General features: G+C 36.8%; 19 protein-coding genes, 1 long non-coding RNA gene and 1 other non-coding gene across 22 annotated transcripts; 11 read left to right on the forward strand and 10 right to left on the reverse strand.

Annotated features, from left to right (window-relative positions):
* Window positions 1–16,335: 16,335 nt before the first annotated feature.
* On the reverse strand, window positions 16,336–22,049 carry LOC142173260 (uncharacterized). The gene is made up of 3 exons (XR_012702851.1): window positions 21,669–22,049; window positions 17,751–17,818; window positions 16,336–16,691 (listed from the first exon to the last, which is right to left on the reverse strand). It is a non-coding gene; the product is annotated as an uncharacterized LOC142173260 (long non-coding RNA).
* Window positions 22,050–26,202: 4,153 nt separating this feature from the next.
* Window positions 26,203–26,287, forward strand: TRNAM-CAU (transfer RNA methionine (anticodon CAU)). Its single transcript is given in 2 exon segments — window positions 26,203–26,240; window positions 26,252–26,287. It is a non-coding gene; the product is annotated as a tRNA-Met (tRNA).
* Window positions 26,288–26,409: 122 nt separating this feature from the next.
* On the reverse strand, window positions 26,410–28,840 carry LOC107799894 (uncharacterized). Its single transcript, XM_016623023.1, has 3 exons — window positions 28,354–28,840; window positions 27,500–27,821; window positions 26,410–27,066 (listed from the first exon to the last, which is right to left on the reverse strand). The coding sequence occupies exons 1-3, from the start codon at window positions 28,775–28,777 to the stop codon at window positions 26,613–26,615; spliced, it is 1,200 nt and encodes a 399-aa protein (XP_016478509.1). The 5' UTR covers window positions 28,778–28,840; the 3' UTR covers window positions 26,410–26,612.
* A 2,622-nt stretch (window positions 28,841–31,462) lies between these two features.
* LOC107799895 (cyclase-like protein 2) lies at window positions 31,463–38,529 on the reverse strand. Of its 2 annotated transcripts, none has more exons than XM_016623025.2 (7): window positions 37,705–38,529; window positions 35,560–35,604; window positions 35,183–35,255; window positions 34,163–34,260; window positions 33,245–33,315; window positions 31,980–32,132; window positions 31,463–31,729 (listed from the first exon to the last, which is right to left on the reverse strand). In XM_016623025.2, the coding sequence occupies exons 1-6, from the start codon at window positions 38,120–38,122 to the stop codon at window positions 32,007–32,009; spliced, it is 831 nt and encodes a 276-aa protein (XP_016478511.1). In that variant the 5' UTR covers window positions 38,123–38,529; the 3' UTR covers window positions 31,463–31,729; window positions 31,980–32,006. The 2 variants fall into 2 exon arrangements, with proteins under 2 accessions (XP_016478511.1, XP_016478510.1); XM_016623024.2 differs by lacking the exon at window positions 37,705–38,529 and adding an exon at window positions 36,641–37,404.
* Window positions 38,530–41,213: 2,684 nt separating this feature from the next.
* On the forward strand, window positions 41,214–41,711 carry LOC142173581 (uncharacterized). Its single transcript, XM_075239202.1, has one exon. The coding sequence runs from the start codon at window positions 41,214–41,216 to the stop codon at window positions 41,709–41,711; it is 498 nt and encodes a 165-aa protein (XP_075095303.1).
* A 20,544-nt stretch (window positions 41,712–62,255) lies between these two features.
* On the forward strand, window positions 62,256–63,752 carry LOC107799896 (protein STRUBBELIG-RECEPTOR FAMILY 7-like). The gene has a single exon (XM_016623026.2). The coding sequence runs from the start codon at window positions 62,412–62,414 to the stop codon at window positions 63,561–63,563; it is 1,152 nt and encodes a 383-aa protein (XP_016478512.1). The 5' UTR covers window positions 62,256–62,411; the 3' UTR covers window positions 63,564–63,752.
* A 12,057-nt stretch (window positions 63,753–75,809) lies between these two features.
* Window positions 75,810–76,262, forward strand: LOC107789447 (uncharacterized). Its single transcript, XM_016611258.1, has one exon. It carries the CDS (start codon window positions 75,810–75,812, stop codon window positions 76,260–76,262), a length of 453 nt encoding a protein of 150 aa, XP_016466744.1.
* Window positions 76,263–94,426: 18,164 nt separating this feature from the next.
* Window positions 94,427–95,011, forward strand: LOC142173582 (secreted RxLR effector protein 161-like). Its single transcript, XM_075239203.1, has one exon. It carries the CDS (start codon window positions 94,427–94,429, stop codon window positions 95,009–95,011), a length of 585 nt encoding a protein of 194 aa, XP_075095304.1.
* A 4,063-nt stretch (window positions 95,012–99,074) lies between these two features.
* Window positions 99,075–101,942, forward strand: LOC107789457 (stress enhanced protein 1, chloroplastic). Its single transcript, XM_016611270.2, has 4 exons — window positions 99,075–99,231; window positions 99,314–99,406; window positions 100,665–100,846; window positions 101,740–101,942. Exons 1-4 carry the CDS (start codon window positions 99,186–99,188, stop codon window positions 101,842–101,844), a joined length of 426 nt encoding a protein of 141 aa, XP_016466756.1. The 5' UTR covers window positions 99,075–99,185; the 3' UTR covers window positions 101,845–101,942.
* A 1,545-nt stretch (window positions 101,943–103,487) lies between these two features.
* On the reverse strand, window positions 103,488–107,801 carry LOC107789456 (putative LRR receptor-like serine/threonine-protein kinase At4g37250). The gene is made up of 2 exons (XM_016611269.2): window positions 105,866–107,801; window positions 103,488–104,350 (listed from the first exon to the last, which is right to left on the reverse strand). The coding sequence occupies exons 1-2, from the start codon at window positions 107,544–107,546 to the stop codon at window positions 103,683–103,685; spliced, it is 2,349 nt and encodes a 782-aa protein (XP_016466755.1). The 5' UTR covers window positions 107,547–107,801; the 3' UTR covers window positions 103,488–103,682.
* A 2,815-nt stretch (window positions 107,802–110,616) lies between these two features.
* On the forward strand, window positions 110,617–111,171 carry LOC142173583 (uncharacterized). Its single transcript, XM_075239204.1, has one exon. It carries the CDS (start codon window positions 110,617–110,619, stop codon window positions 111,169–111,171), a length of 555 nt encoding a protein of 184 aa, XP_075095305.1.
* A 1,400-nt stretch (window positions 111,172–112,571) lies between these two features.
* Window positions 112,572–113,492, forward strand: LOC142173584 (uncharacterized). The gene is made up of 2 exons (XM_075239205.1): window positions 112,572–113,186; window positions 113,277–113,492. Exons 1-2 carry the CDS (start codon window positions 112,572–112,574, stop codon window positions 113,490–113,492), a joined length of 831 nt encoding a protein of 276 aa, XP_075095306.1.
* Window positions 113,493–132,306: 18,814 nt separating this feature from the next.
* On the forward strand, window positions 132,307–135,657 carry LOC107789455 (protein TIC 21, chloroplastic). The gene is made up of 4 exons (XM_016611268.2): window positions 132,307–132,680; window positions 133,457–133,714; window positions 134,596–134,793; window positions 135,422–135,657. The coding sequence occupies exons 1-4, from the start codon at window positions 132,402–132,404 to the stop codon at window positions 135,533–135,535; spliced, it is 849 nt and encodes a 282-aa protein (XP_016466754.1). The 5' UTR covers window positions 132,307–132,401; the 3' UTR covers window positions 135,536–135,657.
* Window positions 135,658–136,946: 1,289 nt separating this feature from the next.
* LOC107789454 (uncharacterized) lies at window positions 136,947–139,209 on the reverse strand. Its single transcript, XM_016611266.2, has 2 exons — window positions 139,021–139,209; window positions 136,947–138,246 (listed from the first exon to the last, which is right to left on the reverse strand). Exons 1-2 carry the CDS (start codon window positions 139,207–139,209, stop codon window positions 137,206–137,208), a joined length of 1,230 nt encoding a protein of 409 aa, XP_016466752.2. The 3' UTR covers window positions 136,947–137,205.
* Window positions 139,210–148,329: 9,120 nt separating this feature from the next.
* Window positions 148,330–154,199, reverse strand: LOC107789452 (reticulon-like protein B11). The gene is made up of 6 exons (XM_016611264.2): window positions 154,007–154,199; window positions 153,565–153,745; window positions 153,150–153,291; window positions 152,971–153,040; window positions 152,717–152,889; window positions 148,330–148,681 (listed from the first exon to the last, which is right to left on the reverse strand). The coding sequence occupies exons 1-5, from the start codon at window positions 154,056–154,058 to the stop codon at window positions 152,720–152,722; spliced, it is 615 nt and encodes a 204-aa protein (XP_016466750.1). The 5' UTR covers window positions 154,059–154,199; the 3' UTR covers window positions 148,330–148,681; window positions 152,717–152,719.
* A 1,114-nt stretch (window positions 154,200–155,313) lies between these two features.
* On the reverse strand, window positions 155,314–159,512 carry LOC107789453 (uncharacterized). The gene is made up of 2 exons (XM_016611265.1): window positions 159,030–159,512; window positions 155,314–155,764 (listed from the first exon to the last, which is right to left on the reverse strand). Exons 1-2 carry the CDS (start codon window positions 159,288–159,290, stop codon window positions 155,507–155,509), a joined length of 519 nt encoding a protein of 172 aa, XP_016466751.1. The 5' UTR covers window positions 159,291–159,512; the 3' UTR covers window positions 155,314–155,506.
* A 3,083-nt stretch (window positions 159,513–162,595) lies between these two features.
* LOC107789451 (uncharacterized) lies at window positions 162,596–170,951 on the forward strand. Its single transcript, XM_016611263.2, has 10 exons — window positions 162,596–162,874; window positions 165,207–165,274; window positions 165,749–165,774; window positions 167,055–167,145; window positions 167,469–167,564; window positions 168,564–168,632; window positions 168,799–168,857; window positions 168,986–169,108; window positions 170,457–170,528; window positions 170,607–170,951. The coding sequence occupies exons 1-10, from the start codon at window positions 162,788–162,790 to the stop codon at window positions 170,669–170,671; spliced, it is 756 nt and encodes a 251-aa protein (XP_016466749.2). The 5' UTR covers window positions 162,596–162,787; the 3' UTR covers window positions 170,672–170,951.
* A 1,808-nt stretch (window positions 170,952–172,759) lies between these two features.
* LOC107789450 (probable cinnamyl alcohol dehydrogenase 1) lies at window positions 172,760–176,759 on the reverse strand. Its single transcript, NM_001325471.1, is given in 5 exon segments — window positions 172,760–173,159; window positions 173,793–174,232; window positions 174,804–175,031; window positions 176,322–176,435; window positions 176,585–176,759. Coding segments are annotated over 5 exon segments (1,074 nt in total). The 5' UTR covers window positions 176,674–176,759; the 3' UTR covers window positions 172,760–172,956.
* Window positions 176,760–200,328: 23,569 nt separating this feature from the next.
* Window positions 200,329–202,483, forward strand: LOC142173585 (uncharacterized). Its single transcript, XM_075239206.1, has 5 exons — window positions 200,329–200,628; window positions 200,731–200,884; window positions 201,286–201,514; window positions 201,622–201,683; window positions 202,362–202,483. Exons 1-5 carry the CDS (start codon window positions 200,329–200,331, stop codon window positions 202,481–202,483), a joined length of 867 nt encoding a protein of 288 aa, XP_075095307.1.
* An 8,311-nt stretch (window positions 202,484–210,794) lies between these two features.
* LOC107796320 (RNA pseudouridine synthase 4, mitochondrial-like) lies at window positions 210,795–216,969 on the reverse strand. The gene is made up of 10 exons (XM_075238169.1): window positions 216,514–216,969; window positions 215,605–215,649; window positions 215,313–215,453; window positions 215,113–215,160; window positions 214,952–215,032; window positions 214,246–214,359; window positions 214,041–214,142; window positions 212,687–212,798; window positions 211,766–211,812; window positions 210,795–211,671 (listed from the first exon to the last, which is right to left on the reverse strand). The coding sequence occupies exons 1-10, from the start codon at window positions 216,856–216,858 to the stop codon at window positions 211,312–211,314; spliced, it is 1,395 nt and encodes a 464-aa protein (XP_075094270.1). The 5' UTR covers window positions 216,859–216,969; the 3' UTR covers window positions 210,795–211,311.
* A 5,453-nt stretch (window positions 216,970–222,422) lies between these two features.
* On the reverse strand, window positions 222,423–224,170 carry LOC142173586 (uncharacterized). The gene is made up of 2 exons (XM_075239207.1): window positions 223,728–224,170; window positions 222,423–223,146 (listed from the first exon to the last, which is right to left on the reverse strand). The coding sequence occupies exons 1-2, from the start codon at window positions 224,168–224,170 to the stop codon at window positions 222,423–222,425; spliced, it is 1,167 nt and encodes a 388-aa protein (XP_075095308.1).
* Between the last annotated feature and the right edge of the window lie 64,188 nt (window positions 224,171–288,358).

A 288,358-nucleotide genomic window follows, 5' to 3' on the forward strand; every position in this document is an offset into this window, starting at 1 on the left:
AAGAGTTTAGATACCTCGTCCTTTATGAAAACATGTTTGATCTTGGACTGGGGTCTCCTCTTCTGCTTGACCGAGTGGGACTTCGGGTCCAAGCTTAGCTTGTGAATGGTTATTTTCGGCGGGATTCCTGTCATATCAAGGTGGGACCAAGCGAAATAATCTTCGTTAGCTATAAGAAATTGAATGAGTTTTTTCCTGAGCTCGGGATTCAACCCCATGCCCAAGTATACCTTTCGAACGGGCAAGTGTTTGATCAATACGACTTGCTTCAATTCCTCGACCGTCGATTTGGTAGCGTCGGAATCATAGGGACCTATGAAAGACTTGGGAACCCCGTAGTCATCGTCCTCGCCCATCTCATGCTACTTCGGTTGGGATGAAGTCGGTGTCAGTAGTTGCAATTTGGTTTCTCCCTTGGTGACAGGACCAAGCTCCTTCGGTGTTGAAAGCGTGGATATCGGGACCACTTCATCGACTGCGAACATCTCTTTTGCGGCCGGTTATTCTCCTTAAACTATTTTTATTCCTCAACGGCATTGGTAACTTCAACACCTGGTGCAGAGTCGAGGGTACCGCCCTCATGTTGTGAATCCATGGCCTCCCGAATAAAGCATTGTACCTCATGTCTCCTTCAATCACATAGAACTTTGTTTCTTGAACGGTTCCGGCAGTGTTCACCGGTAATATTATCTCTCATTTAGTGGTATCACATTCCATGTTGAACCCGTTTAGGACTCAGACCGGGGGCACAATATGATCTTGCAGACCGAGCTATTCCACGACCCTCGATCTGATGATGTTGACCGAGATACATGGATCAATTAATACACGCTTAACTCGAGATTTATTATAAGTATTGATACTACTAGTGCGTCGTTGTGGGTCTGCATGATCCCTTCATCGTCTTCGTCATTGAAGGATAAGGTTCCCTCCGTCACATAATCTCGAGTTCATTTTTTCCTTGTGATAGATACTTTGATGCGCTTCAGCATCGGCCCCTAGGGAACATCGACCTCACCGATGATCATGTAGATGACGTGCTGAGGTTCCTCCTGTTCAGTCTGTTTATCAAAATCTCTGTTCCTAAAGTGGTTCTTGGCTCGGTCGCTCAGGAACTCTCGAAGATGCCCATTATTGAATAGCTGAGCTACTTCCTCTGTCAATTATCGACAATCTTCTGTCTTGTGACCGTGAGTGCCATGATATTTTCACATTAGGTTACGATCCCTTTGGGCTGGATCGGACTATAAAGGTCGAGGCAATTTGGTGTTTCTAATACGTCCAATGGCAGATATGATGACGGCGGCATCGACATTAAAGTTGTACTCCGATAGTCTTGACGCTTCTTTCGGCCCGATGGGCCTGTCAAACCCGTTTTTGCTCATGAGTCCCCGGTTGTTTTGACGTATCACTCCTTCTTTCACTCTTCACGGGGTTTTGCCAAGATCCATAGCTTCTTCGGTCTCCATTGTATGGCTGATACAGATCCCTGTTCGACTATGGTTCACGATCAATGTCTCTCACGACTCTGTCAATTGATTTGACGAGATAAACGGACCCTGAAGGGGCCCCAATTTGGTCATCTTGACCCTGATTTTTGATTGATACCAATTATGCACGTTTACCCAAGTGACAGCTGCGAGCTTCGAGCATTGAGTCCCTAGGTGAAGGCCTGAACGGCCCAATCATCCGCTACCAGAGGCAAGTCTATCCGTTCCATTTGGAACCGGGACACGAATTCTTTGAGCATCTCGTTATCCCCCTACTTCACTTTGAAAAGGTCTGCCTTCCGGGTCTCGACCTTGATAACCCCGGCGTGTGCTTTTACGAATGAATCCGCAAGCATAACAAACGAGTTAATAGAATTTGGAGGTAGGTTGTGATACCATATCATAACCCCCTTGAATAGAGTTTCCCCGAACTTTTTTAGCAAGATAGATTCGATCTCGTCATCTTCCAAGTCGTTCCCTTTGATGGCGCATGCATAGGAGGTCACGTGCTCATTTGGGTCGGCCATTTTTTTATACTTAGAAATTTCGGGCATGCGTAACTTTTTCGGGCTCGGCTTCGGCGCTGCGCTCGGAGGAAAAGATTTTTGGACAAATTTCTTGGAATCGAGGCCCTTCAATATTGGAGATGCTCCTGAGATTTGATCGATCCTGGAATTGTAGGTTTCCACCTTTTTGTCATTGGCTTTAATTTTCATCTCCCCGATTCTATCCGTTTTGTCAGTTCCTCAAACATTTTTATGATCTCGGGGTTAGTCCCCGATTCATTTTCATCCGGCCTCTCCGTGATCGGTTAGTTTCTGCGGGTGACTTCCCGGGATGGCTTGGGCTCAACCCTGATCGGTGCTCGGCTTTGGTTCTACAACTAGGCTATCGCCGCATATTGATCCTGTAACATTTTGAAGCTCACTCGCAAGCTGATCCGATCATTTTCACCATCGTGCGTATTTTGGGCAATTGATCAGACTTCCCTGCGTAAGCTATTCTCGGGGTCGGTAGGCAGATTTGTGTTGATGGCCACATGCGAACTGGCATCGATGGGACCTTGTAAGGCCCCGTAAAATTTCGCATAAGAAAATAATATTTCGTGGTGCCAAATTGGGCTTACGTGTTTGAAAATTGTATAAATTCTACGAGGCGAGTTTGTGAGCCGCGACTCGAACTTTTTTGGTTGAACAATGCACTGAGGGATAAAGAAACATTTTTGGCAGAGAAATGCATTTCTGCGATCCATTATACGACCGCAGAATCACTCTGCGGACCGCATAATGGCCGCAGAGTGAGGCAGGAGAGGGGCAATTTTGGATGCTATTCTGCGGTCGACTATGCGACTGCAGAACAGATCTGGGGGCCGTATAGTGACTGCAGACCCAGGCAAATTTTTGCCTGTTTTAGACACCAATTATGCGGTCCGCATATCGATTATGCGATCGCATATGCAATCGAAGACGTTGTTCCGGAGCTTCATTTTTTGGGTTTTTAAAACCTGACCCTACTTCGTTAAATACACGCTTTGGGGCATTTTTGAGCTAAAATCTGACATGTTAGAGTGAGACAGAGTACCCTAGAGTGAGAAGATGTTCCTCAATAATTGTTCTTCAATTCTTGCTCGAATCTTGGAAGATTAACAATGATAACCCACAAGGTCTTCATCCTAGAGGTAAGATTTTACACCCTACCCCCTAATTTAAAATTATATGAAAATGGGTAATTAGCAAGATAATTCTTGGGCATGAGAGTTGTTTATTATATGCACGTGATATCAAAGAGTGTGGGAAGATTGTTGAACTAAGGATGGTAAAGAATGGGTTGTGGGACAATGGAATCCTCCATAAAGGACCTTGAAACCTTAATGTACACATAATATTTGATAAAATGCTCAAATGAGCTAGAACCATGATCATCTTCCTAGTTTTGGTTCAATTTATTATATTTCTACAATAGATTGAAGTTGCTAAGAATTCCGGAATATTCTAGAGTTTAAGGAAGCTCAATTGAGGTATGTTGGCTAAACTCTTCTCTTAGAATTGAACCCCATGATATTCATGTAAATTATGTAAGTCCCGAGTGGTTCATTATAAGAATTGGCTATTCTGAGTAAGATTGGGTTGAAAGATATATGTTTAACAAGTATCCCAAATACTTTATTTATGTTATTTTATCAATTGGGGATGTGTTAAAAATAAGGGTTGTGCAATAAAAATGTTCGATTTCAAGTCAAATTCAAACGAAGTCTATTATGCCAAATTTTGTGAAGAATCTCTATGTGCCTTAGACTCTTAATTGCTCACATGTGTACTACACACTTTGATTTGAATTGTTATTGTTGGTGATAATGATGTTGATTTTGGAAAGTGAAAAGATGAGCATGAAATACTAAATACGACTAACGTGCCAAGAATGATTTATAATTATGGCCATTAGTGCCAATAAAATGAAAAGATGTGAAAGAAGTATGAAATATGATGATTGATATAAAAAGGTTGATGTCTCGAATAAGACAGCCTAACCGATCGGGTCGTGATCGGATACCATACCGTACACATGGTGGTGATTGTGCTGGAAATTGTAATTGAAATGGTGATTGTGGTCGATGTCCCTAATGGATAGCCTAGCCGATCGGGTCGTGATCGGACTTCGGGTTAAAGACGGTGGTATTGATATTGAAAGTAATTATGATTGATGTCTCTAATGAGATAGCCTAGCTGATCGGCTCGTGATCAGACTCCGTTCTGAGAGTACGGTGGTATTGGTATGGTGAATAATGGTATTGCGAACAATGGTATATTCTTGTTTGTATTATTTATTATTCTATTGAGAGGATGTTTTGTCATTCATACTAGTACTATTCCATATGTATTAACGTCTCTTTTGCCGGGGGCGCTGCATCTTCAATGGATGCAGGTGGTTCCACAGCAGGAGACATTGATCAGTGATAGCAGTACATCCTCTTCCCAGCTGACTTGGTGAGCCCCACTTCATTTTGGGGTTATGTATCTTTTGTTCCTCGTGTATTGTATTTGAGGTATAGCCGGTGCCTTATTGCCGGCATTATCATAGTACTCTTTTGTATCTATTAGAGGCTCCGTAGACATAGTGTGGGTTGTGTATTGGTGCTGGGAAAGTCAAACTATATTATGTTGTGGTTGTATTACTTGTTCCATTTGAGACTCTAAAAATGATGAAACTATTGGTAAGTGAATTAGTATTGTAGACATGAACACCCATTTGTCAAATTAATGAAAATATGTATTATCTCCATTCATGGATGAGTTAGGTAGAAGGAAATCTAACATGCTTGCTCGGTCGGGTTCACTCGGCTGAGCGTCGGTCGTGCTCCCCGATTTTGGGGCGTGACAGACCTGCCACCGGGACTCCGCCGAGATCGACTGGGGAACCTCGTTACTGGGTGCTGCATTGTTGTTTTAACCATGGTGGCTGGAATCCGTATCCGTGTTTAGAGGGACAAACTGTGGGTTTGACATTTCGATTTTAACCTGGAATCAAATACATTTGAAAGAACAAGTGTAAAATAGTATGTGTTACGAGAATTTATATCAAATTGCCGCTATTATCCTCGGCCCCACGGTGGACGCCAAACTGTTTAGCCTCAAAATCGGATAACAATTAAATTTGTAAGTGATTTTAAGGATACACAGATTAACTTGACACAAAGCGATAAATTAAATTGCTATTGAGTAAATAAAGATAAGATAAATTCAAACCACACGAGTTGGATAATTCCAGCCTTGATGGAATAATTGCCGTCGAGCCGGGTTCACCACGACCAGTGTCGATAAACAGAAGAACAAGAGCTTAAAGATAGAGAAAATAACAATGTATTGCTTTTGAGTGCGTGTTATAATGTGCCAAAATGAATTATTAGACCCCTTTTATATAGTAAAGGAGTCCTATTTTAGGTACAGCTCCATAAAAGGTAAAAAATCTTCTGATTCGCTGATTACCGGCTCCTTATCGATACGTGTCGAGATCTTCGCCGTAATATTCGGCCGGTCCCGAATATTTTGGCCTTTTGTTGGCTATACTGGATTGTCTGACAATGTTCTTCGAAGTCGCTCGAGGTTAGGACCGATTCCGGGATCATGGCCTCGATATTCTCGAAGGCAGACGTCATGCCCCCAGGTTCTAGTCCGGTGGGACTTAAGTTCGATTTCGGTTCCTTATTGCCATATTTCGAGCTTGATTTATCTTGTCGGAGGATAGGATGCATCATGAGCTCGATTTCACCGTATATACTAAGTAACGTGAAATTTTCTATTTGATAGATGTGTCTGTAGAGGGAATGCATTTGACAAAATTTTATTTTGTTTGTTGTTTTCATGTGTTAAACACATTAATAGCAGTTAATTTTAGTGAGCCAACGTATTTAGCAATTGCATCCGTGCCAAGTGGCCTTGAATATCATTCATCAATCATTAAAAAAACACGTCTAACAATTTTCCCTTTGTTTAGTATATTTCTTTTGTATCTTCTCGAATTTTCGCGATTGCTATCAACATCCAAACAAATTATTATACGATTTTCCACTTACAATATTAAAATATTGTAGGAGCGTTGTCTTTTACTCAAATACAAAATAAAATAATACACGTTTTTATTACTATTTCAAGTAAGTTGAAGACATAAAAGTTACGTGACCTTTAATTATTGGATAGGTTTTGATGATCGTATCCTACCTATTCTTTTTGTGTCGATTTTGAAAATCAAAACATTCTTAGTTTTGCGATTGATGCAGTGAAGTAGGTTGCATTTGTAACTAATGATTAAAGAAGTGTGAGGTAATTACAGTAACTTAACTACGAAAGTTTTAAGAACATTACTGTACTTGATTACCCGCGCACAACGGGAGCTTAGTGCACCGGACTGTCCTTTTTACTGTACTTGTTCACTAAGCAGAATCAATATCACAATTATTACTAGCTAGAATAAAATATTTTCAGATATTAATTCAAAATCTTTTAACAGTAAAGCTAAGTAGATCAGTATCTTTAAAAACTCTTCAAATAGTATTCTTATATATCCAATATAAAGCATTGTATTTGCGGTGTCAATGGTTTGATTCGGCCGGTTATTTTATAAAATTTGTACTATATCAATTTTTCGGTTATTCTATTATGTATAACCAAAATTAGATTTTTAGAAATCGTACCAATTATGTCGGTTTTTCTTCGGTATCAGTACGGTTCGGTATTTTTTTAAATGTCATTTAAAAGTCACTAGTAGAAGCAGAATGCAATAACATACGTACTTTTATAGGACTTACCAAAACTCTCTAGATATTTTTACTATTTAAAGGGTGATGAATTAAAAAAAAACATAAAAGATGGCTAGAGTGTAGATCTATCAAGCGTAAAAGAAACTAAGCAAAGACAAAGAAAATATAAATCATACGGGTGGAAAGATATTAAGCAAGTTGGGACTCAAGAATAAAGTCTATAGAAGATTAAATATTCGAAATTATAAATTTAAATCATACGAAGGAGACATATTCAATACATTTAGTTTGCTACTCATAATAGATAGAATACCTTGTGTCTTGCTATTGAATATGCTAGAAATAGTTTAGTTTCAATAGGAGTAGTATAATAGGTTTGGAAATTAGGATTATGAGTTTAATTACTTGTTGCCTTGTAACCGTTTTCATAATACCAAGGCTCAAGGAAAACTTTAATGTTTTAATATTTTTAAACTTAATATATAAATATATTTTTTCCATGTAAATTTATTCGGTCCGGTTCGGTATTTTTTCGGTTTATTTTCATAAATGAAAAATCTACCCTAATTATCGGTACGGTTATAGATTTATATAAAAACATACGGCTTTATTAAAAGAAACCTAAAAATCGATTCGGTGCGGTCGATTTAGTCGGTTTTTAAATATCCATTGACACATGATACATATTTTTATTCACCCAAGAAGCTTCGATCTTCATTTAGACTTATTGGGACGGAGCCACTCTTGTCCACGGTGTATTCATCGAAAAATTATATTGTGCAAATAGTTAATTTTTTTTAATGTACATATACTATATGTTAAATCCAGTGACTTCTTCATATATTTACTTATTTATATATTAACCCTATTAACGAAAATTCTAACTCCGCTAATGATACGTGGACTTACATTGGTTTCTTGTTTTGCTTTGAGGTTGGTGATGTATTATCAACTTTGTGTGTACAGATCTAGCAGAAGATGGTGCTCTGGTGCGTGCTACTAGATATCATGAATCATGATATATGATCCATGATAGGAGGAAAAGGTCCTTTTATTTGTTCCTTCGTTTTTCTATTTCTCTTTGGAGCAGCTGGGATAATGCAGTGTGAGCCTATAAAGTTAAACTTTAATAGATATATCAACTAAAACCCAGCATCACATTAACATAATTATAGTATAAATATATAGTAGTAGCTTCTTACACACAGATCAAGAGATGTTGATATAGATGATAATAAAACAAGTACTCCATATAAATACATGACTCGTGTAATATTATTTTAAAGAAATGTGATGCCATATTAGTGTCAATTTCTTTATAAAATGCTTCAATTTGATCATATAGTGGACTAAACCTATTCTTCCAGACTTATGAAACTTGGTTACGGGTCTGATAGAGGTGCAGTGGATTCTTCTACAAAAAGCTAAGATCAGGTAATTCAAAGGGGTAATTAACATAATTTGAAGTTGTTGGAACAAATCGTTTGCTTTATTAAAAAATGAATTATTAGGCTGTCTTTGTTGGTCCTCTATTTTCAACTACATGTTGGCATTGACCAGCTTTTCAATATGTATGAGTGTTTATTTATCAAAATCGAATTCCTCTGCATTCTGCCGTAGTCTATATTTAATTTGTCCCTCCATAATGATCGACTTTGTTATCAAATTAGGTTACTCGTTACGTAAACAGCACAATTATAAGAGATTAGCAAAAATAAAAAAACGTCTCTCTAAACTTATCAAATATGCAATGAGATGAGAGGCGAGTATCTAGTCCCCCACAAATAATTGTTGAATAATACGATAAGTGGTTACTTCTTTTTTCTTTCAACCCCCTCCCCCCTCCCCCAAACCAAGACTGGTCTGAAGAAAAAGGGAAAGGAAAAATTTTAATATAAGTTTTGATATTTTGGCTCTACTCAAACCACCAGCTTTTTGACTTGGTCTGTCTTCCACTGCTATAAGTATACTTGTTTATAGTTCGATTTCGATCGGTTTTTTTCTAAAATGAAATCAAACCAAGTAAGTCGGTTCTTAAAATGTTGAAATCAAATCAAACCAATTAAGTTGATTTTTTAGCAATTCGGTTTTTGTCGATTTTTATCAATTTTTTGTTATTTATTGGGTTTTCTTTTATTATGAGACTCACACTACCAAACACATATTCTAGCGACTACATTTTCAACGTAATACTATTAAATCAATTGCTCTTTGAGAAATCTATCATTTACCATAATAATTGAATCAAATAGTGATGAATAATTTAAATATTCAATTAAAAATCGATTATTTTTAACATGAAATAATTCTTGTACTTAGCAAAAGCAAACTACCAATCAAACTAGAATGTAAAGACAAAAAATTAGATTATTGTAATAGCAAAGAACTAAACTTAAAATATAAATGACTAATATGTACCATAACATTTTAGAAACTTTATATAAAAATATACATATACATAGGTGTAATAATAAATTTAAATAGCTACTTCTATAGTCGGTTTGATTCGGTTTTTTCGGTTATTTTTTGATTAAAACCAAAACAAACCAAATTTGATCGTTTTTTAAAATTCAAAACCAAAACAAAATCAAACCTAAAAAATATCAACTTTTTTTTTTCCAGTTTGGTTGAATTTTTCGGATTTTCACAAACACCGCTAGCTATAAGCTTTGCTTGCTGTCTTTTACTTGTTATTGTTTCATAAATAAAGCAATGCAAAATCTCTCCGCACTACAAAAGTAAAAGTAAAAACAAGCCTTCTCTTCTCTTTGCCTTAATTTCCCAATTTCACATACCTCTTTTTTGCTTACAGCTGTAAAGGTAAAAAATACACCATAACAAAGGGACCCATTCCATGATCATTTTCTTTTACCAAGAAAAGAAAAGAGAAAGAAAAAAGAATGCTCAAATTTTGACCTTTAGTTGAATTCTTATCATATCTACCGCTGATGTAGAAAAGGTGATTCCAATTTGACCTTTGCAGTGAATTTGTAATATACTAACAACTCTTTTGTCTATATCTATGTAATGTAGTACAAACAACTATTACGTCTGTTTATTTGTTTTGGTGCCATATCAGTAATATCATTATGGGTGATTTGGTTCGCATACTAGTTATACGTGAACTATAACATAAATATTATTATATGGAACTATTATGTAGTGAATGTGATTAATAAAAATTGCAATACATGGATTATTTATTTTAAAAGAGTTTTTTCGTCAAATGGTTTCTTTATAAGTATTGTTAACAACTTAACATATATATTCTTATTCCATATTTTATGGAGCATAACTTAATACTTATACTATTATTTAATATTATCAACCAACCGCAACATTAGTTATGCAATAATTAATTTGTTACGCGACCAACCAAATACTAATATTATTTTATGCGAGAAGTTATATTAAGATTAATTATCAAACCAGCAACCAAACTACCTCAATGTATCCTATGTAGTTATGGACCAATGGTACTTAGTATAGTCGTTGGGGAGCAGACATGCAAGGTTCCCTTGAACTTCTGTGACTTGCTAATATTTTCTTTTAAACCTTGGATACCCAAAAAAATCCAGGAAAAAGAAAAGGGAGAAGCAAACATTTATTAGCCTTAGTTTATCTATTTGTTTCATTTTGTGATTCAATTGAATATGAACAATCTCAGCAAGCCTGGCAAGAAGTTGATGTAAGGAAATGAGTTTCAAACTCTGCCTGCTTTCTAGAGACAACATAAATATATGCTGACATTCACCTACCTATAATTTTGTGTCAACGGTGTTGCTTTATTGTCACAATTTAATTTTCAAGTGATTTGTGTTCGGGACTCTGATAGTTCTTAACTTTGTTCAAAATTTATATTTACTGTATATTAGTTTCAAGCGTCGTTGAGGAAGTATATACATACAAAAAAAATTAAGAAAATATTATTTACATTTATGAAACGAAAATTTTTAAATTCTGCTTGTATGAACTTGTTCACATTGTCAGTTTCGAGCTTAAATAAGAAAGGATGGTTAGGGTAGATTGATAGCCAGCTGAAAACGAGTGGAATTTATGACAAATCAATCCAGCTGAAAACTAGTGAAATTATGATAAATCATCACGATAACGAATAAAAAGCTTATATGGAGCGACATGATTTGTTAGAATTCGCATTATTGATCCCAACTTGCTTGTAATTGAGGGGTCGTAGATGTTTATGAGCAGCATGCATGCAATCATCATCATCACTCGTCACCATGGAAGATGCAATAGGTCTCGAGAAGCAGAAGCTTTAGTTACTATTGAACATTATCTCTATCTGTGGGCCTTGTAGAATTTAAACCAAAAGATGAAAATTGAAAAAGAAAAGGACCCCATCTCTCAACATTAATTTTACAGAGAAAGAGTCCAACTTGCTTACATTGCATACACTTCGCGTGAGTTATATTATTGTCTCCAAGTGAAAAGATACATTAATATGGTGCTAAATTTTTGTCCTTCCATTGCAGTTCTATCTCTTTCTTCTGCTACTCAGTTATTGTTTCTCAGTTTCCATTCATCATTCATCCCACAGCATCCAAAGCAAAATCTGTAGTGAGTATAATTTTAAAATGAAGTTGTCGTAGCTAGAAGTAACGGTAAAATAAATATGTATACTGAAACACATGTTAATCATTCAAGATTAAACATGTGACATTTAAGTCACTCTAACAAGATGATAATTTGATATCATGTAATTCTTGGTCATTGTTGAACCGCATTTGCTCAAACTGTTGTTTGTTTTATTTACTTATTTATGTTTTGCGATGGTGATATTCGAGCCATATAGCATGCAACTTCATAATTATGCTTTGTTATTTGTTACCTTCCATCCCATGGAGGGCTTCAGAACGGTTGTGTGGCTCTTACAAATTTGTTTTTAGTTTTATGATTCTATCTATTTTTTTTTACACATGTGAGATTTACTTTTACACGTAATAGAGATTTAAAAAGATCATTTTCTTAATTTTAAAATTGTAAAGGGGCATGATGTATAAATAACACGCTTCAGAATTAGGGCTTTTTTTAAGTGTGATTATCCAAGTGCTAAATATTCCATGACATCATCAGTAGGATTTCAAGTCATGAATATCAAGAAGCACTTGAATTCCCCTTAAAGAGAAGGGAAAAACAGAAGTCACAAAAGGGAATAATTTAAAGAAGGGAAAATGCCCAAAAAATGATCTTGTGGCATTCGAAATGGATCAATTATAACCCCCGTTTAAATTTGAATCCAAAAATGACCCTGCCGTTATAAAATGGGTCTAATAATGCCCTTGTATTATTCAAAATGGATCAATAATGCCCTGGATTTTTTTTTTATAAAAATACTTTTAAAAACTGAAAAATATATATTCTGTAAAAACTAGAAAAAGAAAGGAATTTGCAAAATATATATTTTTAAGTCTTTTTAGTTTTTTAAAAGTATTTGTTTTGTAAAAACTGAAAAAAAAATATTTTTTTAAAAAACAAAAAAAAAAACTCTCCTAAAGCAGTGGACTACATATGCATTAGTTTTAAAAAAATAAAAATATTTTGCAAAATCTTTTTTTTTTCAATTTGACGGTTCAATATTTTTTGGGTTTATTTTTATAAAATAAAAAATCTACCATAATTATCGGTACAATTATAGATTTATATAAAAATATACGGTTTTATTAAAAAAAAAACCTAAAAATCGGTTCGGCACGGTACGATTATGTCGGTTTAGTCGATTTTTAAATATTCATTTACACCGACATATAACTGTAAATAAATATTTAAACCGACTAAACCGACATATAGGTGTAAATAAATATTTAAAAACTGACTAAACCGATATAATCGTACCGTGCCGAACCGATTTTTAGGTTTTTTTTAATAAAACCGTATGTTTTTATATAAATCTATAACTGTACCGATAATTATGGTAGATTTTTTATTTTATAAAAATAAAAAGCGAAAAAATATTGAACCGTCAAATTAAAAAAAAAGATTTTGCAAAATATTTTTATTTTTTTAAACTAATGCATATGTAGTCCACTGTTTTAGGAGAGTTTTTTTTTCCAGTTTTTTTAAAAAATATATATTTTTCAGTTTTTACATAACAAATACTTTAAAAAAACTAAAAAAACTTAAAAATATATATTTTACAAATTCCTTTCTTTTTCTAGTTTTTACAGAATATATATTTTTCAGTTTTTAAAAGTATTTTAAAAAAAATAAATTCCAGGGCATTATTGATCTATTTTGAATAACACAAGGGCATTATTAGACCCATTTTATAACGGCAAGATCATTTTTGAATTCAAATTTAAACGAAGGTTATAATTGATCCATTTAGAATACCACAAAGTCATTATTGAGCCTTTTTCCCTTTAAAGAATTTAGGTAACCATATGTTTTACAAACTGATTGACACTTTAATAATAAGACGGTCAATCAACAAAACATCCAATAGGGGCTAGCTAATTGAATATCCAGACATAAATGGGTCCCCACAAATTCCCATTTTGAGGTACATTTTAGATGTTAGAAGAAGTAGACGAGGAGCATTAAATACAGAAATAATGACTAAGTCCAGTATCTTGGATAGCGTGGTCCTATGATTTTGTTTTTGTTAAGTGAAGGATTGGTGTAGAATAGTTTTAACTTTTCTCCACTATATTGTGGCCATATTTTGGAGTTTTGGCAACACAAATTCTCATGACCTCTTCTCTCTTTTAAAAGGGTCAGAAGAAAAAACACATTAAGGGGATTGAAAGAGAGATTTTCAGGGGGTAAGTATTCATTGGACCCAATATCTGAGAAACATTGCTGCCAAATTGGAAGCATGTCTTGTTTTACAGACAAAGATCTGAGTAATCTCTTTGACAGTGGCTATGCTTTGAGTATGAGTTATTACCCCTATCTATATTGGTGACCACTTCCAAATCCCACTACCCCTCTTATATCATAATATATTTTCTTACCGTGTCATTGTTATTGGACCATGTAACAAATTATTATCATACTAGTTAACTCACTGATCTAAGGAAAAGCTGTGGAAAACGAGAGGGGCTGCTCAGATGGTCAGCATTCCTCCCCCATCCCTACAATTCTAGACTTGTGGATTCGAGTTACCAAATGAGCAATAGCTATGTCATGCTGTCTTTTTGGAAGAACTAAATTAGTGGACTCTCAACTAACACTTTTTCATTATATCTCTTCGAAGAACACTTCGCGAATGATTTAAGTCACATTGTATGCTCGTCCTCCTAAAGATTTGAGTTTGATTTATTTGTCGCCAAAGACAGGACTTACATTGTTAATTATGTCCTACTATGACCTTGTAGCTGATTGCACGCAAAAAAAAAAGTGAATCAAAAATGTTTTAAATTAACTCACAAGAGTTGAAGTCATATAAGACCCTTATAAAACAAACTTACAGGTAAACTGTTTCTTGCTTCTTTTGTTATGCCTAAACGGTAAAAGCGTTTTTTTTTCCTTGCAAAATATTACTATTACTACTATTTGAAAAGCCAAAAGTATCTATCTTGCCGGTGGCGTAAAGTTAAAGACATTGCGATCGACTGAAGAATAAAGATGAAAATGATGGTGACAATACGAAGACCCTGTCAATCTTAGAATATTTTCCATAGTAAGGTAAAAAATACAAACAAGAATTTAAAGTTGGAATGATAAGATTTCCAGAAATTGTTACCTACAGAAAATAATATTCCATTTCCATATACCTAATATGGTACATATCGAAATTTCGTGCCCGTGAACACTGTCCTTTTGTACCATGATCTAAGAACCTCACTTAATTTTCTATGTACCTTCAATCAACTTTGAAAGCTTCTTTTCTGTAATTTTACCTAGCATTTTTTTTGGAGGCTTTGCCATCTTCAATTTTTTTAGGGTTTTCTAAGGGATAGATAGTCCAGTGCAAAGAGTCCACTATTAGAATGCAGTGTAACATGTTCCAGTCTCAGTGTATTCCTAGTCATTATCATTATTTAATTACATGTAAAAATGATCACATTTAAGTGAGTATTTTTGTTGGGCTTCACTCATAAGGTATCGTGAATTTACTTACTCGATTGATTCGGATTCGCGCCACGGAAAATCCACTATAAGGGGACTGGGAGCTCCCTGCCGAAAGTATCTCATTTCCAAAGCATGAACCGGAAACCTCTAACCGCTTTTTACATGCACAAGGTAGGAGTAAAATCTGCGTAAACATTACCTTTTTGAGACCCTCTTTGTGAGAATAACTGAGTGTATTGTTGTTGTTGAACTGGAGACCTCTAATTATGAGCGAATGAATCTTTATCATTCCACCGTATCGTTCGGTGATGTAGTGACATATTTGAGTAAGTGGGGGTGCCCAAAGACTTGAATTCAGCCCAAACTAATATGTTAGACATGTAGCCTTAAACATAGTACTGCCGTAGCCCATAAGCTCCGGGCTTACTCCTTCTTGGGCTTTCTTCTCATCTCTTTATCAACTCTCTCAGATCTTCATGTAAAAATAGCACGGGCTAGTCAGTTTTCGAACTGGTAATTCAAAAATAATCACCGTTTGTAAAGTCATTGAAAAATAATCACTATTTTGCTGCAATACGGATCGGTCCAGCATAATATACTAGAGATTAGTGCACTTGTGTATGAACTTCCAGCATATTATGCTTGAACTCCAACACGCGGAAAGTTCCAGCATAATATACTGGAGATTGGAGCACCTGTGTATGAACTTCCAGCATATTATGTTGGACCAGTATATTATACTGGAACTCCAGTATATTATGCTGGAGTTCCAGTATATTATATTGGAACTCCAGTATATTATGCTGGAATATTTTTCGGATTTTGAATAGTGTTTTCGTTCAGATTTATCTTTACATGAAAAGTGGCTACATTTCGATTACTTTTGAAACTTTGGCTATTTTTCAATTACCACTTGTAAATCTGGCTATTTTTGAATTTCTCCCGTTCTTCATAGCATGCCCTAAAGAAAATTTGCTACTTCTGTAGAAAACCTAGATGGTTATAGCCCTTGCTAGCACGGGTCCAACATTTATATTTAAAGTGATTAGTTTTTTAGTGATTTGGAACGTCATTAGGATATAAAGTATATATGCCAATACTTCAATTGCAGAAAATACAATTGAATGCAAGCACTAATTTTTGCATTTTAAGCTTTGATATTACAAATGATTAAATCATATTATCAGTTGAGTATACCGATTCCCGTACTGACTAAGAATTGGACAGAAAAAAGAGAAAAGAGCCAATGTACTCAGCAAACTCTCCTCATAAGGAAAGCCTTGACAAAACTGCTAGTTTGGCATGTCACAATATCCCCAATATTCAGCACTATCCTGTCATTGTCAAACGATATAAAAATGGAAATTTTTTGTCATTCTCTTGTTACTTACAATATCAACGAATGAAAGCTGAATCAAAGAGACATACATTATCTTGGAGACACGGGGTTTCTTGAGGAAAGACATCAATATTCTATAAGTAAAAACGTCTATTTATTTGTTTTGTCCACAATTTGTAGCAACTTTCGAACAAAGAAAAATTGAACACATTGTTGTCACGACCTAAAATTTTAACCTATCGTGATGGAACCTATCTCAATACTAGACAAGTCGATAACCTCAATAAATCACAATAATCTCTTAAGTTTGAAAATATAATACTTGAATTCCATAGAAAACCTCACAATTTTAGATACAAAACACTCCCAAAATCTGATTCCACTGAGTATATGAGTATCTAAATGATAACAAAGTATGACTGCTAAAAACACTGTCTGACAATATAGAACAATACAAAAAAAAAATTGAAAGGAAAGAGAGTCATGGTCTGCGAATGCCAAACAGCTACCTCGATAATCTCCAACAGATAAAACTCCGAGAACTAGCAACCGCCGTATCCAGAAGTACCTGGATCTGCACATGAGGTGCAGGGTGTAGTATGATTACAACCAACTCAGCAAGTAACAATACTACATAAAGAGCTGAAGATAGTGACGAGCTTCACAGTTGAGTCCAATTACAGTAATTTCCAACATAAGATTTAGGCATACTTTTATGTTCAACATTTAATACTCAACAGTAATTTCATATCAAGTTCGACTGAAAAAGAAAATAATATCTTTCAGAAATTTTCAACACAGTGATATATGACAACTCTAATGCAATAAGAATGAAATCAAATGCATCCTCTCAGGACCACATTCACTCAGCCATTTCATTCACTCATCACTCGTACTCAGTAGGTACCTACGCTCTCTGGGGGTGTGTACAGACTCCGGAGGGGCTCCTATAGCCCAAGCACTATAATCTGCACGGACAATTCACGTACTACACGGATAATTTATGTGCTATAGTATCAATATCTGGATTTGCACGGACAACTCACGTGCTATAGTATAAAATCTGGATCCGCACGGATAACTCACGTATTGCACGGACAACTCACGTGCTATAGTATAATATCTGGATCCGCACGGACAACTCATATGCTGCACGGACAACTCACGTGTTATAGTATAATATCTCACAATCAGGACCTTGGCCTCACTCGGTCATAAATCTCTCTAGACTCTCGGGCTCTCAATAATCATAAAAAGCAGCCCAAACAACAATGATATGATGCATCAATAATGGACAATAGAGACTGAGATAAAATAAACAAGTAAACTGTGACTGAGTACAAAATAACAGCTTAGCCGATAGTTCAACATATACACGACCTTTGTGGGTCCCTACAGTGCCAACACATAATCTAAACATGATTTGTGGTTCAATTTTTTTACTACATAGAAAATGTGTAGATAACAACAAATGATTCAACTACACAGTTTCATGGAATTTGACCAAGTCACAATTCCTACGGTGCACACCCACACGCCCGTCAGCTAACAAGTGCGTCACCTCAAAACCAATCATATAACACATAATCCGAGGTTTCATACCCTCATGACCAAATTTAAAACTGTTACTTACCTCAATCCGAGCAATTCTTTATTCCAATAAGCCTTTGCCTCGCAAATCGGCCTCTGAACGTCTCGAATCTAGTCATAATTAATTCAAATTATAGGAATTAATTCCATATGAAAATACAAATTTTGCAACAAAAAATCGAAATTACGCCCAAAAATCGCCCGTAGAGCCCACGTCTCAGAACCCGACAAAAGTTACAAAATATGAACGCTCATTCAACCACGAGTCCAACCATACAAATTTCACCAAATTCCGACATCAACTCGACCCTCAAATCTTCAATTAAAGTCTTTGAAGATTTCTAATATTTTCAACCCAATCTTTACCCATTTGAACTCAACAATCTTTTCACAAACCTTATTAGTACATGTATGTATAAATAATACTCTTACACCTAAGAATCATATTCTTAATCCTCCATCTTTTACTCCAAACTCGAAATTGAAGAATTGGGGAAAGAAACTCTTACCTCTTTGAAGCCCTAGCAAGATCCTTGTGAAATCTTCAAACCTTGAACAACAATTGATGGACAAATGACTAGGTCTTCACTTTCTCTCTCTAAAATACTCTCACCTTTCTCTAAAATATCAGATGAAACTCTTCAAAATGACCCCCAATAGTGTTTTATAAGAATGGTATCGGATTTATAAAACCAGAAAAATGAATCCCCGGAATACATTCTGCGGTCGCATATGCGATCGCATAATTGATATGCGGTCTGCATATCGGCCGCAAAAATTTGGTGCCCAAAACTGGGGGTCGTCTGTCTGGGTCTGCAGTAGTTATGCGGCCCGTAGACCTGTTATGCGGTCGCATAATGCACCGCAGAACTGGTCTGCGGTCGCATAATGCACCGCAGATCTTCCTCCAAGCTGTCCCGCCTCTGATTCACTCTGCAACCCTTATGCGGTCCGCAGAGTGATTCTGCGACCGCATAGTGGGCCGCAGAAATGACTTTTTCTGGCAAAAATGTTCCTTTACTCCCTAGTACATTGTTCAATCAAAAAAAGTTCGAGTCGCGGCTTGCAAGCTCGCCGCGAGAATTTCTACAACCTTTGTACTAATTAATCTACCTCGGCACTAGATAACCTTAATTTTCTTAGCAAAAAAATTATCCGGGGTCGTTACACATAAGTCAACATCCGGTCAACCTTTTCAACTTACATTCTAAACCTTGGAATTAACTGTTCCAAATCATTTCAAAACCTCACCGGACCCGAACCAATTACCCCGGCAAGTCAAATAACAACCATATAGCATAATTTGAACAGTAAATAAGGAAACGGGATTGTAATACTCAAAACGACTGACTGGGTCGTTACAATTGTGGTAGTGACAACAGAGAAATAATGATAAATCAAGATTTTTATAGTTGACGATATTTTCTCAAAATGCAACAAGAAAGAGTATGAATCGGCTAATGAGTCTAGACCAACATTTTCAAAAACCAAATAATCATCAGGACAACCAAAATATAGCTTTGACCATAACCATGCCTCGAAGCACTTGCACAACTAAGGTTATTCATCTACTTCCACTTAACATGCATGTTCATTCAATGGCATCTGTAACATGAAGGAGATCTCTCCAATTAAACAATATACAAGAATCAATATTGAGGGAAATCATATTTTATGTCGACAACAAGGACATAAAATTTTTACACCACTTCTAGATAGACGTCTTAGCATATCTGGACTGAGTAATCCATGATCCACCTTTCTCAGACCAGCAAATGCTGGTTCATTAGACTTCTTCTAAGGTAACATTTTAGCATAAAATGTATTTTTGACATGCGAGTACATAAATAAAGAAGGATCTCTTGCTAATTCTGGTGATAAAAAGATAAAGTAGTGAATAAAGGAACTTTACCACAAGAAACAGAAGAAGTAGATCAAAGTATAAAGAATATAACAGCAGAGAGAGGAACTTTTGTAGCTATACAAAAGAAGTAGATTAACATATACTACGTATCTCCACTTGATCTTGTGAAACCAAGAAGAAGAGAAAGCTTAGCTCTTTGAAGCCAATACCATTGTAAGGCCACAAAAGTGTTAGTCCCGCCAATATTGCTGTATTTGTAAATAATAATTCTGCAAAATATAAGTTATCGTAATGAAACAGTAATTAATTTGAGCCCACTGAATTCACAGTGTTTCCTTAAGGAATTTAATCCCCTCCTGGTACCCAAAATTATGGATTATTTTCTCCCAGGATAGAACGAATCACACACTGGTGTAGCGGTACTTCAAACCCCAGTGTTTCAGCGAACACAAAGTTCGGTAGCATCACACTTACAGTTACTTTGTTTGAAGTTAAAACAATGCAGAACGAAGGAGTAGAAACTCAGAAAATCGTATGGAAATGCTGAGAGGAAGGAGTGCAATGTATAGCCAAAGTTGAGCGTTTTTTAGTTTTGTTGGTGTTTTCGTTCGTATCTTTTTTCAAGAGCTGCTGCACATATATATAGCAGCCAGCTTTGAAGACGAACGACCCTCCACCCTCCATGGTGGAGCATGCACTAGCTTGTTTGTGGAGCAAGCACTTGGCCATGGTGGGAAGCCGAAGCCGAAGCCGAAGCCGAAGCCGAGCCGAGCGAGCGACGACGGCGCGAAGCTTGCTTTCTTCTTAACTCTTTAAGAGCTACAAGAAGAGCAATTATATATATACCCACCAAAAATCTTTCCTCTTCCAATATGGGACAATGTCTCATTGTCAAGAGGGGGAAACTTAAAATTTTACTCAAAAAATTTCATTTTCCCTCCATTTCCCATTCACCCTCATTTTAAGACTATTTCATCTTAAATAACAAAAACCTCAACAAAAAGTACCAAAGCATGTTGGAGGCGTATGGAATCTACAACCCCTAATAAGATTCCTCTAAATGTAGACAATATCATCTGAGAAATATTTTTTCAAAGAGATAGGAACTGGTCCACAAAAGACAGCTCTATTGGCAGGCCATACATTTTTTTAAAGTAAATGTATTGTTATTAAAACAGACTCAGCACCAAGCTGGTACTGAGACGAAGTAAAACAAAGCTAAATTGGGTTCCTCTAAAGCTGTAAGGAATCAGAAACTCCTACATTAAGATCGTTAGAAACATCAGCGTTACACCAAACTTTTAAACTATGGATGCATCTATTCTTCAACAACAAAATGTTCTCTTCCTTCTCCTCAAAACACCTTATATTCCTCTTGAGTCAACCATTCCAAAATATACTTAAATGAATGGTCCTCGAAGTCTTATTTTCGACTTCTCAGCTATACATGACATACTTTCATAATATTCTTGTCATTACTCTTGTTCATTAGCCTCCTACTATGGCACTACTTTATTACTGATTAATTATTTTGAAGTACAATATCTGTATATACTCGTGTTTGAAATATTTTTAGGAATGCAAAAAAGAAAAAAAAATATTTTCTTTGCAAATTCATCTCGAAGGTGTAATTGCCAAAAGGAGGTAATCCAAACCAGAATAATAAAAACCAATCACGTGATTATTATAACTCTAAACTGCCAAATGGGCGATACTTCCTCTAATAAGCTAACCGTAGAGAAAAAATAAGCAAAGTGTAATGCACCAGCACTATAAATTCCTTAGAACCACACATACATGTTATCTCATTAGAAACTAAAAAGATACACACTCTTAAGAAATTATTCCTTTTTTTTATCTCAACAAAAGCTGGCACAATACAATAAATATGGTATAAACTGAGTAGATTAGATACTTAGGCACTTGTCAAGTCTAATGTAGCTCGCTCTAGTTGAGTAACCTGATTACGTCTGCCTAATCGTGTTTCACGTAAATGATCCATATAAAATAATAAGAACAAATAGTCACAAAAAATATAAAATAATTATAACTGAAACAATGAAATGAACAAGGGTGAAAAAATAACAACAAACTCACCGGCTACAGGGCCCAAGCTAACCGAGGGAAGGGCACATATTCTATATTATTTATGAAGAATAAATCTGCTGCTATTAAAAAAAAAGGATCGGAGTTATGTGAGAACTACAATTGAAAAATCTTCACATCTGTCCATTAAAATGGGGAAAGAATTAGACAGAATAATAAGGACATGATCAAGACATAAATTTTAGTTGTAAAATTCAGAAGTATGAAAAGAACTGAAAGAAATTTCAGACATAATTGAGATAAAGGTTGATCTCAAAAATGAAGAGAACTCAAAAAATTGTTCTTGAAAATGGATGACCTCCATTGTTGGAAATTGGAACAAAAAGATAAAAGAACGATTGTTCTGGAATTGCGTCTAGTGAGCATTGAAAGAATAAGTAAGAAATGCCAAATTTGCCTACCACACTTGACTTTTCTATATAATACTAGATGATGCCAAGCCCGTGTTGAGCACGGGCCCAACGTTGTTTTTATGAAGTAGCAGCTTACAAATAAAATTAAATTACTGTAAACTAAGCAAACTCAAATGAACCTACCAAAGCTTAGCGCTCTCCTTTTTTATTTTATTATTTTATCAGAGTAGAACATTTTCAAGTTTGTAGTTAAGTTTAAAGACTCTTGAATAGAGATAGTATACTTTTATTTTACAAGATGAAGTTTAGTAGATTTGGTGCCTATAATCTGAGCATTGGAGTTAGCACAATAAATAATATCGTATCCAAGTTATCAGTTCGCATAAACAATGATCTTTAGAAAATAAAACTACTTTCAGATGCCTTTTCACTTTCTAGGCTCTAGCGGGCAAAGGTCATCCCTACAACCATCATTGATCGGGTATGACAGGTTTTGAGACCAATATAGTATCAAGATAGTTTAATTTTCCCTTCAGCTCGATTTTGCATGGAGCTAACTCATCTCGAGCATCCAACAAAGATATATGCGCTCCATTCTGCGAACATGGAAGTTTTAAATTATTAGCCAATAGATCATTATTAAAACTTTCATCATACAAAGAAACATCCTACTTATGATACTTGATAATTGAGCTTCTCCACTAAGTACACAAACGAAAGAACTACAACAAATTCAGTGTAATCCCACAAGTGAGGTATGGAGAGGGTAGTGTGTACACTGACCTTACCCCTACCTTTAAGAAGGCAAAAAGGTTTCTTCTGGTAGACCCTCGACTTATGAAAGATTTAAAAAAGGGGCAACAACACAAGCAAACCAATCGGAAAATACAAATGAAGCATTGATGTAAATTCACGAGGCCCCTCTTATGGCCTACGGACCAAATCTAGTAGAATTTAGCTAATATTAATATCAAAAGTAGAAAAAGAATAATAGTCAACATTAATTTAAATCAAGATAAAAACAATGATGTTTCATTTTCTATATTTCAGATAGGGGATTTTACTTGTAACAACATCAATTAAAGTACTTACCTTTTTGATATATTCACATTAGTTATAATTACAACAATTGATACCTAATTTAAAACTTGATGATGATAATGATTTACATTTTGAGCTTGTAAAATTTTTGAGTGGCCCCAACAACAAATTTAAAGTATTTGGTCCCTTTTCTCGAATGAAGCGCATGAATTTGGAGAATCTATTTTATTTTAATTCTTGAAGCCTGTTGTATAACAACCTTTAATCCCATAGAGGTCTTAGACATGCATAGTAAAAGGAGGAGTAGGGTAGTTCAGCAAGAAGTTGCATAAACTATTACCTCATCTTGTGTTTCATAAACCTATCAACTTTTCCTAGTCCCCCTCCACATACCTAATATTCTAGAATTTGTTAAGGTTCTTGTTTCAACTTTTATTCATGACAGTATGACACTTTTGTGATAACACCTCAACATATAATTAAACATACATGATTCAGAATTACAAGCTTTTTCACTTCAATCTTTTTCTTAATCGGCTCTTTTTCCCGCCAACTTAATGGAACTTCTAAAGCTTCAACCTAGTAAAAATCCAATACAACAGAATAAACTTCTAAAAATTAAAGAAAAAGTCACCATAAATTTTCAGTTGAACATAAGAGCCACCAAGTCCAAGCAAGCTCTTATTTTATTTTATAAGCACAAAACTTTCAGCTCTACGTGTATTTTTCTTTTTTCGTCAACAAGTGAGACTCTAGATATCAGAATACGAAAAGTCATAGTAAAATGAAATTAAAACAAAAACACAAAATAGTTGAAAAGGAATTAAAAAATTAAATATAAATAACTTATTAGATAGGATAATCTTTAAAATACACAAAAAAATGATTACCAACATAATAAAATGATCTTTTAGGAGTAATTTACTGTTGAAATACTCCATCGAAAAAGTTTAACTTTTCCCAAGTATCACTCTTCTACGACATTAAATAAGATTGAGGGAAATCTCAAAATACAATAAGATGAACATATGACCTACTTTTGAGAATATAACATAATGCATCTGACACTACAGAGACAAAAACATTGCAGCTACAAGCTAGTAGCCATTCCTTGAAGAACTTGAGAAGAGAACCTTCAGGATAGAGGTTGGAGTATACCCACATTTAATATGGAATTAACTGAGAAGTTTCTTCTAAGAAAATATTTTCTGAAGGAATTTGTCCAATAGAGTTATGAGAAATCAAATATAACATACATTCAATTACTCAATAATAGATTTTCTAACATGGAACAGTAACAGCCTAAAAAAAGGGGATTCATTTTCAGTTAATCACGAAATCACAAATTTAGTAAGTCATGTTTAAAGATAGGTCAAACTATAAGAAGTCATATGTAAGATCTCAAATTTATCAGAGAGTATAGTCGAAAGAAAGGGAAAAAAGGCTTAACCAACTCTTAACCGGAAGCTATAAAAGGCCTTTCAAAACATAACAGAATTAGAACGTCATTGTTACTTGAACATGTAAGCATTTCCAGTCAAATTTACCTTACAATAATTTCATTTTCTATTCAAATTCTCTTCAATGAAAGGCAATAAACAAGTTATTGCCATTAATTGTAGGATAACCTATCCTCTTTGAATAAAAAAAAATCATTCATATCCAAGTTGTGGTGAAAGAAATAACGTAGTAATTTTATGGAGCATCAAATTGTTGCCATTTGCATTCCAGTACTAATATACTACTATTGTAACATCTGGGTTAGCAAAACTCCGTTTCAGTTAGCGAAAAATTTTATTCATGAACGAAAAACATAAACATAGGCTTAGATAATTTTTCAAACTAAGGATTAAAGGAGAAAAATAATAAATTCAAGCTTAACAAATAGATGAAGCATCGAAACAAATCAGATCTTGTCCAGTATGTGTTAATGCCAGTAAATAAACTTCAAAAGAGAGCAAACACTCTCCTTAATTTTGATTATACAGCAAATAACACAAAATCCTAAACCTGAAAGCCTTGTTTCAAGAAACTACCTGGAACAATAGATTTTGCTAGCCTGATTATATGAAATACTGGTGTGTATTTGACATACTTCCCCTACTCTGGTGAATGGTGATCTTCCCCTGCAATTACATATAGCAGAAAGGGAAAAGGTTTAAAACAAAGAGGTGTTAGAGGAAAACTCAAAATTAGCTAATTCAAGATAGAGGAGAGGATTTTAGCGTATATAATCTGAAAAAATCTAACTAAATATGCTATCTATTTTCCACACATCTGAAAGAGTATTCTCTGTAAAAGTGTGAAGATGGAGAATATTTTTTTTTTACGGAAGAAGAAGGAGAATAGGAGTAAAAGCGATGGAAGGGTCGATGTTTCTAGACTGAGGTTTTTGTGCGTTGTGGGCTGTGGGAAAGAAAATATAAAATGTCTGAAATGACGGGTTTGCCCTTGGTCGACCATGATGGCTATTCTATATAATAGAAAAAATAAATAAGAAATACTTTAATATTTTATTATGTTACTTTGTAATTTTGAAAATCAGCACACATGTAATCACATTACTATGCTAAAAATTCAATTTTAATAAGCGGAATTAATAAATGAATAAATAAAAGAATTTAAGAAAAGGTCAACTCTCCTTGGGAGTGTAAACTAGAAATCAGAGTGAAAAATTATTGGGTTAAATATAAGTTAAGTGAACAACTTTTTCCAATGATTTTCGACTTGACTAAACATTCGTTAAAGGAATGAAAATCATCTGGTTGAAATTTTAAGTTGGCGATAGAAATTATAGTATTTAGTACGACATGCCCTAAAATTACAAAAAAAAAAATAAAAAATAAGGAGTTTTGGTTAACGTTAAAGCAATTGGGGTACGTAATATGGTGCCATGCCTATATGGCTATATGTGTTTTTACTACTATTTTTAATCAAATAAATTCTTGTTTTTTAAATTTAAGACAATGGTCAATGGTGATTGTGAAATTTTATATTATAATTTGGATTTACGGAGAATATTTACTCTTTTCTTGCATTAGGAAAACCTCAAGTATGAATTAGTATGTCTGTTGGAATTTACCGAGTGTTTTGAATTGGATTTATTTTGAAATACAATTTGACGACTACATGGGGTGGTGGCGCAGTTGGCTAGCGCGTAGGTCTCATAGCTTCTGAGTTATCCTGAGGTCGAGAGTTCGAGCCTCTCTCACCCCATAATTCTTTTTCTCTTCATACTTTGTTAATTTCCATGAATTAATTAGAATACAACCTTTCGAAATAAAAACAGTGATCGTACTTGAGGATGAATTTTGATACAATATCATTCTTTGCTCATTTCCATGAATTAATTAGAATACAACTTTCGAAGAGACAAATAATGATTTTGTTTGAGAAAAAATTATTACAATATAATTCTTTTTCGCCCAACTTAATATTTTTCCATTGAACAATAGTTCTTGTTACATTCCCATGCTTTCTAACCTTATTCTCTATTGAAATCTTTATTCAGTTATTAGCAACAATGTCCAATCAAGAAACTCTAGCGTTTGCAAACAACTCCACGTCCATAAATTCCACTGTTGCACCTCAAGCTAGGCAGCTCCAAATTCACCATATCTTCATTCCTAGATTCTTCTGCTTGAAACTTAGCAACAGAGCAATCAGCTTCAAAAAGTCCTGAAGCTGCGAAGTCTTTGTCACCTCCCATTACAGGCATCAAAGCACCCATTTTAACTCTGCTCACGTAGTTCCTTCTATAAGTTTGGCCCAAAACACCACTAACTTCATCACTGAGTGATAAAAACTTGAATCCAAGCTCAAGATGAGCAAAGCAATCGTCTTGTTTTATGCCATAGTTATGAACTTTGGATTCTTTCTCTGTAATTGGCACCACCTTGGCTGTAATCTTGAAAATGTTTTCAACTTCGATCACAACTTCGTTGGTGCTGCTGGTTCGAGTAATAGAGGCTGTTGGTCCAGTTTCTGACTCCCACCTGTCGAGATATAAGATAATTTAGTAATTAAAAAATGTATTTTTCAATTCAATATGATATCAGATCCCACAAGAGGTGTTGGATTAAAATCTCAAAAATTAAAAAATACTACTACCATTCATTTACACCAGGTGACCACTTTTGTTTTCTTGTAGTTAGAAGTTTGCCACTTTTTAAAAAAATTAGACTCGTAGTCTTAACTTTAGTTTTGAATATTAAACATCATACCAGATGGTCATTTTCGAACTTTAAACCACCGGTAAGTTTTTTTTAAAAAAATAAAAATAAAACTGGCTACCTTCTAAATACAAGGCCACTAAAGTAAATATTTCTGCAAATCAGTTAAAAAACATTTACGTGCTTGATTCATGAAAGAAAAACAGATCCATGCAAATAAGAAGACGTATTGAGGTATAATATAATCAAACGCTACCTTGCTCCTTCGTTGTCGGGAAGAACAATAGTTTGATCATCAAAGATGAGGAAGAGACGATCATTGGCATTATCCCATGTTGCTGTCTTAAGTGCCCCAACAGAAATCTTGTGAGTACCATAAAGGATACCAATGGATTGAACCCAAGTAAAGTCTCTTTTCATATTCTCATTTCGTTTTCCTATGAAGTGAGCATTGATGTGGAGGTTAGAATCTGAGACCAGGCAAAAATCTTTGTCCTTCTTGCCGTGGAAGTAGAAAGTAATTCCATCTGCTCCAATGAAACGTGGATCTTGGCAAACTGCTCCTGGAGTGTCACAACCTGTTTTTCCAATTAGTTAAAACATCTTGTAATCCAATATTTAGCCAAGCGAAGAACAACAAATATATATATTGAAAGAAGAGTTTAGGTTATGTGAACTAATAATGTAAAATATTTACATAATTAGGGCACTTGTAGATAACTTTCTATCGTAAGCATTAATTAGTAACCTGAATAAATGATAACTAATAACTTGCTTTGGTAAGTTAAATTACATTGATATATAACGTTAATCAATAGAAAAATAATTTAACTTCTATATCACTTAAAATGTTGTCGTCTAAAAAAATAATTACAGGAAAAACAACTAATTACTTCAACAGGTTAATTACATTGATACTATACAAGATTATATTTACTTGTTTTTATAGGGCTGTTTTGGAGGGGAAGGACAAAGGTAGCGGAAATTGAACTCACGCCAATTACTTAATTATGTCAAATATTATTTATATTGTCAGTGTATATAACGGTTAAACCCGTATAAAAAAGATACAGTGTACTGTGAAAGTATATATGGAGTAGATAAACTTACTGCAAACAGGTTTGCAAGACACACAATCAACTTGACATGTACCAGGGCAAGTACTAGGGCATGTATGTTGTTGATTATAACATTTTGGGTAATTCTTGTTCTTGCACTTAACCTTCTTTGGAGATGTAGTTGGACTCGGGGGGGTGTAGGGAGGTGGAGTTGGGCCATCAATGCAAATAGGTTTGCAAGATCGACACTCAGTTATGCAGCCATTGGGACAGAATTTGGGACAAACATGTGGAAGATTTTTGCATTGCTTGATTTCATCATCAGAGCAATGAGAATGGCTCGGATGGTTAGCAATCCCAGGTGGAGTAATTACTGGGCCGCCGGGGGCAGCCGTTAAAGAACTTCCAGGGGCTGTGGCCGTAGCCATTGATACGAGCAATACGAAGAAGAAAATGGCAGATATTGATCGAGCCATTTTCTTTCTTTTGTTGAATATGCAGAGATATTTGGTAAATAATGTGTTGTTGAAATACTTGGAATTGTGTATTTGAGTTGATGGGATTTACATTAGGGACAACACCTTTTTATAGGAGTTTGAGAATGAGAAAAGTGAGCCTATTGTTTCGTGTTATAATGTCAATATTAAGTTATCTTGCACGTGGTTCTTTTATCAAGTCAACGTTTAATATTCTCTATCAAATTCTAGCATATGGCGTCACTTGGCCATAAAGCTGCAAAAATACATTCCTTAAATCTTTTCTTGAACTTTATAGTAGCTTAAAAACATAACCCCTTAAAGATAATATATCTTTTCTGCGAAATAATCAGACAAAGCAATACCCATTCATGAATAGAAAGAAGAAATACGTCTAACTTGTGAAGAACTTAATGAATGGAGAGGTTTGGGGGTGGGGGGATTGGTCCTTTCCTTAGCTTGTCACTTAATCTGGTAATATCAGGAGTTTTACGTAATTTCATTAGTACGTAAAGAACCACATACCTACAACGAATATGGCTGGTCTGATTTTCGCAGGCTCTTAATATAGGAAACACGAGCAAAGTTTGGTAGTAAATTTTATGGATTTAAGTTATATACACTCGATCAATATTATTCATTAAAGTTATGCAATTAATTTTAATTTAAGACCTGATGTGCAAATATTTTTTATAATTTCAGTGCATAGAATTTAAACTTTTGTTTTATTCCTTCACGCAAGCGTCTTTCTTTTTATATATGTAGCTCTAGTTAACAGTAACACCTGTAGTAACGACAATTATTAATTATCATTGTTTTATCTTCTACTTATTGTATGGAAACTACTTTCTATGACGATTACGATAAATTGATAGGAGCATGAAAATAAAAACAATGGTAGTGTATATCAAACTTAAAGTTGACAATTCCTAGTTACGTTACATGGAGGCTAATTAAATTTATCCTCCCTTCACATTTGATGCGGTTTGAGACTTTACTTCTCATGTGATGGTTATTCTATTAAGTCAGACATACATTTAACTTGTGAGTAAGTGGTCATATTACAGTTTGCTTTATTCTTTGAATTCAGCTCTATAATTCATGCTGCATAGCGCAATTATAAAAGCAAAATCAAAATTATAATTCAAAACCAATTACGTATAATTTGAGTGGATTTTCAAATGCATGCCAAAATAGTTTGCTTTATGTTTTGAATTAATTAGTACGTCTAGAAGGCTTATGGGGCTTTGCTATGGATATTCATGATGATTTTGATTTACTTAGAACTTATTTATAGAAAAATAAAATGAAAGGAAAACACATACTAGTTTGGTTCTATGAATTGGTTATGTGCTTGCTTTTCAGGATTTTCAATCAGCAAATTGTGCCTCAATCTCAAACTAATTAATCTCCTCTTGAGAAGTCCATTCCTTATTCAATCCTGCCCTAGGAGGTATATCTAAGCTTTACAAAATCCAATTCCAGTGGAAGACTAATACATTCTACATACTAGATCATTTGTTTATTATGCATATTAAAATTTCTCTAAAATCAAAAGTTCTCTTGTTTGGCAGTTATTAACTTGTATATTATGTTAAACACTGATATATGGCAAACTTGTTTGTGAGAGGCCAATATAGAAAGAAGAGAAGGAGTTAGGGCGTTTGCATATTTTCTCTGTCTCTTTCTCTTTTTTCTCGTATGTATTTGAGTTCGGGGTGATTGATACAAAGGGGGCTTTTTGGTTCTGGTTTTAGCGGAATGTCCTCAAAATTGACAGTATTTAGAAAATGACCCAGGAAGCACACAACTCTTCGGAAGTTTCTCTACCGGATTAAATTGGTCATCGAAATCTACCGGATTATCATACTTTTGCTCTTTAGGATTTCTCTACCGAGTTGATAGAGTTGATGCTATATTTGTTCTATATATCTGTAAAATTATTCATCGGAATCTACCAAATTGGCATACTTTTACTGAGTTATTTTAACTCAAATTTGCAACTTTAATTTGGATCAAACCACCCCAAATCTGCTCCAAATGATCTCAAATTTGAAACAAAGCTTCCAAATATCAACACAAACAATCCTCAATCACCAATTCAGTCGAATAACACCAAATCAAAAAGACCCGCTTTGTCTTCTTCAATACTTTCTAATGTCCAACAATGGAGTTTTAAAATTTTTAAAGTAAATTATCAAAATCTGTGTTTGACTAAAAGTTAAGTACAAATTATCAACATTCAAACGATTTTAACAATAATCGAATATTAACTTTTAGTTTTCATTACCAAACACGAATTTCAAGCTTTAAAAATTAAAGAAGAATGGTATTCAAGTAAAAAATGAGGACATTCTGCCCAGACCACCCGTTTGGGGATCACGCCGTGCTAGTTTCTGTTGAGGTCGTGGATTCGGCACATTTAGTTTTACAACATCCGACTTTGATGAAACCCAAAATTGAGCCCACCAAATGGCCCGTTACAGTTGACCTTTACTTTCAGAATCCATTTTGGCAGGATGAGACAAATAAGATACTTGTGTGCCACAATTAATTTTTGATTCGGTAACACAATTTTAGGAAAAAAGCCTCATGCTAAATCTTTAAAGCAAGCTGGACAAAATTTCCCTTAAGCGCAAGAATTTTAAGGCATGCTGAGTAAAATTTTAAAACACGCAACAGTTATGGTGATCATCAGGAGTTTGCTAGAAAATTTTGCCAAATCACCAGAATTTTTCAGCATTATTGCTGAGATTCTAGTGAGAGTTAGAATTTGTTCTCGTGAATCCATTAAACTAAAACATACTATGAAAATATTATTTGTTCTCGCTACGCGTATCCGGACTAAGCTAATAACATTATAGTCAAAGTGAAAAATTGCACCCCCTACATACTGGAAATTGATCTCCCTTTACAGCAATTTATTTTACTCCTTGCTATCTCCAGTGCTTCCTGCAGCAATTTATCCAAGCAAACAATGAGAAGAGGGTGTACTGGTGCAGCACACAAATAACCAGAAAAAAATGCTAACGAAATTTCGGCCGTGAATATGTGGCAGTTGACTTAGCTAATGGATTCAACAGTCGAATACCAAGATCATATAGAATGTATTACCCATTGAACAAAACAGGATGCAAGGCAACAAGTAATTCATAGAAAAAAGATACTGCATATAAGGTAACATGTTTCAGAAGCACCTTACCGTTTGAATAGGAGACAAAGGAGAGTATTACTTGATCAGTATACATCTAATAGGTGATCCCTCAGCACCAAGCAACCTTAAGGGCAGACAGTGTACATTGTATATGCCAGTTTCTATATCATCCAGCTTCAGCCCTTCAACGAGAATGATTTCCTGGAGCATTTCAAACATCATAAAAATGGAAGGACAATTACTGGCATCAGAAGAAGTAAATGGTCAATAAAGTCACTAATTCTGAATACTATATAGTCTGCTTCAACAAAAGGGAACACAGATAATGCTCAACAATAGTTATCTTTTTTTTTTTCCTGAAGAAAATTAATCCAACTTGCTGTCACTATCTAGAGAACAAAGATCATGTCATGGGTCAACCATCAGACGTTGACATATTTTTCTAAATATATGTTCAACTAACCTCCACTTTAGCTTTCCAATTCAGATTTCATCTTTTCAGTTTCATTAGGCGAAGCTCCCATATAGAAAAATATTAAACATGAATGACATAAAAATTCAGTTTCGCTGCCACCGATTCTATATTTTTTCTTCATAAGGAGAATTTTAGCTAAAGAAGAAAAGGCCAGTACACTTCAGTCTAAAAAATGGACTCAAATAGTTGACAACCCTCTATAACTTCTAGAAGAGTAAGATGCAAATATTCTGTAGTTCCACGGTAGAAGAAGCTAAGACTGTTATTCATCATTATTGCATCCAGCTCATTCATCTAGTATAGAAGACCATGATTGCTCCAACTAGCATCTAATCCAAATCAATGGCAATCTCAAAATTCTGATCAAGTACCAATTAGCAAATAAGATTGAATAATGTTGTTAGGCCCTTCAACATAATGTCAGTTCGACCACAGGTCAGTAAGGCCAACAAATTTTCCGATACAAAAAGTTGAAAAGCTGATCTTAGCATTGAAAACGTGATCGCTCATCTAGAAGGGCAGAGCTTTTAAACCAACATATGCAATGACTTTATGCTGTTCTTTTTCCACTTTTTGACAGTTGACAAGGAGTTGGTCACCTGTCCCCTTAATGCTGAGAGCAACTTGACTATGCAGCACCTTTCTCATGGAACAATGAAACAGTAAACTCGAGCCAAAGAATTAGGCAATTCGCTACGTTGAGTAAAAGCTCAGAATCTTCATTATATACATTTTTAACTCCCCCTCCCCCCATCCTACCCCCCTATTTTGTGATGAATATCAGACTCTAATCATAGGTAACATGAAGGTTCAAGTTAGTCCGAATAAGACTACTTACCCTGCTTTTCAGGAAGACAAGATGGGAAGGAATCAAATCATCAAATGCAGCAACCGACAAGTAATCAATTCCTGAAAAAGAAAAAAAGGAAACAAATGTCAGCTACGAATTCTTCAATCAGTCGATAATCTTGAAGGAAATCAGGAAGTAAATTATCGCTCATTTACTCTAGTTGAACTTCAGCTGTAAAACACAGAAGCCTCTATAATAAGGACAAATCCAAATAGAAATTGAAAAACAATACCCAGGTTCCAAACAATGCTTGGAGTATGGCCAATGAGATTTGTCAGCAGAAGGCAGTAACAGAAAACATAGATGAAGATAACTAAGTTACTTAACCACCAATAATAGACAAATAGGTCGCATTAGTCAGAAATCAGATAATACAAATGTATATTAGATGTGTATTAATTAGATACTCGTTCAAGCATTTAAATGAATTGCCGCATGATGTTCCACTTACTCAAAATATATGGAGTATAAAGTATAGACGATATTTATGCATCATCTATGGTAACTCAAAAAATATATTATTTACAGCAAGGGTAAGTTTACTCCAGCACGGAGCATGCACGGAAGTGCAATCTGAGGAAAGAATTTTAACTATTTACTCTTGATGCCATAATAGAGATGGCAATAATGAGTAGCTGGGATTTTATGCAGAAACCAAAGAAGTAGTAATTGGAGATAGTAGCCATGTCAATCCAGCTTAGACGCGCCAAACGAAAAAGAGGAACCCTTTGACCATAGAGGTGCAATAGCACACAAAGTGCTGTATATAGTTGACCACTACTGTTAACATAAACACCCAGTACACCACAAAATCATTCACCAATTCCAAAAAGAAGGGAAAAACTAAAAGAATTTGCATCCTTCAATAAGATTCTTAAGATATGAATGTGCTACAGCCTATCTTACCAACAAGTTTGATGTCAGTGTTATCCACTAGCCACTGCGCTCCATCCTTCATGAATCCGACATAGCTTGTGTCAAATGCCTTTTTCCACATAAGACGCCTGAAAGTTGAGTTTGCTTAATCAAGAAACAGAGTACGTTATAACTGTTCATCCAAGTCAAGTCATGTAATTTCCATGCAAAGTGTTGCCCCTAAGGGAAATTGACGGTATTGGCCTTCTTTCTTTGGCAATTAGTTGAAATATGACCAATAACTACATAAACAATGAGTGCGTCAAAATAGAGCTCTAAAACAGCATACACCTGCACCCTGCACCCCAAGAAGGGGATGGAGGAAAAGAAAAAGAATCCTAGCCTGTTCAGGTAAGGGAGAAAAGAACCCATGACAAATACTAGATTTCTGAAGGAAGATCTCATTCTTCCCACTACATGACAAACCTTTTACAGGGTTTTCAAGAAATTTATGGAGCAAGAGTTTTACCAAAAAAAGAACAAGAGAAAATGTTAGAAGAATTAGAGACATATATTTTGTACAATCCATCTACATTATGTTAGGCTTCTAAAACTCAAATAAAACGTGTGAAACAACAATTGGTAGCCATACAGATGCTTAGTCTGGAGAAATACTTGATTGATACTACTTGAAATGCTTAGCCTTTCAACAATTTGATCATGATAGTTCCCACTCTCCAGGGTCAAGTGAACATATTGAGAATGTGCTCCAAGTTTCATTATGTTTTGCCATTCATCTATCATTTTTATAATTTGGAAGAGTAATCCAAGATCTACACCCCGTAGAGGCACATTCTCCAAAGTCTAAGAGCAGATTCTGCTACAATTTTGTTGGTTTTGAGCATCCATTTCAGACTTTTACTTTTATTAGAAGTGTGTTTTTTATGACATCTAAAGTCTGAGAAATACATGTGCTTTTTATGACATCTAAAGTCTGAGAAATACATAATTTCAGTGAGCTACAGCAAACATGCAACTTACGCACAGTTTTAAGATACTTCTACAAGTTACCTGTCAGTGTTTAGTGTTCTGAAAAGTACTCGTTTCACTCCCTTGGGGATATGTAAGGATTGCACAACAGCCGCTGAATAAAAGAAACAAAAGTATTATCACAGTTAGCTAATATACATTTGCAAACAGCTCTTTAGTGCCACCCGATTTTCAGTGAGCATTTCTTCCCCATAGTTGTTGCACATCTCATATTCTATGCAAGGTAAAGACAGGAAGATTTTTAGCTCAACAATGTCTAGTCAACTGATTATATTAATATATACAGGAAAATTGAGAAACAAATGATGTAAGACAATAAGCTGGAAATTGATCCAAAAATTAATAGGAGAGTTTATCATCCTAGAGACATTTAGCATGACAGGGGAGGGGAGATTTACCAGTTAAGTTCTTGTCTCTTGGAACATCAACTACCAATGCAGGACCTGTTAAAGCAAGTGAAGGACGTCATCATTAGTGCATGAAAATGGGTAACATTGCCTGTAAAAAGATAAAACACTAAACACGCCTGTTAAGATGAAAAACAATTGACAGTATGTAAAAGGTGATGATTCAAATTTAAAAAGAAAAAATAGACAGGAAGCTGTACGCTGAAAAAGAAATAGAATCTAGATCAATGATCAACCATTAAAAGAACCAGAACCAGTCATAGCGAAAACAAAACATTAAGGATCTTTGTAGGAGGTATCCTTCCAATGAAGAAGACAACAACAGGGAAATTCCATTATTCTATGAAAAACATTAAAAACGATATCATGCCAATGTACCTCTGATGAATGGATCAACGTAAATATTACCAGAGAAAAATGCATCAAATTTGAATACATATGCATTGTTAAACAAGAAACACAAAAGTAATAACTGTATCAGACGAAGAACCAAGACAATTACATGTATTGACATCCATAAAGAGCTAATATATGTAGCAGTAATACTAAACTCCCCTTTCTTCTCTTTTTCCCCTTTTTTCCGTAATGACTTGTTACGTTTCAAGTGAGGTTAAAATGTTTACTAGCTTTTTCTTTTTTAATTTGATAAGTAACAAAATGTTTTCCAGTTACAAAATGGGCATATACAGCTGCTCTTGGGCATCTGGGAGGATATCAATATCTTAGACTCTAGAATCACAATCATAAAATCTTTATTGAGCGAGGATAAAACATGCTAGTTAAGACTGAAAATAGATTTCAAAAGAATTGATTCACAAAATTTCTAATTCTTAGACTAGGTCTCAACTGTTTTCAGTGATTTGATTTTTTAAGACCTAAATCTCCAGACTCCAATAGCACAACAATTCGAAAGAGCAAGTAAAATTCACAGTCACTACCGTGTTTTGAGTTAATCAGAGCCATCAGTTATTGAAATTAGGAACAAGATTGATCATCTTTCTTAAGCGCAAGAGTAATCATATAACTAGTAGTTCTTAATGCCGGCTGAAGGTAGAATTTCCTGGGTTAATACCGTTGAGAACTCTAAGGTCAAGGGAATCAACATCAAACCCTGCATCATAATATTCAGCATACATATGTCCTGGTGCATCAACATGAGTGCCAGCATGAACACCTAATCTCAATTCCGAAAAGTTGTAATCAGAGCCATTCTTCATGCTGGACAAAAGAGTGAGAAACTGTCCAACTCCTTCATCAGAATCCCCCACAGGAGTATTAGGATTGAACTGGTGTGTGATATCAAAAATTTGTCCATCTTCATACACCTCTCTCCTCAAAGGTCTCAAATCATCATTAGATCCAACACAAGAACCCGATTCATCACCGTATCCAGTTGGGTATGCATCATTAGATGGTGAAAAGGCAACGGATACTGTACTTACAGCCAGCAACTCAGCTAATACTAGCAACTTACACACAGCCCTCATCTTACTTTCCGAAAAAGGCATGAACTTTGGCAACGGAAATTAGAAAGCTCAAAGTTACGACTCCACCAATATGGTAGATGTAGCAGTTGTGAGATTTTGATTTGTACGCATTGAGTTCTCTTCAAGACGAGTATTTTATTCTTGTAAGTAAATCGTGGCCAATATTAAAACACTACTTTGGAGGCCTCAAAAGATACATCTGACAATTGAGTCCCTGCAAGTATATAATAAGTACAAGTTGCACCCATCACATCAATCTCCAAAAGGAGCTCACGAAAAAACAAAGTTTTCAAACGTTACAACCCTCTGCAAATAAACAGTGGCCAAGAGTAACATGCCCAATGTCGCTTTCCAAATTCATCAAACACGTAACCCATCAAAAAAAAAATCAACCCATCAATATAAATGTACCTCAAATTGACCGTTACTAGACTCCAAAAACATAAACTCAATTTCGTGCATGAAATAACAGTGCAAATTATAAGTTTTATACACTTGACAATATAAAAATTTAACTTATAGAGTTACTAAAGAGATAATTGCAAATAACGGAGCAAAAAAATCCTAATCTAATACTAGTGTGTACTAATTATGTGTAATATGCAAGTATTAGAGGAGAAAAATTAAAGGGATGGAGATTGATAGTTACCGTTGAGAACTTCGAGGTCGAGAGTGTCGATATCAAAGCCGGCATCGAAATAATGTTCGTAGACATGACCAGGAGCATCAATATGAGTGCCGGTGTGAGTCGGAAGTTTCATCTCGGAGTTATTAGCAAGAGACCCATTCTTCATGCTGTTTGGTAGCCACAGGAATTGGCCAAGCCCATCTTCTAAGCCCCACGACGGCATATCAGGGCTTAATCGGTGAGTGATATCGAAAATCCGGCCGTCTCCGTAAACTTCACGGCGGACTGGAATTAGGTCATCGGAACCAGTAGATTGACAGGAAGTTGCACTATCAATGCCATAGGGTGAGGGATAAGCTGAATCGGCGAGGGAAACAATCGGATTGAGAATTACTTGTGAAAGAGTGATTAGTAGAAGCAGGGAAGTAGGGACCACCATCTCGTCGGCGGATCAATGAATGGTCACCGGAATTTGAGATTTTTGACGGAGGAAGAAGACTGTATTTGTGTCAGCTTATTATTTATAGCTTTGGTTAGCGAAGTCGACGTGTAAAACAAAATGGGTAAAAACTAAAAAGATGATGATTATATAACACTTTTCAATCGGATAAAAGTTCCGATTTGGGGGGGGTTTAATTTGAAACCAATTCTATTGTCTAAAGGAATGGATAGTAGTTTACACTCAAACTGAAGTATTAAGCGGATAGTGTTTCAGTGGGAAGTAAACACTGTGATTGGATTTTCCAATCAGATTAGAGTTTTCTTTGCATTAGAAGTAAGGAGTTAGGACAAAAGCTTATGAAAACTCGTTACGGATAATAAAAGACCATCACTTCCTATTGGAGTGTATAACACAAAATGACAGCGATTACACTAACAAAGAAATTGCACTTAAGGCACATTACGGTAGGAAAAGAACGTGAGACTTGTGAGGAAGTGCAGGGATAATCATTTTCAAGTATGTTATTTAGAGATTAATCAGTATTTATTTTATTCTGAAATTTTAAATTAAAAATCTCAACTTAAGGACAACTCAATATATTTTTGTCCTGAAAAATTAAAATAAATTCAGGACGCACTACCTAATTTCTAAATAACAGCCCTGTAGAATAGCTAACTGGTGTCATTTCTAAGAGCCTTATGGTGGTCAAACTCTAACATGGGCCAGGCCCATCCACAATCAACGACAAGTCCAGCCGAAGAAAGTCTATTTTCACCTAGGCGAAGTTCCACTATTGGATTCTACAAAGCGTTCCAGTTGATTTACAAGAATGGGCTTTGAAAGTAGGTCATGTTGATTTTTATACCCCACTTGCCCCATGAATAGAAATTTAAATTTAACATGTATTGCATGTCGCTCGCACTATGGGCAAAACTTTTAATTTTTAATCTAGAAAGTTTGTCTTGGGTCAAGCGGGGTCATAAAATCAAAACCATCCATTTTCAAGGTCATCAGATGTAACATCCTAAAGTGTTCCCAGTTTGACTTCATTTACATTAAGCAATATATCATCTATAATGAGTTACAGATTATGTAAAACAATACAACTATGTAAGGTTGATCAACTAATTATTGTTCGCTTGTAAAAAATGGCAAAATACATAAAGACCCCATTAAACTTGTTCAAAAAACAGTTTTGAACACTTTAACTAAACGGGTATTCTTTTACCCTCTAAACACATTGTAAGTGAATTTTGTTCCACCCTCCATGACCTCAGACCAGTTAAAGACTAGCGTGTGTGAGCCACGCTCTTTCTGGTGATGCCACGTCATAAATGAACTCAAACCTTTTAATGATCTGGTCCATTACTTAAAAACTCACCCGATTAAAATACCCGACCCACTATCTTTTATTTTTTACCCTAGGCTGAATTACCTAACCTCATTTCTCTCTAAATAAAATGAGAAAAGGGCTGATGAAGTCAAAACCTAGTGTCGATTTTCCCCCAAATCTCGTCGATTAGAGTGTAGATACTGAAGATCGTTGGCTTCTCTTGTAGGTTCTTCTTATTTTCTTCAATCTCTTGAAGATTTTGAAGTGTAAAAAAATATTTACGGACATTTTTCTTGTTTACTCATTTCAATTCGAATAATTGGCTTTTGAGCTCGTTATACTGAGGATGTTCCATGGAGGTCAGTTACAACAGTATCCTATCAACTACGAAGGAGGTATTATGACAGAGTACGTTGATATTGATGTTGACAGATTCTCGTATTTTGAGTTTGTAGACTATGTAAAAGAAAATGGGCATAATTGTGAAACATGTGACATTTATGTGAGACCACATAATTTTAGCACTTTGGTAAAATATTTAACTGATAGGGATATTATGGGTATTGTGCCTCTATAAAAAAAAATGGGGATATATTTAAAGTGTATGTGTCCCACTCTGTTGATGAAGCATTAGTGGTCCCTCCAGTTATTGAATATGTAAGCCATGTGTGTGGGGAGTCTTGTGTGTCTTTTGATAAATGGATAAATCAAAGTGTTGGGGGCAGTGAAGGTGTAGGGTTTGAAAAACCACAAAATAGTGTCCTTGTTGCTGATAATGTGCCTGGTGGGGATGAGGGTGGTCCTTCTAATCTTGATGATACTCCATTAGTTGAAACTGATGTAGAAAGTAATGACCATAGTACAGATTCAGAAATTGAAGAGTTGTTTGAGAAAGGGGAAGAAGAATATGGTAGTGATATTGATGAGGAGTATAGGAATTTAAGAGAAGAGAGGAAAGAAGTGCATAGAAGGAAGAGAAATAGAAAGAGGGTCAAACTAGACATGCCAAGTTAGGTAAAAAAATATCCAGATGTAAGATATGATGAATATGTATCTAGGAAGAAGACATCTTTAGAGGGTAAGATTGATAGAGATGAGTCATACTATCCCTCAAATGAAGCTGCTAGTATTGAAACAGATCCTGATGAAACTGCTTATGATGAAGGTGAAGATGAAGTCCAACAGCCAGTAAGAGCAAGAAGAAAGCAACAAAATAGGGTTATCTTTGATCCTAGTTGTATGTTAATTGTTTAGAAAACTGGACTTTCTTTTGAGAGTGTTAGACAGTTTAGAGAATCACTTACTAAATATGCAGTTGATGAACATGTAGAGTTGGATAAGTATGTTAATGAACTAACAAGGGTGAGGGTAAAGTGTTGTAGGGACTTGACAAAGCAACCAGTGAGATCTTCCCACAGGCAGAACATAGGGTGTGTGCCAGACACATCCTATCAAACAGGTCAAAAAAATGGAGAGGCATTGAGAGAAGGAACTGTTTTTGGAGATGTGCTAGGTCAACTTATGAATAAGAGTTAAAGAAAAATCTTGATCACATGGAGAAACTAGGAGATAAAATAGTTGAGGGCCTGCTATACTAACAAAGAGAGGTGGTGCAAGGTGTATTTCAGCAATTGTGATAGTGTTGACAATAATATGGCTGAAACTTTCAATTCTTGGATATTGGGGCCAAGGCACAAGACAATCATCACAATGCATTAAGAGATTAGGGTGAAGATGTTGATAAGAATAGCACAAATGAGGGGTTTTTGTGATACTTGGATCAGTGACATTTCTCCAATGGAACTGAAGGTGTTGCAGGAGAACACAACAAAATCAATGAAATGTGTGGTGCGCTGGAATGGTCAATATGGTTATGAAGTGAAGGAAGAACACACCAGTAAGCATATAGTGAATCTGAACATGCTAATCTGCACTTGTAGAGCTTGGATGCTGAAGGGTATACCATGTGCTCATGTTGTAGCTGCCATCCATTTCAAGAAATTGGAGCCAGTTAACTATATTGCATATTGGTACCATAGGGAGACTTATATGAAAACCTACAGTCACTTCCTTCAGCCTGTAAAAAATATGGAGATGTGGCCACAATCACAAAACCCTTCAGTTATACCACCAGAAGTAAGACTAATGCCTGGCAGGCCCAAGAAAGTGAGAATGAAGGAACCAACTGAAAAACAAAACAGGAAAGCTTTCCAAAAGAGGTACCCAGATGACCTGCAGCAACTGTTATGCTAAAGGCCATAACAAGAAAAATTATCACAAGGCTACACAAGGTACTGCAAGATCAACTGGTGGTAAAAAGTCATCAGGTTCTTCATCAACACCTTCAGTTCAAAGTGTACCAAAAATAGGAACATGAAGAGGAAGAGAAAGACCAAGAGGTTCAACAAAACAGGTAATTATTCTGAAGCTACTTCTATAGACTGCATATTTGTAGGTCTGTTTTATGTTTAACCTCTTAATAATTTACATTTTTTATAGGATATTGCTACTGGTATAGGAAGAGGGACACCCTATAAAAGGCCAAGAATGATTGGTATAGGAATTCTGCAAACAAAAAGTGGAGCTTCCATCTATAATGTAAGCATATAATGTCAACTGTAACTATGAACTCATTTTGATCAAACTTTGATGTAAAATAACTACGTTTGTTTATGTGAATATAGCCTGGAATGTCAGCTGTGTCTATGACTCTGCAGTAATGACTAGAGATATTATACATAAACCAAGAACAAATGTGAAATGGAAAGGTAAAGAAGTTATCACCTCAAGGAATCTTCAACATATTCAAGCTAAGAAAAGAATGGAGACAAGATCAAAGACATATGAAAGAGTTCGTTTGAGCCAAACAAGTTCATTAGCACAATCAACTATCCAGTAGATATTAGAACTTTAATGTTTTTGTTTGCCTTTTGGCAGTAGGTATATGTAAAGACAATATGAATTTCCATTTTGGTATGTAACTATATTCAGCAATAACTGAAAGTTTTTAAGTCTATGGTATTATTTGCAGCAATGACTGTTGATTTGTAGGTCTATTACTGGAAATGATATGCAGCAATGACTGCAATTTTGTTAAGTTAATTTTTGTGTTATTCTGTTTAAGTCTATTTATCGGCAATATGCAGCAGTTACTGCAGATTTGTAGGTATGTTTATTGGAAATGATATGCATCAATGACTGCAATTTTGTTAAGTCAGTTTTTATGTTTTTCTGTTTAAGTCTGCTGCAAAGTGGTTAATCTTTTTTCTGCATAAATATGCTGCTAATATACAGCAGTGACTGCAAAATTGTTGATATATTTTTCTGCATAATTATGCTGTTAATATGCAACAGTGACTGCAGATTTCTAAGTCAATATAAAGTCTGCATTTGTAACAGACATATTGCCAATTTTCACAACACAAACTATATGAACAAGGTGCATTATATTACAATAAAAGTTACACCAAACTTTTACAAAATATGTTGTAATTTTGTTAAGCAACACTAAAGATACTACTGCCACAACTGATCATAAGGCAACTTCATTGAATGATTATTCACATATACTAGATGAAACCAATACCTTATAGCTATAACACATTCACACAACACAAAAAACTAAAGTACTTTCTCCCTAATCTTGGACTTAACCAAACTGATCCTCCACTTCTTCTCCCTTCCTTTCATCTTCTCAATCTCTCCCTCCAACTTCTCTAATTGCATCTCTATTTTCCTTTCCAATTATTTTTTTCCCTAGGCTTCTCAACACTTTCATACACTTTCAATGCACTTTCAAGTTCACCAAAATTTTTTTACCAGTTTAGGAATAACAAATTTCGATCTTGGATCAATTTCTGCATCTCTCTAACGCCAAAAATCATAAGATCCTGGACCCTACAATGATGAAACACAAGAAATTAATTATAGGTCAATCAGTGAAAGCTTCAACCAATTTACAAAAATTAAACTTACGCTATAGTATGGACACACCTAATATCTTCTACCTGGGTTCCGAGGGGTCCAAACAATCATTATCGGCAGCACATAACCATGGTTGCAACACACTTCTTCATTCAACTCAGGATCATCATCTTCCATACAAAGCCTAGCCAAGTTAGTTGACTGCATTGTCGACTAAGTCCTAAAATCCGATGAACTCCTCAAATAAGAAGAAATTTGAAACACTCAATAAGCCCTAAAATCAGATGAACCAAAAGATTATAGAGAAGAATAAGGCTTAGATTCAGATAAAAGGATTCGAAATTGTAGGTCTTAGCCAAAATTTGTGAGTAATTGAAGGAGAGGAGATTTAGGGTTCTTGAAGAAGAGAAGAATAATTGGATCGGATAATTGGAGATTTTACCGTTGGGTCTCCTTGTTTTATAATAATTTTTCTTTATTTTTTAAATTCATTTTATCCATTAATTTTAGTATAAAACGCGCTCACAAATCAAATATTTCCACGCGCTGGGTCTGGGGTCATGGAGGGTGGAACAAAATTCACTTGCAATGTGTTTAGGGGGGTAAAAGAATACCCGTTTAGTTAAAGTGTTCAAATCTATTTTTTGGACAAGTTTAATGGGATCTTTATGTATTTTACCTAAAAATACAAGAGTTTCAATCAAGTATTTGAAATTTTTAATATTTTACCGGTAAAATTTACAATTCACTACTCCAGATCATTTTTAACCAACAGTTTTAGAATTTCTTAATATACCTATAAAAAATTAAAAATATTGTAACAGAAAAACAACGACTAGATTAATAAGACATTAAAAAGACATAATAAAATGAAGTACTTTTTAAATATAATAATAACAGATAAAAGTAATCAAATCCAATACGTCTTTAACTCTTCATGAGACTCAGCATGACTTCTTTAAAAATGCTTACAAATACAAATACAAACAGATCCTTTCATCTGCCTAATTCTTTATTTTATCTATTCGTTTTCTTTAAAGTGGTAAAAAAGTGTATAAAGATAAGTTGCAATGATTGTTACTTTCCACCAATTTAATCCATATTGACTAATCTCAATTCTCAAATTTTGAAAAAGGATCAAGATTTGTTGGAAACTAAACCAAGATTAATTAGTATTTTTAAGTTGTCTAGGATTTGATATTTGGTAGTTTATTTAATTCATGTGTAGTTAGGTTTTATTTACTAATTTTATATTGGAATATGTTTTTGGTTTTGTAGTATTATAAATAGGGGTGCTACTACTTATTTTCATGTATAGAGATTCAAGAGTTTATGAGTTGTGAAAAAGTTTCCTAGCACGTTCTCTCCCTAGTTTAATAAATTCCTGTTATATAGTCTTTGTTGAATTTTTTGCTTGTGCCTAAATTATTCTTGGGGTGTTTCAATCCTTCAAATTGATATCAGAGCCTGTGTGAGATTCGGTTAGAGTCGGTGGAGATCCAAATAAAAAATTATGGATACTTTATATTTACATGATTGCCACATTTTCAAATTTAATGGCAAAAATAATTTTGAAGACTCGCATCAATATATGAAATATTTTTTCAATGTAGTTGGTATATGGCCCATAATTGAAATAGGATTTGAGGAACCCCGAGAAGGTACAACATTGAAAGGTGATGCGGCTATGCTGTTACACCATGTGCGTCCCAAGGTGACATAATGAATATGAGAATTTTTATTCATGATTTAAATGATCTTAAAGTCATAATATGGCTATATGTGATGTTTGGATAGAAAATATAAAGTTTGGGAAAAATCGGATTAAAGTTGTGGAAAAACCGACTAAGGATTTGCCATATAACGAAGCTTTTTGAGCAATAAATTCCATGTGATATATGGGGTCGTTTTGGGACATATTATATACCAAATTACAGGTCTTGGAATGTAATTTCCAACGCTCTTAACCGTTTGATCATACGACATCCGGATAAACAGATATAAGCGTCTGAAGAAGGTCCAATGCGAGGGTGCCAAGTAGCACCTTTTTTACTTTTTAAAAAATGGGATATTTACATCCCTTATCTCGTATCTTTCTCCATTTTCTAGAGAGCACTACCAAATAACACCCCTAACCTTACCCTTAATCTCTCTACAAGGGCTTCTAACAAGATTATCATCCCGGGCACGAAATCAAGAAGCGATAACATTAAAACGATCCCTACAACGTAAGTAACTCTATATCGCCTCTCTTTTTCTTTGTAGCTTGAGTTTTGGAATATATTTAATAGTTAATAAAATGCCTACTTTCTGTATTTAAGCTTTTAAATATCAATAAAGGTTGATAAATTCGTTTCCTAATAGTAAGAACTCACGGGACGGTGATCGGAAATTATGAGTTTGAGTTATTTGACTTGTAGTAGACTGTTTTGTGGGCTGTTTCGTGTTACTTTTGGTCTGTCTATTTTACTACTGTTTAATGGAGTTTTGGAGGATAAATGGTATGGAGAAACATCACATAATAGCGAAATGGTGGATTAGTCGTTCTTTGTAATATTTTCGGGGTGTTTGACGCTACTATAGTTGACGTTTTGGGTATGAAGTGATTAGGATGTGTTTGGTTGTTGTAATCTATATATAACATATATTTCGACTTGAATCCACGGTAGGAGGTAATTATATTGTGTTCTTTCATGTGCTTAATGTTATCTTGATGATGGTTAAGTTAAATTGATGGACTAGACATGAACTAGTGAATAAAGTTATAAATTGAGGATAGTTGGAGTTGTGGATTATTTTCTTTGTTATAAATATATGTTATAAGTTTGTAATCATCGATGAATAACTTTATTATAATGTTAATGATACTGTTAAGTTAAGTTAAGAAGTCTATAAGGGGTAATATGGGGTATACGAGTTTCAATCGGAGCTTGTCGCTCGTCGTGAAGTTGTGGTGACTAGTTGTTGTTATATGGTGTCTTGTTATGGATAATTATGTATTGCTAGACCACTATGGTCATTGTTGTTGGTATATGGTATTTAAGGAGGCTCTTATTATAGGGGAGATGCGGCCCAAATTTACATAAACGAGCTACTAGTTTAAGTTGCAGACTTGGCTTTTACTCAACAGTGATTTTGAACCTCTTTATGCTATGGTAGATTGAGTTGAATGGTTTGAAGAATTGCTTGGAAGGTATTAAGGACTCAATGTAATTAAAGTATGTTAAGGCTATCCCTTCTTTTCTTTTGGCATGATCCGTATGATACAAATGAAATGAGCAAACACGCAACTTTTATAAATTCCTCTATTCATAGAAGCACTAGGAGTGCCTGTGTTGTTGATTCCCTATGTGTCCTACTATAATATCGTCTGTTCATGGGTCTCATGACATTCCGAGAGATCTTATTGACTTATTTCATTATGCACTATATTTATTTATACATGTATATTGACCCATGACTAGATAACGTTATATACGCGTATAGTATATGTATATGGGGTATGGGGGAAAGGTTATGGCATTATATACGTACTACCGCCAGATCAGCTGGTATACGTTTATGATTTCGCTCACAGAGGCTGAGATGATATGATGGGATGCCCTCAGAGGCTTGATGATATTATGTACGCATATACCTATGCATGATATGATATTTATACGCATACGCATGATATTATAAATATTTTCATGATTCACAGAGCTATTCAGATTTACAGGTTGAGTTCTTTACTCCATATTTTTTTCATGCCTTTTATATATTGATTTTTATTTCTTACATACTCGGTACATTATTCGTACTGACACCCCTATTTACTGGGGGCCTGCGTTTCATGCCCGCAGGTGCAGGTAGACAGGTTGACGGTTCCCCTCTTTAGGATACTAGCTCAGCGAGAGTTGGTATGCTCCATTTGACCCGGAGCTGCTATTGGGTTTTGGTACGATACATTTGTATACATATAAGGGTATGAAGGGGCCCGATCCCATCCTTTATACAGTTTTACACTCTATTAGAGGTCTGTAGACAGTCATGTATAGTTGGATAGTATGTGGCCTTGTCGGCTCGTCCTACCTACTGCACACACACACACACACACACACACACACATATATATATATATATATATATATATGTGTGTGTGTGTGTGTGTGTGCGTGTATTTTGGGCATGTTTTCCCACTTATGTTGTTCATATGAATCACTAGTTTATTTTCAGATGTTATGCATGACCTACACTTATTTCATGTTTATATCTTATACATATTCTTAGGGGTGTTCGATAGGTAGAACTCGGGCACTCATCACGGCCCATCGGTTTGGGTCATGACAAAAGTGGTATCGGAGCAGTTCAATCCTAGGGTTGTCTACAGACCATGTCTAGTAGAGTCATGTTTATGAGTATGTTGTGCACCACACTTATAAACAGGAGGCTGCATGATATATAGGATGTTACCCTCCCTTCTTATCTTAGATCGTGCGATATAAGAATTCATTTTCCTAACGATATGTTATGTTTTCAGCGATGCCCAAGAAGGCTACAACCACCCAGAAGGGCAAGTCCGTGGATGATGAGACTACGAGTCGAGCACCACGAGTTACCAGGGCTCAAGGAGAGTCACATACTGAGATTCCATCTCAGACTTCACATACCCTACCCTCTCCAGAGGAGATCCGCGGGGCACTAGCTCCAGCGCCAGCCCCAGTATTCTCATTTCCTCAGCCAGATACCTCGATTCAGGAGATGAGAGATGTTATTCAGCTATTGACTCGATTAGTGACTGCACAGGCTCGGCGCCAGGAGGTAGGTATCGACCATGCAGATAGGGCCATTAGTGCGAGGGTTCGTGATTTCATTAATTTGGAATTCACTGGAGCAGATCCAAATGAGGACCCTCAGGTATTTATTGATAGGATGCAGAGAACTTTGAGGGTAATGAAGGCCACTATGATTGAGTTAGTTGAGCTATCTTCTTATAGACTTCGGGATGTTGTAGTTAATTGGTACGAGTCTTGGGAGTTTTCGAGAGGTGAGAATGCCCCTCCAGCTGAATGGAAAGAGTTTACAGAGGCTTTTCTTCGTCATTATTTGCCACCAGAGCTTAGACGGGCCAGAGTTGATAGGTTCTTGACCCTTCGGCAGGGTAATATGAGTGTTCGGGAGTACAACCTTCAATTTGATTCTTTGGCTAGGTATGCTCCCACTATTGTAGCTAAGATGGATGATCGGGTTCACCGGTTCGTGATGGGGTTGGAGCCGCACCTGCTTAATGACTGTATGTCAGTCTCACTTCAGCTAGGCATATATATTTCTCATATTCAGGCATACACTCAGGGTGTAGAGGAGCATAAGCAGAAGCAGAGGGCCGATCATGAGCATAATAGGGGCCAGAGTAAGAGAGCGAGATATTCAGGTCCTTCTAGTGAGTTTCGATGTGGTCAGCGATAACAGTACCTAAGGTATCCAACCCATCCATCAGCCAGTGCACCCCTTAGTTTGCCGGTAGGATATTTGATCGTTCCACATATTCAGGGCCCAGTCACAGTTCCAGGGCCTCTAGTTCTCAGTATAGGGGTGAGTCAAGCCAGATGAGGCCACCCTTGCCACAATGTGCTCAGTGTGGTAAGCAGCATGCCGGGCAGTGCCTTGTATGGTTAGGTGTTTGTTATACTTGTGGTTATCCAGGCCACATTATGAGAGATTGTCTGACGAGAGGTGGTGCAGGTATAGATCAGCCAGCGATATCTGTAGCCAGTTCGTCATCATCAGTACGCCCCCCTGGGCAAGGTTCACAGGCACCAGCTGGTCGTGGTAGAGGTAGAAGTGGAGCATCTAGCTCGCGCGGTCCTCATAACCATATTTATGCATTAGCGGGTCGACAGGATCATGAGTCATCACCTGATGTTGTTACAGGTATATTATCAGTCTCCTCATATGATGTATATGCATTGATTGATCCAGGTTCCACCTTATCGTACGTCACTCTGTTTGTTGCTAGTAAGTTTGGGATATAACCTGAGTTGATTGAACCTTTTGAGGTGTCTACACCTATTGGGGATCTAGTAATAGCTAGACGGGTATATAAAGACTGTATAGTAGTAGTTCATAATCGTTCTGCAGTAGCAGACCTGCTTGAGTTAGATATGGTAAAATTTGATATTATAATGGGTATGGATTGGTTGGCTTCTTATTATGCGAATGTTGATTGTAGATCAAAGATGGTTCAGTTTCAGTTTCTAGGGGAGCTAATTCTGGAGTGGAAAGGTAATACTGCATCGCCAAGAGGTAGGTTTACTTCCTATCTCAAGGCAAAAAAGATGATTAGAAAGGGCTATATCTATCACTTAGTTCGGGGTACAGGATATGAAAGCAGAGTCACCGACCCTTCAGTCTATCCCGGTGGTTAATGAGTTTCCCGATGTTTTCTTGATGAGCTTCCAGGCCTTCTGCAAGAGCGGGAGATTGAGTTTTCTATTGACACATTACTAGATACCCAACCAATATCTATTCCTCCGTATAGAATGGCACCTGCAGAACTGAGAGAGTTGAAAGAACAACTGGGGAATTTGCTTGAAAAAGGCTTTATCATACCAATACATCACCGTGGGGAGCACCTATATTATTTGTAAGAAAGAAAGATGGTTCCTTGCGGATGTGTATTGATTACAGGCAGTTGAATAAGGTGACAATCAAGAATACGTACCCGCTCCCGAGAATTGATGATTTATTTGATCAGTTACAGGGTGTCAGATGTTTCTCGAAGATAGACTTGAGGTCTGGGTACCATCAAGTAAGGGTTAAAGAGGAAGATATTCCAAAGAGAGCATTCAGGACCAGATATGGGCACTTTGAGTTTCGAGTTATGTCGTTCGGGTTGACCAATGCCCCAACAATATTCATGGACTTGATGAACCGTGTGTTCAGACCTTTTCTAGATCAGTTTGTGATTGTATTTATAGATGATATTTTGGTTTACTCCCGTACAGAGGCTGAGCATGCAGATCATTTATGTACTGTACTCAGATTTCTACAAGAAAGGAAATTGTATGCAAAATTCTCTAAATGTGAATTCTGGTTAAATTATGTAGCCTTCCTTGGTCATATTATTTCAGGTGAGGATATCCGGGTTGATACACAGAAGATTGAGGCAGTGAAGACTTGGCCTAGACCCACGACACCGATGGAGGTTCGTAGCTTCCTGGGTTTGGCAGGTTATTACAGGAGATTTGTAAAGGGGTTTTCTTCTCTTTCAGCACCATTGACAAAGTTGACTCAGAAGGCAACTAAGTTTCAGTGGACTGATACTTATGAGTGGAGTTTCCAGGCATTGAAGGAAAGATTGACTTCAACACCGGTTCTGACACTTCCAGAAGGGATCGATGGTTATGTTATCTATTGTGACACTTCGAGCGTTGGATTGGGTTGGATATTAATGCAGCATGGTAAGGTTGTCGCTTACGCTTCTAGATAACTAAGAAACCACGAGAAGAATTACCCGACCCACGATTTAGAGTTAGCCGCGGTGATTCATGCACTAAAGATGTGGAGGCACTATTTGTATGGCATTCATGTTGATATCTATAAGAACCATAAGAGCCTTCGGTATATATTCCAGCAAAAGGAATTGAATTTACGTCGGAGGCAATAGTTAGCACTATTGAAAGACTATGATATTGATATTTTATACCATCTAGGGAAGGTGAATGTAGTAGCCGATGCCCTCAGTTGTAGATCAATGAATAGCCTATCATATTTACAGCCAGAGAAAAGTGAGATAGCTCGTCAGTTACATGAGCTAGCTAATATTGGGGTTCAATTACTAGATTCAGGTGGTACCGGAGTTACTATTCAGGACACGACAACATCCTCTCTAGTAACTGAAGTGAAGGAATGCCAGTATGAAGATCATGTGCTAGCTCACTATAGAGATACAACCCTTCAAAATGAGAAGACACCATTTGAGATTACAAGAGATAGATTTCTTAGATATCGAGGTCGATTATGTATTCCTAATGTGATAGGGTTGCGCCAGCAGGTTATGGGAGAAGCTCACTAATCTCGTTATTCTATTCATCCAGGAGTGACACATACATTAAGGAGATAGTACGACTTCATGGTGTCCCTATATCTATTATCTCATATAGAGGTGTTCAGTTTACAACTAATTTCTGGAGGTCCTTCCAAAAAGGATTGGGGACTCATGTAAGTCTTAGTACAACATTTCATCCCCAGACAGACGGTCAAACTGAGCGTACTATTCAGATACTGGAGGATATGTTACGAGCTTGTGTGATGGACTTTAGGGGTAGCTGAGATGATCATCTTCCACTTATTGAGTTCGCATATAATAATAGTTATCATTCCAGCATTCATATGGCTCTATACGAAGCTCTTTATGGACGGAAGTGTAGGTCTCCTATCAGATAGTTCAAAATTGGGGAAACTAATTTAGTAGGACCATAGTTGGTACAGCAGGCAGTTGAGAAGATTAAGCTTATAAAGGAAAGGCTATTAGCAGCTCAGAGTCATCAGAAGCCCTATATAGATAATCGACGACGAGACTTAGAGTTTTAGGTAGATGACTGGGTATTCCTAAATGTATAACCAATGAAAGGCATTATGAGATTCAGTAATAAAGGAAAGCTTAGCCCTCAGTATATTGGACCTTATAAGACTATACGCAGAGTAGGCCAAGTATCATATTAGTTAGACTTGTCTTCCAACTTGGAGTCTGTACATACAGTCTTTCATGTGTCTATGCTCCGTAAGTGTTTTGGAGATCCCTCTAAAGTCATTCCAGCTGACGATGTTCAGGTTATAGAGCATCTATCATATGATGAAGCTCCCATTGCTATACTAGATAGACAAGTTCGAAGATTAAGAACTAAGGATGTAGCTTCGGTTAAAGTACTTTGGAGAAATAATAATGTGGAGGAGATGACTTGGGAAGCTGAAGAAGAAATGAAGACTAGGTATCCTCACTTGTTTCCGCTTACGGAGGAGGATCATACTGAGACATCACAGCCTTTAGATACATATATGATACTTTATTCTTATGTTAGTTATTATTATTGGTGGTGTGAGGCCATTGGTGTTATTGATGATTATGGCCCTGTGTGAATTTGTATTGTTGGGTTTGTTGTATGACAAGTTGGTATTAGTACCGTTACAGAGGAGACTCTGCCAAAATTTTTATAGATTTCTGGGAGTTTAATATTCAAGGACGAATGTTTCTAAGGGGGAAGATCGTTACACCCTGTGCGTTCCAAGGTGACGTAATGAATATGAGAATTATTAATCATGATTTAAATGAATTTAAAGTAATAATATGGCTATATGTGATGTTTGGATAGAAAATATAAAGTTTGAGAAAAATCGGATTAAAGTTGCGGAAAAACCGATTAAGGATTTGCCCTGTAACAGAGCTTTTTGAGCAATACATTCTATGTACTATATAGGGTCATTTTGGGACATATTATATACCAAATTTAAGGTCTTGGAATTTAGTTTCCAACACTATTAACTATTTGATAATACGATATCCGGATAAAAAGATATAAGCACCTGAAGAAGGGCCAGTACGAGGGTGCCAAGTAGCACCTTTTTGACTTTTAAACAAACGGGATATTTACATCCCTTATCTCGTATCCTCCATTTTTCCAGAGAGCACTACCAAATAACACCCAAACCTTACCCTTAATCTCTCTACAAGGGCTTCAAACAAGATTATTATCCCGGGCACAATTTAAAGAAGCGATAACATTAAAACGATCCCTACGACGTAAGTACCGCTATATCGCCTCTCTTTTACTTTGTAGTTTGAGTTTTGTAATGTATTTAATAGTTAAGAAAATTCCTAATTTCTGTATTTAAGCTTTTATGTTTCAAGAAAGGTTGATAAATTCATTTCCTAGTAGTAATAACTCACGGGACGGTGATCGGAAGCTGTGAGTTCGAGTTATTTGACTTGTAGTGGAATATTTTGTGGGTTGTTTCATGTTGCTTTTGGGTTGTCTATTTTGCTACTATTTAATGAAATTTTGGAGGATAAATGGTGTGAAGAAACACCACATAATAGCGAAATGGTGGATTAGTCGTTCTTTGTAACATTTTCGGGGTATTTGACACTATTATAATTCTCGCTTTGGGTATGAAGTGATTGGGGTGTGTTGGGTTGTTGTAAGCTATATATAACATGTATTTCGACTTTCATCCACTGTAGGAGGTAATTATATTGTATTATTTCATGTGCTTAAGGTTATTTTGATGTTGATTAAGTTAAATGGATGGACTAGATATGAACTAGTGAATAAAGTTGCTAATTGAGGATAGTTGGAGTTGTGGATTATTTTATTTGTTATAAATATATGGTATAAAGCTGAAATTATTGATGAATGAATTCATTATCATATTAATGATACTGTTAATTTAAGTTAAAAAGTCTATAAGGGGTGATATGGGGTATAAGTGTTTCAATCGAAGCTTGCCATTCGTCGTGAAGTAGTGGTGACTTGTTGTTGTTATATGGTGTCTTGTGATTGATAATTATATATTGCTGGATTGCTCTAGTCATTTTTGTTGGTATATGGTATTGGAGGAGACTCTTATTATAAGGGAGATACTGCCCACATTTACATAAACGAGCTTCTAGTTTAAGTTGCGGACTTAGTTTTTACTCAACACTGATTTTGAACCTCTTTATGCTATGGTAGATTGAGTTGAGTTGTTTGAAAATTTTTTTGGAAGGTATTAAGGACTCAATGGAATTAAGGTATGTTAAGTCTATCCCTTATTTTCTTTTGAAGTGATCTATACGATACAAAGAAAACGAGTAAACGCGCAACTTTCATAAATGCCTTTGTTCATAGAAGCACTAGCAGTGCCTATGTTGTTGATTCCCCATGTGTCCTACTATCATATCGTCTATTCATGGGTCTCATGACATTCCGAGAGATCTTATTGACTTATTTCATTATACACTGCATTCATTTATACATGTATATTGACCCATGACCAGATGACGTTATATACACGTATATTATATGTATATGGGATATGGGAGAAAGGTTATGGCGTTATATACGCACCACCACATGATCAACTGGTATACGTTGATGATTTCGCTCACAGAAGCTGAGATGATATGATGGGATGCCCTCAAAGGCATGATGATATTATGTACGCATATACCTATGCATGATATGACATTTATATGTATACGCATGACATTATAAATATTTTCATGATTCACAAAGCTATTCAGACTTACAGGTTGAGTTGTTTACTCCATGTTTCTTTCATGCCTTTTATATATTAGTTTTTATTTCTTACATACTCGGTACATTATTCGTATTGACGCCCCTATTACCTGGGGGCCTGCGTTTCATGCCCACAGGTGTAGGTAGACAGGCTGATGGTCCCCCTCCTTAGGATCCTAGCTCAGCGAGAGTTGGTGTGCTCCATTTGACCCGGAGCTGCTATTGGGTTTTGGTACGATACTTTTATAATACATATAAGGGTATGACGGATCCCAGTCACATCCTTTATATAGTTTTGCACTCTATTAGAGGTCTGTAGACGGTCATGTATAGTTGGATAGTATGTGGCCTTGTCGGCTCGCCCTTCGGTCATTTACACTCTTTTGGTCATATTTTCTCACGTATGTTGTTCATATGAATCACTAGTTTATTTCCAAAAGTTATTCATGACCTACACTTATTTCATGTTTACATCTTAGACATATGCTTAGGGATGTTCGATAGGTAGAACTCGGGCACTCATCACGGCCCATCGGTTTGGGTCGTGACATATGCAATTAGAAAAAAATAGACAATTGGATTATAAGGCATGTTACTATCTCACCAGCATGTAAAATCAACAAAGGAGGCTTGGATAATCTTGGTGAATTCACATCGAGGTTCCGCCGGAGTAAAGAAAGTCAAATTGCAAGAGCTAAGGAGACAGTACGAATTGGCCCAAATAAAACCAACAAAGCCCGTTAAATAATTCATTACAAGAATTACTAATATTTTCAACGACATGAGGACCAATGGAGAAGTACTAGATGAAGTTAAAGTGGTTGAAAAAATATTGCGGTCCTTGAGTATAAAATTTCACACAAATAAGGTAGTTCTTGAGGCTACCAAAGATCTTAGCACTTTTACACTTGATGATTTAGAAGGTAAATTGGTGACATATGAGATGTCCCTGACTCAAGACACACCCGAAATAGTGGAGGAGGCGATGCAAGCAAAGGTGAATCAACCTGGAGCAAAAGAAGAGACAAGTAATCCTAAAGAAACAAATCAAAAAGGCCAGAATTTCATAGCTAGAGGTCGTGGTAGAAGTAACTTTCGAGCCGTGGTAGAGGTAATTTTTCTTATCAACAAAGAAATAGTAAGAATTTTTGAAGGAACAATTAGGTCATCAAAATTTTCAAAGATGTGATAAATCTAAGATTCAGTGCTATAATTGTGGTAAATTTGGACATTATGAAAGCGAATGTTGGTCTAATAAATATGGTAATAAAGAAGTACATGCTAAGATGGCTGAAAATAATGGGGATAAACAAGAGACTTTATTGTTTTATAGTTCTGGGTTGAAGAAACTAAAGAGAATGAATGGTTTATTGATTCGAGCTGCATCAATCATATGAGCGGAAATAAGAAATTATTCACTGAACTGGATGAAACATTTAGAGGTACAGTAAGACTTGGAAATAACGCAAAGGTGCCTGTTGTTGGAAAGGGAAAAATTAGCATTACTGTGAAAGATAGTTGTTCTAATTTTATATGAGATGTGTTTTATGTGCCGAGTCTTCATTATAATTTATTGAGCTTAGGGAAACTATCAGAAAAGGGGTATGATTTGCGTTTTAAGTATAGGATTGGCACAATCAGTGATGATAAATTTGGACTAATTGCAAAGTTTAACATGAACAATAGTCGTTTGTGGCCTCTTTATCTCAATAGTGATGATTTACCTTGCTTTAGTTCTATAAACTGTGATGATACTTGGTTGTGGCATCTATGTGTTGGGCATTTGAATTTTGGGAGTTTGAAATTTCTTGCAAGAAAGAATTTGGTTGATGGTTTGCCTTCTATTAATTTTCCTAACAAGAAGTGTGAGTCGTGTATTTTGGGAAAGAAGTACAGAGAATCTTTTCAGAAAGGCAAGGCTTGGAGAGCTAATGCACCATTGCAGCTAATTCATTCAGATTTATGCTCAGTTGAAGTTTCTTCTAATAGCGCTAGTAAGTATTTTATTACTTTCATTGATGATTTCAGCCGAAAGACTTGGGTATATTTTTTGAAAAATAAATCTGATGCATGTGATATTTTTAAGAGCTTCAAAGTTTATGTGGAGAAGCAAAGTGAGTATTTTATTAAAATATTGAGGACTGATAGGGGCACCGAATTTCTTGTTTGTGATGATTATTCAAAGAAGTATGGTATTAAGTATCAATTGACAGCTAGATATACACCTCAGCAAAATAGTGTGGCTGAAAGAAAAAATAGAACAGTGATGGACATGGTGAGATTTATGATGCATTCCAAAAATATTCCAAAAGGTTTTTGTGCATAAGTTATTTCCTGTGCAATTTATGTATTAAATAGGTGCCATACATGGTTTAATTTTGAAAAAACTCCACAAGAGATCTGGACAGGTAAGAAACCAAATATTTCTCATCTAAAAGTATTTGGCTGCCTTGCTTATGCTCTTATTCCTGATGCTTTGAGAAAGAAATTAAATGATAATGCTGAAAACTGTATTTTTATTAGTTTTAGTCATGAGACAAAAGGGTTACAAATTGTCTAATCCAGATACAGAAAAAGTGCTTATTAGCAGAGATGTGACTTTTGATGAGCAGAGTTCTTGGGATTGGTCAAAGAAGGATTCTGAACCATCTAGGTCTCAACCAATAATTCCAGTCATAGAGGAAGGAAGTTCTAGCAGACATCAAGAGGAACGTGCAGTAGATCTTGTTCAAGCAGAGACGTCCAATCGCCCGCAAAGACAACACCAATTACCAGCCCGTTTGCAAGATTATGTTATTGGCAATGATAATGATTTATCCGATGAAGATATTGTAAATTTTGCCTTATATGCAGATTGTGATCCGGTTACTTTTGAGAAAATTGTTAAAGATGATCGATGGGTTCATGCAATGAATGAAGAAATTCATGCTATTGAGAAAATTAATACATGGGAATTGACTACTTTACCACCCCCAAAAGACCAATTGGAGTCAAATGGGTATACAAGACCAAGTTCAAATCAACTGGAAAAGTGGATCGCTTTAAGGTAAGATTAGTTGTTAAAGGATACAAGTAGAAGGAAAGTATTGATTACTTTGAGGTGTTTGCACCTGTTGCTAGACATGATACTATTCGTATGATAATTTCTCTTGCTGCTAATAATTGTTGGAATTTTTTTCAAATGGATGTGAAATCTCCTTTCTTAAATGGTGTACTTGAAGAAGAAATGTATGTTGAGCAGCATGCTGGTTATGTCAAAAGGGGTCAAGAAAATAAAGTTTATAGGCTGAAAAAAATATTATATGGATTGAAACAAGCACCTAGAGCTTGGTACACTCGTATTGATTCTTATTTTATTGGACATGGATTTCAGAGATATCCATATGAGCATACTTTATATATCAAATTCAAGTGTGGCGAATATATTCTCATTGTGTGCTTATATGTGGATGATTTAATTTTTACCGGCAATAATCCTGAATTAATTTATGAGTTTAGAGAGGCAATGATTAGCAAGTTTGAGATGATTGATTTGGGTTTAATGTCTTATTTTCTTGGCATTGAGGTATCTCAATTAGATAATGGAATATTTATCTCTCAGAAAAAATATGCCAGTGATATTCTAAAGAGATTTAATATGGATAAAGCCAAATCAATTTTTACCCCTCTTGAAGAAAAATTAAAGTTGGTTAGAGATGGGACTGGTGACTTGGTTGATGCTACATATTTTAGAAAATTGGTAGGGAGTCTAAGGTACTTGACTTCTACAAGGCCTGATATTACTTATAGAGTTGGATTAATTAGCAGATTTATGGAGACTCCGCGACAATCCCACTTGCAAGCAGCAAAGAGAATTTTGAGATATATTCAAGATACGCATACCGATGGTATATTTTATTTAAAGACTAATGATAGTAGTCTTGTGGGATTTACAGACAGTGATTGGGCTGGTGATACGATACAAAGAAAAAGTACTTCTAGCTATGCATTTTATTTGCGTTCTAGTGTATTTTCTTGGTCTTCCAAAAAGCAACAAGTTATTGCTTTATCAACAGCTGAAGCAGAGTACATGACTACAACAAGTAGTGCTGCACAAGCATTGTGGTTAAGAAGAATGCTTGAATTTCTTCAACACAAGCAAGACAATCCACAATAATTTTTTGTGATAACAAGTTTACAATTGAGTTAACAAAGAATCCAGTTTTTCATGGGCGTAGAAAACACATTGATATCAAATTTTACTTTATTCGTGACTTGGTTCAAGACAAGGAGATAGTTATTGAGTATGCAAGACTGGATAGCAAGTTGATGATGTTTTCACAAAGCCACTAAAATTGAAATTATTCATCTAGTTGAAGAAGATGTTGGGCATGATCAAATTTGAAGATCTTGGTTTAAGGGAGGCTGTTGGAAACTAAATCAAGATTAATTAATATTCTTAAGTTGTCTAAGATTTGATATTTGATAGTTTATTTATTTCATGTCTAGTTAAGTTTTGTTTACTAATTTTTTATTGGAATAGGTTTTTGGTTTTGTAGTATTATAAATAGGGGTGTTACTACTTATTTTCTTGTAGAGAGATTCAAGAGTTTATGAGTTGTGAAAAAGTCTCCTACCACGTTCTCTCCATACTTTAATAAATTTCTTCTATATAGTCTTTGTTAAATTTTTTGCTTGTGCCTAAATTATTCTTGGGGTATTTCAATCCTTCAAGATTGGGTGTATGTTTATGTATAACATTTCTTTTTTTTTTTCTCCATCTCTTATGTCGAATATGTTTAAAGTGTTTTTCGGATTTTCCAGTCGGTGTCTGAGTCTCACTAAGTTCGAATTTACATTGGAAAGTCTTATATTGAGGGTAAGCACTCCCTAACATTTAGCACTTAGACCTCTTAACCTAGATTCACCTTTCTCACGAATTTGGAATCCCCTTATTAAGCATAATAATCTTTCTTCTTCACGAGCGGAGGGTCTATCGGAAACAACTTCTCTATCTCTCCAGGTAGGGGTAAGGTCTGCGTACACACTACCTTTCTCAGACCCTAATTGTAGAATTATACTGGGTATGTTGATGTTATAGTACTAGTAAACTTATTTTCTCGTCACCTTATTTTCTGTCATAAACTTAACATATTGTGACAAGATCAAACACTAACACTTCATTTTATTATTGTGGCTTTGGACGAATGTAATGTCATTTGTCACCTGGGACAATGGGGCCAAATTTGTCCAGTTGATAGTACAAAGCCCAAGTTTAGGTGGTGGACAATGGTGCCCGGACAGAGTTTTACTAATTGTAGTATCTGAGGACTGAGACCTCACCACATGCTGATGATGTTACTGCGTCGGTAGTTCCGTAAATGAAGACCACATCACCCACCCCCCACCGTTTTCCTTTACACTTTGTGGTTGTAAGCATCAGCAAACTGTGAAAAATATCACCGTACAGCTTCAACTAGATTCCTTGTCGTAAAAAATCATCTCTTTTTCCTTTTCGTTTTGCATTTCCCCCCTATACAAGGGGAATTGACAATAAAAAACTATAATTAAACTTACTTTAGAACTATTAGTGCGATTCTAACATGTTAATCCTAAGATAGTCCTTTAAGGAAAAGGAAAAGACTATTAAAAGGGGTGGGGTGGGGGGTGTTTCATCTTAGAGCTTTTTCAACAATAAAAAGGGAAACCAGCTTTTTGGTTATTCGGTTACTAATAAATCAATCTACTTGTTCTTGGGATTAGTTTTGGAAGTTTTTATTATATAGATGGAGGGGAAAAGAAAATAAGCAAGGAGATTATAAGGTAGGATATTAAGGCCCGTTTGTCCATAAATCTTTTTCCTTTTTCAATTTTTTTTTTCAAAAATGTATTCGTCCATTAAATTTTGCACATTTTTTAAAATTTTTCGAAAATGTATTTTTCAAAAATCAAAATGTTGTTTTGACGACTTTTCCAAAATTTTCAGATTTTTTTTTTCCCACTCACAAAACTGCAACATTTTTCAAATAAAATACATGTACAAACATAATTTTAAATTTCAAATATCATTTTTCAACTTAACTCCAAATACTATTTTTTTTCAAAAACTACAATTTTTATGTCCTGTCGAAGGCACTAAGAGCCCGTTTGGACATAATAATTTTTTTATTTTTTTTCGAAATCAGTGTTTGGCCATAAAAATTCTAATTTTCACTTGAAGATAAAATTTGGAATTTTTCGAAAACTTAAAAAACTCCAAAAAGACATTTTTCAAAATTTTCACTCAGGTCACTCGCAAAACTTCAAAAACAACTCAAAATTATATTAATGTCCAAATACAACTCTAATTTTTAAATATTATTTTTTTCTTTAAAAAAAAATAATTTTTTTTTACAATTCTTGTGTCCAAACGCCCACTAAATTTTCACGGACCAGGTAAAAGTTTAAAATAAGAAAGAGGCTCGAAAAAGTCAAAAGGATCATCACTTCCCAACTTGAAATAGCATAAGTAGTGCGTCATATTATCCTGTTGCTATCTATGCCAACTTTCACTTTACTAGTTGAATTGTCTGATAGAATTTCAGGAAATTAATCGTGCTTAATCGAGAAAAAAACAATGTTTTTTTCAAATACTAAATGTAAATATTCCTGTAAAGCAAAAAAAAGTTTAATGGTGAATAATTACCATGTTTTTTTCAAAAACACTATAGAACACAAACTAATTTCGAGAAATTATTTATTAAAATAAATTCCAAACTTTCTCCGAATAAAATTTCAACAAAACTGACCAAACGCCCATGTTCCAAAAAGGAACACCTTCGGCTTTGATGAATAGAAGAATTGCAGTGATAGAAAAGCTTTTTCCTTTGTGTTGTTAAACTTTTTGGAAACAATAATGCACCGTTTAATGGGCCATTCGCCAGACCATCAGATTCTCAAGCCTCCCCACTTCCCTCTCCCTCAAGTTCAATCTTCAATTTATTTTATTTTTTTTGAAAATTCTCAGAAAATCTATAATCGCTATTATTTGGATGCGAAATGAATAATCAGTTCATTGTGTAATACCTCGTAAACCACAAAGTAAATATAAATCGTACTAAACAATTCTGGTAAAATAAGCTCTGACTGAGGATGTTGTTAATATAAAACTTAAAACGATAATTTGTTACATTCATCTCATCTTGGTGAGCAGAATTATCTCGTGGTAAGTAATTCATATAATATTTGAGGCGGCACTGAATAGCCTATACAACTCGATAATAAAAAATAAATAAATAAAAGAGAGCCTATCCATAGAATTATGTCATGACGTTAATAAACAAAAATTTCAATTTTGAAGTAAGCCACTTATATTTTTTTGTGCCAGCATTTTAAGCTCTCTTCTTAATCAAATGATAATTAAAAAACTTTTAAGTTAAGCTTTAGTTTCATCATTATCAATATCTTATAATCATATGGGGATTCCGAATAATTTTATCATTCCTATTTGTTTAACAAGCACCTGCTCACCAACCTTATAATGTAAAGGCCCTATTCCTAAAATAAACCAAATGACAGCAAATCAAATATAAGTAGACTATTTATTTTAATCACGAGTTGATGAAATACTCTATAGATTAGACCTTACTTAGTAACTTAATACTATATATACTGCTCTCCAGCTAATGGTACAAAGATATCAGTGGACTTCAAAAAGGTCCCACAAACCTAACCACGTTTCACACCTAAAACCATAACCCTCCATTACAAAACCAAACTTGAAAAACTTTGATCACATTGTAAGCCATTTTCAAACATGTCAAAATCAATAACCTCTGTTTTCTTCTTCTTCTTTCTCTTTCTTTGCTTAAGTTCAGTTCAATCTCTTCCTCCATCTTCTGATATCATCGCACTTCAAGCTTTTAAAGCCGCCATTAAACCTTCTAGTATTCCTTCATATTCTTGTTTAGGTTCTTGGAATTTCAGTTCTGACCCTTGCTCTGTTCCTCGTGTGACTCATTTCACTTGTGGACTTTCTTGTAGTTCTGGTAATAGAGTTACTGAACTCACTCTTGACCCAGCTGGTTACTCAGGTACGCTTACTCCGTTAATTTCTAAACTCACTCAACTCGTCACTCTTGATCTTCAGAATAACAACTTCTACGGCCCAATTCCTGCTTCTCTCTCCTCTCTTCCCAATCTCAAAAACCTCGTTTTGAGACTTAACTCATTTTCTGGATCAGTCCCACCATCGCTCACTTCTCTTAAATCTCTTCTTTCCCTTGATCTTTCTCATAACTCGATTTCTGGGTTACCAAATTCGATGAACCAACTCACTAGCTTGAGAAGACTGGATCTTAGTTATAATAAGCTTACCGGGTCACTCCCAAAGTTACCCCCGAATCTTATAGAACTTGCAGCGAAGGCTAATTCTTTATCTGGGTCTCTATTAAAGTTGTCATTTGATGGGTTAAAACAGCTGGAAGTAGTTGAGCTGAGTGAAAATTTGTTATCCGGAACGATTGAAGCTTGGTTTTTTCAGTTACCTTCACTGCAACAAGTCGACATGGCGAATAACGGCTTTACACGTGTCGAGATCTCAAGGACTGGAAATCTGAACAGCGACCTCGTCGCCGTCGACTTGGGTTTCAACAAAATCGAAGGCTATTTGCCCGTAAATTTCGCGTTTTTTCCTCGGTTGTCTTCACTGTCGCTGAGCTATAACAGGTTTCGTGGACCAATCCCGTGGCAGTACAGTAAAAAGGTGACGTTGAAAAGGTTGTATTTGGACGGTAATTTCTTGAATGGGTCGCCGCCGGCTGGATTTTTCGGCCGGCAAACGGGAGTCACCGGCAGTTTAGGGGACAATTGTTTACAAAAATGTCCGACTTCTTCGCAACTTTGCTTGAAATCACAGAAACCTACGTCCATTTGCCAACAAGCTTACGGTGGGAAACCAAAGTCTTAGTTTTGCGTCAGTCAATGCTTCTGAGATTTTTGTCTTGGTTTTCATATTGTAATAGGAGTATTTTATTCTTTGGATAAGAGAAATGCCTAATATAATCTGTTCGTTCATCTGAATTATGCCATCTGTATATTGTATAGTATACCTAGTTATACTAGAAAATTATGGATATCTTAGTACAATAATTCCTTATTATTGTGTGAAACTATGAAAATGTACGCTTCTTATTAGTCCCGGGCCAAATTGTCGGAGAGCATTAACCAAAAATATGTACATAAAGAAATGGAAACAATGTCAGATACATAGAGATAGGAGTATATTTGAACAATTTGGCACAAATTTTGACTCAATTTCGAAATTTGTGATAAAAAGGATGGATATCAGTGATATTTTTTAGGACTCATAGATTTTGGTTACTTTAAATAAAATATGCATAAATAGTAATAGGAAAATGAATAGTGTATCACATATTTGGAGGAACACTATTGATCCCATTTTGGGGGCAAAAATGGGAGAGGGTTGGATCTTAGTAGTGGCAAAAATTGCCCTGTTGTGGGAAGATGGAGGGTTGGAGATGCCTAATGAATACTTTAATATTCAACTGACTGTGACAAAAGGTATCATTTGGCTCACTTTCCCATTAGAATAAGTTTACATTTTTATAAAAAGTTAACTTTCCCACTACTTTCAAACTTGCACCCAAAATGTTTAACTGTAACCCTAATACAAATCAATCCCAAGGTAATCAAATTCACAATCCATTTGTGATTCTTTTGAACAAGTGTGATGAAAATATGTGTTTAAAAAAAGGAGTAATATTTTTATATATATAGCGCTCTTTTAAATCGCGCTATACAGGGCTGATAAGACAGCTATGCATAGGGCGGTATATAATCGCGATATATATGTATAGTGCAGTTATATACCGCGCTATACATACATAAATAAACGGTCCCCCTCCTTCCCCACACTCGAACCATAGCCCCCATTTTTAACCGATCCCCCCGCCCCCCCCCCCACCCAAATTTCCTTCTAAAAAATTTTTAGTGGACCCCACCCGTCATACAAAAAGATAAGATTGTAGGTCTCACATCCTAGTCAAGCCTTCTATTGTTGTGGTTTTCTCTTTTACGGCTCAAATTTTTAATTCATCGACTTTCCGAAAAACATAAATCAAGGTATTCCGATTTAGTTTATGTCGAAACTCGTATAATAATGCATATTAGTTGTTTTGAATGTGTTTTCATGTTGTTTTATTTTTTTTTTATAATTAAACTAGTATTTTATTTTTATCCGGACTAAGATATTAGTGTTTTGTGATTAAAATATATTTGTTATTTTTATCTAGTTTAGATTATTATTTGCTTAAAGACTAGTGCCCTTTTAGCGTAGTAAAATGTAGAACCTTTTAGCGTAGAATCCATGTAGTTTAAGTATCCTTTATACTGATAGATCAAACACAAACTCTGTCCAATTAAATATGATAAAATTAATTATTTAATTTACAAAACAAACATACAAAATTATGAATATATTAAAATTGACACACACAAGAATTTAGGATAGCTTGGTGCTACTGGACCTCAAATATCGAGCCTGGAACCCATAGGTATATACTATGTCCAATTAAATATGATAAAAATTAATTATTTAATTTACAAAACAAACATACAAAATTATAAAAATATTAAAATTGACACACACAAGAATTCAGGATAGTTTGGTGTTACTGGACCTCAAATATCGAGTCTGAAACCCATAGGTATATACTCTGTCCAATGAAATATGATAAAAATTAATTATTTAATTTACAAAATAAACATACAAAATTATGAAAATATTAAAATTGACACACACAAGAATTAATGATAGCTTGGTGCTAATGGACCTCAAATATCGAGCCTGGAACCCATTGGTATATACTTTGTCCAATTAAATATGATAAAAATTAATTATTTAATTTACAAAACAAACATACAAAATTATGAAAATATTAAAATTGATACACACAAGGATTCAGGATAACTTCGTGCTATTGAGCCTCAAATATCGAGTCTGGAACCCATAGGTATATACTCTGTCCAATTAAATATGATAAAAATTAATTATTTAATTTACAAACAAACATACAAAATTATGAAAATATTAAAATTGACACACACAAGAATTCAGGATAGCTTGGTTCTACTGGGCCTAAAATATCGAGCCTGGAACCCATAGGTATATACCATGTCCAATTAAATATGATAAAAATTAATTATTTAATTTACAAAATAAACATACAAAATTATGAAAATATTAAAATTGACACACACAAGAATTAATGATAGCTTGGTGCTAATGGACCTCAAATATCGAGCCTGGAACCCATTGGTATATACTTTGTCCAATTAAATATGATAAAAATTAATTATTTAATTTACAAAACAAACATACAAAATTATGAAAATATTAAAATTGACACACACAAGAATTCAGGATAGCTTGGTGCTACTGGGCCTCAAATATCGAGCCTGGAACCCATAGGTATATACTCTGTCCAATTAAATATGATAAAAATTAATTATTTAATTTACAAAACAAACATACAAAATTATAAAAATATTAAAATTGACACACACAAGAATTCAGGATAGCTTGGTGCTACTGAGCCTCAAATATCGAGTCTGGAACCCATTGGTATATACTTTGTCCAATTAAATATGATAAAAATTAATTATTTAATTTACAAAACAAACATACAAAATTATAAAAATATTAAAATTGACACACACAAGAATTCAGGATAGCTTGGTACTACTGGACCTCAAATATCGAGCATGGAACCCATTGGTATATACTCTGTCCAATTAAATATGCTAAAAATTAATTATTTAATTTATAAAACAAACATACAAAATTATGAAAATAATAAAATTAGCACACACAAGATCTCAGGATAGCTTGGTGCTACTGGGCCTCAAATATCGAGCCTGGAACCCATAGGTATATACTCTGTCCAATTAAATATGATAAAAATTAATTATTTAATTTACAAAACAAACATACAAAATTACGAAAATAATAAAATTGACACACACAAGAACTCAGGATAGCTTGGTCCTACTGGGCATCAAATATCGAGTCTGGATCCCGGAACCCATAGATACATACTCTGTCCAATTAAATATTATATAATTATAAAAAATAATTATTTAATTTACAGATCAAACATACAATTAATGTTGTTTAATTTACAGTATACGACATGGACGTGCCGCCTATGCATCCCGGACCTGTCTCCGATGAGCTATTCGTGTTACAGAGCGATCATAGGTCCGCCTACGTATGGGAGGGAGAGTTACTGGCCCAGACTCTCCGCTAGGGGTATTCAAAATCAAACCGAAACCGAAAACCGAACCGGAACCGAAGCTTAATGGCTTATTGGTATTGGGTTAACGGTTTAACGGAAGGGGAACGGATTAAATTTTTTTTATTAACGGCTTATCGGTTTGGGGGCTGATTATTCAATTTTCTTAACGGATAATCCGTTAACCCGTTAAGAATATATATATATATATATATTAAAGATCAAAAACCCTTCCACTTCTTCCAGTACTCTATCTCTAAGTTCTAACGCCTAATTCCTAAATAATCAGTATCCTTACGTACTATGCATCAAAAGATCCCAGGCTTAGCTTATTTCTCCCACCCTACAATAAGATTGTTTAAGTTGATGTCTATGGTTCACCTCTGCTTTTATTTTTTAAAACTAATGCATGTTGTCTATGTTTAATAGAAGAACAACAGTGTTGTGCCACATCTTTTTTCACTCTACAACACATGACACACTACATCATTCTTATGTAGGCGTTAACAGACATGTATGTCTAGACTCAATGTATAATTTCCTATTCTGAATTTGTATGCTAGGCGGTCAACAAATAATTAATACACACAATATAGATTGAATTAGGCCGATAAACCGCCCAATAACCGCCCGATAAGAGTTAAACCGATACCAATCCGCCCGATATTTTATCGGGTGGCTAGCGGATTAATACATTTAAAAGTCGATAACCGTTAAGCCAAACCGTTAAGAGTAATTAACTGCCCAATACGCCCGATAAGCAGCCCTACTCTCCGCGCCAGGAGAGTGGACAACATGTGGGATTTTATGAAGGACAGAGAACTTTATCCCCGTGTAGTCCAGCGCCTGCAGGATACGGGCTTCTACAGGATTTTGGAGATCGGACGGCTGCAGCTCGACTGGTCTTTGATCCCGACCCTGATAGAGCGGTGGCGACCAGAGACGCACACTTTCCACCTGCCCATTGGCGAGGCCACCATCACGTTACAGGACATGGAGGTTTTATATGGGATGCCTGTTGATGGACTGCCCATTGCACTGCCTAAATCCATGAGAGAGATGACGCGTGTACAGTATTTGGACATGCTGCAACACCTCACTAGTTTCAGACCACAGGATGAGATTACACACTCAGGGGCCAGTCACATGATTTTGACAGCTATTCGATAGCATTTGGAGATATTGCACCCGTTAACCCGTTAAGAATATATATATATATATATATATATATATATATATATATATATATATATATATATATATTAAAGATCAAAAACCCTTCCACTTCTTCCAGTACTCTATCTCTAAGTTCTAACGCCTAATTCCTAAATAATCAGTATCCTTACGTACTATGCATCAAAAGATCCCAGGCTTAGCTTATTTCTCCCACCCTACAATAAGATTGTTTAAGTTGATGTCTATGGTTCACCTCTGCTTTTATTTTTTAAAACTAATGCATGTTGTCTATGTTTAATAGAAGAACAACAGTGTTGTGCCACATCTTTTTTCACTCTACAACACATGACACACTACATCATTCTTATGTAGGCGTTAACAGACATGTATGTCTAGACTCAATGTATAATTTCCTATTCTGAATTTGTATGCTAGGCGGTCAACAAATAATTAATACACACAATATAGATTGAATTAGGCCGATAAACCGCCCAATAACCGCCCGATAAGAGTTAAACCGATACCAATCCGCCCGATATTTTATCGGGTGGCTAGCGGATTAATACATTTAAAAGTCGATAACCGTTAAGCCAAACCGTTAAGAGTAATTAACTGCCCAATACGCCCGATAAGCAGCCCTACTCTCCGCGCCAGGAGAGTGGACAACATGTGGGATTTTATGAAGGACAGAGAACTTTATCCCCGTGTAGTCCAGCGCCTGCAGGATACGGGCTTCTACAGGATTTTGGAGATCGGACGGCTGCAGCTCGACTGGTCTTTGATCCCGACCCTGATAGAGCGGTGGCGACCAGAGACGCACACTTTCCACCTGCCCATTGGCGAGGCCACCATCACGTTACAGGACATGGAGGTTTTATATGGGATGCCTGTTGATGGACTGCCCATTGCACTGCCTAAATCCATGAGAGAGATGACGCGTGTACAGTATTTGGACATGCTGCAACACCTCACTAGTTTCAGACCACAGGATGAGATTACACACTCAGGGGCCAGTCACATGATTTTGACAGCTATTCGATAGCATTTGGAGATATTGCACCCCCACATCACCGGGGAGACAGATGATCTGCATATTCACCGGTATACGAGGTTGCTGTTGCTCCTTCTATTTGGGGGGGTCTTGTTCCCGAACACTTCTGGGAACCTAGTCAGCTTGCGATTTCTTCATCATTTTCAGCTTCTAGATGATTTACCCCAGTACAGCTAGGGTGTTGCTGTTCTCGCCTACTTGTACAGGTATCTGTGTCGGGCAAGCATGGGCACCCAGCATCACTTCACTTACAAGTCGTAATATATTGACATTCCTTGATGGACATTAGCATGTTGGTGATGACTCTCGGATGGACCACCATGATCCAACACACCAGAACTACGCATATTCCAACTGGGCGTGGGTTCATAACTTGTAAGAGTTATATCTGGCCGGTACCCCCTGTGAAATATATGAGTGTTAATACAAATTCAATACAACAAAAATATACATCGTAACACTAAGGAAAATTGAAGTTTACCACTCGTCTTGTAGATTATGTAAAGCATGAGAGAAATTATTTTCTCGCTCCTCATTCGCCTGTAGTGATAAGTTTAAATCAGGGCAAACTCTTTCATCCGGAATCTGTCCGGCAAAAACTGCTCCAGAATAACCACCCGATGACTGAGGGTTATCCCTACTATGCGCAACCTCATTATTACGAACGTCTTCGACCTTGACGTACATTTCCAACATTTTTATCACAAAAAATTCTCGGTATTCATCCGGAGTCCTCAAAAAATCTCTCAAAGTTTCATCATCGTCGATGTTAAACTCAGCGTAACAAGCAAACCCTTGCGGAGTGACGGAATACGGATATCTTCCGGTTACTTTAAGGTTCACCGAACATTTTCTCACACTCATTTTATTACATAACAACGATACCAATCTATCGTACTCCATTATAAGTGGCAACTTAACATGACACTGCAGAGATAAACTATAGCTCACAGAGTTATTCGCCACCATAACCTCACCCTCCCCAATATAATAAAACCCTTACTTTTCGCACTTCAGACATTATGAAAAAATGCTTGAGAATTTAACAAGAAGAAAAATTTGAACGAGAGTTAGGAATATTTTTGTTAGGATTTTTGTAAAATCCTAACGCCTTTAAATAAGGCAATGCCTAGCTCGGTGGGCTGATTTTTTTTTAGGTATAGCGCTCTTTTAAAGAGCGCTATATCCATTTGAATTATTGTTATGTTAGTTAAACGCATGAGACTTATTGGTGGGCCCACAAAATAGGTATAGCGCGGTTTAAAAGAGCGTTATACTTTAACGGCCAAAACTCCGTTAAAGCATAGCGCTCTTTAAAAGAGCGATATATATAAAAATATTTCTCTTTTTTTTAAACACACATTTTCGTCACACTTGTCCAAAAGAACCACAAATGAGTTTTGGACTCTCACTTGAATTGGATTATTAAGGAGAAGTTTACTACTCAAAATCTATAATCAAGTGGGAACATACCAGGAAAATGTATTCAGCGCATCGTTGTATTATTACATAGACAATGTTAGAGAGGTTTTACGCTAAACAAATTTCAATCTATTGTAACATTTTACTTGTCTCATTTTCAGATTTTTTTATCTCACTAATTTCGAATCATTTTCGGTGGTTATTTTTTTTTTAGGTGGAATGATAGTGTAAAAATCCCTTTAAACTTATTAGGTAGAAGTTAAACTCAAGTAGTAATATCTCACATAAAAGTGAAGCTCAGCTACTATATAATTTTATAATTAACAGGCAAAACTAACTTGTATTTCATTGGTCATTTTGTTGAATATTACATCAATATAGGATAATTGTTGCTCTGAATATTCTTGTAGTCAGGACTCAGGAGCAGAAAGGTATCAATGTTATGTCATTTCCAGCGAATTCGACGGTCTAAAATATTTGTTTAATTGGATGGACGTTAGTACCTAAGCAGGTTGTCATTGTTTAAAAACCCAATTAGATTGCGTATCAGCAAATGTATATATTAAGAAATCTTTGCTCCAAATCAAGACAAATATAGCAATCGTTCATTACTTTATGGTATATATACAAGTGGACTGGAATGACTAGGATATGGCATAACCAACATGGGCGGTAAACTGACCGCAGTCATTGTTACAAATTACTACCATTACATTTCAGTGTTACAGTGTATATTACATAAATACTTCACGGGTAAATTGATCAAATGCAGTTTGAAGTAAGCTAGATCATCATGTTTCAAGATATAATTAGCTTAAAATACTAAAAATTACTCTCGCTGACGTGAATTTAGCTGATAGTGTTAGGATATACTATAAATCATGCGTATTGTTATAGTATTCTTTATGGAATAATTGTTTATTTATTTATTCAATTCAATAAAGTTTTATTTTAAATAGATCATGTATTTGTCTATGCGTCCGTTGCTTATATAGTAGATGATTTAGTGTATAGAATTTAGCTTATACACGGAAGATTAAATCATCGATTCTTATAAGTCATAAAGTTTATGTTCACAATCCAATGATGGAATTGGACAAACCATCGGAATGATTGTAGCACAAGATTAAATATAATTTATCTTGATTATGAGAATGGTTTAATTCCGACTTCTTGTGCTAGTACATTTTGTATGTATTGAACGGATCAAGTAGAGATAAGTATTTTATACTGACTTAATAAGATAATTTCTCTAGTCCATTAAATGTACTTATACTCTTAATCTTGATATAATTATTATTAGTTGTGTGTGTCAATTACTGTTTTGATTTATTAAAAGGCGAAACTCTTTAGTGGGTCAATAAGCATGGTAAATTGGAAAATAATGATATAAATTGGCGAAGTAATAATTAGTTGATAGAATCCATATCTCAAGTTTTGAGATTGATGATACTCCTTTATGAAAGCTTATAAGTTTTCATGTATAAACTCGACCGGTGAATTTTGTATCCGACACATGAAATAAGTTAAGCGAAAGTCTAAAGGAAGTAGTCGATAAATTAAATTGTCAGTAATTTGATTTGATTGGTTAGTATCTGAATCTTAACATGGGGAGTTAAATAAGATTTTATGGAAGAATTTCGAAATTGAACTAAGGATTGCAATTACGAATTTTAGTGGAATAATTCGTGATTTATTATGGTAGAAATTAATTTCAAATTTCGAAATTTATTCCATAATAGGAAGCCTTGTTAATTAAATTTTGTGGTCCCTACTGTGCCTAAATAATAGAAAATAAAGGAATCATTTTTCTGGTGGAAAAGAAAACCCAACAGGTTTTGGAAAAGAGTTTTAACCCTTAAAACTTGTGCTATAAAATACATAAGATTTTCCATCTAGAGCAAGTAGGATATATATGGGTAGCCGTTTTGTACACTGGTTTTACACGTTTTTCTTCCTTGGAATTTCGCCCACCCAAAATTCTCTTTTTATGGATATTATTTGGGTAACACAGTAGAGGATTGTGGAGGTTTTGCAGAGATCGCGGTCTTGCAACTCTGGAACTGGAGACCGAGATTAATCTGCTTTGTTCACGCTTCAAGAGGTAACTCGAATAATCTCCGTGTGTGCTAATTATTTAATTTACACGTGAATATGATACTATAATTGCTTCCGTTAAGATACATAATCCAACAATTGGTATCAGAGCCTACTCACGTCTAATTAAATGATTAGGATAAATATAAAAGGTAGTATCATGTTAATATGAAAGTTTTGAATTACATGCAAAGATTATTTTTCTGTAAAACTGCACTGTTTTTTAGCATGAATACTTGTTCTGAATATTATAATTATTCTGAAAATCATGTAATATCTGCTTATTGTTGATGATATTTGATTAGAGTAATCTGAAAATTTCGTTAATCCAAGAAAAACGCAAAAGTCACTATTTGGCCGAATTGGCCAGAAAATCGGAGGTCAACATGTTGACGGACTCCGATTGACCTGAAAGTTGGCAGGTCCATGTGAAACGACCGAGTGATCAATACACATCAGCTTCGCTCATGACATAAGCTGTTTTTCGAGCTTTCGGGGTCGTTTAGATGGTGTTTTGGATGTTTTTTTTTTAATTTTCTGGAAATTTTTCAAATTTGTTTTTGAGTTGTTTTTTATTCAATGGTGGTAGGGATCGTTTTCTATGGACTCCAGGGTTAAATTCTGGTGATATAGTGATTTTACACGTTGACGCAGGTCTTCTTCCATATCGGATAAACTCATTATAGATAATCACTAGGTTATACTAGTTGTTGATTACTTATATTTACTCTCTATCTGAGTATGTATCTTGGTTCAATAGGACTAGTATATTAAATGTTGATATTCACTTGACTTAAATTAACAGTTTGCTCTCCATCTGAGTTGACCTATTTAAATTCTTGGAGTGAATAATTTGTCATTACATATATATGTTGCAAGAATAGCTCTTTTTCCATCGAAAGTTGTTGTTCAAGGTGCGTGGATTATACGTATGTAGTGTGTTTTGAATTTTAATATTCAATAATACGTGACCGATTTTGATCTATTTATTTAATTATCTCTCACATTAACAATGACTGCTTTCAATCCCTTTGCTGCTATTCTTACTCAAAACAAACTTGAAGGTCCGAATTATGTTGATTGGAAACGAAATTTGGATATTGTCCTAATTGCTGAAGAGTACAAATTTATGCTCGATGAGGTGTGTCCAGAAAAACTTGGAGATAATGCTACGGATGATGAACATATAGCTTACCAAAAATGGGTTAAGGCTGATGAGATGGCGCGGTGTTACATTCTGGCATCTATGTTAAATGTTCTGCAACATCAACATCAGTCTATGGAGTCTGCATATGACATTCCAGAAAATCTCAAAGAAATGTTTGGAGATCATAATCGTGCGGCTAAGCAGACTGCCATGAAAGCTTTTTTGAATACCAAAATGGTTGAAGGTTCATATGTTAGGGACCATGTTCTGAAAATGATGAGTCTTTTGAATGAACTGGAGGTCCTTGGATCTAACATTGATAAGGATACGCAGGTTGAGATGATCCTGCAGACTCTGCCTGGCTGTTTTCAGCAGTTTCGCCTGAATTATAATATGAACAGAATGGATTTGTCACTTGCGAAATTGTTGAATGAGCTGCAGTCGGCAGATACTATTATCAAGCAACAAGCTCCCCTTGTGGCATTAAATTTTGAGGTAGGTTATTCTTCTAAGCTGAGAGGCGGGCAGAAGAAGAAAAAGGCTCAAAAATCCTCTGTTGGTGGTGCAACTGCTGGTGTGAAAAAGGCTAAGAGCAAGTTTTATCACTGCAAGAAGCCTGGGTATCATAAGAAGCAATGTCCGGCTTATCTGGCTAAACCGAATAATAAACCAGGTGATTTACATCTACTTGTTTAGCGGCTATTTCTACCATGTCATGGTGTGTAGATTCGGGAACCACTAATCATGTCTGCACTTATTTGCAGGGGTTTCAGGTAACGCGACGGCTAAGTAGAGGAGAAATCAATGTTTATCAAGTAGATGGTTCAACAACCCCTGCTTTAGCAATAGGAAATATTAGTATTTCGGTTGGTAGTAATAGAGTTTTAGCTTTAAAGGACACATTATATGTACCTTCCGTTAGAAGGAATTTAATTTCAGTTTCTAGCGCTATGAGAGATGGTTATGACATTAATTTTTATGATATTGATAAATGTGTTATTAGTCATAATAAACGTTATCTCTCATCGGCTACATTGATTAATGGTCTTTTTATTGTTGGCTCTATTCCTAAACCGTTACAACATAAAGAACTGAATTATATTGATTTACTAAATAAGAGAAAACGTTCTTCTGAATTGAGTGAAACATATTTATGGCACTTGCATTTAGATTATATAAATCTAAAAAAATTTCAAGATTGGTTAAGGATGGACCTTTAAGTTCATTAAAAGTAGAGGCACTACCAACTCGTGAATCTTGTTTAGAAGGAAAAATGACAAAACGAAATTTTTCCTCAAAAGAAAATCGACCACGTGATAAATTAGAGTTAATTCATTCTGATTTGTGTGGTCAAATGAATGTCCAAGCAAGAGGTGGTTATGAGTATTTTGTTACCTTCACAGATGATTACTCAAAGTATGGATATATTTATTTATTGTATCGAAAGTTTGAATGTTTTGAAAAGTTCAAAGAATTTAAGACAGAGACTGAAAAGCGACATAATAAATATATCAAAACACTACGATCTGATCGTGGTGGGGAGTACCTCTATGCGGAACTCATTAGTTATTTATCAGAATGTGGAATAACCTCTCAATTATCTGCACCTGGAACTCCACAACAAAATGGTGTAACTGAAAGAAGAAATAGGACTCTTATGGAAATGGTTAGATCAATGATGAGTTATTCTAGTTTGCCTTCGTTCTTTTGGGGACATGCCTTAGAAACAACAAATTATGTTCTGAATTTAGTTCCTTCAAAGTCAGTACCATAGAATTGTGGACTGGGTGCAAACCTAGTCTGCGGCACATTCGAGTTTGGGGTTATCCAAAAGGGACGAAAGGTGGTTTATTCTATTGTCCTAAAGAAAAAAAGGTAATTGTTAGCACAAATGCCAAGTTTCTTGAAGCGGACTATTTGATGAACCATGTTCCTAGAAGTAAACTTGTTTTACAGGAACTTAGAAAAGGAATGGAAACTCGGTCATCTGAAAAATAAAATGACCAAATGCAAACCCCGAAAGTCGATTTTGACACACCATTGCATTTTAGTAGTGGGAGAAATGTCAATAGACTTGATGTCCCACAAGAACAAGTGCCCGAAGTCATACTACCACAAAGTAGTGGGAGTTATGTTGAGCAAACTGCACAACAGGATGAAGTCGTTGATATCCCTGTGGATAACATAGAGACTGGGGTTCCTGATAATGATGTGGTTCAACCACAAGATCATAATGGTGTAGTTGCAACTGATGTAGTGCGTAGTCATAGTGGGAGAGAAATAAGACAGCCAGTTCATTATACGCTCTTGGGAGAATCATATGATAGGATCCCTGAGGAGCCAACTTCCGAACCTGTCAATTACGACCAAGCACTACATGATAAAGATGTTGATAAGTGGGTTGCTGGTATAAAATCAGAGATGGGTCTATGCACTCTAATCAAGTATGAGATCTTGTAGAATCACCTGATGGGGTTAAACCCATTGGATGCAAGTGGATCTATAAGAAAAAGAGAGGTTTTCACGACCCAAACTCCCTCCGTATAATGTCGTGACGACACCTAGTCTCTACGACTAGGTAAGCCTAATAAATTGCAGAAATATAACAAAAACAAAAGTAAAACTTGGAAAGTAACAACAGTGGGTAACTGAATAACTAATAACAATGCCGTTTGGCATGTACAATAACCAATACTCTATAATACATAGTCTTCCCAAAACCTGAAACATCGTAAGTCACAAGCTACAGAAGAAAACTAGTATCTCTATACACCAGAGTCTAACAAAAGAAGTACGAAAGGTAAATGACATAGGAGAGAATAGAGAGGGACTCTAAGTTATGCGGACATGACAGATGTACCTTGAAGTCTCCGTACAACAGCAAGCACTCTCAGCTAATAGCAGAGCTGATAAGTAGTACCTGGATCTACACACAAAAAATATGTGCAGAAGAGTAGCATGAGTACAACGTTACCCACTAAGTGCCAAGTCTAATCTCGGTCTAGTATTAATGAGGTCTGGTCAGGCCCACTGGTATATAATAAATAAAGCATGAGAATATACAATATAATAAGAGACTAGAATTTAACAAAAGGAAACACAGCAAGGCAACAGTACAACACACAGGGGTAAACAGCAGGGGATCTCCCGAGATACCGTTTTGTAGTCCCAAAATAAATATACATAGAGAACTCCCGAGGTACCGCCCCGTAGTCTCAAAAGTAAATATGCAGGGAGAACTCCCGAGGAACCACCTCGTAGTCTCAATGTAAATGTGCAGGGAGAACTCCCGAGGAACCGCCTCGTAGTCTCAAAAGTAAATACGCAGGGAGAACTCCCGATGAACCGCCTCGTAGTCTCAAAAGTAAATATGCAAGGAGAACTCCCGAGAAACCTCCTCGTAGTCTCAAAAGTAAATATACAGCTCAACCGATAAATACCATAGTTAACAGCAAGAATTTTACAGTTAAGACTGATAAAGAACTAGGAAAAACAGGAAATCAACTAGGCATGCTTCACAGAGTTCAAATAAGCATTTAAAGCACGTAGACATGTGATATTAGACTAAGCAGGATAACTATGCATATTGGGTTACTCAATTAAGAATGAAAAATAGACTAATACTCATTTAAACGGTATAACTCAAATTAAAGGAAACAAGTCGTTACTCAGTAAAATAAATCAGATTTTTCAACAAATAGCCCATGTACGTACTCGTCACCTCACGTACACGACGCTCACATGTCACAATAGTACCAAATCCTAAGGGGATCTCCCCCACACAAGGTTAGGTAAGCCACTTACCTCGAACCAAGCTCAAATCAATCCGTAACAATGCTTTTTCTACGAATATCCGATTCCGAATGACCCAAATCTAGCCAAAAATTATATATCATAAATATAACTATAAGAAACTAATCTAGTTAATGAAATCAAAGCTAAAGCGAGAAATTAGAAAATCGCCCTAAAAAGTCTCCCCGGGCCCACGTCTCGAAATCGGGTAAAAGTCACAAAATACGAACATACATTTACTCACGAGTCTAACCATAAAAGAATTACTCGAATCCGACCTCAAATCGCCTTCTAAAACTCGAAATTATAGCCTATGAAGTTTCTACCATTATCCCCCAAATTTCCAACTCAAATCCTTAATTAGAAGATGAAAACAACAATAGATTCATGAAATATAGTCCAATCCGAGTTAGAACCACTTACCCCAATAATCTCCTTGAAGAAATCTTGAAAAATCGCTTCACACCGAGCTCTCAAACTCCCAAAATCGAAATGGGAAATCAACCCTCGAAATCCTATTTTCTGCCCAATAAACTCGCTTCTTCGAGCCTTCAACCGCACCAGCGGGAAAACCATCGCAGGTGCGAAAATGACTTAAATGGCTAGGACCGCATCTAGGAGTTTTGGGCCGCACCTGCGAGCCCGCTCCTACAGTTTGACTTCTGCATCTGTGACCCTTGCCCATGCCCCCCATACCACTCCTGCAACCATCATTCCACACATGCGATCCCGCACATGCGGTCTCCCCACTGCAAGTGCGAAAACACCACAACTTAAATAGCTTTAGCAATTGCATAAGTCCAAAACTCAATCCGTTAATCATCTGAAATACACCCGAGGCCTCCGAGACCTCAAGCAAACATACCAACTAGTCCTAAATCACCATACGGACTTAGTCGAGCCCTCAAATCACATCAAACAATGCAAAAAACATGAATCACCCTCCAATTCAAACTTAATGAACTTTGAAACTTCAAACTTCTACAACCGATGCCGAAACCTATCAAATCACGTCCGATTGACCTCAAAGTTTACACACATGTCATATTCGACATTACGGACCTACTCCAACTTTCGGAATCGGATTCTGACCCCGATATCAAAATGTCCACTACCGGTCAAAATCTCCAAAAATTCGACTTTCGCCATTTCGAGCCTAAATTAGTTACAGACCTCAAAAACACAATCCGGACACGCCTGTAAGTCCAAAATCACCCAATAGAGCTAACGAAACCTACGGAACTCCATTCTGGAGTGGTCTTCACACAGTTTTGACTACGGTCAAAATCTTAAGACTTAAGCTTCCGTTTAGGGACTAAATGGCCCAAAACACTCCGAAACCAAAAACAAAACCTCCCGACAAGTCACATAAGCAGAAAAAGATACGGGGGAAGCAGTTAATAGGGGATCATGGCTATTACTCTCAAAACAACCGGCCGGGTCGTTACATCCTCCCCCTCTTAAAATAGTCATTCGTCCTCGAACGAGCATAAAGACATACCTAAAGTGGTAAAAATATGAGGATAACGACTGCGCATATCCTGATCGGTCTCCCAAGTCGCCTCCTCGACTGACTGACCCCTCCACTGAACCTTCACAGAAGCAACGTTCTTTGACCTCAGCTTTCGAACCTGCCTGGCCAAAATAGCCACTGGCTCCTCAACATAAGATAGATCTTTGTCCAACTGGACTGAGCTGAAATCCAACACATAAGCCAGATCGCCGTGATACTTCTGGAACATAGAAACATGGAATACTGGATGGACTCCTGCTAGACTAGGAGGTAAGGCAACCTCATAAGCAACCTCCCCAACTCGTTGCAATACCTCAAATGGACCAATTAACCTTGGGCTCAACTTGCCCTTCTTTCCGAACCTCATAACGCCCTTCATAGGCAAAACTTAGAGCAAGACCCGCTCTCCAACCATGAATACAACACCACAAACCTTCCGATCCGCATAACTTTTCTGTCTGGACTGGGCTATGCAAAGTCGATCCTAAATCACCTTCACATTATCCAGGACATCCTGAACCAAGTTTGTACCTTTAACTGCTAGAAGATATCGGTACGCCATGAAGCCTGACAATCTCACGGATATAAATTTGAGTCAACTGCTCGAAAGAATTGGTAGTCATCACACGAATGAAATAAGATGACTTGGTCAGCCTATCCACAATCATCCAAACTGCGTCAAACTTCCGCTGAGTTCGTGGGAGTCTAACAACGAAATCCATAGTGATCCGCTCCCATTTCCACTCCGGAATCTCTATCTTCTGAAGCAATCCACCTGGCCGCTGATGCTCATACTTAACCTGTTGGCAATTTGGACAGCGAGCCACATACTACACTATGTCTTTCTTTATCCTCCTCCACCAGTAATGTTGCCTTAAGTCCTGATACTTCTTCGCGGTACCCCGATGAATGGAGTACCGCGAACTGTGAGCCTCCTGAAGAATCAACTCTCACAAACCATCTACATTGGGCACACATAACCTGCCCTGCATCCTCAATGCACCATCATCCTTAATAGTGACCTCCTTAGCATCACCGTGCTGGACCGTGTCCTTAAGGAAAAACATATGGGGGTCATCATACTGACGCTCCCTGATCCGGTCATAAAGAGAAGACCGAGAGACCACACAAGTCAATACTCGACTCGGCTCAGAAATAGCCAATCTCACAAACTGGCTGGCTAAGGCCTGGACATCCAATGCTATGGTCCTCTTTGCTGCTGGTAGATATGCTAAGATCCCCAAACTCTCTACCCAGCGACTCAAAGCATCGGCCACCACATTGGCCTTCCCAGGGTGGTACAAAATGGTGATAGCATAATCCTTAAGCAGCTTTATTTACCTCCTCTGACGCAAATTAAGATCCTTCTACTTGAACAGATGCTGCAAACTCCGATGATCGGTGTAGATCTCATAAGGTACACCATACAAATAGTGCCTCCAAATATTCAAGGCATAAACAATAGCTGCTAATTCAAGGTCGTGGACAAGATAGTTCTTTTCATGTACCTTCAGCTGTCTGGACGCGTAGGCAATCACCCTACCGTCCTGCATCAACACCGCACCGAGACCAATCCGCGATGCATCACAATATACAGTATAAGACCCCGAACCTGTAGGCAATACCAATATTGGGACTGTAGTCAAAGTTGTCTTGAGCTTCTGAAAGCTCTCCTCACACTCTTTTATCCAGTTGAATAGAGCACCCTTCTGGGTCAGCCTGGTCATAGGTGCTGCAATAGATGAGAATCCCTCTATAAAATGATGCTAATACCCTGCCAAACCAAGAAAAATCCGGATCTCTGTAGCTGATGACGGTCTAGGCCAACTCTGCATTGTGTTACGCCTCATAAAAATTTCTTAATTATTTAAGTTTTTAAAGTGCGCCAACGGTATTTGGGAATAACGTATTTGAGTATTAAAGGAGACCTATGGGATAGAGACACATCATGTTGAATTGATAATGTATGTTTAAGGTGTGTTGGAACATACTAAGGAGTTTTGGAAATGACAAGAACTTGTATGGAACAAGTTGGACACATTAAGTGGAAAGGATGTTTTAATTGGCACAAGACCCAACTTCAAATGAATAGAACTCCCTAAATATAATGACTTATATGGTGTATAACTTATCATATTAAATCCTTTTTAATCTAGTTTCCAACGCATCAAACCGTTCGTCATTATAATTGGACACATTAAGTGGAAATGATATTTCAATTGGCATAAGATCCAACTTCAAATGAATAGAACTACCTCAATATAATGACTTATATGGTTCTAACCTATCAAATTAAAGCCCTTTGAATCTAGTTTCAAACTCATCAAACCGTTTGTCATTTGGATATGTATACAGAAAGTTATGGCCATTTTACAGGACATGTGTCATATGCGTGGCCAGATGCGTGGCCAGATGCGCGGCCAAATCCGCGGTCGCTCATATTTGAGTGTTTCTGCCTCAAATCCGCGGCCAATGCACGGCCAAATCCACGGACGCGCACGTGGGAACTCATTAAATAACCCCAAGGCCGAAAATAAAGAGGGGTTAAGTCATTTTGGCCAAAAATTTGATATTTTTAGAGGGAGGGGGGGGGTCTTTTAGAGAGATAGGAAACCCTATGCTAATTATTCATCAAGTCTTGCTCAAATCTTGGAAGATTAACAAGGAAATCTCGCACGTTCTTCATCTAAGAGGTAAGATTAAAACCCCTAATCTTCAATTTCGAATTTGGATAAAAGATGGTTGATTTGGAGTATGATTCTTGGGTATAAGAGCATTATTTATACATGCTTGTACTAATAAGGTTTGTGGGAAGATTTGTGAGACCCCAGGTGTTTCTCTCTTCTCTTACGTAATATATGTAACGTGGCGTGGTTATATTAGGTATATATGATTGGGTATAGCACATTAAGAGAATAAGACTGAAAATGTGTGGTAATATCAAGGAACTAAACTAAAGCTTTAAGTCAAAGGAATCCCTTAAACAAAGGTTCATGGTTAAAGAAATGGCTCGGGTAGCACCCCGCGCGTTCGGAAGGTTTAAGTTAACTTGCACCTATGGGATAAGACTAAGAGTGTATAATATGCTAAGAATAATGTATTATGAGGTATTATAATATTACACTGGTCACATGTTAAATTTTGGAGTCAAGCAAGTTGCGAAATAAAGGTGAGCAAAAGTTATCGTAAATTTCTCTAATAAATTTTCTAAACTTTGGGTCAAATGTATAAGATCATTTCTCCCAATATATAACGAGTTATGGGACCCACAACCTACCAAATCGAAGGTCTACGAGGCTAGTTTGCAACCAAAGAAATCTCAAATTAAACTGACATTGGAGTAAAACGTTATGACTGTTTTACCGCGGACTGTCCGGACTGAAATCGGGTCGCGAACCGGGTCGGGTCAAACAAGTGGTATAAGTCAGAAAATCCGACTTTTAAGACCCCAAAATATTTCATCTTCGTCCCAAAACAGTGAGAAAGCTTAAGAGAGGGTTTCATGGTGTTCTTGAGTGATTAAGGTGCGTTTTTAACGATTTCTATCGTTAAAGTTTGCCCCCGTGCCTAGAAGCGCAATCTCTACGCTTTGCAATCATTTTCCCCTTCTATTAGCTGTGTTTGGAGCTATTTTTGGAAGATAGGAAATTGTTGTTCTTGCTGGTTCTTCAGGATTTATACTTGGTTTGCCAAGGTAATCATCTTGGGACTCTTTTATGATCGTTTTTACAAAGTTCTACGGGCGTTTCGTCAAGTTAGGGTCATATGGCAAATCTGCCGATTTAAACTCATTTATGAACTGTTTATAGGTGCGTATAAGCTGCATATATATAGTGGTTTTGAAGCTTAGGACGTAAGGAACAACTTTCGTGAAGGAACTACAGGCATTCGGACGTTCGTTGGAGAGGTATGTTAAGGCTAAGCTTCGCCCTTCCTTTTAGCACGAATTTTGGGAAATTCCTAAGACGCCAAATGTGATATTTCACTATTCTGTTGCTAGAAAGACCTTCTGTGAAAGGCATTGGTATCGTAACTGAAGTATTTTCATGATGCTATTAGGTTGATATTCTACTCGTTCGGTTAAAAAGGGTATTCGACATCTATATATGTCATTTTGTCGGCTTTCTTAAATATATGTCCATATATATGAATTCTTATTCGTCTTTGGGTTGTGTGACTTAAAAATAAAGGCATTTAGTATTTGCGATCAGTCCTTCTTCCTTGTTAAAGTGTATTTTAAAATCTCTAAAGTGACACGTCGATTTCAAAATTTTCAAATATAATTTTTATGTTTAAACTACTAAAACATTTGATTTTTTTTGAAATACTTTCTTTTACTAATTATCAAGAAATCAGGTATAAGGACTAAGTGAAGCACCTTAAGCTTTTTATGAACATATTCAGAGTTAAGTTATCTTTCTAAAAGTTGAGTTAAGTTTTCAAACTTATTAAAAAAGATATGAGGTTCCACGAGACATTTGTATGCGATACGAAGGTGATTATGAGATTATGAGAATAAGAGTACCAATGAGCCAAGGTTGGCTAAGTTCTTGTTATGGCCTATTATGTGCATTCAAAGTTCATATCATACATGACATATTATGTATGGACTTCGAGCTATAATCGGAGGTAAGGGGCCTATTTGCCCGAAAGACTATATATATTGTACAGATGGCCACACGTTGGCAATATGATACCGGTTAGCTACCGGGAGAGACCGCCATTGCTAGTATTTGGTTGGGTATGGCATGCATTTACATCAATATATATGTATTCACGACATACGATTACACGAGCATACCATGCATATTTTATTACTATGAGGTCGGATGTCGGCCATGGAGGCTATCAGAGTTTCAGTGTCAGGTGGTATCTTTATTACCTTTTTTACATCAGCTATGTATGATTCTACTTTCTGCCTTACATACCAATACATTTTTATTCGTACTGATGTCCCATTGCCTGGGGACACTGCATTTTTGTTTCGTGCGTGCAGGTCCAGGTAGGGACTCTGATCGACCCCTCTGCTAGGATTTCGGGGTTCAGCTGTGAGTTGGTAAGCTCCACCTCTTCCTGGAGCTTTCATAGGATGGTTACTTTTGTTGTACAATTTGGGTATAGTTGGGGCCTTATCCCGACAGTGCTTATGACACTCTTAGAGGCTATTGTGGACATAATATTCTTGGTTTCTTTTTTTGCTGCTTTCAGTCTCCAGCCCATAGGCTTGGCATGTATATATAGGTGTGTAGGCATGTATGTCTTCGGTCGCGGCCTCGTCGGCCAGCTAGTATTTTATTATTTTGGCTTGTCTACCTATGTTTATATGGCTTATTGTTATTCATGTCATAACCTTACGGTCCAGGCTTAGTATTTCAGATGTTGTGCTACCCGATCTGTTGGGCCCCCAGTCTAGTTAGCTAGTATGTTTAGTGGCTAACTCGATCGAATACAGTATCGAGTGCCAGTCGTGCCTCCCCTAGTTTGGGGCGTGACAAGATTGTTGAGCTCAAATAGTAAAGATTATGTTGTGGAGTGAAGAAAATCTTGTAGAAGAACCTTGTAGTTAGATTTGCACACCTAGTGTTTGATAAAATGCTCGAATGAGCTGAGATCATGAATATCTTCCAAATAATGGTTCAATTTTTGTTATGTCTCAAAATAGATTAGGATTGCTAGAATTTCCGAAACATTGTAGTAATTTAAGGAAAGCTCAAATCAAGGTATGTTGGCTAAACTTTCTCTCTTGGAATTGAATTCCATAATATTTCCGTAAGATCAAGTATGATTGGCTCAAGATTCCTAACTTCTATATTTCGGGTTATTTTCTATAAATTTGATTATCCCGAATGAGCCTTATGTCGAAAGATAGATGTTCAAAGTATGGGTTGAATATTAAAATATTATGGGTTTGAGTCGTGTTTCAATGAAAGATAGTATGCCAAATTGTGTGAGAAAATCTCAATATTCTTAAGACTCTTAATTGTTCATATGTGTACCTAAAGTCTTGATTGGAAATGTCTTAGTGTTGATGACCTATAAAGATGGTTGGAAGTGAAATAAGTGAATTGGAGATATAAAGTGTGGCCAACATGCCAATAGTAAAAGTTATACTTGTGGCCAATGGTGCCAATGAAATGAAATAATGTGAGAAAGATTATGAAATGGGCTTTGACTCAACTATTCCAAAATTGACTTCGATAATATAATTGACTAAAAGCTTATGAACTCAAGTGATACCCAAATGTGGCTGTTTTAGCTAATGCTATGCTTTGTAAGTATTTTTCAATGTATTTTGTATTCTTACACATTCGTGAGTGAAAATTGTGTATGATTTTAACTTGTGCTTCGACTGCCAATCATTTTACTCCATTTATTGGAAAGAAATTTATTGTGTTTAAAGCCTTCATTACTAATGAACTTAAAGTTGTGAATTCCAGAATATTCTACTTGTTGATAATTATGATGATGATCTATGAAAGGGAAGAAATGAAAGTGTAGAATATGATATACGACCACAGTGCCATGAATGAATAAGAATATGTATGACCAAGAGAGCCAATGAAATAATGATGTTGTATGTAGTTGAAAGTAATTGTGAAGTGATATATGGTGGGAAAGGTTATGAGACGAATGTATTTGTACTTATGTTTCCAATGTGTTATAAGCTCTTACGCCCTCATGAGGAGAGGCTATAGCGTTCCTTAATATTTTAAATGTTCTTGATATCCTATGATCACCTATGGCAAGTACAATAAGTGATGGTATGAACATGAAATGTTGTCGTTTGCCAAAATGAGAATTATGAGGTGTTGTGTGTCTCTATGGTTTCTATCATAGTATGTATGCTACTAAAATAATTAATGTAAATGACTTCGATGTTAAGTCCCCAAGAATCATGAACATAGCTAATGACCATAAGTTGATAAGAAGGTATATATGAGGTGGAAGAGAGATGTCACGCTAAATGATGATAAATCTTATGAAAACGAATTTGGGTCATGTGCCACTGAAATTGGCTTATTGATTCACCATACATGTGCTAATGTAATGAGCGATATTTCTCCATAATGAGCATGAACATGAAGTGTCTCAGTGATCCGGGAACTTACGATCTTAAAATTAATGTTAATCATATCGCTTTGAGTATATACAGGGTTATATGCACAATGATGTGTTATAAACCCTATGAGCGGTTTATGAAACACATAGGTATATCTTGTTATGAAATTCTATGGACGGTCTATGAAACACATAGATATATTATGTTATGAAATCCTGTGGACGGTCTATGAAACACACATGTGTATTTGCATTGTATATGAAATCCTATGAACGGTCTATGAAACGCATAGGTATATTGTGTAAGTAAACACTGTGAACGGTCTATGAAACGCACTGATGTATTTATATTGTATATGAAATCCTATGAACGGTCTATGAAACGCATAGGTATATTGTGTAAGTAAACACTATGAACGGTCTATGAAATACACATGTGTATTTGTATTGTATATGAAATCCTATGAACGGTCTATGAAACGCATAGGTATATTGTGTAAGTAAACACTGTGAACGGTCTATGAAATGCACATGTGTATATGTATTGTATATGAAATTTTATTAACGGTTTATGAAACGCATAGGTATATTGTGTAAGTAAACACTGTGAACGGTCTATGAAATGCACATGTATATTTGCATTATATATGAAATCCTATGAACGGTCTATGAAACACATGGGTATATTGTGTAAGTAAACACTGTGAACGGTCTATAAAATGCACATGTGTATTTGTATTGTAAATGAAATCCTATGAACGGTCTATGAAATGCATAGGTATATTGTGTAAGTAAACACTGTGAACGGTCTATGAAACGAACATGTGTATTTGCATTGTATATGAAATCCTATGAACGGTCTATGAAACACATAGGTATATTGTATAAGTAAACACTGTGAACGGTCTATGAAACACACAAGTGTATTTGTATTGTATATGAAATTCTATGAATAGTCTATGAAACACATAGGTATAATGTGTAAGTAAACACTGTGAACGGTCTATGAAATGCACATGTGTATTTGCATTGTATATGAAATCCTATGAACGGTCTATGAAACGCATAGGTATATTGTGTAAGTAAACACTATGAACGATCTATGAAATGCACAAATGTATTTGTATTGTATATGAAATCCTATGAACGGTCTATGAAACGCATAGATATATTGTGTAAGTAAACACTGTGAACGGTCTATGAAACGCATATGTGTATTTGTATTGTATATATAATTCTGTGAATGGTCTATGAAACGCACATGTGTATTGTGTAAGTAAACACTGTGAACGGTCTATGAAACGCATATGTGTATTTGTATTGTATATGTAATTCTGTGAATGGTCTATGAAACGCACATGTGTATTGTGTAAGCAAACACTGTGAATGGTATATGAAACGCACAAGTGTATTGTATGGTATATGTGAATCCTATGAACGGTCTATGAAATGTATAGATGTAAGATAAGAGAGTGATATAGACGGTCTAGTGAGACGCATTGTTAACACAGACATTACGTGCCATTTTCATTGGCCTTGTCTGTACATGTTGTTTCAATTACTTTATATTATGTGTTCCACATATAGATCATATTGGCATTCTATTTTGAAAGAAGATTTTTAGCTATACATACTAGTGCTATTCGATAGTACTAACGTCCCTTTTGTCGGGGGCGCTGCATCTTTTAATGGATGCAGGTATACTTTTATAGGATGATATGGATCTTTGATAAGGATCTTCTGCGCAGCAGATTATGGTGAGCCCGCTACAATTCCAGTGGGCATTTGAGTCTAGTTGGTTTTATGTACTTAGGTATCTATTGTCATAGAAGCTCCATGTATACTGTGGGTCATGTACTTAAGTTTTTTGAGTTTCATCATGTATTTATGTTCACAAATATTTATGAAGTTACGTACCCATCACGAGAAAAAAAAAGAATTTTTTTACGGGCCATTGAGCCAAATGCATTCAAATATGAAAGTCATGATTTAATTATGTTTTGATAAATCAAGCATGAGTTATGATGAGAGGTTGATGTAACGTAGGCTTGCTCGACTGGGTTCACTCGGTTGAGCGCCGGTCGCGCTCCTCGAGTTCGGGGCATGGCACACTGCTTCCACCTTCTTTAGATCCACCTGGATCCCATCACTTGATACTACATGACCCAAGAATGCCACTAAGTCTAGCCAGAACTCACACTTTGAAAATTTGGCATATAACCTCTTTTCTCTCAGGGTCTAAAGCACAGTCATCAGGTGTTGCTCATGATCCTCCTGAGTCCGAGAGCACACCAGAATGTCGTCAATAAACACAACTACGGATGAGTCAAGATAAGGCCGGAACACACTGTGCATCATGTGCATAAAAGCTGTTGGGGCATTGGTCAGCCCAAATGACATCACAAGGAACTCGTAGTGACCATACCGAGTTCTAAAAGTAGTCTTCGGGATATCCGGCTCCCGAATCTTCAACTGATGATAGCCGGAACGTAAATCAATCTTGGAAAATACCCTGGCACCATGTAGCTGATCAAATAAATCATCAATATGAGGCAATGGATACTTGTTCTTCACTGTAACTTTGTTCAACTGGCAGTAATCAATACATATCTACATAGAACCATCATTCTTCTTCACATATAAGATAGGAGCACCCCAAGATGACACACTGGTCCGAATGAAGCCCTTATCAAGCAACTCCTGTAACTGCTCTTTCAACCCCTTCAATTCAGGAGGAGCCATACGATATGGAGGAATAGAGATGGGCTGAGTGCCCAGCAACAAATCAATGCCAAAATCAATATCTCTGTCGGTCGGCATGCCCGGAAGATCAGCTAGAAACACATCTGGAAAGTCCCTCACTACTGGAACTGACTCAATTATAGGGGTATCAATATTGATATCTCTCACATAAGCTAGATACGCGTCACACCCCTTCTCAACCATTCGTTGAGCTTTAAGAAATGAAATAACTGTGATGGGAGTATACTCTAAGGTACCTCTCCACTCAAATCGCGGTAAACCTGGCATAGCCAGCGTCATGGTCTTAGCGTGACAATCAAGAATAGTATAATGGGGCGACAACCAGTCCATGCCCAAGATAACATCAAAGTCTACCATGCTGAGTAATAATAAATCAGCTCTGGTCTCAAAACTACTAAGAGCAATTAAACACGACCGATACATGCGGTGCACAATAAGAGAATCTCCTACAGGAGTAGACACATAAACAGGGAAACTCAAAGAATCCCGAGATACGCCCAAATACGAGGTAAAATAAGAGAACACTTAGGAATATGTAGAGCCTTGGTCAAATAATACCGACGCATCTCTATGATAGACTAGAACAATACCTGTAATGATAGAGTCGGAAGCAACTGCCTCTGTACGAGCCGAAAGAGCATAATATCTAGCATGGCTTCCCCCTCTAGGGCGACCTCAACCTCCTCGAATTCCACCTCGAGCTGGCTTAGTAGGTGGGGCGGTAGCTGGTGCTGGAATCATAACTTGAGGACCCGATGGAGCACGTGGTGGCTGAGAAGTCTGTGGAGGTGCACCCCTCCTAAGTCTGGGGCAATACCTCACCATGTGGCGAGTGTCGCTACACTCAAAAAAATACCCTCGGAGAGCGTAGCTGCTGTGACTGACTCGGGCCAGGTCTGGTGGACTGGCTGCTAAAAGCACCCCGAGCAGGAGACACACTAGATACTGGCGGTGCATAATAAGGCTCCTAGGGCCTAGAAGGGACCGGAATACCATTGGTGGCTGGAAGAGCTGAATGAACGGGGCGACTCACATAACCCCTACCATGGCGAGCTGTTGGGTCACGAGCACCACAATAAGAACCAGTATCTCGAGACCTCTTGGCCTCTCTCTCCTCTAAATCCCTGGCAAGCATGCCCTCCAATCTCCTGGAAATACTCAGAACCTGCTAATAAGAAATATCCATCTCCAACTTCCTGACCATACTAATCTGAATATTGGGGTGGAGTCCCTCAATAAACTGACGAACCCTCTCTCAAACTGTGGCAACCAAGGCCGGTGCATGTCAGGCCAAATCACTGAAACGAACGGTATACTCTGACACAGTCATAGCACCCTGGAGCAGCTGCTCAAACTCAGCGCGCCATGCATCCTTGAGGATCTGAGGGACATACTCTCTCAAAAATATGTCCGAGAACTGAGTCCATGTAAGTGAAGCTGCCTCATCCGAACTACTCAACTCATAAGCACGCCACCACTGATAGGCTGCTCCTCTAAGCTGGAAGGTGGTAAAAGAAACCCCACTCGTCTCCGCTACGCCCATAGTACGGAGAATACGATGACACTCCTCCAGAAAACCCTGAGCATCATCTGACGCCAATCCACTGAATGTAGGTGGGTGGTACTTCTTGTACCTCTCAAGTCTGAGCTGCTCTGCCTCAGAAGTGGTTGTCCTAGTCTCGTGCTGAACCGGAGCTACCGGCTGCATCGGTATAATCTCTGGAACCTGGTCGGCCTGAACCCGCTGCTCTGGAGTATCGGCGACGGGAGTCTGTACTCCTCCCCCGGCCTGAGATGTGGCAGGAGCAAGTGGAATCAATTCAGCCTGAGCTAAGGTGTTGAACATGCTCATAAATTGGGCTAGAGTCTCCTGGAGGGTTGGTACAGCAACAGGTACCTCAGGTGCCTGCCCTCCATCTAGAGTTACAGGGGGCTCCTCTGTAGCAACTCGTGCGGGTGCTTTGGCTGCACCGCGTGGACGTCCTTAGCCTCTACCCCGGCCCCGGCTTCTCGCGGCTCTAGCAGGGGGCGAGGGTGCCTGGTCATCAGATCTGCTTGTACGTGTCCTCACCATCTGTGAGAGAATAGAATACAGAAGTTTAGAATTTTTGATGTCAACAAGTTTGGCACAATAACGAATCAAAGAAGTATAATTTTTCCTAATAGTTCCATAGCCTCTCGATGATAAGTACAAACGTCTTCATACCGATCCGCGAGACTCTAATAAACCGGCTTGTGACTCACGACACCTATGAATCTAGAGCTCTAATACCAACTTGTCACGACCCAAACTCCCTCCGTATAACGTCGTGACGGCACCTAGCCTCTACGACTAGGTAAGCCTAACAAACTACGGAAATATAACTAAAACAAAAGTAAAACTTGGCAACTAACAACAATGGGTAACTGAATAACTAATAACAATACAGCTCGGTATGTACAATAACCAATACTCTATAATACGCAGTCTTCCCAAAACCCGGAATATTGTAAGTCACAAGCTACAGAAGGAAACTAGTATCTTTATACACCAGAGTCTAACAAAAGAAGTACGGAAGGTAAATGACATAGGAGATAATAGAGGGGGACTCCGAGGTCTGCGGACACGCCATATGTACCTTGAAATCTCCGTACAGTAGATGTACCATGAAGTCCCAAAAAAATATATAGGGAGAACTCCCGAGGTACCGCTTCGTAGTCTCAAAATTAAATATGCAGGGAGAACTCTCGAGGAACCGCCTTGTAGTCTCAAAGTAAATGTGCAGGGAGAACTCCCGAGGAACCGCCTCGTAGTCTCAAAAGTAAATATATAGGGAGAACTCCCGAGAAACCGCCTCGTAGTCTCAAAGGTAAATGTGCATGGAGAACTCCCGAGGAATCGCCTCGCAGTCTCAAAAGTAAATGTGCAGGAAGAACGCCCGAGGAACCGCCTCATAGTCTCAAAAGTAAATATATAGCTCAACCGATAAATACCACAATTAACGACAAGAATTTTACAGTTAAGACTGATAAAGAACAAGGAAAATTAGGAAATTAACTAGGCATGCTTCACAGAGTTCAAATAAGCAGTTAAAGCATGTAGACATGCGATATTAGACTAAACAGGATAACTACGCATATTGGGATAACTCAGTTAAGAATGAAAAATAGACTAATACTCATTTAAACGGTATAACTCAAATTAAAGGAAACAACTCGCTACTCAGTAGAATAAATCGATTTTTTCAACAAATAGTCCATGTACGTACTCGTCACCTCACGTACACGACGCTCACATATCACTACAGTACCAAATCCTAAGGGGATCTCCCCCACACAAGGTTAGACAAGTCACTTACCTCAAACCAAGCTCAAATCAATCCGTAACAACGCTTTTTCCACGAATATCTGACTCTGAATGACCCAAATCTAGCCAAAAATCAATTTCATTTCATAAATATAACTATAAGAAACTAATCTAGGTAATAAAATCAAAGCTAAAGCGAGAAATTAGAAAATCTTCCCAAAAGGTCTCCCCGGGATCACGTCTCGGAATCGGGTAAAAATTTCAAAATACGAACACACATTCCCTCACGAGTCTAACCATACAAGAATTACTCGAATCCAACCTTAAATCGCCTTCCAAAACTCAAAATTATAGTCTATGAAGTTTCTATTATTATCCCCCAAATTTCCAACTCAAATCCCTAATTAGAAGGTAAATACTGCAATAGATTCATGAAATATAATCCAATCTGAGTTAGAACCACTTACCCCAACAATCTCCTTGAAGAAATCTCGAAAAATCGCTTCTCACCGAGCTCTCAAACTCCCAAAATCGAAATGGGAAATCAACCCTCGAAATCCTATTTTCTGCCCAGTAAACTCGCTTCTGCGAGCCTCCAACCGCACCTCCGGGAAACCATCGCAGGTGCAAAAATGACTTAAATGGCTGGGACCGCATCTGCGAGCTTTGGCCGCACCTGCGAGCCCGCTCCTGCTGTTTGACTTCCGTATCTGCGACTCTTTCCCAGGCCGCCCATACCGCTCTTACGACTATCACTCCACATGTGTGAGCCCGCACCTGCGGTCTCCCCACCGCATGTGCGAAAACACTAGAACTCAAATAGCTTCAGCAATTGCATAAGTCCAAAACTCAATCCGTTAATCATCTGAAACACACCCGAGCCCCCCGGGACCTCAACCAAACATACCAACTAGTCCTAAATCACCATTCGGTCTTAGGCGAGCCCTCAAATCACATCAAACAATGCTAAAAATACAAATCACCCTCCAATTCAAACTTAATGAACTTTGAAACTTCAAACTTTTACAACAGATGCCGAAACCTATCAAATCATGTCTGATTGACCTTAAATTCTGCACACATGTCATATTCGACATTACGGACCTACTCCAACTTCCGAAATTGGCTTCCGACCCCTATATAAAAAAGTACACTACCGGTCAAAATCTCCAAACATTCGACTTTTGCCATTTCGAGCCTAAATCAGTTACAGACCTCCAAAGCACAATTCGGACACGCCCCTAGGTATAAAATCACCCAACGGAGATAACGGAACTGACGGAACTCTTTTCAGGAGTCGTCTTTACACAGTTCCGACTACGGTCAAAATCCTAAGACTTAAACTTCCGTTTAGGGACTAAGTGTCCCAAAATACTCCGAAACCAAAAACAAAACCTCCCGACAAGTCACATAAGGAGAAAAAGATACAGGGGAAGCAATTAATAGGGGATCGGGGCTATTACTCTCAAAACGACCGGCCGGGTCATTACAGAGGTGTAGACGGAAAAGTGCAAACTTTTAAAGCAAGGCTTGTAACGAAAGGGTTTAATCAGAAAAAAAGGGATCGATTATGAGGAAATCTTCTCGCCGATAGCCATGCTTAAGTCTATTAGGATTCTCTTATCCATTGCTGCTCATTATGATTATGAGATTTGAAAAATAGATGTCAACATAGCTTTCCTTAATGGAAGTCTTGATGAGTGCATCTATATGATGCAACCAAACGGTTTTGTGGAAAGTGGCAAGGATCACATGTTGTGTAAGCTTAAAAGGTCCATTTATGGACTGAAACATGCATCTAGGGCATGGAACACTTATTTTGACAAGGCGATTAAAACTTTTGGTGTTGATCAGTGTCTTAACGAGTCTTGTGTATACAAAAGGTGGGATGGGGACAAAGTGGCATTTTTAATCTTATATGTAGATGACATATTGCTCATAGAAAATAATATGGGCATGTTGGGTTCAGTTAAACAGTGGTTGTCCACGCACTTCGATATGAAAGATTTGGGAGAAGAGGCTAATATCCTTGGGATCAAGCTCTTGCGAGATCGCAAGAAAAGGATATTAGGCTTATCCCAGGCTCTTTATATTGATACAATACTCTCCAGGTTTAGCATGCATGATTCTAAGAAAGGATTTCTCCCTTTCAGGCATGGAATTTCTCAATCTAAAGATTAGTCTCCTAAAACTGATGAAGAGATAGAAAATATGAAGGTGGTCCCCTATGCATCTGCTGTATGGAGTTTGATGTATGCTATGTTATGTACTAGACCTGACATCTACTTTGCTGTTGACGTTGTTAGCAGATTTCAGTCTAATCCCGGGAGAGAGCATTGGACATCGGTTAAGCATATAATTAAGTACCTGAAAAGGACTAGGGATTACATGCTAGTCTACTATTCGGATGACCTTGTGCCTATTGGGTACACTGATTCGGATTTCCAATCAGATAGAGATTCTAGAAAGTCTACCTCAGAAAATGTGTTTACTTTGGGAGGTGGAGCCATAAGTTGGAGGAGAATCAAGCAAACTTGTGTTGTTGATTCCACCATGGAAGCCGGATATGTGGCAGCCTCTAAGGTAGCCAAAGAGGCGGTTTGGCTCGGGAACTTCTTAAGAGAGTTGGGTGTGGTTCCCTCGATTCAAGCACCAATAACACTTTATTGTTATAATAGTGGTGCGGTTGCAAATTATTATTTAATTAGTGAGATAGTGCGAAAAGGGGATGTAGTAGTCACCAAGATTGCATCAGAGAACTACTTGGCGGACCCGTTTACTAAAAGCTTGCCATAGAAAACTTTTGATAGGCATGTAGACGGAATGGATGTTAGAATTATAGGCGCATGGTTATGAGTCTAAGTGGGAGATTGTTATGATATACTATAAACCATGCGTATTATTATAGTATTCTTTATGGAACAATTATTTATTTATTTATTCAATTCAATAAAGTTTTCTTTTAAATAGATCGTGTATTTTTCTATGCGTCCGTCGCTTATATAGTATATGATTTAGTGTATAGAATTTAACTTATACACGGAAGATTAAATCATCGGTTCTTATAAGTCATAAAGTTTATGTTAACAATCTAATGATGGAATTGGACAAACCATCGGAATGATTGTAGCACAAGATTAAATATAATTTATTTTGATTATGGGAATGGTTTAATTCCGACTTCTTGTGCTAGTACATTTTGTATGTATTGAACAGATCAAGTAGAGATAAGTATTTTATACTGACTTAATAAGATAATTTCTCTAGTCCATTAAATGTACTTATACTCTTAATCTTGATATAATTATTATTAGTTGTGTGTGTCAATTACTGTTTTGATTTATTAAAAGGCGAGACTCTTTAGTGGGTCAATAAGCATGGTAAATTGGAAAATAATGATATAAATTGGCGAAGTAATAATAAGTTGATAGAATCCATATCTCGAGTTTTGAGATTGATGATACTCCTTTATGAAAGCTTATAAGTTTTCATGTATAAACCCGACCGGTGGATTTTGTATCCGACACATGAAATAAGTTAAGCGAAAGTCTAAAGGAAGTAATCGATAAATTAAATTGTCAGTAATTTGATTTGATTGGTTAGTATCTGAATCTTAACATAGGGAGTTAAATAAGGTTTTATGGGAGAATTTCGAAATTGAACTAAAGAGTGCAATTATAAATTTTAGTGGAATAATTCGTGATTTATTATGGCAGAAATTAATTTCAAATTTCGAAATTAATTCCATAATAGGAAGCCTTGTTAATTAAATTCAGTGGTCCCTATTGTGCCTAAGAGTAGAAAATAAAGGAAACCTTACCTTAGTAGAAGAAGAAAACTTAACAGGTTTTGGAAAAAGGGTTTTAACCTAAAAAATGTGGCTATATATATAACATATAGGGTTGGCAGTTTTGTACAGTGGTTTTACACGTTTTTCTTTCTTGAAATTTCTCCCACTCAAAATTTTCTTTTTCTGGATATTATTTTGGTAACACAGTAGAAGACTGTAGAGGTTTTGCTGAGGTTGCGGTCTTGCCGAGATTAATCTGCTTTGTTCACGCTTCAAGAGGTAACTCGAATAATCTTCGTGTGTGCTAATTGTTTAATTTACACGTGAATATGATACTATAATTGCTTCTGCTGCTATACATAATCCAACAGATATAATGTGATAGATGTTTATGATGAGATGACAAAATGTTTTGTGCCAAATCGGATAGCTCGTTGAACTATAGGGATGCTAGTGTTTGGTATTTTCTTAACAGCTTTGAATAACAATCACTATTTAGTTTCTAAAAAGATTACAAAAGTTTAACGCAAAAATCATACAACAACACCAATAAGCTAAGTGTAGTCTCACAAATAGGGGTCTGAGGAGAGTAGTACATACGTATACAGTCTTACCTCTACCTTGTGCAAGTAGAGAGACTGTTTCCCATAGACCTTCGACTCCAACCTCCAAGCAAAGCATGCAAATCATAACAGTATAGAGAAGAAATAAAGTAGTGTAAAAGTCGGGAAAGCGGTAACAACACCAAGGAAGTTGAACAACCAAAATACAAGCAATATCAGGTAGTAATAGAATTTTAAGCATATAAAAATACTAAAATTCGATACTACTACTGGAAAGAGAGGAAAGACGTGCAACTTCCTACTTGACTTCTACCCTAATCCTCGCCCTCCACACCCACCTATCAAGAGTCATGTCCTCGATGAGTTGAAGATGCATCATGTCATGTCTAATCACCTCACCCTAATACTTCTTCGACTTATATCTTCCTTTCCTCAAACCCACCATCGTCAATCTCTTACCCCTCCTCAATGGGGCGTCTCGATACCTCCTTTTCACATGCCCGAACCATCTCAACCTCGCTTTCCGCATCTTGTCCACAACGGAGGCTACACCTACCTTATCACGAGTATCTCCATTCATGACCATATCCCTCCTGGTATGCCCACACATCCATCTTAGCATCCTCATCTCCGCAACCTTCATCTTGTGGATATAAGAGTTCTTGACTAGCTAATATTCCGCCTTATACAACATAGTAGTTGATCTAACCACCAGTTTGTAGAACTTACCTTTAAGTCTTATTGGCACGTTCTTATCACATAAAACACCGGATGTTAGCCTCAATTTCATCTACACTGCTCTAATACGATACGTGACATCAACGTCGATCTCCCCGTCGTTGACTACAAGGATGTAAATGTTTGGTATTTTTCTTAACAACTTTGAATAACAATCACTATTTTGTTTCTAAAACATGAAGGGATATTATCACTGTTAGCCCGCGCCTAAAACTATTTACATTTGATAGCCGAAAAAGTGTATCATATATAACATACAAAATGTATATATACACGCAAAAAATATAAAAAATACACTTTTTTGGTTATTATTTTGAGAGCGGCTATATAGTGTCATTTTCCCAAACATTGAAGGGATTGTTACACAAATAACTTGTCAGATTCAATGTTTACTTTTTTTTAGCCTGCATACATACATTATACAATTATATACATATACTATATATAAATTATACATATATTATAAATCCCCTGACTATTTTTAGTTTAAGAGATTACGTGAGCGACTATTTGTGTTAATTCTTCAACATTGAATTGGCACAAAACCACGAAGGCCCAAAATATTTGCGTTAAACTTTTGTCATGTTGTAGAAACAAGTAAAAATTACACGGGGTTCCCTATTTGGTCGCCCCCATTTAACCTATATCCACTTTTAAAAAAAAGTTTTAATTTGTACCCACTTTTTAAACAACTTGGACCTCTTTCTCCTCTTCATTCTCCTCATTCGTTTTCTTCTTCTTCTCCTTCTTCTTCTTCTTCTTCTTCTTCTTCTTCTTCTTCTTCTTCGGGTGACAATGATTTTATATGATGGTTGTGAACATATTTTAATGCAGTTTATGATGTTTTATAATGGTGAGCTGTTATGATGCTATTTTTTGTTATTGCTTAGAGTTTCTTCTTCTTCTTTTTCTTGCAAAATGGGTTCATTAGATTTATTTTTGTTTTGACAAATTAATAATTGTGGTTTGTACCTGATGATATTTGAAGGTTATGTTTCAAATTTGAGATCATTTGGAGTAGATTTAGGTATTGAATTGTTATAATTCGAAAAACAAATTTATGTTTCTAGGCAGACCTTTTGGCCTTAAGTGCATCTAAAGTGCAATTTTTCACTTCAGACTTATTGGCTTTAAGTGTAACAAAATGTTTGTTGCACTTCAGACCTTTTGGCCTTAAATGAATCTGAAGTGTAATTTTTCACTTCAGACTTATTGGCCTCAAGTGTAGCAAAATGTTTGCTGCACTTCAGACCTTTTGGCCTTAAGTGCATCTGAAGTGCAATTTTTCACTTCAGACTTATTGGCCTTAAGTGCATGAAACCATTGGTTACACTTCGAACCTATTTGGCCTTAAGTGTATCTGAAGTGCAAATTTTCGCTTCAGACTTATTGGCCTTAAGTGAATGAAAACGATTGTTGCACTTCAGACTTTTTGGCCTTGAGTGCATCTGAAGTGCAATTTTTTACTTTAGACTTATTGGCCTTAAGTGCATCTGAAGTGCAATTTTTCACTTCAGATTTATTAGCCTTAAGTGCATGAAATCATTGGTTGTACTTTGGACCTATTTGGTCTTAAGTGCATTTGAAGTATAATTTTTTCACTTTAGACTAATTTTTTTTAATTTCAGACCAGATAAGTTTGAAGTTCGAAAAGGAGCTACACTAGACGCAAAAGCCCCGGGAACCAGATAAAGGCCCAAAATACACCGTGCTCTTAAGGTCCAAAGCCATAAGATGCAAAATATCTCAGATGATGACACGTGGCCTGCTATTGGCCGTGCTTACGTAATTCCGAATAAAGAAACAGATACTCCTATTGTTTCTGCAAAGTGTAGTACAGATAGAAATTAAGAGGTGTACCTCAAATCTCCCTCTAGACATGGCTGTCGTTCAAATTTCCAGCTCTCTCTGCACTTCCATTCGCGGTATTTCTATTAGCAATTTCTTCCTTTTTTTTCGTTTCTTAAAAAACTGAAATACTTAATAAATACTATGTGATTTTTGCAGATGTTGTTATGTCAAACCCAGTAAGCGTTTCTTCTGTTAGGGGATCAACTCGTACTCAATTTGGGACTGTTTTTGCAACTGGTTCTCCCCTCTGTAAGTCCACTTCCGTTGTCTGTTCCCTTTTTTATTTTGTTTAAATCAATTTGTGCGTTGTAATTGTTCTATATTGCTGGAAATAATGGGTTTCAATTTTGTTTTGAGTTTTAAGAAGTGGTTACATCAATTCAAATTCGGTTATGGTTTTCAATTGTGTTCTATACTTTAATTCGTTAAGTAATAAGCATTTTGTCATTGTTAGGCCATTTTATGCCCGCATATTACTCAGGTTTTAGTTCGATTATAGATTTTTTATGTTCATAGCTAGCTCACACCAGGGAATTATTAAAAGTTTTGAAGATGAATTTATCCTTTACTAAATTATTAGTGAGTAATAAAGCTTAAGTGAAGTACTTCGTTTTCGAAAAAAACTGGAGTGGAGATCAGATGCCAACTTTTGAAATGAATAGACGAAGACTAAGATCATCTATTGTCATTTCCTCATTTGCTTTCAGTCTTCGTTTATTTGTATACTCGTGACTATTTATTAATTTCCCGTGTTCTCAAAAGAAGAGAACTAGAAATGGATTTTGGGCAGCATGTAAGGGATCTCATTAACCATAAATTATTAATGTTAAACAAATCTAACACAAATCTTGTCATGACTTTAAGATCGTGGAACTAGTGACTCTCACAAATATGTGCAAAATAACAAGTAATCAGTAAGTCTATTATATTCTTGTATGGGTGATCAACTCTGATATCCTTACATTGCTATGATTTGAGAGAAAAACCTCATTTTTCTCCCTTCCTTCACTTTTTCTTTCAGTTGACATCTATAGAGAACATTGTTCTTTCTTAAGGTAGAGAGATGACCAGTTTCAATGGAAGTTTTTTTGTATCACGTTACATCATATGAGAAGTTACTTAATCATTTAATTAGAGAGACCACTCTAGCTTTGATCACTTAGGTTTTGGCCTCAATATTTGTCCAAATTAATTACCACTTAATAATCAAATAGATAAGTGCAGGCTATCACGTGGGTCACACCTTAATAGACACTAGGAAGAATGCAAGTTATCTTTCTTCTTGGTAATCAAGCCTAATGCTTTTGTATGTTCTCTTTTCTTTTCTGTTTTTTGGGTGGTGGTTGGGGTTTGAGGGGTTGGTTAAGTAGAAGAGGTATACTATAAACATGTGGAGCCATTTACATCACATTTTAGATTTGCTAGTCCATTTTTTTATTACCTATTTAACTGTATTTCAAGAAGCTAGTAGCTAGGATGCGTGATATCTGATCCTCTGCATTTGCAGTGATTCGGAACAGTTTCTACCGAGTAAAGGCTATTCCAAGTAGGGCGACATCAGTTTCCATACGATGCGGGCAGAGTACCAAGGAAGAAGGTAATTTGGACGTATGGCTTGGTCGATCCGCCATGGTTGGCTTTGCTGTTGCTATTAGTGTGGAAATAGCCACAGGCAAAGGACTTCTAGAGGTAGGGCACTTGTTCTCAGATCTTTTTGTTATTGTGTATATTGTATCACAGATTGGATATTAACATTTCTTGCGGTGGAACACGTGAAATCATACATATACTTTGATATATTAGCTCTTACCAAATTACAATTTATCCTAATGTCAAATATATGTAGATTGGAAGCACCTAACATGATGTTTGATATACTTCTTGAAATAATTTCTAATTTTGCTCATCCAAGTGAATAAAGAAAAAAAGAATTTCCCTCGTGCATCTACAGGTTGTCATGCTGCAAAAAATTGAAACAATTTAGCTATAGGCAAACACCATGGCTATTAGGGGCATGCGCAGGATTTCTTATAAGTGGTGTCGATATTCACATAAGAGTGTATAACAAAAAACGTCAATTATCACATTTCTAAATGAGTAATAGTATTAGTGCATTATTTTTGTGGAGTTTTAAGTTAGAAACGATCTTGAGTTCAATTAAACACAATTTTTAACAAGAGGTTCTTCAAGTATTTGCTAAAAATATGTTCTAGTTGAGGTTCGAATCTCCGACCTCTTAAAGCAAAAGAAGGAACCTAACCATCATGCCAAACAAGAATACGTGTCAAGTGGTGTCATTTTATATTTGTTATTCGTTTTGACACAGTATAACTGCATATGCTTAGTAAAATTTTCCGACGAAACGGTGTAGCGTGACACCGCTTTGTTCAACGTATGTCCGCCCTGATGGCTATAGTAACTGAGTTCAGCAGAGACCATATATATTTGAGGTTCTGCTTTTGTGTTGTGATGTTGAATGGTCTGCAGTTTGTATATTATTGTCTATATATCAGAGATTAACCATCATATAACTGTTTGAGCAACTACATGAATTAGTAATTAACCTTATTCTGGTTTTTCAGAATTTTGGGGTCACAGGGCCCTTACCTACAGTTGCATTGGCCGTCACTGCGTTGGTGGGCATTCTGGCCGCCGTCTTCATCTTCCAGTCTGCTTCAAAGAACTGATTATTCTTTTCTCTTCTTGTTTCATGTATCTAAGAGTAATATTGATGCATCGTTAAATGAATATTGTCAATTTGTCAATAGAAAAACTATTTTCTGCAGAGTTTTCCATCCCTTAACCTTGTAAAATTTGTGTTTGCTTGAATCCAGACCAATGTGCAAGTGGTCCTTCAATCAACATTATAGAATGGTTTTTTCTATTATATATGACATGTTCCTACTTCTACTGACATGTCGAAATGGTTGTTTGGAGGAATAAAAATAAGTATAAGCAGGAGTAGCTGCTATAGTTCATGCTAAGATAGACCATCTAACAGTTGCTCTTATTCAACTAACTTTTTCATATCGGATGGACAAAAAATGTTATGTGACTTCTTTCCTATATGTCCAAGTTTGTGCGCAAAGTTGGTGGAAGGTAGCATGTACAGTGACCGGGCCGGACGAGTGTATTACGTACGGATTCAATTGAACTCATAACTTTTTGATACAAAATAAAAATTCATAACTTTTTGATACAAAATAAAAATTCATTAAAATTATAAAAATAGTAGATATGAACTTATAACTTTAAAAATATAATGAATTCAATGATTAAAAGTTGAACTCATAAGATTTAAATTCTAGATCCGTCCAGAGAAACAGTGAAATAGAGGAGGTATAGAAGCGAACGACTACATTGTGAAATGTAGTTTCATTGGGTTGTCGTTCAATTGGATTGGTCCCACTTGGACTAGAAAACCTGATCAATGTGTCTTCGAGTCAAGTATTTTCTCTTAAATGGGTTTTTAAAATAGGTTTCGACAAACTTTGCATAGTTTATGGCTTCTTTGTTTTGTTAGCTTTTTATTTTTCAAAAAAACTTTTAGAAAAGAATAAAAAGTGTTTTTCGCAAAGAGCAAAAGTGCTTTTAGGCACTTTTTTGGGGAGAAAAGTGACATTGCTTATTAGATTTCGGTTCCTGTTTTGCAAGGAAGTTATTCCCAGTATATTTTATACATAGAGTGAGAAGTTCAAATACAGATAAAATATAGTATTAATTTGCGAAAAGAAAAAAGCCTACGATGGAGCCTTGAATACTCAAGTAGTGAATCTGTGAATGGATCAACTCATCTTTTTTGCCACTAAACTAAATTAATGCACCTCTTTGGCAATATTCCGACAGCTCAAATAATGAAAATCCTTTTTGCCTTTCTCAATAACGATACTTAACAACAAAGCAATCTCACGCGAAAAAAACAGGGTTTTAAAGGGGTCTTCACCGTTAAAAGCACAGACAAAATTATTCATCTTACTATCGAAGTGTAAATGAATTTTACACCCTTAATGTAATTTAACCTGATGCAGGAAGTTGCTTATCGTACTTTTGAGGTTATCAATTTCATTTATAGTTGGTAGTTACGTACAAAGATTCAAAGTATTAAGTTATATTCATTGACAGAATAGGAATTGTTTTTAACACTATCCGTGAATTTTAACCGAGAATAACATCTTGCTTAGTATTTTTGTTGAGTAATCAATTAATTTTTGTTATGAAATTACCTTTACTTACCTAATAGGTGATGTGACTGTGTCATAGAACTTAAATCCTACTTTTAATTGGCTTTAAAATTATCTAATAGTGTAACTTTTTAAGCGTAGTCAGTGTATAGAAGGTTAATCCAAAATAAATAAATTCTTGATCAATTAGTCAAACTTACAACACTTTCATCAATTACAACAACGGTTCTCTCCCCTCTTTATGTAGCAAAATCTTTCCAACAGTCAAAAGAAGAACAAAGAGAACTACAGCCCTTTACACCCCAAATAATACTTTAGTAGCTTTTCTTGGTCCAACATAATGATTAGTAATGTGAATAACCTGGTACTTTATCCAGCATATGAAGGGCATCTTTCATTGTAGGCCTTTTTTGTGGATTCAATGATGCACAACTAAACCCTAGCTTAAATAATGACACCGTGGTCTCTTCCTTTCTCTCCACGTCAGCTCTAATTGCCACATCAGCCATTTTCAACACCCGGTTCTTGTCATCCACTACTGGACCGGTGGTCCACTGGCTCAACTCCCGGTCCGAAAATACTTTCCCGGTTAGAAGCTCAAGCAACACAATACCAAAGGAATAAACATCCCATTTAGGACTAGGCTTGAGGCTCTGCAGCGACTCGGGTGCGTGGTACGGGGACGTGCACCCAACGAACCCGGCCGGGGCAATATAAGGGCTGCCATGAATCGGTTGATCATTTAAACCGTCTCGGGAGGATGTGGACCGCTTGCTACCAAAATGCCGGGCCGAATTATCCGGTTTGCAGCTATTTTTACCATGCATTAGCCCATGAAGCCCGAGGTCACTGATTATAGGCTCCATATCTTGAGTTAAGAGAATGTTACTAGGTTTGATATTGCCATGCACGTGTTTCTTCTCGTGGATGTAGGTCAATCCTCTTGCAATTCCTTTTGCTATCTTGAGCCGGACTTCATATGGTAAAAAGTAAGGAGAAGAACCAACTTTTCCTGAAAATTTTGAACAATTATGTTTTCTAAGTTCTAAATGTTTAATACAAGCGTAACATGCACATCTGCTAAAATTCCAGTAAAGTTCTATACGGTGGCAGATGCAAGATCCAAATGCAATATGAATCCAACAGATGAGCTCAACATATATATTTTACACAAAGGATATATATATATAAGTGAAAAATTAATAAATATTTAACAAATACTAAATTCTGAATTTATAGTTGCAAAAATACAATGGATTCAAAGAAAATAAATATTGAACCCGTCAAGTTTATATCATGAATATTCGCCTGTAGTTCGAGGGGAAGAAAACAAGGAAATGAATTAAAACTTCAAAAATTCATCACGTTTCTAATAATTTAAACTCAGTACGTACTAGATAATAAGTTAGTATCATAGTATATGTTAGCATCAGCAAACACAATAATAATGATAAATTCAGTATAATTTTAAAAATGTAATCTGGAATACGCAAACATGATTTCTACCTTGGGAAGATAGGGATGCACTAAGTTAATATTACTTAAATGGATACTCCTATTTTGTTTGTGTGAAGAACGTTTTGTGTACAATATTGAGGAGAGGGATGCACATGTATTTTGGCGTATTACATGTATTCTAGTATAGTTTTGGGGGTGGGGGGGACTTTCACGGATTATGACAATGTCACATGGAGGACCATCGGGAGCCTCAAACAGAACCACATAAGTATAGGTCTGCATATTCAGCAACAAAAATCCATTCCAATGTATAGTATATATACACTTAAAACTAAAAAACCCTATTTTCTAATGACTAACTATAGTAATATTATATTAAGGGGCAAATCAGGGAATGTTGCTGGAAATATACCAGAGACCATTGAAGGAAGATACCCTTGACTAATCAGAATATTTGGGTACGTAATTATTGTTAGGACCAGAATTTTTTTTATATCAAAAGTATAGCAATGATTGATTGGACTATATTTTGACCAAAGAAGAACTAATTTTTCTCTCAATGAAGAAATTCAACATGTTCTTTGGCTTTTTTGTGTTATTTTTATGAATGAACCATGGGATAATTCTTGAATTTTCAAAAGCTATGACTAGTACGATGAAAGTCATTTTCTGAAGAAAAAAGAAGTTTTGGAAAATGACTTATTTTCTGAAAATATTTTTCTAGTTTAGTTTTTTTAGAATTTTTTTATTAAACATAATAAAAATTTTGAGTAATAAAGATTGATAGCAATATTTAAGTGTTGGCTAAAGCAACAATATAAAGATAAGAGTTGAGATAATTGTGAAAAAAAATGACTCCCGCAGACAAAAAAAAAATGAGGGATTCATTTTCCTCCTATAGATAAAAATTGTCCATGAAAAATATTTTTAGTATATTTTCTAAGCAAATATTTTTCGAAAAATATTTAATTTTCAGTCACGCTAAACAAACCCATAATCTCTGCCAAATTTCCTAAAAATTGAAGTAATGTAACGAAGAAATGAACAGAAGAAGGAAAAATAAACTTACTGTAACCAACATTAGCTAAGCTTCCATTTGAAACATAGTCATAGATGACAAGCTTCTCATCATCTCCCCAATAGAACCCTCTAATACGAACAAGATTTGGGTGTCGCAGCTTATTAATTGCTTTAACTTGATTCTCAAATTCCTTCAATTTTCCAACACCACTTTCTCCAATTCTCCTAACAGCAAATGCAGACCCATCTTCTAACACAGCTTTATAAACAATGCTAGCTCCACTTGACCCCAAAATATAAGCTGAAGCTTTTAACAAAGTCTCTAACTCTAATTCTGTTTCACCATCTACCATTACAAAAGACCTTTCTTTCTTTTTCTTCTCATCCATTTCATACTCAACTTGTTCTTCAATTTCATTCTTCTTGTTTTCATCAGTATCTGAACCAGTTGCTGATGTTTCTTCACCATTTGTTATGGTCAAACATGGCCAACTTGCAAGACTTGAACTTCTTCTAGTAGTATCTTTTTGTTTTACAACTACTATTGTTGGTTCTGGAGTTTTGTTGTATTTTTGGTCTTTGTCTAATGAGCTTTCTATCTTTGCTTCACTTGCTTTTTTCTTCTTCAATTTGTAAATATAAAGAAAGACAATAGCAAGAACACCAACACCAGCTAAATCACCAACTATGATTCCCGCTATAGTTCCTGGTTTAAGCCCATGTTGTGGTTGATCTTGACCTGCACTTTCTGTATTTCCATATGAATTTTGAAGTGGGGTTGAGTTAATTTCTTTTGGAATGGCTGCAATTGCTGGAGAAGAAGTGTTTGTGGTGACATTAGGTGGAGATGATAAAGTTGAAGGAATAGTACACAGTTTCTTGAGTGGTTTGCCACAGAGATCTATATTTCCAGCAAAAAACTCTGTTTTCTGATTGGACAAAGCTACAGATTCTGGGATTTCACCAGTGAGGTTGTTGAAAGAAAGATCAATTGTAGCATTAGCTGGTATTTTCTTGGCAAATTGTGGTGACACTAAACCTGAGAGCTTGTTTGAGGAAAGGTTCAAGTATTTCAAGCTATCACCACCAAATTCATCAGGTAATGTTCCATTCAACAAGTTAGAAGAAAGATCCAAAACTTCAACAAACTGAAATCCACTTGGTATTGTACCAGAAAAGAAGTTGTTCCTTAAAGAAACAACTCCTAAATTCTGCAAAGAAGTTAACTTTAGTGGAACATTTCCAGCAAATGCATTCACAGAAAGATTGAGAAGTTTTAAGCTCTTTAACCCTCCAATAGACTCAGGAATTTCACCAGAAATAGCATTGTTGGACAGTGAAAGGACTTGAAGTTCAGAAGCAGTGAAAAGTGAAATGGGAAGAGTTCCATTAAAGAAATTATTAGAGAGGTCAATAGTATGTAAGTGTTGAATGAAGCCTAATTGTGCTGGAATAGAACCAAGAAGCTTAGAATTTGGGAGGACTAAACTTGTGACTCTAAACATGTCTGGTGCACAAGTTACACCAGTCCATAAACATGGGCTTGCATCATTATAATCCCAATTATCAAGAACTGATAAAGGGTCGTCAAGAATTGAGTATTTGAAAGATAACAAGAGAGTTCCATCTATGTTAAGACCAAATGAAGGACACAAAAGAAAGAAGAGAAAGACACAAAATGACCACAAAGAATAATGCTCAGAATCAGTTGTTGAGAAGCTCATCATCATTTCTTGAACTGATTATTCATCATTACTGCATACTCCTAAGTCCTATTCATAGGAAGAAAAAGAAGAATTTGAGAAAGAGGAAGAGGTAAACCAACTTTTATAGAAGTTGTTTTGGTGACCAAAAAGGCAAAGGGATATGGAGAAGAGTAAGGCAAAAAGGAGTTCTGGTTCACTCTGCTGCATAATGATAATATTTGATATTGATATACTAGTAGTAAAAGGGTACTTGAGTTAGCATGGGAAAACAAAGTGAATGGCTACTATTGTACTTCTTTTTGTTCTTATTATTGAGTTTAATTTTTATACGCTTACAATAAAAAAAATTATATTACTTCACTAAAGGTTAATAAAGGTAATTACGTATAACCAATAGAGTTAATAATCTAAAAAATAATGTGAGTTACCTTCCATAGTAGATTAAATTACACTGATTACTTAAAAATTCATTTACACTTCCAGTAATTTTTTTTATACTATCGGGTCAATTTTTTAAACGTTAATAAGTGTATTTAACTACCTACAATCAATGGGTTTAATTATTATAAAATAAAGCAAGCGACTTATTATGATAGGTTAAATTACACTAAGTATAAAAATTCATTTAAGTTGCTAGAGGACCTCTTAGTATAACTTAGAGTAATCATATCATTAATTTATCAAAAAAAATATTATTAATTTAGAAAAAGAAAGCAGAGAGGAATCTTTGTTTTTTGCTAGAAGACGTCTTTGTATGAGTTGGATCTCAATTTACAAGTAGAGTAACGTAACTAAAGTCCACCTCCTATCGACTTTTCCCCCACTCCATTTTTTCGTTTCCCATGCTATCTCCTTTCAAATTACCTTACGAGTGAACATATAAGATTATTGTGCCCTTGTAATTTTACACAATTATAAAAAAAAACTCATAGAACTGCTGGCTAAAAGAGTAATTGAATATTTAAAAATCGACTAAACCGATAGAATTGTACTGTACCGAATCGATTTTTAATTTTTTTAATAAAACAGTAGTTTTTTTTTTTATATAAATCTATAATTGTATCGATAATTAGGATATATTTTTAATTTTATAAAAATAAACCGAAAAATACCGAACCTGCACCGAATAAATTTATATGTAAAAAATATATTTATATATTAAGTTTAAAAATAATAATACATTAAATTTTTGCTTGTGCCTTGGAATTATGAAAACGATTATCAGCCAACAAGTAATTAAAACTCAAAATCCTAATTCTCAAACCTATTATGCTACTCTTATCGAAACGAAATTATTTTCATCATATTCACTAGCAAGACACAAGGTACTCTAGCGATTATGAGTAGCAAACTACAATGTATTGAATATGTTTTCTTTCATATGATTTAGATTTATTTTTTTAAATATTTAATCTTCCAAAAACTTTATTCTCGAGTCCCAGTTTAATTAATATCTTTTTACTCATGTGATTTATATTTTCTTTGTCATTGCTTAATTTCTTTTATGCTGTTATAGAATAGTTGATGGATCTAACTCTAGCCATCTTTCATGTTTTCTTAAATCATCTCCATTTTAACAGTAAAAATATCTAGAGAATTTTATTAAGTCATATAAAAGTACGTATGTTATTGCATATACTTCTACTAATGACTTTTACATGACTTTAAAAAATATATATCGAAAATTAACCGAATCGTACCATTATTGAAAAGAAACCGAAATGATTGTGACGGTTTCTAAAAATTTAATTTTGATTATACATAATAAAATAACCAAAAAATTAGTATTGTACAAATTTTATAAAATAGACGACCAAACCGAACCATTTACACCCTACTTATGGCTACTGATTAATTTTGCAGAAATTCTGAGGTAAAAAGCCTCTGTTTTCCTTTTATATTTGTAAACGGAGTGAGAGTTTCGGTGTAAATTTCTTTACACAATTAAGCTAGATACTTAGAAATAAATTTCTTGATGAACACTAATTGATAATTTTTGGTAAAAAAATAAAAACCAACCTTCTATCACAGATTAAATATGGAATAATAGATTTTTCTAGTTCCCACCTAGAGTTTTCCTTTCTGGCTTTTGATCTCGTTATTTACTTAATTATCTTGCAAAAGTGAAATGATGCATCACTACGCTAGCTTTAATGAGATGACATAGAGTCACGGAAACAAACTTTATTATATTTGTGTAGAAAAGCAGAGTAAATGGATGAAAGAAAAGTGGAAAGTTATGTGTGGTAATTTTTGTCTTATCTGAAAAGACATGCATTTACCGACATATTTTTAAATGGGTCCATTACAAAAATCATGTAATACAAAGTTGGGTGAAAATATTTTACAAAATACTTCTTCTTTTTTTTCAACTAAAAATTATTACAGGTCCCAATTGAATCACATCTGATGTGAAGAAGGGTTAATCATTTTTTTTATTTCCTGATCAATGTATTAAGGCCTGAAGAAATCTGAATTCGCGCAAGAAAATCCCATGTTAGGAAATAAAACGTTCTCTAACAAAGGCGACTTCATACTCAGGGTTCAAACCCGAGACCTTTGTGTTGAGATGGTTAGGGTGACAGTTGGTGACAGTTGCACAGATGAAAGCTTAGAGGGTGACAAAGTTAGTTAGGTGACAGTTGTGTATACTAGCAAAATTAATTAATTAGTGAATGGTTAGGAATTAAATATAAATTCCCACGTGTACAGTGGGTTAGCAGTAAGCCATTGTACTCTTTTTTCATTTTCTGTAATATTGAAGATTCGATTTTATCCAGAACCTTCTTCTTCTTATTTCTTCGATTCAATCTTGGCTTACATTCTCCACCCTCTAATGGTGGATTTTATCATGGTATCAGAGCTTGAGTGAATCGATCGAGGACAGAGTAAGTTCATTTTTAGTTTTTTGTGAAGACGATACTTTTAGTTCGTCGAATTTTTCTTTGAGTTGATTTGAAGCTCAACAATGGCGAATTTAGACATCGACAACCCTAGACATTCATTCTCCCTGCAACCATCGGATAATCCTAGCAATGTGATTATCTCAATTTAGCTAAAAGGAACGGAAAACTATTCCGTCTGGAGCAAAGCTATGGTGATTGCGTTGCGAGCGAAGATGAAATTAGGGCTTATTGATGGGAGTTGCACAAAATTTCAATTCACTGAAGATTTGGGCGAGGACTGGGAGCGAGTCAATACGACAGTGTTGACATGGATCATGAACACTGTATCTTCAGAATTGATAAATGGTATCGTATATGCTGAGAATGCTCATGAGGTTTGGTTGGACCTTGAAGATCGATTCAACAAGGTAAATGGTTCTAAGGTCTATAATCTCCAGCGAGAAATAGCTACAATCTCTCAATGTACCTCTAGTATCTCTGTTTATCACTCTAGGTTGAAGTCATTATGGGATGAATATGGTTCTTTTATACCCTCACTCCCAGTTACTGCTGGAACAAGAGATTTTATTGAACATTTAGAGCAACAAAAACTTTTTCAATTCTTAATGGTATTTAATGAATCATATGGAGCAATTAGAAGTCAAATTCTGTTGCAATCTCCATCACATTTGGTTAGTCGTGCTTTTGCAATGCTAATAAATAAAGAGAATCAGAGAAAAGTTTGTGTGTCTAATTCTCTATGAATAACAACAGTCATGGTCAAGAGAATGTCATGAACAAAGGAAAAATTGAAATGCCTCGAGGAATGTCAAACTTCTTTACTGATGAGCAGTATGGCCAGATAATGAGGTTGTTAAACAAAGAAAAGGCAGAGGAGCACACAGCTAATATGGCAGGTAATGATGATTCACATTTGTTGAAAGATTGTAGGGATCTTTGGATCATAGATACTGGAGCAACAGATCATAATATGTTGGATGCTGTAGTAAAGTTACCTGATCATAGGAGAGGTAATATTAGCCTGCCAAATGGTAAGTCTGTTCCTGTTACTTATCAAGGCAGCTATAATCTTACAGGAGATGATACCATACATGATGTGTTGTGTGTGCCTGAATTTAGATATAACTTGCTGTCAGTCTCTAAACTGACAAGAGAGTTGTAATGTTCAGTGAACTTTTTCCCAACATTTTGTGTCTTCCAGGATCTGTACACTGGGAGAGTGAAGGGGTTGGTAAGGATAAAGGTGGTTTGTATCTACTAATCCCAAGAAAGACAGACAAATATAAGGAAACACAAAAGATTAGAAGCTGTCTTGCAGCAGGAGTGAAGATTGATGTTGGAACCTGGCATAGAAAGCTTGGACATATTCTAGTAGCAGTCATGAAGAAGTTGAATTTTATGAAGAATAAAGACTTCCTAGGTTGTAGTCTCAGTAATTGTACTGTATGCCCTTTGGCAAGACAGACTCGAAGACCTTTTCCTCTTAGCAGTAGTAGAGCAAGTAATGAATTATGTGCTGTTTTGATAATGCCAAGAGCCAAAATGAAACAGCAGAATGAAAATTATTGATGACAACAAAAAGTAAGGTATTGATATCGTAGAGACGCGGCGAACCTGCAACGTGTCAACTCTTGTACTGTACGCGGCGAATTGTCACTTCATCTTCCACCCAATATATCCTTTTTCTTTCATTATTATTAAAAAAATATATTCGTTCTTATCCTTTAAGCTTCTGACAATATAACAACTCATCTTTCCACATCCTTGTCTGAAAAAAGGCTCTCTTTGATTTGTCCGTGAATGTACGGATCTAAGATTTAAAACTTCGTTAGTGAGGACTGATAACGGTGCAGAATTCTTTAGTAAAGAATGTAAGGATTTCTTATCAAGTTCAGGAGTCCTTCATCAGAGCAGTTGTCCACACACTCCACAACAAAATGGAGTGGTGGAAAGGAGACATAGGCACATCCTGGAGGTGGCAAGGGCATTGAGATTTTAAGGCAGCATTCCATTACATTTCTGGGGAGACTGTGTGTTAACAGCGGTCTATCTTATAAATAGAATACCATCCTCAATTTTGAGGGGCAGGTCTCCTTATGAGGTATTTCACAAATCCAAGCCAAGTCTAATGCATTTAAGGGTTATGGGTTATCTGTTCTATGCCACCGTTACAGAGAAAATTGACAAATTCTCACCTAGAGCTGTAGCAACAGTTCACATGGGGTACTCAGTTTCTCAGAAGGGTTATAGGTTGTATGATCTTAAGGCCAAGAGATTCTTTGTGAGTAGATATGTGACATTCCGGGAGAACATCTTTCCTTTCCAATCAATGAAGAAAGGTGTAGACTTGCCATTGTTTCTGGAGATTAATGATGCTCAGACAATTACCTCAAGGGCACCTGCACAAGTAGCTCAGGGTACAAATGGAGATGATGCAGGACAGGATGCAACCACCACAACTGAGCCTTCACTTGATGAACCAACTTATGACACCCAGTTAGCAGCAGTTAATGAACATACCTCTGATGAACAACTTCAGCATGATGTATTGCCTATCATTGATCCTACTATCCCATCAATTCAACTGAGGAGATCTTTAAGAGATCCAAAACCACCAACATGGCTGAAAGATTATGTTTGTCCATGGAAAGCAAGCTCATCCTCCAATTGCATCTATCATATGTCCAACTACTTGGACTATTCTTCTGCCTCACCACAATATCAATCATTTCTGGTAGCCACATCTGAGATAGAGCATGTATCTTATATTGAAACAATGAAGGACCCTAGATGGATTGAAGCTATGAAAACAGAAATTGATGCTCTTGTCTTAAACAACATATGAGAGGTAGGTGATGTACCCAAAGGAAAGGTTCCCATTGGATGTAGATGGGTGTACAAGATCAAGTATAAATCCAATGGAAAGATTGAGAGGTTCAAGGCCAGGTTAGTGGTAAAGGGTTATAGTCAGCAAGAGGGACTGGACTACCAGGAGACATTCTCTCCAGTAGTTAAAATGGTCACAGTAAGGGTGGTTATTGCTCTTGCAGCCATGAACCAGTGAAATCTCTATCAAATGGATGTCTACAATGCATTCCTTCAAGGTGATCTTGAAGATGAAGTTTACATGCAGCTCCCACAGGTTTTGGTAGTCAAGGGGGGAACAAGGCATGCAGACTATACAAATCCCCGTATGGGCTCAAACAAGCGTTAAGACAGTGGAACTTGAAATCATTGAGGCACTGATAAATGCAGATTTTGTACAGAGCAAGCATGATCATTCTTTTTTCACTGTGAGGAAGAATACTAAACTTGTCATCATTCTTGTTTATGTTGATGACCTCCTCATCACAGAAAATGATGCTGATATGATTCAAGAAGCCAAGACCATACTTCATAAGGCATTCAGAATTAAGGACTTGGGCTTTTTGAAATACTTCTTGGGGATTGAAGTTAGCAGATCCCAGAAAGGCATAGTGCTGTGTCAAAGGAAATATACAGTGGAACTAATAGCAGAATTGGGACTAGCATGGTCTAAACCTGCAATTACCCCAATGGAGCAAAACATGAAGTTAACAACAGTGGAGTATGATGCGCATTGTAACTTGAAGGATGGTCCAGCACTCACAGATGTCAAAGGATATCAAAAGCTCATAGGGAAGCTTCTGTACTTGACATTAACTAGGCCTGATTTTGCCTATACAGTACAGACTTTAAGCCAATTCATGCAAGCTCCTAAGAAGTCGCACTTGGAGGCAACACATAGATTGGTGAGATACTTGAAGAATGAACCAGGATTAGGCATTCTCATGAGTGCAGATGGTGACATGACTCTAAGAGCATACTATGACGCAGACTGGGCAAACTGCCCAAATTCAAGGAAGTCAGTAACAAGTTACTTGGTGAAGTTTGGAAAGTCCCTAATCTCATAGAAGTCAAAGAAGCAAAGTACAGTAGCAAGGAGTTCAGCAGAATCAGAATATAAGAGTATGGCACTAACAGTTTGTGAGTTGATCTGGCTGCTAGGAGTTTTCAAAGAATTGGGAGTTGAATTGCCTATTCCAATTCAGTTGTTCACTGACAGTAAAGCAGCAATGCAGATAGCAAGCAATCCAGTATTTCATGAACGAACCAAACATATAGAGATCGATTGTCACTTTATAAGAGAAAAGGTGCAAGAAGGACTGATTCAAACTATGTATGTTCCAAAAGAAGAACAAACATCAGACTTGTTGACTAAAGGACTTGGAAGTGTTCAACATCACCATCTGATGTGCAAGCTAGGTGTTTTGAACATCTTCATAGCACCTAGCTTGAAGGGGGTGTTGATATGGTTAGGGTGATAGCTGGTGACAGTTGCACAGATGAAAGCTTAGAGGGTGACAAAGTTAGTTAGGTGACAGTTGTGTATAGTAGCAGAATTAATTAATTAGTGAGTGGTTAGGAATTAAATATAAATTCCCACATATACAGTGGGTTAGCAGTAAGCCATTGTACTCTTTTCTCATTCTCTATAATATTGAAGATTCGATTTTATCCAGAACCTTCTTCTTCTTATTTCTTCGATTCAATCTTAGCTTAAATTCTCCACCCTCTAATGGTGGATTTTATCACTCTGGTTAAGGATGAAGAAGTACTTACGACTCCACTATAATCCTTATTAGTAAGGGTTAATCATTTGTATATAAGAGATGTAGTAGGTGAATTGATGAAATTCACCCATTTTTAATAAGAGGTCCAAGGATTGAGATTTGAGAATGAAAAAAAATTCTGGCAAGTGATAGAAAATACTTTCCGTGGATCCTATGCAACGTGAATTTGAATTCGTCGAGCCAATAAATTTTAGATACCAAATGATTATACAAAAATAACATTTCTTGTCAACCGCTATTATAGGTTCTTGTGTTGATACTCAACTACTCTACTTTGATCATACCAAAACAACAAATATCCTATGTTAAACCATACATTAAAATAATATAGTAGCAGTTATATTATATTACTAGTAAACCATTTGAATTTCAAACATAGGTCAATAAAACAAGTGACAAATGGCTAATTTACTTCAAAAAGTTTGTCAAAATATGTCGTCTAAATTACTATTAAACCATTTGAATTTCAAACGTAGGCTAATAATACAAGTGACTAATGGCTAATCTACTTTAAAAAATTTGTCTTATTTCTTATATTGACCACTAAACTACATTGTCCTCGACATATTTTTAATAATTTCTTTTTCTTCAAAGTCTATGCTTAGCTTAAATTACCGACTTTGTTTATGGTTACATTTCTGTTTGGCATACTCGGCCAATTTCACAGTTTACTTGGTTTGATAGACGTTACTCTTATGTAATTTAGTGAAATATTGAAATTCTTTCAAGTTATTTATCCAAGAAAGGTTGCTGAATAAGAGCATGCTCCAGCCAGTATATAAAACAATTATTTTTGAAGTTGAATTCAACTAGAAACAAAAAGAGAATGCACATTAAATTTGAACATATTTTACGATTTGAGTCTTCGTCTAGTTGTATTTGGTCGATGTAAGCACCACTGGTGTTTTAGATGTACTGACCGTATAAAGAATGTTTACATTATTAATATATTTTAATTTGTTATAGTAAGTTACTTTGCCTTATTTTCCTAGTGTTTAATGTTCTGGACGGTTGTCCATGGTTATTTTCTTAGATGAATTAAAATATAAATTTTACTGTCACGGACAATGCATAGAAACTAAAATTTATACTCATCAAATTAGAACAATTTTAGGAGTTGGGTAACTGAAAGTCTTATATTCCTTTTAGGGGTGGGCTTAATTTGCACAAGCCCGAAATCCAAATCACAATTTAATTTTTAGTTTAGAATACTTTCTATTTTGTCATTCGTTCATATATTCAAAATTAATTACTACATCACTGTCAGAATACTTTCTATTTAAACATGATCTTACTATTGTTAATTCTTAATTCTTATTGGCTTTATTAATGTCTCCGTTGCATTTCCTTGATAATGGTTTATTACTTGTATGAATACTTTATTTGGATGATTGTTGTGAGAATGAGGAACAATTAAGGCGCTTTAACATGAATACTTCATTTGCATGTTTATTTTTATAAGAAGAAAAAGCAATTCAACTTATAGGTTCAAAATCGAGAATCCGAAATATTCAAATTGATTAATCTGAAATGGAACTTAAAAATATGATCCAATCCGAGCTTATTTGGATTTTTATTTCTTCAATCCGAAAATCGAAAATCCAAACTGAAATTTTCATATCCAATCCAAACTACCCAAACGCCCGCCCAGAGTTCGTCTTGTCTAATAGTCTGTAACTTCGTATTTATCATTGATTTTATTATTTATACGTAATAAATTGACTTTATAGCTCTTGTGGATTGTGAGTTGCATTCATATTATATCTCAGGAAAAAAGTGTCTTATTTTATATTGGTCACTGTCAACACTTCCTTAACCAACAAAAACACTAAACTACATGTCCCTATTACTTTTATTAATATTCTTTTTCTTCAAAGTCTATGTTTACCTTAAATTATATTAGACTTTGTTATGGTAGCATTCTGCTTGGCATATATACTCGGCCATTTTCACGGTTTACTTGGTTTGTTAGACGTTAACTTATGTAATTTAGTGAAGCATTGAAATTCTTTCAAGTTATCTATCCAAGAAATGCTGCTGAATAATGAGTCAGTACATAAAACAATCATTTTTGAAGTTGAATTCAACCTGAATCCAAAAGAAAATGAAAATTAAAGTTGAACAAAATTCACTTTTTGAATGGTATTGGTGAAATAATATGGATTAATTAATTTTGACCCTTCAAAATATAAAACCATATTATCCATTTATCTACCCGTCTTATCTGATGTCAGTAATTAGCCAATGAAAAGTGTGATAATTAAATCAAATTAGAATTATTTGGAACTAAATAACAACTCCTCGGTTTCTTCCTCTCTCTTTTTAAATTATTTATTTTTATGTTCGTGATGAACCAACCACACTACCACAGTCCATAGTGTATTATGTTGTCGTTTGACTTAATGCAACTTTTAAGAGAAGCATTACATACTTGGAAGCAATCAGAGCAAAAGCAAATAGAGAATATTTAAGAATATTTTTCTATAGGTAAGTCCCACAATGTAGATTAAAAGGAGAAAAAACTTATAATATTTAAAAAGTTAAAAAAATTAATAATTTAGAGGGTAAAATAAGTATTTGACAATCAAAAATTTGAAAAAATCTGGTTGAGTGACTTTCTGAGTGCTATATACATAATTAAATGACTTTGTTGTTACGAACGAAAAAAAAATAACTTTAATGAATAATTTGGGATAGTTTAGTGGTAATGAACAACCAAATGAAAATGAAGTTGATGGCTGAGATGGCCACTAAATTTTAGGTAATTGGCCACTAAAGTAAAAAATCACTAATATTTACCTAGTTCACTTATTTAACCGAATTTTGTACTTTTTGGTGAGATTTAGTAACATGCTAGTATTGGCATAAGATCAACTTGTGCTCATTTAAGTTCTAATATTTTACAAGATTTCTCGGGCATTTTTCACATTCACTCTTATTTTTTTACTTATCTATACTACTTTTTAATACTTATTTACCTTCAATATTAAAGTTTAACTTAATTATAAATTGATATACAATTTATCATTTATATACCATTTCCCTTACCTTTGCTATTTGTTCTCAGATTTCCATTACTCCGTCACTTTGCTGCCGATTCAAGTTGAAATCTATCCCCAAAATATGAATTGGATATTCCAGAATAGTTAGTATAAAATACACTAGCCCACTAATTTTGCCAAACTAATATAAAATTAAGAGGTTTTTTCTTTCCTATACACTATATGAAACTTTATTATCAAAATTGTCCAAGTTTTGGAAATTACCCGCTCTAAATAAGTTTTGCTTACAATTTATATACAATCTATTAGTAGTGCCTTAAATTAGGGGATTAAGTTACACAATTTTTCTTTTTCTCTCTCCTCTTCTCTTTCCCTTATTTTAAAAATCCCTTTATTTATTAATGAGGTTCTTTTTAACTGATGCGGTCCAAAGATTTACTTTTTTAAGAGTATTTAATTGATGGGAGGACTGAAAATTTATCAATATTGATTGCTAAGTACTATTACTTGCAGCGTATTATTTTAGGAGTGTTAGAATTTATTGGAATACCATTGCATTTCGTATTTTTTATTAGATGGGGTGTTATTTGACACTGATAATTCTGTAGTTGCTAGCGTTTTTATTCTTCACTGATGTGTTTTAGTCATTTCACCCATGTGGCGTTGTGTGTGTGTGTTGGGGGGGAGGGGGGGGGGATGACTTAAATTTTTGGTCAAAGACAAACTCGAAATTTAAGTAAAATGTTCAACGCCTTTATTTCTATCGATGTGATAAATGTGTATCACAACAACAATATAAACTTGATGGTGATAAATTTGTATGATATATCAACATACAAATTAAAAATAAATTTCGTACAAATTTGATACATCTACAACAGCATATAAACTAAAAATAATTATATAATATACAACTTATTTATAATTTATCTACAATTTTCATACATCATTTCTACCCAATTAAATACAATTACAACATCATACAATTTAAATACAATTTTCATACAAATTTTATACAATATGTCTTCTATATGTATTTTGTAAAAGATTTGTATATATTTTGTATATAGTGTGTTCTTCTTCCTCTCTGAAATTTCAATCAAAATTTCCTCCTTTAATACAATTTTGATACATATCAACAACTTCATGTAAAATGATATTATTTATTACTTAAATATAATTTTCGTACAACGATTCATACATTATATGACTATTTTTCAACTTTCATACAACATTCAAATAAAATAAAAAAATATATAACTGCAATAGAATACAACTTAAATACAATTTACATACAATTATAATATAACTTTAATACAATTTCGTAAGTATATTATATGTCATGTGTTCTTTTTCTTCTTCTTCGAGTTTCAATATGAAATTCAGCCAAAATCAAGTCTAATCTTCACCAAACACTCTCAAAATTGAGATATAAACTCCAAACAATATTATCAATTATTTACAACAACACCCAATCCAAGCAAATAATTATTTTTGAAAATCCATATTCGAATTCAAAGCTTCAAAGCTTTTTAACGGCTGTCAATGGTGGAGAGTCAAACACCAATTGTGCAACATGAAAGGAAATTGTTAAGTTAAAACTCTATAGTAAAACGATTGAAATCCATTTATGAATTCCATTAAAAATATATACAACATGAAAGTATAAAAAATAGAAAACTGTCAATGGTGGAGAGTCAAACACCAATTGTGCAACATGAAAGGAAATTGTTAAGTTAAAACTCTATAGTAAAACGATTGAAATCCATTTATGAATTCCATTAAAAATATATACAACATGAAAGTATAAAAAATAGAAAACATCAACGGAAGAAAAATTGGGGAAAGAACAGAGAATAATATATATATATATATATATATATATATATATATATATATATATATATATATATATATATATATATATATATATATATATAGAGAGAGAGAGAGAGAGAGAGAGAGAGAGAGAGAGAGAGAGAGAGAGAGAGAGAGAGAGAGAGAGAGAGAGAGAGAGAAAGAAAGAAGGAGACGAAGAGAGAGAGCAGCAGGAGAGAGAGAACATGGATGGGGAATAATTGATTTTTTATTCAATTCCTAATATAAAGAGATGCTCATTTTAAACTAATTTGTATATAATTGATAAATTGTATATGGCCGTGTAATTAAGTTAAAACTTGATTAGATAGGGTAATAAAGTTTTATATGTAGTATAGGAAAGTAAAATCCCTAAAATTAACAATATTAGCTATTTGAACAATTCAATGCACTCCTTGAATTTTCAATCTTTCATAAGAAATATAAAATAAACTTTCGAAATGTTCTCCAGTTTTTGCTAATTTGAATTTTGGCTAAGTTTAAGGGCCAACGAAATGTTAAGACATGAGTCTAAACTCCATTGACATTCATTAAAAAGTTTCAAAGCTATAAATTCGAAAAGAATTTTGCGAAATTTGCAGTTATGGAACACATCATCTATCACAAAAACCTATTAGGACAAACTTTGGATCAGGCGGATTCCTACATATTATATAAGAGGGCATGACTTGGACAATGTATTTATAGCGCAACAAGCGTCTTGGAGGGTGAGAAAAATTAAGAAGCTAGAGAAACATGGAAGCAGGTTCATGTTACACCGAAAGAGGGTAAGAGCTTGATCGGGCAAATCTATCTTCAACTACTGGGAGATGAGCCTAGAGTACCTTGGAAATATCTCGTGTTTAAAAATGAAGCAATACCCAAGACAAAGTTTACTATGTGGTTACATTTGTAGGGCAGGCTACCTATCATAGACAGACTAGTTAGTTGGGGAGTTCAGTTGGATCCTTTATGCACTCTCTGTCAATGCCAAAATGAAACTAGAGATCACTTGTATGTGGACTGTGATTTTTACTAAAAGATTATGGAGCAGAATCCTACAATGGATGAGGAGACAAAAAATTTCAGCAGCTACATGTCACGCTTATTTCCAGTTCATAGATGGAATATGGAACAGGGAATTTCAATTCTGAAGAGTTAGTTGGCAGTTGCTATTATTCTGGAAGAATTGTAGTTGACTTTTTAATTAGCATTAGAGGGAAAAGTAGCAGTTATTGCACTTCGAATTTCATTTTCACTTGTATAATCTATCATATAAGTACTTGTAGACAAACAGTTGGATTATGTGTGTATTTCAGATATTTTCTCCTATTTCTTCTATGAATCTCTCTGTTTCTTTACTGTTGAACTAGTTTCTCGAGATCTTCCGCGATCTCTTGGACTTGTTCGATCTAGTTCTCGACTGAGTTCCTAAATTGGGTCCCAATTGGTATCAGAGCGGTCGATTCCTAGTGCGCTAAATATGATGAAAGGTCATCGCAACAATGATGAAGCAACTATGGAGGTGCAAGGTCTGAAGGATACGATGCAACAGTTGATGGAAGGAATGGCTGAACTGAGAAATTCTAACAAGGAATTGAAGGATATGATGGATGATAATGAGAGGCAGACTCAAATTCCAGAACAACAAGGTGCAGCATTCCATATAGATTCGACAGGAAGTTCGAAGGGCAATCGAACATCTTTTGTAAGTTCTTATCCTTACTTTTCAAGGCTATCAAAGCTTGAATTTCCAAGGTTTAGTGGGAAAGATTTGAGAACTTGGTTGTATAAGGTGGATCAGTTTTTCACTATAGATGATATCCATTCAGATCAGAGGGTTAAAGTTGCTTCGATTCATTTTGAGGGAGGGGCTATACCGTGGCATCAGGCTTATATGGGAAATAGGTTATTTGTTCATCCTCCTATATGGAATGAGTATGTCATGGCTTTGGTTGAAAGATTTGGAACTGAATTTGATGATCTTATGGCTGATCTGAAGAATCTGAAGCAAGTAGGCAGTGTAAGAGAGTATCAGGCCTCTTTCGATAAAACTATGACCAGATTAAACCTACCCCAAGTCTATGCTTTTAATTGTTTCTTAGCCGGCCTTAAACCTGAAATTAGCTACTCCGTTAGGCTGCTAAATCCACAAACTTTATCCCATGCTTACTATGTTGCAAGAATACAAGAAGCCGCTTTCATAGCCCAAAACAAAGCCCACAAAGTACCTTTGTTACCCACACCTCATCCATCCTCCAGAAAAATCTCTGAATATTTACCTCCCAAAGCATCCTATTCGAAACCATCAACTGAATTTACTCCTTATTCTACCCAAAATCCACCTTCCAAGCCTTTCCAAAGAAAATTGATACCTACTGCTGAAATGAATGCTAAGAGGGAGAAGGGATTATGTTATTTTTGTGACGAGAAATATACACCTGGTCATAAGTGCAAGGGTAATAGACAATTGTACATGTTGGAGATTGAAGAAGGAGAGGCTAAAGAAGAAGAGAATTTTGAAGATACATGCCCAAATGATGCAGATGAAAACTTGTCAATTTCACTGCATGCATTGAATAGAACTGTAAGCTTTCAAACTCTAAGAGTTGCATGATATCATGAGAAGAGGCCAATTCATATTCTTATTGACACTGGTGGTACCCATAACTTATTGGATACTACCTTCGTCCGTAATTTGGGATATCCGGTGAAGAGTATTTGATGTTTGGTTATAATTACATATTTTTAGTGCATTACTTACCTTACATTTTGGGGCTTTAATGCTAAACTATACTATATTTGTGCTTAATTGAGTCTATTTTATGTGTAGGTGAATTGAAGATGAAAGTAGAAGAAAAAGGAGACCTACAAGTCGAAAGCGTGCGCAAGAGCAGTGAATGAGAGAACCTGGCGACGCCAGGCTTGAAGCTGGCTTTAGCCAGGCCTGGGGCCAGGTCTAATCCGAATTTTGAAGACTTAATTCGTTTTCGGGTTTGACTAGTACTTGTCCTACACGTTTAGGTCTTTTCCTACACATATAAATAGACCTAAAAATACCATAGAGGAAAAAAGATCGGAAGAGAACATACTTGAGGAGGACGTTTTTGAGAGGAAAACACAAGCATAGAGTCGCCGTGGAGGCCGGAATTTATCAAGTTTCATCTTTCTCTCACCAAACTTAGTAATTTTTATGTTTCTTTGTATGATTTGTTGTTTGGCTACCATGTCTATGTGGAGCTAAACTTCACGTTCTAGGGTTGTGATTCTTCCATGACTATTGTTATTCGGATATTGATTTTGCCTTCTTGATTTATCATATTGGTTTATTTATTCAATCTTGTGCTTAATTATTTAATTGCTTGATCACCAATTGAATACTATCTACGAATCTAGAATTGAATTCGAAAGTGGAAATTCTAGATTGCATATAGGATTGATTAGAGCAAGTTTTTGAACTCGGGCATCGGGGAACGGATTCGTGGTTAGGATAGACATATACCTAATTGCCTTGCTTGGTTGATTTACCGGAATTATAAATGCGTTCTTGTTGATTCTAACTCCATAGACATATAGGCGTTAGGTTAGCTTGAATAGGCGAGTAACAATTCGACAGATTCTTATGAGCAATATTAACCCTGTCAACCAATAAGCTAGATAAATTAGTCGGTCAATTCAATTGAAGAATACAATAGGATTGTTAGATAGCCCATAACCCTAGATCGTTTTCATTACATTGATATCATAAAAATCTGCTCTTTCTCTGTTCAAAGTTTATTATTTATATATTTTTATTTAATTAGTTTAGAATTAAATATTTTTAGGTTTAATTCTTGTTTAGATAATTAGGATAGTCTAATTTAGTTAATAGTTAATCACAAGTCCTCGTGGGTTCGACATCCGACTTTTAGTCACTTTATTACTTGACGACCGCGTATACTTGCGTGTGCGTTTGGCTGCAACAGTATTAACACTCATAATATGAGTGTATGTTAGAATCGGGAACCCGGGTAGTGCGGAATATAGCCAAACAACATTATAATGACAATAACAAAGACAATGGAAATTGATAACAATGGCAATTAAAGTAGATAAAGAAGACATAAATTTAACGTGGTTCGATCAAAGTGACATACGTCCACAAGCGGAGAGGAGCAATTTACTATAACAATAAGAGTACAAAAGAGAGTACAAAATTAGAGTAAACACTCTAATTAATCCCAAATATCCTAAGAGAATAACCTCACAAGATCACTCCAAAGAAAGGGTTCACACAAGTGCTTCCCAACACTTAACTCTCATACAAAATACTCTTAATAAAGGAAGAAAGGAAGAAATAAGAAATGAAGACAAGTCTTGTTGGTGTGTATAAAATGAACTAATGTCCTTCCCTTTTATAGGCAAAAAAGTCTTGACCTCTTAGGTGTAAAGAAGAGATACAACTTGTGCAAATGATGTCCAACACACAATGCAATATTTTTGGGTCCCAAAGAATATTGCCAACAAAGTCTACACTTTGCAAAGATACTTATGCTTATGTGAGATGGACTCCATTTGATAAAATAATGGCCATATTACAAATCTCCACATTGGCCTAATTTTGGATGATATAGTAAATTTGCTTCACCTTCTCTGCAAAAGCCCCAATGGGCATATGTCAAAATTTAATGCCATCAAAATCAGACAAGTTGTCTGATACCGAAACTGTAGTAGAGCCTATAACAGTGGAGCCCAATAAAGTATACAACGAACCAGATCTGTGTGCTTTCATGATCACACGAGCACCTTGAAATATTTTTAAAACTCCACCTTCACCAGTGAATTTGCACCCAAGGGATTCTAAAGTGCCCAAAGATATGAGATTTTTCTTCAACTCAGGAACATATCTAACATCGGTGAGAGTTCTCACCACATCATCATGCATTCTGACCCGAATTGTACCTTTGCCAATAACGTTACAAGTAACATTGTTACCCAATTAGACAAATTCACCTGCAACTGAATCATATGTAGAAAATAAGTCCCTTCTAGGACACATATGATATGAACAACCCGAATCTAAAATCTACTCATTGTCTAATCTGAAACTAGTTTCAGTTGCTAAAAATATAGTTCCCTCAATCTCATCAGTTGCTACACTAGCTTCGGTGGTGTCAGTATTTTTGTGCTCATTTTTTCTTTCCTTATGCTTTTCTTTATTTTTCAGCTTATAGCATTCGGAGATAATGTGACCTTTCTTATGACAATAGCGACACTGTAAATTATTGTATCTGGATATGGAGTCGGAGTTGCCCCTAACAAACAATCCAACTTCCGCTTGAGTTCCACTAGCTTCCCCAGTAATATCACTATCTATCTGTTCCTTTGATTTTAAGATAGATTTAATATCCTTATAAGAGATATTATCCTTTGCATAAAGCATAGTATCTCTTATATGCTTAAAAGATGGGGGTAGAGAACAAAGCAGTAACACGGCTTGATCCTCATCTTTAATTTCAGCATCTATATTACTCAAATCCATAAGAATGGAATCAAATGTGTCAAGATGAGAGAGAATAGAGGTACCTTCACCCATACGAATTGTATAAAGTTTCTGCTTCAGGTAAAGTCTATTTTCCACCGTCCTCTTCATATATAAGGTTTTCAATTTTTTCCACATGCCTTTAGCTGTGGTTTCTACAGAAACTTCACGTAAAACCTCATTTGAGAGATTTAAAATAATACCTGCTTTTGCCTTTTTGTCTATGATGGCAAACTACTCATCCGTCATTTTATCCGGCTTCTTCTCCTTTCCTTGCAACGCCAAGTCTAAGCTATCCTGAATTAGGATAGCTTCCATCTTTAATTGCCACATTCCGAAGTTTGCTCTTCGGTCAAATTTCTCAACATAGGTCTTTGTTAGAGTCATTTTGGCTATTGAAATTAACCCGGTTAGATCCGGCTCTGATACCAATTTGTTAGGATTAGGAACCCAGGTAGTGCGAAATATAGCCAAACAACATTATAATGACAATAACAAAAACAATGAAAGTTGATAACAACAACAATTAAAGTAGATAAAGAAGACACAAATTTAACGTGGTTCGGTCAAAGTGACCTACGTCCACAAACGGAGAGGAGCAATTTACTATAACAATAAGAGTACAAAATTAGAGTAAACACTCTAATTAATCCCAAATACCCTAAGAGAATAACCTCACAAGATCATTCCAAAGAAAGGGTTCACACAAGTGTTTCCCAACACTTAACTCTCATACAAAACACTCTTAATAAAGGAAGAAAGGAAGAAACAAGAAATGAAGACAAGTCTTGTTGGTGTGTATAAAATGAACTAATGGCCTTCCCTTTTATAGGCAAAAAAGTCTTGACCTCTTAGGTGTAAAAGAAGAGATACAACTTGTGCAAATGATGTCCAACACACAATGCAATATTTTTGGGTCCCAAAGAATATTGCCAACAAAGTCTACACTTTGCAAAGATGCTTATGCTTATGTGAGATGGACTCCATTTGACAAAATAATGACCATATTACAGTGTAGGTGATGGACGTATTATGCGTGTTAATGAAGCTTGTGTGGGATTATGTTGGTTGCTACATGGTACATTTTTTATTTCTGACTTTTTAGTCATGCCAGTGGGATCCTGCGACATGGCTCTAGGAGTGCAAATGGTTGTCAACTCTAGGACATATTAAAATGAATTTCAGTTCTTTGACTATGGAGTTCATGTTTAATGGGAAAAGACATCTGTTGAGGGGAGCAACCAGTAGCGCTAAAACTGTTGGGGCAAAGAAATTGGTGAAATCTTCTTCTGTGGGAAATTAATTATATATGCTACAACTGGTATATTTGTCTCAATGCAATGTAATGGAAATGATGGCACAAGGAGATGACACCAAGATGTTGCACGTATTGTTGGATAAATATGATTGTTTGTTTGAAGAACCTGTGGAATTACCTCCATTTAGAGGTCAATTTGATCATAGAATCTCATTACTTCCTAAGAGTTCACCCGTGAATCAACGACCTTACAAATATCCAGGGATGAAAAAGAATATAATTGAGAAATTGCTGAATCAGATGATAGATCAGGGAATCACACAACACAATACTAGTTCATATGCTTCCCCTGTGGTATTAGTTAGGGGTGGGCGTTCGGTATTTCGGTAGGGTATTTGAAAATTTCGGTTCGGTATATCAATTATGAATATCAAATACCGTACCAAAATAGTTCGATACGGTTCGATATTTTCTTGTTTGGTTCGGTACGGTTTCGATACGGTTCGGTATCGTACCATATCTTTGTTAACTAAACAGTGCCTGCTAAGCTAATTCATTAAAAATTCTTAATTACGTGATAATGAGTATAACAACGACAAAATGTGATCAGTACCTTCACTTCTTCTAATAATTTCTAATAGAAATCATTACATGAGCATAACAGTAGAATGTGAGTAGTTTCTTAATTTCTTTACTTCTAATAATTTACACTAGAAATCACATCATTAGAAAATTTCTAATAAAGTGATAAATGAGCATGACAGCAACAGATGTGAGAAGTTCCTTTACTTTTCTAATAATTTCTAATGTTAGGTTGGGGAGTTGGGCTTAGTCTCAGTGGGTTACTTTAGAAATGTTGGGCCGAAAATTGATAACTTGGGCTGGCAGTGAAGGAAGGTGTACTTAAATAATTCGGTATTTCGGTATACCGAAATATCCAAACCTCAATACTGAGGACCGTACCGAAATACCGAAAAACTGAAAATCTTATACCGAAGTAGGACCGAAATACCGAATAAACCGATACCGAAATACCGAATTAATTCGGTCCGGTTCGGAATTCGATTTTTTAAATTTTATGCCCACCCCTAGTATTAGTAGGTAAAAAAGATGGAATTCGAAGATTATGTGTTGATTATAGAGAATTGAACAAGCAAATAGTTAAAGATAGACTTCATATCCCTATCATTGAAGATTTATTGGATGAATTAGGGGGCACTAAGGTGTTCTCAAAGATAGATCTCAGATCTGGCTATCATCAATTGAGAGTAGCACCTGAAGATGTACATAAGACAGCTTTCAGGACACACTCAGGCCACTATGAGTACTTAGTAATGCCTTTTGGCCTTACTAATGCTCCTTCTACTTTTCAAGGGTTGATGAATTTCATTTTTCAAGCTTATTTGCGCAGGTTTATCTTGGTTTTCTTCGACGATATTCTGATATATAGCAAGGGATGGCAAGATTATTTGCAACACTTGGAGTTGGTGTTCAATTTAATGATGGAATATAAATTGCTTGCGAAGAAGTCTAAATGTTCATTTGGAGTAGCTAAGATTGAGTACTTAGGCCATTTTATTGCAGCAGATAGAGTCTCTACAACAGAAGATTACAGCAGTCAAACAATGGCCAAAGTCGGAAAATATCAAGCAGATGAGAGGATTCTTGGGCCTTGCCGGCTATTACAGGAGATTCATTATGAGTTATGGCCTTATAAGCAAGCCCTTGACTGACTTATTGAAAAAAGATGGATTCTATTGGAATACAGAAGCTGATCAAGCCTTTATCGAACTTAAAGGTGCTCTTACTTCAGCTCCTGTTTTACATTACCTGATTTCAATAAGGTATTTGTGGTGAAAATTGATGCAAGTGGAAAAATGAGTAGGAGCTGTACTTATGCAAGAAGGTTATCCTATATCCTTCTTAAGCAACAACAGATGGCTTTGTCAGTGTACGATAGCGAGTTACATGCTTTGGTGATGGCAGTCACCAAGTGGTCACAATATTTGCTTGGTAGACATTTTGTGGTCAAAACTGATCAAGAAGCCCTCAAGTACTTGTTGGAGCAAAAGATACATACTGATTCTCAATTATCTTGGGTGACAAAGCTGATGGCTTTTGATTATCACATAGAATACAAGAAAGGAATAGAAAACAAAGCTGCAGATGCTTTGTCAAGGATGATAGGTGCACAATTCTTTTCTATTTTCATGACATCAACTGATTCTTCATTATTTCAAGAGATTCTGGAGAGTTGGGAGGAGGATGTGGAACTTAAAATCTGATCGCTCATCTACAACAATCAGCTAAGGAGGAAGGGAAAGCTATTGGTTGGTAGAAACTTAGAACTGAGGAAATATATTATTTCTCTGTGGCATTCTACACCTCAAGTGGTCACTCCGGGATAGAAGTTACTACTAAAAGAGTTTTAGCTCTTCTCTATTGGAAGGGTATTAGGAAGGATGCATAAACCTTCATTCAAGGTTGTGATATTTGCCAAGGGAGCAAGACTGATTTGGCAAGGTACCCTGGCCTCTTGCAACCTCTTCATATTCCGAAAGCTGTGTGGGCTGAAATAAGTTTAGACTCTGTTGAATGACTACCAAAGTCTAAAGGATTTGATGTTATATTAGTGGTAGTCGACAGACTATCAAAATATGCACATTTTATACCATTGGCACATCCTTTTTCAGCTAATCAAGTGGAACAAGCTTTTATGGATAATGTCTTTAAATTCATGGACTTCCAGATGTTATAGTCAGTGATAGGGACATTATTTTCTTGAGTCAGGTCTGGCAGGAGTTCTTTACTTTACAGGGAGTGCAATTGCATCTGTCCATTGCCAATCATCCTCAAACGGATGGGCAAACTGAGGTGGTAAACAAGTGTTTGGAGACATATTTGATGTGTTTCTACAGTGATTCCCCTGGTGATTGGAAGTCTTATTTAGCTATGGCAGAGTGGTGGTATAATTCCTCTTATCACTCATCTATTGAGTGTTCTCCATATGAAGCTTTGTATGGAAGACCACCTTCTCTTCATTTACCTTATTTGTCAGGCGAGTCTGCTCATGATGAAGTGGATTCTTGGTTGTTACAGAGGGAGATTAAGCTAAAGGTTCTGCAATTTCATCTCACTCGAGCACAACATAGAATGAAACAAATGAAAGACAAGTATAGATCAAAAAGGGCATTTGATGTGGGGGATTGGGTATATCTTAAATTGCAGCCTTATAGACAGATTTCAATTTCACAACAGCCTTTCAATAAGCTTGCCAGCAAGTACTATGGCCCTTTTCAGATTATTAAGAAGGTTGGGCAAGTTGCTTATACCCTTCTGTTTCCAGATTCGGTTAAAATTCACCTTACTTTTCATGTTTCTTTGGTAAAGAAATGTTACCAGTTTCCTACACGTATATCTTTACCTTCCATACTTGATATTACTAGTCCATTGTGTCCCAAACCCGAAGTTATTTTGCAGAGGAGAATGATTAAGAAAGGAAATAAAGTTGTAGCTCAAATTCTAGTGAAATGAGACTGGCATTCCAGTCGATATGGCTACTTGGGAAGTTTTTCATGATCTCTGTGTTCGATTTCCTAATTTCAATCCTTAAGGACAAGGATCTCTTTAACCGAGGAGTATTGTGACGCTTATTTCCAGTTCATGGATGGAATATGGAACAGTGAATTTTAATTCTGAAGAGTTAGTTGGAAGTTGCTATTATTCTGGAAGAATTGTAGTTGACTTTTTAATTAACATTAGAGGGGAAAAAAGTAGTAGTTATTGCAATTGAAATTTTATTTTCACTTGTATAATCTATCATATAAGTACATGTAGACAAACAGTTGGATTATGTGTGTATTGCAGATATTTCCTCCTATTTCTTCTCTGAATCTCTCTTTTTCTTCTTTGTTGAACTAGTTTCTCAAGATCTTCCGCGATCTTATGGACTTGTTCGATCTAATTCTCAACTGAGTTTTTGAATTGGGTCCCACTACGTGGGATCAACAGTTACAGTGGACTCTTAAAAATGCTAAAGGCAAATCACTATCAACACAAGTCTTTAGAATGGTCTATGCAGAAGTCAGTCATGTTGTTTGGAGGGAAAGAGACCAGAGGTTTTTTTTAAAAGAATAGAACAAATGTGGATATGATTGCTAGTAATATTGCTTATATATGTAATGTTAGAGTATACATAGGGATTAGGAAACTTGTTCAGTCATGTTGTTTTTAGCTCCTTTTTGGTATTGGATTAGGTTTTTCATATTTTTCTGCAACTTGCTTGAGAGATTGAAGAAACCCTCCCTAGGAGGTGTGCTGCAAATCTCTAAGGTAAAGGCATAGTAGTTTTGTCTAGCTAGATGTTTACTTTGGATAGCTGGATGTGATAGCTTCAACTATAGTCAGTAATTTCAAATTTGGTGGTAAGTAAAATTTTAATTACCAAAAAAAAATGCGAAATTATTATTTGTTTAGATTATGTGTTGTTGCAAATGACTGGGAATATTATCTGAAGTTAATTTCTCAATTTTGAAAGAATTTGGCGGAGATTTGAGGTGATTTTGGTTAGAATTTCATATTGAAACTCGAAAAAGAAGACATAAATAAATTGCATATATTTTTATGTCTAGCGTAGAAACGACATATAAAATATATACAACTAGCATAATTATATACAAGTTGCATATAAATTGTATGTAAATTATAATTTTTGATCGAATTCTGTACAATTTTTATTATTATTTAAATTGTACATAAATTATAGGTTTTGACCGAATTTGTATATATTTTAATAAAAAAATTAGTTACTTTCTGTAATAAGAAAACTTAGATAAACCGGATAAATAAACTTAACATTTCGCCCTACATTATTCAGTGTTGAGCCCATCTAGCTCATATTCTCAATACTAACCCAAGGGGTCAGGCCCAAAATTTAAAATTTAGGCAAATATATTGAATATAATCGCCTATCAAATTAATAGCCAGCAAATATATATTATATAAAGATATACATATTTTACATATTATATATTTATTTATTTGGCTAGCGACTATAATTATTTTGGCATATTAAAACCCCCAAAAATTTACTGAAACTATAATTCTGCAATTAAGGCTCCGTTACCTTATCACACTATAATGGAAGGAAATGCATTTGCAGCTTCTTTTCTTTCTTTCTTTTCCCTTCAATTCTTTAGTAGTAAGAATGAACTGTTACTATATCTTTAGTAAAATAATTTAGTAAAACGAGAAACCCACGCCTAACTTATGCATTCATAGATTTTTAGCCTAATCTAATGTTTTAGGCTTTTAGCCATGCAATGACCTGAAAACACTTTTTCCCTTTTCATTTATTTATTTATTCTTTTATTTTTGAATAAATTCATGTGAGCAACCAAAGATAAATTCAATATAACATTATAGTTTGATTATTAAAAAAATCTAAAATGTACTGTTAATATCGTTTTTTTTTCTATTTTCATTTTTTTTGGGAACTTCCTTTTTTTTCGAGTTTACATTCAAGTTTTAAAAAAATCACTATAGGTCCCCTTCACTTTAATAAGTAATTCTCTTTAAAATTAAAGGGTAAAAGGAGAAAAGAAACAAAATAAAGGAAAAGAAGTACTGAACCTGCTTAGACATTGCCCTGTGTAAGCTACTGTATCTTCGAACAAAACTAGCTATGCAAACTCTACTCTTGCCGGCGGCTCACTCCGTCACCGGCAGTGCACCATCAGCTCTTTCCTCGGCCGGAAAACCATGTCGGCATAATTTCTTTGGACGCCAAATTACCCTAATTTCTTCGCCCTCATCATTATCTTTACCTCCCTTAAAGACAAAGCCTCTTTCTTTTCCCCAGTTTAGTCTCATAAACAAACGGACCAGAATCTTAGCTTCTGCTCCCCTTTCTCCACCCTACACTTCCCCAAATGACGAGTCTGAAAAAGCGAAATTAGCTCAGGTACTTTCCTATTTCTGCTGTTACTCCATTTCCTTTTCTGTAGCATTTTGTAATGTAGGTAGCAAACTGTTAAATATTTCTCCTTTAAATTTGCATTTTGGATTGCTTAGCTATTAGCTGAATTGGTTTTTTTTTTGAAGTGTCAAAGGGTATAATTTAATGCATCAATTGCTGCTTTAGGGTTTTGTTTTAGTGTGTGAAAATACTAAATAAAGTTTGTCAAAATGCTTAAACTTTCATTTAACGATGCATTTAGCTAAGGAGCGCTGAACTTCGTTGCACGTTCTTGAGTGTGAAGTAAAGATAGCTTTAATTGGATCTATTGTAGGTTTTGAAAGAATGAGTTTGGGTTCTTAAATGTGATTTTGAGTTGTTTTAATATGTGCCAAACTAGTCGTACTGCATTTTATCTTGCTTGATTCGTTTATTTGAGTTAGTAGAAAATTCAGATATACCTAGAACACCTTTATAAGTAGCCCTATGCCATAGGAACGAAGCCTGGTATTTAAGTGGAGAAGGGTAGAGGGACATTCCATTATCCCCGAGTTTCGAAGTTTGTGGTTGGCCCCGGACGACTTCTTGGTCATAGAAAAAAACATTTATAAGTAAAATTAGTGAGTATTAGAATGAAACTGGTCCCAATGAAGCGAAATGGACATTAAGAATTCATGTAGCGAATCCCGACTAGTTTGCGATTGAGGGGCGTTACTAAGTTCTGTTGTATTTCTGTGTTTGAGTAACAGACTGATTGATTGGGTATTTGCTCTTAAATTTAGGTTGCGAAAAGACTACAGAATACTGCAAGGTACTTCAAGAGATTGGGTAGTCTAGGGTTCTGGGGACAGCTGGTATGTACGCTTGTTGCTGCGGTGATCCTTTCGTTTTCTGTTGTTGTTACGGGGAAGATTACGTCGCCCTTCACATTCTACTCAACTGCGGGTGGAATTGCAGCTGCTTTTGTTTCAGTTTTTTGGTCATTTGGCTATATTCGCTTGTCTGAAAAGCTTCGAAGGACAGCTAATGATCCTTCAAAGGTAACGCCCCACATTTTGTCAAATTGCTTTGTGAATTAAATTGCAGTGTGTTGTACTTTCATCCAAATCAATATGCAAAAAGAAAAAGAAATATATTCTTATTAAATTTATGCAAGTGCCTTGTAACTGTGTTATATTAATAGTAGGCGTATTTACTTCATGGATTTCACTTCAGATAGTGCTCCCTCAGCCCTCCAACTGCTTCTGAAATAAATGTACCATTTGTGAGCCAGATTATGTTTGAAGTGTCAGGTGGTATGAGAAACAAATGATTCACATACTCCTAAGTTTGCTTTTGAAACTGCTTATCATTAAATTTCCTGTTGCTTCCTTGAAGTTGGTGCAGAACTTCCCTTTAAAGATACACAAAACATACTGGGATATTGATGAACAGGACGTTTCATGGAGTTGTTCTGAAACGTTTGGTGCTTCCGTAGATATTACTTCCTCTAAGTTCTTAATTTCTAGTTTTGTGGTTATTTGAGTTGACACTAGAAGTTTTTGTCCCCTTCCTTTTCCTTTTTGTCCTTCCTTTTCCTTTTTTTCTTTTGGATTGTGGATCGAAGTGGAATTTCTAGATCAAGATTTGAGGTGTTGAAAATGACTTACTAAATCTCATTTTTTTAGCTGTTCTTCTGCAAACTTTATGGTTCTTATATCTATAACACCTTATGTTTAACTTAACACAAAAAGGACCTCTTGTTATGATAGATTCCATTCTGTGCTACAACAGTAAAAAAAAAAAAAAAAAAAAAAAAGATTTCATTCGGAGCTGCTCCAGGAATATTGGATGCGAGCTCCTCTGCATACACCTCCAATTTCGACCTGAGTTTGAATCCAAGGCAATTTGTCCAGCTTCATACTAACTGCTTTTGTTTTAGGCTCCTCCTCGTGCTGATGTTGTGAAAAGCTTGAAAAATGGAATAGTGGTGAATCTTCTGGGCATGGGTGCTGCTGTACTTGGCATGCAAGCAACTGTCGGATCGTTGGTGGCTAAGGCTCTTACCACCTCAGCTAATCCATATAGTATTACTCCTGGAAGTAGCCCCGTGCTTGCTTTGGATGTATTTCTGGTTCAGGTATGCTTTTAAATTGTCCCGCTGTCACCATTTGGCATCAGTCATTTACGTATTAAATACAATTCATTTATAAACTGGTAATTGAAATCGAAAGACCAAAAGAACATTAAAGATTTGCTTTATGAGGGGTCGAAAAGTGGTTTGGGGGGCTCCTTTACTTTGTGGTTATTACCTAAAAAGTCCATACAGAAATAAACATACACAAGTACTTCTAGAATATTTATTTTGGGGCACCCAGCAACCTCTTACCCTTCATACCTGGGGACGAAGAGGTTAAATTTGGTGCTCTCTCTATATCCTGTTTTCTCTCCCTCTCTTATATCCATTCATTTTGATGTCTACTATGGAAAAACAAGGTGCCTTATTTTATCACGATTAGAACTAGTGATAATAGGTATGGAATTCCTGCACGAGGTCAAGCTAGGAGAGGGACAACCATGTTGGCTGCTTTTCTTCTCTTGAGTTTCCAGCATCTGTAGTCTAATGTCATGCATGCATTTTGCGACATGTTCGATGAGTTCAAGAGATCAACTTATCATACATAGTTGGCCGTCGAGCTGGTCCACTTGTTATCTGTCTCTGGCACCACAATTGCTTATTTCTGCTGTCTCACATGTTTTCTTTACAGGCATCAGCGAATACTATCGTTGCACACTTTCTAGGTCTAGTGTTCTCATTGGAGCTGTTGCGCTCAGTCACCTTGCCACCTTCAGAAGGCATTCCGGTACCAAGGGTTGCATGAAGTGTCAACAAGATAATGCTGCAGAATAGTGTTAACAAAAGGCTTTTGAGATCGCAGCCATGTATTTACTATAATGAGTGACCTAATTTTTGGCGACTTGCAAATGAAATTACTTTCTCCAATTTCTGAAAGGCTTCGTATAAAAATTTCAACTACTGCCCTTCCATATGGTTTTTGGTGCGTCAAAAAAAAAAAGGAGTTGTTTGTCACCAGTTAAAAATTCCACTCATTGTGCAATAAGAAACTCAACGCCTTCTTTTTCTGTGTTTGTCTACTAGGCAATAAAATACCGACCATCTCTTTCCTTCTGTGTAGTCCTCTTCCTTTTTTTCTTCTGTACCCTGGTTTCTTTTTAACTCTTTGTTCTTTTACGGGGTAAGACCAATGTATAAAATTATTATTAACATTTGGCAAAGAGTTGCACATATCAGAGAGTTAGAAGATGAAATTTTTAAGATGTTCATTGCAATAACATATTAGTTGCGAATTTCCAACTGGCCTAGTTGGGTTTGAGCAAATGATGTCCCTGCTGCCCTGCATCGTCTCCAGTTATGCCTACCTCATGAGAGCCTATAACGTTCATTAAAACCCTTTAAATTAGCAAGCGGATATTTGAGACAGAGAAGAAGCAAATTAAGCCGTGGATGAAGAAAACTACTGCACCAGCAACTATTTTGTGACAATGGGCACCAACTTAGTCTTTCTTTGAGCTCGATACAGTCTAAATCGAGGGCAATTTTCACCTATATACATAGTCGTTGCTTTCATACAACATTGCCCAAGCGTTGACATGCCAAAGGAAAGGGAAAAGGGCACAAAGGCATTAGATATTCTAGAATTTGCAAGAGTCAATATTCAAGCTTCAGCTTTCAACAGTGATGAAAATTGTGGCCTTAGACAAGGGAAGGATAGCCTAGCGATAAGGAACTTTTCCTCCAACAATAATGTTAAGAGCTTTGAGTTACAAGGGATACAAGTAGGAAAAGAACCACTGTTGCACTCTTGGGTAGAAGAGTTTCGGCCGGTAAGGGTTTACCATATGGTCCATATCCATAAAAGAAGGGAAAAAGGAAAGAAAGAAAGAGAATCGTGGCTTTAATGTGCCAAAGCTCCAATTCTGCCCCCTTTTCTGATGATATTATTACTCCCAATGCACATAACAATTTGAGTAGAACAGAATTCCCTTGAAGACAAAATCCTGGTCCATAGACATTACGGTACTCTCCTGTAAAGAGGCATCTAAATTATGCAGACAGTGGGATAAGACTAAAAATAAAATTAAAAAAACCCTACATCTGGCATAACATCTGAAACTCAATTATAGAGGCATTGATAGATATTTGTCACTATATTGCATTCAACTATAGCACCAAATGAGGTTTGATAGGTAAAAGAACAAGAGCTTACCAGCTAGGAGCACAGATAGTGAACTCTAATTCAGAAATGTCACAACTTAGCAACTATTATATGCTATCTTGAATCAAGATACATTTCGACGAAGTTCTACACTATATTTTACTAAGAAATAGAAAAAAGATCATCTTCTTAAACGAATTGACTAAATGAGATCATCAATCTGGTTTACATAAACGCCAAGAACTATCTTAACAAACAAGTATATTATTGGCAAATTACTCAAACATGATACCCGTCCTTTGAAAATCTAACGATCAAGCACCTGCTTGAGGAGACCTGATCTGTTGTGCCAATTCCTCGTCAGCCTTTCTAAGAAACTCATCCCAACCACTACCTGGACTAGTATCCAGGTAATCATATGGAACAGCGGTTTTCAAACCAGGACGGACCCCGCATTGGCTCTCTACAATTCTAAACTCCAAGCAGTTCCCCTCTTCCTTCAATTTATCTTCCAATTCCTCCCAGGAGAAAAGCAGAGGCAAGGTAAATGCACCCCAAGGATTGAAATCCAAAAGCTTAACTCGTTCATCATTAGTGACATATATATCAAATGTATAACTTTCGGATGCAAAATTTCCCTTCACTTTATATAGAAAAAATCTCTCAATTATTGCTATCACCTCATCCTTCTTTTCAAGAAGGGCAGGATAAAATCCAGTCACCTCACGCTGAGAGACTCCCACGAGGATCCCATTGCGTACAAAGCAGCGGAATTCCATCTCAGGGCGCAGGGAAGAGTACCATTTGCGAAGTGCAAGGAAAAACTTTGGGGGCCTATAGTTAGTCTTATCACTGCAGGAATCATATGCATGACACAGATCATGGATTAGAGAGTCTGATGCCCGTAGTAGAAGTGCAACCTCACTGAAAGAGTTGCAGCACAGATTCCCAGTTGAACTGATCCATGCAGCATCTTTTGGTGCGCTCCAATTAAGCTTCACGAAGACAGAACCCCCAAGGGCCTTTATAGATTCCTTGATCTCCTGTTCGAGTTCTGGGAAAGAAGGAGGTGGCGACGGTCGATCTGATTCATCCTCCGACCCTTCAGATACTTCAAAATTCTCCTCTTCTTCAGGTTTATGGATCCTATTAGGTAGAGCATCACTATCATCAATAGAAAGGGGGAGAAGGAATGGACCGTGATCATCGGTAAGGTACTCTACAAAGGATTCGGGCAGCTCATGTATCGTTGTCTTTATGGAATCAGATTTAAATCTGGGGTACCACTCCTGGATCTGGCACCTATTTACTTCTTCCTCTTTCATTTTTCTTCGGGAAGGAATAAACTTCACTCTCTGAAACAAAAATTATCAAATTTTCTATAAAAAAAACTGCTAATGGATAAAACAAATTATGAACCAGCAATGAAAAAGTACTAAATGAATGATGTTAGATAGCCAAAAAATTTATCATTAAACTAAATTTACTAAACAACACAACAAGGAAAGAAAATGGAGCAAACCAAAATGGGCTAACTAATATTTGCAGGTCATTGAATTCAAAATAAAGTTTTTTAAAACAGCCACACCTGTCTCATCAACCGGAAAATGTTAGCCTCCCACTAAAAACTCACTGGGTTAACTCTAATTTTAACATCTTCAGTTTAATGTTGATTCAATTTTCACTGTCTAGACGTTGATACAGTAACCGAACCGGTTCAAAACCTAATTTATTCTCCACCTCTTCCACTCCACTGACCACCTACACTCGCTGCTCTTACTGCGCCACCGCCACAAGACCCACATCAATCATTCAACTAGGTTCTAATCCAAGTTAGGTTGGTTACATGAATTTCTGTATTCATTATTCAGATTGCACAAAGCTATTTTTACATCGATTGTCAACATATCGCAACCCGTCTCCTTTATCTGGTCTTGGACAGTTGGACCAGCTATTTTTACAAAGCTCACATAAGCTCGGTTTGGGCGAAAGTAACACAAAATTTTAAAAAATTATATACCGATTTTGATTGATAACAATAGAAAAATAAGGAATTATATTTGATGTGTCCACAGAATTAAAAAGTTTCAATAAAAAAAAAAAGCTTAATCTCAAATTCGAAAAGTTACCTGTTGAGTAATCAACAATGGAGGAGCTGAGCACGGAGAGAGACGGACGGTGAAGAACCTGAGGAGGAGAAATAGGAGAAGGCTTGAGGGCCTGTGGTGCGTTAGTGACCCATTAGAGAAATTTGGGCCGACTGAAGCCCATATATAGTAGCTTCTAAATTGGAAGTATTTCGTTAAAACTAGGAACATTAAACCATATGTTATAAAATAAAAACGGTAAAGTAAAGACAAGTATAGAGAGAAACTGATATATTATTCAAACTTCAAACTTATATACATAATGAATTGAAAACTCCTCTATTTATAGAAGAAAGGAAGCAGCTGCGAGGCTTTTCAGGAAGCTGCTTGTAAGCTGTCTGCATGAGCAACTTGCAACCTGCCTGTTTAATAAGAAATTGCTGCAAATCATTTCATTGAGCTGCTTGCAACCTTCCTGCATCAGCTGTTTGTAGATAAATTTTAACAGAGTACTAAATGGATAATCTTCTTCAGGAAGATTATCTATAGCGGAGTAATAAATGAACATCCACAATATAATTATTTTCATAACACTCCCCCTTGGATGTTCATTAAAAGGTATTGTGCCTCGTTAAAACCTTACTAGGAAAAACTCAGTGGGAAAAATCCTAGTGAAGGAAAAAGAGTACACATATTTAGTAATACGCATTTCTAGCTGCCTCATTAAAAACCTTATAAGGAAAACCCTGTGGGAAAAAACCTTAGTAAGGAAAAAAAGAGTACATCGCGTATTTTACTCCCCCTGATGAAAATCTTGTTTCAAATATTTGAGTCTCTGCATTCCAATCTTGTATACCATCTTCTCAAAAGTTGAAGTTGGCAAAGATTTAGTGAATAAATCTGCCGGATTTTTACTTGAACGGATTTGCTGCACATCAATGTCACCATTTTTCTAAAGATCGTGTGTGTAGAATAATTTTGGTGAAATGTGCTTCGTTCTATCTCCTTTTATAAATCCTCCCTTCAATTGGGCTATGCATGTAGCATTGTCTTCGTATAAAATTGTGGATCTTTTATCACACTCCAAACCACATTTTTCATGAATAAAATGAATCACTGATCTCAACCATACGCATTTCCTACTTGCTTCATGAATAGCTATTATCTCAGCATGATTTGAAGAAGTAGCAACAATTGAGTGCTTTGTGGAGCGCCATGATATGACAGTACTTCCACATGTAAACACGTACCCGGTTTGAGATCGAGCTTTATGGGGACCAGATAAATAACCTGCATCTGCATAACCAACAAGATCTGCACTACCTTTGTTAGCATAAAACAAACTCATATCAAGAGTTCCCTTTAAAATATCGTGCTTAATCACATTCCAATGTCTCTGAGTAGGAGAAGAGTTATATCTTGCTAGTAAATTAATAAAAAATGCTATGTCAGGCCTTGTAGCATTAGCAAGATACATAAGCGCAACAATTGCACTGAGATAGGGTGTTTCAGGACCAGGGAGTTCCTCATCCTCTTCTGGAGGTCGGAATGGGTCCTTATTCACTTCAAGTGATCGAACAACCATTGGTGTACTCAATGGGTGCACTTTGTCCATGTAAAAGCGTTTTAAGACCCTTTCTATATAGGCAGATTGATGCATAAAGATCCCGTTTGCTAAATGTTCAATTTCCAATCCAAGACAAAGTTTTGTTTTTTCAAGATCTTTCATCTCAAATTCTTTCTTAAGATATTTAATTGCCTTTTGGAGCTCTTCTGAAGTTCCAAAAAGATTTATGTCATCAACATAAACAGCAAGTATAACAAATTTTGATGTCATTTTCTTTATAAAAATACATGGACAAATAACATCATTTATGTAACCCTCTTTCAGTAAATATTCACTAAGGCGATTATACCACATGCGCCCAGATTGCTTTAAACCGTACAAAGATCTTTGTAATCTGATTGAATACATTTCCCGAGATTTCGAATATGCTTCAGGCATTTTAAATCCTTCAGGGATTTTCATGTAAATCTCATTATCAAGTGACCCGTACAGATAAGCTGTAACCACATCCATCATATGTATTTCAAGTCTTTCACGTAAGGCTAAACTGATGAGATATCGAAATGTTATGGCATCCATAACTGGTGAATATGTTTCTTCATAATCGACACCAAGTCGTTGTGAGAATCCTTGTGCGACAAGGCGAGCCTTGTATCTTTCAACTTCATTTTGGTTATTCCTTTTTCGCACAAAAACCCATTTATGACCAACTGATTTTACACCATCAGGTGTTTGGACTACTGGTCCAAAGACCTCTCTTTTAGCAAGTGCGTTCAATTCTGATTGAATTGCCCTTTGCCATTTTGGCCATTCAGATCTTTGTTGACATTCTTCGACAGATCGGGGTTCACAATCCTCACTATCTTGTATAGTGTTAAGTGCAACATTATATGCAAAAATATTATCCACCACTATTTCAGATCGATTTTAATTAATCCCATCATCAGTAGAACTTATTAAAAGTTTCTCACTCACTTGAGTCTCGGGTTCATTGATTTCTTCAGGAATCTCAGAACTAATCAGATCTTGGGTCTCTTTAAGAGATCCCTTCATAATATCATTTTGATCATTTGTCAATTTTTCTTTTCTAGGATTTCGATCCTTAGGACCCAAAGGCCTACCACGCTTCAGGCGTGCTTTAGGTTCACTAGTTCTTATGCTAGTAGATGGTCTTGCTGGGACATCAATTCGTATAGGCACATTCTCTGCAGGGATATGTGACTTAGTTATCCTTTTCAAATCAGTAAACACGTCTGGCATTTGATTTGCTATATTTTATAAATGGATGATCTTCTAGATCTCCTGATTACATATAGGGATACGTAGATCAAAATGAGATAATGATGAAACTTTTCACACAATTTCTCTTTTGATTTCCTTTTTCTCTCCCCCTAATTGTGGGAATTTTTTTTCATCAAATCGACTATCTGCAAATCGAGCAGTAAATAAATCTCCCGTCAATGGTTCAAGATAGCGAATAATAGAGGGTCAAACCCAATATTCCTAACCTTCTTTGGGGGCCCGTCTTACTGCGCTGTTGTCACGCCCCAAACCTGAAGAGGTATGGCCGGTACCATACTCGACCCGAGCGTACCACTCTGTAACTGTGAACTCTAGAGGGGTAACCCTCAACCTAGGCCGATGAGGCCATATTCTGAATCATCTGAAAATATCGTCTCTCTCATCTGAGGGGTAAACATACCCAAAAACTCATATATATATATATATATATAAATGTGCAGGCTGATATATATATATATATATCTATATATAAATGTGCAGGCTGACGAGGCCGCCATGAATATCTACTGATATACAAACTATACAGGACTTGTCTACAAGCCTTTAGAGCTAGTTGAACTATATCATGGTTGGGATAGGGCCTCGACCTACCCATCAAACTTGTATATATAAAACAGACTCCAAGGTCTAGACCTGGTAACTCCGGGGAAGTAGAGCTTACCAACCAAGCTGATATTTAGCTCTGTCTACTGGGAAGGTCTATCCAGCTGTCTATCAGGACCTGCAGGCATGAAATGCAGCGTCCCCAGCAAAGGGACGTCAGTACAAATAATGTACTGAGTATGTAAGGAAACAAAATAACTGAAAGTTGAAACTGAACTGATGATATAATAACGGAATGTAACTGGGAATCAAAAATAATCTGAAGATATGCTTACCTTCTAATACTGACTCAACTCTCTCCATATAGTATGTAAAATAGTTGTCCGACCCTATAAGGCTCGGTATGTGTAACTGCTCTACCGTAGTAGGCTCGTTCATAGGCGCTCGGCCATACTAGGCTCTGTATCTCGGCCATTCTGGACTCGCTCATAGGCGCTCGGCCACAGTAGGCTTGGTATATAACTTACCATCTGATCAGAGGTTGCCCAATAGGGGCCTGCCCACCGATTATAGCTCGATGGTGGTAAAAATACTATAACACTGTATATATATACACTCTATGCTCTATTGGCTGAAATAAGCCAATACTAAACTGAATATGAAGTCCCGATAAGGGAGAATACTATAACTTCTGAGACTAGGATAATGTGAATAAATTCAGGAATACAAACTTCTCTTTATGCTTCGTTATCAAACTCATGTAGTTACGAGATCATGCCAAAATGAAGAAAGGTTTAGCCTTAACATACCTTATCACAATCTTTCCAATCACCAAGTTGAACTCACCTCTTTGCACCTTAATCTACAAGAATGATAATAATGCTATCGTTAAGTTACGAAAGGTACAACTATCGCACAACGAACGACAAGCTTATTTTGAATTAAAACGGACAGCATCTCCCCTATAATCCTTACTTCCTCCAAATTCAAGATAACACCACAACACCAAAAACAACAATAAAAACATATATACATTAGTTTCCAACCTTATGCACACCACACAATACAACAAAATAGCCCAACACACCCCAATCTCTTCATACACAAAACGACCACCGTAGTAGTGTCAACAACCCGAAAATGTTATGACGAACGACCAGACCAACATCCTACATTTATGTGGTATTTCTCCACACCCTTCCTCCTCCAAAACTCCACAAAAATAGTAGTAAAACACGCAGCCCAACAGCACCACAAAACAGTCCACAAAACAATCCGCTACAAGTGAATAACTCGAACTCACGACTTCCGATCACCGTCCCGTGAGTTCTTACAAATAAAGAACGACTTACTATGCATCTACAACAGAAACAAATGGATGAAAGAGAGCAGTAAACTTACCCTATTTATTGGATAACTCGGCTCCTATCTTGGTTCTTCAAACTCTAGGCTTTACCTCCAATTAGAACTTGAAAGGGAGAGAAAATCAATTGGGGTTTGTGGAAAATTTGTTTGGGAGGATTGTTTTAGAGATTAAGTCTGGTTATTTTTTCCTATTATCAGCCTAATATATAAAGGGGATAGGCCTTTAAAAAGGCCTATTTGAACGATGCGAATTGGCCCTTTTATGGACGACCCGAACAAGCCCAGTTTTGGATTCTCGTTAAAGCAAGTAGGTGACAGTCTGCACAGTCTCAAAAAAATGCTCATATCTCTCTATTCCGATATTGTATTGACAAATGGTTTAATGCGTTGGAAAATAGACTCATACATATTTCATTTGATGGGTGGAACACCCCATAACTCTACGTATATTGGGAGAAAATGGCATTTACATTTGACCCAAAGTTTCAGTAAAACTTATGAACGTAACTTGTGATGACTTTCATCGACTTTTGTTTCACCACTCGCTTGACTTCAAAACATAACACATGACTATCATACGACTAACATAACTCATAACATAACCTCCTTATCAATTTAAACACCCTGGTCTTACTCCAAAAGTATATGTTATAATATTCCCAATTTGTCGACTTTCGACGAAACATTATTGTTTTTCAATTCCTTTAGCTTCTGAACCTTCCAACCATCTTTGTACTTGTTGTTCATGATCTTCAATATTTGTAACCTCCGAGGTAATATGATTAACTTACTTTGTAAACTTTTCAAATATGATTTCATTTCTGAGCTTACATCAATTGACTTACGATGTACTCGTACGTATGAAAACATGGGTTGTAACAGTTGTGGTTGTGCTACTGGCACATATACAGCACATCCAAAAATTTGTAGATGGGCAATATTTGGTTCATGACCAAAAACTAATTGTGACGAAGAATATTTATTATAATGTGTTGGTCTGAGATGGATAAGTGATGCTGCGTACAAGATAGCATGGCCCCAAACAGTAGTGGGTAATTTTGTTTTCATAAGTAGTGGTCTTGCTATCAATTGCAGCCGTTTAATAAATGACTCTGCAAGGCCATTTTGAGTATGAACATAAGCTACAGGATGTTCAACTTTTATTTCAACTAATAGACAGTAATTATCAAAAGCTTGAGATGAGAATTTTCCAGCATTATCAAGGCGAATAGCCTTTATAGGATAATTTGGGAATTGTGCCCTTAATCGAATTATTTGGGCTAATAACTTTGCAAACGCCAGGTTGCGAGATGATAATAGGCATACATGAGACCATCTTGAAGATGCATCTATTAGGACCATAAAATATCTAAACAACCCACTTGGTGGGTGAATAGGTCCACATATATCCCCATGTATACGTTCTAAAAAGGTAGGGGACTCAATGCCAACCTTCATTGGTGATGGTCTAGTGATCATTTTGCCTTGATAACAAGCATCACAAGAAAATTCATCATTTGTAAGAATCTTCAGGTTCTTTAATGGATGTCCACTCGAATTTTCAGTAATTCGTCTCATCATTATTAATCCAGGATGGCCCAAATGGCCATACCAAAGTACAAAAGTATTTGAATCAGTAAACTTCTAGTTTACGATAGAGTGTGATTCAATTGTACTAATCGTTGAATAGTATAAGCCAGAAGATAAAGTTGGTGACTTTTCTACAATGCATTTCTGGCCAGAAATATTCTTTGTAATACAAAGATATTCCACGCTCGTTTCATCTATTGTCTCAACATGATACCCATTTCGGCGGATATCTATAAAACTCAACAAGTTTCTTTGGGACTTGGAGGAGAATAATGCATTGTCTATAATAAGTTTTGTTCCCTTAGACAGAAATACAATAGCTCTTCCGGAGCCTTCAATCAAACTTATATTACCAGAAATTGTAGAAACATTTGCTTTTTCCTTATGCAAATAAGAAAAGTATTTCTGATCTTTGAATATGGCATGAGTTGTTCCACTATCAATTACACAAATATCTTCGTGATTGGTCTTTGATCCAAACATAATTTGAGGATTATCCATATTCTTCAAAATGACATAAACAAAATAAATATGATAGTAAATATTATTATCAAAGCATAACTTTTATTTATGTACAACAATTACATAACCATACTATCTACTACAAACAACAAAAATTAAAATATTTATATTTCTATAGATTCACTACCGATCACATGACTTGTTTCTCCTTCTGGGAGTGCAAGATAATCAGCTACATCCAAATGTATAAGTCTAAATTATCTTCAGAAATAAAATTTGCTTCAGCATTTTTCTCTATCTTATTCAGGGAGGCTTGGTACAGCTCAACGAGGTGCTTTGGCGTACGACATGTACGTGACCAGTGCCCTTTTCATCCACATCTATAGCATGCATTTTCTGGCTTTGCTTCTTGCACCGCTTCATGCTTTTGTTCCTTCCTTTTCCACTACTGGTGGTGAGGAGAGTTCTTTGGTGCATTGTTATTACCACGATTAGAGTTTCCTCCCCGACCACGGCCATGACCACGATTGGGGCCACGTCCTCTTCCACGCTTAGCTTAGTGGAAGTTCGACTCATTCACTTCAGGAAATGGACAAGAACCAGTAGGTCGGCTTTCATGGTTTTTCATTAATAGCCCATTATGTTGCTCAGCTACAAGAAGATGTGAGATAAGTTCAGAATACTTTTTTAAATCCCATCTCTCGATATTGCTGCTGCAGGAGCATATTCGAGGCATGAAAAGTGGTGAAAGTTTTCTCCAACATATCATGATCAGTAATATTATCACCACATAGTTTCAATTGAGAAATAATTCTGAACATAGCAGAATTATACTCACTGATAGATTTAAAATCTTGTAGCCTTAGATGAGTCCAATCATAACGTGCCTGTGGAAGAACGACCATCTTCAGGTGGTCATATCTATCTTTCAAATTATTCCATAGTATGACTGGATCTTTAATAGTAAGATATTCCATTTCAGGCCCTCATCAAGGTGATGGAGTAGGAATATCATTGCGTTGGCACGGTCTTGGTTTGATGCCTGATTTTTATCTTTGATGGTGTCTGCCAGACCCATCGCATCAAGCACCCAAGAAATGTAGCTTTTGCCCGATATATCCAAGGCTAATAACTCAAGTTTAGAAAGATTTGACATTATTTAGAAAAAGAAAGTTCGTACATCTAATACTTTCAAAGTATTTTCTCGAGATGGCAGAGTCTCGTGCTGATAACGTGTTATAAAATAAAAACTGTAAAGTAAAGACAAGTATAGAGAAAAACTGATATATTATTCAAACTTCAAACTTATGTACATAATGAACAGAAAACTCCTCTATTTATAGAAGAAAGGAAGCAACTGCGAGGCTTTTCAGAAAGCAGCTGCAAGACTTTTCTTTAGCTGCTTGTAAGCTGTCTGCATGAGCTGCTTGCAACCTGCCTGTTTAACAAGAAGCTGCTGCAAATCATTTTCATTGAGCTGCTTGCAACCTGCCTGCATTAGTTGCTTGTAGATAAACTTCAACAGAGTACTAAATGAATAATCTTCTTCAGGAAGATTATCTATAGCGGAGTAATAAATGAATATCCACAATATAATTATTTTCATAACACCATAATATTTTTAGGATTTGGATTGACTATAAAATTAATTAGAGAAATGTGTTATTGACACTACGACGGCATTAGAAGGATTTCATATAATTCGGCGGAAAGGGACTTAAACATAACATTTTGTTTATGATCTTGTTCCTCCTTTTCTCGCTATGCATAAAAGTAGAAATTGATTGGATTTTCATATAATTCGGCGGAAAGGGACTTAAACATAACATTTTGTTTATGATCTTGTTCCTCCTTTTCTCGCTATGCATAAAAGTAGAAATTGAACTCACTCTTTTCCGGAAGAAGCTCTTCATTTCTTTTTCCAAGATGTTCACTAACCCACCTCAATTGATTTGATATTGAACATAATTTTCAACTTAATACTATTGAGCATCATTACGAGCGCTCAACCTGATTCATTGGGCTCTCTTTTTGGTATTACTTATTCCGTTCTAAATAGGAACACATGGAAGAATGAGTTTGCTACCAGTATAAACATGATAAGATAGGATTCGTCATAAAAACAGCGTAAAATCGGTTCCAAATCTTTGCTCCGTAATATAAATACTAAAACAAATATTTCTTTAAGTATTCATCCTCGAGCAAGTACTTGTACGGTCCCACAAAGAGCTTTCATTTTCTAGATCACAATATTGGCCAACATAAAGCCCATTGGGAATAAAGGTCTGCTTACAATAGCTTCTCACAAAACGAATAACGGGAAAAAGAACTTTTTAAAAATATGCGAAGAACAAAATTCTGCAAATTGATTAAACTGCAACATCCCCAAAAACATTCACATCACCAATCATAGAGTAGTCCCCATCACCACCCCAGACAAAGGAAATTCTTTTTCCAAAGGCACAATGTTCGCATGAGGACAGCTCCAAAAGGAAGAAAGAAGAAAAAGAAATGAATCTCAGTTTCTGAGGGCTCAAAATATATACTAGAAAATAGTACAATTAGTAAGCAACAAGGACCATAAAGATTCTAAATCCATAGCAAAATAATTTCCAGAGTATGCACAAGCTCCAATTAAATGCCAGTGGATTACCAATCAAAATGACCATATCACTATTTCTGTTTCCAATCATGTAAACCAGTACTCCATCTGCAACAGACACTTCCACTAACCAAGATAATCAAGAATCATTCACAAAAAATAAGCAAAAACTAGTAAGTTTGAGCTTTCTTTATAACACTGCATTGCAAGGAAATTGAGCTTCATACTATCAATATTGGATGATCCAGTCCCACAGGTCCATGTTAGAGAACCTACAAATGAATAAAACAGATTTCAGAAAATTCTGAGAATGATACTTCACTCATGAACATGGAGTAATGCATCTAAGCTGTCTGCTTTGATCCATTCAAAGAGAAACAAAGTTGAAATAGAAGTAAAACCAGCTGAGCAAATAAAGAAAAGGAACAGAGAGAACAAATTACGGTTAGCAAAAGGTTGACAGGTGAAGATGGAGGCAAAGAAACATATATAGCTTCTAATGATCTACACTGACTAGCTTCTTGCCATTAATTCTAGATGGGTCACAGATCCCTACTTTATCCTGCCTCATCAAGGTAATGCCAGCCATTGTTTGTCTTTAATGTCGGAAATGAAGCAGAAAAAAATGTTGAATAATGCACATTGCGTTGGGATGTCTCGTAAGATATTCTAAGCTAGGGATTTTAGAGGGTATACCCTGTTGAACTGTAAAGCAAACCAGGGATACACTGCGGTCCAAAGATCCTTTGAAGATCTTTTCACTTGAAAAAAGTAAGCCAACTGTCATGGACTCATGGTGTATGTAGCTGCTTGGAACTTACCTTCTCCAATAAAAAATAAAAAATGTAGCTGCTTGGAACTGTACACATTTGAGCTGGAATTAGGACATCTCTGTATGCTAAACAAATCAGTGAAATCACTGTTCATAGTAACTGTTTGAAATTCATAGCTGTAGTTCCGGTGATTAATGGTGATTCATAACTGTTTGAAATTCATAGCCGTCAGTGGGGTACATGTATACTGTGCTCCACTTTGCTAATTTACATGCCCACTAACCTCAAAGAAACAATTTCAATCTTCAAAAATGAAAATGATTGAAACAGTTGTAATTTTTTTTTGTGAACACAGAACAAATAATGTCAATATACTCAACTCGGAACTTGGCAGAAAGGAGTCAAAGGTATTATACTTCCGAAGATGAAAGGCTGTCTCATGTTTAGATAAGTTTGGTTGTAATGTATTCGTCTTATTTTAATATAAAGGAAATATTTCTAAGGACAGACAGATATCCTATCCACAAGCTACCTTGCATGTTGTTTGAACAACAGCAAGGGGATGAATCTCCACATCTGCAAAGCGTATAGCAATATTTGAAGAACTTACTTGTCTATCTGGTTTATGTGAATCATACCTCCAAACCAAAACCAGGACAGGAAATAAGAATCTCACTTTAAAAGTAAAAATCAAATCTAATTGCACAGTTTCAACCCCAAAGGTATCCCTTGGAATCCAAACCCAGAATTTTAGATCAGCAATTATTATGTAATCTAAATGCTCTTAAAATTTCCAAATTTGTGCATCCAATTAAATCCATTATGACCAGCTCGTTTAAACTCTTGAGTAATGTGATGTCTGAGCCAGCTTGTGCGCACCTTGACTAAGTCTATGAGGTACCTGCTACCTCCTACCGACACAGATACTGAGTAATTCTGTCCACAAAGACTTGAACATATGGGAAGAAATAAAATTTTGAGTAATTTAAGAGGGTGAATTGATTTGTGACATTTGTCAATAATATTTAAGGAAGCTTTTATGCCAAAAGATTAGAATATTTAGAAGATGAATCACATATATCTATACTATATTAAAAGCATGAACGCCCTTAACGAAATGTTGTTCGCCCTTTAAAAATAGATTTCGCATTGGACGAAATAGTAGTTCAATAATTTTGTAATATTTAGGACTTTGAAATCAAATAAAATTATGATTATTAATTCTTGCCTTATTAGAATTATATAGAAAGTCCTAATATTTAGGAATAAAATTAGAGTAAGATTATATTTATACAGATAAAAGTCCTTATTTGAATCATGTATAATAAATCTAATTTCCTTCCTTAATGAACTAATGTATACAGAGTTAATACTTGGAATTTTCACTTTGAAATTGGACATGAGGCAAACTGATATTTCCTTTGAAAGAGTAATAAGAAGAAATCAGAACAGATAAATGAAAGGAAAGATGAGAAGACAACGAAATGAAAAAAAAAAAGATGGGTCAAAAAAATTAAGCTGTTAATTAATTCATAAATAAAAGGACGAAATGATATTTGCAGAAAATATTTTGAATTCTAATATTTCTTTTTGCTTAAAATTTTGAATTATAATGACAACTTCACATTTAAAACAACAAAAATAATTTTAAAAAATACAATGTTGCTCATCATACATTGTTTATCGTAATTGTTATCCATCATACATTATTATCTTAACTATTTTTTAGTATTACGAGTATTCCATTTTCGATGTTTGGTTATAAGTAGGAGTTGGGTCAGATATTACAATTATTTTAAAATTTTATTGAAAAAAATATTTATTAAAAAAATTAAGACTTTGAATTTAACTACAAAATAATCACTTTTATTGTTATGGGATTTTGACATCATTTCTTTATATAGGGAAGCTATTTTTTATGTACTCCAGTTGAAAATTATGAATAAACTCATAGTAATAACAAGTAATGTAATACTGAATTTGCATTGCAATAGGAAGTTTTGAACTTTGAGTTATCCCAATCAAATTTAAATATTTTAAGCCTTCAACAAAAGATGTAAAATTATGATAGATTTCATGTTTGTTATTTATTTTAGAATATATCAAAGTGAAAACAAAATTTCCATTTAAAAATTCTTAATATTTTATAATAAAAGAAGTAGCGTTAAGTTTGAGTAGAAATAAAAGAACTTGAACTTTGAGGTTAGCTTTCCAATGATTGGCATTGGCTCACTTCAAAATATTGTTATAGTAAAAATAATAATTTACGATAAAACCTGGAGTTCAAATGATTCTTTTAGCCGAATACATTCAACTGCAGTACAGAGTAAGTAATAATTAGACACACAATTCAAACAAAAAATTTATTTATATGAGTAAAAAAAAAAAAATTGATTATATATATGTTTTCTAATTTTGTTGAACTTTGTTACTTGCAAAACTGTAGGGTATGAGAAATTATGGTTCTTTTTTATTTAATATAACTATTTAGCCAATCTTTAGATTACAAATAGTTTTCTAACTTTCCCTTGACTTACAAGTTTTATCATCTTTTAGAAATTATAAAACAGGATGCAACCTCTTTCGTGCACTAACTAATCAAAAGATTCAATTCCAATTTATTTAATTATATTTTTGATTTATAAGTCAAACACAATTTTTAATAATATTTATGTGACTTTTAGAAGCAAGTTACTCATTGGAGCTAAAGTACACGTGCGATGCACGTATCCGAAGACTAGTAGAAGGTAAAAAGAAATATGGATAACTTATTCTTGGCATTAAGATGACACACATATTTATTTATTGATATGGTTGTAGAGAACCTCTAGTATTAGAGAACACCTAATTGGCGGTCCTTAAGGGAATTAGAGTCACTTCTCTGGTCAAAGCAGATTATGCATGACTTTAATGTAGTTTTTTAAAAGGCAAAGAGGGATATCCGAGAGCAGAGGAAAATTACATGGTTGAAAAGCGTAAAGATAAAATTAGACAAATTTTCAGTATCTGCTTTTACGTGGACTCTCACCACTTTTTACTTGTTCTATGATTTTTCTACGTTTCCAAATTTCTCACAAAATTAAGGCATCTGGAGCACAAATAAATTCTTTTGCTATAAAGTTTGTCTTGAATGATCAGCAGGCTATCAACGTGCCCATAAAAGGAAAGGATTTGAACAAGGAAAATCATAGATAAGGGGTATAGCTGCACGGTTAAAGTCTTCAGGTACCTCAAGAGCCTTGCTCTTGTAATTATACCAGAAGAAATATGAAAATTCATCCCAAAACAAGTCAGAATCAGCAAGTAAAATAGCTCCTATTAGTGCCCCCTTGTATTAGCATATCAAGAGCTTATAGCAGCACAAATGTATTTTGCTTTCAAGAAAAGGCACAATGTAGAGCAGCACAACACAGGATACTTAAATAAGCAAATGTTTAAGTCTATCGTCATTTTCACAAGAAACAAAAAAGTGCATGTATATCTTTGTATCTTATAGAAAGAGAGAGCAAGAGAAAGGGTGAGGTGAGAAGTTACAGTTTATTGAGTCTTCTTTTCCTTGTTTAAAGGCCTTGAAATCTTTCTCAGGATGTTATCATCAATTTTCCTGTACTGTGTCTGAATGACCTTTTGTGCTATAATAAGCTTGTCATCAATTTGATCTTGGTACTTGTCATACAACAGCGGCACTGATAAGCTAAAAAGAATTCCTGAAGGCAAGATACACAATCCAGTCAACAATAAATCCTCAACAACAACTTATATCGTCCTGACAAGACGCTACTACTCACCCATGTATATGAAAGTGAGGAAGTTGCAAAAACTACCAACATAAGATATCAGCCACAAGCCAACAGCAACCTGATAAATCAATCCATGTAATAAGATGTAAACGTGAACATAACATGACGCATGATAAAGGCGAACAAAACATGATGCATGAAATGGAAAGGTTTCCATAAAAGCAGACCTTAACAAAAAGTTTTAAGTTCCCACCAATAGCAATATCATGCGCAATCATCAATACATGATTGATCCAAACACGCACCATATCAGCAGCTTTTACCACAGATTCCTCATGAACCTCCATATCAGGGATAGGAGGTAGAGGCCTGGAATTGTAGAAACATTAATTGAATCATTAAGCCATAGCAAGTCTTACTACATCATAACCATAAAATAACGTCAAATTGCTCCACGCGATCAAAAATCACAATCGGAATGCATGCTCCAGTTGAAAAGGCAGAAGAAATGCAACAACCAAGCAGATCAAGGCTTTAATTTTCAAATACTCATAGACAAAATAGATGATCCACCAATCTTAGTCACAGAGCAATCAGAAACTGAGTATTTCGAAAAAGTCGAATTGAGTTATAATTCATTACCTGTTAAGAAGTGAAGCAGATTTAGCCCAGAAGAAGAGAATCACAACTAGAAGCAACAGGACATTAGCAATAAAGGAAAGAACATTATATCCAGCTCTCTCAAATAGAATCCAAAGCGCAGTGGAACTGACAAGCAGAGTAACACTACCACACCATCTCCTCCACAACAACACATCCGCCACTGCAATCACAATTTAAGCACTTCAACAATTTATTTATTTATTAAACAATATCTATTTTCTAGAAAAAAGTAGATGTTTATACTCGTGATCAAGTGGTACTTCACAATCCACAGTGAATTGATGCGGTAATTAATAAATGCAATAAGGTCAATGTCAAATCTGAATTTATGAAAATGCATGAATTGGGCATTGGATGCATAATTATATACAGAGGCAAGAATATGAAGAAGGTAATACGCAGGCGTAGATGGGAAAGAGACCTGGACCACCACCAAGAGCATGATGGACAAAAGACTGACGATTATCTCCCATGGCGATTAGGGTTTCTGTCTACTTCTGCAACCGAAGAATGAAAACCGCAGGGACGGAGGGAGAATCTGAAAGGGCGATGACGGTAATTTTGCGGTCAGGCTATGGTAAATCAGTTTCAACTTTCAAATACGCCTGAGTCGTGCTAGTGAATTAAACAATAACATAATTAAGCAAAAGGATGAAGAAAAAAAAATATCAAAAGGACGTTATGCTAAAGGGTAAAGGCTTTTACTTTTCTTTTCTTTTTTTTGGACTTTTTACTTGATAATGATAATGTCTAAGAATAACGGGTCAAATTTAAGATCAAATTAAATTGTTCTCTCAACCATCCACAGTGACAGATTTACCACCCATTAAGGAAACACTAAATTCTAGACAAAAATAATTAGTGTGACTAAACTACTCTTAATTAAATGTTGCAGCATAGTTAATGTGAGTAGTAAAAGATTTTTTAGGATTACTAACATAAGGGTAACTTTGGAAAAACAAATTGAATTTTTTCTTGGTTATATAAATGGACACTTATTTTGGACCAAAATAAAAAGGCAAATTGGTCACTTGTTATGAACCGGAGGGAGTATTACATTACTAAGTAATTGCACGCCAGTAAGGCACATCATCAAATGCACAATAGAGAGTAATCACAATTCACATCCCAATTAGATAAATGGTCTAGTCGGGGAAATTATAACCTGTACAATCCCTATCGTGTGACTAATAAGCAAATTGGCATTATGATATGATACAACTCACAAGTCAAAATTTAGCCGGGTGATTATTAATCCACTGTAAAAAATAAAAAAAATAGACATATTGCATTGTGTATATCAAAATTTTCTCTCCAAAAGTTATCAAGCCTAACCTGGTCGTATTTATGTCAACACTGTTTTTTAACGGGAACATATTTAAATTCACCAACTGTGAATTGTGATCTAAGTTGCATTAATTGAGAGTTGCTGATTATTTCACTTCTGCTCCCAGAAAAGAAAGAATATAAAATTATGTGTCAATTTCTTGAATTGTACGCAAAAGAGAATGACAACTATTGGTGACGCCCACCAACTGCTAGTGGTGTGGTTCAATGATTCAAATGTAAACTCCATTAAAAGATAGGGTGGGGGCCTCCCAAAGACTATATAACAACTAGCTGGACGACGCCTTACTATATTGACAATGGTACCATAGCCTTAGCAGCCAAGATTGCCCGTCCATGGACCATCTAGATTTCACGAATCAACGTTTTAAGCCCCCCAGATTCTAGATGATAGTTTTTTTCAAATAAATGAAACAAAGACAAAATACAGGAGTATTACATATTGGATGTTGAAAAATTGTTCACAAATTATGTTACATGATCACAAGTTTTCGAACTATATAGCTCATGTAAGCTCCCGATCAAAGCATCTAGGCAGTGCCCGCTAAATTTGAAGTCAACCACCTCTCCCTTCTTAGCTGTTGTCAGAATCGTCATCATCAGACGACTCTTCCCTGCGGTTTTCTTCTCCACCTGCACTAGAATTACTCTTCTTCTCTTTCTTCCTCTGCTTTTTCTTCTGCCGCTTCGCACGTTTCTTCGCTGTCCGCTCTTCCGCAGCTTTTAATTTTTCTTCTCTTCTCAAGTTGAATTCAGCAACTTCTTTCCTTTTTTGGTAATCTGCATCCATCCTTGCAAGCCGGTCTTGTTCTCTCCGTCTCATCTGCCGATACTGCAGCCAAAAATCCCCAGGAAATGTTATTTCTGCCACTTGACACTGTCAACGTATTCTTTAAAACCAGATATGACCCCATCGCAGTAAATCACTTCTTACACATCATTCAACAGATTGCAATTACAATGTTGAATAACCAAAATGCATGTTCAGATATCAAAATGCAGGAAAACACCTATCAAGAATAACAAATTTCAATAGCTTTTGTCAACCATAACTCTGACATATGAACAAATACAGGCTAAACATCCTAGATTATGCCTCCAATAGAAAGCTTGACCGAGAAAAAGGAAGAACATCATCTATACGTATGTATTTGCCATGGACCATATCATGGTAAGCTTGACCATTTATGGAAAGACACCAAACGGGGCAGGGCGAAATCAGTTTTAATTTCAAGTAGGCCGTAACTTAAATAACGAGTTCATTTTAGTTTTTGGCATAGCTCAACGTAGCTTCTTTTAGGCATCACTTCAAATTTCCAGATTTAGGTAGCTGATGAAATACTATCCAGTTTCTTCTCACCATTGATTGATTCGGCATGCAGTCAGATAAGAAGACATATATGCACATATAAACGCGACTCGAATACTACTCAAGCACATTTGAACTCAAAGCAACAATATGAGTCACTAAAGTCAACATATATCATATTATGGAAGTAATGAGAGGAAATAAACCAAGACAAGCTCCAGGTCGACGAGTATACTCTAATACTCATACTGCTTAAGATGTACTATTTGCACCCCACGAACATCTAAACGCAAATGTAAAATTGTATTTTGCCTACAATATATATACATAACTATAATCTTAACATCAGCAAATATTCCAGCACACAATTGTTTTCAAGATAACAAATTGTCAAACTTAGCAGACACTAGACGTTTTACAAATAGTGAAATCTTCAACCAGACAAGAAAAAACAGGCAGAGTTATCGTTCAGTTCAAACACTCCGATCACATTTCACAACTAACTCGTTCAGGTTAGGCTTGAGGCAACTAGAAAGACACAATCATCTTTGATTTGCTTGCATTTAGTTACAGGATTGTGTACCAATCTTTTCAGGAAGAAAAAGGGAAAAAACTTAAGGAAAACCCACTTGAGCTTACTAGAAGTAAATACGACAAAACTACAAGAATTTTTTATCAAGGGTCAGAATAGCAGATTTCAGAGTCAGTAGAGTCCACGAAAACAAGATAATAAAACGAAATTGCCTGAGCAGAATGACAAATCTTTCTCTACACTCTAAAGCACATTTCTTCTCCTAATTTCAGGGAAGGATTAGGTTAGTGCAATCATTTACACATATCTACTTCCAATTTTGACCACTAAAAACCACTGTAATCACTTGCAGCTTTTATGGAATGAATCATCCGACCTCCATTAACTCTTATAACTTTTTCAATATTCTTTTGAGAGTGGATACTGCTTCAATCTTTCAAAATGTTAACACTAAAATAAATAAGATACTGAACCTTTAGCAATTTGGGAGCTATTTCTTACCTACCTATTTGCCTGCATCTGATATATTATTTCTTTCAAGTTTCAAAGTGCACTTTACCCCGAATCTTCACTGAAATTTATCTCACTTCTAGAGCTCTTGAGGACATGTCTCATCCTTTGACATTTTACAAACGCAATACAATAAAAACGTAGGCCTTCTTCGATAAACAACAAGCACTTCTATTTTCTTCTTCAAAATAGAACATGCATTCTCACTCCATGGCCACCTAGAGTGCTATCTTAACTACATTCCCTTTCTTCACAAAGCAAACTATACAGAAGAGATGGCTTTTCCGCCCTTTTAAGTACTGGCCTTGTAATCTCTTTCTCTCTCATGGAATTCTCTAGAAATAAATTACTCTCATCCCCACCCTACTACTTCAGCTATTGCTTTATTATTTGAACACTCACAATCTGCAAACAGGTTCCTTGGAGTTGGAAGCTTTGCTCAAGAAACTAACTATATTGCCTGCCAAAGACCTACGGTTGAAAATTAAGCTCGACATGAATTATAACCAAGTAGATACTGAGAGCAAGAAAAGTCAGTTGATGATACAACAGTAAAAGCAGCCAGAAGACATCATTTCAAACCACAGTTGGACCGCAAAGTGCCACTAAAATATCGATAAGGCAGAAAAAGTGATGCTGGAATTTGGAGTTGCGAATCTTGCAGGTCAGGCCAAGACCAAGTGCCTCTTTCTTCCTAATTAGTAGGAAAGTAAGGGTAGAAGGGGTATGTCGGAGTAGTGAACACAATAACTACTTTTGGCTGTTTCCTCCATGAGATTACCCCAAAACACGCAGACTGATGGATTATAAAGAGAACCTAGGCTCTCTAGGTAGGACATAAGCTCCATCATGCTATCTGAAAGTGATCTCACTTTTCATCTGAATTTGCCTAGCCACCACGACAAGGAGCCCTATCATTGGATTCGATAGCATCACCAGAACATTGTAAGACGAATTTCTGTTCAAGTTGAAAACATAAGGAACAGACCTCTTCACGTAACTTATAATTCATCTAGTGATAATGCAGTAAACAGAAGGAAAAGGAAGAATGTGTCATCAACAAAATTATATCTTTATAGATCCTAAAAAAAGAACAACAGAAGGAAAAAGGTTCTTAATAAGATGCTGAGTTTCTTCTTTGTGAGAAGAATTAGGGACACATAGGTTATTAACTCAATCACATTGTATGACATGAACTTCAGCAAAATAAGTGAATCAGTAAATAGTGTATATGTTGAGTCTCGCCAGAAAGTCATTTCACTAGTAGCAACTCAATCCAAGAGTCAAACCAGCAACTGCATGATATGTTTACCTTATTATGCTTTTCAATAGACAGGTGCAGCCTTGCAAATTTCTGGTTAGACTTAAGCAAATCATCAATTTTGAACACATTCAATCGAACTTTATACATCTTGCAGGCTGCAGCACAACAAAGTCCTACTATTTATCTGTTTCAATGTTTACTACAAGAATTACATCATTCTCAAAACCTTAAATTAACAACTACTTCTGGTGCTCTCAATTTACCACAGTCCACACACAGAGTCTCTAAACGCAAGTAATTTCCTGTTCAGCAGCCGTTAACCAGAATGAATTCTAACTTCAAAGCACGATACCACGATTATATATCAGAATAGAGCAGGAAATAATCAAACGCTCGGAATAGCAACATACAGAGTTAACCACAAAGAAAAAAACCCAGAGCAAACTAGGGCTCAACAACGAACCAGAATAGTGTAGCGATACCTGATGAAAGTCACCAGAGCCAGAACCAGCAGAACTACCAGATGTATTGCTAACCCGCACAGGCACACATTCAAGTATACGACGGAGCTTGATCTCGAGATCCTCCTCTTCAGGATTAGCCGCAGGTGGCGTATATTCTACAAGAGCGGTGGACGAAGACGATGGAGGGCGAGGAGGTAGGGCAGCCACCTGCCTCTCCGACGCAGGAACCAACTGTAAATCGCCGGCCGCCACGGCCGCAGATCGACCAGATGATGACATCTTCGCAAATCAAATGAGATATTTAAACTCTCCCACTGGCGGCAGAATAATAAGGTATGGAAGAATATATTGTTAACTGTTGCGACTGAGAGAACCTTTCCCTAGGAGGAGCACCGGGGCTTCGCCACCGAATTTGATTGCCTGGAAGACGATGAATCTTTTAGGGCAACGTGCCCCTGTGGTTATCTGAAATGCTACTTGGCAGCTAAAGTTTTTAGATATGGTACACTTTTGACCCTGAGTTCCTCTTGTTTTAAAATTCGGCATTAGTATTTATTAATGTCATGTTTGGTTAACATTTTGATACTTGCGTAAAATTCAACATTAACAGTATATTGCAGGCGTGAATCTATGATTTTGCAAAGATAGATGCACTATTACAACGAGGTAAATCTATCGGTCTATCTATATTTATACTTATTATATTAAAAGCACGAAATCACTTAACGGAATATTGATTGAATTTTTTATCCTTCATTAAAAGATATCACAATAGACAAAATTATCATTTACTATTTTCCTCAAATTATTACTTAATTATTTTTATAATATCTCACCTAATAATTACGCACATATTTATTAAAAGAAAGTCCTTATTCCCTTTGATTTCTTTCCAAATATGGAGACTTGAATAAATCACTATGTAAGCATATTTCCAAGTAAATTTGGAGAATTGAAAACGTCTACATAATCTCCTATATAGTTCTAGAAAAACTTATGGTTGTAAATTTGTTTCATAGGTTGTTTTGATTTGATTTAGGTTTAGCTTTTTATTTTTTGCTTTATTCTATGTAGTATATTTTCATGAATTAATATCCAACAATAATTTTGACTTTCAATTTAGAACTCCGCATAAACTCTTTGCTAAAGTTCTTGCTAATGCTCTTCTTGCTTTTATTGGCAATCTAAAGTGTTAGCCGATAAGGTATGCCTTTATATTCATTTAAAGTGCTGAGATTTTTTTGCTTTATTATAATGTGGTTTCTCTTTTATTATAATAATAATAATAATAGTGCAATTTATTTTTTCTAGCCCTTCTACAGAATAAATTTATTCTTTTTCCTAAAACACAGTCTTTTCTTTCTTGTATAGGATTATAATTTCTTACACGGTAATTGTCAAGTTCATTAATCCAATACTTGGCGATTTCCACAGGTTATTCGACATGTTAAGATTATCTAAAGTCGATGCTTCTTTTGTTATTTGTAATATTTGTTTGTTTGTGCAATAGTTATGGCAAGTTAGGCTAGAGCGCAAATTAGTCTTTTAAGTGCACTTTTGTACTGTATGCATTACGCATGACGATTGTATTTGACAATGAAGAAAGTTCGGATCATTCTTTTTCTCTTTATTATGATCTTACTAATTACCACTTACGATCAATTGTAGTGCACTAATTTTAGTGCATGACCTAATGAAGTCGAACTACATTGTGTGCTCCTAGCCAGTGGTGGATCCAAGATTTTAAAGTCGTAGGTGCTCACCGATAAAAATTCTAAAAGAAGAGAAAAAATGAGTTTAGTTACAGGTGCTCCCTCAATATTTATCTAACTATTTTTATAATTGCCTATGCAAATTTATCAAATCTTGTCAAAGGTAATGAGTGCTTGAGCACCCACAAAGAACCAAGTAGATCCGCCATTGATCCTAGCTATAAATCTATTTCTACTATTCAAACTAATGTTAGAAATTAACTATTTGATTTTTGTTTTCTATGGATATTTCCTTCTCGAATTTTTGCTAATAATATTTGTGTTATATGTTTATATGTTCATAAGTTTGCCTATATATAGCTCATTGAAGTCATTGTGTTCTTCATTTATATTTTTCATTTTCTATAAATTTACTCTTTTGATTTTTTTTGTTCCTTTTACAATTTTAAATCGTTGATTATATTTAAATGCGCCGATAGCTTAAGAAACTTTTTCATAGTTTATTTGATTAAATATTTTACTTGGTAATTTATTATTATTGTAAATAATACGCATCTAAATGATTACATGATAAATAGTCATTATTTTTGTTTCAATATTAAATAAATAATTAGGACCGACAACAACGTTTATTAAAGAGAAATTAGGTTAGGTTCAACAATGCACTAACATATTATTATATCATACAATAAAAATACCTATAATTAAATAATATATAACTAACTTAGCTGATCTATTTATCTCTGCAAGTTCTAAAAATATTTAATTACTATATATATGTAATTATATTTATTTTTGTCACTTAAGTGACGGTTTAACGTTATTTTTTATTTTACATAATTAATATTTCCTGTATACAAATTTTAGTTTACTGACGTTGTATACACGTGCAACGCACGTTCACTAAGACTAGTTATTATAAAAGCACAAATGTTCCATACTAAATGTTGATCGATTAAAATATTTATAAAATATTGACTGGCTTATATATATATATATATATATATATATATATATATTCCTCAATTTGTTATACATGAAAATTTTGAAAGAATAAACTAACAAACAAACAAAGAAAAAAAATTACTTCATTCATATGCAAGAAACGACACCAGACATGCCCATCTCTCATGCGTCAAATTCAAAATAAATAAATAAAAAAAACGATAAGATAAAATAAGATTTAACTATTATCCTAGAGGTGCATCCAATAACTATCGTATCATATAATACTTTGAAATTAGGTGCATACACACACACACACACATACATATATATATATATATTCTTAAAAATTACAACATTACTATACACGATTCAGGGAGTGGAGCATGGATTCACAAGACCCCATGAACCCCCTAAATACGCCCCTTAGTATAATGTTAGGTTAACATTTTTATTATCCTCATTAGCAATACTTGTATAAATTATGTAATAAATTTATGTATTATTATATGCATAATAAAATGTAAAACAAGAATGCGGTCGTAAATGAATTAAACCAACTAAAATGATCAAAAAAATTCTCATGTATTAAACAATTATTATTAAATAAAAAGATACAAAATACATATTTAAATTTCTACATTACATTTCATGTATTATTAATTTTTACATTACTATTCATACATTACAATCCCTATATCATTAATCTACCAATGACTTGTTTCTTAACCAAAGGACCCCTTATTATAGATTTTAGAATAGATTTGTCATTTGAAAAAGAAAAGGAGCTAAACAGTGTAATTTGTGAAGTGTTGATGTCTGAAAAAAAAACAAAAACAAGAGGAAAAGTGTTAATGAAGGTATAGTCCTCGCCCCTCGGGCCTTCAGTTGGATCTTTTTTTGTTGGGCCGGGTTATTTCACCCGAACCCGTCAGCGAGTCACCTGCCTTACCAGAAAGAGAGGGGAGAGAGAGAGAGAGAGAGAGAGAGCAAGAGAGCGGACTGGAGTGTCTAACCAGACAGAGAGCTTAAAATCCAGAGACATCTGAATCTCTGATCCTATTGAATTAACAAAAGGGAACATACAGGAAATTGTAGAAGAAGAGGAAAAAGATAAAGATGCTGCCCACAACTTCGAAAGGTCGAACAAGCTCTCATGTCCGACCCAATTCAGTATTGCCTCAGTATCTTCGCCGAATAATCAAGGTTTTTCTCTTTCTCTATTTTCATTCAACTCTCCACTGTGCCGTGGATATGTGGTTTTGCTTACCTTGTACAGATCAGATCTTGATCCTGTCATTCTTTTGTTTAAATTAGTCGCCTTTCTGGTTGCAGGCTTTAAATCCTCGCAATTCTCTATATAATTCAGGTTAAAATTAGGAAATTATAATGGATTATCACTCTGTATGATCACGAGTGTTTAAGTCGAGGCACTCCTTTTATGCTTTGAATGCATTTCCACTATAATTAGGTGATCGTAGGAGTTTTGTGCAAATGCAATACTTTTATGAGAGTAGTGGAAAAAGCCAATGAACTAGAATGGTGTTCTGCTGAGGAACTAGTGGCATGTTTCACGTTCGCATATGTTATTTACTTATTTTTGTGCTTCAGATGTCCAAGGGCCTGAAATGTAGGAAGAGTTACAGTTCCGCTGCCTTAAGTTAAACACGAAATTTAGGGAACAGGTGACAAATTAGTGTGAGCCTTTTAACATATGTGCACATGACTAACCGGACAATCTGCCGCTCTGTTGGTCACGTTTTTAACATGCTTGAGCTTGCGTCATGAGGTTTCCAATTTTATACCAACAATCCTCCATATGTGCCGCAAGAGGATTCTTTCCAGTTCTGGCTTGGTTGATCAGCAAAAGAACATCCTTAGGGGCTGTTTGGTTGGTTGTATCAGTAAAGATAATCCCTGCATAAAATTCCACATAAGCAATACGGTGATCTTAATATAACTAACGCAACATTTAGTTGGCAGTATTAAACTTTATAGCGGCATAACTTATGAAGGAATTTATGTAATATTTTATGCGGGATAAATGTGAAATAAGAATACATGTATTAGTAATATGTAAATAAGCGTATCTAAAGATGAAAACGCCCTTTAAGTAGGTAACCCTGCATAACATTTAGTGCATTATTATTCATCACAAAACTATTCCAATATTATTATTCATTGGATAAACGATTCTTATATTATAATCCCACACAACTAGTATGTGAACCAAACAACCCCTTAAAAATCTTCTATGTTCTTCACTTCCTCCCTACACTACATCCGCCCTGGTTCTTTGTGCACTGTGTACAGTTCTGTAGATGGAGCAGCAGGAAGTTTGTCTGCAATAACTATTTGTCCTAGATCCATCATTCCTTCGAATGGCCCTCCGCTGTTGTCCATATAGTTTCACTTGGCCATTGTCAGTATTAGATTAGTTAGGGGTAGCTGGAAACAAAGTGAGGCGCCTAGCATTATGGAAGCTATATTAAGATTGGAATCGATGCATTTAATTCTGCTGCAGGATTCAGTAAATCTTTCCATTTTTTCAAGCAATTAACTGATTCTTATTCTTCAACTGTCCGAGGCTATTACTAGGAATTAGGAAAATCTCTTATAAAAAGAACTGGGAATTAGGAAAGTCTAGGTGAGGCGAGCAAAGTTGAAACTTGAAGGTGAAGGTTTGTTGATCCAGGCAGTTCCAATTTGAAAAAGTTAAGCTGGTGGTTGTTTGGACAAATACTTGATAATACACACTTGCTTTTTGCACAGTCCTTTAAAGGATGCAAGAAAGTCCTTTTGATCCTCCACATTGCTAGTACAAAGCGGGGAACTGGGAGATCCTACCCTTTGGTTTTGTCACATTTGTGGGCTGAGGCGGAGCTAGATTTGAAGCTTATGAGTTCGGGATTCTAGCCCTTTTATGTTATTGAGTTCTAAATTGATAGTCTGTCCATATTTAACGGAACTCTTAAGACAAATACAGAGTAGACCAAAGTTACTAGGTTTAGCCGAACCCGTATCTTCAAGGCTAGCTCTGCCTTGTCTGTGGGTATTTCATTGTGTAGTTTGAGGGAAAGATCACTCTTGACCTGGGGTGTCCATCTGGTGTGGTGGAGATAGTATTCGAATCGGACTGCATCCCGAATCCTCTTCTTAAACAATTACATGTTTCCTTGATGTGCAAAACGGCAACCTACAAATTAATAATAAAGTAGCCAGTTTCAGTTTGCAGTGTCTTGGATCCGCTGGTCTCTGCGGAGATGTCTTTCTCAATCGTAGCGCCAAAATCACTCCACTGTTTCCAGTTGTCTAATTTAATCTGGTTAGTTCGCATATGTTTGAACCTCATCTGTGGTGTAACTCTCCATCAGGAACTCCATATTGTCTAATAAGTGCTCCTTTGTTATATTTGGCAAATTTGAGAAGATACTCGAGGAATATTCTCGTTTGTTAATTTCTGTTTAATCATATGTTCAAAGCTGGTTTTTATTCCAAGGTAATCTTATTGTTTCCTTTTCTCATTTAATCTTCGCAGTGGCAACAAATGGATATTGAATATACCTTTTGGCAAATGCTTCACCTATGCACCTCTCCTAAAGTAGTGTAAGTACTTTGTGTATTGAGGACTATGCTCCGTTTGATTACTGCTCGCATCAACTAATATTTCATAGGATGTTTAGTGTTAATGAACTTGCATTAATCTTGTGTATTGTCTAGTAAGTTTTAAACCATCCGATCTAGATCATCTTTCTGGGTATCAGTTAACAAGATCTGATACTGATTTGATGACAGATGAATAAACATTGGAAATCCTGTGAACCATATCGATTTGTTTTCATCCCAAACATACTCATATATGGATGTAAATTCAACTCGATTAAGTATTGAAATAACGGGTGGAAAACTTATTCAAGAAAATGTTAGAGTACTGGTCCATTTTTCATATCTTTGTCTAAACTTTTGAATTTGATCTTGATATGCTATAGTAGATGCAAAAATCAGCTCATTATTCTATTTGAGTCTGAGTTACTGATGTTGCATTTGCATTTTGTTTGTGGTATTGGACAATGGATGCAGATATCAGCACACAAAGTACCACAAGCGTAAGTTTCTTCTTCTGTTCCATTATCCCTTATCATCTCATTCATTAATGATTCTTTTGGATTGGAAAAATGAATTTGTGAATTGGTCCCGTGATGCTCAATCCAAAGTTTCATAGTCATTGTTGCGTAGGTTTCAGAAGGAGAAGCCCATTTTGTGTTGGGGGGGGGGGGGAGGGGTCACCCCCCTGTCTTGTATCACCTTTTATATTTTTATTAGACTATCCTTGCTTTCATGGTCTGGAATTACGAGTTCCACCCTACATTCAATTTATTCGGCTTTCTTTCCTCTTTGTTTTCCCAGTTAGATCCTTACACCGAATTTTTTTTTGGATAAGAATGGCAAGTACTCCAATTTTTCAGTAGTCTAAACTACTCGTGCATTCCAAGTTATATGTATTTTGGGACGTCGGAAGAAAGATCTGGTATCATTCTTAATAAATTTCTTGAAGACTGAGGTAATTCATTGGTTCAGTTTAGGAACTGGGTATATTGGGGCTACACTTCTACCCTCAATAATTTCATCATATACAACTTATAGAAAGTAATTTTATTCTCTATTGCTTTCTCTAGTAAGTATTCAAACTCATTTTAGTCAAATTTATATCTTGATGTAATATTTTTTCATGAAATTAAATTTAATATTTTTCTTTAATTACTCTATGTAAATACACAAGTCAAATGATATCCTAAACTTTGTGTCCATTATCAGATAAAATGGGACATAGGGGTTATTATAGGCTATAGCTGTACTTCGTCCTCTGTATTGGTCTTGCTATGACATCTATAAACATATCTATAAGAAACTCCAACTTAAATTACTACCCTGTTTTCTGTTCTAAATCCTTGAGCTGATCAAGGGGGTCATATAAATTAGGATGGTGAGAGTTAGGTGTGGAGTGCTTGTTTTTGGACCTCTGATCTGGTGCACATAGTTTAAAATTTATATTGAGACGTCCTTGAAGCAAAACTTGGTGAGTGTTAAAAAGAAACTATGGTGTATTATTCCTTATCAAAAAAGGAAAGAAAAGAAACTATGGTGTATTATTCAATGCAATTTTTGCGCTTTTATTCAGTTCTACCAATAGTTACGTGTAAATGTGCCCATATTAATCTTTAGCAACTTAATGTTTAGTGCACAAGTTTGAGCTTGAATATCATCTATCCTTGTTCCTTTTTTTCGTCATCTGTTGGTGTTCTGTCGATCTCTCTCGTAAAATATTTTTGTTATTGCAGTTCTACTGTTCATCTAAATTTCGTTTATTGTTTTCTTTTCCTTTTAGAAACAAAGAACCAGTGGGCACGTGATGATCCTGCATTTATCGTAATATGCAGTCTTCTGTTGGTGGTTGCTACTTTGGCATACTGTGTTGCGTATGTTCCCTACTCTGCTACTCATTTTGGTCTAAACGCGACTACTTTCCTTGAGAATCGCAAAACTTTGCCTTAAGAGAATATTTTACTAACGTCATAGTTTGAATGAAATTAAGAGTCTTTATTATGGTTTGGAGATGCCCAATATTTCAGTTACATTGTACTATATCATCCATATGCGCCAATGTTGAGCTCACTAGTTTTTTTTATATAAATACGCTCCAGTTAGATATTGACTTATTTGTATTCTTTTTTGCTTATGTTCTTCTTGATGCTGAATCTTGTTGCAATCCGCATATTTTTCATTTTTTTATATGTTTCAGGTATGATCATAGTGCAGGACATGCTGTTTTTGTAGTTATCTCGGTATTGCTTTTCCATTTTGTACTCACTGGAGCTACTTTGGCAACATGTTGCTGGTAAGGGCTAGTATAGTCTTGAATATTTGATACAATCTCATCATGGCTCCCTTTCTTTTTGACTTATATTAGTCTTGCCATGATTTTTACAATTTTCTATCATGTTTGGTGGAATGATGGATGAATAAAATTTCCATCTGTGTTTCAGTTAGTTGGTTAAACTTGCAATCAAATTTCTGAGGGGAATTATAGAAAGGAATCAGAAACTTCTTGCATTCCAAACAGGGGAATTCTCACGATTCAGCATATAAAATAAATAGGTGATCAACTTCATCAAGAGAATACATTGGTAGTCAACTGATTATCACTACAACTACATCCACTTGTGCTCTCTTTAACTGTGCTTTACTAAACATGAATTTCATAGCAAAAGAGTGCTAACCTTAATTATAGGGAAGGTACAACCTAGATATCTACCTTGGATTTTAATTGATGATTTAAAATCAATGATTATTAGCACCTGGAACAATTTGTTGCAGGGTTATGCTACACTCTGTTCCTGTATTAACTGATGCCTGAGTAGTTTTATGGACATTCTCTCTTAACATTCTTTAGACTCCAAATCTTCCACTGTATCATGATTTCTGATGTAAACATTCTGTAGACTATAACATATGCATGAAAAGAAGGAATGGAAGAAAAAGGAGAAGAAGATAGAAAAAGAGTAAACACACGAGAAAGTGAAGGAAATCATCTTTTACTTTGTTTAGTTAGGGTGGCAAATAAAAAACAAATGGAACATTGTTCTACTTTCTTTTTCGTTGGATTGGAATTTTGGGGCCATCAAGAAAATGATTTCCTTATGTTCTTTCCTCATTCTCAACAAAAACCAAGCAAGAGAAACAGCTATCTAGACTTTCCCTCTGTTTCTCTTTCAAGCTTTCCATGTTTATGGTGAAAACATAAATCTTTCGTTGTATCATGACATTATGCTTGCAATATTTATGGTGATAAAAAGATTGTATTCCAGCATAATCTTAGCTACCATTTTCCTTGCAGGTTCCTAACCAACAATTATCTTCGAGAGGAAGCTCCAAGCAGTCATGCCGTGGAACAACGGGTAGAATGGCAAGTTCAGAACCTTTCCATATCAAACTCTTCATATACTCGATATTTAATTCTACCTACCTCTTTCTCCGGATGCAGAATTCTGAAACTCTACATCTAGGGTTAATGAAATTTCATTTTCATTTAAAAGCTTTCTTTCTTACACACTTTCTTGTCTCTCATGAAGGTTATATGCCTTTGATGTCCACTGCAACTCTTTCTTCCCTATGTTTGTTTTGCTGTATGGTAAGGGCAGTGTTAAGAGAAACGTGCTGTTTGTGCATCTTCCAGAGACAGAATATTTGACTGCTACTGATGGTTTCCTTCTTTCTTTCTTTTTTTGATGAAGACTGATGGCTTTCTCTTTGTCGCAGTTATACATTATTTTCTCTCCCCTGTTTTGGTAGCTCATGGTTTCATTCCTGTTTTGCTGTCAAATTTGCTCTTCATGGTTGCTGCTTCCTACTATCATTACCTCAACTTTTTAGGTTATGATGGTAAGATAAATTCCATACCCTAAGAATATTTTCCTTTTTGAATTTCGTGAAAATCCAACATGAGGTGATTGTTGTATATTCTAGTCTTAAGTTTTATGGGAGTATCTCCACTGGTGATCAGCTAAGGCATTTAAGATTTATTTGTACTGAAAAGACAGCACATATCTTTCTGGTTACTCTTTATGCAGAGATTTCCGGTGGCTAAAATTTGTTGACTGCCTGTGTACACAAATTTTAAGTACCTTGGGTCTATTATTCAGGGGGATGGGGAGATTGATGAAGATGTCACGCATCGTATTGGGGCGAGATGGATGAAATGGAGACTCGCTTTCGGTGTTTTGTGTGATAAGAAGGTGCCACCGAAACTTAAAGGTAAGTTCTACAGAGTGGTGGTCAGACCAACGATGTTGTATGAGGCTGAGTGTTGGCCAGTCAAGATCGCTCATGTCCAGAAGATGAAGATAGCATAGATGAGAATGTTGAGATGGATGTGCGGGCACACCAGGCTAGATACGATTAGAAATGAGGTTATTCGCGACAAGGTGGGTGTGACCCCTATTGAGAACAAGATGTGGGAAGCGCGGCTTAGGTGGTTTGGTCATGTGAGGAGGAGGAGCACAGATGCCCCGGTGAGGAGGTGTGAGAGGTTGACATTGGAGGGCCTACAGAGAGGCAGATGTAGGCCAAAGAAGAGGTGGGGAGAGGTGATTAGGCAAGTTATGGCGCAACTTCAGCTGACCGAGGACATGACCCTTGATAAGAAGGTATGGAGGTCGAGGATTAGGGCAGTAGAGTAGGTAGTCTAGGGTGTTCATAACAGTAGTATTGGCACGCAGTCTCGCTTTCTGTTGGTAGTAGGTTTTTATGACTAACCGTTGTTTTCTTTCATTGTTGATTACTTTACTATCTTGTTGTTTTTATTCTGATTTTATATGGCTTTTTGGTACTGTCTTTTCTTGTCTATATTTTCATTAATGTGGTGCTTATACTTTCCTGAGCTGATGGTCTATTGGAAACAACCTCTCTATCCTCACAAGGTAGTTGTAAGGTCTGCGTACACACTACCCTCCCCAGACCCCATGGTGTGGGATAATACTGTGTATGTTGTTGTACCTGTGAATTTTTCTTCCCCAAGGTATAGCTGTTTCCAGAATAAAATCATAAATATAGAAGTCAAATGTTAAATAATGTGTTTCATTCTAGGTAGTAGGTACTCTGACACAAATAATAAGCATGGTCTTAAAACACTCTTGTGAAACTTAGAGACTTAATGCACGATCGTCTGCTGGTGCTTTCTGTTTGTTAAACTAGTCGATGTGGGTAATGAACTTATTTTCCTCCTATGCAGTATTACCCTTTTTGGAGAGGACAACATTCTTCCTATATCCAATTGGCATTGTGATCGTCCTTTCACCCATCTGTAAGTATTTTTATTAATCATGATTGTGTTGAGTTCATATTGGTTAATAAGGTGACAAAATTTGTTTCTTGCTTATAGTTATTTTAATTGGCTTCAATCCATCAAGACACTTCATGAACATCTACTTCAGCAGAGCGTTATGAAATCAAGCTAACACTGGATGAGGACATGTTAGGATGAAAGATGCCTTCAGACATACATGTCGTGAATAGGACATTGTTGAGATCATTTGCAGAGGCTTTAATTGTTAATGTGATTTGGCAACACTTGTTTAGTATCTCTGGTTAGGTAATTTTGATGTTATGAATGAGAAATATATCTGATTTGTACTTCAGCTATAAAACTTCATCCGATGAGTTCATTCGATGTAAATTTTATTTCTGATTTGTTGAATCATAGAGGTGACTGAAGCATTATTCTTGATTTCTTGTTCTGCGGTTATAACATTTTCCATTTGCTGGTGTCCATGACTTATTAGCTTTTGTTTCACATTGGACGAAACATTTGTCTTTCTGTATTTTGGATCAAAATGTTTACGTTGAGCCAGAGGTCTATCAGAAACAACTTCTCTACATTCACAAGGTAGGGATAAGGTCTGCGTATACTCTACTCTCCCCAAATCCGACTTTATGGGATTACACTGAGTTTGTTATTATTGTGTTTGGATCAAGATGTGTTCGCCCCTCAGCTAAATCTATCTATACAGCTAGTCGAAAAGGTTCTTGATGAGCTATCCTAGTTAAAAAAGAACTCATAAAAGACTATTATAGCCAAGAGTAGGGACTTCAAGTCAATGGATACTCTGTACTATTGAACATATTATTCCTTTGTGGCAATGAATGTGCACGTAGCATAAATATATACGTTAATTCCCGGTATCTTACCCATCATTCTTACCTAGAAAGACTGATTAATTTGTTTTTACATCTTGATTCAAACTTAAAACTCATTAGGATAAGTATACCACAATACAGTTACATGAAAGGACTTTGATGACTTTCTCCCAATTATAAGAATTTTAAAAATTCAAAACTCAAAAGCATACGATGACACGGACCCGACTCTTATATAATCTAAAACTAACACCTACCACCGTATTTAGAACGCAATCAGCGTGTATATTTTATTATTACCAAATACCAACAAATGGTGAAACTGGAGGACATCTTCTTAGATTTGTTTGGTTACTTTAGTCACTACGCAAATATTTGCTGTATGTACGCGAATATTTCAAAACCTACTCTGAGAATCCACATCATCTTAATTATGATCGGCCACTTATAAAATATAAAAATTCCTCTGGTCATGAGCAGAGGTGTCAATGGTTCGGTTCGGCCGATTATTTTACAAAAATTATACCATACCAAATTTTCGGTTATTTCATTTTATCTAACCAAAATTAGACTTTTCGAAACCGTCCCAATCATCTCGGTTTCTCTTCGGTATCGGTACGGTTAATTTTTCGGTATTTTTTAAAAATGTCATGCAAGAGTCTCTAGTTAAAGTTAGAATGCGATAATGTGTATTTGCATAGGATTTTGTAAAACTCTCTAGCTAGATATTTTTATTATTTTAAAAGTGATGATCAAAGGATAGAGATTCATTCCACTATTCTATGGTAGTGTAAAACAAATTAAGCAAAGACATGAGAATTATAAATTATACGAGTGGATATATAAATTGAGTTGAGACTCAAAAATAGAGCCTAATAAAAGATTAGTATCCAACAAAAGAAACCTAAATTATACAAGCAGAAAGATATTCCAATGCACTGTGGCTTACTACTGAAGATCGCTGGAATACTTAGTGGCTTGCTACTCAAAATGTTAGAACTAATTTTGTTTCGATATGAGTAGTAGAATAAGTTTGGAAGTTGGCACCTTGGATATTGATTATTGGTCACTTGTAACTATTTCCAAGACCCAAGAAAAAAACTTTTTTGTTAGTTTAAAACTTAGTATAAAAAATATATTTTCATATATAAATTTATTCGGTACGATTCAGTATTTTTTCGGTTTATTTTTATAAAATTAAAAACATATCCTATTATTCGGTACGGTTAAAAATTTATATAAAAACATACAATTTTATTAAAATAAACCTCATAATCGGTTCGGTACAATTCAGTCGGTTTAATCGATTTTAAAAGATCCATCGACACCCCTAGTCACGAGAAGTGGAGATAGCTTTCACGTACCAAACAAAGTTTTGGTTGGTATATTTCAAAATCGTCACCAACATCCAAATTCATACATTAAATTGTTTTGAAGAAAGAAAATAATACATAAACGTCACTCTCGATCACCAAATAAGAAAATACAGGTGGCAAATAAAACAAAAGGATACAAAAGACGACATCAAAGTTTAGTATTCTCACAGCCTTGTATAATAGTGAACCATTCCATGTTGTTTTTCTTGTGTAATATAATTACTGGTCAAGCTTGCTTCCAATAACATCAACCACAAATCTGTACCTCACATCATTTTTCTCCAACCTCTCCATTGCAGTGTTGATATAATCCATTTTCACTATCTCAATCTGTGAAGTCACACCTTTCTCTTTGCAGAAATCTAGCATTTCCTCTGTTTCCTTCATGCTACCAATAAAGCTTCCTGTGATGCTCTTTCTCCCTGATCATAATAATAAAGTCTAAAAGTTATATACGCCGACAATGTAAAATGAAAAATTATACCGAGTACTACTTTTCAAATTACCATACCACACTAATGAAATGTTATCTATTATTGTACATCAACTTTTCTTTTCGGAATATATCAACTTTGCTTGATGGTATAAAAAAACTTACACACTGTCTGTGCTTAAAAAATCTTAAAACATAATAGTAATAAGAGGTTGCATTAAACAAATGTTAATCAAATACATTGGCTTTAATACGTGTATGGTCTCTGTTGTTATTGCAGTCCATTATTGCAGACATGGTTCCTTAAATAACACAACCCTACAAGCCTAGAATTTGTCTATATATTAATTCTGCTCATAACATTATTATGCCGCAAAAATAGACCAATGGCACCTGCATATTTCAACAAATCATGGCTTTCATTGACTAAAATGACCACTCTTCCAATCCTTTTGTTCTATCTTTTTTCATATATAGACAAATTCAACGTTTAAATTTTCAATCGACTTTTTAGAGCAAGTACTAACACGATATATTGTTAGAAACCAATTTTAACTTGTTGTAATAATGCATTTCGTCCGAACGTGTTACACTGTCAGCGTAAATAAGTTAAATGACTTACCGAGCATAACCATGGGAGAGATAAATTGCAAGGGGGTGTTGATAACTCCCATCAAGATAAGTTTGCCATCAATTTTAAGCAAAGAAAGATAAGGTTCAAGAGGATGGCCAACAGGGACAGTATCAATAATATAGTCAAGTGAATCAGAAGCCTCTTGCATTTTATCAGTGTCTGAACTGACAAGATAATCATCTGCACCAAGATGTTCCAATGCCTCTTGTCTCTTCTTATTTGAAGAACTAATGACAGTAACATGATGTCCCATTGCCTTTGCTATTTTCACTCCCATGTGTCCCACTCCTCCTAATCCCAAAATTCCTCCTCTTAATCCACTCTGTTTGAAACCAAAATGGTTCAATGGACTGTATACTGTTATACCAGCACATAATAGAGGTGCTGCTTGTTCTGGTGCCATACCCTCTGGAATTTTCACCACAAACCTATATACAAGGCAAAAATAAACATTCAGTCCATTGTTGATCTTTTAATTCAAGAAATGTGAATTAACCACTTTAATTATATGGTTTCTTGAAGGGGAACCTTGGCGTAACTGGTTAAGTTATTACCATGTGACCAAGAGGATACGGGTTCGAGCAACCTCTTGCAGAAATGCAGGGTTAGACTACATACAATATACCTTTGTGGTCCGGACTTTCCCCGGACACCGCGCATAGCGCGAGCTTAGTGTACAGGGCTGCCCTACATGATTTCTTGATCGTCCTAGTAACATTTGTCATGATTCGATACCCAATGGATTTAAAAAAGAGTTGAACAAACACAATGATAGTGTAGAAATTGTTTTATACCATCCTATTATCTAAATAGTTGTAGCTCTGTCCACAATAAGTAAAACTAATTACCTCAAAATAAGGCAACCAACCTATTACGACAGGTAAGTTATACTGATAGTTTCTTTAATTTACAGGGTGTAACTTATATACAATGTCACTTCATATAAGTTAATATTAAAGAAAGGTACTTCTCTATATATATGGAGGGTAAAAGACTTACTTTTGATCAACAACCATGGATTTAGCAAAACCACCTTGGGTGGGTTTGCCATCAGTGTAGACATCATTGCAGTTCCAAATCTTCTTGTTGCAATATTGCTCTATATCTCTCTTGCAAGGGCCGCAGTTCCTGCAACTTCCAACGAGTAATCCAACTCCAACTGTGTCCCCCACTTTGAATTTTGACACATCTGGTCCTACCTCCACCACTTCTCCCACCACTTCATGTCTACATCATTCACCACAAATATGAAGTTACAAAGGGATAAGGATCAACACATAGTAAAAAACAAAAGGGATATTGCAATTGTGATTATAGGGGTGACAAATGGGCGTCTAATAAATATAATATTCAACCTTATCTATATTTAATATGGATAAAAAATAGGTTAATTGACAGATAATATGGATATACATATGATTCATAACTTCTTCAATATGATTACTTTTGAGAGAATTCTTAGTATCTCAAACTTGAGAAACCCTCAATTAAGGGTTTGTAAATATAAAAGTTAAATTCATTGGTTATTTATTTTTTAGTGGATAAAATGAATGGATAATTATTATTTTTATCTATTTTACCACCGCTACTTATGAATTAGAACTCTAGTATCCTTAGATAGGGAGTAACAACACAAATTTAACATAATTCATGAATTCATAATTGATTAACTTTGTGAAGATTCACAAGCAGAAGCAGGATCAAATGTCTAATTTTAATTAAATTGAAGACTAAATGTACTTCGCCAAATAGTACAAGGATTAAAATTATAACTTATCAATAATTTTAGGGACTAAAAGTAAAAATTTATCTAACAATAATAGCATTGGATTCGAACAAAACGTAAGTGTCACCAACAACTTTTACAAATCCAATGAAAGAAGTGAACTTAGTCGTACGTTATTATATGTTTGCTTTGGCATTTAGGCCACGAAAATACGTGGTCTGCCACAACTCCTAATTAAACAATTCAATAGTACTCATCATTCGTTTAATAAAGGAAGGAAAAAAAGACATTTGGAATAATAAATCAAATCCTAACAACTAACAGTTGCAAATTTATTAAGTCACCGAGGATGGTGGATTGGTACTAAAAGGCACAAGGACCACTACATTTCTCTTGATTTATTCAGTGGCTAAGGAAAAAACTGAAATTGACATCAAACAAAGATTCAAAGGGTACCATTGTAGGAGAATTTTAACATTCATATATTTAAAAGCGTGTAAAGAATTTCTAGCTATCAGATCACTTAAAATATACTTACAAGTATTTATCATAAATGAAATTCGTAATCTCAAGAATACTGCAACAACCTATGCTAAAACAAGTTAAATTATCCTTGAAAAAATTACTGTCAAACTCTTGTTTCTCTTCTAATTAATCAATTTTCCTCCATCCTTAGGGGATCAATAGTGATCCTCATTTTGTCCACAAAACTTGAACTCTCAAATTATCTTTTATATATATATATAGAGAGAGAGAAAAAACAGGGAAAATAGAGAGGGAAGAGCAAATACCCAGGAACCAGAGGGTAGTTGGACATGCCAAGATCATTTTTAACTTGGTGAAGATCAGTGTGGCAGAGCCCACAATACAAAACTTTGACTTCCACATCTTCAGGTCCTGTGTTTCTGGACATGAAAAACAAAAAACAAAGTTCATAACTCATCTTAAAATTGGTAGAATAGTTATTATAAGATAAAAATAAGTAGTCGAGGTAAGCATAAGCTGATTCGGATATTACGATTATAGAAAGAACATAAGTAGTAATGTAATGTACCTGAGAGTATAGGTATAAGGTGAAAGTACACCAGAAGGGTCTCTAGCAGCCCAACCAATAGTTGTTTTCTCAACTTCCAAGCCACCCATGATGTTCTTTAAACTTAAAATCTAGAAGGAACACACTATTGTTTTAGAGCAGAAAAAACGAAAACACAGTTCAAGGGAAAGAGAAAGGAATAGTGGTGAGCTATTTTAGTACAGTTTGGTTAATAACACCACATATATATAGTTTAAAGAAGGGGAAGACAGAGGTTGGGTGGCGTTTCTTCTAGAATTTACAAAAGTTGATTTTTTGCTCAGTAGCTAAGATATAGACATCAAGTTTTATAATTGGATTGAGTAGATGCTTATATTATATTTCCAACCTATACGTGAACAGTAAGGTAATAATTGTAATCACTATATTAATCGACATGTTGTACAAATTAAATGACACTTGCATCTTGAGATGAGAGGAAGGAAAAAAAAATAGATACAGCTTGGAAAATATGCTTTAAAAATGTCCGTGGAAATTAATACTAACCAAATAAGTGCTAAATATTTTTTTATTCTTATAATACACAATATACGTACAATAAACGAATATAAAGTTTAGCAAACTACTCACTGTTCGTTAAGAGAATTACTAATTCGTACTCATTAATAGCACAGCAATAAAGAATTATGTGAAGACAGCTAAGGCCTCATTTGTTTATTTAAAGATAAAGAGACATGTAAATATTAAGATGTGTATTAAGATTAAAACGTTTGAATCAGAATAGACATCTGATTATTTAAGATATATATTAATATATGAATACTAAATGATTAAGACTGTTTGATTTTCAACATCTGAATGTATAAAATTTATCATTATCTAAAAATAATAAATAAAAAATTCAAATAAAATATTAATTAATTTAATATTCTATTAATAATAAATATATTTTTGAAAAATAATATTTTTTTTGGGGGTAGTGATGGTTGACGGTGAGGCTTATGGATCCCGACTGGAGGCGGCGGTTGGTGATGGTTCCAAGTAATAACTAGTGGTGATTGGGTAGTAGTAGTTATGGTCGAGGAAGGTGATGGTGCGTGGAGGACAATGGTAGCTATGGTTGATTATGGTGGTGGGGGGGTTGATGGTAGTAGTTGAGGTGAGTGGATAGATGTTTGTGATTGATGGTAGTGGTATTAGTTGATAATTATGGGGTGGTGGGTGATGGTAATCGATAATGGTGGGGTTGGAGGTGATGGTAGTCGATAATGATAGCAGTGAGATAGTGGTGGTTAGTGATGGTGTTTGAATTTGGTGGTGGTTGAGTTTGGTATTGGTTGGATGGTGCATGGTGGTAGGTGATAATGGCGGTGGTTAGTAGTGAATATGGATGATAACATCTTAATAAAATTAAGTCTCTGTTATAAATCGTAATCAATAAGACCTATTCAGATTTCAGACTCATTCAGTGGTTTAAAAAAATTTAATGATTAAGATCTGAATAATTAAGATTTATACTTAAAAAGAAACGCAGTCAATATCTGAGATCTGAATGATTAAGATTCAAACCTCCATGCAAACTAACGAGGCCTAAATAAATAAATCTTAAAGAAAAAAGTGTTTATTTGGGCTTTTTTCTGTTAATATTTTCAAAATTAATTTCTCGGGAACCTTGTAACTGAGTAAACCATCGTTAATAATCCTATAAATATGCCGTAAAATCTGATCATATGTTTTGCTTTCTTGATACAACCACTTTAATTTTTCGTTTTTCTTTTCCCTAAAAACTTTTTAAAAGAGCATTTAGTTCATATGTTATGAAAATTACTAAAACAGAAAAAAAACATTGTTGTTATTCGTCTTCTAAAGTTCTTAAATAACTTGTAAAACAAAATTAATATATTTTAATTTTAAATTCCTTACGAATACATAGTTTCTGTTCTCTCCTATCTTATTTTTCCTCTAACCATTTTTCCCTTTCACCAACTTTTATTTTGAAATTATAGAAAGGTACGTAGAGTGTGAATGTTTTTTTCCTTTCTTTTTGATATTTGTTTCTGTCTTCCTACTAGGAAACGGAGGTAACATATTATTTACGGGTTTGATCGAACTCGTAGCTTTTGCATAAAGTCTATATTTATACGAGAGAATCAATTAAATTTATACTAATATATAATTATGAACTCAGTAATTAAAATATGCAGTGAATTCGACGTCAAATTCAGAGGACTCAAATTTCAAATTCTAGTTTAGCATCTCTTCCTACGTGAGACGACTTTTCCAATAATGACCAATTATCTTTATCACAGGCCTAGATGAATTATGTGAATGATAACTTCCTAAAAGAAAGCATTAATTGTTCTGGACAAGCAGTTTGGGTCCCCCGGGGTTAGGTGGAAGTATGCGTCACTAGATCGTCATCTTTTAGGTAAGGTTTTTTTTTTTTTTTTTTTTTTAAAAAAAACTTTTGATTTATTTTAGGTTTTGGACTCTTAAAAGTTAGTAGGTAATATAGGTAGAAGAAGCTAAAAAGAGGTTGCTTGTGCAAAAGAAGGTAAGAAACAAATTAGCCAGGCTTTGGATCCAAAATAATGTATTCTACAAATCATTTCACGTGATTATAAGTTATAACCATGCAAATTTGTTGGTTAATATTAATTTTACGATATTCTTATTTATTCGAACGTTTTTTTCCCCAGTAAAATTCTTGTTTTTAGAATTCATTTGGTTGATTGTGTTGTTAAACTGACATTCATGAGAGTAGGTTTTGCATTTAATCAAATGCCTACCCCACAAAATCATCTTATCTGAGTTTAGTGTGAAATTCATCTTTCAACTTTCAAATGCCTACTATATATCAGTCACTCAATTCTCTGATACACAATTTAACACGATCATTGCAGTTAGACATTTATTGATTTAGTGATAATAGTATAGGTAAAGACACATAATATATGATCAAGAATACGGCGTTCACATTTTACCGTGTATGTAAAAAATCAATTGTCTATAGTTTTATCTAACGGTATGCATATAATCAAGAATACGACGTTCGCACTTTATCTCTGAATTCTCAAGGATAATTTATTTTTAATACCTACATATATTTCCGTATACTATACAAAGAACAAGGAATGATGTGTACAGGCCCCCACGACTTGTCCTCTACAACTAACGAATCTGAGTTCACCTCATTTCTTTTTCTAACATATATACTAATTATGTCTTTTCCACAAACTGATCTTTGTACAATATAATATTTCCCATTTAAAGATAGTCGTATACCACAATCATCGACCCATGAGCTGCTTTTCCCAAAATTCTAATCCTTCAAAGGAGTGTGTTTATAAGATTCAGATTTCGTTGCTCAAGTAGAAACAATAAAAGCAATAGAGAAAACAGAAAAATAATTCCATTTGATTAAATGTGGGTGAAATGTCTCCAACTATTAATTTTTTTCTGACTTGTTTTTGAACTTTGCGAATCCTTTTACAAAAGCTAGTACTACGGGTAAAATTCAAAAATAGCCAAATTTATAAGTAGCTGTTAAAAAATAATCACAATTTTAAAATTAATCGAAATTTAGTCATTTTTTATGTAAAGATAAATCTAAAAGAAAACACTTTTTAAAATCCGGAAAATATTCCAGCATAATAAACTGGAGATTGGAGCACATGTGTATGAGCTTCCAACATATTATGTGTAACGACCCGGCCGGTCGTTTTGAGTATTATAACCTCGTTCCCTCATTTACTGCTCAATTTATGCTTTACAGTTATTTTATGAGTTACCGAGTTAGTTGGTTCGGGGCCGCAAGGATTTCGGAGTGAAATGAGACACTTAGTCTCTTAGTTGAAAACTTAAGTCAGAAAAAGTTAATCGGATATTGACTTATGTGTAAACGACCTCAGAATTTAATTCTGATGATTCCAATAGCTCCGTATGGTGATTTCGGACTCAGGAGCGTGTCCGAAAAATTATTTAGAGGTTCGTAGAGGAATTAGGCTTGAAATGGAGAAAGTCGAATTTTCGGATAGTTTGACCGGGGGGTTGACTTTTTGATATCGGGATCAGAATCCGATTCTGAAAATTAAAATACCTCTGTTATGTTATTTGTGACTTGTGTGTAAAATTTAAAGTCAATCGGGCGTGATTTGATAGGTTTCGACGTTAGTTGTAGAATTTGAAATTTTCAAAGTTCATTAGGCTTGAATCTATGTGTGACTCGTGTTTTTAGCGTTGTTTGATGTGATTTGAAGGCTCGACTAAATTCGTATCGGTTATAAGACTTGTTGGTATGTTTGATTGAGGTACCGAGGGCCTCAGGATGATTTCGGGTGGTTAACGGCTTGATTGGAGTTGAAGAATGCAGCTGAAGTGTTGCTGCTACTGGTGTAACTGCACCTGCGGAGTGGGTACCGCAGGTGCGAGAAAAAGGCCGCAGATGCAACCAAGGAAGAGCTGGGTGGAGGGCGTAGGTGCGATGGCATTCTCGCACCTGCGATGGTCGCAGAAGCAGACTTCATGGCGCAAGTGTGAGTTTGGACCGCAGGTGCGATGTGATTTCTGCACCTGCGATGAGCGTAGATACGGTCTCTTGATCGCAGAAGCGGAGGCAGTGCTTAGGTGATTTTTCCGCAAAAGCGGATCTTGATCCGCAGATGCATCTCCGTAGATGCGAAAATTTAGTTGAAGGTGCGAAAATCCTGGACAGGATGTTAAAACTTTTGTCATTTTTGACATTTTCAAAAGCGGGTGAGGCGATTTTTTAGCGAGAAATCACGGGAAATCTTGAGGTAAGTCACTTGTGATCATTGTTAGTCAATAATATTGAATTATCATCGAATAATCTGACTAGATTACATGTTTTTGAGGTGTAAATCGGGGATTTGAACTTAGGAATTTGAAAATAAGATTTGAAAATTTGGAGGTCGACTTTAGGTCGAATTTTGGTAAAATTGGTATGATTAGACTCGTGGTTGAATGGGCTTTCGGATTTTATAACTTTTATCGGGTTCCGGGATGTGGTCCCCACAGGGATTTTTGAGCTAAGTTTCGGATTTTGATGGAAAATTAATATTTTCTTATGAAATTAATTTCTATAATTTTTATTGACTGAATCGGATTATTTGTGGCTAGATTCGAGACGTTTGGAGGCCAATTCACGAGGAAAAGGCATAGCGAAATAAGAAATTACGCGATTTGAGGTAAGTAACAGTTTTAAATTTGGTCCTGAGGGTATGAAACCCCAGATTATGTGTTATGTGATTGGTTTTGAGGTGACGCACATGCTAGGTGACGGGCGTGTGGGCGTGCACCGTAGGAATTGTGACTTGGTCAAATTCCATAGGACTGTGTAGTTGAATTATCTGTTGATATCCGTATATTCTCTACGTGTTAGGAAAAGTTAAGCTGAGACACGTATTAAAAATCATGCTTAGACATATGCTTTTATTATTGGTACCTATTGGGGTCATTTCTGTGGTTGAATTATATATTCACCTTGTAATTTCACACTTAGTCATGTTCATTCATTTCATATCATATCTCAGTCTCTGTTCCTATTTATTGATGCATCATATTATCATTTTGGGCTGATTTTTATGACATCTTGAGCCCGAGAGATTGGAGAGGTTGATGAGTGAGTGAGGCCGAGGGCCTAATTGTAAGGATATTTATGGATTGGACTGCACGCCGCAACATGTTTTTATTGATTTATGCCATGATTGATTTGATATAGCGCTTGGGCTGAAGGAACCCCTCCGGAGTCTGTACACACACCTAGTGAGCGCATGTACCTACTGAGTGCGAGTGCTGAGTGAATGACTGTGAGGAAAGAGTGACTGTGAGGCTGGAGTAAATGGGAGGACTGAGTGACTGTTACTCTGAGAGGATGCATTGGTTTCATTATTTGCTGCATTTCAGCTGTCATATATCACTATTTTAAAAATTTCAGAAAAATATTATTTTCTGTTTTGGTTAAACTTGATATGAAATTTCAGTGAAATCTTAAATTTTGAACTTGAGAGCATGCCTATTCTTTTATATTGGAAAGTACTGTATTTGGACTTAGCTGAGAAGCTCGTCACTACTTTCAATTCTTATTTATTATTGTTACTTACTGAGTTGGTTATACTCATACTACACCCTGCACTTCGTGTGCAGATCCAGTTGATCCTGAATATAGTGGGTGTTGATTCTTTCACACAATCTATTTTTGGAGATTCAGAGGTAGCTTCCATGTTTCGCAGATCTTGTCTCTCCTTCCCTATCTTTTTGTTTATTGTATTTGGTCTCAGATTATTATAGACCGTGTTTTTCAAAGTTGTAATGTATAGATGCTCATGTACTCAGTGACACCAGGTTTTGGGAGTGTTTATATCGGTATTTGCGAGATTTGTGGATTATATTTAAATTTTATATTTTCAAACTTAAAAGAAATTATGGTTTGTTGAGGTTGTCGGCTTGCCTAGTACCGAGATAGGCGCCATCACGACATGTTAGGATTTTGGGTCGTGACAAGTTGGTATCAGAGCCTAGGTTACATAGGTGCCACGAGTCATGAGCAGATTTAGTAGAGTCTTGCAGATCGGTACAGAATGTACTTATCTTCGAGAGGCTGCTGAACCCTTCGGAAAATTTCACTTTCTTGTATTCTGTCGTGCGGATTTGTTGATTCCGGAAACTAAATTTTTGTTATTCTATTCTCTCACAGATGGTAAGGACACATACTACTGGATCGGACGGTCAGCCACCAGTGCCACCAGTTAGGGCCGCGAGAGGCCGGGGCCGTGGTAGAGGCCGGGGCCGAGGTAGAGGTCGAGGCGTAGCTCGTACCACAGTTGGACTAGCACCTGTAAAACCACCAGTTGCTCCAGCTCAACAGCAGGTTCCAGATATAGCTGAGCCGACAAGACCAGCTCAGGCACCAGCTGTGCCCATTGAGATTCCAGACCTTCAGGAGACTTTGGCCTAGATATTGATAATTTGCACTGGTCTTGCTCAGGTGGTTTCGGCTCAGGCCGCACCTGCCACTTCTCAGGCCGGGGGAGGTACTCATACCCATGTAGCCCGTACTCCAGATCAGGTAGTACAAGAACTTCAGATACCAGAGGCACTATCAGCCCATCAAGTTGTAGCTGCTCAGGCCCCTGTAGTCTATGTTATGGCAAATGATGAGCAGAGGAAACTTGAGAGATTTGGGAGGCTTCGACCTCTATTATTTAGCGGTGCTCAATCAGAGGATGCTCAGGGTTTTCTGGATAAGTGCCAGCGGATGCTTCGGACATCAAGTATTTTGGAAACCAATGGGGTCTCGTTCAATACTTTTCAATTTTCTGGAGCTGCCTTCAGATAGTGGGAGGCTTATGAGAGGCGCAAGCCGGTTGGTGCTGTACCACTTACATGGCAGGAATTCTCCGTTCTCTTTTTGGAGAAGTTTGTGCCGCAGTCTCGTAGAGAAGAGCTGTGTAGACAGTTTGAGTAGTTACGTCAGGTTTGCATGTTTGTGACGCAGTATGAGATGAGATTTTCTGAGTTGGCTCGTCATGCATTTTGGTTGGTTCCCACTGATAGGGAGAGGATTAAGAGGTTCATTGATGGCCTCACATATCAACTACGATTACTTATGACTCAGGAGAGAGTATCTGGTGCTACTTTTGATGAGGTAGTTGACATTGCTCAGCAGATAGAGATGGTCCATAGCTAAGAGCATGGAGAGAGGGGGGCTAAGAGGCCTCGTGGTCCAGGAGATTTCAGCGGTGTTTCTTCAGGGGGTCAGGTTTACCGCGGTAGGGGTCGTTCTTACAGAAACGCTCAGACGGGTAGTCCAGTTCACCGTGGTGCGTCATCCGGCCATGGTTCATATAGTTCTAATCAGGGCCAGTCATCTCTCAGTGCCCTCCCAGATCAGAGTTCGTCTTGTGCCCCTTCAGTTCAGGGTTCATTTGCACCGGGTGCTTCTAGCAGTTATTCTGGTTCTTGGGGCCCGATTCAGTCCGCACCACCACCAGTACCAGGGAGTTGCTTTGAGTGTGGGGAATTCGGGCATATGTGGAGATAGTGTACTCGTCACTCGGGAGGTTCAGTGCATCAGAGGAGTCAGACTACGACTTCAACACCAGTTACTTCACCACCCGCCCAGCCAGTTCGGGGTGGGGGTCAGTCAATTAGGGGTCGCCCAAGAGGGGGAGGCCGATCAGGTGGCGGTTAGGCCCGATTCTATGTTTTTCCTGTCAGGCCAGATGTCGTTGCCTCAAATGCGGTGATCACATATATTGTTTCAGTGTGCCATAGGTAGGCTTCTATATTATTTGACCCTGGTTATTCTTATTCGTATGTATCATCGTACTTTACTCATTATTCGGATATGCCCCGTGAGCCCTTCGTTTCACTTGTTCGTGTATCTACGCTGGTGGGCGATATTATTATTGTGGACTGGTATATCGGTCTTATGTGGTAACCATTGGGGGACTGGAGACTAGAGTTGATCTCTTATTGCTCAGTACAATTTATTTCGATGTAATCTTGGGTATGGATTGGGTGTCTCCATGTCATACTATTCTAGACTGTCACGCAAAAACCGTGATGTTGGCGATGACGGGGTTGCCGAAGGTCGAATGGAGGGGTTCTCTAGATCATGCTCCCAGCAGAGTAATTTCTTATTTGAAAGCCCAAACGTATGGTTGGTAAGGGGTGTTTGTCATATTTGGATTTTGTGAGAGATGTTGATGCAGATACTCCTACTATTGATTCAGTACCGGTAGTGAGAAACTTTCCGGATGTATTTCCTGCAGACCTGCCGTGTATGCCGCCCGACAGGGATATTGATTTCGGTATTGACTTGGTGCAGGGCACTCAACTCATTTCTATTCCTCTGTACCGTATGGCACCAGCTGAGTTAAAAGAATTGAAAGAGCAACCTCAGGAACTTCTTGATAAAGGGTTCATTAGGCCTAGTGTGTCGCCATGGGGTGCACCGGTTCTATTTGTGAAAAAGAAATATGGTACTATGCAAATGTGTATCGATTACAGGCAGTTGAACAAAGTTACAATCAAGAATAAGTATCCTTTGCCGCGTATTGATGATTTATTTGACCAACTTCAGGGAGTGGGGGTATTCTCCAAAATTGATTTGAGATCCGGGTATTACCAGTTGAAAATTTGGGATTCGGACATTCTAAAGACGGTATTCAGGACTCGTTATGGTCACTATGAATTTCTTGTGATGTCATTTGGCCTAACCAATGCCCCAGCAACATTTATGCACCTGATGAATAGCGTATTCCAGTCGTATCTTGACTCATTTGTCGTGGTATTTATTGATGATATCCTGGTGTACTCACGTAGCCAGGAGGAGCATGCACATCACTTGGGTATTGTATTGCATAGGCTGAGAGAGGAGAAACTATATGCCAAATTCTCTAAGTGTGAATTCTGGCTTAGTTCGGTGGCATTCTTGGGACATATAGTGTCCAGTGAAGGGATTAAGGTGGATCCGAAGAAAATAGAGGCAGTTCAGAGTTGGCACAGACCATCTTCAGTTATTGAGATTCGGTGTTTTCTCGGCTTGGCCGGTTATTATTGTCGCTTCGTGGAGGGATTCTCGTCTATTACATTGCCTATGACTAAATTGACCCAGAAAGGTGCTTCGTTTAGGTGGTCGGATGAATGTGAAGAGAACTTTTAGAAGCTCAAGACAGCTTTGACTACAACCCCAGTATTAGTGTTGCCTACAGGTTCAGGGTTTTATACTGTGTATTGTGATGCGTCACGTATTGGTCTCGGCGCAATGCTGATGCAAGACAGCAGTGTGATTTCCTATGCATCCAGATAGTTAAAGGTATATGAGAAGAATTATCTGGTCCATGACCTTGAGTTAGCAGCTATTGTTCATGCCTTAAAGATTTAGCGACATTATTTATATGGTGTCCATTGTGAGGTTTATACCGATCACCGGAGTCTACAATGTATGTTTAAACAAAAGGATCTTAATTTAAGGTGGTTAGAGTTGCTTAAGGATTATGACATCACCATTCTCTATCATTCCGAAAAGGCCAATGTGGTGGCTGATGCCTTGAGTCGTAAGACGGAGAGTTTGGGCTTCTTAGCATACTTATCGGTAGCAGAGAGGCCTTTAGCCTTGGATGTTCAGGACTTGGCCAACCAGTTTGTTAGATTGGATGTTTCCAAGCCAAAGTTTTGGCTTGTGTGGTTTCTCGGTCTTCTTTATATGATCGCATCAAAAAGCGCCAGTATGATGATCCCCATCTGGTTGTCCTTAAGGACACGGTTCAGCACGGTGATGCCAAGAAAGTCACTATTGGAGATGACGGTGTATTACGGATACAGGGCAGGCTATGTGTGCCTAATATAGATGGTTTGCGTGAGCTGATTCTCTAGGAAGCTCACAGTTCGCGGTATTTCATTCATCCAGGTGCCGCGAAGATGTATCAGGATTTGAGGCATCACTATTGGTGGAGGCAAATGAATAAATATATAGTTGGGTTTATAGCTCAGTGTTTAAATTATCAACAGGTGAAGTATGAACATCAGAGGCCGTAAGGATTGCTTCAGAGACTTGAAATTCCGGAGTGAAAATAGGAGCGTATTATCATGGATTTCCTAGTTGGGCTTCCACGAACCTTGAGGAAGTTTGATGTTGTTTGGGTGATTGTGGATCGGTTGACCAAATCTGTGCATTTTATTCCAGTTGGTACTAATTATTCTTCGGAGCGGTTGGCTGAGATTTAAATCCACGAGATTGTTCGCCTACACGGTGTGCCAGCGGCCATCATTTCAGATCGGGACATGCAGTTTACATCACAGTTTTGAAGAGCAGTGCAGCGAGAATTGGGCACACAGGTTCAGTTGAGTACATCATTTCACCCTCAGACGGACGGACAATCCCAGTGCACTATTCAGATATTGGAGGATATGCTACGCACTTGTGTCATTGATTTTGGAGTTTCTTGGGAATAATTTCTGGCACTCGCGGAGTTTGCTTACAATAATAGCTACCAGTCGAGTATTCAGATGGCTCTGTATGAGGCTTTATATGGGAGACGGTGCCGGTCTCCGGTGGGTTGGTTTGAGTCGGGTGAGACTAGACTATTGGGTACTGATTTGGTTCAGGATGCTTTGGAGAACGTTAAATTAATTCAGGAGCGGCTTCACATGGTGCAGTCTAGACAGAAGAGTTATGCCGACCGAAAGGTCCGTGATAGCTTACATGGTTAGGGAAAAGGTTCTACTCAAGATTTCACCCACAAAAGGGTGTGTTGAGGTTCGGGAAGAAGGGCAAGTTGAGCCCTCGGTATATTGGGCCTTTTGAGATACTTAAGAAAATTGGAGAGGTGGCTTATGAACTTGTCTTGACACCTAGTCTATCAGGTGTTCATCTAGTATTCCATGTATCCATGCTCTGAAAGTATGCCGGGGATCGGTCTCATATTCTGGATTTCAGTACAGTGAAGCTGGAAGGTAATTTGATTTATGATGTGGAGCCGGTGGCTATTTTAGACCGACGGGTTTGAAAGCTGAGGTCAAAGAATATAGCATAAGTGAAGGTACAGTGGAGAGGCTAGCCATTCGGAGAAGCTACTTGGGAGATTGAGCAGGAGATGCAGAGCAAATATCCACACCTATTTGAGACTCTAGGTATGATTCGAAACTCGTTCGAAGATGAACGTTTGTTTAAGAGGGAAGAATGTAACAACTCGGTCAGTCATTTTGAGTATTATAACCCTGTTCCCCTATTTACTGCTCAATTTATGCTTTACAGTTATTTTATGACTTACCGAGTTAGTCGGTTCGGGTCCGGAAGGATTTCAGAGTGAAATGAGACACTTAGTCTCTTAGTTGAAAACTTAAGTCGGAAAAAATTGATCGGATATTGACTTATATGTAAACGGCCTTGGAATTTAATTATGATAATTTTAATAGCTCTGTATGGTAATTTTGGACTTAGGAGAGTGTACGAAAAATTATTTGGAGGTCCGTAGAGGAATTAGGCTTGAAATGACGAAAGTCGAATTTTCGAGAAGTTTGACCGGGGGGTTGAGTTTTTGATATTGGGGTTGGAATCCGATTCTAAAAATTGGAATATCTCCATTATGTCATTTGTCACTTGTGTGTAAAATTTGAGGTCAATCGAACGTGATTTGATAGGTTTCAGCGTCAGTTGTAGAATTTGGAAATTTCAAAGTTCATTAGGCTTGAATCTTTGTGTGATTCGTGTTTCTAGCATTGTTTGATTTGATTTGAAGGCTAGACTAAGTTCGTATCGAGTTATAGGACTTGTTGGTATGTTTGGTTGAGGTCCCGAGGGCCTCAGGGTGATTTCTGGGTGGTTAACGGCTTGATTGGAGTTGAAGAATGCAGCGATACCCACTCCGCAGGTGCAACGAAAATGTCGCAGATGCGACCAAGGAAGAGCTAGGCAGAGGGCACAGGTGCGATGGCATTCTCGTACCTGCGATGGTCGCAGAAGCAGACTTCATGGCACATGTACGAGTTTGGACCGCAGGTGCGATGTGACTTTCGCACCTGCGATGAGCGCAGATGCGGTCTCTTGATCGCAGAAGCGGAGGCAGTGCTTTGGTGATTTTTCCGCAAAAGCGGATCTTGGTCCGCAGATGCGTCTCCGCAGATGCGAAAATTTAGTCGCATGTGCGAAAATCCTGGACAGAATGTTAAAAAACAGAGGAGTTCGAGATTTTATCATTTTTGACATTTCCAAAAGCGGGTGAGGCTATTTTTGAGCGAGAAATCATGGAAAATCTTGAGGTAAGTCACGTGTGATCATTATTAGTCAATAATATTGAATTATCATCGAATAATCCGACTAGATTACATGTTTTTGAGGTGTAAATCGGGAATTTGAACTTAGGGATTTGAAAATAAGATTTAAAGATTTGGAGGTCGAGTTGAGGTTAGATTTTGGTAAAATTAGTATGGTTAGACTCGTGGTTGAATGGGCTTCCGGATTTTATAACTTTTATCGGGTTCCGAGATGTGGTCGACACAGGCAATTTTTGAGCTAAATTTCGGATTTTGATAGAAAATTAATATTTTCTTATAAAATTAATTCCTTTAATTTTTATTGACTGAGTCAGATTATTTGTGGCTAGATTCGAGGCGTTTGGAGGCCAATTCACGAGGAAAAGGCATAGCGGAATAAGAAATTACGCGATTTGAGGTAAGTAACAGTTTTAAATTTGGTCGTGAGGGTTTGAAACCCCAGATTATGTGTTATGCGATTAGTTTTGAGGTGACGCACATGCTAGGTGACGAGCGTGTGGGCGTGCACCATAGGAATTGTGACTTGTTAAAATTTTATGGGACTGTGTAGTTGAATTATCTGTTGATATCCGTACATTCTCTACATGTTAGAAAAAATTGAGCTGATATTATTTGGTTGAATTATATGTTCAACTTGTAATTTCACACTCAGTCATGTTCATTCATTTCATATCATATCTCGGTCTCTGTTGTTATTTATTGATGCATTATATTATCATTTTGGGCTGATTTTCATGACATCTTGAGCCCGAGAGACTGGAGAGGTTGATGAGTGAGTGAGGCCGAGGGCCTAATTGTGAGGATATTTATGGATCGGGCTGTACGCCGCAACATATTTTTATTGATTTATTCCATGATTGGCTTGATATAGCGCTTGGATTGAAGGAGCCCCTTCGGAGTCTGTACACATCCCTAGTGAGCGCAGGTACCTACTGAGTGTGAGTGTCGAGTGATTAGTGACTGTGAGGAAAGAGTGAATGGGAGGACTGAGTGACTGTTACTCTGAGAGGATGCATTGATTTCATTATTTGCTGCATTTCAGCTGTCATATATCACTATTTTGAAAATTTTGAAAAAATATTATTTTTTGTTTCGGTCAAACTTGATATGAAATTTCAGTGAAATCTTAAATGTTGAAATTGAAAGCATGCCTATTCTTTTATATTGGAAAGTACTGTATTTGGACTTAGCTGAGAAGTTCGTCACTACTTTCAGTTCTTATTTATTATTGTTACTTATTGAGTTGGTTGTACTCATACTACACCCTGCACTTCGTGTGCAGATCAAGGTGATCCCGGATACAGTGGGTGTTGATTCTTTCACACAGTCGATTTTTCAGAGATTCAGAGGTAGCTGCCATATTTCGCAGACCTTGTCTCTCATTCCCTATCTTTTTGTTTATTGTATTTGGTCTCAGATTATTATAGAGCGTGTTTTCCAAACTTGTAATGTATAGATGCTCATGTACTCATTGACACTAGTTTTTGGGAGTGTTTGTATCGGTATTTGCGAGATTTGTGGATTGGGTTTAAATATTATATTTTCAAACTTAAAAGAAATTATGGTTTGTTGAGGTTGTCGGCTTGCCTAGTATCGAGATAGGCGTCATCACGATATGTTAGAATTTTTGGTCGTAACATTATGCTGGTCCAGTATATTATACTGGAGTTCCAGCATAATATAATGGTACAACATAATATGTTGGAAGTTCATACTTAGGTGCTCCAATCTTCAGTATATTATACTGTAACTTTCGCCGTGTTGGAGTTCTAACATAATATGCTGGAAGTTCATATACAGGTGCACCAATCTCCAGTATATTATGCTGTATCTTTCCGTGTTGTAGCAAAATAGTGGCTATTTTTCAATGACTCTACAAACGCTGACTATTTTTTAATTACCAGTCCGAAAATTGGCTAGCCCGTGATATTTTCACTAGTACTGTTGATGATTAAGATTCTATTTCTTAATGGAAAATACATAAGATTTTCTTGTAGAATTTTAACTAGCTACCCGTATGATTAATTTGTAATATGACCATGAATTCAATTATTAATATCATTATTATTTTGTTAGCAAAGGACCGACCTTCAGGTGATGAAAGAAAAGCTAACAAGCTTAAAAACATTCTTAAATAGATGATTATTATGATAAAGCACTGGCTCGTGAGGCAGTTCATTCATGAAAATGCTATACTTTAAATTATGAATCATATTTTACTAAAATGCATGCTGTAATTATGGCCAATACTTTGGCTAATGGAGTCTATCTCACATAAGTATAAGCATTTTTGCAAAGTGTAGACTTTGTTGGTAATATTCTTTGGAACCCAAAAATATTGTATTGTGAGATGGACATCAATTACACAAGTTGTATCTCTTCTTTTACACCTAAGAGACCAAGACTTTTTTGCCTATAAAAGAGAAGGCCATTAGTTCATTTTAGACACACCAACAAGAGTTGAGTCTTCATTTCTTGTTTCTTCCTTTATTAAGAGTGTTTTGTATGAGAGTTAAGTGTTGAGAAGCACTCGTGTGAACTCTTTCTTTGGAGTGATCTTGTGAGGTTATTCCCTTAGGGTATTTGGGATTAATTAGAGTATTTACTCTAATTTTGTACTCTTTTTGTACTCTTATTGTTATAGTAAAATTGCTCCTCTCCACTTGTGGACGTAGGTCACACTGACCGAACCACGTTAAATTGGTGTCTTCTTTATCTACTTTAATTGCCGTTATTATCAACTTGCATTATCTTTGTTATTGTCATTATAACGTTGTTTGGCTAAATTCCGCACTACCCAAGTTCCCGATCCTAACAAATTGGTATTAGAGCCGGATCTAACCGGGTTTATTTCGGTAGCCAATATGACTTTAACAAAGACTTATGTTGAGAAATTGGATAGAAGTGCAAACTTCGGAATGTGGCAATTAAATATGGAAGTTATCCTAACTCAGGATGGTTTAGATTTGGCGTTGCAAGGAAAGAAGAAGAAGCCGGATAAAATGACGGATGAAGAGTTTGCCGTCATAGACAAAAATGCAAAAGCAGGTATCATTTTAAATCTCTCAAATGAGGTTTTACGTGAAATTTCTGTAGAAACCACATCCAAAGGCATGTGAAAAAAATTAAAAACCTTATACATGAAGAGGACGGTGGAAAATAGACTTTACCTAAAGCAGAAACTTTATACAATTCGTATGGGTGAAGGTACCTCCATTATTTCTTATCTTGACACCTTTGATTCCATTCTTATGTATTTGAGTAATATAGATGCTGAAATTAAAAATGGAGATCAAGCCTATTACTGCTTTGTTGTCTACCCCCATCTTTTAGGCATATAAGAGATACTATGTTTTATGCAAAGGATAATATCTCTTATAAGGATATTAAATCTATCTTAAAATCAAAAGAACAGATAGTTAGTGATATTACTGGGTAAGCTAGTGGAACTCAAGCGGAAGTTGGCTTGTTTGTTAGGGGCATATCCAACTCCATATCCAGATACAATAATTTAGAGTGTCTCTATTGTCATAAGAAAGGTCACATTATCTCTAAATGTTATAAACTGAAAAATAAAGAAACGCATAAAGAAAGAAAAAATGAGCACAAAAATACTGACACCGCCGAAGATAGTGTAGCAACTGATGATATTGAGGGAACTATATTTTTAGTAACTGAAACTAGTTTCAGATTAGACAATGAGTGGATTTTAGATTCCGGTTGTTCATATCATATGTGTCCTAGTAGGGACTTATTTTCTACATATGATTCAGTTGCAGGTGGAGTTGTCCAACTGGGTAACAATGTTACTTGTAACTTTATTGGAAAACGTACAATTCGGATCAGAATACATGATGGTGCGGTGAGAACTCTCACCGATGTTAGATATGTTCCTGAGTTGAAGAAAAATCTTATCTCTTTGAGCACTTTAGAATCTCTTGGGTGCAAATTCACCGGTAAAGGTGGAGTCCTAAAAATTTTTCAAGGTGCTCTTGTGATCATGAAAGCACACAGATCTAATTTATTGTATACTTTATTGGGCTCCACTGTTATAGGACATACTACAGTTTAGGTATCAGACAACTCGTCTGATTTTGATGGCATTAAATTTTGACATATGCCCATTGAGGCTTTTGCGGAGAAGGTGGAGCAAATTTACTATATCAGCTAAAATTAGGCCAAGGTGGATATTTGTAACTATGGCCAATATTTTGGCTAATGGAGTCCATCTCACATAAGCATAAGTATCTTTGCAAAGTGTAGATTTTGTTGGCAATATTCTTTGGAACCCAAAAATATTGCATTGTATGGTGGACATCATTTGCACAAGTTGTATCTCTTCTTTTACACCTAAGAGGCCAAAACTCTTTTGCCTATAAAAGGGAAGGCCGTTAGTTCATTTTAGACACACCAACAAGACTTGAGTCTTCATTTCTTGTTTCTTCCTTTCTTCCTTTATTAAGAGTGTTTTGTATGAGAGTTAAGTGTTGAGAAGCACTTGTGTGAACCCTTTCTTTAGAGTGATCTTGTGAGGTTATTCCCTTAGGGTATTTGGGATTAATTAGAGTATTTACTCTAATTTTGTACTCTCTTTTATACTCTTATTGGTATAGTAAAATTGCCCCTCTACGCTTGTGGACGTAGGTCACACTGACCGAACCACGTTAAATTGGTGTCTTCTTTATCTACTTTAATTGCCGTTATTATCAACTTGCATTGTCTTTTGTTATTGTCATTATAACTTTGTTTGGCTAAATTCTGCAATACCCAAGTTCCCGATCCTAACACATGCTTTACTTTATTAAATCATATTTACTCCCTCATTTGCATAAAAATAAATATCTTCCTTGTTAATGTCTTTTGGACCTAGGCTTAGTGAAGGTTTCTAATTATAAAAATGGGAGAAGGCCCAAAAATACCCTCCTACTATTGAAAATGGAGCAGATATACCCTCCGTTTGAGTTTGGGAGCAAAATTACCCTCACCATTACACAATAGGATAAATAATGCCCTCACTAACGGAAAAGTAAAAAAACATGATTCAGAAAACTTTTAAAATATGAAAAGGTTGACTTTTTCTTTTATTCTTTCCCACCTAATTCTCTCTCTATGCCTCCTCTCTCATTCTGTCTGATGCCTACCCCTTCCCTATCTCTTTTTCTTTTTTCCTCTTCTTCTTTGTGTATTGGTGGAAAAAAGACATTACACGTGGAATGTTAGAATGCCGACAAAGCATGACGCGTGGAGCAACGATATAGTGACAAGTGGCATTCTCAATTAATAGAATTAAGAATAAAAGGAAGGCACAGGAGAAATACCCACGAGACAATACAGAGAAGAGGAACGGGCCTGATAATTGTCAAAGAAGAGGCGAGGACGGAATGAATAAGGATCAAAAATAAGGGAAGATACACAAACCAGAAGTAAATAAGGAAGGGGAATCGGAGTAGTTATAAGGCATTTATATCAATAAATATGCCAGTTACGGTTATTCATGGTAATGATCAATCAATACAATTAATGCCCATAATGAATTAAAATTAAGCGAGAAAACCGTTATGATTGTACACTCCTATATAAGAATACATAATTTTATTTGTAAGGGGGCCCAAGGGCTACAGAAATACATTCTATAATTCTCTGCTTAATCAAAGTTTTCAACCTTGATTTTAGAGATTGACCGTCGTTTCATTCCTTATTTCTTTTTGTTAATCTTCGTTATAACTTTTGCTATTTTCCAAATAGATCGATGTGAAAGTGAAGTAAAACTTGGTTATCAATAACCCATTTTATTCTAAATATATGCTTTGACTGAAAATTCTATTTTTTGGTTAAACAAATTAGTTCCGTTACCGGGAATTTGATAATCTTTTCACTTTTCAAATTCTTTGTCATGCCCCGAACCTGGGGGGCGAGACCGGCACCCGGTGCCTCACCTAACCTAGCGTACCAACTTGTGACTAAGGGACTCTGAACATATAATGTTATAATTTGGCCATGGGGCCACATTGCAAGACAATTTGCGAAGAAAAATAAAAAATTGAACGAAAACTAGCGGTGACTAAACATCAATATAAAGCTGGGCCGACAAGGCCGTCATAACTACTACAGCCGACAAACCAACAAAATATACATATCAGGACTATAAGCCCAACATACTACACTAACTGACAGGATATGTCTATAAGCCTCTACTGATGGATGCATTGTGATCGGAACAAGGCCCCGACCTACCCTTAACATATATACATACATACAGAGGATATACACGAAACCCTAGACTCGACAACTCCGAAGGACGCAGAGCTTACCAATCAGGATGAACTCGGAAAACACCTACTGAGGAGGTCTACACGTCTATCTATGTGAACCTGCATGCATGAAATGCAGCGTCGCTAGAAAAAGAACGTCAGTATAAAATAATGTACCGAGTATGTAAGGCAATAATATAACTAAAAGTTGAACTGATAATATAATAATTGAAAGTAACTGGGAGTCAAAGATGATCTGGAGATATACTTACTTGTTGATACCGACTTAACTCCTTCAATATATAGTAAGTAAAATAAATGTCCGACCCTATAAAGCTCGGTACGTGTAAATGCTCGACCGTAGTAGGCTCGCTTATAGGTGCTCGGCCTCAGTAGGCTCGGTATATAACTTACCATCTAATGAGAGGTTGCCCAATAGGGGCCTGCCACCTATTATAGTTCGATGGTGGTGAAAATATTATAATATTGTATATATATAGACCCTCTGCTCTCTTGACTGGAAGAAGACAATACTCAATTGAATATAAAGTCCAGATAAGGGAGAATATTGTAACTCATGAGACTAGGATAATGTATATAAATTCGAGAGTATGAACTTCTCTTTATGCCTCGTTATCAGACACATGTAGTTACGAGATCATGCCAAAATAAAGGAAGGGCTTAGCCTTAACATACCTTATCATAATCTTTTCAATCACCAAGTTGAACTCGCCTCTTCTCACCTTAATCTACAATAATGATAATAATACTATCATTAAGTTACGAAAGTTACAATTATCGCACAACGAACGACAAACTTATTTTGTATTAAAACGGGCACCATCTCCCCTATAATCTTTACTTCTTCCAAATTCAAGATAACACCAACAATATAAGAGCGCAAAAATAACAATATATATACATTATTTTCCAACCTTATATATACCACAAAATACTACAAAATAGTCCAACACACCCCAATCTCTTCATACACAATACGACCATCGTAGTAGTGTCAAACAACCCGAAAATGTTACGACGAATGACCAGCCCACCACTCTGTATTTATGTGGTGTTTCTCCGCACCCTTACTCCTCCAAAAATTCACAAAACAGTAGTAAAACATGCAGCCCAACAACAACACAAAACAGTCCACAAAATAGTCCGCTACAAGTAAATAACTCGAACTCACGGCTTCGGATCACCGTCCCGTGAGTTCTTACAAATGTAGAACAACTTACCATGCATTTACAACAGAAAAAAAAATGGATGAAAGAGGTCAGTAAACTTACCTTATTTGTTGGAAAACTCAGCTCATGTCTTGGTTCTTCAAACTAGGTTTTACCTCCAATTAGAACTTGAAAGGGAGAGAAAATCAATTGGGGTTGGTGGGCAATATTGGGAGGATTTTTGCAGAGCTTATGTCTGGTTATTATTCCCTATTATCAGTCTAATATGTGAAGGAAATAGGCCTTTAAAAGGCCTCTTTGGACGACCCGAACTGGCCCATTTCTGGACTTTTATTTAAGCAAGTAGGTAACACACTTACTTGTCACCTAGTAGTCTATGTAGTCTCGTAAACATGCCCATATATCTCTACTCCGATATCCTATTGACAAACGGTTTAATACGTTAGAAAATAGACTCATATATCTTCAGTTTGATAGGTGGAACACCCCATAACTCTAAGTATATTGGGAGACAATCGCAATTATATTTGACCCAAAGTTTCAGTAAAACTTATGAACGTAACTTGTGATGACTTTCATCGACTTTTGCTCCACAACTCGCTTGACTTCAAAACATAACACACGACTATCATACAACTAACATAACTCATAACATAACCTCCTCATCATGTTAAGCACCCTAGTCTCACCCCAAAAATACATGTTATAACATTCCCAACTTGTCGACTTTCGACGAAATATTATTTTCTTCAATTCATTTAGCTTCGAAACCTTCCAACCCTCTTTGTACTTGTCGTTCATGATCTTCAATATTTGTAATCTCTGAGGTAACATGATTAACTTACTTTATATATTTTCAAAGATGATCTCATTTTTGGTCCTACATTAGTTTGCTCACGACGCACTTTTACGTACGAAAATATAGGGTGTAACATTCTTTTTCCTGACAACCAACTATGTCAACTAGGTCTGTTCATTTGGATCGGATATCCGAAATCCGAACCGATCCACTCAATTTCAGATTTCGGATTTCAGATATTCGGATCAGATTTCGGATTACGTTTATTAAAATTTTTGATATTCGGATCGGATTTAGATTGGTATAATTTTAACCCGATCCGATCCGAAATCCGAAATTATTAGGGCATGTATAAATACTAAACTTTAGTTTCGGATAGTTAGTACTTCCTTTATATCTTCCTCTAAGTTATTACCTTTAAAATTTATGAATTTAGCTATATTAGCACCATAGTACCCTCATAATTGTAGAAACATGAATTTTTCTTGCCGTATTGCCTCTTTTACAGAGAAAATATACGTATGAGTTTGCAACTCTTGAGGCATAACAACTTGAACCTCCAAAAAAATATTTTCTTAGAGATGCAATGTTAATAAAAGGGATGAAAAGAAAAAAAATATTTGTATTAGCACATAACATAGAAGAAGCAGATAAGGTAGATGCATTAGCCGATTAGATTAGCAATAGCCTTAATAATACATATAATCTAATCCGAAATCTGAAATCTGAAATATTGATCCGATCCAAACTTTAAAATCCGATCCGATCTGATATTAATTCGGATCAGATTCAAATTGCATTTTGTAGAATCCGAAATCCGAAATCCAAATTCAAAATGTGTTAAATCCGATCCGATCTGATCCATGCACAGCCCTAATGTCAACTGTTAATGATAATAACCAGCTGAACCCACAGGAGGGAGCAACTCCACCACTCCTCTCTCCGCAAGGATCTCCTCAACAATCAAGTGATGGATCACCTAAAAAATCTACGTCACATATGAATGATCAACAAGGGGACGAACAAACTGTCGAACAAGACGGTCTAAAGCAATTGATTACAGAACATGTGAATAGTTCTCTTCAAGCCTTTGTTAGGGGATTGTCATCTACGCAACCATCTCCTCCACCAGTCAATACCGCAACCCTAGAAAACCCACGCTCGGGGCTCGACAATTCTGGGAGTGGAGGAACTCCCAATGAATCTCGTGAAAGAAGGTCAGGTATACCAAATAATTCTGATTTACAAAGTTTGGTACTAACTTTGCAGAAACAGTTGAAGGAGCAAAATGATCGCATGGAGCAAATACCTGGCATACCTCCCATGATTAAAGGGGTAGATATTGACAAATATTCGCAACAGCTATGGAAGCCAAGTGCAGCTCCTTTGCCATTGCCTAAATAGTTTAAAATGCCTGATATTCCAAAATATGATGGAACAACTGACCCTCGAGATCACGTAACTGCATTCACAACTGGCGTGAAGGGCAATGATTTAACCAAACAGGAAATCGAATCAGTTTTGGTTAAAAATTTTGGTGAAATACTCATGAAAGGAGCATTAACATGGTATTCTCTTTTACCAGAAAACTCTATTGATTCTTTTGCTGAGCTTGCAGATTCGTTCATAAAAGCACATTTGGGAGCTCAGAAAGTTAAAAAGAGGATGGAAGACATCTTTAAGGTAAAACAAGGAAATACAGAATTACTCAGGGAGTTTGTGGATAGATTCCAACGGGAGAGGATGATTCAACCACGAGTACCTGACAACTGGGCAACTATGGCATTCCCAACCAATCTAAACGAGAAAAGTTCAGAAGCCATGAGGAGACTGAAGGAAAGTTTGCGATAATTTCCAGCAACAACATGGAATGACGTGTACAACATGTACATCACGAAGCTGCGGATAGAAGAAGATACTGTTGCACGACCAATGGTTGATGAAAGAGTAGGACCGAGACGTTCAGAATCGAAAAAAAAAGGACCGGAAAAAATAGGTACGAACCTTACATGGGACCTTCAGGGCGAGATTCTCGGTCTAAACCAGAAAACATTGGATCTGAATCGAGATCAAGGCAAAAAGATGCGGGTTCTTTATCTAGATTCAGAAAGGAACGAGATGCATGAAGCAACGACTCCAATACACATGCGAGGATCGGAGATTACAGTTTTAATGTAAGTACCTTCGAGTTAGTTGTTGTTTTAAGAGGTTTGGGAGATAAGGTGTGGTGGCCTAAAGAAATGAGATCAGACCCGAGCAAAAGAAATCCAGATTTTGGTGTGAATTTCACAACGATTATGGCCATAGAACATCAGATTGTAGATTACTCCAGGGAGAAGTCGAGCATTTGTTGAAGCAAGGTTATCTAACTGACATGTTCAACGAGAAAGGTAGATAGTCATATATGAAGAATAAACAAGAGCCTCTGAAACCCCCGTCACCAAAAAGAACAGTCAATGTAATAACTGGGGGAGATGAGGTCAATGGTGTGACATATATAGTTGTAAAAAAGATATCAAAGGTCACGATCACTCACGGGAAGCGAGTTCGCCAAGTCTTGGATGAAGACAATATAACATTTGATGATGAAGATGCGGACGACTTGATAATTTCTCATAATCATGCACTGGTAATATCTCTACTTGTACACGATACTAACTTTAAATGAGTTTTGATTGACCCAGGTAGCTCGTAAATATCATTCTACTAAGGGTGGTGAATGAAATGCAAGCTAACGATAATGTGATACCAAAGGCACGGTCTTTGTTTAGATTTGATAATTCAAGTGTTATCACAAAAGGGGAAGTAGTGCTTACCACGTTTGCAGAAGGAGTTATCAAGGATACAATGTTCCAGGTGATAGATGGAGACATGGCTTATAATATGATTCTAGGAAGACCATGGATTCATGATATCGATGTTGTACCGTCCACATTGCATCAAGTTATTAAGTTTCCTTTACAATGGGAGATTCGGCAAATCCGTAGAGATCAACAAGCTTCTAAAAATATCAATTCAGTGGTGGTAACAAGCATGATGAATGATGTTGCAGACGGGGAATAGTAACTACAGAATTCAGTTGAGGATGTAGTAATATTAAACTCAACTGAAGGCATTCCATGACAGACGGATGTTAGTTCAAGACTCGATGTTATTCAAGAGCCAGAAGAAAATGAAAACATCAAAACAACTGCTGAAGAACTCAAAGTTATAGTGCTATTTATACACTGTCCAGACAGAAAAGTTTACATCGGAGTAAATCTAAGCCCAGAAATGAAAGGTAAGTTAATTGAATTTTTAAAAGCTAACGCAGATTGCTTTGCTTAGTCGCATTCAGATATGACAGGTATACCATCGGAGGTGATGACCCACAAACTGAATGAGGACCCATCCCCACCTATCAAGCAGAAGAAGAGGAAGCAAAGATCCTTCAAAAATCAAGTGATCCAAGATGAGGTACAAAAGCTTTTGAAAATTGGTCAATACGAGAGGTAAAGTACCCAGACTCGTTAGCTAATACAGTGGTAGTTCCAAAAAAGAATGGGAAATGGCGAATTTGCGTAGATTATACTAATTTAAATAAAGCTTGTCCTAAAGATTCGTTTCCTTTACCGCATATAGAACAACTAATTTATTCTACCGTATGACATGAGCTATTAAGTTTTTTAGCTGCATATTCAGGTTATAATCAAATAAATATGGATCCTCTAGATGAAGAAAAAATCTCGTTTATCACAGACATGGGGACTTTCTGTTATGAAATCATACCATTTGGTCTAAAAAATGCTGGAGCCACGTACCAAAGATTGGTGACTAAGATATTCCAAGAACATCTGGGAAAAACTATGGAAGTCTATATTGACGATATGCTAGTCAAGTCAGCACAAGCGGGAGATCATTTCCAACACCTGTCAGACACTTTCAAAATTCTCCGCAAATACAATATGAAGCTAAATCTAAAAAATGTGCTTTTGGCGTGGCTTCAGGTAAGTTTTTAAGTTTTCTTGTTTCTAATAGGGGTATTGAAATGAATCCTGCACAAATCAAAGCTTTTGAGGAAATACCAGATGTTCTCACAAGTAAAAAAGAAATGCAGAGATTAACAAGAAGAATAGTGTCCTTGGGGAGTTTTATTTCAAAATCATCAGAAAAGAGTTTTAAATTCTTTTCAGTATTGAAAAATCAAAATCAATTTGAATGGACTAACGAATGTCAACAAGCCCTCAAGGACCTCAAATCATATTTGTCAAATCTGCCCTTGATAGCCAACCCAAAAGATGGAGAAAGGCTGCTTATTTATCTTGTCGTGTCGGAAGTGGCGGTAAGCGCGGTGTTGGTACGAGAAGATAAAGGTAAACAATCTCAAATTTATTATATTAGTAAATCTTTGTTAGATGCTGAGACTCGATATCCTCACTTAGAAAAACTTGCTTTAGCATTAATTATGTCATCTAGAAAATTGAGACCTTATTTTTAATGTCATCATATCTCTGTAATAACTGCTTTTCCCCTGAAGAATATATTGCATAAATAAGAACTATCTGGGAGATTAGCTAAGTGGGAAATAGAATTCAGTGAGTACGATATCATATATCAGCCCAGAACTACAGTAAAATCCCAAGTTTTAGCAGACTTCGTAGCAGATTTCAGCACGAATTTAATTCCTGGAGCAGAAAAGGAACTACAGGTATTTACCGGATCTAATCCGGGGACTTGGATTTTATTTACCGATTGTTCCTCAAATGTTAAATGAGCAGGCATAGGTATTGTTCTGATTCCTCCTTCAGGGGAAGTCATAAGACAAGCAGTAAAATGTTATCCCATCACTAACAATGAAGCAGAGTACGAAGCTGTGATTGTAGGTTTGAAACTAGCATGAGAACTTGGTATAGAACAGATTGTGATCAACAATGACTCACAACTAGTAGTTAACCAGATGCAGGGCACTTACATAGAAAGAGAGGCACGAATGCAACAATATCTGGAAAAGGTACAGGAATTAGTCAGACAATTTCATTCATGGAAAGCCGTACAAATACCCAGGGAGGAGAATGCAGAAGTAGATGCATTGGCCAATCTCGCATCTGTTACAGAAATAACAAATGCAGAAAATGCTATTGTAATACATTTGTTTCATTCGGCACTCGACCAAGACAAGAACAAGGTAAATTTTAATAATTTAACTTGGGATTGGAGGAACGGATTTGTTAATTTTTTGCAGTACGAAATTTTACCCGAAGACAAGAAGAAGTCATAATTACTTCGCCAAAAAGCCGCTCGATATTGTTTAATTCGTGGGAACTTATATCAAAAGATGTTCGGTGGACCTTTAGCACGGTGTCTCGGACCTTCACAAATGGAATATATGATGAGGGAAGTACATGATGAGCACTGCGGCAATCACGCTAGGGGAAGATCATTGGTAAAAACTGTAATAAAAGTAGGATATTATGGGCCAAAATGGAAGAAGAAGTGGAAAACTTTGTAGCCAGGTGTGATAAGTATCAACGATATGGTAATAATATGCACCGCCCAGCAGAACTGTTACATTCAGTTATCTCGCCATGGACTTTCATGAAATGGGGCATGGATATTGTAGAACCATTACCTCATGCTAAAGGAAAGGTACAATTTCTATTAGTTTTAACACATTATTTTTCAAAATAGGTAGAAGCATGAGCTTTCAAACATGTGCGAGAAAAGGAAGTCAGGGACTTTATTTGGCGAAACATTATCTGTCGGTTTGGAGTTCAAAAGGAAATCGTATGTGACAATGGTCCATAGTTCATAGGCATGAAAATCACAGAATTCTTTGAGAGTTGGCAGATTAAACGGATTACATCCACACCTTACCATCTTGTAGCCAATGGGCAAGGTGAGTCAACAAATAAAGTTATTATTAATAACTTGAAGAAGATATTAGAGGAATCAAAAGGCAAATGACCAGAAGTGTTACCAAGGGTATTGTGGGCTTATCGAACGACAACAAAAACAAGTACGGGTGAGACTCCATTTTCACTTGTCTATGACACGGAAGCCTTAATTCCAGTAGAAATAGGTCAACCAAGTACAAGATACACACTTGCTACTGAGGAGTCAAATGAGGAAGAAATACGTATGAATTTGGATTTACTAGAAGAAAGAATAGAAGCGACATTAATAAGGATGGCCGCTCAAAAAGAGATGATTGAGCAATATTACAACAGGAAAGCTAATCTGAGATACTTCAAGATTGGGGACTTCATCCTCAAAAAGGTGTTTCAATCAACAAAAGCGGCTAATTCAGGAAAGTTAAGTCCAAATTGGGAAGGCCCTTATAGGGTTCGAAGTATCGCTGGAAAGAGAGCATATGAGTTAGAGACCATGGATGGCAAGATACTACCATCAAAATGGAATGTTGTTCATCTGAAGAAGTATTACTTCTAGACAAAGGAAGTACCATTGGGCAGGTATCACTCAGATACAATTTTATTTTGTTCTTTTGAATTTTACTAACAATTTTAGATGATAGGCAAAAAGTTAGGCCATACCAAATGATGATATTTAACCCGAAAGACACGTGAAACACTGAATTATTCCTAGTCTAGGTTTCAACCTTTCTTATGGAAAAAAAAGGGTTATGTAGTCATCATCTAAATATATATCTTCGAGTCCCGTTTGTATTTTCCTTTTCAGGGAATGGACCAAAGAGAAGGAGTAATCTAGTGTTAGAGATTTCATACTTCAAAGCTCTAACACTGGGGGGACTATGCATATAGACAAAGAATCAAAAGAGCCAAAAAGCCTAAATCAAAAACCTTGAAGAAACCTTGAGAAGGTGTGAACTCGCGAAAAGGATACAAGATACGTTCCATGTATCTACGAGTTTTAGGTTAAGGCCAAAATTTAGTCACGGGATAATAGACCCGATATTGTATCTTAAAATTTACTACAAAGAAAGCAGTTATGAAAGTGTTGTACGAATAATTATGAAAATGTTGTACGAAATTTATTTGAAAGTTCAAAGCATAAAACTTTCTCAAATTATTTCTTTCCTGTCTACTTCGTCTTTCATATATTTACACCAATATGAAGATGAGATATCATCTTCATCAGTGTCATTAATATAAAAGGGCCTTATAAAACAAAAAAGGCGTGTTTATTAAAGTCACAGACTGTTAAAGCATTTTTAAATGCAAGAAAAAAGCTCAAATATCAAAGAGCAGAATAAGCGGTAAAAGTAACTGAAACATATATATATTAAGCCTTGGCAAAAATATAGGTATTAATTTGTCATTTAATTTGTCATTTAAACCCCAAAAGAAGATAGGGTAACCAAAAAACAACAAGTTGTTAAGCTAAGGGGAAAACAACAAAATAAAAGTTAACAAAAAGGTAGGAAAAAACTAAGGGGCATCATCAATGGAAGCATCATCCACGGGAACATCACCAACCGGAGAAGAAGGATTAAATTGAGAAGAAGAGGCTTGAACATCAGCCTTACTAGGAGCAAGTCCATCTCCATCACCCCAGGACCTTCATCTTCGGGTGAGGAAAAGCTTTGACGTTGCTGAGTTTTATCAATTGGTTCTTTAGCCTTAGCAATCTCGGCATTAAGGTCAAAACCTTCCTGGTTATCTTCAATAAGAATCTCGAGACGAGTATTTAAGAAAGCCCAGCTCACATCTAATGATAGCTTATCCTCGAGAATCTTGTAATCCTTCTCCCACTGGTCTATCTCAGCTCTTCTTTTTCTACTTCAGTGGCATTATAAGTCATCTTCAAAGGAGCGAGAGAACTTTCAAAGAACTAAATCTTATCAGTAGAGGTGCAGAGATCTTCCTGAACTTAAGTAAGTGTTTGAACCAATTCTCCCGCATAAACCTCTTTTTGATTAAGGAGTTCCTTCAAACTCCCTATTTATTCAGTTGCTTTGGAAAGTTGCTCAACAAAGGAGGATTCAAGTATATCATTATCCTTTCCAACTTGGCAAGAGGAAGCTTTTTCAAATGCTAATTCAGCAACAATCACTCTCATATGTTATTCCAAAGCATTATTCTCCTCCGCCGGAACTTCTTTTTCTAGTTGAAGACCTTCGAATTTTTCCTTCCAGCTATCAGCTTCAGTGCGCAAATCTATAACTTGTTGGTCTGCCTGAGAAAATCTTTTCATAAGCTCTATGCCAATCAAGTTGATCTGCAAAAAAGGAGGAAGAGTTATGAATAAGAAAGATAGAAGGAAATCTAATTAATCTTGTACCTTCAAGGAAGAATGAACTATATCATTCATTAAAGTTAGTGAGCTATGGCTTTCTAACTTCTTCTTCTCTACGAGGCCTAGCAAAGGTTTCAACCACACGTCGGCTTGAGCAGATTTTCTTAATAAGTTCCCACCTTCAGGAACCTCAACAACAACTCTTTTCATTGCCCTTGTGCTGCTAGATGGTTCGGCCTCTGCATGAGAAGCAGTCACGGGAATAGCTGACGGAGCAGAAGCAGCCACGAGAATAACAGCATGAGTGACGTCAGGTAAAGACACTAGAGGGTTAATGGAAACTGAAACTGGAAGGGAAGCAAGAGGTAATTCTTCGAAAATATGCCCAAAAGCTTCATCACCCTCGAAGCCATGAACAAACAATCTATCAACAGAAGCTAGGGGAAGATCAGCAGTATCTTCACCAGAAATCACTAAAAGGGCACTCTCTGTCTTATCAGTGAGTCTAAAAAGGATTGAACTTGATAAAGGGTCATGAGAAGGAGTAGTTTCATCATCAGAAACCACATGTCTTCTGATGCGTGGCCTTCGCACCAAAGAACCCTCCTCTGTTTCTTTTTCGTCATCAGAGCCACGGGCACCGTCAGTTTTTCTTTTTGAAGAAGAAGCACTTAAAATTCTTTCCCGGGCAAGGCTCACAGAAAGCCTGGTTGATGGAACAGACACGGGACTAATGCCACAAATAGGAAACCCTAATAAAAAAAGGGAAGGATGGGAAATTCTTGGGCAAACAAAGAAGAGAAAAGGAAAAATAGTGAAGGTAAAAATTACCGCGTGTCTTCACTTTCCAACCGAACTTTTGAGAAAGGTACTTCCAGGACCTTTTCTCCATGGGCGCAGCCATTAACATCTTTTCTACCCAAGCACGGAAGTTGGGGAATTTCATCAAAAACTTCCATGGTTGCTGAAAAATTGGGTATATGATTACATGAAATCCTTTGAGATTTTAAAGAAATAAATAAGAAAGCTTACGTGCAAAGTTCCATTTCTTCGAGAAAGGCATATTTTCTTCACCCACTAATCCACTAGTGGGAGCAGCAACAAACGAGCGTACCAGCCATAGTCCCGATCATCTTCAGGGCTAACCAATACTCTCTTACTTCTAGCCACGAGAGTAAAAGCACCTTCACGAAACAGTTTGGGAGAGTACAGATGAAGCAAGTGCCGAAAAGTAAAAGGCATGGAAACCAGATCTGCTAAATAACGAAGGCATGCAACAACCCTCCATACTATGGGGCCAATCTGGCCAAGACACACGTTGAAGTAACGGCAGAATTCAATGATCACCGGATCAATATGAGGTGTGAACCCTAAAGTGAAGGGGTATAAACAAAAGAAAAATCAGCATGATAGAAAGTAATTCTCTGGTCAGCACCAGGGACTAAAACTGGGGAATCTTGTTTCCAATAACACTCTCTTCGAACCAGGGAAAAAACCCCAGTAGTGATTAAACTCAGGTAAAGGTTAGTAGGATTGAAGGAGGCCATAGAAGAAACTTGATTTCTTATGGTTTCACGATCAGTTATAAAAGAAAATTCTTGAGGAACAATCTCTGCAACTGCGGGTTCACGCACAGGATCATTTAAATCTCTATTCCTAAAAGAAGATCTAGGAGTTAAAGAAGCCCTAGGCCTAGAAAAAGATGGATTAGCATCACTACTCGGGAAGAAGAATCGCGGTTAGATATTGAACCAAGACTACGAAGCCTATCACCCCTCCTACTTCTAGTAGGATCATTAAAAGGAACAAGTTCATCAATAATCACAACCTTGTGAGGGTCTGGTGAAGACATGATTGTCCAAAGGAATACAGAAGGAAGGATGCATAAAATGCAAAGAAGAAATAAGATGATGGGTACTGAAAAAGAAAGACTCTAAGAAATAAAAAAAATAAAGTATTTATAAGAAGGCACGACCATTGTTAAAGTTGGTCATTATGAATCTTTTCATAATGGAACCGTCACTTCGCAACTGACACAGCCACAGAAAAACCCTAAAAAGCGGTGAAAAACTACAGAGCCAATCATTGGAAGCACGTGACATGGGCATTAAATAGATGTGATGTACGTCGCATCGATTCTGAAAGAGACATGATGACACTCGAAAAATGGCGGCAAAGAATTCCCGCCATAAAAGCTTACCACTTCCCGAATATTCAGTTGAGAATATTCAGAAAGTGGGGGGACTATCTGTATTGGTGGAAAAAAGGCATTACACGTGGAATGTTGGAATGCTGACGAAGAATGACGTGTGAAGCAACGATATAGTGACAAGTGGCATTCTCAATTAATAGAATTAAGAATACAAGGAAGGCACGGGAGAAACACCCACGAGACAATACAGAGAAGAGGATCGGGCCTGACAGTTGTCAAAGAAGACTCGAGGACGGAATGGATAAAGATCAAAAAGAAAGGAAGATACACGAACCAGAAGTAAATAAGGAAGGGGAATCAGAGCAGTTATAAGAAATTTATAGCTATAAATATGCCAGATATGATTATTCATGGTAATGGGCAATCAATACAATTAATACCCATAATGAATTCAAATTAAGTGAGAAAACCGTTATGATTGTACACTCCTATATAAAGATACAAAATTTTATTTGTAAGGGGGCCCAAGGACTACAGAAATACATTCTATAATTCTCTGCTTAATCAAAGTTTTCAACCTTGATTTTAGGGATTGACTATCGTTTCATTCCTTATTTCTTTTTGTTAATCTTCGTTATAAGTTTTGCTATTTTCCAAATAGATCGCTGTGGAAGTGAAGTAAAACTTGGTTATCAGTAACCCGTTTTCTTTTAAATACAGGCTTTGACTAAAAATTTTATTTTTTGGTTAAACACTTTGTTTCTTTCTTACCTCTTAATTCAAATCAAGTCAAATCCAGAAAAATTCTATTAGAAATTTATCTTTCTTCACACAAAATTGAACCCATTTTGCTTTATCTACACTCAAGTTTTACCCACGACCACCGGTTGTATCTAAAAAAAAACAACCATTAACTAATGTGTATACTATTGCGGAGTGCGTTGATGACATATTAGGTTGTCAAGTAAATGAAATTTGTATACAAGTCATTTCTTATTGAAAAGGGAACTAGTTTGAACAAGTTTTGGTTTTGGCTGTCTAGTTTTAATGTCCTTCAAGTATTATTCTTCGGCAAGTGAAGGGGCTCAACCAAATTGGTGGCCTCAAGTAAAATTTATTAAAAAGTCTTAAGCTTTTTTGAAGCAAAAAATAAATAAAAAATGATTGTCACATATGTACTTATATTTAAAGTAAATTTTCTAATTTTAGGATGTAAAGTTGTTAATAAGTTTTAACAATCGATTCTCTTTTTATATTTTTTTTTCAGTTGACAATTTATCCAATTCATCTAATTTTACTTAAGGCATTGATTATATCGCTCCTTTTTTGAGATTGTATTGAAGTTCAGTTTTTCACTTCTCATTTTTTGTGTCTTTTGAGTAACCTGATTTATAATTTTTAGTTGACACGTTTGAATTCTAATATTCGATAAAAAGTAATATACACCTATAAGTAAAATTTACCAGAGGTAAATTTAATTATAAGATAATAGAAAGTTAAAATAATATAACCTGATTCTAGAAGTTGATAACTTGATATCACTACAAGATTTCACAGCTTCAGTTCGCTTATTGTAGTGCTTGAAAGATAAAGAAAAGAAATGCACAATTTAATTTATTCAATGCTCTTGCCCTTATTTTTTAGAGAATATATAACTTAAGGGAATGAAAAAAGGAAAGTACTCGGTACAAGTTTTATTGCTTATGAAAAAGGAGAAAAAAAAGAATATTGACATTAGAATGAAAATTTTCAATTATCACCATCAATCACATGGCTAGATGATTTTCTTTCATTTTTTAATAAAAATCTTATATTGTACTTTTTTATCATACAAGAGTCAATAAAAAGGGAGAACTTTACACCTCTATGAGTAGAGTAATAGGAACTCCATCAATTAGATGACAATTCTCAGAAGTTTTACCAACTTTCTCAAATCAGAGGGAAAAAAAAACATATCTGCCCTTTAACAACTTAAATTAACATTTTGAACGCCTTTTTATACAAAATCCATTTGATAATAAAACATTTTTTCCAACTGTATGATACTAGTAATCTTTGTAGGCCTTTATGGATAAAGCACAACTCCTTTGACTTTGTTTATCATTTGGTCCACTTAATCATGGAGGCAAATTAATAGTTTAAACAAAAAGATTAGGAAGCACGTCTTTAATCAAATGACAACGTTGTCGTCCGACTGGAAACCTACCAATGCACAAAATTGACTTTGAAGCGTATAAGAAAATGATGTAAACAAAATAAATCATACCATCAGAGTTGGAAAAAAATAATACTCCATTACAAGCAACCTTGTGTCCCCTCTTCATTTCCAAGAATTTCGACAAATGAGGTTGATTTGGTCCTTTGCTATTACCATTTTCTATCCAATTAAAAAAGGACTTTGCCCGTATCAGAAACTATTTACATTCGATAGCCGAAAAAAAATATATAAAATTTGAATAATTTTTGTATATAACATACATAATGTATTATATATATAAAAAGATATATTTTGAGAGCGTTTATACAATGTCATTTTCCCAACTAAAAAAACCAATCCTATTCTTAGGAACATTGAGCTTGTCTTGGGGGCTTGATAGGGCGTCAACGCCAAGACTAGTGAAGAAGCCTTTCGCTGTCCGATTAGAGAAACATGTAACCTAAGGGAGAAACTCATCGGTTAAATGGGCCCGAGTCCAGGTTCGTAGCCAATATATATAGATTACTCATTAATTATACGACTTGTAAAATGAACGACTATTTAAGCTAATTCTTCGTGTTATATTTTCTACTAGAAAGGGGACACAAGGCTAATTTCAGGCTATGGATCGAATTCATGCAAGCCCAATTTCACGTTATGGGTCGAGTCCATTGAGGCCCAACCATATAAGCTTCTGGTTTATGAATAACTGGTCTTCAAAAGTACCAATATACAACCACAAGAGTTTTATAAACTGCAAACTCTAAAATGACTATAAACCAAGCCGAAAAGAATAGAAGAGATTTGTGGATTAGGCAAAACTTAATATGCCAAGAAATTGCCAGGGTACATCTGCAGCACCAACTATAATAAAGCTTCTGCCAACGGTCAGCGTAATGAAGCATGCTCTCACTCTCTAAAGCAGAACTCAGTAGGCCAAGAAACCATCTTCATTCAGCGATCATCTTGTTAACTACTCCCAAGTGCATCGCATTCATGAATATCGGCCTCCTGACTTTTATCCCTTGTTAGGAGTAAGGGAATCAACATCATGTCTTCCCAAGTTCTCTCAGAAAGAAGTAATAATATAACCATAACTTCTCCAGTCAGTATCCTCACTCCAGTTCTGTAGTGCTCAGTAGAAGCCAATCCATTCTGAGATAAATCAACAACTCAAGCAGTCCCAACTTTTTTGCATGTGGGAGGGCAAATGAGCAACCAGCTTGATACTTTCAACATCTATGAGGTCAGCACCTGAAACTACTCGAGCTTGTTGCAAAGCCAGAGAAATATTGGGCAAAACCATCTCCTTACAGTGAAGATGAAGATGAGGCTGCTTGTCTGAAATACTTCCATTCCCTAAACAAAGGCTGAAAGGATCTGCTTCTTGCTCGGGAATACGTGCACCTAGGTTCACAGTTGAAATGGACGAAGACAGATGTTTCAACTTTCTATGAGCTTGCCAACCATACTTGTAATCTCCTACTATTGGCGTCCCCAATACCTCAGCACAATGAACGCGTAACTTCAATACAAAGATAGTGAAATAATCAGTTTCACATTTACTAGCTAAACAGCAAAAGTTGAAGCTAGCATCATAGAAAAGCAGTTCTGGGTACCTGGTGCTTTCTGCCGGTAAGTGGAGATAACTCTAGCCATGTGTAACCTGCAGTTTCACCAACAGACAATATATCCATAAACAAAGATGTTTGAGAAGATATGAGAATATATTTATTAAAACTGAAGGAAGAACTTTCTGTCCACCAAAACAGGCAACCAATTCTGTAGAATTGATCCTGTACCAATCAAAATAATGCAAACCAGTAACTATCTTTTAGCATTGGCACAATAACTCTTTAAGCAACAGAAAAACGAAGAATGATCGGGACAGTATGTGCCTCCGTACATTGTGCAATAAGAAATCTATCCCCCAACAAGTATGCTTATGGAGACCCTTAACCATTTCCCAATACAGAATATTCATGCAGCTTGAACAAGCAGTGCAAAAATCGCATAGGGCCCTAAAATTTTCAACTATCCAACCTATATGTGTTGCCTCCATACTGAATTACTCAAATTGAATGTCAATGCTTCTTCCTTGAAATGATTTACAAAGAGAAGTTTCTCTCCTATAGATTACTTTACAGGTCTAGGTCATGGGACTTGCACATTACACATGAATCATTTTAGATCTTCAATAATTGACGACAAAAGAAATAAGAAGTTGAATTCCATTTAAAACCCTTGTGCTTTAAATAATTGTGCCATCCTCTCCAACCCCAACCCACCCCACCCCCCACCCCACCCCCCAAAAAAGAAGAAAAAACCCATAGCAAAAGAAGAATTACAACAAGAGCTCTTGTAGAAACTTCTCCGTGTTAGAAGTTTCTTAATTAGAAGATGTATTCACTATTCACAGGTTAAACAAAGATTATCCTGCCACATTCCATCTATCAAGTTCTGCGCTTTCATTTATACAGGTATTTGTTAGCATTCAAAAGACCTTCTCAACAAAAAAATGGTTGGCATTCAGAAGCAACCTTTCTCAGAGGATCCAATGATCCGATACTCTGTTACAGCAAACTGTGCTGATGGTTCTCTGACATCAGACATAATTGTGATGCGCTCAGATTTTCCATTGTCCAACACCACCTGGAAGATGGAAACACTACGAAATCAATTTTACAGAAAACTTATTCTGTAGCGAAAAATGTTTAACTATGCATTAAACAATTGATGAAGGAGAAAGAAGACAGCAGGTTTGAATTTCAGTTATGAAACACCCCCTCCCTGTTCCAAATAAACCCTGACCCATTGAGCATTTAAATATTGTTGACGAGAAAATGTAATAAAGATAAAATTCGGGAAATATAAACTGATGGACGAATTACGGCATCACAAGATGTAGTTGATAAAGTCAATCTTGACCAGAGTTCTATACAGGGTTGGATGCCCTGCATCCCAGTATGCCATTTACATATCAAAAAGGAATCGTGAACAGAGCTCTTTAATGTGTCGTTCCTGTTAAGAAAGTGCTTATGCATTATGACCTTTCAACTTTCTCATTCTATCAGCTTTTCTGCTTGAAAGGGAGAATTTTGACTTAAGCTGAGTTATTGAGTTGGTGAAGTCCAATGAAATCAGTTGCTCCTGACTCCTGTGTGTAGTTTCATAAAATGATAACTTTTTTTCCAACATCTGCCCATGAAACAATCTTCTCACTTGCGTTACTACTCAGCCTTGCACCATTCCTTGAAAATTGGAATAATTGGTACTATCTCATAAATCCAGGATAATGTAAAAGCTTCTATAGAGACCGTCAAGATTTGTGAAACATGACACCTGGCAGAAAGAGAAAGTTGCTCCTGACTCCGGCGTGTAGTTTCATAAAATGGTCTGACATGATAACCTTTTTTTCCAACATCTGCCCATGAAACAATCTTCTCACTTGTGTTACCACTCAGCCTTGCACCATTCCTTGAAAATTGGGATAACTGATACCATCTCATAAATCCAGGATAGTGTAAAAGCTTCTATAGAGACCGTCAAGATTTGTGAAACGTGATGCTACCTCAAATACCCAAGACTCCACCGACACTTGCAAAAAGTTAAGGGGTTCCCCCTTTTTACCCTATTTATTATAGAGGAAGCTCCCCTAATTTGTCATAAAAGATGAACTACTTCATATTGGAGTGAAACATATTCAAGGAGACCACCTCTTTTTTGTAAGTAAATAATAATGCTCAAACAGACTGGAATTCGATATAGAGAATTTTCCAACTATTTCAGGATTGGGGCATAGTTGATTGATAAGATCGCTTTTTGATAAGATTGATAGATAGAACGTTATACAGGGAGTTGCACAAATATGCTAACAAGATTAGATTGCCAAACCTTTGCCAGTGGTACTGATATCACCCCTTTGGAGCGTCTGGGACATCCTATGACAAGTGCCCAGTACCTCTTCTGCAAAACTCTTTTCTTGCTTTCAAGATCCTTTAGAAGTGAAAGGATAAATCAGGTTTGTCAAAGCAAATAGACTTGAACCGTGCGGTCATTAGTAAGTTCACCATAAATATTGCAAAGAACAACAGTATACCTCAGTTTGTGTGCCAAATGTTTTCTCACGGAAGACAGAATGCAGAACTGAAGCACTTAATTGTGTTCTTCCCATCACCAATATTCCGCTACAATCTCTATCAAGTCGGTGTACCTAATAAACAATAAGCTTGTCCACAGCAGGACAGACAGACATAAGATTTGCTAAAAGGGTACTCAGCACATAAAGACAAGCAAGCGGACATTAAGAGTGTTCTCTAACATAAGTAGCTGAAGAGAGGGAGCCGGGAGGAGCAATTAAACTTGACAAATTGAAGAGCAATTTCCTTACCTTACGCTATAACATCCATGAAACTCAAAAAAAATGAAAGTCTTCAAACAACATATATGGCATCATGTGCAGATTTTCTAGATTTAGTGACAGATTGAGAGGTTCTTCCTCTAACATCCCACTACAAAGACATGTTTACAAAGCTGATCATTGCAAGATGCATATACCTGCAACATAGCTTAGATCCTAGTAGACTTTCATATTTTACATTCATTCTACGTACATATTTCTTTTCACAGCAATGATTAGAAAATGTTGTGGTAGAACAAAAATATAGACAGCCACAACTTGTTAAATATAAAATTTTCATACTACAGCCTAGACACAAGCATGAGATAATGACTTCAGCTTTTACTAAAGAAAGAAGAACAGGCAATTAAATGAAACAAGTAAATGCCAAAACCATGAAACTTACCAGGCGAGGGGCCTCTGAGTACTCAAATTTCATATACTTAGCAGCTAGTTCATCTAAACTTCGTTTTATGCCAATTCCACCCTGTCCAAAATTCCAGTTGCTGTAACAGGAATATTAACTTTCACAATCCCACAAAGAGAACTTGGATGTGCACAACTAACCTGAACTGGTAGTCCTGGAGGTTTATTGAGAACAATAATTTCTGGATCCTGACAATTTTCCGGAAACAGAAGCTGAAGTCAGACTTAAAAAGCACATAGGTTGAGTTTGTCCCCCCTTCATATGCTATTGGACTAGACTGGGGAATGTTGCAGCAAGGGGAAGAATTGGGAAGTCAAAAAAAAAGCTATAAATTTCAGACCTTATACAATTCAAGGCTATGAAGAAACTTCATTTCTTCTTCACTAGAAGGGTAATCCGTTACTTTATCGGAGGGAAACTTCTGAACAGTTATTGGAAGAAATATTCGATCCCCAATGTTCATTGGCTCCTTGGCAGCAACCTTCAAGAAACATGAAATATCAGATTAAGACTTTGTAAATCCGTAAACTGGTCATATGGCAGCAGAAGACATCTTATGCCAAGAGATGAGAGTCGCGTGATATCTTACGTGAGAATCAACAAATAAATCCCGGAAGAGAAATAAATCATACCCTCTTGGGCCGCTGTACTTCAACATCAGAAGATTCTCTTCGAACCTGAAACGATGATATTGCTAAATCAACCATGTGATGTAGAAGACATGTATAATTTTTTTTAATAAGACATGTAATAAATAAATTCTAGTCGATATTTTTTGGTGAAAGCTCATCCCAGACATTAGCTTTATACATGCAAAAGAACAAGAGTTCTCTAACTTAATACTAGTAAGTGTTGAACAACGAATTCCATGTACACATATCCTTATTATCTTACAGCACTTTGTCTTAATTTTGGTTTAAAGAAACTGCAGAAAAGGAGTTACTAACTAATATCTTAAGTAGCTGCACATTAGTGAAACTTATTATGCCTACTAATGGTCACTGACTTCGTTAGGAAATAATCTGCAGAATCAGAAATCAAGAATGAGATCATATACTTGCTTAATTATTTGGTCAAATCTGCACTTCCCCTCTCTCTCGCCTCCACAGATTTTCAGCACATGTATAATTAGAAACGACAACATCTAGCACTTCAATGTTAAAAGGCAAGGGTTCTCTTTTATCCAATTGTTCAATTATGATTCTTAATGCCATAAATTGTAAATATGAGTGCTATGAACTTTATAATTGCATATGAGCCTTCTAAGATAAAACAAAATTCCTACTATAATTTATGACAAAATAATCCTAATTAAAGATTATTACTTTGTTGTTCAATTAATAAAAAAATCTTAGAATCTGCATAATGATGATGCAAAAGCAACTTATGGGAGAATGAATGAAATTTTAAGCAAAAAAAGATTGTACCTTCAATATCTTTTCTGATTTAATCCCTAGTAGTATATTTTCTGATCAAACCTAGTGAGAATATGTAAATTAACACACATTAAGACAATGTAATGATTGTAACATATTTGGGACCTGTCTTAAGCGAAAAAGCTTCTGTACTAGTGACTGCGGCAACTCCGGGCAGCAACGATGAACCCATTTGAGTGCTGTCAAAGTGTTAGTGGATTTGCCCATTTTAACTCCGGCAAGTTCCTTCCCTAAAGCAGCGCCGTTAACGGTGGGATTGAAGGGTGGTAGAGTGAACCACTTGCCTTTCTTGCTTTCATTCCCACTATTATTATTAAAGCCTTGTGCATCCGCTGCTGCGGTGGCGTAGTAGCATCGACACTGATAAAAGCCTGAATACAGCATCTTGACTTCGTCGGAGAACCGTCGAGCGCGGTGGAACACTCGCCCCAGTAGGCAAGACTCTGCCATAGCGGTGGTTCTGGGTCGGGTTTTGGGTTTTGGATTCGTAATCAAAGTGGGTTTTGTATGACGGGAGTAAAATTTGCTGACCGCGATTAGTATTATAGGCCATATTTGCTGACCGCAACTAGTTTTTGCGGACCGGGACTTATTTTGCTGACCAAGACACCTCGCACATTATTATGGGGAAAAAAAATCAGAAATGGCGATAATAAAAAATAGTCATCTTTTCAGGTAAAGAAAATTTGAATAAAAATTTTCTTAAAATTAAGAAAAATTTCAGTATAATATGTTAGAGTTAGAAATTTTTATATATGAGATTCCAGCATAATATACTGAAATTTCATAATATGCTGAAGTTCCAACATAATATGCCAGAAGCTTATACGCATGAGCTCCATAATCCAATATATTATGTTGAAACTTTTCGTATGCTGGAGTTCCAACATAATATGCTGGAAGTTTATACGCATGAGCTCCATAATCCAGCATATTATGCTGAAACTTTTCGTGTTCCAACAAAATAATAGCTATTTTTCAATAACTTTGCAAACATTGACTATTTTTCAATTATCAATCCGAAAACTGGTTAGCCCGTGCTATTTTCACATTATTATGCGACTTACACTTCCTAAATGGGCTAAACAAGCACATGTTTCAGACAAACCCCCAAGCCTGTGAAATTACATGGGATAGCCACTTTTTAATATGGTATTTAATTTTTATTCAGTATTTTTAATGCTGAGCAAAAATAATCACTACTCTATTAAAATTAATATGAAAAGATACACACATAAAGTTAAGGACGTCATGTCCCTAACATTTACACTACACGGGCCAACGACGGAAGGCATGGGCTATAGCACACGGAAATATGGGAATCGGGCGGAATTCTAGTTTTATGGCCGCAAAACACCAAAAAATGATGAACGGTCATGGTGGGGCGGTGACTGTGGTTCCTTAGGTTATATTTGATGTCCCGGAAAAATTTTAGGCAATCCGGGTCCGGGGGCCCGGATCTACGACGGAGGCGTGGGTTATAGCACACGAAAATATGAAAATCGGGCGGAATTCTAGTTTTATGTCCATAAAATGCCAAAAAACAAGGAACAGTCATGGATGAGCGATGACTGTGGTTCCTTAGGTTGTATTTGATATCCCGAAAAATTTTGAGGCGATCCGGGTCCAGGGGCCCGAGCCCACGGCGGAAGGCGTGGGCTATAACATACGAAAATATTTGAATCAGGCGGAATTCTAGTTTTATGGCCGCAAAATGCCAAAAATGAGGAACGGTCATCGCGGGGTGGTGACTGTGGTTCCTTAGGTTGTATTTGATGTCCCGAAAATTTTTTGGGCGATACGGGTCCGGGAGCTCTGGCCCACAGCGGAGGCGTGGGCTATAGCACATGAAAATATGGGAAACAGGCGAAATTCTAGTTTAATGATTTTGAAGAAAAACTTAGAAATTGGTATTTTTAATTATTCACCACGAAAATAGTTATGGAATTGGATGAAAATTATATATTTGAGTTCTTGAGATTATGGGTAACGATTCCCTTTGAAAATTTTTGAAATCCGGATACGTGGGTCCGGGGTGAATTTTAGAAATTTTATCATTTTGGATAAGGTAATTTATTTAATAGATAAAATTTGAATCATTTAGCATATATTAATTATTTTGTATAATATTTGGATAGTTTCGGATTTTTCGGCGTCGAATCGAGAATTCAACGCGACGTGGTAATCGGAAAGTGGACTTTGAGACGAGGTAAGTGATCATGCCCAACTATGCCTTGTAAAAAGGATTAAGCGGTCGCTGCAAATATAACCCGGTTCAAGTCCGGAGTCGAATCCTACGGGGAACTAACCTATTTACTACAACTTTAAATAATGCTAATGATAAGCTCAGACAACTTTCGGGTGCAAGAGTTTTATGAATAATCAGTGGAATTTATTTAGTTAAGGAAAAATGACAATAAAATTAACAATAATCAAGACTAAAATTGAATTCAAGGGTAAAAGGATTTAGGGCTATTGATTTTCCCAATCGCCAGATTAATTCTTAACTCTTTAGCTATAATCTCACCGTAATACTCTATGAGGATTATGAGTTCCGGGCTACCGTAATTACCTCTCGATCAATTACGATAATTTACTAGAAGCATTCTCTCGAACTACTCTAGTTAACAATTTATGCAACTCAGAATTATCCCACCAAAGTTTCGTTATTTCTAACCCCACTTTTAAATTCAAGTAATTAATCTCTTAACTGACACAAAAGTGGTATTGTTCAATAACAGTATAACCAAGTGTTCTTTCTGAAGCAACACAAGGTAACTAGATACGATTAATCAAGGGCCCTTTCAATTAACCACAATACAATACGTAGTTGAACAATCATAGAACAAACACGACTCAATTATAATAAAATAGAGTCAAGACTTCATCCAACAATTGGTTCCATCAACCCTAGGTAATAGATTTAACTACTCATACTAATGAAAAACAAATCACTAAAATAATTCATAATCAATAAATAAAAGTATGAAGAAGAAGATGAAAACTCTTAGGAAATTATCCGTCTTCTCTCCCTTGTTCTTGCCTCTAAAATCTTCTAAAAATAGCCATCCTTACTTCTGAGCGAGATTAGGTTTCATATAGGTTTAGGTTAGTCGCCTAGAAAATTACATAATTAACCCTACGTGTTTGGCTTTCGTCCGCCCATCCGCGGTCGTGGATTCGACCGCGGATTCGGCCGCGAATTTCCGCTGCCTCACTGCCTTAAGTTCGCGGACCAATTCACGGCCGCGCACCTAGAGGGGTCGTCTCGCTTGCTTTTCTCACTCCTTTTTGACCGGGCTAACCTTCGATTGGCCTTTCACACTCCATGTTGACTCCAAAACACTCGTTAGCCCCTCCTAGCTCGGAGTAGCTCCTGTAACGCATCAAATTCTTAATTAGAGCATTTTGTTATCTTTTAGCATTCAAATATCAATAAAGTACGGCTAATTTAGAGTGTAAGTACTGTCTAAATTGCATAATTATAGCCTTCAAATATCAAGAAAATCTTTTTGGTTTTTTTTTTCTTTCTACTTTAGTCCCTCAAGAAACCCGTCGAATGATATCCATCGTCGGGCCAAGTCAAAATTGATTTATACAAATAAACTATGAAACTATCTACATACAACAAAGTATCCCCCACCCCACACTTAAAAAGATGGCATGTCCGCATGTCATACAAAGTAAAGTAATGCGAGGTAAAGGAACTTCCCTGGTGGATCAGTCTTGATCGGAGATAGTGCCAGGGTTGAGATGACATGCTCTCCCCAGTGCACGCAGCCAACCCATGATTTTCTTTTCTGACTTCGCATTTTGGGTAGCCAAAGTATCAACTCTAGTCCCCAATTCCATGACGGAAGTGCGCAGTCCTGCCATGTCTTGTTCTAGGGCTGTCATTCGCGTGCTCCGTCTGCCCTGGGATGGTCCTTCAACCGTTGTAGCTTGTTCTTGTGGGGATGAGGCAGGTTCAACCTCCTCCTGCCCGTCATCACCCTCTTCTGACTCATTAGAATCGTCACTATTAGTTGCCCCTGGTGCCACCGGGTCTTTCCCGATGGTCACTTTGTCTGCTCGAAACTTTGCTTCTTTCTTTACCATGCAATCCACATTTGGGTTCTCATGCACCCTTGCTGCCCGACACAATCTAGTGATCAGAGAGGAGAAAAAGAACCCATACCTCTTCTGTGTTGAACGGACGAACATCTCAGATTGAATAACCTTGGCCACATCAAAGTCGTCGCCATTCACGAAGCACTAGATCAGGGCAGCTCTCAGACCATTTACCTTTATGGTGTTATGGGACGGTAGCAAGCGACTGTTCATGATGTACAACCAGCATTTTCCTTCAAAAGTGAGTGAGGAAGAGTGTAGCTTCGATCCCGGCACAACCCACACTACCTCTTTGTCTGGTGCACATATAGTTCTGAAAAACCTGTTTCATGTGATGGGTTCTCTCCTGTAAGTATCATAGAAATCTCCTCCCCATTGAATTCAGGCAATCGATACACTCTTCTGATGGCTTCTATCGAGGCATCCACCCTCGTGTGTCGCACAATGTATATTCTATCCTCATGTTCGGGGCAGTTTGCATAGAACTCCTGAACAAGCATCAAGTTACCCTCCTCCGGCTCTTCGAAAAAGCTGTCCAATCTGCGCCTGATCAACTCCCGAAACATATTAGGGCACTCATCCTGGAGGGATGCCCTGTCAATACCCATTTCCGGTACAGGTGTTTTAGTGGCCTTCAAACTGAAACGGTCTTGGCAGCTTTAGAGACAAACCTGGTACGATCAAACTGAGCTGCGCTAGCCGGTGCCCGTCCCCGAGATAAGCCTCCATGACCATTTGATGAGGCCCTGATAGCGCTTCTCTTCCTTGAAGGTTGTATGTTACCTACACAATAAATACTACTATCAGTGGAGAGAGGAATATGTGTCCCAATGGCGGTTACTCAGACTTCACTCGCACAATTGGTCACAATTTATATTCAACACTCATTAAGGCAAATCAACAAATAAGTAGTTTGCATATGTTCCCCCAATTTACCCAAAGACACAATCAGACTACCATTCCTCACAAACCCAACAATCTCTTCCTCTAAATCAATCAATTCAAATAGCCTCCATACACCACATATAAACCACAATCCAAATCCCAGACAAAAGTACCTATGATTTTACTACCCTATACAGAAAAGGAAAAAAAAAGAAAAAATACTAAGAAAGAGGAATAAAATCATGTACTTACTTGGAGATCTTGAGAAGAACGGAGGTTGGAGATCGGTTGAGTGGAGAAGAGAAGGAAGGATAAGAGTCTTGTGTTGAAAGGAAAATATGGGGGAAGGGAGGGGTTTGGGTTCTTGAAGTTAGGAAGGGAAGAAGAGAAGTGGGGGAAGTGAGGGGTTTGGGTTCTTGAAGTTAGGAAGGGAAGAAGAGAAGTAGGGGAAGTGAGGGGTTTGGGTTCTTGAAGTTAGGAAGGGAAGAAGAGAAGTGGGGGAAGTGAGGGTTTGGGTTAGGGAAAAGAAGGGGGTTTAAGTGTGTGGTGGGGGACTTAAAAAAAAAAAAATTAACTGGATACGCCCGCGCATCCGCGCCCCAATTCGCGGTCCAATCCGCAGCCGCAGATTCTAGGTAGAGGGGGTCCAAAAATCCGTGCCCCGATCCGTGGCCGCGGACGGGGGCAGGACACAGGCCAAAATCCACGGCCATATCCGCGGTCCCATCCGCGGCCGCGGATCTCCGTCTCCAGCCAATTTTTGTGTTTGTCACATTTTTACCTATTCTCGGGTTAATTTCGACCCCCGAATCCTTCCGCACATAATTTTTGCCCTGCACACTAGTAGATCGGTCAAAGTCATTCAAAATCAATTACAACAACCAAAGTAAGAAAAATAATGGGTTGCCTCCCAAAAAGCGCCTAAGTTAACGTCGCGGCACGACGATTTACAACAAACCATGGGTTGCCTCCCAGGAAGCGCATGATTTAACGTCGCGGTATGACTTAGGCTTTCATTATCACTCCTCGTTCGCGTACTGGGGCTCTTCTAAAGTTATCGCCACTCTATCCCCTTTCTCTTTGACCATTCCAAGGTAATGTTTCAACCTTTGCCCATTTACCGTGAACTTGTTTGTCCCATCTTCGGATTCAATCACTACAGCTCCACTTGAGAACACTTGCACCACTCTGAAGGGTCCTGACCATCGGGACTTCAACTTACCCGGAAACAATCTTAATCTCGAGTTGTATAACAACACTAGATCTCCGGGCTTGAAGTTCCGATCTAAGATGTGCTTATCATGGATCATTTTTATCTTTTCTTTGTATAATATAGCATTCTCAAATGCATGGAACCTGAATTCCTCGAGCTCATGTACATCAGTGACTCTGCTGGTTTCTGTGGTCTCTATATCCAGATTCAACTGTCGTAGTGCCCAAAGTGCTTTATGTTCGAGCTCTACCGGAAGGTGGCATGCCTTTCCAAACACCAACTTGTACGGTGACATACCAATTGGAGATTTGAATGCTGTGCAGTATGCCCATAATGCATCATCTAGCTTCTTCGCCCAATCATTCCTTGTTGCATTCACTGTCTTTGTCAGGACACTTTTAATTTCTCTATTGGACACTTCAACTTGCCTGCTCGTCTGTGGGTGGTACGGTGTGGCTACTTTGTGGCGAACTCCATACTTTTCCAACAGACGTGCGAACGCTCTATTGCAAAAATGGGTTCCACCATCACTGATTATAGCTCTCGGGGGTGCCAAAACGTATGAAGATGTTTTTCTTTAGGAAATTTGTTACCCCTTTTGCATCATTGGTTGGGAGAGCCAACGCTTCGAACCACTTGGAAACATAGTCAACCACTACCAATATATATTTGTTACCATATGAGCTGACGAACGGCCCCATAAAGTCGATCCCCTACATGTCAAAAATGTCCACATCTTGAATTGTGGTCATCGGCATCTCGTGATGGCGAGATATGTTGCCTGTCCTTTGGCATTCATCGCAACTTTTGACCCAAACATGGGCATCCTTGAACAGGGTAGGCCAATACAAACCCGATTACAACACTTTTGTTGCTATTCGGATTCCTCCAAAGTGTCTACCATATGGTGAAGTATGGCAAGCCTGCAAAATAGAAGGTTGATCTTCCTCGGGGATACACCTCCGGATCATGTTATCTACACATATTTTAAACAAATAGAGGTTTGTCCCAATAATAGGCTCGACAATCGCGGAAGAACTTTTTCTTTTGAATTGAGGAGAGTTCATAAGGTACAATACCGCTTGCTAAATAGTTAGCAATATCAGCATACCATGGCGTCTCCTCCATTGTCACAGCAAGTAATGGTTCATCCGGGAATGTCTTTGTTATGTCTTCAACCTCCATTCTCTTTTCAGCTCCTTCCAATCTTGAGAGGTGGTCTGCCATTTGATTGTCCGTCCCCTTTCTGTCATGGATTTCTAGATCAAATTCTTGTAGCAACAGAACCCAGCGAATCAAGCGTGGCTTTGACTCCTTCTTTGCAATCAAGTACCTTATTGCTACATGGTCAGTATAAATAATAACTTTTGAACCAATTAAGTACGACCTGAATTTATCGAAGGCAAACACTATAGCCAGCATTTCCTTTTCTGTTACAGTGTAATTGAGCTGTGCACCGCTGAGTGTCCTGCTTGCATAGTAAATCGGGTGCATCACTTTGTCTTTGCATTGCCCCAAGACTGCTCCTATAGCATAATCATTGGCGTCGCACATGAGTTCGAATGGTTGCTCCCAGTTGGGTGCCACTATGATGGGTGCAGTCACCAATCACTTTTTCAGCTCCTCAAAAACCAACCTGCAATCATTAGAAAACACAAAGGGCTGATCCTTTTCAAGTAGCTTACATAAGGGGTTAGCAATTTTGGAAAAATCTTTAATGGATCACCTATAAAACCCGGCGTGCCCAAGGAAACTTCTCACTGCCTTTATCGAAGTGGGCGGTGGCAGCTTCTCAATCACATCAACCTTAGCATGGTCGACTTCAATGCCTCACTCGATGCCCCAATACTATTCCTTCTTGTACCATAAAATGGCACTTTTCCCAATTCGGCACCAGATTTGTCTCTACACATCTTTTGAGCACTCTTCTTAAGTTGTGAAGACAATCTTCAAATGAATCCCCCACCATGGAGAAATCATCCATAAACACCTCCATAATATCCTCTACCATGTCTGTGAAAATCGCTAACATGCACAGCTGGAATATAGCCGGTGCATTGCAAAGTCCAAAGGGCATTCTCCGAAAGGCAAAGATGCCATATAGACAAGTGAAGGATGTTTTATCTCTGTCTTCCAGGGCTATTGAGATCTGGTTATACCCCGAGTATCCATCTAAGAAACAAAAGTGGGACCGCCCAGCTAACCTGTCCAACATTTGGTCAATGAAAGGCAATGGGAAATGGTCCTTTCGAGTGGATGTGTTCAGTTTCCGATAGTTCATGCAAATCTGCCACCCCGTGACTGTACGAGTTGAGATCAACTCATTATTCTCATTTTGTACGACCGTCATTCCTCCCTATTCGGCACACATTGGACAAGACTGGCCCATTTGCTATTAGAGTTGGGGAAGATGATAGCCGCATCCAGCCACTTGATCACTTTCTTCTTTACTACTTCCTTCATATTTGGGTTCAGCCGTCGTTGATGTTCCCTGAAAGGTTTGTTCCCCTCTTCCAGAAGAATCTTATGCATGTAAAAGGCTGGGCTGATACCCTTTATGTCTGCCATGGTCCAACCAATGGCAGTCTTACATTCTTGCAATACCTACAATAGTTGCTCTACCTGCACAACTAGCAAACCAGATGATATAATAACAGGCAAAGTAGAATTAGGCCCCAAGAAAGCATACCTGATGTGGGCTGGAAGCGGTTTCAAGTCCAGCTGTGGTGGCTCCTCTATTGATGGTTTTGCAGGTGGTGTTGTTCTCTCTTCTAAGCGTAGGGGCTTGAATTAAGGTTCCCTTTTCCAGAATCCTTGACCTTCGAGAGCCATGACCCACTCTGGCAACCCTTCACCGTCCATCTCTTCTAATTCATCAAGCAGGCTTCTAGTGGATCCTTGACATTAAGTGTCTCATCCTCTTCTTGCAGTATCAAATCCACGGCCTCCACTAGTGAGCAGTTTGCAAATTCACTGGGTCTCCTCATGGATTGTTGAACGTTGAATATTATTTCTTCATTGTTCAACCTCATTTTCAACTCTCTAGTCTCACAATCAATTAATGCTCTCCCAGTGGCTAAGAATGGCCTTCCCAGAATGATGGGTATCTCTTCATCCAACTGACAGTCAAGAATAACAAAGTTTGCAGGAAATACAAATTTCCCCATTTGCACAAGCACATCATCAAAAATTCCTGTCGGTCTTTTGACTGTGCGATCGGCTAGTTGCAGCAACATTGAGGTCGGTCTAGCTCTGCCAATGCCCAGTTTTGTATAGATTGCCAAGGGCATCAAGTTTATACTGGCTCCCAAGTCACACAATGCTTTAGCAAAAACATAACTCCCAATAGTGCATGGGATAGTGAAGCTACCTGGATCAGACACCTTTTGGGACATAGATCTTATCACTACCGCGCTGCAGGTCTGTGTCAGAGTTACAGTGGACAGGTCCTAGAAGTCAAATTTCCACGACATCAGGTCCTTCATCATTTTTGCATACCCTGGCATTTCCCTCAAAGCATCCATCAGTGAAATATTCAGTTGAATATGTCGAAGCATTTCCATGAATTTCTTGTATTGATCATCTTTTTTTTGTTTTGGCAATCTCTGAGGGAATGGTGCATGAGTCAACCTCTGTCCACTACTTGATGTTTTTTCTTTGTTGGAGGCTTCTAACACAAGAGGTGCCACATGTTTTGAGACTTGTTTACCGTACTTCTCCTTACCCTTGTCAACCTGTGCTTGTTCAATTACAATCTCGGTGAGCTCTGCTAACTCATATGCCTCTAATGTAACTGGCGTAGTTGGCGTAGTCTCTCTCATAAATTGTGCAACTTCTTGTTCTCTGTCTAAATCTCTTCCATTCCTGAGACTCACTGCCATTAGCTAATTTGGGTTTTGTTCCTTTGGGTTAATATTTGTATCTGTAGGTAATGTTCCCTGGCGGCAATTGTTCAAGGCCATAGACAGCTGTCCCAGTTGAGTTTCAATGCGTTTGATTGCTGAATCATGTGCTGCTAACTTTTCTTGCATCTTACTATTTGTTCCAATGAGTTGTTGCAGCATACCCCTGATTTCTACCATGTTGTTGTCCTGTTATTGATGAGGTGGTTGGTAGGCCAGCTGTTGCTGGTGCTGCTGATTATAGCCCTACTGCCTTTGATAAGGCACAACTTGACCTTGTGGTGGTGTGCCTCCAGAATTGGGGTTGTGTTGTGGCAGGTTGGGTCTGTACTGCTGGTTTGGTGCTGGTCCCCATTGTTGCCCACCTTGCCTCTGACCTCCAAAATTATTGACATAATTCATGTCTTCGCTGAAGCACTGATTGTCATTCTCTCCACTCCACGATCACACATATGACCGGTTTATATAAGGAGTGCACAATCCTCTATTCGTTGTATCAATAATATGCACTTGCTTTGTACCCATCTCATCAATTTTCTTTGTCAGTATGCTCATCTGAGTCATGAGAGTGGCTATGTTCTCTGCATGGGAATTGTTTGGGTCAAGAGCAACAGAATGTACTATTGGTGTAAGTGTCGTACCTCTAGCCATCCAGCCTGAATTTTGAGCCATCTTATCAAGAAGAATCTTTTACTCTGTGAATGTCTTGCTCAAAAATGCACCCCTAGCTGAAGCATCTACATTGGCCTTCAAACTATCTGCTAAACCCATGTAGAATCTCTGTCCCAATATCTGATTTGGAATGCCATGGTGTGGACACTTCACTAGCATACCCTTGAACCTCTCCCAGGTTTTTTGCAAGGTCTCAGTTGGTTTTTGCCTGAACTGCAATATCTCATCAATCTGCCTTGCAATCTTGTTGGGAGGATAAAACTTGTTTAAGAACTGTTTGACTAATTCTTCCCAAGTGGCAATGGAGTTTATTGGGAGCGAATTCAGCCAAGTTTGAGCCTCTCCAGTCACAAAGAATGGAAACAGTAATAGCTTGATGGCTTCATGAATCACATTCGGCTGTCTTTGGGTCATACATATTGATAGGAAATTCTTCATATGTTGTTGTGGGTTTTCAATGTATGACCCGGTGAATAGTCCTTTATTTTGCAACAGATGCAGCATGTTGTTGGTGATCTGGAATATCTCCGCTTGTATCTGAGGTACAACAATGGCGGTGGCTAAGTTATCAACAGTTGGTTGTGCCCAATCATAAAGAGTAGCTTCTGGCACAAGAGGTGCCACCACTCCATTGTTTGGGTCAACCCGATTATTCCGATTATTTTCGTTGACATCGTCCACATTGTCCATTTCAATTTCGAGTGTGAGTTTTTGTTGTAACTGTTTGTTCTTCTTGTTGGCTCGATTTAATGCCCTGAATGCTTTCTCGGGGTCTGAGAGTCCTTCAAAAAGTTCACCAGTCCTCGAAGAGCTTCTAGGCATACACCTGAGTCACATGAGAATTCAAACGTGAGAATTTCAATGGAAAAATTTAAACACCGTAAGAAATTTATCTAAACTAAGAATCCTAGCAATTCTTCTAAGTTGTAATAATTAACACCGTTTGGTTCCCCGGCAATGATGCCAAAATTTAATCACTCCCAACTATGCCTTGTAAAAAGGACTAAGCGGTTGCTGCAAATATAACCCGGTTCCAGTCCGGAGTCGAATCCCACAGGGAACTAACCTATTTACTACAACTTTAAATAATGCTAATGATAAGCTCAGACAACTTCCGGGTGTAAGAGTTTTATGAATAATCAATGGAATTTATTTAGCTAAGGAAAAATGACAATAAAATTAGCAATAATCAAGACTAAAATTCAATTCAAGGGTAAAAGGATCTAGGGCTATTGATTTTACCAATTGCCGGATTAATTCTTAGCTCTTTAGCTATAATCTCGCCGTAATACTCGATGAGGATTATGAGTTCCGGGCTACCGTAATTACCTCTCGATCAATTACGATAATTTACTAGAAGCATTCTCTCGAACTACTCTAGTTAACAGTTTATGCAACTCAGAATTATCCTACCAAAGCTTCGTTATTTCTAACCCCACTTTTAAATTCAAGTAATTAATCTCTTAGCTTACCCAAAAGTGGTATTGTTCAACAACAATCTAACCAAGTGTTCTTTCTGAAGCAACACAAGGTAACTAGACACGATTAATCAAGGGCCCTTTCAATTAACCACAACACAATACGTAGTTGAACAATCATAGAACAAACACGACTCAATTATAACAAAATAGAGTCAAGACTTCATCCAACAATTGGCTCCATCAACCCTAGGTAATAGATTTATCTACTCATACTAATGGAAAACAAATCACTAAATTAATTCATAATCAACAAATAGAAGTATGAAGAATAAGATGAAAACTCTTAGGAAATTATCTGTCTTCTCTCCCTTGTTCTTGCCTCTAAAGTCTTCTAAAAACAGCCATCCTTACTTATGGGCGAGTTTAGGTTTCATATAGGTTTAGGTTAGTCGCCTAAGAAATTACGTAATTAATCCTGCGTGTTTAGCTTTCGTCCGCCCATCCGCGGCCGCGGATTTCCACTGCCTCACTACCTTGAGTTCGTGGACTAATTCGCGTCCCACTTCACGGCCGCGCACCTGGAGGGGTCGTCTCGCTTGTTTTTCTCGCTCCTTTTCGACCGGGCTAACCTTCGATTGGCCTTTCACACTCCATGTTGATTCTAAAACACTCGTTAGCCCCCTCCTAGCTTGGAGTAGCTCCTGCAAAGCATCAAATTCTTAATTAGAGATTTAGATGGTAAGTAGTGTCTAAATTGCATAATTATAGCCTACTATCAGTAAGTCTCTTGTCTAATATTGTGAGGAAAAAATTACCCCATAGGGATTAAATTAAATATTTATTGCTAATTGCGGGGGCTACGTACGCACGAGGTGACGAGAGTCCGTGCGTAGCTACTATTAATGCTAAAGTCGAGGTAGTTTAGGACTCAAAGCATGAATTACTTGTGTAAATTGTATTCTTTATTAATTAAATTATTTGATGTGTATATTGTGAATTGTTATGAAAGGTAGTAAAAGATGAAAGTTTCATATGCTTAATTTTGTTTTAGATTAAATAAATTGTTAAAAGGAATTGTTCATCCTCTCGAATTTATCTTATAATAAACATACTCTCATTCCCTGAGGTACATAAGAAAAATGTCCTCCTTTCTTGTGAAGCGGGCCGAACGCCTCGGCAGGATAGATGCATCTATGGATCGTGCCGCACGTCCCATGATAGTGTACACAATACTCTGGATCGGGCCGAACGACCTTGGCAGAAATCGTGCTTAATAATAATAATTACACGATACCTTAATAGTTTATTTCAGCTTGCGTAGCTAATTGATAAATTGGAGAGTCCTTGAAATTTAATGAATTTTATTCCTGCTTGTTAAGGAATTAATTATTATTCCTATAAATGAGATTAATTGATAAATTGGAAATTATTTGAATTGAAGGAATTTAATTAATATATTTAGAATTGTTGCATTTAAAGGAATTTGATTATTTCTGCTGGTTAAATAAATTATTGTAAATTCTGTGAATCATGTTGATTTAGATATTCTAGTTTTATTTTAATTATTATTATTGACCCATAGTAAGTGTCAAAGTCGGCTATCTCGTCTCTACCACTTCGAGATTAGGCTTGATACTTACTGGGTACATATTATTTTCGTACTTATACTGCACTTGCTGCACATTTTATTTTGCAGGTACATATACGTATAGCGGCCTTGTGGGCGCAGAGGTGTGGTTAATAATTGTGGGGACATAGGTGAGCTGCATTCTATATTACGATCCGTAGCTAACAGAGTCTCCTTCAGAGTTATTATATTTTTCCTGTCTAATTTGTATTCTGGACAGATGCTGTATTTTATTTTTTATTCCCTAGTAAATACTCATGCACTTGTGACACCGGGTTTTGAGAATGGTTGTGAAATATTTAGAAATTTAGTTGCTAAAAATATTTATCATTTACTCTATGAGTTTTATCTTTACTATTTCATTGAAGAAATTTTTATTTCAAAAATACTAAAATGGGTAATTAAGTTAATTGATTATGGTTGGCTAGCCTGACAGTGGTGTCCGACGCCATCACGTTCTTTTTGGATTTTGGGTCGTGGCAACATGGTGTCAGAGCACTAGGTTCACTTAAGTCTCACGAGTCATGAGCTAGTCTAGTAGAGTCTTGCGGATCGATACGGAGACGTCTGTGCTTATCTTCGAGAGGCTACAGGGCTGTTAGGAATACTTCCCTTCTTGATTCCTCATCATGCGATTCGATTCCTTTGAGGCTTATGCCTATATTTCCTTCATATTCAATCTTATGCGACGTGAAGCGCTTGTTATACATTGAGGATCGAGGAAATTTTTAATGGTACTACAGATGTAGTGCAGGATGCTTTTCCCTGTGTAATTAATTGGGTTATTGTCATCACCTTGCGGAAGGATGCTCTGTCGTTTCAAGTTAAGTATCAGTACTACCTAAGGTTTTGAAATTTGGCATTGATTGTTACGACGATTCGTGCATTGTTATCGCACAGTGTTTATGTAATGGTAGAATGCATGTCTATGTGTCAGGGCAGTAAATGACTTGAAAGAAGGTTTTCTCAATACATGATTCAGAGGTTCCATGTTTTAATTCCAGCGGAGAAAAGGCAATCGGACTATGAATGTTCAGGTTTGGGGTTGATGGAGTAACGAAGCTTGATATTTTCGAGTGTGGTAGAGTTCTCAATTTTGATGTGGTGTCATCGCCTTGTAAAATGCGTTAAGGTTTGCCAGTGTTATGGTTTTCTTCAACTCACCTTCACTACGGGGTGTTAGGAATTGGTATAGGGGAAGCAATTGTTAGAGATCACGGTGTGCAGTGATTCAGGATCGAAGCATTTCTAGTATTGATGTCTCAAGAAGGATGATCGTCAGAAAGGTTTAAAACTGGTAACGAGCTATTGGTGCAAGTGCTACAGAGATGGATTTTTTGTTAAGGCAACAACTGGGCAGCGAAGGATGAGGAAGGACATTTGAAAGGTGCCTTGCGGTGGTTAGGTTCCGAAAAAGCCAAGTGTAAGAAAAAAGAAGCAGAGTAGTTGCTTAAAGGAGATGGTTGACCAAAGTGGGAGAGTGGCAAGGTAGCACATGGGTTACGTGGTAGGATGATTACACGTCTTGAGGAATATTTGGAGTGATTTGGTATGTAAAATGGACAGTGACTAGGTCTACGCACTTAAGTTATAATATTAGCTGCTATATTGATGAAGATTGGATACAACAGGAGGGAGTTGCTTGATATGAAGAAGGATACAACATGACTTTGGATTGGAATGTATTGTTGCACCTCTAGTTGACGTCCATGAGGAGTGAACGGACTGGTGCAGCTGGTGAATGAGCTCGGACTCAGGATGATCTACTAAATTCGTAGTAATTGCACCCAGTGCAACGACGTTAGAATATGTCAGCCTGTAATTTCCACAGGTAGGTTATCTCCGTAGGTTATCTCCTGTAAGCAGGTTAGCGGTCGCGTGGTGTTGACAAAGCTTCTGCGAAGAATTCTACTGGCTACCCGGTAAGAGATTTAATATGTAAATGTGGCTAGTGGTTCAGAGTGTTTATTAAAGGTTAATAGAAGGATTTCGAGAAAATGTGGCGAGTTGCGTGTGTAGGATCATGTCAACGATGAAGAAAGAATCTCGGCGGATTCTAAAATTTTGTAATTGTAGCTACAAGCTAAGTGGGAGAGCCCACCGTCTATGATTGGATTGCATAGTGTCAACTTGTGTGATTTCTGGTTATCGGTGTATTGGTGGGTCATTGCAACTAAGGAAAGAAAACATCAGTGGTAATTTGAGCAAAGTATTTGGGGAATGTGTGCCATATTTTGCCTTATCAATTCATATTCAGGTTTTTGGAAGACTTAGAGTTTATGCTTCGTGTAGATGTAATTCACAGGAAAGTGAAATAGTCAGATGTTTCCTTGATAAAGTGTCCATGTGCTAGCAGGGCCTTGGACTTGATAATGTTTGGGAACAAGTCAGAGCAAGTGACTCTCAATAACGGTCCTAGTGGATTCAAAAATTTAAAGTGTGGTGTCTAAGGATCTTGAGTATATAGTATGGTTGAGTATCGAGCTTTTGCAGCAGATAATGAAATGGGGCTTGGAGTACTCTACGTTATCTTCAGGTTGTGGTGTAGCATTAGAGAAACGGAAGAAAATAACTTCGGATTCATAAAAGAAGTATCAGAATGGGTGTACCAGTTGAAGATGTAAAAAGTGCGCACAAGAAGGGATATGAGATAATTAGTGGGTTTTGAAATAGCGTGGTCTCGTGAAATAAGGTCAATTGGGATGAGTGCGGATTTGAGTTCGCGATGTAATGAATGGAGCTATTATTATTTCTAAGGCAAGTTGAGAGTAAATTGAGAAAAGACGGATCGACTAACAATGGTTGAATCAACACGATGGTGGCAATGATCAGTTCCTTCAACGCATTGAATTATGCATGTGATTTGTGTCGGTACGTGCGAGGCTTGATGACCGCTGTAATTGATTTTATTTGGAGAAATTCAAGTATTATGACATGTTATGTGTAGAGGGATCCCAGAAGAGTTATGGTGGTTTAGACCACTACTTGAGGTCTGTATTTTCTACGGATATGGGAATTCAGTCACGTGTTGTAATGGTTCTCTTGAAATGAGTTAAGAAGAAGGTTTCTATATGATGAAGTGTTTGCCATATTAGTGGTTCGGGAGTTATGATGAAATTCTTGTACTCCTACGCATTGGCGTGGTTAAGTGCACTAAGTAGCATGGGATTCGAAAGTTGAGGATTTAAGATTTCAGTTCGGTGTTGACAAGGATGTCATGAGCTCGGATGAGCAGGAAAGGGATTTAGATGTTTAAAGTAAGATGGTATTGTTTTTGGCATCATCTAAGGTCGATGTCAGGTGTAAGAAACCTTGTGTATTGATTTGTGGATTCGTGATATGCTTTACAACATTAGTGTAACCGGTAGCATGGATGTGAAGACTTGTTACCTGGTGCGGAAGGTCGTGGGAGCATGTCTAACGAAAAGATTGTGTAAGAGTGACAGGTAGTCACTTGATTGAGTGAAGATTGAAACCAAGTATGAAGATTGTGGTAATATGGCTGATTCGAGAATTTATGCTTGGAGGGCGCTCAGTTCATTTGATTGTGGACTGTGGAAGTTTATTCCGATTATGATGGCTATTCTTGTGTGTTATGGGAAAAAGGGTTATTATGGATCCTTGAAAGGTTATTAGCCTAGTACGGTGCGATCAGAATCGGCTTGAGGTATGTGGATGGATTTAAATATGAATACGGGCTCTATATCAGGCCGGATGTGTTCATTTCAGCATAAAAGCTCCCTATGGAGGAGTATTCAGACGTTGGATGTCGTTTCGTCATCGGTTATTTCATGTAATACTATATTGTGCTGTGTGAGTTATGAAACAGCTTGATAAAATTCTTATGTGTTGAGGTTCCCATAGCGATGATGTTGTATAAGCAAGATGGCTCTCGAGATTCAGATCATATATCGCACCTTAGTTGTGCTTGAGTTTTGTAGCGTATGGCGCTGTTGGTCCTTCCAGGGATGATACTATCCACTGAGCGTGCTTGTTTTCGATATTCAGATATTTTGTAGTAATGAGCATTCTAGCTCGGTAAGTATTTTCTTACAGATTCTTTTTGTGCGGATCGGGTGGCACGCCGCCACGGGTATGTTGTTTGGATCTGGTTGCACGCCGCAACGGTATCATGTGTGGATCGGGTTGCACGCCTCAACAGTATCATGTGTGGATCGGGTTGCACGCCGCAACAGTGTGATGTCGAGTACAATCACCTATATTCTATTTTGTGTGTTTTGTGTCCCGTTTTCTGAGGAAGGTTCATGACACCTTTTCAATTATCTAATTAGTCACGTGGGTTGAGTAATCCTTTCCAAAGTTCATTTTCCTTATGTATCGCAATCGAGTCCGTAGCTTATTAGCTAATTGTGGAGTCATATGAGGCTTTTTGATCGTGTTTGAGGTGGTTTATTGCCTGAGCAGCTTATACTTGGTGAGACGAGATTATTGGATTCGGGATCAGTGCGATCGGATTATATGGAGTGTAATAAAGAGCAAATACCATTATTTGGTTATAATGAGGCAATGGTTCTTGTCAGAAGGAGAAACTCAATAATTGTTGACTCGATAGTTGGTTATGAATTTCTACACATTTCTTCCATCGTGGAAGCATTTCAAGAGTTGGAACAGGACTTATATGTATCATGAGGTGTGTTGTGAACATCAGATTCGTGGAATTTTGGCTATTGTTATCGAAAGATGTTATTATAATCATGTGAATGATGCAGTGCATGGTCTAAATTCAACAAAGGTATGCAATCCTGTATTGGTGCATCGTGTAGTGATTGATACGACATTCATAGGTTGGAAATAGGAATGGTGGAGAATTCTGGATGTTAGAATTGGGCTCTAAGGCTTATTTGCCTAAATAAAGGGGAGAATTTTCAGATTGGCTCGAGTTAATGTGCTCAACTGGGTGAGGTAGCACGGGTAGGTGCACGAGGTGTTAAACAGTAATTTTGGATAACTCCGGAACACTCCTTAGCACGTTCGAGGACGAATGTATATTTAAGTGGGAGAGAATGTAACGACCCAACCGGTTGTTTTGACTTTTAAAACCCCGTTCCCTTAAATAAAACTTCCCGTATGTGCTTTAATAATTTATGACTTATGGGGATGGTTGGTTTGGGATTTGGAAGTGTTTGGGTTGAAATCAAAACACTTGGCTCCTTAAATTGGCTTTAAAAGGCCAAGTTTCACTTTAGTCAATATTTTGAGCAAACGACTCGGATCAATGTTTTGACAGTTTCGGTATGTCCGTATCGTGATTTGGGACTTGAGTGTATGCCCGGAATCAAATTCTGAGGTCCCTAGCCTGAGATATGGAATTTTGATGAAACAATTAAAATATTTAAGTTCAAACAGTGACTAGATATCGAATTATATGCAAATGACCCCAGAATAGAATTTTGATGATTCTAACAGCTCCGTATGGTGATTTTGGACTTAGGAGCTTGATCAGAATTTTATTTTGAAGTCCGTAGTGAAATTAGGCTTGAAATGGCTAAAACAAGAATTTAAGTTTGGAAGTTTGACCGGGGAGTTGACTTTTTGATACAAGAGTCGGAATACAGTTCCGAAAATTTTCATAGCTCCGTTATGTCATTTATGACTTGTGTGCAAAATTTGAGGTCAATCAGAGTTGATTTGATAGGTTTCGACATCGAATGTAGAAGTTGGAAAATTTAAGTTTCATTAAGCTTGAATTAGAGCAACATTCGTGGTTTTAGTGTCGTTTTATGTGATTTGAGATTTCACATAAGTTCGTATGATGTTGTAGAACTTGTTGGTATATTTGGTTGAGGTCCCGAGGGCATCACGTGGCTTTCGGTGGTTAACGGATTGAATTTGGAATTTGAAGAAGAGTTGAGGCAACTGATATCTGGTGTGATCGCGAGTGCGAAAAAATCCATCGCGGGTGCGAAATCTATATCGCGGGTGCGAAGCCGCAGATGCGAAAAATCCATCGCGGAATGTGAAGCCGCAGGTGCAAAAAATCCATCACGGGTACGAAGCCGCAGTTGCGAAAAATCCATCGCGGGTGCGAAGCCGCAGGTGCGAAAATTTTTGCCGCGGGCGCGATGCTCACCGGACAGTGAGTGTTTAAAGCGGGGATTTGAGCATTTTTGCTCATTTCTTCATTCTTGGACGATCTTGGGAGCTTCTTGAGAGGAGCATTCACCTAGCAACTTGGAGGTAAGTTAATTCACACCTATTGTAAGTTAAATACATGGTTTATATATGGATTTAGATATGAAAATTTGTAGAAATTTGAAGTTTTGAAGAAAAACCTAGAAATTGGTATTTTTGATTTTTTACCACGAAAATGGTTATGGAATTGGATGGAAATTTTATATTTGAGTTCTTGAGATTATGGGTAACGATTCCCTCCGAAAATTTCCGAAATCCTGGCACGTGGCCCCGGGGTGAATTTTAATAATTTTACCATTTTGGATAAGGTAATTTATTTAATAGATAAATTTCGAATCATTTAGCATATATTAATTATTTTGTATAATAATTGGATAGTTTCGGATTTTTCGGCATCGAATCGAGAATTCAACGCGACGTGGTAATCGGAAAGTGGACTTTGAGACGAGGTAGGTCTCTTGTCTAATCTTGTGAGAGAAAAATTACCCCATAGGGATTAAATTAAATAATTATTGCTAATTGCGGGGGCTACATACGCATGAGGTGATGAGAGTCAGTGCGTAGCTACTATTAATGCTAAAGTACGAGTAGTTTAGGACTCAAAGCATGAATTACTTGTATAAATTATATCCCATATTAATTAAATTATTTGATGTATATATTGTGAATTATTATGAAAGGTAGTAAAAGATAAAATTTTCATATGCTTAATTTTTGTTTAGATTAAATAAATTGTTAAAAGAAATTGTTCATCCTCTCGAATTTATCTTATAATAAACATACTCTCATTCCCGGAGGTACATAAGAAAAATGTCCTCCTTTCTTATGGAGCGGGCCGAACGCCTCGGCAGGATAGATGCATCTATGGATCGTCCGCACGTCCCTCGGCAATGTACACGACACTCTAGATCGGGCCGAACGACCTCTGCAGAAATCGTGCTTAATAATAATAATTACACGATACCTTAATAGTTTATTTCATCTTGCGAAGCTAATTGATAAATTGGAGAGTCCTTGAAATTTAATAAATTATTATTCCTGCTTGTTAAGGAATTAATTGTTATTCCTGTAAATGAGATTAATTGATAAATTAGAAATTATTTGAATTGAAGGAATTTAATTAATATATTGAGAATTATTGCATTTGAAGGAATTTGATTATTTCTGCTGGTTAAATAAATTATTGTAAATTCTGTGAATCATGCTGATTTAGATATTCTAGTTTTATTTTAATTATTATTATTGACCCATAGTGAGTGTCAAAGTCGGCTATCTCGTCTCTACCACTTCGAGATTAGGCTTGATACTTACTTGGTACACGTTATTTTCGTACTTATATTGCACTTGCTGCACATTTTATTGTGCAGGTACATATATGTATAGCGGCTTTGTGGGCGTAGAGGTGTGATTAATAATTATGGGGACATATGTGAGTTGCATTCTATATTACGATCCGCAGCTAACAGAGTCTCCTTTAGAGTTATTATATTTTTCCTGTCTAATTTGTATTCTGGACAGATGCTATATTTTATTTTTTATTCCCTAGTAAATGCTCATGCACTTGTGACATCGGGTTTTGGGAATGGTTGTGAATTGTTTAGAAATTGAGTTGCTAAAAATATTTATCATTTACTCTATGCGTTTTATCTTTACTATTTCATTGAAGAAATTTTTATTTCAAAAATACTAAAATGGGTAATTAAGTTAATTGATTATGGTTGGCTTGCCTGACAATGGTGTCCGGTGTCATCACGACCTTTTTGGATTTTGGGTCGTCACGCCAATTGAGTTGATTTTTTATCGATTCGGTTTTTGTCGGTTTTTCCGGTTATTTATCAATTTTTTCTTAAATATGAGACATACACTACCAAACACATATTCCGGCGACTATATTTTTAACGTAACACTATCTAATCAATTGCGATTTGAGAAATCTATCATTTCAAGATATATTGATGATAATTGAATCAAATGATGATGAATAATTTAAGTACTCAATTAAAAATTAATTATTTTTAACATGAAATAAATTCTTGTACTTAGTAAAAGAAAACTACTAATCAAACTAGAATGTAAAGGCAAAGAATTAGATTATAAAATTACAAATGACTAATATGTACCATAAAATTTTAGAAGCTTTATATAAAAATAAATAAATATATATATAGGTATAATAATAAATTTAAATAGCTACTTTTATAATCGGTTTTGTTCGATTTTTTCGGTTATTTATTGATTAAAACCAAACCAAACCAAATTTGATTGGTTTTTAAAATTCAAAACTAAAACCAAACCAAACCTAAAAAGTATCGGTTTTTTTTGTCAGTTTGATTCGAGCGATTTTTCGGATTTTCATGAACACCCCCATTTTAAAGGAAGAAGCATTGCAGGGCTTCAAGAATTGTTGGTGCTGAATTGAATGCAAGCAGATTTGAGCAAGGTAAAATAGCCAAATTTGTGTGCTCTTGCTTTAACATTTGAATTTTCAATTTTTTTATCTATTGACCTTTGTTTCTATCGTTAGTCATCCTACTGTCTAAAAAATAAAATTACTCCTGTTCTTCTGCAGCAAAAAAAAATTGGTGTGACATAATGTATCAGTTTATATTAGAAAAAATTGAGTGAAAGTCTACTATCCTTTTCCAAATTCCTCAAATGTTTGATACGTAATTGCTATGATGACTGATGGCGGAGTGAAGGGTGGAGTGCACAGGTCAAATTTTAAAAAATTAAATAATATTCATTTCAAAGTAAAGGAAGTATTTCGTAGTGTTAGATAGAAAGGACACTTATTTCAATAATATATTTATTTTTGAAGGAACTAATTATACAAGACACAACATTGTGATAGGTGTGGTTAATTAAATGTGTGTTTTTAAAATCAAATTGCATTTTGCTTTTCCTAATGTTATCTTTTTAGTGGAGTAATGGACAGATGGGCATAAAACCCCACTTAAGGAGTTCAGAACCGATTTGTGGTTCTTTTGGACAAGTGTGATGGAAATGTGTGTTTAAAAAAAAGAGTGACATTTCTATATATAACGCTCTTTTAAAGAGCACTATACTTTAATGGAGTTTTGGCCGTTAAAGTATAGCGCTCTTTAAAAGAGCGCTATATATATATATATATAGAACGCTCTTTTAAACCGCGCTATATACGCGCTATATGCATAGCGCGGTATATAACCGCGCTATACCTATTTTGTGGGCCTACTAATAAGTCTCCTGCGTTTAACTGACATAACAATAATTCAAATGGGTATAGCGCTCTTTAAAAGAGCGCCATACATAAACAAATTCAGCCCACCGAGCTAGGCATTGCCTTATTTAAAGGTGTTAGCATTTTACAAAAATTCATTCAAAAATATTCCTAACTCTCGTTCAAATTTTTCTTCTTGTTAAATTCTCAAGTATTTTTTCATAATGTCTGAAGAGCGAAAAGTCAGGGTTTCATTATATTGGAGGGGAAGGGGGGAGGGGAGGTGAGGTTGTGGTGGCGAATAACTCTGTGAGCTATAGTTTATCTCCACGGTGTCATATTAAGTTGCCACTTACAATGGAGTATGATAGATTGATATCGTTGTTATGTAATAAAATGAGTGTGAGTAAACATTCGGTGAACCTTAAAGTAACCGGAAGATATCCGTATTCCGTCACTCCGCAAGAGGTTGCTTGTTATGCTGAGTTTAACATCGACGATGATGAAACTTTGAGGGATTTTTTGAGGACTCCGGATGAATACCGGAAATTTATTGTAATAAAAATATTGGAAATATACGTCAAGGTCGAAGACGTTCGTAATAATGAGGTTGCGCATAGTAGGGATAACCCCTCAGTCATCGGGTTATTCTGGAGCAGTTTTTGCCTGACAGGTTCCGGATAAAAGAGTTTGCCCTGATTTAAACTTATCACCACAGGCGAATGAGGAGCGAGAAAATAGTTTCTCTCCTGCTTTACATAATCTATAAGACGAGTGGTAAATTTTAATTTTCTTTAGTGTTACGATGTATATTTTTATTGTATTGAATTTGTATTAACACTCATATATTTCACAGGGGGTACCGGCCAGATATGACTTTTACAAGTTATAAACCCATGCCCAGTTGGAATATGCGTAGTTCTAGTGTGTTGGATCATGGTGGTCCATCCGGGAGTCATCACCAACAGGATAATGTCCATAAAGGAATGTCAACACGTTGCGACTTGTAAGTGAAGTGATATAGCTATATGGAAAGTATTTATTAATTTTAGTAGCTTATTATTTTGTTGTTTGTGCAGTAAAAACGAGCAAGTTGAACCACCTGTCCTCACTCAATTGCCCGAAGATGACATATTAAATCGGGATCTGGCAGATGCACAAAGTGAGGAAGAGAACAATGATTATGATAACAATGCCGATGATTCCGGAGACGACACACCCTTCCCTCGTGAGGATGGTGATTATGAGGAAGAGAATGAAGGACCTGATTTGATGAGGGAGTATGCTGCACCCCCCGTTAGACCAAGAGTGTACGAGTCCCAAGTGCCGTTTCATTCAAGGAAGATTCCCTACCTTGATAACTTGCCAAGTATGCTGGATGTGGATGCTCTCACAAGGGATTTTGATGAAATTCGGACAACAATGTGGGATGATTCTAGACCAACGGTGCTGGCAAAGGGCATGATTTTTCCTGATAAAGCGCGCCTAAGCAGGGCGGCAAAAATGCACAACGTAAAAGAGTGTCGTAAGATGACAGTATGGGAGTCAACTCCAGAGGTATACAAGGTAGTTTGCCGCAGATGGTTTACGGGTTGTCATTGGATGCTGCGTGCGAGCAAGAAGAAAACAGGTTTGTGGCAAGTGGGTAAATATATTCCCACCCACATATGTGAAATGGACACATTCAATGGGAATCACTACAACTTGGATATTGACTTGATTTCTCTTGTCCTTATTCCACACCTTGAAGCGTCCATAAGGTATAAAATCAAAGAGTGCATTACATCAGTCCACCAGGAATATGGCCATACCATTACCAAAAGAAAGGCATTTCTCGGGCGCAAACGTGCGTTTGAAATTGTTTATTTGGGTATCGTGATGGCACCTAGTCTTAAGGACTAGGTAAGCCTAACAATAATTAAAATAACAACATTATTTAAATAGAATCTCTTATAATTTTCAAAATCGGTAGTACAAGTCATAAGCTCTATAGAGTGTTTGCTAGAAAACTTCTAAATACAACTGTCCAGAAATAAGATAAACAATGCAAAACAAAAAGTTGAAGGTGACTCCAAAGCGTGCGAGCGCAGCGGCAAGTTTACCTTGAGTCTCCGCAACAACAATCCACACAGCTAGCTAACGAACAATTACCTGGATCTGCACAAAAGAATGTGCAGAAAAGTAGCATGAGCACACCACAGCGGTGCCCAATAAGTATCAAGACTAACCTCGATGAAGTAGTGACGGGGACTAGTCAAGACACCGACTGGTCTAATAAACTGAACAAGCATAAGTATAGGGATGACAGAACATGACATCTATCTAAGGACCCCGCGATATGGCTAACGACATAGCAACTGCAATAAGAAAGGAAAAACAGGAAGTACCAGCGGAACACCAGAATAAGACACAAAAGAATGAACGAAAACACAACCCAAATTCAGAAATCACAATACAGTAAAGGCAAGTAGTAACTAAGCAGCTGCAATAGTTTTCACATCAGGTCTCAGCCAACAACCCCAATAAATTAGTCAAATCCTTCAAGTGTAAACTTTCACCCGTAAATTTTTAAATTGAGGTCTTTAGAATATAATTCTTTTCAATAAGAAATTATTTTTGAAATATACTTCCTTCAAATAAATATCTTTCAAACATAGTTCTTTCAAGATAAAACCTTTTAAATATAAACTTTTCAAATAATTAGCCTTCAAACATAGTTCTTTCAAGATAAATACTTTTCAAGTATAACCCTTTCAAATAAATATCTTCAAACATAGTTCCTTCAAGATAAATACTTTTCAAATATAAACTCTTCAAGTAATATCCTTCGAGTATAAGTCACCCTGTGACACCTAAGCATGGAATATTAGCAGCTCCGAATACAGATATAACCACAGGAAAAATCTATCGGGATACCGTCCCGTAGTCCCGAATTAATTATGCAAGATAGGGGGATCTCCCGGAATACGTCCGTAGTCCCAATTTAAATATGTAGTGCAGGGGGATCTCCCGGAATACGTCCGTAGTCCCAATTTAAATATGTAGTGCAGGGGGATCTCCCGGAATACGTCCGTAGTCCCAATTTAAATATGCAGTGTTGGGGGATCTCCCAAAATACGTTCGTAGTCTCAAAATAATTATGCAGTGCTGGGGGATCTACCGGAATACGTTCGTAGTCCCAATTTAAATATGCAGTGCTGGAAAATCTCCCGGAATACGTCTGTAGTCCCAATTTAAATATGCAGTGCTGACAACAGAGATAACAACTATAACAAGACAGAAACCTCGTACATCACCACAACGAGTATAAAAGCAACAATGACAGAAATGCAAGGTACGACGAGCAAATCAACTCAAGAATTTAAATCACAAGAACAGTAGAACTCATTCACAAGGAATAACCATAGTAAAGAATGCTAGGCACAAGGAGAACAACTTAACAAGGGAAAACAAAACAAAAATGTAGCAACAATTCCACAATATTCAAGTCAACAATAAGAAGTCAACACGAGTCAAATAGTTCTAAATAATGGCAAGTCAACTAAGATATAGATTATCTAAAATCCTTTTGAGGTTGAGCAATTACGAGAAAAATTCAACAATTCAAATAAGGATAAACAACGGAAGATAATCATAACTCCAATTAAGACAGAACAATTATAGGATGAGAAAATAATGATTTCAATTAAAGATAAGTAGTTATGAAAAATATAGCACGACGATAGAAGAGGTAAAATCTTTGGTTAAGTCGAATAAGGGTCAAATAGACAGTAAGAGTGAATCCTAAAGCAATTATCTCTAATCAAAGCATGTAGAGGTGAAACTAGCAAATAAGAATTCAAACGTATCAAAAACAACATCATACACAGTGAATATAAGGACATAAGAACCCTAAAAGGCCAACTTTTCACAAATAAGTCCGAGCACGCACTCGTCACCTCGCGTACACAGACTACAATCAACATAGATGACTCAAATCCTAAGGGGTAGTCCCCTCCCCCCCCAAGGTTAGGCAAGATACTTAACTCGAGTCAAGCTCAATCAATCCGTAAGAATGCCCTTTCCATGAATATCCAGCTCTGAATGGCCCAAATCTAGCCAAAAGCAATTACATATCATATTTGCAATCATATTAGACTTATCTAATTAATCAAATCAATACTTTAACAAAAATTCCGAAATTCGCCCTAAAAAGTCGACACGGGCCCACGTCTCGGAATCGGGTAAAAGTCATAAAATACGAAAGCTCATTCACTCAGGAGTCTAACCATATCAAATTTACTAAAATCCGACACCAAAATCTCGATCAAAACCCCAAAATTCGGCCTAAGAACTTTTCTCAATTTTTCACCCCAATTTCGAATTTAAACGATGAATTCTAGCATAGATTACTGGAATATAACCATAAGGGAGTTACGAATCATTACCCAAAAACTTCCTCCGAAAATCTCTCCAAATTCTGCCTTCTACCGAGCTCTCAATCATATTTGTGAAGTGAACTTCAAACCCTCGAATCTGCCTATTTTCTGCCCAGTTATTCCACATCTGCGGACCTTGGGTCGCACCTGCGATGCCACACCTGCGACGCCACACCTACGAAATTTCCTATGCAGGTGCGGAAACGACTTAAGAGGGCTGGGTCTGCTTCTGCGGAAAAAGGGCCGCACCTGCGAGTGCGCGCCTGTGGACTATTGTCCGCTTCTACGATCTCCTCCGCACATGCGTGACCCTAAAGCATCTGCGGGCATCGCAGATGCGGAATTCACCTCGCACCTGCGACCCCTGGCACTCTTCCATTTTTCCGATTTTGCACTTGCCTCCCCGCATGTGCGATCACGCACCTATGGTCTCTCCACCGTAGGTGCAAAAATGACAGATGCCTGAAGACTTGAGCAGCAACACAAATCCAACTTTTGATCCGTTAAGCACTCGAAACTCACCCGAGCCCCCCGGGACCTCAACCAAACATACCAACCAATCCTAAAACACCATACGAACTTAGTCGAGCCCTCAAATCACATCAACTAATGCTAAAATCACGAATCACCTTCCAATTCAAACATAAAGAACTTGAAACTTTAAATTCCTATAACCGATGCCGAAACCTATCAAACCACGTCCGAATGACCTCAAATTTTGCACACAGGTCACAAATGACACTACGAACCCACAACTACTTTCAGAAATCCATTCCGAGCTCGATATCAAAATTTCCACTATCGGCCGAAATCGCCAAAAATCTAACATTTGCCAATTCAAGCCTAAATCTACTACAGACCTCCAAAACACATTCCGGACGCGCTCCTAAGCTCAAAATCACTCAACGGAGCTAACGAAGTAGACATAATTTCATTCCGGATCCGTCTTCACACAGTTCCGACTACGGTCCAAATTCTAAGACTTAAGCTCTCATTTAGGGACTAAGTATCCTAAATCACTTCGAATCACCCAATAATTGAATTCAACCACACACTCAAGTCAAGGCACATAATACGAAGCTGATCAGGGCCTTATGCCGCCGGACGGGACTTAAATTCTCAAAATGATCGGCCGGGTCGTTACATCCTTCCCCTCTTAAACAAACGTTCGTCCTCAAATGTGCTAAGAATCGCCTCGAAGTCTTCAATCACTGAAAGCACATATTCAACATACACCCGCGGGGGACCCCACGTCACCCCAATCCACATAAGCCTAACGACACCATCCCAACTATAATTTATCCTTTCTATCAACACTGATAATCCTTAGAGTCAAAATTCTCACCTTCCATTTGTCTTCAAAAGACCTGATTCTAAATCCATAACCGATATCAATCTCAACCAGCTGTAACAACTCATGCCTATACCCACAAGGTACGGCCACATAACAAGACACACCACACATAGGCCCATAATAACATTTCTGATTACAATAGCTGCCCGAAATCAAAACCATCACCGGCAATTAGCCTCATATCCGTTAGAAGCTTGTTTCAACCTCCATAACACTGACAACGATGCAAGAAACATGAAGACCTATTAACTATACACATGAATCAACAAGTCACAACTAATACCATCGGGCACACACCCCACAAGCTAAAACTCAAGAAGCACATAACGAGAATGACTGAATACGTAAAGAGAAACACATAAGAGAAATATCAAACAAGCCCGACAGGCACAACTCTCTAACAGTACCATACTACGAATCAATTTTAAATAGGAAAAATTAAAGTATATGAACAAATCCCAAGAATCTCATCCTGATATAACTTCCACCGCGGCACGCAGCCCGGCTCAAACATATCAAATCACCTGGAATCGCGAGGGTCTCACCCTCAACTCTGAATCACAAGTCGAATACACATCATACTAATGGAAATCTTTCACTAATTCAATTCTGCCAATAAAATCACAACAATTACTAAACCCTCACCCCGGTAGAGTATCAAATTACAAATCGTAACCAATTTACTTAGGAATCATATCAAACCTGCCATAATGAACAACATGAATTCACTTCTAGTCTCGAAACTTTCGATAATGAATAGAAACAAACGATAGACACAGGCTACCACTCATAGAGTCTCCCAATAAGGCTAAACACCTAAACATAATACTAAGTCATGAACTCACCCATAGGTGGGACAACAAATAGGGGAACTCGCCTCGATAAGCAGAACCGAATCAAAATACGAATGGTGACCCTCTATAACAAATCAAAAGAATACTTGTATGACATCATCTGGCGCAGTGGCCTCAAGCCTATTATATGAAACACATCAACGGGCCGGGTCTTCCCCTCTTGGGCGCCCTCTACTCGCCTGAATACTCCGCTGTGACACACATGTCCGGAGTCTAGGACAATCTCTCACCCTGTGGCTAGTATCTCCACACTCGAAGCAACCTCTCTACTGACGTGGCTATGGGAAATATGCAGTACGGGTACTCTGAGACCCATGAACACCTGACACACTGTGCGAAGCCTGAAATGCAAACCGAGTTGGCTGACCCATAAAACCTCTACCATGTCGTACCCTGCCTCCAAAATAAGGACCAGTAGATCTCTCCGGTCTACGAGGCCTCCTCACCTCCCTATCCTCTCTCTCCTGATCTCGCTTGTACTATCTCTCATGGACCCGCATGTCCTCTATACGGCGAGTGATCCCTACCACCTGCTGAAATGAAACATCTGACTCTAACTCCCGAGCCATACTGAACCGAATATCATGCATGAGTGCCTCAATGAATCTACGGACACACTCTTTAACTGTGGCGGCCAAAACAGGTGCATGCCTGGCCAAATCACTGAATCTCACGGCATACTCTGACACTGACATAGTGCCCTGGCGCAACTGCTCAAATTCTGCACGCCATGCATCTCGACGGGACTGAAGTACAAACTCTCTCAGGAACATCTATGAAAACTGAACCCATGTAAGTGAAGCTAACTCGGCTGGGCTACCCATCTCATATGCCCGCCACCACTGATAAGTCGCTCCCTTAAGCTGGAACATAGTGAGAGCAACCCCACTTGTCTCAACAATATCAATAGTGCGGAGGATGTTATGGCACTCCTCCAGAAAACCATGTGCACTCTCTGAAGCCAAACCGCTGAATGTAGGAGGGTTATACCTCTTGAACCTTGCAAATCTAAGCTACCCTTCCTCGGATGCTGCTGCTCTGACCATAAGCTAAACTGGAACCACGGCTTGTGTTACCATAACATCTGGAACCTGACCAACATGAACTCGCTGCTCTGGAGTATAGGCAGCGGGAGTCTGGGCTCCTCCCCCGGTCTGTGAAGTAACTGGTGCAACCGGAATATCCCCACCTGAGCCAATATACCAAACATGCTCAGGAACTGTGCTAAAGCCTCCTGAAGTCTGGGGGTAATAGCAGGCGCCTCCGGTTCTTTCCCCCAACTGGAACTACTGGCGGCTCCCCAACTGCTTCTCTGGTAGGTGCCCTAGCTGCGGAACGTGCTCCTCGTCGGCCTCTTTCTCTGACCATAACGGCATCTACTCCGGGGGTAACATCATCAGGAATCGCAACTCGTGTCCTCACCATTTGTGAGAGAATGGAATGGTATATTTCAAACTTCAAGATCAATGAACTCGCACGATAGGAATGAAGGAAGTGAAATTGTCCTAATAGTTCCGTAGCCTCTCGAAGATAAGTACAGACGTCTCCGTATCGATCCGCAAGACTCTACTAAACTCGCTTATGACTCGTAGCACCTATGAACCTAGGGCTCTGATACCAACTTGTCACGACCCAATTTCCCCTCCATTTGGGTATCATGATGGCACCTAGTCTTAAGGACTAGGTAATCCTAACAATAATTAAAACAACAACATTATTTAAATAGAATCTCTTATAGTTCCCAAAACTGGTAGTACAAGTCACAAGCTCTATAGAATGTTTGGAAAACTCCTAAATATAACTGTCCAGAAATAAGAATAAACAGTGAAAAACAAAAAGTTGAAGGTGACTCCGAAGCATGCGAACGCAGTGGTAGGTTTACCTTGAGTCTCCGCAACAACAGTCCACACAACTAGCTAACAAACAATTACCTAGATCTGCACAAAAGAATATGCAGAAGAGTAGCTTGAGCACACCACAGCGGTGCCCAGTAAGTATCAACACTAAACTCGATGAAGTAGTGACGAGGACTAGTCAAGACACCCACTGGTCTAATAAACTGAACAAGCATAAGTATAGGGATGACAGAACATGACATCTATCTAAGGACCCCGCGATATGGCTAACGACATAACAACTGCAATAAGTAAGGAAAAACAGGAAGTAACAACGGAACACCAGAATAAGACACAGGAGAATGAACTAAAACACAACCCAAATCCAGAAATCATAATACAATAAAGGCAAGTAGTAACGGTAGTAACTCAGCAGCTGCAATAGTTTTCATATCAGGTCTCAGCCAACAACCCCAATAAATTAGTCAAATCCTTCAAGTGTAAACTTTCACCCGTAAGTTTTTCAATTGAGGTCTTTAGAATATAATTCTTTCTAATAAGAAATTATTTTTGAAATATACTTCCTTCAAATAAATATCTTTCAAACATAGTTCTTTCAAAATAAAACCTTTCAAATATAAACTTTTCAAATAATTAGCCTTCAAACATAGTTCTTTCAAGATAAATACTTTTCAAGTATAACCCTTTCAAATAAATATCTTCAAACATAGTTCCTTCAAGATAAATACTTTTCAAATATAAACTCTTCAAGTAATGTCCTTCGAGTATAAGTCACCCTGTGACACCTAAACATGGAAGATTAGCAGCTCCGAATACAGATATAACCACAGGGGAAATCTATCGGGATACTGTCCCGTAGTCCCGAATTAATTATGCAAGACAGGGGGATCTCCCGGAATACGTCCGTAGTCCCAATTTAAGTATAAAATATTGGGGGATCTCCCGGAATACGTCCGTAGTCCCAAAATAAATATGCAGTGCTGGGGGATCTCCCGGAATACGTCCGTAGTTCCAAAGTAAATATGCAAGACATGGGGATCTCCCGGAATACGTCCGTAGTCCCAATTTAAATATACAGTGCTGGGGGATCTCCCGGAATACGTATGTAGTCCCAATTTAAATATGCAGTGCTGACAACAGAGATAAAACTATAACACGACAGAAACCTCGTACATCACCACAACGAGTACAAAAGCAACAATGACAGAAATGCAAGGTACGACGAGCAAATCAACTCAAGAATTTAATTCACAAGAACAATAGAACTCGTTCACAAGGAATAACTACAGTAAAGAATGCTAGGCACAAGGAGAACAGCTTAACAAGGGAAAACAAAACAAAAATGAAGCAACAATTCTACAATATTCAAGTCAACAATTAGAAGCCAACACGAGTCAAATAGTTCCAAATAATGGCAAGCCAACTAAGATATAGGTTATATAAAATCCTTTTGAGGTTGAGCAATTACGAGGAAAATTCAACAATTCAAGTAAGGATAAACAACGGAAGATAATCATAACTCCAATTAAGACCAAACAATTATTGGATGAGAAAATAATGATTTCAATTAAAGATAAGCAGTTATGAAAAATATAGCACGACGATAGAAGAGGTAAAATCTTTTGTTAAGTCGAATAAGGGTCAAATAGACAGTAAGAGTGAATCCTAAAGCAATTATCTCTAATCAAAGCATGTAGAGGTGAAACTAGCAAATAGGAATTCAAACGTATCAAAAACAACATCATACACAGTGAATATAAGGACATAAGAACCCTAAAAGGCCAACTTTCCACAAATAAGTCCGAGCACGCACTCGTCACCTCGCGTACACAGACTACAATCAACATAGATGACTCAAATCCTAAGGGGTAGTTCCCCCACACAAGGTTAGGCAAGATACTTACCTCGAGTGAAGCTCAATCAATCCGTAAGAATGCCCTTTCCACGAATATCCGGCTTTGAATGGCCCAAATCTATCCAAAAGCAATTACATATCATATTTACAATCATAATAGACTCATCTAATTAATTAAATTAATACTTTAACAAAAATTCTGAAATTCGCCCTAAAAGGTCGACACGGGCCCACGTCTCAAAATCGGATAAAAGTCATAAAATACGAAAGCTCATTCACTCACGAGTCTAACCATATCGAATTTACTAAAATCCGATACCAAAATCTCGATCAAAACCCCCAAATTCGTCCTAAAAACTTTTCTCAACTTTTCACCCCAAAACCGAATTTAAACGATGAATTGTAGCATAGATTAGTGGAATATAACCATAAGGGAGTTAAGAATCATTACCCGAAAACTTCCTTCGAAAAATTCTCCAAATTCCGCCTTCTACCGAGCTCTCAATTAAATTTGTGAAGTGAACTTCAAACCTTCGAATCTGCCCCTTTTCTGCCCAGTTATTCTGCATCTGCGGACCTTGGGTCGCACCTGCGACGCCGCACATGTGACGCCGCACCTGCGGAATTTCCTTTGCAGGTGCGGAAATTACTTAAGAGGGCTGGGTCTGCTTCTGCGGAAAAAGGGCCGCATCTGCGAGTGCGCGCCTGCGGACTATTGTTCGCTTCTGCGATCTCCTCCGCACCTGCGTGACCCTAATGCATCTGCGGGCATCGTAGATGCGAAATTCTCCTCGCACCTGCGACCCCTGTCACTCTTCCATTTTTCCTCTTCTGCGCTTGCCTCCCCGCATGTGCGATCACGCACCTGCGGTCTCTCCACTGCAGGTGCAAAAATGACAGATGCCTGAAGACTTTAGCAGCAACACAAATCCAACTTTTGATCCGTTAAGAACTCAAAACTCACCCGAGCCCCCCGGGACCTCAACCAAACATACCAACCAATCCTAAAACACCATACGAACTTAGTCGAGCCCTCAAATCACATAAGCTAATGCTAAAATCACGAATCACCTTCCAATTCAAACTTAAAGAACATGAAACTTTAAATTTCTACAACCGATGCCGAAACCTATCAAACCACGTCCGAATGAACTCAAATTTTGCACACAGGTCACAAATGACACTACGAACCCACAACCACTTTCAAAAATCCATTCTGAGCTCGATTTCAAAATTTCCACTATCGGCCGAAATCATCGAAAATCTAACTTTCGCCAATTTAAGCCTAAATCTACTACAGACCTCCAAAACACATTCCGAATGCGCTCCTAAGCTCAAAATTACTCAACGGAGCTAACGGAGTTGACAGAATTCCAATCTAGATCCGTCTTCACACAGTTCCGACTACGGTCTAAATTCTAAGACTTAAGCTCTCATTTAGGGACTAAGTGTCCCAAATCACTTCGAATCACCCGATAATTGAATTCAACCATGCACGCAAGTCAATGCACATAATACAAAGCTGCTTAGGGCCTTATGCCGTCGGACGGGACTTAAATTCTCAAAACGACCGGCTGGGTCATTATACAAATGTGCGTTTGAAATTATTTATGGTAACTGGGATAAGTCATTTACAGCTCTACCCAAGTACATGGCCGCACTGCAACACTTCAACCCCGGGATGGTTATTGAATGGAAGCTTGAGCGGAGTCTAGGAAAACCTGAATATATATTCAATTACATGTTCTAGGCATTTAAACCAGCAATTGATGGTTTTCCGCATTGCCGGCCAGTAATATCCATAGACGGCACTCATGCCTATGGAAAGTATGATATCAAGTTGTTGATAGCCGTTGCAGTAGATGCTAATGGACAAATGTTTCCTCTAGCTTTTGCTATTTATGCCAATGAAAGCCAAGAGACGTGGACGCTGTTTTTGAACCATTTGAAAGAGCACGTTGTCAAACAGCATTCCAGCATTTGTCTAATATCTGATCGGCATGGTGGTATCTTAAGTTCTGTAGAGAACTTGCCTGCATGTCAAGAACCTTATGCCTACCACCATTACTGTGTGAGGCACTTTAAGGCCAATTTCTAGAAGGCACATCCCAACAAGGATCTACATGATTTGATGTGGATGGCAGCAACAGACCACCAAGAGCATAAATTCCAGAGGCACATGGAATCTATCAGGCAGGAATACGAGAGAGCCTATCATTGGTTGATGCAACATGAGCTTCACAAGTGCACTTTGCATGCAGATGGTGGAAGAATATGGGGAATTCTGACTACAAATGTATCAGAGTCTTTCAACAGGTTATTGAAGTCGGCAAGAGGATTTCCTGTCACTGCCATGGTGCGGATGTCGTTCAAGCAGATGGCGGAGAGGTTTGTTGAAAGGGATGCAGCTGCAATGTCATTAATAGAAAGGGGTGTTGAATTTATGCCACTGCCGATGAAGAGATTTGAAAAATGCAGGCGGCGAGCACATTGGCATTCATTTTTGCAGTATGATCACGACAGAAATATTTTTGAAGTTCGTACCGCTATCCATCAAAATCGGGGGAATAATGTACATACCATAAATGAATCTAGAAGGTTATGCTCTTATGGGAAATGGTCCATCTACCATATGTCGTGCTCACATGCCATCAGGTTCTTTCAACATACAGGTTTAGGGCCAACCAACTACGTTGATAAACAATATAGTGTTGCTGCTTACTTAAACACCTATAGTAGGCAGTTGCAGCCAGTGGGTGCTGAGCATTATTGGCCGCCAGAATCATTTAAAATGGTGTGTAACAAGGACTATTTGCGTCGAATACAGGTGTAGAAGAGAACGCATATACGGAACCAAATAGATGTTAGCGATGCCGTTTATGCGCGCAAATGTGGTATATGCTCGCAAACAGGACACGACCGTCGAAAATGTCCTTCGGCTGGTTTGGGTGGCAGTGGTAATCAAGCTCGTGGTGGGTGTTCTTCTAATGTTCCCAACTATCAATGAGTTTATGTTGTAATAAGTAGCTATTTTGTTTATGTTGCAAGATGTATCAAATAAAATTATATTTCAATTGTTGTTATATCTTATTGATATTTAACGTTTTCTAGTTGAGCAAATTAATGCATTTCTCCCTCCCGTTCATGTAATCAAAAATAGTATTGGATTAAAAAATGGAAAAATATGTGAATATATTTGATAAATATAGTTGATAAATATAGTTCAAAAATAGTTGAGTTAAAGGTAGATTTTTGATAAATATGTGAATACACATAGCGCGGTTAAATACTACGTTATGTGAATATATATAGCGCGGTTAAATACTACATTATGTGTATTGTCTTGTCGAACCGAAAAGCTTCCCGTCTGAGAAAAAACTGTTTTGTATCCGTAATCATCTTTAACACGCAAAGCATAGCGCGGTTAAATACTTCGTTATGTGAATATATATAGTGCGGTTAAATATTACGTTATATGTATTGCCTTTATTATAAATAACAGGTGCATTCTAGTTATTTTCTGCGCTTAACAATAACCTATAGCAAAACTTTCCATAAAAGCAAGATTTTTTTTTTACGCTTTAACAAATGTCTGAACGCCTTTATGTACCAAGGTGCCAGTGCGGCAAAAAATGTTTGATGAATGACTGTTGGGATGATGGTAAAGTTGGACGCTGCTACTGGATGTGTGTGAATAAGTTTTATAGGGTTCCTGACGAACCTTTTTGCAATTTTGAGGTATGGATTGATGAACCCTGTAAGCAGGAATGCTACAAACGATCTTTGCAGTATCTTCATGATTTGACCTTAAAACAGTGTGAATATGAAAAAGAATATAAACGAGAAATTGCGGAGTTGAAGGAGAAACTGAAAGAGGTAGAATTAAAAAAAAATAAGATGGAAGAGAAATTTAAGTGGTTGGAGCAGAGAATAATGGGCGGCAGTGACTAAACAATAACATGTATGTGTTGAGTGTACTACTTTATATTTATGTTTCCCGTGTCATGTATTTTCATTAGTTGTACTGAATTTAAATTATGTTAAGTTGCTATGTTTTGTGTTTGAGTTGTAGTATTAAAATAAAGAAGGAACGGGGAAATAAAAACATAATGCGCATATTATGTAAACATAAAAAATTATTGTTATTATTTACATAAAATACAAAAAAAAATCAATGTGTCCCACAACCTGTGTGCTTCAATGCAGCCGCTGGCCTAAGGCGCATCCCATCCTGCCCGGCTACGCTATCGGGATCATCCTCATTACAGTGCCTCTTTATAGCAGGATGCGCTGCAGCATGATCATTAGTGGTGCTGGCAGGATCGGTAGAAGGGACCGTCGGTCCAGTAGAAACCTACAGAAGAATAAGTCAGCTCAGTATAGGAAAGTGTATATTAAGTCACAATAATTTAAATTGTCTTACCATGGTCTCGTCGGGCAGCCCTGCCTCGTGGGGCACCCCTCCCTCGTGCGACACCCCTACCTCGCTGGTACTGCTCTGGCGCCACATAAGTAGGGTCGTGTCCCAAGCGCTGATCCTCCCGAGCTCGATATTTGAGATCCAGTAGCACCAAGCTATCCTGAATTCTTATGTGTGTCAATTTTAATATTTTCATAATTTTGTATGTTTGTTTTGTAAATTAAATAATTAATTTTTATCGTATTTAATTGGACAGAGTATATACCTATGGATTCCGCCTCGATATTTGAGACCCAATAGCACCAAGCTATCCTGAATTCTTATGTGTGTCATTTTTAATATTTTCATAATTTTGTATGTTTGTTTTGTAAATTAAATAATTAATTTTTATCATATTTAACTGGACAGAGTATATACCTATGGGTTCCGGGCTCGATATTTGAGACCCAGTAGCACCAAGCTATTCTGAATTCTTATGTGTGTCAATTTTAATATTTTTATAATTTTGTATGTTTGTTTTATAAATTAAATAATTAATTTTTATTATATTTAATTGGACAAAATATATACCTATGGGTTCCGGGCTCGATATTTGATACCCAGTAGCACCAAGCTATCCTAAATTGTTATGTGTGTCAATTTTAATATTTTCATAATTTTGTATGTTTGTTTTGTAAATTAAATAATTAATTTGTATCATATTTAACTGGACAGAGTATATACCTATGGGTTCCGGGCTCGATATTTGAGACCCAGTAGTACCAAGCTATTCTGAATTCTTATGTGTGTCAATTTTAATATTTTTATAATTTTGTATGTTTGTTTTGTAAATTAAATAATTAATTTTTATCATATTTAATTGGACAAAATATATACCTATGGGTTCCGGGCTCGATATTTGATACCCAGTAGCACCAAACTATCCTAAATTGTTATGTGTGTCAATTTTAATATTTTCATAATTTTGTATGTTTGTTTTGTAAATTAAATAATTAATTTGTATCATATTTAATTGGACAGAGTATATACCTATGGGTTCTAGGCTCGATATTTGAGGCCTAGTAGCACCAAACTATCCTGAATTCTTATGTGTGTCAATTTTAATATTTTTATAATTTTGTATGTTTGTTTTGTAAATTAAATAATTAATTTTTATCATATTTAATTGGACAGAGTATATACCTATGGGTTCCAGGCTCGATATTTGAGGCCCAATAGCACCAAACTATCCTGAATTCTTATGTGTGTCAATTTAAATATTTTCATAATTTTGTATGTTTGTTTTGTAAATTAAATAATTATTTTTTGTAAATTGGACAGAGTTTGTGTTTGATCTATCAGTATAAAAGATACTTAAACTACAGGGATTCTACGCTAAAAGGCTCTACATTTTACTACGCTAAAAGAGCACTAGTCTTTAAGCAAATAAATAATCTAAACTAGAGAAAAACAACAAATATATTTTAATCACAAAACAAACACAAAACACTAATATCTTAGTCTGGATAAAAATAACATACTTGTTTAATCGCCAAAAAAGAAAAAAACAGAAAACAACATGGAAACACATTCAAAACAACTAATATGCATTATTATACGAGTTTTAACATAAACTAAATCGGAATACCTCGATTTATATTTTTCGGAAAGTCGATGAATTGAAAATTTGAGCCCGAAACGAGGAAGCACAACAATAGAAGGCTTGGCTAAGATGTGGAACCTACAGTCTTATCTTTTTGTGTGAAAAAATGCTTGAGAATTTAACAAGAAGAAAAATTTGAACGAGAGTTAGGAGTATTTTTGAATGGATTTTTGTAAAATACTAACGCCTTTAAATAAGGCAATGCCTAGCTTGGTGGGCTGAAATTTTTTAGGTATAGCGCTCTTTTAAAGAGCGCTATATCCATTTGAATTATTGTTATGTCAATTAAATGCAGGAGACTTATTTGTGGGCCGACAAAATAGGTTTAGCGCGGTTATATACCGCGCTATGTATATAGCGCGGTTTAAAAGATCGTTATATATATATATATAGCGCTCTTTTAAAGAGCGCTATACTTTAATGGCCAAAACTCCGTTAAAGCATAGCGCTCTTTAAAAGAGCGCTATATATAAAAATGTTACTCTTTTTTTTAAACACACATTTTTGTCACACTTGTCCAAAAGCCGGACACCGCTGTCAGGAAAGCCAACAATACAAATTTCACTTAATTACCCATTTTAGTATTTTTGAAATCAAAAATTTCTTCAATGAAATAATAAAGATAAAACTCATAGAGTAAATGATGAATATTTTTAACAACTAAATTTCTAAACAATTCACAACCATTCCCAAAACCCGATGTCACAAGTGCGTGAGCATTTACTAGGGAATAAAAAATAAAATACAACATCTGTCCAGAATAAAAATTAGACAGGAAAATATAATAACTCTGAAGGAGACTCTGTTAGCTGCGGATCGTAATATAGAATGCAGCTCACCTATGTCCCCATAATTATTAACCACACCTCTGCACCCACAAGGCTGCTATACATATATGTACCTGCACAATAAAATGTGTAGCAAGTGCAGTATGAGTACGAAAATAACGTGTACCCCGTAAGTATCAAGCCTAATCTCGAAGTGGTAGAGACGAGATGGCTGACTTTAACACTTACTATGGGTCAATAATATTAAATAGTCATGAAATAGAAATATTTATATCAACGTGATTCATAGAGTTAAAATTAATTTTATTGACCAGTAGCAATAATTAAATTCCTTCAAATGCAGCAATTCTCAATATATTAATTAAATTCCTTCAATTCAAATAAATTTTCAAACTTATCAATTAGTCTCATTTACAGGAATAACAATAATTCTTAACAAGCAGGAATAATAATTCAATAAATTCCAAAGATTTTCAATTTATCAATTAGTCTCATTTACAGGAATAACAATAATTCTTAACAAGCGGAAATAATAATTCAATAAATTCCAAAGATTTTCAATTTATCAATTAGCTTACAAGCTGCAATAAACTATTAAGGTATCATGTAATTATTATTATTAAGCACGATTTCTGCTAAGGACGTACGACCCGATCTAGAGTGTCGTGTACACTGCCGAGGGACGTGCGACATGATCCATAGATGCATCTATCATGCCGAGGCATTCGGCCCGCTCCACAAGAAAGGAGGATATTTTTTTATGTACCTCCGGAAGAAGAGTAGATTTATTATAAAATAATTTCAGGAGGAAGAACAATTTCTTTTGACAATTAATTAATTTAAACAGAAAATCAAGCATATGAGATTTCCATCCTTTAATATCTTTATCTAACAATTCACAATATATTCATATATACATATCAATTAATATTAATTAAATAAAGAATATAATTTACACAAGTAATTCATGCTTTGAGTCCTAAACTACGCGGACTTTAGCATTAATAGTAGCTACGCATGGACTCTCGTCACCTCGTGCGTACGTAGCCCCCGCAATTAGCAACAATTATTAAATTTAATCCATATAAGTTAATTTTCCCCTCACAAGATTAGACAAAAGACTTACCTTGTCTCAAAGTCCACTTTCCGATTACCACGCCGCGTTGAATTCTCGATTCGACGCCGAAAAATCCGAAACTATCCAAATATTATACAAAATAATTAATATATGCTAAATGATTCGAAATTTATCTAATAAATAAATTACCTTATACAAAATGGTAAAATTTCTAAAATTCACCCCGGGCCAACGTGCTCGGATTCTGGAAATTTTTGGATGAAAACGTTACCCATAATCTCAAGAACTTGAATATATAATTTCTACCCAATTCCATAACTATTTTCGTGGTTAAAATCTCATTTTTATAAAAATCTAGGTTTTTCATCTAAATCTTTGATTTCTAAGATTTACTAGTTATAATCTACCTATAATCTATGTATTTAACTCAAGGTGTTTAGAATTAACTTACCTCCAAGTTGTTAGTAGAAATCCCCCTCTCAAAAGCTCTGAAATCACCCGAAAATGGAGGAAAAATTGGTTCAAAATGTCCGAGCCCCGATTTTTAACCATTCTGTCCAACAGTGATTTTCACACCTGCGGAAGAGGTACCGCACCTGCGGCTTCCGCACCTGCAGAAAAGCCTCGCAAGTGCGAGTTTTCCCTCACTGCCAAGCCTTGCATCTGCGAAAAAATGCTTGCACCTGCGCGTTCGCAGGTGCGATTCCGCACCTGCGATGGCAGACTTCCCTTTCTCTTTTTCGCTTATGCGCATAAATCTCACATCTGCGAGAGTCGCACCTACGGCTGTCCAAGCGCAGGTGCGAACGTACCAGAAGCAGAAAGTTTCAGCTCTTCTTCAAAATTCCAAAATTGATCCGAGCCTCGTTCAGTTAATACTCGAGGCCTCCGGGGCCCGCCCGAACATACCGACAGGTTTGAAATCATAAAACGGACTTTCTCGAACTCACGGAACGTGTAAAGCAACATCAAATCTAAGAATCATACCCCAAACCAAATTGACTCAAACTTAAAATTTTTAAGTTCTTTAATTTACTTCCAATGCGCCGAAACATACTTAAACTACTCGGAATGACATGAAAATTTGTGTGCAAGTCTTAAATCACTATACGGAACTATTCCCAAACTCGGAATTCCAAACGGACTTCAATTACTCAAAATCCTACTCCAAATCAAATTTAAAGAATTTTAAACCTTTAAATAGTTGATTTTTACTATTAAGCGTCAAAACGCTCCCGGGTTATCAAAAACCCGATTCGGACATACGCCCAAGTCCAAAATCATCATACGAGCCTATTGGAACCGTCAAATCCTGATTTCGAGGTCATTTTCTCAAAACGTTGACCGAAGTCAAACTTGGCCTTTTAAGGTTAACTTAAGGAACCAACGATTCCGATTTCAACCCAAACACATCCAAATCCCGAACCAACCATCCCCGCAAGTCATAAATCATTAAAAACACATTCGGGGAGTTTTATTTACGGGAACGGGGTTCTAAAAGTCGAAACGACCGGTTGGGTCGTTACATTCTCTCCCACTTAATTATACGTTCGTCCTCGAACGTGCTAAGAAATGTTCTAGAGTTATCCAAAATTACTGTTTAACACCTCATGCACCTACCCGTGCTACCACACCCAGTTGAGCACATTAACTCGAGCCAATCTGAAAATTCTCCCTTTTATTTAGGCAAATAAGCCTTAGAGCCCAATTCTAATATCCATAATTCTCCACCATGCCTATTTCCAGCCTATGAATGTCGTATCAATCACTACACGATGCACCAATATAGGGTTGCATACCTTGGTTGTATTTAGACCATGCACCACACCATTCACATGATCATAATATCATCCTCCGATAACAATAGCCGAATTTCCACGAATCTGATGTTCACAACACACCTCATGATACCTATAATTCCTGTTCCAACTCTTGAACTGCTTCCACGATGGAAGAAATGTGTAGAAATTCATAACCAATTGCTGAGTCAACAAATTATTGAGTTTCTCCTTCTGACAAGAACCATTGCCTTATTATGGACCAAATAATGGTATTTGCTCTTTATTATACTTCATATAATCCGATCGTACTGATCCCGGATCCAATAACCTCGTCTCACTTAGTATAAGCTGCTCAGGCAATAAGCCACCTCAGACATGACAAAAAGTCTCATATGACGCCACAATGAGCTAATAAGCTACAGACTCGATTGCGATACATAAGAAAACAGACTATGGAAAGGATTACTCAACCCACGTGACTAATTAAACAACTGAAAAGGTGTCATGAACCTTCCTCAGAAAATGGGACACAAAAACACACAAAATAGAATATAGGGAACTGTACTCAACATCACACTGTTGCGGCGTGCAACCCGATCCGCACAAAAAAAGAATCTATAAGAAAATACTTACCGAGCTAGAATGCTCATTATTTAGAAAATATCCGAACATCGGACACAAGCACGCTAAGTGCATAATACCATCCTTGGAAGGACCGACAGCGCCATACGCTACAAAACTCAAGCACAACTAAGGTGCGATATATGATCTAAATCTCGAGAGCCATCCTGCTCACATAACACCATTGCTACGCGGAACCTCATCACATAAGAAATTTATCAAGCCGTTTCATAACTCACATGGAACAATATAGTATTACATGAAATAACCGACAATGAAACGACATCCAACGTCCGATTACTCCTCCATAGGGAGCTTTCATGCTGAAATGAACACATTCGGCCTGATATAAAGCCCGTATTCATGTTTAAATCCATCCACAGACCTCTAGCCGATTCTGATCGCACCGTACTAGGATAATAACCTTTCAAGTATCCATCATAACCCTTTTTCCCATAACACACAAGAATAGCCGTCATAATCGGAACAAACTTCCACAGTCCACAACCAAATGAACCGAGCGCCCTCCGGGCATAAATTCTCGAATCAACGATATTACCACAATCTTTATACTTGGTTTCAATCTTCACTCAATCAAGTGACTACATGTCACTCTTACACAATCTTTCCGTGAGACACGCTCCCACGACCTTCCGCACCAGGTAACAAGTCTGCACATCCATGCTACCGGTTACACTAATGCTGTAAAGCATATCAAGATCCACAAATCAATACACAAGGTCTCTTACACATGACATCGACCTTAGATGATGCCAAAAACAATACCATCTTACTTTAAACATCTAAATACCTTTCCTGCTCATCCGAGCTCATGTCATCCTTGTCAACACCGAACCGAAATCTTAAATCCTCGACTTTCGAATCCCATGCTACTTAGTGCACTTAACCACACCAATGCGCAGGAGTACAAGAATTTCATCATAACTCCCGAACCACTAATAGGGTAAACACTTCATCATATAGAAACCTTCTTCTTAACTCATTTCAAGAGAACCATTGCAACACGTGACTGAATTCCCATATCCGTAGAAAATACCGGCCTCAACTAGTGGTCTAAACCACCATAACTCTTCTGGGATCCCTCTACACATAACATGTCATAATACTTGAATTCCACCAAATAAAATCAATTACGGCGGCCGTCAAGCCTCGCACGTACCGCCACAAATCGCATGCATAATGCGCTGAAGGAACTGATCATTGCCACCATCATGCCGATTCAACCATTGTTAGCCGACCCATCTTTTCTCAAATTATTCTCAACTTGCCTTAGAAATAATAATAGTTCCATTCATTACATCATGAACTCAAATCCGTACTCATCCCGAGTGACCTTATTTCACAAGACCACGCTGTTTCAAAACCCACTAATCATCTCATATCCCTCCTTGTGCGCACTTTCACATCTTCAATTGGTACACCCATTCTGATACTTCTTTTATGAATCTGAAGTTATTTTCTTTCATTTTTCCAATGCTACACCACTACCTGAAGATAACGTAGAGTACTCCAAGCCCCGTTTCATAATTTGCTGCAAAAGCTCGATACTCAACCATACTATAGACTCGAGAACCTTAGACACCACACTTTAAATTTTTGAATCCACTAGGACCATTATTGAGAGTCACTTGCTCTGACTTGTTCCCAAATATGATTAATTCCAAGGCCCTGCTAGCACATGGACACTTTATCAAGGAAACATCCGACTATTTCACTTTCCTGTGCATTACATCTACACGAAGTATAAACTCTGAGTCTTCCAAAAACCTGAATATGAATTAATAAGGCCAAATATGGCACACATTCCCCAAATACTTTGCTCATATTACCACTGATGTTTTCTTTCCTTAGTTGCAATGACCCACCAATACACCGATAACTAGAAACCGCACAAGTTGACACTACGTAATCAAATCATAGACGGTAGGGATCTCCCACTTAGCTTGAAGCTACAATTACAAAATTTTGGAATCCACAGAGATTCTTTCTTCACCGTTGATATGATCCTGCACACGCAACTCGCCACATTTTCTCGAAATCCTTCTATTAACCTTTAATAAACACTCTAAACCACTAGCTACATTTACATATTAAATCTCTTACTGGGTAGCCAGTAGAATTCTTCGCAGAAGCTTCGTCAACACCACGCAACCGCTAACCTGCTCACAGGAGATAACCCACTTGTGTAAATTACATCCTGACATATTCTAATGTTGCTGCACTGGGTGCAATTACTATGAAATCAGTAGATCATCCTGAGTCCGAGCTCCTTCACCAGCTGCACCAGTCCGTTCACTTCTCATGGACGTCAACTAGAGGTACGACAATACATTACAATCCAAAGTCATGTTGTATCATTCTTTATATCAAGAAATTCCCTCCTGTTGTATCTAATCTTCCTCAATATAGTAGTTAATATCACAACTTAAGTCCGTAGACCTAGTCACTGTCCATTCTACATCCCAAATCACTCCAAACGTTCCTCAAGACGTGTAATCATCCTACCACGTAACCCATGTGCTACCTTGCCACTCTCCCACTTTGGTCAACCATCTTCTTTAAGCAACTACTATGTTTCTGTTTTCTTACACTTGGCCTTTTTGGAACCTAACCACCGCAAGGCACCTTCCACATGTCCTTCCTCATCCTTCGCTTCCCAGTTGTTGCCTTAACTCAAAATCCGTCTCTGTAGCACTTGAACCAATGCTCGTTACCAGCCTTAAACCTTTCTGACGATCATCCTTCTCGAGACACCAATACTAGAAATGCTGCTTCGATCGTGAATCACTGCATACCGCGACCTCTAACGACTGCTTCCCCTATACCAATTCCTAATACCCCGTCGTAAAGGCGAGTTGAAGAAAACCATAACACTGGAGAACATTAACGTATTTTACAAGGCGACGACACCACATCAAAATAGAGAACTCTACCACACTCGAATATATCAAGCTTCGTTACTCCATCAACCCAAACCTGAACATTCATAGTCCGATTGCCTTTTGTGATGACCCAAAAGGTCATCTTATGTTTTAGAACTCGAATCTATACTCTTAAGCCTTAAAAATCTCATTTTATCCTCCTCTATTTGCATGCGCAGTCCGAGCAGGTTTTCGGAAAGCTTTTATGTTGAAAACTAATAAAAATAAGAATTTTTGCCTTAAAAGTTGATTTTAGTTGACTTCGGTCAGCATTTTTGATAAACAGGTCCGGATCCATGTTTTTACGATCCCGGTAGGTCCGTATCGAATTATGGGACCTAGGCGTATGTCCGAAATTAAATTCGGAGGTCCCTAGCTCAAGTTATGAATTTATGATAAAAATTAAAAGTCTGAAAATTAATTATTTTTAAGAATTAATTGATGTTTGGCATTGTTAGTACCGGGTCCATATTTTGGTTTCGGAGCCCGGTATAGGTTCATTCTGATATTTAAGACCTGTCTATGAAATTTGGTGAGAAACGGAGTTGATTTGACGTGATTGGGACGTCCAGTTGTGAAAATAGAAATGTTAAAGTATTCTTGAGAAGTTTATTTGATTTGGTGCTAAATTCGTAGTCCTAGGTGTTATTTTGGTGATTTAATCATGCGAGCAGGTCCGTATGATATTTTTAGACTTGTGGAATGTTTGGTTTGGAGCCCCGAGGGCTCGAGTGAGTTTCAGATAGGCCACGGGATGTTTTGGACTTTGGAAATTTGGTTTTTCTGCAGAGTCTGTGTTCTGGCATGTCCTTCTTCGCGTTCGCGAAGAGTAAACTGGGCAGCTGAAGTTTTCTTCTTCGCGAACGCTAAGGCCTGGTCGCGAACGCGAAGTGATGGGGGACTTACCCTTCGCGAATGCGACCGGCTCAACGCGAACACGAAGCATGTAGGGATCGGGGGGGAGTTGGTCATTCCTTCATTGTGAACGCGAGCCATGCCTCGCGAACGCAAGGCTAGGGGGAAGTAATCATCGCGAACGCGAGCACTGTCTCGCGAATGCGAAGGCTTGGCATCCTATACACTTCGCGAACGCGACAGTGCTCTCGCGAACGCGATGAACAGTGTCACCCAGCACTTAACAGAACCCAAAAATCATTTTCTTTCAATTACCTATTACGTTTCTTGAATTTTCAACCTAAAATCTAGAGTTTTCATGGTAGAATTAGGGGTTAGGGTAGAAACTAGGGATTTCCGGAATTTGGGGATTTAGACCTCAATTTAAGGTCGGATTCCAAAACTAATTACATATTCGGGCTCGAGGGTGAATGGGTAAAAGGATTTTGGTCCGAACCTCGGGTTTTGACCAAGCGGGCCCGGGGTCGATTTTTTGACTTTTCGGAGGAAAATTTGGGAAATTTAATTTATGCAATATAATTGATTCCTTTAGCAATATTTGATATTATTGAGTCATTTTTGAATTAGATACGAGTGGTTTGGAGGTGAATTCCAGAGGAAAAGCTGTGATTGAGAATTAAGTGGCCTTCAGAGCAAGGTAAGTGTTGTGTCTAACCCTGACTTGAGGGAATTAGGAACCTTAGATTACTTGCTAAGTGAAATTCGTGTGAGCGGCGTATATGTGAGGTGACGAGTACTTATGCGCTGCCAAATTTACCTATTTTTCATGTTTCTCAGTTTTACTTATATTGTCTCATTCCTATGCCTAATTGCGATATGTTATACTAGTGTTGTTTAATTTATCGTTCTTATCATATATACGGATTTTCTGGTGATAATTGAGTTTTTATTTCAAAGTTAAGATTGATGTTATGGAACCAAATGTTGAGGTAAGGTTTGTACTTGTTATTCTATCTCCCTGTTAATATTTATGCATTGCATTATGGTAAGGGAGAGTTATAATGCGCGAAGGGTGATGCCGTGCCATATTGTGAGTGTTAATGCACGAAGGGTGATGCCGTGCCATATTGTGATTGTTAATGCACGAAGGGTGATGCCGTGCCATGATATGAGAGTTAATGCATGAAGGGTGATGACGTGCCGTTTCTATTTATTTTATGGTGAGATTGAGAGTAAAAGCACGAAGGGTGATGCCGTGCATTTTTCCTTATTGTATTCACTATTCTTGTTGATTCATGGTATATTGACTGCTCCGATGATCACTCTGTTAAAGTTCTTTATCTTGTATTCCCCTCAGTATGTTCCCCTCCCGACATTTCCTATTTGGTTCTTCATTTCTGTTATTTGCATATACACTATTAAATTGTACTGGTTGATTTGTAGGAGCCTTGCCTTAGCCTCGTCACTACTTCGTCGAGGTTAGGCTTGACACTTACCAGTACATGGGGTCGGTTGTACTGATGCTGCATTCTGCACTTTATGTGCATATTTTGATACCGACTCAGGTTTATCGAGATTTGCTACTGGTCCGCTGTCCGGAGACTCAAGGTGGATCTGTCGGCATTCACAGACCTTGAAGTCCCCATCTATCTTTTATGTCCTACTATTTTCTTTCATTCAGACAGTTGTATTTCTTTCAGACTATTACTTGTAGTAAATTCTAGAATGCTCGTGAATTGTGACTCCAGATCCGGGTGGTAGTAATTAATACAGTTTTACGATATTTCGCACTTAATATATTTCATCTTAGTTAATTATGGTTATTTACTGAATGAAAATAAGGAATTGGTTTAACGATATTTCTAACATTGGCTTGCCTAGCAAGTGAAATGTTAGGCGCCATCTTATGTTTTAAAACTCGAATCTGCGCTCTTAAGCCTTAAAAATCTCATTTTTACCCTCCTCGATTTGCGTGCACAGTTCGGGCAGGTTTCCGGAAAGCTTTTATGTTGAAAACTAATGAAAATATAAATTTTTGCCTTAAAAGTTGATTTTAGTTGACTTCGATCAATATTTTTGGTAACCATGCCCGAATGCGTGTTTTGACGGTTCCGGTAGGTCCGTATCGAATTATGGGACCTGGGCTTATGCCCGAAATCGAATTCGGAGGTCCCTAGCTCAAGTTATGAATTTTTGATGAAAATTAAAAGTCTGAAAATTAATTATTTTTAAGAATTGATTGATATTTGGCATTGTTAGTACCGGGTCCATATTTTGGTTCCGGAGAGCGGTACAAGTTCATTATGATATTTACGACCTGTCTGTGAAATTTGGTGAGAAACGTAGTTGATTTGACATGATTTGGACGTCCAGTTGAGAAAATAGAAATGTTAAAGTGTTCTTGAGAATTTCATTTGATTTGGTGCTAAATTCGTAGTTCTAGGTGTTATTTTGGCGATTTGATCGTGCGAGCAGGCCCGTATGATGTTTTTAGACTTGTGGCATGTTTAGTTTGGAGCCCCGAGGGCTTGGGTGAGTTTCGGATAGGCAACATGATGTTTTGGACTTTGGAAATCTGGTTTTCCGCATAGTATGTGTTCTGGCATGTCCTTCTTCGCGTTCGCAAAGGTACTCTCGCGAACGCGAAGAGTAAACTGGGCAGCTAAAGTTTTCTTCTTCACGAACGCGAAGGCCTGGTCGCGAAAGCGAAGTGATGGGGGACTTACCCTTCGCGAACACGACCGGCTCAACGCGAACGCAAAGCATGTGGGGACCTGGGGAGGGGTTGGTCGTTCCTTCATCGCGAATGCGAGCCATGCTTCGCGAACGCGAAGGCCAGGGGGAAGTAATCATCGCGAACGCGAGCACTGTCTCGCGAACGCGAAGGCTTGGCAGCCCATACACTTCGCGAACGCGACAGTGCTCTCGCGAACGCGATGAACACTGTCGCCCAACACTTAACAGAACCCGAAAATGGGATTTTAGCCAAAAACTCATTTTTCTCAAAAACCAAACGGTGAGAGGCGATTTTTCAAGAGTTATTTCCTCCCCAAATTGTTGGTAAGTGATTCTAAATTATTTTCTTTCAATTACCCATTATATTTCTTGAAATTTCAACCTAAAATCTAGAGTTTTCATGGTAGAATTAGGGGTTAGGGTAGAAACAAAGGATTTCGGGAATTAGGGGTTTTAGACCTCAATTTGAGGTCGGATTCCAAAATTAAATACATATTCGGGCTCGGGGGTGAATGGGTAAAAGGATTTTGGCCCGAACCTCGGGTTTTGACCAAGCGGGGTTGGGGTCGATTTTTTGACTTTTCGGAGGAAAATTTGGGAAATTTAATTTATGCAATATAATTGATTCCCTTAGCAATATTTGATATTATTGAGTCATTTTTGAATAGATACGAGTGGTTTGGAGGTGAAGTCCAAAAGAAAAGCTGTGATTGAGAATTAAGTAGCCTTTGGAGCGAGGTAAGTGTTGTGTCTAACCGTGAGTAGAGGGAATTAGGAACCTTAGATTACTTGCTAAGTGAAATTCATGTGAGCGGCGTATATGTGAGGTGACAAGTACATATACGCCACCAAATTTACCTGTTTTCCATGTTTCTCAGTTTTACTTATATTGTCTCAATCCTATGCCTAATTGCGATGTGTTATACTAGTGTTGTTCAATTTATCGTTCTTATCATGTATACGGATTTTCTGGTGATAATTGAGTTTTTATTTCAAAGTTGAGATTGATGTTATGGAACCAAATGTTGAGGTAAGGTTTGTACTTGTTATTATATCTCCCTGTTGATATTTATGCATTGCATTATGGTAAGGGAGAGTGTTAATACACGAAGGGTGATGCCGTGCCATATTGTGAGTATTAATGCACGAAGGGTAATCCTGTGCCATATTATGAATGTTAATTCACGAAGGGTGATGCCGTACCATATTGTGAGTGTTAATGCACGAAGGGTGATGCCGTGCCATGATATGAGAGTTAATGCATGAAGGGTGATGCCGTGCCGTTTCTATTTATTTTATGGTGAGATTGAGAGTAAAAGCACGAAGGGTGATGCCGTACATTTTTCCTTACTGTATTCACTATTCCTGTTGATTCACGGTATATTGACTGCTCCGATGATCACTTTGTTGTAGTTCTTTATCTTGTATTCCCCTCAGTATGTTCCCCTCCCGACATTTCCTATTTGGTTCTTCATTTCTGTTATTTGCATATACACTGTTAAATTGTACAGGTTGATTTATAGGTGCCTTGCCTTAGCCTCATCACTACTTCGTCGAGGTTAGGCTCGACACTTACCAGTACATGGGGTCGGTTGTACTGATGCTGCACTCTGCACTTTCTGTGCAGATTTTGATACCGGCTCAGGTTGATCGAGATTTGCTACTGTTCCGCTATCCGGAGACTCAAGGTAGATCTATCAGCGTTCACAGACCTTGAAGTCCCCGTCTATCTTTTATGTCCTACTGTTTTCTTTCATTCAAACAGTTGTATTTCTTTCAGACTATTACTTGTAGTAAATTCTAGAATGCTCGTGAATTGTGACTCCAGATCCGGGTGGTAGTAATTAATACAGTTTTACGATATTCCGCACTTAATATATTTCATCTTAGTTAATTATGGTTATTTACTAAATGGAAATAAGGAATTGGTTTAACGATTTTTCTAACATTGGCTTGCCTAGCAAGTGAAATGTTAGGCGCTATCACGGTTCCGTCGGTGGAAAATTTTAGGTTGTGACACCTTTTCTCCTTTGAAATTAAAACATGGAATCTATGAATCATATACTGAGAAAACCTTCTTTCAAGTCATTTACTGCCCTGACACATAGACGGGCATTTTACCATTTTATAAACACCATGCGATAACAACGCACGAATCGTCGTAACAATCAATGCCAAATCTCAAAACCTTAGGTAGTACTGATACTTAATTTGAAATGATAGAGCGTCCTCCCGCAAGGCAACGACAATAGCCCAATTAATTACACATGGAGAAGCATCCCGCACTACATCTGTAGTACCACTAAAAATTTCCTCGATCCTCAATGTTTAACAAGCGCTTCATGTCGCATAAGATCGAATATGAAGGAAATGTAGGCATAAGCCTCAAAGGAATCGAATCGCACGATGAGGAATCAAGAGAGGAAGCATTCCTAACAGCCCTGTAGCCTCTCGAAGATAAGCACAAGCGTCTCCGTACCGATCCGCAAGACTCTACTAGACTCGCTCATGCCTCGTGAGACCTAAGTGAACCTAGTGCTCTAATACCATGTTGTCACGACCCAAAGATCTATTAAGGTCGTGATGGCGCCAGACATCGCTGTCAGGCAAGCCAATAATACAAACTTCACTTAATTACCCATTTTAGTATTTTTGAAATCAAAAATTTCTTCAATGAAATAATAAATATAAAACTCATAGAGTAAATGATGAATATTTTTAACAACTAAATTTCTAAACAATTCACTACCATTCCTAAAATCCGGTGTCACAAGTGCGTGAGAATTTTCTGGGGAATAAAAAATAAAATACAGCATCTGTCCAGAATACAAATTAGACAGGAAAATATAATAACTCTGAAGGAGACTCTGTTAACTGCGGATCGTAATATAAAATGCAGCTCACGTATGTTCCCATAATTATGAACCACACCTCTACTCCCACAAGGCTGCTATACATATATGTACCTGCATAATAAAATGTGCAGCAAGTGTAGTATGAGTACGAAAATAACGTGTACCCAGTAAGTATCAAGCCTAATCTCGAAGTGGTAGAGACGAGATGGCCGACTTTGACACTCACTATGGGTCAATAATATTAAATAATCATGAAATAGAAATATTTATATCAATGTGATTCACAGAGTTAACAATAATTTTATTGACCAGTAGCAATAATTAAATTCCTTCAAATGCAGCAATTCTCAATATATTAATTAAATTCCTTCAATTCAAATAAATTTCCAAACTTATCAATTAGTCTCATTTACAGGAATAACAATAATTCTTAACAAGCAGGAATAATAATTCAATAAATTTCAAAGATTTCTAATTTATCAATCAGTCTCATTTACAGGAACAACAATAATTCTTAACAAGCAGGAATAATAATTCAATAAATTCCAAAGATTTCCAATTTTATCAATTAGCTTACAAGCTGCAATAAACTATTAAGGTATCGTGTAATTATTATTATTATTATTATTATTAAGCACGATTTCTGTCGAGGACGTACGACCCGATCCAGAGTGTCGTGTACACTGCCGAGGGACGTGTGACACGATCCATAGATGCATCTATCCTGCCGAGGCATTCGGCCCGCTCCACAAGAAAGGAGAATATTTTTTTATGTACCTCCGGAAGGAGAGTATATTTATTATAAGATAATTTCGGGAGGAAGAATAATTTTTTTTGACAATAAATTAATTTAAACAGAAAATCAAGCATATGAGATTTTCATCCTTTAATATCTTTATCTAACAATTCATAATATATTTATATATACATATCAATTAATATTAATTAAACAAAGAATATAATTTACACAAGTAATTCATGCTTTGAGTCCTAAACTACTCGGACTTTAGTATTAATAGTAGCTACGCACGGACTCTCGTCACCTCGTGCGTACGTAGCCCCCGCAATTAGCAACAATTATTAAATTTAATCCCTATAAGGTAATTTCCCCCTCACAAGATTAGACAAGAGACTTACCTTATCTCAAAGTCCACTTTCCGATTACCACGTCGCGTTGACTTCTCGATTCGACGCCGAAAAATCCGAAACTATCCAAATATTATACAAAATAATTAATATATGCTAAATGGATTCGAAATTTATCTATTAAATAAATTACCTTATACAAAATGGTAAAATTTCTAAAATTCACCCCGGGCCCACGTGCTCGGATTCTAAAAATTTTCGGATGAAAACATTACCCATAATCTCAGGAACTTGAATATATAATTTCTACCCAATTCCATAACTATTTTCGTGGTTAAAATCTCATTTTTATAAAAATCTAGGTTTTTCATCTAAATCTTTGATTTCTAAGATTTACTAGTTATAATCTACGTATAATCTATGTATTTAACTCAAGCTGTGTAGAATTAATTTACTTTCAAGTTGTTAGTTGAAATCCCCCTCTCAAAAGCTCTGAAATCGCCAAGAAATGGAGGAAAATGGGCTCAAAATGTCTGAGCCCCGATTTTTAACCATTCTGCCCAACAGTGATTTTCGCACCTGCGGAAGAGGTACCGCACCTGAGGCTTCCACACCAACGGCTTCCGCACCTACGGAAAAGCCTCACAGGTGCGAGTTTTTCCTCGCCTGCCAAGCCTCGCATTTGCGAAAAAAATGCTCGCACCTGTGCGTTCGCAGGTGCGCCCGAGATTCGGCACCTGCGATGGCAGACCTCCCCTTCTCTTTTTCGCTTCTGCGCATAAATCTCACATCTGCAAGAGTTGCACCTACGGCTGTCCAAGCGCAGGTGCGAACGTACCAGAAGCAGAAGGCTTCAGCTCTTTTTCAAAATTCCAAAATTGATCCGAGCTTCGTCCGGTTAACACTCGGGGCCTTCGTCCCCCCGCCCGAACATACCAACAGGTTTAAAATCATAAAACGGACTCGCTCAAACTCACGGAACATGTAAAACAACATCAAATCTAAGAATCATACCCCAAACCAAATTGATTCAAACTTAAAATTTTCAAGTTCTTTAATTTACTTCCAATGAGCCGAAACATACTTAAACTACTCGGAATGACACGAAAATTTGCATGCAAGTCTTAAATCACCATACGGAACTATTCCCAAACTCAGAATTCTAAACGGATTTTAATTACTCAAAATCCTACTCCAAATCAAATTTAAAGAATTTTAAACTTTCAAATAGTTGATTTTTACTATTAAACATCAAAATGCTCGCGGGTTGTCAAAAACCCGATTCGGATATACGCCCAAGTCCAAAATCATCATACGAACCTATTGGAACCGTCAAATCCCGATTCCGAGGTCGTTTTATCAAAATGTTGACCGAAGTCAAACTTGGCCTTTTAAGGTTAAGTTAAGGAACCAAGTGTTCCGATTTCAACCCAAACACATACAAATCCCGAACCAACCATCCCCGCAAGTCATAAATCATTAAAAACACATTCGGGGAGTTTTACTTAAGGGAACGAGATTCTAAAAGTCAAAATAATCGGTTGGGTCGTTACACACTCTTTTTTTTAAACACACATTTCCGTCACACTTGTCTAAAAGAACCACAAATGGGTTCTGAACTCCACTTAAGAGGCATAGAAGTGCCTTCACAGTAGTCCTATTGCATAGCCATTAGGTGATGGAGGAGAGAATTGAAGGGTTGTGTGGTTCTAAATATGATGTTAGTCATCATGCAATAATGTAGATAAATAGATGTTTTTGTTATAAAATAAAAGCAATTTAGTAAAACATGAACAAGACATGTTGTTATGAAATAAAAATAATTTAGTAAAACATGAACAAAAAATGGAGATAGAGAGAAGAAAGAGATTTTCTTATTCAATTGTGTATATTTTCCTATCTATTACAAGGCCTTTATATATGCATGGAAAGTGAAGAAAAATATGTCATTGAATATGTCATTGAATATGTCATTAAGCATTTGAGAAGATCATGGAGGAAGAGTAGACATCCACCATAATTTGATTTTTCTTATAACACTCCCCCTTGGATGTCCATAGATAATGTGCCTCGTTAAAACCTTATTAGGAAAAAACTCTATGGGAAAAAAATCCCAGTGAAGGAAAAAGAGTACACATGTTTAGAAATACGCCTTTTGGTTGCCTCGTTAAAAATCTTGCAAGAAAAACCCAGTGGGACAAAACCTTGTAAGGGAAAAAGAGTACAACCCGTATTAACTCCCCCCTGATGAGAGCATCAATTCAAATCCTTGAATCTTCGCATCTCAATCTTGTACACTAGTTTCTTGAAGGTTAACGTCGGTTGAGATTTGGTACACAAATCAGCCATATTATCACTTGAACGGATCTGTTGCACATTAATATCACCATTCTTTTGAAGATCATGTGTGAAAAATAACTTTGGTGAAATGTGCTTTATCATATCCCCTTTTATGAATCCTCCCTTCAATTGGGCTATACATGTTGCATTGTCTTCATACAAAATTGTGGGTAGTTTGTCACACTTCAAACCATATTTGTCTCGAATAAGGTGTATTATAGACCTCAACCATACACATTCTCGACTTGCTTCATGAATAACAATTATTTCAGCATGATTAGATGAAGTAGCCATGATTGATTGCTGCCAAGATATGGCAGTGCCTCTGTAATGACCCGACTTGTCGTTTAAGAAATTACGCCCCGTCCAGTGACTTAAGGTCTTGAGAAGCTTCACAATATGTATTATGACCCGTGTGTGTGGCTGATTTTGGTTTTCGGAAGATTCGAAATTTAATTTAAAGAAAAATTCTCATTTTGAAGCTTAAATGGAAAGAGTTGACCGAGGAGTTGACTTTTGAGCAAACAACCCCAGAATGGAATTTAGATGATGACAATAGTTTCGTATGATGATTTCGGACTTAGGCGTATGTTCGGATTTGGATTTGGAAGTCCGTAGGACAATTCGACACATTTTGGCGAAAGTTGGAAAATAGAAGATTTTGGAAAAAACCTACCGACTGATGAAATTTTGATAACGAGGTCGGATTTCGATTCCGAAAATGGGAATATCTCCCTTACATCAATTATGAATTGTGTGCAAAATTTGAAGTCATTCCGGATTGGTTTGATACGTTTCGGCGCAAAAATATAGAAGTTGAAAGATTTGAAAAGATATAATTCGATTCGATGCGCGATTCATAATTCTGTTATTGTTTGATGTGGTTTGAAGCATCGACTAAGTTAGTATTGTATTTTTGGACATGTTAGTATAATTGGTTGAGGTACTGGGGGACTCGGGTGAGTTTCGGATGGTTAAACAGACCAAAATTGGACTTGAAGGTCTGTTGGAAATCTGCCACTGGTTTCATCGTGTCTGCGATGAAATTGATCGCAGTTGCGACATCGCAAATGCAAGATTTAGGCCACAGAAGCAAAAGGGAAAGGCCTGGGCAGTGGTCGCAGGTGCGAAAAATATCATGCACTTGCGTGCTCGCAGAAGCGAGAGAGAAGGCGCAGAAGCAGAGGGTCATAGCAGATGCGCATGGGGCATCGCAGAAGTGATTCACGCAGAAGCGGAAAAACTTCCGCAAATGCGATGGTCAACTGGGCAGTGTACTTCCGCAGAAGCGAGTTTACACTCGCACAAGCAGCGACGCAGGTGCAAAAATTAGTCCGCATGTGCGAAACTGGGCAAATTGTTAAGGACCAAAAATGGTCATTTTGCCATTTTACGATTTAGATTTTGGAGCACGTTTTTTGGGCGATTTTGGAGGAGCTCTTCAAGACTTTGACTTGGGTAAGTGTTCTATATCCTAAAGTGATTATATTTCATGAATCTATGATTATATTCATCGTTTAGTTCGGATTTAAATGGAGGAAATCAAGATTTTTGAAAAATCTTCCAAAAACGAAAATTTAAGATTTGGAAGTCGAGTTATTATTGGAATTCAAAAAACTTAGTATGTTTGAACTCGTATCAGAATGGGTGTTCGGATTTCATGAAAAGTATGTCGGGTTTCGAGAGGCGGGTCCCGCATTGACTTTTGTTGACTTTTTGGAATAAATTTTTAAATCGATGTATTATTATCCGAAATTATTTCCGATGAATTTTAATGAAGTTATACAATTAATTTGGATAGATTTGAGCTGTTCGGAGGCCAATTCAAATAAGAAGGCTATTTTGAAATATCGGTCTAACTTCAAAAAGGTAAGTGTCTTGCTTAACCTCGAGTTGGGGAATTACCACTTAGGTATTGAGTCTTATGTGTTATTTGTGAAATGTAAAAAGCCGTGTACGTGAGGTGACAAGTACGTACTCGGGCTTATACGTGCAAAATTTATTAAAATAATGTCTTAGGCATTATTGCGTAGTAAATTGAAAAATTATGAAAAATTATTAAATCATCTGTTTGCCATGCCTAAATCCTTATTGTTGAATTTGTTTTTATATGATAATTTGATGTGATTGTTACTTGAAATATTTATGACTTTTTGTGAGTATTGTTGGTTTAATATTTCTTGGAAATTTATTCCAATATGAATCTTCTTATGCAAATAATTAATTTAAGCGAGCTTAAGAATAAGTGTTAATATAATTATCTAAATTTGCATTAATGAAGGTTTTGCTTTATGCTAGTAATTTCTATCTCAATTGATTGTTTTTGGATATTATATACATTGTGTGGAGCCTTGGGCTATTTGTTGTGAAATTAATTGATTTTGTTATATCTTTGGAATTTGGTTGTGGCCATTGGGCAAATTGTGATATGAATTGATTTTATTATATTGTCGTGTTAATTTCTCGTGTAAAATATTGTGTTGTGTGAGTTACTATTTTGGGGAGATAAGGGTGGCATTTCAACGTTGATATTATGTGGGTATAAGAGTGGCATTTTACTGTTGTTGTGTTTGTTGGAATATTGTCTGGGCGAAGCGATAAGGGTGGTTATAAGAGCGATAAGGGTGGCAATAGGAGCGATAAGGGTGGCTATTGATATTGTTTGGGCGGAGCGATAAGGGTGTCTATAGGAGTGATAAGGGTGGCAATATGAGCGATAAGGGTGGCTATTGTCAGGGATGATATGTGATGATGTGGGGTTGTGGTGTTGATAATTTTCATGTGATGTTGTGATTTTCTTGTATTTATTTCTATACCTTGTGCAACTTGTCTTGTTGTTGGTAAATTGATAACAATATGATTTATGTTGAAATTGAGAGTTTGTGGCTATTGCCAGGTGGATTATAAAATGAAATGTGGGCATGAGGTGCCGTGAGTAAATAATGAAAATATTTGGCACGTGAATTGTTCATAAAGTTGTGATATGAAATGTGGGCACAAGGTGCTGTGATGAAATGATAATGATAATTGGCACGTGAATTGTCCGTGCAATTGTGATATGAAATGAGGCCACGAGGTACCAGAGAAATATGATGATTTAATTATGGGCACGAGGTGCCGTGAAAATATAAAAATGGGCTGAGACCCGTATTATTTTTATGATTATGAAATGAGGTGTCACATGGTGACTTTTTAATTGAAAGAATTATATTCAAAATATGTATTTGGAAGGATTTTTACTTAAAAAGTATTATATGAAAGAATTTTATTTGAAAGATATTTATTTGAGGAAATTATATTTAAAAAGATTTATTGAAAGAATTATATTTGAAAAATAATTATTTGAGAAAATTATATTTGAAAGAGAGTTATCTGAAAGAATTATATGTGAAAGATATTTATTTGAAGGACATGATTTAATTGGGTGTACTTGTGTTTATTAATTGTTGAGTGATATTAATGGTATTCTTGTTGTCTGCTGTGCATATCACTGGTTGTTCCATGTTGTTCTATTGTTATTTGTTTCCTATTATTTTGTATATTATATTGCACAAGTTATTAGACTAGTGAGTATCTTGACTGTACCTCGTCTCTACTCCATTGAGGTTAGTCTTGATACTTACTAGGTACCGACCGTGGCGTACTCATACTACACTTCTGTACATTTTTGTGTAGAGCTAGGTATTGAAGATAACAGAATTGAGCAGAGTTAAAGCGAGATCGTAAGGATTCAAGGTAGAGCTGCTTCGTCGTCGCAGTCCCTTGGAGTCTTTTCATTTCATTGTACTGTTAACTTGTAATCAGACAGTATTGTATATTCGGTCCTCGTGATCATTCCATGTATTTAGTTAGAGTTCATGACTTAGTACTACCTGTCTTGGGAAGTTGCATATTCATATTTGTTCCGCTGTCAGTTTTGATTATTTATTTAATTAAAAAAAATGGCTTCAAAATGTAATTGAAATTGGCTTACCTAGTCTTAGAGACTAGGTGCCATCACGACGCCTGTGGTGGGATTTTGGGTCGTGACAGCCTCCATATATAAACACATAGCATGTTTGAGATTGAACCTTATGTGGGTCAGATAAATACCCAGCATCGGCACAACCAACAAGATTAGGATTGCAATTATTGCCATAAAATAATCCCATATCGGTAGTCACTTTTAGATACCGCAATATGTGTTTGATTCCATTCCAATGTCTCCTTGTAGGAGCAGAGCTATATCTTGTTAAGATATTATAAAGTTAGAAAGATACATTAGTGCACCAATTGCACTAAGATATGGTACTTCGGGACCAAGAAGCTCTTCATTATTTTCATGTGGTCGGAATGTGTTGTTAGGAGTTTTTTTGGTGTTACTCTTGCAGGTGGATAAACCCAATTACAGGGGAGACTCTGCCGGAATTTCTGAAAAATTTGGGAGTTAGTAAAATTTGAAGGATTGAGATTTGCAAAGGAAGAGATAAGTTATGTTATATGTTTGAGGGCGAATGACCATAAGCGGGGAAGAATGAAACACCCCCGAAATTTTTTGAAGTACTTCAACACTATCAAGAAAATTGATGTGTGTGTAGGCACAAGTTGCTATAGACAGTTGAGACTAATACCGTGCGTTGTTGTAAAAAATTAGACCTTTTGAAATGTTAGAGTGTAAGAAATTGATCTTAAAGTTTATAAATATGGATAAAAGAAATAAACTCAAATGAGATGATGTTATCACGCTTATCTCAAATGCGGTAGCATGGAATCAACCTTGAGTATATGTGTAAAAGTAAAATCATCGATTTAGTAACCTCAGAATAATTCTTAAAACGTTCGAGGACGAACGTTTGTTTAAAAGGTGGAGAATGTAACGACTCGACTTGTCGTTTTAAGAAATTACACCCCGTCCAGTGACTTAAGGTCTCAAGAAGCTTCACAAAATATATTATGACCCGCGTGTGTGGTCGAGTTTGATTTTCGGAAGATTCGGAATTTAATTTAAAGAAATAATATCATTTTGAAGCTTAAATGGAAAGAGTTGACCGGGGAGTTGACTTTGGAGCAAACGATCCCGGAATGGAATTTCGATGATGAAAATAGCTTCGTATGATAATTTCGGACTTGGGCGTATGTTCGGATTTGGATTTGGAAGTCCGTAGAACAATTCGAAACATTTTGGCGAAAGTTGGAAAATAGAAGATTTTGAAAAAATCCTACCGACGGATGAATTTTTGATAACAAGGTCGGATTTCGATTCCGGAAATGGGAATAGCTCCCTTACATCAATTATGACTTGTGTGCAAAATTTGAAGTCATTCTAGATTGATTTGATACGTTTTGGTGCAAAAATATAGAAGTTGAAAGATTTGAAAAGATATAATTTGATTCGATGCGCGATTCGTAATTCCGACGTTGTTTGATATGGTTTGAAGCCTCGACTAAGTTCGTATTATATTTTGGGACATGTTGGTATAATTGATTGAGGTCCCGGGGGCCTCAGGCGAGTTTAGGATGGTTAAACGGACAAAAATTGGACTTGAAAGTCTGTTGGAAATCTTCCACTGGTTTCATCGCATCTGCGATGAAATTGATCACTTATGTGACATCGCAAATGCGAGATTTAGGCCGCAGAAGAGAAAGAGAAAGGCCTGGGCAGTGGTTGCAGGTGCGAAAAATATCACGCACTTGCGTGCTCGCAGAAGCGGGAGAGAAGGCGCAAAAGCGGAGGGGCATCGCAGAAGCGATTCGCGCAGAAGCGAAAAAACTTCCGCAAATGCGATGGTCGACTGGGCAGTGTACTTCCGCAGAAGCGAGTTTTCACTCGCACAAGCGGCGACGCAGGTGCGAAAATTAGTCCGCAGGTGCGAAACTGGGCAGAATGTTAAGGACCAAAAATGGTCATTTCGCCATTTTTCGATTTAGATTTTGGAGCTCGGTTTTTGGGCGACTTTGGAGGAGTTCTTCAAGACTTTGACTTGGGTAAGTGTTCTATATCCTAAAGTGATTATATTTCATGAATCTATGATTATATTCATCGTTTAGTTTCGGATTTAAATGGAGGAAATCAAGATTTTTGAAAAATCTTCCAAAAACGAAAATTTAAGATTTGGAAGTCGAGTTGCTATTGGAATTCAATAAAATTAGTATGGTTGAACTCGTATCAGAATGGGTGTTTGGATTTCATGAAAATTATGTCGGGTTTGGAGAGGCGGGTCCCGCGTTGACGTTTGTTGACTTTTTGGAATAAATTTTTAAATCGACGTATTATTATCCGAAATTGTTTTCGATGAATTTTAATGAAGTGATACAATTAATTTGGATAGATTTGAGCTGTACGGAGGCCAATTCAAGCAAGAAGGCTATTTTAAAATATCGGCCTAACTTTAAAAAGGTAAGTGTCTTGCTTAACCTCGAGTTTGAAATAAAGTCTTAGGCATTATTGCATAGTAAATTGGAAAATTGTGAAAAATTATTAAATCATCTGTTTGCCATGCCTAAATCCTTATTGTTGAATTTGTTTTTATATGATAATTTGATGTGATTGTTACTTGAAATATTTATGAAATTTTGTGAGTATTGTTGGTTTAATATTTCTTGGAAATTAATTCCAATATGAATCTTCTTATGCAAATAATTAATTTAAACGAGCTTAAGAATAAGTGTTAATATAATTATCTAAATTTGTATTAATGAAGGTTTTGCTTTATTCTGAGTAATTTCTATCTCAATTGAGTATTTTTTGGTGTTATATACATTGTGTGGAGCCTTGGGATATTTGTTGTAAAATTAATTGATTTTGTTATATCTTTGGAATTTAGTTGTGGCCATTGGGCAAATTGTGATATGAATTGATTTTATTATATTGTCGTGTTAATTTTTCGTGTAAATTGTTGTGTTTTGTGAGTTACTATTTTGGGAAGATAAGGGTGGCATTTCACTGTTGATATTATGTGGGTATAAGGGTGGCATTTCACTGTTGTTGTGTTTGTTGGAATATTGTCTGGGCGGAGCGATAGGGGTGGCTATAGGAGCGATAAGGGTGGCAATAGGAGCGATAAGGGTGGCTATTGATATTGTCTGGGCGGTGCGATAAGGGTGGCTATAGGAGTGATAAGAGTGGAAATAGGAGCGATAAGTGTGGCTATTGTCAGGGACGATATGTGATGATGTGGGGTTGTGGTGTTGATAATTTTCATGTGATGTTGTGATTTTCTTGTGTTTATTTCTATACCTTGTGCAACTTGTCTTGTTGTTGGTAAATTGATAACAATATGATTTTATGTTGAAATTGAGAGCCTGTGGCTATTTACAGGTGCATTATAAAAATGAAATATGGGCACGAGGTGCCGTGAGTAAATAATGAGAATATTTGGCACATGAATTGTCTGTGCAATTGTGATATAAAATATGGGTACGAGGTGCTGTGATGAAATGATAATGATTATTGGCACGTGAATTGTGCATGCAGTTGTGATATGAAATATGGGCACGAGGTGCCTGAGAAATATGATGATTTAATTATGGGCACGATGTGCCGTGAAAATATGAAAATGGGCTGAGACTTGTGTTTACGAAAAATATAAAAATGGGCTGAGACCTGTATTTTTTTTTTTATGATTATGAAATGAGGTGTCACATGGTGACTTTTTAATTGAAAGAATTATATTCAGAATATTTATTTGGAAGGATTTTTACTTAAAAAGTATTATATGAAAGAATTTTATTTGAAAGATATTTATTTGAGGAAATTATATTTAAAAAGATTTATTGAAAGAATTATATTTGAAAAATAATTATTTGAGAAAATTATATTTGAAAAAGAGTTATGTGGAAGAATTATATGTGAAAGATATTTTTTTGAAGGACTTGATTTAATTGGGTGTTCTTGTGTTTATTAATTGCTGAGTGATATTAATGGTATTCTTGTTGTCTGTTGTGCATATCACTGGTTGTTCCATGTTGTTCTATTGTTATTTATTTCCTATTATTTTGTATATTATATTGCACAAGTTATTAAACTAGTGAGTGTCTTGACTGTACCTCGTCTCTACTCCATTGAGGTTAGTCTTGATACTTACTGGGTACCGACCGTGGCGTACTCATACTACATTTCTGCACATTTTTATGCAGAGCCATGTATTGAAGATAACAGACTTGAGCAGAGTTAAAGCGGGATCATAAGGATTCTAGGTAGAGCTGCTTGGTCGTCGCAGTCCCTTGGAGTCTTTTCATTTCATTGTACTGTTAACTTGTAATCAAACAGTATTGTATATTCAGTCCTCGTGATCATTCCATGTATTCAGTTAGAGTTCGTGACTCAGTACTACCAGTCTTGGGAAGTTGCATATTCATATTTATTCCGCTGTCAGTTCTGATTTTTTATTTAATTAAAAAAAAATGGCTTCAAAATGTAATTGAAATCTTCTTACCTAGTCTTAGAGACTAGGTGCCATCATGACGCATGTGGTGGGATTTTGGGTCGTGACAGCCTCCATATATAAACACATAGCCTATTTGAGATTGAGCCTTGTGTGGGTTAGATAAATACCCAGCATCGGCATAACCAACAAGATCAGGATTGCAATTATTGCCATAAAATAATCCCATATCGGTAGTCCCTTTTAGATACCGCAATATGTGTTTGATTCCATTCCAATGTCTCCTTGTAGGAGCAGAGATATATCTTGTTAAGATATTGTAAAGTTAGAAAGATACATTAGTGCACCAATTGCACTAAGATATGGTACTTCGGGACCAAGAAGCTCTTCATTTTTTTATGAGGTCGGAATAGATCTTCATTTAGATCGAGTGATCTCACAACCATCGGGGTACTCAATGGATGTGCTTTATCCATATAGAATCACTTTAAAATCTTTTTAGTGTATGCTGATTGATGGACAAAAATTCCATCTTCCATACACTCAATTTGTAGACCAAGACAAAATTTTGTCTTTTCAAGATCTTTCATTTCAAATTCCTTATTTAAATAGTCTACTGCTTTAGGAAGTTGTCACGACCCAAAATTCCACTAGTCGTGATGGTACCTAACCCAACCCGTTAGGTAAGCCAATTTTCATCTATCCAATTCCAATGAAATTAATTAAAAGAAAATATCTAAAACCAATACATCTCCCCAAGAACTGGTAGTACAAATTATGAGCTTCTAAGAATAGAGTGTACAAAGAGAAAATGAAATAAATACATAGTCTGTTTGAATAATACATAAACAAAGCTTTTATAAATCTAAGGCTGCCCTGAACAAAAGACAGCTACAACAGGAATGCAGGTACATCTTCAAATCCTGCAACCATCGAGCACAGCAACAACAATAGCCAACATCTGCACAAAATGTGCAGAAGTGTAGTATTAGTACAACCGACCCCATGTACTGAGTAAGTAACAAACCTAGCCGTAGGTTGAAAGTAGTGACGAGCTTCTACCAAGGTCGGCTCCAAAACCACTAGTCCACAACAGTCCATAACAACATAAAGCAAATAGTACCAGAAGAAACACAGAGATAAAAATGCTCAGTCGAATCATGATTTCAAAAATAATAGTTCTTCCTTTCAAATACATCAGTGAAAACCCAAATCGTTTGCCGAAGTTGCCAAAAATATGAATAATTTGAGAACAGTAATTCTTCCAAAAATCATTTCAATAGTAAATAAAATATCTCATTTTCTTTCCCAGATAACCAGTGTAAAACAAATGCATCACTATGCCTATCTGTCAACATGTGTGAAAAATCATGAATAATATGATACCGTACAGCATGAGGAAAACACATCTCAATGCATATATGTCATGTGTGCATGTCAATGAAATGTATCTCAGATATTGCACTCATGTACTCACAGTCTCAGAGTACTCAATCTCATTGTCTCGCATTCTCTCTCACTATGCTCAGCACACTCAATCACTCAGCGCTATACAATACCTGCTGTGGCGTACAGCCCGATCCCTGTTTATAGTCGACTGCGCTCACTGGGGGTGTACAGACTCATGAGGGGCTCCTACAGCCCAAGCGCTATAAGCACGGACAACTCACGTGCTGCATGGACAACTCACGTGCTGCACGGACAACTCACGTGCTGCACAGACAACTCACGTGCTATAATATCATATCTGGATCCGCACGGACAACTCACATGCTGCACGGACAACTCACGTTCTATAATAATATCTGGATCCGCACGGCCAACTCATGTGCTATAATACTATCTGGATCCGCACGGACAACTCACGTGCTATAATAATATCTGGATCCGTACGGCTAACTCACGTGCTGCATAGCCAACTCACGTGCTGCACAGCCAACTCACGTGCAATAGCATAATATATAGATCTGCATGGCCAACTCACGTGCAATAGTATAATATATATAAAGCCAATGGCCTGCTGCGGCATACAGCTCTCCCAAAAATATCCTCACAATCAGGCCCTCGGCCTCCTTCAGTCATCAATCTTTCCAGTCTCTCTTTCATGGGCTCACAATGTCATGAGAATAGCCCAAAATTGATGATATGATGTATCAATAAATAATAACAGAGACTGAGATATGATATGCAATGAAATGAATATGACTGAGTATAAATTTTCATTTTAAAATAAATATTTCACAACAATATGACCTCTGTGGGTCCCAATAATACTGGCACATAGCCTCAACATGATTTTTAATATGCTTTTCAGCTCAATTTCTTTAACCCATAAAATCGCATGGAAAATGCCAAGATCATTTAACTACAACATTTCACAGAAATAATTATATCACAATTTCTATAGTACACGCCCACACGCCCGTCACCTAGCATGTGCGTCACCTCCCAACAATTCACGAAATACATATATTCAGGGTTCATACCCTAAACTCCAAAATTAGAAGAGTTACTTACCTCGAACAAGCCAAATCCAATGTTGAGCAAGCTACGCAATGCTCCAGAAATTCCGTTTTGCGCGTATCAAGTTCCAAACGGCTCGAATCTAGTCACAATTAATTTGATTCAGCACAAAAAAATATAGGAATTAATTCCATATCAAAATATTAATATTTTTGAAAAATCCAAAATTACGCCCCACAAATCACCTGTGGGGCCCACATCTCGGAATCCGATAAAACTCACAAAATTCAAACCCTCATTCAACCACGAGTCCAACCATACCAAAATTACTCAAATCCGACCACAACTCGACTTTCAAATCCTCAATTAAAGTCTATGAATTTTTCTACTATTTTCAACCCAAAACACTAATTTGTTGATAATAACAATAATAGATTCGTGTAATTTAACCAAAACTGAGTTAGAATCACTTACCCCAATCCATATGATAAAAATCGCCTAAAAAATCGCTTCAATCCGAGCTCCATAGCTCCAAATGTGTTAAAATGGCCGAAACATCAAAATATATCTTCTATCCAGGCATTTACTCTTCGCAATCGCGAAGCACAAAAATTTTCAGCCCAAAATTTGCCTTTAGCGATCGCGAAGAACAAATTCCCAGCACTTCCAGACAACCTTTAGTATAATAGAGATAACTCTTTGTACAAAACTCCAAATTGCAAATGGTTTACTTTTCTGCAAACTAGACACCAAGAACTATAACTTTCATTTGTTTCTCATCTCCCAATTCCTTACAAATTTCTAGATATAAGCTTCCAAAGTCAGCCATATGCAACGAAGATTTCCAAACTCTTCCCAGATAGCCTATAGTGTATCTACCATAACTGTCTGTACGCAACTCCAAATGACAAATGGTTTCATTTATGAAAACTAGACATCAAGGGATACAACTTTCATTTTTAGATCATCTCCAAATTTCTTATAGATTGCGAGATATAAGCTTCCAAATTCGGGTTAGTGCAACAGAGATTTTGTTCTACGCGATCACAAAAGAGCTTCCGCGATCGCGATTCACAAGGTTCCAAACTGTTGTTTGCTCTTCGCGAACGCGACCCAATGTTCGCGATCGCGATGCACACCTCTGTAGGCAGAAACCAGCAACTAAAAATGGCCTAGAAATGGTCCGAAACCACCCCGAAACTCACCCGAGCCCCCTCGGGACCTCAACCAATTATACCAACAAGTCCTAAAACATCATACGAACTTAGTCGAAGCCTCGAATCACATCAAACAATGCTAAAACTACGAATCGCACCTCAATTCAAGCCTAATGAACTTTGAACTTTCAAATTCTATATCTTGTGCCGAAATACATCAAATCAATCCGGAATGACTTCAAATTTTGCACACAAGTCATAAATGACATAACGAAGCTATTCCAATTTCCAGAATCGGATTCCGACCTCGATATCAAAAATTCAGCCCCCCGGTCAAATTTTCCAAAAATTCAACTTTCGGTATTTCAAGCCTAATTCCACTACGGACCTCCAAATAATTTTTCGGACACACTCCTAAGTCAAAAATTACCATACAAAGCTTTTGGAATCATCAGAATTAAATTCTGAGGTCGTTTACACATAAGTCGACATCCGATCACTATTTTAACTTAAGCTTTAAACCTTGGAACTAAGTGTTCCAATTCATTCCAAAACCTCACTGGACCCGAACCAATTGCCCCGGCAAGTCACACAACAATTGTAAAGCCCAATTTGACCAGTAAATGAGGAAACAGGGTTGTAATACTCAAAACGACCGGTCGGGTCGTTACATTCTCCCCCGCTTAAACATACGTTCATCCTCGAACGTGCCAAGAGTTGTTTCCAAGCCATCAAGTCACGGTTCCATCTTACCACACATGTACTTGGGGTGATCTCACATCAACCTATTCTATATAGGCCTGACCACACAATATAACTGAAAATCTTTAATTTAACCTTAGCCCAAAACCCATGGAACAAAATTTCTAACATCCAAAATTCTTTCCAAGACCTGAATCTCACATCTACACACTGTATAAGTCTGAACAAGCTACATCGAGCTATAACTATAACCATGGATATAATCACCCAGCATATTACATAACTTGCATGCTCGTAGCACCATTCCTGATCATAGTAACTACTCCAAAACCAACCAAGTACTAGTATTAAACCCCATATCGAACCAAACTTCATCCCAAAACCTTCATACACTGTTGATAATAATAGAAACACGCATAAATCTCAGGACCCCTTATCAGATCAACAAGTCATAGAGCTCTCTCGCCCCAGCCTGAACCACAACACTTTCTAAGCCGAATTTCAATATTATCCTCCCGAATATACCGTTTCAAACCTGATAGTACCCATTCCAGGTCCAATGACCTTATTTTACTAAACACATCTATTCTACAAATATGCCGCACCAATATAACTCAGAGCCATAACCCATGCCATCCATGCACCCATACGCAACAATTCAAATGTACTCAAATGCTCATATTGTTCAAATTCCGCCATAAGGCCCCCAATAAAAACTGCACCATGTGTGCACATAACCAATGAATCACAACTCCTCATAGCATAAAGGAGTAACTCACAGATCATTTCAGAACACGAATAAGTTCAACATCAACCGAATGACACGTCCCTCAACAATACCAGTATGGAGCCAACCATTCCGGCTCGGTGTAGAATACACATCCTAATTGGGCCTATCAAAAGACCCCCAAATCACTCTGGTTACCCACAAATAGATAAAAATCCCTCCGAAAATCCATAATGACTGAATCATAATACATTTTATCATCTGGCTAGCTCCGACCACAACTTCACAGTCCACAACCATGAAACAAATTGTTCCTGACAACTCCTAGTCTCCAAATCCATAGAACACACGCACCACCATTTTTGGTCCCATCTCCCCCGCCCGAATGTCTAACACATCTCTCATACACGATCATCCCACGAGGAATATTTCTAAAATTCTTCTGCGCCACAAGGCAAAATTTGAACATCAGCAGTTGATCAACCAGGAAAATGCCGCAATACCTATGAAATATCCATAATTCAAAACATAGTGCGCCTTCTAAAATATACACTCTACTCACGCAATACCAAAGAGTTATAGCATTCATCCAAACATCGAAAACTGTTTATGCCCTCTAAGAATTTATGACCTCCCTTTCAAAGACAAACCATGACCTTGCACACACCGACCTTAATCCCACACAACACACCACATCTATTATGCCATCATGTGACAAGAACAAGAATCCCATTATCAACTTTGAGTCACCAATAATTTACATACCCTTTTAGTTAGAAACCTTTCTCTTGCTTCTTTCCAGGAGGAAATCACAATACATAACACGTTCTCCACACCGGTAGAAACCAACAAGAATACTTTGGAATCCATTTGCACAACCAAGCCATCAGGACCGAATCTCTCCAACTCAACCAAGCCACGCAGGTCACCAAACCCAAGAATATTGCCACCAAAACATCTGTAAAGTCTTACCACGTCGTAATTACCCAAAGGACTGATCCTACCATTACCATACTGGTCTAGTCTACTACCAGTTGTCCTATTTCTCTGAGTCCCTTCCGAATTTACCTCCAAATTGATACTCCTCCTTGCTAAAACACCACGATCTTTAACCACAACTCACCCCACATCCTAACATAGAACCACAACGCCCTACGACCCATAAGCAATTGTACTCTTCTTAAGCACCTTCAAAACTACTACAACTGTAACCCTTATTATGAGAATACCTTATGTGAATTTGAAATTGTTCTTCTTACCTTCCTTATATAAAAGTATAGAATCCATAGTCATACAGAATTCCCGCAAGTCCAGGCACCATCAAATGAAAATCTCAGATTTTAACCATACGCAAGTCCGGCAACTTTCTCAATTGCTATATATAATTCTCGTACCCACTAGAATTTTCTCGGGAATCACCCACTTTGCTCAAATTTAATTGCACCGCCCAAATGGGCCAAAAGACACGTGCTCCATTAGCACAACAACACTCAAAGAAGAAACTCTACTTTAACACCACCTATCAAATTCATACTCTGTTCGCACTACATCATTCACCCATAACAACTCACTCATCCCACGATTTTCATATACTCATAAGTGCAATATAACCCGTATCCAGGAATTTCCTTATTCGAGCCATCATCGATCTCAACTTTTGCAAGTCATAACCAACTCACCAGTATGCCTCAGCCCAAAACTAAACCTTTACATATAATCTTGAAATTGAATTATCAATAGCAGGCTCCCCCACTTAGCTCAAAGCCATAAATTAAAATATTCCATAACTCATAATACCAATACTCTATTACTGTCATAATGCCACAGTCAGTTCAACGAAACTTCTTCTCAAACTCATGCAACGCCAACCATAAA

This window comes from Nicotiana tabacum, chromosome 19 (assembly GCF_000715075.1).
Source record: "Nicotiana tabacum cultivar K326 chromosome 19, ASM71507v2, whole genome shotgun sequence".
In the NCBI taxonomy this organism is placed as follows: Eukaryota; Viridiplantae; Streptophyta; class Magnoliopsida; order Solanales; family Solanaceae; genus Nicotiana; species Nicotiana tabacum.

What these genes read in the sequence shown, in the direction of transcription:
- LOC107789456 (XM_016611269.2), bottom strand. Translation starts at nt 107,546, where the DNA reads ATGATGATGAGCTTCTCAACAACTGATTCTGAGCATTATTCTTTGTGG. An exon ending in CTTAGCTAATGTTGGTTACA is followed by an intron (nt 104,351 to 105,865) that starts GTAAGTTTATTT and finishes CAAAATTTTCAG; the next exon opens with GAAAAGTTGGTTCTTCTCCT.
- LOC107789451 (XM_016611263.2), top strand. Translation starts at nt 162,788, where the DNA reads ATGCTGCCCACAACTTCGAAAGGTCGAACAAGCTCTCATGTCCGACCC. An exon ending in GTGGAACAACGGGTAGAATG is followed by an intron (nt 168,633 to 168,798) that starts GCAAGTTCAGAA and finishes TCTCTCATGAAG; the next exon opens with GTTATATGCCTTTGATGTCC. An exon ending in CAACTTTTTAGGTTATGATG is followed by an intron (nt 169,109 to 170,456) that starts GTAAGATAAATT and finishes CCTCCTATGCAG; the next exon opens with TATTACCCTTTTTGGAGAGG.
- LOC107789452 (XM_016611264.2), bottom strand. Translation starts at nt 154,058, where the DNA reads ATGGGAGATAATCGTCAGTCTTTTGTCCATCATGCTCTTGGTGGTGGT. An exon ending in TGCTCTTGGTGGTGGTCCAG is followed by an intron (nt 153,746 to 154,006) that starts GTCTCTTTCCCA and finishes TTGTGATTGCAG; the next exon opens with TGGCGGATGTGTTGTTGTGG. An exon ending in ACTTAAAACTTTTTGTTAAG is followed by an intron (nt 153,041 to 153,149) that starts GTCTGCTTTTAT and finishes TTGATTTATCAG; the next exon opens with GTTGCTGTTGGCTTGTGGCT.
- LOC107789455 (XM_016611268.2), top strand. Translation starts at nt 132,402, where the DNA reads ATGCAAACTCTACTCTTGCCGGCGGCTCACTCCGTCACCGGCAGTGCA. An exon ending in CAGCTAATGATCCTTCAAAG is followed by an intron (nt 133,715 to 134,595) that starts GTAACGCCCCAC and finishes CTTTTGTTTTAG; the next exon opens with GCTCCTCCTCGTGCTGATGT. An exon ending in TGGATGTATTTCTGGTTCAG is followed by an intron (nt 134,794 to 135,421) that starts GTATGCTTTTAA and finishes TTTTCTTTACAG; the next exon opens with GCATCAGCGAATACTATCGT.
- LOC107796320 (XM_075238169.1), bottom strand. Translation starts at nt 216,858, where the DNA reads ATGGCAGAGTCTTGCCTACTGGGGCGAGTGTTCCACCGCGCTCGACGG. An exon ending in AAGTACAGCGGCCCAAGAGG is followed by an intron (nt 215,454 to 215,604) that starts GTATGATTTATT and finishes TGTTTCTTGAAG; the next exon opens with GTTGCTGCCAAGGAGCCAAT. An exon ending in CATTTGGCACACAAACTGAG is followed by an intron (nt 214,143 to 214,245) that starts GTATACTGTTGT and finishes TCACTTCTAAAG; the next exon opens with GATCTTGAAAGCAAGAAAAG.
- LOC142173581 (XM_075239202.1), top strand. Translation starts at nt 41,214, where the DNA reads ATGAGGGGTTTTTGTGATACTTGGATCAGTGACATTTCTCCAATGGAA.
- LOC107799896 (XM_016623026.2), top strand. Translation starts at nt 62,412, where the DNA reads ATGTCAAAATCAATAACCTCTGTTTTCTTCTTCTTCTTTCTCTTTCTT.
- LOC107789447 (XM_016611258.1), top strand. Translation starts at nt 75,810, where the DNA reads ATGCAAACCCCGAAAGTCGATTTTGACACACCATTGCATTTTAGTAGT.
- LOC107789454 (XM_016611266.2), bottom strand. Translation starts at nt 139,209, where the DNA reads ATGTTCCTAGTTTTAACGAAATACTTCCAATTTAGAAGCTACTATATA. An exon ending in CATTGTTGATTACTCAACAG is followed by an intron (nt 138,247 to 139,020) that starts GTAACTTTTCGA and finishes TTTTTGTTTCAG; the next exon opens with AGAGTGAAGTTTATTCCTTC.
- LOC142173584 (XM_075239205.1), top strand. Translation starts at nt 112,572, where the DNA reads ATGGGTTATCTGTTCTATGCCACCGTTACAGAGAAAATTGACAAATTC. An exon ending in CCACATCTGAGATAGAGCAT is followed by an intron (nt 113,187 to 113,276) that starts GTATCTTATATT and finishes AACATATGAGAG; the next exon opens with GTAGGTGATGTACCCAAAGG.
- LOC107799895 (XM_016623024.2), bottom strand. Translation starts at nt 37,076, where the DNA reads ATGCCTTTTTCGGAAAGTAAGATGAGGGCTGTGTGTAAGTTGCTAGTA. An exon ending in TGACCTTAGAGTTCTCAACG is followed by an intron (nt 35,605 to 36,640) that starts GTATTAACCCAG and finishes TTGCTTTAACAG; the next exon opens with GTCCTGCATTGGTAGTTGAT. An exon ending in AAGAGACAAGAACTTAACTG is followed by an intron (nt 35,256 to 35,559) that starts GTAAATCTCCCC and finishes TCTTTTATTCAG; the next exon opens with CGGCTGTTGTGCAATCCTTA.
- LOC107789453 (XM_016611265.1), bottom strand. Translation starts at nt 159,290, where the DNA reads ATGTCATCATCTGGTCGATCTGCGGCCGTGGCGGCCGGCGATTTACAG. An exon ending in GCTCTGGTGACTTTCATCAG is followed by an intron (nt 155,765 to 159,029) that starts GTATCGCTACAC and finishes TTTTGGCTGCAG; the next exon opens with TATCGGCAGATGAGACGGAG.
- LOC107799894 (XM_016623023.1), bottom strand. Translation starts at nt 28,777, where the DNA reads ATGGCTCGATCAATATCTGCCATTTTCTTCTTCGTATTGCTCGTATCA. An exon ending in GTCTTGCAAACCTGTTTGCA is followed by an intron (nt 27,822 to 28,353) that starts GTAAGTTTATCT and finishes TTGGAAAAACAG; the next exon opens with GTTGTGACACTCCAGGAGCA. An exon ending in CCCGACAACGAAGGAGCAAG is followed by an intron (nt 27,067 to 27,499) that starts GTAGCGTTTGAT and finishes ATATCTCGACAG; the next exon opens with GTGGGAGTCAGAAACTGGAC.
- LOC142173583 (XM_075239204.1), top strand. Translation starts at nt 110,617, where the DNA reads ATGGTGATTGCGTTGCGAGCGAAGATGAAATTAGGGCTTATTGATGGG.
- LOC142173582 (XM_075239203.1), top strand. Translation starts at nt 94,427, where the DNA reads ATGAAGGTGGTCCCCTATGCATCTGCTGTATGGAGTTTGATGTATGCT.
- LOC142173585 (XM_075239206.1), top strand. Translation starts at nt 200,329, where the DNA reads ATGCAAGCTAACGATAATGTGATACCAAAGGCACGGTCTTTGTTTAGA. An exon ending in AAAATATCAATTCAGTGGTG is followed by an intron (nt 200,629 to 200,730) that starts GTAACAAGCATG and finishes ATTCCATGACAG; the next exon opens with ACGGATGTTAGTTCAAGACT. An exon ending in AATACCAGATGTTCTCACAA is followed by an intron (nt 201,684 to 202,361) that starts GTAAAAAAGAAA and finishes TTAAATGAGCAG; the next exon opens with GCATAGGTATTGTTCTGATT.
- LOC107789457 (XM_016611270.2), top strand. Translation starts at nt 99,186, where the DNA reads ATGGCTGTCGTTCAAATTTCCAGCTCTCTCTGCACTTCCATTCGCG. An exon ending in TCTCTGCACTTCCATTCGCG is followed by an intron (nt 99,232 to 99,313) that starts GTATTTCTATTA and finishes TGATTTTTGCAG; the next exon opens with ATGTTGTTATGTCAAACCCA. An exon ending in TGCAACTGGTTCTCCCCTCT is followed by an intron (nt 99,407 to 100,664) that starts GTAAGTCCACTT and finishes CTGCATTTGCAG; the next exon opens with TGATTCGGAACAGTTTCTAC.
- LOC142173586 (XM_075239207.1), bottom strand. Translation starts at nt 224,170, where the DNA reads ATGTGCGACGCCAATGATTATGCTATAGGAGCAGTCTTGGGGCAATGC. An exon ending in ACAATGGAGGAGACGCCATG is followed by an intron (nt 223,147 to 223,727) that starts GTATGCTGATAT and finishes AGCTATAATCAG; the next exon opens with TGATGGTGGAACCCATTTTT.